The following is a 288,358-nucleotide window of genomic DNA, read 5'->3' on the forward strand; positions in this document are numbered from 1 at the left end:
TCTTGTAAGGAAGAAGAGAAATTGATTGCTATAGTGTGGAACAAGAAGAAATCTGACAAAGGCAAGTCAACTGGGGTAAGAAACAGTGTTTGTAGATGAGTTACATTAAAAAATTGAAAAGTTTTGTAGGAGAGGGAGGAAGACTCACTTTAGAAACTGAAAGGTAGAACATTAGAGAGGACATCGTTGTCTGAGATCCAGTTCTATGAATTCATCAAATGAAACATAATTGTCTACTATGGTGAAAAAAGAGGCATAGTACAGTAAAAATGAACACAGCTTTTTTTTTTTTTTTTTTAACCATGGGAGGACAAGATTTAATTCCTTCACTATCTTTTCATTGGAGAAACTGAAAATTATTGCCATATTATGGGATGCACTCCCTCAGCAGGAATCCACGTTCACTAATCTGCATTGTTTTAAGGAGCAAATATTTGTCAATTCTTCAGTGAAAAAACTTTTGTCTTGTTTAAGTCTAAAGTTAATTCCATATTCCTCAGCTGAATTTGGTATAATTTCAATAGAAGAATGAATGAAAATGAAAGCTTTGTCCTGTGGTCCATGAGGACCTGGACCAGATTAGTAGAGAAAACATAAGTATGTGTGCTAATACTTGGTGGCCTAGAGTCCCCCAAATAAACAATAGTTGTGGCTTTAATCTCATACTGCAATCACATCGAACTTTCCATCTTTTAAACATGTGTATTAATGGAGCTATCTCCTCTCTCCAAACCCCACCACTGGCCCTTCCCTTACCCTTCTATTTTCTCAAATTTGTACCCACTCCCTGACCCCCTTTGTTTAGGTGTGAGCCACAAATCCTAAGTAAAGATAAACTTTACCAACTGGGAGTTTTTCCTTTTATCTAAAGCTCCAAATTGTTTTGCTTGTTTTTGGAGTGTTTTTGGCTTTTCTGGTTTTGAAATGTGTTTTCTCAAATAAGCACAATATCCAGAATGGGTTTGCATTAAATGAATGAAAAATCGAATCAGTGGAAACCATTTGAACATGCATGTGTGGCATAGCTTTAAATAAAATTCACTTTATAAATCAATAAGTGAAATGGCAAAAAGGAGAGGTGGATATTATTTAAAAGAAGATGACTGTTTAAACACAAAACCATCACAGAGGGAAGAGAGGTTTAGAAAGGTACAGAAAAAAAAATCTACACCAGGTAACACTGGAGGATGCAGGGCTACATTTGCCACTGAAGAAACATTGTTCTCTTGCGTCTGAATTCCAGTGCTTTCCAAATAGATGGGTAGATGATGAAAAATGGAGCAGCTTCTTTTATTTCTTCTTCTTTCCTCCTTGAATTCTAGTACGAGACAGTTCTCTGCCTGCCACCAAGGCAGAAAGCAGCATTTTGCTCACCTGCTCTTCAGTCTGGCAGGGTCCCACGCTCAGTTTTCCAGCATAGCTGCAGGGTGCTACTGTAATGACTCGGGGATGGTGCTGACAACGTGGGTTGCCTCTGTGGCTGCGGGAGGGGAGCCAAAGAAGGTGTTGGTTTGATTCCTCTGCTGATCTCGGAGGTAAGGAGGAACTGATGAGCTTTTGATATGGAGGATCCTGGTGTCCATCACCTGACAGTCAATCTGCATCATCACTTCGTAGTCCTGCCCATTGATCACATTCTCTGCAGACAGGAATATACACAAAGAATAAATATTCAACAGAATGTGCATCTCTGCCATAAGCTTCAGCCCCAGAAATACAGAAATGTGCTTTAAGGGTGTGAACTGTCAGTAAACTTTCAAGGGGTGCAGAGGGACTCTCAGTCAGTAAGCAGAGCTACAAGTGGGCTGGGTGCCAGGATCGCCTGTTCTCTCCCAATTCTAGCTCCCAAACAACCTCCATTGACTAAACAAGGGCTAAAGCAACTGCCAGGGTTAATAATGCCACAGAGCATCTGTCCACAGACATCATATATCTTGTATGCTTTCTGTGCAGTGTATTACTCTGATTGGAGCAACTGGAACAGAAGGGGTTTTTAGTGGGGAATACAGAGAAGAATCCCTAAGTCCTCCTCCCTGCCTTCAACAATGGGAAGAAACAACTGTCAAAAGGACCAGCATTCCATGTGAATGGTAAGGAGACCCTGGCCAAGTACGCTTAGCTCCTATTCATCAGTAATATTTCTGACTTCATTAAGACACTTCCAACTATGAATTTAAAGGTTTACCATTAGAAGTGTGAGGTACAGTGAAAACTGACAAGTTATAGACATCTGACAATTATGCTCTTTTCCAGAGATCACTTCCCTTCCATATTGAGGCGATCTTTATTTCCAGAGTTCCTGATTCCAGGCACAAAGTGTCAAGTACAATTCCAACATGGAATTAAAGGGAGTCTACAGAACTTGCAGGTAAGCTAGAGAATATTTGCAGAAGGGAATGGGAAAACCATATAGAGTCATGCTTTCTACATATGGGGCAACTCATTATCATGAGTTTAAAATACACAGACACAGACTATACTCCATTCCTACTTCTTAAGAGGATAAAAGCTCTTTATTTTAGGGAGAGGACCAAATTACTCCCTGATTTGTAATTCTGGGTGGTCATCTTCCAACTCGTAGTCAGTGAAACTTAGACATAAAACTGATGAGAAAATAAATAATATTTTTCAAGCCCAGCTGAACAATCACAGCAATACAGTAAAAAGATGTGTGAACATGGGAGAATTCTGAGTAGTTAATACGGCATCTGAGTTTGCATTTTCATCCGTGAATCCAGAGCGGGGTGTGGGGCTGGGGAAGAACAGCCGGCGACAACCTAGTTCTGTACTGCCTTTCTACAAAGATGACACAGAGCCAACCAGTGATTTTTAAAATTAAATGTTTGGCTTTTCCAAGACAAAGAATTGAATTTAAATGTAGAATTCTTTCTATTCTACTCTTTTTTTTTTTTTTAACTTTGACACTGAGCATGCCAAGCATTACAAATCTGGAGGAAGAAAATGCAAAGTCTGACATTTGATCTTCAGATTCCATTGTTATGTATGGGACAACTACGCTGTGGAGCTTGTCACTTAGAGAGCTAAAACAGGCTTTTGGAGATCATCTAGTCCAGGGTGTCCTAAATTCAGGTCTAATTTATAGACTTCAGGGAGTCTGTAAGTTCCCTGAAATCGTACGCAAAGTTTTGTGTGTGCATGTTTTTGGAGAGAGGGGCCATCAGATTCTGAATGGGGTCTGTGACCCCCAAGAGTTAAAAATTATTAGACAGATCTAATCTACCAATTCTAAGTGTCTTGAGCAGATGATATATTCTATTTTAAATCCAATAGAATACATAATTCCTCCACTTCTGTTGGTCACTCATTTGTTCCAATGTTTAAAATAGTCTTCATTGATGATAAATTTCCCATTACCAGTCTTGAAAATCTCTTCCATTATAGTTGAAGTTAATTTCCTTCTTTCCCAGTCTCAGCAGGGATGAAGAACAGCTGGTTGCTGCTGTGTATTAACTAACCCTACCTATTCTTTAAGACCGCTGTTATGGAAGCTTAACTCCAATTTCACAAGTACGGCTGCTTTGCAATGGCTATTACTTATCTTTACAGAAATAAATCTGAAAGTCTATAAGTTAGCCAATGTTTCTCATCAAAGGGTTTTCCAAAAAGTAGGAGATGAAAGAAAGAAATCTTGTTAATGTGCCTGGAGTCATTTCATTTACAACACGTGACTAAGTTCAGATTTCAAGGCACCACACCAGTCATTTCCTTTTGGAACCATAGTCCCTCTCTCCCCATTTTAGAAAAACTGAAGGGCTGTGTGTGCATGTGTGTGTGTGTATGCGCATGCACTGTGGAAGACCAAATAATGGAAAACACATGTATCAGAGACATGCAATACACATTACTAATTCTTACTGGTTTCCTGGATTAACTCAGAATCCAGATGACAGTTTAAGATCAAGACTAGGTTCTCTAATACAGCCCAAACCACCTGCAGAAGTCATTAGAGCCCATGTGCCTGTTATGGTTTAAACTGATAACTGCAGTTTTTTAAAGCTTTAAATATCAAGAAGAGATGGAAAACCTGGGAATATAAGCTCAGATGCTTTGAGGGAAATGTAAAGCTATGATCTGATTCCAAGACTCAGGAGTTCCTAGCCATGGTTGGAATGGCATTATCATCTTAAGCCCAACCAGAAGGAGACTCAGGCTAGGTTTGGTCTAGGTGGCTTTAGAATGGGATCTCTTCCTCACACTCTTCTTCTGAAGGTAACAAATTCTGGACCAAGGAAACTATCAGCATTGCTAGAAGACGACTCTACCAGATAGCATGTGAATGCCTGAAGCTGAAGTCAGGAAGCTCCTTCTGAGTGACAAGCTGGATAGTTCAGCATTTGGAGTAGCATGCCATTAGGAGTCCCAACATAGCCACATCTCTATAAATGATAAAGGAGTCACAGCAACATTCTCTGGTCTACTCTATGAGACATTATAAAAAGGTTCTTTGGGTGGCTTAGTACTAACACCCTTGGACAGTTAGTGAGGCAATCTCATCATTACTGACGAGGCTCTAATTATTTTAATTAAAGGACAAACTGGAAACAGCTCGTGGTAACTCATGATCTTTGTAGGTCCCTCCCCTGGGTGGCTGGGCATCTGTTTATATAGTACGCACCCAGGAGCAGCAGAGAGCCCCCAGAACTCCTCTTAATCATGGCAGATGAAGCTCCTGCTACCCTTTACTTTAAGACTTTGAGTTCTGGCCACCCCTGGGAAGAAAGGCACCTTCAATCGTTGCCTACAACTTGCCTGTCAGTGTGAATAAAAACTATCAGATCAAGTTTTAACTGGGGAAACAGAGAAGACTCTGGCTTAGATAGGAAGGAAAGGAAGGTCTCCTGAAGGAAAACACAGGCAGGGATATGAGACACTGAGGATGGACCCCACACTTTCATTAAGGACCAGGTCTTCACTGCTAATATGCAGGGCTCTAGTAAAGAGAAAGCAGTAAAATCATGGGTTTTATGACAAAATAGAACATGGTCAACATTAGATTAGGGAATTGTGAGAGCTGAGTTATGTGCAAAGACTGAACCATTTTTGTAAATGTATACTTAATGAAAAAAGACCATGACTTATTTAGGAAAAATAGAACCAAATAGTACAGGAGTCAAAACATTAAAGGTTCACTCTTCCATCAGCACACATTTGGGCACTGCACAAATGGTTCAAATCTTATGTTCTGGGCTTTCTGAGTAAACAGAATGAGATGAACACTGAACTGAGTCAGGAAAAGGGTATAAAGTATGATTAATTCAAATTCAAAATTAATCAGGCAAATAAAAAGGAAAGAGCTAAATGGCTTCAAATATGAGCACTAAACTATGATTCTGAATGCCCAGAGGGTTGGAGAAGCCAGAAAAAGTGTCTGGACATTGGAGGTGGAAAAACTCTAGGCAATGTGGAATTTCGAACAGCCTGTTAACATGCAATAACTGAATTAAGCATGGCCTGCCAAGAGACTGTTAGCTGGGAGATGACTAACACACAAGCCAGAACCTTGACCATAAACAATTAAATATCCAAAACATTTACATGAAGTTTAATATTAAAAAGTGATGACTTCACCAGTACTTTGCAAAGAAGCATAAATAATGAGATTTCTATTCAGAATCAAACACTAACCCTAAAAAGAGGTAGCTTTCTCTGTGTAAACTAGGCTGGTGACAGGTAGTGCTGCTGTATATGTGCCTGAATCCCCTGGGGTGTGGGGTACACAAGTGTGGAGGCATGGAAGGTAAATAAATATCCACTCACTCATGGACCATGAGAGACCTCTTCAACAAAAACAAACAGAAAAACAAGGGAGGCGGGAACACAATGAACAAGGAAGTGGTAGAATGTCATGTTTTTACTGTGGTTTCCAAGAACTTCCCTAAGTTAACTCTACTGTGCCATTCTTACTTATAATTTTCAATCTGAGTCCTGGTTTTGACCATCCCTACACACCATGCACTGCATTTCTGTTAGTATTTTTTCTCTCTGCTTGGCAAACAAACAAACCCCCTCCTTTCCTGCTCTTTTCTGCCCAGTCTAATTTTCTACTTAGTCCAATTCTATTAGTTCTTTGAGGCCCACTTCTTCTTATAAACCTTCCATGGGAACTCCAATATTGATCTTTTCCCTTATAACCAATTTATAAATGTTCCATTTAATTGAATAATGTTAAAATACTTTTAGAAATGAGGTTTGGCTCCCTTAAGAAGTGCCTGGCAAAAATTGAGGTGGGGTGAAATTGAAGCTGGTCAGGGAGGGTGGTAAAACTAGAGCCCCTCAGTTATAAGTGGGAAGAACACTGAGTGAGTAACAGTCAAACTGCAGATGGGCTAAGTGCTTCCAAACTGAAGAATCTTTCTGGAGGCTTAAGGGAGAACACATGCATGGGGCAAAGAGCTTCTGGCCACCACCACGTATTCCTTTTGCTGAAATAAATTAAAAACAGTTCCTCTGACAGGAGAGATTCAGGATGGGAAGTGTCCAAAGGCAGGGAGGGAAAAAAAGAGACAGCACACATTCAGCTGTGACCCAGCAGAATTTGTTCACTGTGATAAGGGTATTGTGGACACTGGGCAATGAGGATTCAGATAAGGAGAGCTTGTCTAGTTAGATGATCTATAATGATGTCACAAAACAAATGTATGGGCCTCGCTAGAACAGTGTATGTAAAAACCACCAACCTTCCAGGCACTCTAAGTGGTCATGATGATTGAAGGGTATTACTAAAATTTAGTGAGCAGGGGTCAGGGCTGCTGGCCGTTCTGTGACACACAGGACAGTCCCATATGACAACTGTCTTATATCTCATATAATTCATGTAAGTTAAAAAGAAACTTGATTATTACTAAATTAGTCTAGAAGCTCACTGTTTTAAATTTAAATATAAAGTACTTTTACATGAGTTTAATATACCCTAAATTTCCAGGAACGAAACTACTGAATAATAATTTACTTAAGAAACACTTAGTGTTTCTGTGTGCTAAACACTGCTCATCTAATTCTTGTAACAAGCTCCTAAATGAGGAAGAATTATTATTATTCCTATGTTGTAGATGAGGAAATGAAACATGGAGACATCACGTGACTAGCCACTCAGCCGGCAAATGGCAGGAGAGATTCAAACCTAAGCAGTATGGCTTCAGAATCCTTTCTCACCACCATTCCACTTTGCTGGGAGCATTGTTTTTGTCTGAATTCAATCAAGAATTGTCTATCATTTCAGAAAATCACATCATCTATGGTCAAAGACACTCCTGATATCTGAGTCACCACCAGGAACACTTGGATCAGTCTGTATTTGTTACATTCACAGTGACAGTACAGATCAGTGCAAGTGTCTGACTTGTTCACTGTCTCCTAATGCAATAGAAGCATTATGATATATTATATATATAATGCCTGAACATTAAATATTCATTAATTCAACAAACATTTAGTGAATTCCTACCACATGACAGGCACAGGGGGACACAGTAGTAAACAAAACAGAAAAAAAAAATCCTGTCCTCATGGAGCTTAATTCTTATAAAAAAAGAGAGTGAGAGGGTGGATACAGAAAATAAAGAAAATAAGTTATAGAGAATGATGAATAAGTGCTATGGGGGGAAAAAACATGGAAGTTGATTAGGGATTGAGTGTGGGGTGAGGTGGGATGGGAGAGTAGCTTGCAGTTTTAAGTGCAGGGCCCAGAGGAGGACTCTCTGAGAAGGTGACCTCTAAAGACTTAAGGAGGCAAAGGGGGAAGAGTTGCACACACGTCTGAGTTTCCAGGAGGACATTTTAGTGGAGAGGACTGGCAAGCAGTAAGAAACTGGGGTGAGGACTGATATTCTGCAGGAGAAAACAGGGCTAGAACCTGTAGGCTTGGGACTTATATGTAGAAAAGAGATAGATGGAGCCCTGGGGCCATAGGGTATTACTCTTGGGGAGAGAATGCTGGGAACACCTGTGTTAAGAAGGAGGGGCATAATGGGAAAAGAGAAGGTTTGTGGTTCCATCAGATAATTGGGAGAGCCCTTTTAACTGATAAACCACACTCAATTTGTAACCTTCACTAATTCATTCAACAATTATATGAGCACTGATTATAGACCAGTAATGGCCAGGTACTATTACAGACTCACAAAGATTTAGATTCTGTATCCAAATTAGACAGAGGGCGGATTGCCTAAAGGAAAACAGACACCACAAAATGGATCCACAAAACCGCAGTCAACATTTACTGAGTGGCTTAAGAAACTGGGAGGAATTACAGAAGATGAGTTTTTTCCCTTGTGCAGCTTACTCAAGTTCTGTGAAACCAGAAATTACATTTAAAATACTGGTAAATCATCAAACAAATGCATTTCCTCAGGTCTTCTCCTATGACCAAAACTCTAATAGCACTCCCAAATCATATCTGTTCTTTTCCTTCATAGTATCTGTTACAAAGTGTAATTAAACTTTGGCTTATTAGCTTATTTAATAATGTATGTCACCCCTACTAGACTATCCACTCCATACATTCAGAGAGAACATCTGTTTTGTTCACCACTACATGCCCAAAGCTAGCACAGTGCCTGACACCCAGCAGATGATGAAAATATAGAACACAACCTTCAGCAATGAGAAGGCTGTCCTCTAATACTTGCTGGTTAAGTCATCAAGAAATCCTTTGCTTTCTGAAAATTCAACCATTCTTGGCTCCAACTTGAGAAAGTGCCATCACAGAATAGTTCCAGAAATGGTGGTTTCTGGATTTCTAATATCCTCAAATACAAATTTAGACAATACTTTGTTAAGACCTTGTCCCTAAAACACAATCAAAGTCACTTCTCTTCAACCTCAAGCTTATCTGTTGAATTCATAACCATCAACAATGACTCTTTGAAAGGTGACCCAATGACATTTCTCCCTTGGGAAATTTAGCAGCCTATGCCACAGAGGTCTAAGCTATATATGGTCAAGTTCCTATAATATTTTCAATCAAGTTTAGCTCCCCTAGGGCTTTTGATAGTCTTCTAGGACTATTTCAGGAAATCTGGCTAATTCCATTAAAGTTCAAAGACTAATGGTATTAGATTTGCTTTTCACTGGACCTGGCTACTCTTTTCCAAAAATGCTGCCCACAACTGTGGGAGGTTTCTTCATTAGATCATAGAAAAGAATATCATTTCATCGATCTCAAACACTTCTTGAAACACCATTAAAAAGAAAATGACTAACAAAATTATTACATATTTTCTTCAAATTGAGTTTCTAGACTACCAAACTGACATCTGATTATGTAGTTACAATTAGTGCCTCAAAAACAGAAAACAAGTGAACTTCAGGTGTGTGTACAAAGGGGCCCATGAGAAGACTGGGTTGGGGTAAAAAATCATTTTGAAGGCTGAGTGAACTAGCCCTGGAACCTGATTCACTGTCCTAAACACAGCTTGGAGGTTTAGCCTGGGGTCGTCAGCCAACATGAGGAATGGCCTATTACTTTCTGGCTTCTAATGATTAAAACACTGGCACCACGTACTAGAAAACTGTTTTATGTCACAATCTGAAATTCAAGACCCATAAAAACTAAACCAATGTTCAGAAGCACGTCCCTATAACATCCAGTAACCATGAAATAACTACCCTGAACACAGATTAAGGACCAAACCTCTGCAACGACTACTGTTAGGCCAAAGAGTACTCTTTCTTCTGAAAAACTATGGCTCTTTAATTGCATTTAAAATCAAGGCATGGGAATTACATGTTCTTCTCAGAGTATCAAAATGGCATTCTCTGCAATATCTCTGCCCATGGTGTTGGGCAGGCTAGCTTCTACAAGGAATCACTGAATTAAATTCTAGAGCATGAAGGAACTTTAAAGGATAAGAGGAATGATACTACCAAATTACTCTCTGCCTATTAAAAAGCCTGGCATACGTTTTACTGATAAAATGGAATCTTAAAATATTTTGGATAGTTGTCACACAACACCACGAATATTCAGGGGAAAAATGTATTCAAAGGCTAGAATAATTGCCTTAAGTTAAAATGATTGAGATCTGACATGACATTATAATTTTAGACCAAAACCCCATAAACGGAATTTTCTTATATGCAGTCAGAAAGCAGTTTGTATAACACTGAAGACAACTGTTCTTCAAATTTGTGTTTTCATAGGAGGGAGTGTCTCTTCCTGCTATGATTTGGATATTTGTCCCCTCCAAATCTCATGTTGGAATCTGATCTCTAATGTTGGAGGTGGGGCTTAATGGGAGGTATTTGGGTCATGGGGCAGATCTCTCATGAAGAGATTAATGTTCTCCCTCAGGGGTGAGCGAGTTCTTGATTTATTAGTTCCCATGGGAGCTGGTTGTTAAAAAGAGTCTGGCATCTTCCCTCTTTCTCTTGCTGCTTCTCTCATCATGTGATTTCTGCACACACAGGCTCCCCTTCACCTTCTGCTGTGAGTAGAGGCAGCCTGAGGCCCTCACCAGAAGCAGATGCTGGCACTATGCTTCTTGTACAGCCTGCAGAACCGTGAGCTAAATAAACCTCTTTTCTTTATATATTACCCAGCCTCAGGTATTCCTTAAAGAAACGCAAAACAGACTTACTACCATACCTGCACAGGTAATAAAGCCTGTTGGAGGACAAAGAAACAGGTTGGACACCCCCATTTCCAAACTCCTGAGGCCTCTCAGACACATCTACTTCTGAGCCTCAATTCAACTCAGACACACTCCTAGCAGTAATCACACTAGAATATCAGTTCCCTATGGACAGGTGTTTTTTATTCACCACTGAATCCCCAGTCCTTGGCACACAGAAGGCACTCAATAAATATATTTTGGAATAAACGAATGAATGAGGCCTTGGTTGTGTAGACATGGCCCCACAGGAGGCTGATTTAAAGAGGGTGTGGGTGACAGTGATCTCCTCTGCTAAACTCAAGAAACTGAGCTAAGCAAGAATTAGCATAAGTCAGCTGCCTCAGGAGAGACAGGTTGTCCTACAGATTCAGTTTTTAACTAGATAATTCCTTTCCCCTCCAAAAAAGGGTGAGAATGGGGTTAAGTACAGGGTGGAGACCAGTCTGACAAGTCAATGTCTGAAACATTATTTGCCATTCTGGGTCTCATGTTCTCCACTGTCAGCAGTTCTCAGTCCACGCTGAACTTGGCTGCTTTTTAATCATATAATGTTCAGCAAAGCCTAGACATTTGAGTACATTCAAGTGTTTACTTCCTTCAGTTCCTTACAACTGATCGTTTTGTCGGCTTACATAAGTGAAACCAGGGAAACATCCTCATAAAGGTGTCTGGATTTATAAATAGTTTTATTGCTCCGTTTAAGTTCTGCAACATGCAGCCCTACTTGGCAGGCAAGTTTCATTAACAATAGGTAAGGCCAAATGTATGTTGAGAATCTGAGATCATGAATTCAATCTCATCCTTAGATGGAATCTAATCACCTGTTGAGTCATTTAAAATTTTACTTTTAAAAAATTTTTAAAAATGTAAATTTTAAGTTTATCTTTCGAAAATAAAGGTGGGGACAACAGTAGGATTTTTTAAAGTCTTGCTTAAGAGACTAATGCAGATACTACTCTCAGCAATACAATCATGCGAAAAAAGTAACTGATGACTGCCTTCTTTAAGCAATTCTTATAAATGACTGAAGCTCACTTTGGTATTTTCAATATTTACTTTACTCTTGCAAATGAAGTGATCAGAAAATATTAATTCTGGAAAAGATGGGATAAAGGATTTTCTCTTTCGCTACTATTGGAAACCAATCTAGAAAAGCTGTCTAACAAAGTACTAAGAAAGGATCTCCATATTATTCAGATAAAAAGTACTGGAGGATTCATGATTGAACAGCTAGTAGGGGTCACTACCAAGTACAATTAAGGCACTGCTCTGCCATGAACTGATAATCCAAACCAAAAACATTAGGAACGTACCCTTTCTTCAGAGTCTCAAAAGGAATGGCTTAAGGTACTTTGGGAGGTTGATGGGGGCGGGGGGTGGATCACTTGAGGTCAGGAGTTCGAGACCAGCCTGACCAATGTGGCGAAGCCCTGTCTCTACTAAAAATACAAAATTAGCCAGATGTGGTGGCACACACCTATAATCCCAGCTACTCAGGAGGCTGAGACAGGAGAATCACTTGAACTTGGGAGGCAGAGGTTGTAGTGAGCTGAGATCATGCCATTGCACTCCAGCCTCGGCAAGAAGAGCAACACTCCATCTCAAAAAAAAAAAGAAAAAAGAAAAAAAAAAAGGCGTGGCTTAAGGACTATGGAATATTTTTTATTTCTATAATATGAAATAATTTGGAATATACTATCTTGCACATTAAATAATTGTTCCTTTCTGTGAATTCTGATATACTACTACTTAAGCATATAAATAGCAACATTTATGACTCTGATAACAAATGCTTCTTTTTTTTAGAAATTATTGAGATTTTTGAATTATTATAAAATGGACATAGACAAGTCATCTCTTGCTATGATTACACTATTATTCTGAGCCATAAAAACAAATTCTTTTCAGCAGGTGACAAAGACTCTCCTTAAACTAACTCTAATCAGATCTCCCTAAGCCCCCTGCTCAAATGGGCCTGACCCTGGGCTTCCCTCTCTGTCCTTACAGAATCCAGTTTGAGCAAGAATCTGGCTAAAGTTTAACAAAAATCCTCCACCCTTGTTATCTGATTACCCTCGACATCTAATCACCCTGGCCCGCCTTCAGCAGAATTCTGTTGAGTCCGTCTAGCAAGAATCTCCCTTACGTTGGTGTTTCCACTTAGTAATTTTCCATCTACTGACCCCCACACCTTGCTCCTTGGCTACAAATCCCTACTTGTCCTTGTCAGAGTCAGACTCCAGCCCAATCTCTCTCCCACACTGCAAGACTCCACTGCCGTAATCCTTCTATCGTCCCCATAGCCTCCCTTGAATAAAGTCTTCTCTATTGTTTTCAACAAGTGTCATGAATAATTTTTCTTTAACACAAGGAAATCACTGCTCTTAGTCCTATTTCTATTTCTCTCGGAAAATGGAAGCAGTCATTCTTACACATATACCGAGTGAATTCTGGTGCTATAGCTCTGTAGGTAAGAAGCCAAATGGTATTTTAGAAAATTGAACAGTGAATTAACCATAAAATGCTCTTATGAATAAATGTCATATCTTACTTGCTTAGGAAAGAATAAGAACAGAGAGTGAAGGATAACAGCCAGGGATGGAGTTCAGGGGCGAGAAGTTTTTTGCTTTCATTTGTTTTAGAAACTAAAATCACAAAATCAGCAATTTTTTGTTGGTTTTTTAGAAGACCTGCCACATTAAAAATTATAAATACTGAATGAAAAATGGGCAAAATTGAGTAAATATCACATTCCAGTGTTCCATTTAACTGTGAAGATAACAAACACTGCTGAAAACCAAAAACTAGGCCTGCTCCATCCCCCAAGGGCTTTGCAGAATGTATGCAACACATGCTCTGAGAAGAGCTTGGAGACCAAATTCCCAGAGATTCCTGGTTGTAACTATGGAACTCAAACCATAAAGAGATTTTTTAGCAAGGATGTCATTTTGACTTTTTGAACTCCAGAGAGTTTCTCATGCTCTTTTATGGAACAATTCCTAATAGGTGGCACTGATACAGCAAAAACATAGTCTTTCTGGAGGATCCATAGTTGTATCACTGGAGTGTTAACACCAAGGTAAATCAAAGAGAATTCTTCCCCAGGCTCCTCCTAATATTCACTTCTGTTTGATAAAGACTCTGCAGGGGCCAGGTGTAGTGGCTGACGCCTGTAATCCCAGCACTTCGGGAGGCCAAAGCAGGCAGACTGCTTGAGCCCAGGAGTTCGAGAGCAGCTGGGGCAACATGGAGTACTCCTGTCTCTATGAAAAATACAAAAAGTAGCTGGGCATGATGGTTTGTGTCTGTAGTCCCACCTACTCAGGAGGCTAACACCTGAGCTTGGGAGGTTGAGGCTGCAGAAAGCTGAGATCTAGCCACCGCACTCCAGCCTGGGTGACAGACTGACACCCTGTCTCAAAACAAAAGAAAAGAAAACAAAACAAAAACAGACTCTGTAGGTCTGAAGTCAGGTACTCAGTAGAATCTTACGTAAGTACTTAAGCAGGAGACATAGAAATGTGCTCATCAAAGCAGGTGGCCAAGGGCTGAATGTCCCAGGGTGGTATCAGGGCAGGGACTGTTCAGATGAGATGTCTAACAAATTCCCAATTATTTGTGATTCATTGAGCCAGCATGCGTGAAATGCTTATATAACATAGCTTCTATCTTTAAGCAGTTTACAATCAAGTTGGTAGGTAAAATACATATGGAAGAAAAATACTAGTAACAGTTCACAAGACCAGATATGAAAAATTACAGGAAAATGTGACAGTATGCCTATATCTAACACAAATGAACAAACAGTAAACTTGTTATTAGGATCCCATTTGTAGTTTTGTTGTAAAAGATAATTATACTATCTCCCAGTGAAAAGTCATTCAAGAATAAACGCAGTAAGGATGGGATGGTGTTTTGGAAACTGCAAGACTTATCTGTGAAGTCCAAACATACTGGACTGGCATAGTGACAACAGTGATGATTATGGTAAATTAAGGAAACTTCTGTCCAAACAAAGAAATTAATAGAACTGCCTTTAACCCAAGCGCAGATATATAAAAGTGCTCAAGGGTAAGGAGAAATAAAGAGATTAATTCCTACTGGAGCAAATGGGAATGGAATAAGAAGGTGACTGAGGGCATTGGTGTTTTGTTTCATTTTGTTTTCAAATAAATGCTTTGGTTTAAATTACTGATAGGATCCAACTTCTGTAATTAACTTGCCATTCTTACTTTTGCAGACTTGTTCTATCTTGCCATCATTTGCAGGTTCACTTTATCATAAGCCATGTGCAGCATATAATAGAAATGAGAATTATAAACCTTACTCAAGTTGTGTATTTAAGAGCTGGTATGTGTAAAGGAGCTTAGGACGGTGCCTCCTGTTCCTAAGGATAGGGACACCACCTCAAAATAACTGTATTTTACTCTCTACAGAGGGAATTTTTAATGAAGAAATGAACCAGGCTGAGATACAATGCCAAACACTGCATTTAACCTTCTTTGCCAAAATTTGTACAGAGCTGGATAACCAATGGCCTGACTTATTGGTGCACTTCTTTTAGGTCTGATTACCATGTGCAGATTTAATTCAGAGTGACAAAGATTGCCAGGCCATGTTGTACAAATACTTGCTTTCCTGACCCCCAGACACCATTACTGCATATTTAGTTCCCTGGCCTTAAGTCATCCTGCCTTCTGGTTTCTTTGCCCATTGGATAACTCTGAGGAGGCAGTGGTGACAGCTTCCTTGCAGCAGAGGCTGCATGAGATTAGAAGACACGAGATCCTTGACATGCTTGCTGATCCTGCAATACAACACAGTGAGATGACAAGCCTACATTTTGCACAAATGTAGGGGAAAGAATCAAACAGACGGTAATGATGATAAAAGGAGAGTTACAGAAATACCCATGTGTAGTTTATCTACAGAACAAACTGCATACCTTGTATGCATAGAACTGAACAAATTACAAAGAAAACCAGGCATTTCATTCATCCATGAGATGGATTCAAGATTAGAGCTGTGAAGAGCTCTGAACTGACATGGTCCCTTCATTGTGGACATTAAGAATCTGAGGCCCAGAAACACCTGGGTTTATTTTAAGTTCTGTAACTTATTCTCATTATTCCTGTTGCTTGGAGACAGTCCAAGGGAAGGACTGCTCTTCATCCTCTATGATACAGTAACTGATGAAAAATTATTTTAAAAGTGCAAATTACACCAAACTACCTTATTTGGCTGAGTTTTATTTCAGAACTTAACTTACAACTTTTTCGGATTCTGGCCTAACTGGGCACCAAACTGCATGTGGATCAGAAGACCAGTCTTGGTTTTAGCTTTGATGCTGCTATACCATATCATTTTGGGGAAACTCACTTACCTTCTTTGACTTTCTATTTTCTAATCTGTTTTCATTCATCAAATATTTATTGAGTGCCTGCTATGTGCCCAGTATGTTACAGGTGCTGGAGTGGAGAAGTGAACAACAAAACAGATGAAAGCCCTACCCTCACAGCATTCACATTCTAGTGAGCAGACGGTAAGCGAGAGAAGTAAGTAAATACACAGTATGTTTGAAAATGATAAAGACTAAGGATAAAACTAAAGCATGGAAGGTGGACATGCTTTATATGACATGTTAGGGGCTAGACTGGAATTTTGCAAAGAGTGGTCTGGGAAGTCCTGACCAGCAAGATGGCTTTTTGTGTGCATGTGAAAAGGTGATTTTTTGTTCGAGACCTGGCAGAACTGGGGGAGCTAGTCAAGCAGGTGTCTGGGGAGAGGGCATTACATATAGAGGGAAGAGCAGGTATAGAGGCCCTGAGGCAGGAGCGTGCCCTGAGTATCTGAGGAATAGTAAGGTGACCAGTGTGACTGAAGCAGAGAGAATCAAGGGAAGAGTAGGAGGCGATGAGGCTGGAGAGGAAACCAGCGGACCACTCTCCTTACAGGTTGTATTAGTCCGTTCTCACACTGCTATGAAGAAATACCTGAGACTGGGTAATTTATAAAGGAAAGAGGTTTAATTGACTCACAGTTCCACATTGCTGGGGAGGCCTCAGGAAACTTACAATCATGGCAGAAGGCAAAGTGGAAGCAGGCACCCTTTTCACAAGGGGGCAGGACTGAGTTAGTACAAGCAGGGGAAATGCCAGATGCTTATAAAACCATCAGATCATTTGGGTTGGTTCCAAGTCTTTGCTATTGTGAATAATGCCGCAATAAACATACGTGTGCAGGTGTCTTTATAGCAGCATGATTTATAGTCATTTGGGTATATACCCAGTAATGGGATGGCTGGGTCAAATGGTATTTCTAGTTCTAGATCCCTGAGGAATCGCCACACTGACTTCCACAATGGTTGAACTAGTTTACAGTCCCAACAGTGTAAAACTGTTCCTATTTCTCCACATCCTCTCCAGCACCTGTTGTTTCCTGACTTTTTAATGATTGCCATTCTAACTGGTGTGAGATGGTATCTCATTGTGGTTTTGATTTGCATTTCTCTGATGGCCAGTGATGATGAGCATTTTTTCATGTGTTTTTTGGCTGCATAAATGTCTTCTTTTGAGAAGTGTCTGTTCATGTCCTTCGCCCACTTTTTGATGGGGTTGTTTTTTTCTTGTAAATTTGTTTGAGTTCATTGTAGATTCTGGATATTAGCCCTTTGTCAGATGAGTAGGTTGTGAAAATTTTCTCCCATTTTGTAGGTTGCCTGTTCACTCTGATGGTAGTTTCTTTTGCTGTGCAGAAGCTCTTTAGTTTAATTAGATCCCCTTTGTCAATTTTGTCTTTTGTTGCCATTGCTTTTGGTGTTTTGGACATGAAGTCCTTGCCCATGCCTATGTCCTGAATGGTAATGCCTAGGTTTTCTTCTAGGGTTTTTATGGTTTTAGGTCTAACGTTTAAATCTTTAATCCATCTTGGATTGATTTTTGTATAAGGTGTAAGGAAGGGATCCAGTTTCGGCTTTCTACATATGGCTAGCCAGTTTTCCCAGCACCATTTATTAAATAGGGAATCCTTTCCCCATTGCTTGTTTTTCTCAGGTTTGTCAAAGATCAGATAGTTGTAGATATGCGACATTATTTCTGAGGGCTCTGTTCTGTTCCATTGATCTATATCTCTGTTTTGGTACCAGTACCATGCTGTTTTGGTTACTGTAGGCTTGTAGTATAATGATAGACTGGATTAAGAAAATGCGGCATATATACACCATGGAATACTATGCAGCCATAAAAAATGATGAGTTCATGTCCTTTGTAGGGACATGGATGAAATTGGAAATCATCATTCTCAGTAAACTATCGCAAGAACAAAAAACCAAACACCGCATATTCTCACTCATAGGTGGGAATTGAACAATGAGATCACATGGACACAGGAAGGGGAATATCACACTCTGGGGACTGTGGTGGGGTGGGGGGAGGGGGGAGGGAGGAGGGATAGCATTGGGAGAAATACCTAATGCTAGATGACGAGTTAGTGGGTGCAGCGCACCAGCATGGCACATGTATACATATGTAACTAACCTGCACAATGTGCACATGTACCCTAAAACTTAAAGTATAATAATAAAAAAAAAAAACCATCAGATCTCGTGAGACTCACTATCATGAGAACCGCATGGGGGAAACAGCCCCCATGATCGAATTACCTCCATCTGGTCTCAACCTTGACATGTGGGAATTATAATTCAAGATGAGGTTTTGGGGCTGGGCGTGGTAGCTCATGCCTGTAATTCCCACATTTTGGGAGGCCGAGGTGGGCGGATCATGAGGTCAGGAAATCGTGACCAGCATGGCCAACATGGTGAAACCACGTCTCTACTAAAAATACAAAAATTAGCCGGGTGTCATGGCGCATGCCTGTAATCCCAGCTACTTGGGAGGCTGAGGCAGGATAATCACTTGAACCCTGGAGGTGGAGGTTGCAGTGAACCAAGATTGCGCCACTGCACTCCAGCCTGGGTGACAGAGTGAGGCTCTGTCTCAAAACAAACAAACAAACAAAAAAAGATGAGGCTGTGGGTGAGGACATAGCCAAACCATATCACAGGTCACACAGATTTGGGCCTTGATTCTAGACAGATGCGACATGATTGGAAGGTCGGAGTAGTAGCATCATGAACTGACTTAAATTTTAATAAGATCACATTGATTAGTGACTTGCTTATTTCAAAGTGTGTGATAATCACTGATATTTCCAAAGTTCTTAAGGATTAAATATGATGATGTTTGTGGAGGACTTTCAGGATGTCAAGTGATATAAAATGGGAGTAATTGTTATTGTGTGGAGTCAGTGTGTGTGGCACAGTGGAGAGACATCAGGCTTTGGAATCACAGACTTCATCTATAACATGGAGATATTAATACCTAACCCATAGGGTGGTTGCAAGAGTTAATAATGTCAAGTACTGTACCTATCACATGCAACACACACCTCTGAATACAGCAACAACTGAAAGGTGTCACTGCATTCTGCAGCACAGGAAAAGAGCCCTAGGAATCAGCCATCCTGGGGTCTAGCCCTTACCTTCCACTGCCTCACAGTCTTATGGAGACGAAATAAACTGCATTCTTCATAGTTTGCTCATTTTCTTCATCTCCCCAGTGGATGGGGGTTAACAATGATTGCTGTTTTCCTGTGGTGGTATGAGGGCTGAGGAGTTAATGCTTCTAACACCACTGTATGAAACGAGATACTGCAGAGTGTTTCTACTGTTAATACAAGTGTGATTAAGACTTACATTAAGGAGGCAGTGAAAGAACCCAGAGAAAGCTGTTGTATTGGAAACAATGTGGCTTTATTTTGAAAACATTACCCAGAGTCTTTTCAGTTCTATGACTTAGTGCAAAAAACAAACAAACAAACCCCCCCCCACCCCGCCAAAAAAAAAAAGATAAGAGGAAGAGGAGTAGGACGTGACTTCGAAGAAGACAAAGAAGACAGTGGATGAGAATGATGACAAGCTCGTAGCGGCAGATCTCTATCACACAGTGGAAACAGTTCCAAAGGGGAAAATTTGGCAAGGACTAAACTTTCTTTAAGTCATCATTTAGTGCTAAGAAAGCACTAAAAACTTGTCAAGTTTCTCATCCCTTTTTCATTTTTAAGACAAGTTATCCTAATCTGCTTCTTATAACATAGTACTTCTCACCGGAATCCTTGACATCTCTTCTTTCTGGGCTTCTTAATAAAAACCTTGGGGCTTTTCCTGACTAAAAACAACTAGAATCGCCATGTAGTTTATATGGGTTACCATTCATCTCTAAGGGAGCCCGGCTAAAGGCTGAAAACTGGGTTGGTTTATGACAGCAAATATAGGCCATAAACTTTTTTAAGAGAACCTACCTTTCTTGGGATTTTTTAAAAAGCAAGATTTTAAAGCAGTGAAGGCAAGTCTAAGTCCACACAACTTCTTCCACAGACCAACAGTGACTTGTTACTTTTAAACTACTGACTCATCTAGTCAGAATACCTTCAAACACACAAAGCTACCTAGACTACAGCTGGGCCTCACAAACCCCAGACAACTGTAAAGTTCAGTCAACACCCATGTTTTTGCACTATCAGGCATTATGTAATCCTAACAGAGCAATGAATATGCTCAATTTAACCTTTATTTTTTAAGCAGGGCCTAAAATACCCACTTTAATATATAGCCCAGCAGATTCAGTTGATAGGGTACAATAAACAAGGGCTTTTCTCAGATATGTAAGGCAGAGGTGATGCTCTCCCAATGGGAGTTTGTTCCCATGATCAATATGATTCAATTACATAAATATTTACTTAGCAGCTATTATGTGTTGGGCACTGAGAGATGAGTAAGACCTTGCCCCTGACCAAGGCACTTGCATCTAGGAAAAGAGGCAGCTATGTAAACTGGTATCATCCAGGATAGGTGTGATACGGGTATGCATATGGTGCAACAAGAATAAAGAGGAAGGTGCCTACCTAGCCTGGGGAGGTGGAAAGATGACAAAGAACATTTTCTGGCCAGGCACGGTGGCTCATGCCTGTAATCCCAGCACTTTGGGAGGCCGAGGTGGGCAGATCACAAGGTCAAGAGATCGAGGCCATCCTGGCCAACATGGTGAAACCCTGTCTCTACTAAAAAAAACAAAAAAAATTAGCTGGGTGTGGTGGCACATGCCTTTAGTCCCAGCTACTCAGGAGGCTGAGGCAGAAGAATCGCTTGAACCTGGGAGGCGGAGGTTGCAGTGAGCCAAGATTGTGCCACTGCACTTCAGCCTGGGCAACAGAGCAAGACTCTGTCTCAAAAAAAAAAAAAAAAAAAAAAAAAAAAAAGATCTGAAGGAGGTGACACTTGAGACTAAGGGATTCTTCAGCCAGGTCTGAGGTGGGGGAAATTCTACAGAGGGATAAGCATTAGTAAATACATCAAGTCATGAGGTGTGTTGTGCTAGGTAGTACTGAAATACAAAATATAAGTGGAAAGTGGGAAAATGAGGCCAGAGAGATAGAAAGAGTTGGTTCACACAGGGTTTAGAATTTATCCCAAAGGCAATAAAGAGACAGAGGAAGGTTTTCAGGAAGTAAGAAACAGGATGGGGATATGTATTTTATTAAAATAAGTCATTGGTGGTAATGTGGAAGATAGATCTGATGAGAAGTGGTTGGATTTGGAGTCCATTTTGAAGCTAAAGTTAATAGGATTGGCAGATGGATCAAAAGTGGATGAAAGAGAAGGCAAGGAATCAAGACTGTTCTAAGTTTCTGGCATGAGCACCTGGGAGACCTAAGATGGGTAGGAGTTTGGGGAGAAAAGTGAAGAGTTCAATTTTGAACAGGCAGGTGTTCGAGAATGTTAGGGAGGCAGCTGAGGAAAGAGTCCTGAACTCAGGAAATAGCTACAAATCTGGGAGACATTAGCTCACAGATAGTATTTAAAGCCATGTGCAGCAGAAACTGCTCCCTGTCCTCCAAAATCCATCACGCTCTTTTTCCTCTAGTAAAAGAACTGCTCCATTTTAGCTGGAAGCCATAGCTACCTACCTAAAGACTACATTTCCTAAATTCTCTTCAACAAGTTATCATCATGTGACTCAGTTCTGGCCAATGAAATGAGAGCAGATGAAACATGTTTAACTTCTCAGTCCTAAAGGGAAGGGATACGTTCTCACTTCCTATCTTCTTCTTCCTGCTGGTTAGAATACTGACAGGATGCAGGGGCTGGAGCAGCCATCTGGGACCAGAAGATGGAGACAGCATGTTGAGAACAGCAGACTGCAGGAAAGAAAGAGCGTGGGTCTCCAGTACTAACAAGCTATCCTATCAGTCTTGGACAAGCTCCCACACTTTTACAGGAAAAAGAAATCAACTTTCATCTTGTTTAGGCACCTTCATTCTGGGGCCTCTGTCATAGTAGTCTATATTGTAATTTATATACCATGTGATTGAATAAGATCACCTAATATAAATGACGAGTTAATGGGTGCAGCAAACCAACACGGCACATGGCACATGTATACATATGTAACAAACCTGCACGTTGTGCACATGTACCCTAGAACTTAAAATATATATATAAAAAAAGATCACCTAGGCAAAAGACTAGAGGGTCTAGGCCTTGGGATATTTCAATGTATAGGGTTTGGGAGAAGAGAAAGAGTCAAATGAGACTGAGAACTAGCATCTAATGAAATAAGATGAAAAACAAAACCAGACAGGAGGTCTCAGAGTAATCAAGTAAATAAAGTGTTCCAAGGTGATGTCAAATGTTGCTGGGAATAAGATGAGGATGGAGAAGATAATATGGTAGCATGACGGTGATGGAAACTTTGATAAGTAGTTTCAGTGGAGCGACGAGATGAAAGCCTATTTGGAGTGGGTTAAAGAGAGAACAGCAGGAGAGAAGGAGGAAACAGCAAGTATAGATGAGTCTTTCAAGGAGTTCTGCTAAAGAGGATCACAGAAAAGTGAGCTGGTGACTGGAGGGGAAATTAAAATTTAGGGGATTTTTAAAAAGTGAGCACTATTATTATCAAACCCACTGCAATGAAAAGTTTTACTAAAAAGCAAGAGATCTGAAATACAGTATGAAGAAGTTACATTTTTATAAAGGAGTAATTCTCTCTTTAAAAAGATAATAGAAACTCACCTTCTTAAAGGAATGGCAGCTTTCCTCATAATAAGCTGTTGAACTTGAGACCTTTAAGGTTAGTATCAACTTATTGCTACACTACAAATGGAAATAGCAGTGGTTTACAGAACTCATTTGGAAATCAGTGCCTACAACTTAAAAAAAATATTTGTTACAGTGTGATGACTTTCTTCTACTAACTTCTTGCCTGCCTTACATTTTTGGCACCAATGGGTAAAATCTTTGGTGAATTTCTCATCTGAAAAATACGACCATTTCCTTGAAAATCTTTACACTCTTATGTTTCTCTGATATTCAAAGGGCTATCTCAGATACTGTGAAAATCACTATCATTTAATAGGAAAGGAGATGGGGCAGGACTCTAACTCTTCACACACAATACTCCATTTATAGGCAATTATTTCTTTAGATGTAATTCTAACATATTCAGTTATGTGAGTCCAAAAGGCAAATCTATACTTGACACTAGCCAAAAGAGCCCTATAATTTCTATTAGTAGCACAGTCTCATATAATACCTTAAACAAAAATGAGCGCAGAAGGAAGATTCATAGTGCATGGGATGAAGAAAGTGTACTCCAGGCAGGCGAACAGTAGATGCAAAGGCCCTAAGGTGGGAGTATGCCTGGCATGTTCAGGGGACAGCAAAGAGGACTCTGTGCATGCAGAGGAGGAAGCAAGGGTAGAAGGCTAGAAAATGAGGTCAGAAAAGCAAATGTGTTTGTGTACATGTGTGGGAAGGGGAGGCAGAACCATGTAGAGTTGTGCAGGCAATTGTCAGGGCTTTAGCTTTGACTCTGAATGAGATGGAAAGCTACTGGTAAGTTCTGAACAGAGGAGTGGCATGATTTTTTTTTTGTTGTTATCTTTTCAGTTCTGGGATACATGTGCAGAACGTGCAGGTTTGTTACATAGGTATACATGTGCCATGGTGGTTTGCTGCACCCATCAACCTGTCATCTACATTAGGTATTTCTCCTAATGCTATCCCTCACCTTGTCCCCCACCCCCTGACAGGCCCCGATGTGTGATGTTCCCCTCCCTGTGTCCGTGTGTTCTCATTGTTCAACTCCCACTTATGAGTGAGAACATGCAGTGTTCGGTTTTCTGTTCCTGGGTTAGTTTGCTGAGAATGATGGTTTCCAGCTTCATCCATGTCCCTGCAAAGTCCTTTGTCTTTTTATAAGAGCAGTAATTCCATTCATGAGGGCTCTGCCTTCATGACCTAATCACCCCCCTAAAGGCTGATTTTCATATCATTACATTAGTGAAGAGATATCAACATACGAATTTTAACGGGACACAAATATTCCAACAGAGATGAATTATTTATGGTAATTATGGTGTTGAAGTAACCAGAGATAAAAGGCATTAAGGTGATTTTTATTTTTATTTTTTTAACTGAGAGGGAGTCTCACTCTGTCGCCCAGGCTGGAGTGCAGTGGCACAATCTCTGCTTACTGCAACCTCCGCTGCCTGGGTTCACGTGATTCTCCCAACTCAGCCTCCCGAGTAGCAGGGACTGACTACAGGCATGCCTCACCACACCTGGCCAATTTTTGTATTTTTAGTAGGAGTGACATGATTTAAGTCTTAACAGGTTCATGCTAGTGTCAATATTTTAAAAAGACTAAAGAACGCAAGGGTAAATACAGAAAATGTTAGGAATCTATTTCTGATGATTTGGTCCAAAGTGGTAGTGCAAGAAGGTAAGAAGTAAGAAAGGTATGACTCAGGATGCATTGTGAAGTAGAGTTTGCTGAGGGATTAGATATGGGATGTGGGAGGAAACAAAATGGGTCAAGGATGACTGCAAGGAAGGTTTTTGGCTGTGCAATGTGAAGGACGAATATGCTTCACTGTGACTAGGATGAGAAGACTACAGGAGAAGGTTGAGAGTGGAAATCAGTTTGGTTAAGTGTGAACTGACAGGAATCATCTAAGTGAAGATATTTAACAGGCAGTTGGTTACATGCATTTGGAGTTCAGGGATTAGAGTGGGTTTGGAGGTATAAATTTCCCTTCCTGTTAAATATTTATAAAAATGTGAGTGTGGATATTAAACACATGCTGATTAAGTGCATAGCCAAGTGACTTACTGTCATAGTTAGGGTCCCAAAACAGCTTGATAGGTAAGAAGAAAATGAGCAAACTCCAAAAAGATGAAATTTAATATGTCAAAATGTAAAATCCCATACAAATATATGAGAGAGAAAGGGTAGGACAGAGACATGTTTGAAAAACATCTGTAACATTTTAAAATAACTTAAAGAGTGTAATAATTGGATTGTTTGCAACTCAATGGATAAATCCTTGAGGGGATGGATACTGCATTCTTCATGATGTAATTATTTCATGTTGCACACCCATATCAAAACATGTCACATACCCCATAAATATATACACCTACTATGTACCCACAAAAATTAAAAATTAAAAAAAATTAAAAAGAAAAACATCTGTAGGTTTTAGTCAAGTGTAAGTTTGACAAGTCAAAGGTGAAATATAACTGCTCCTCAAATTCATGCCAACTAAGGTTGTGTTAAGAACACAACAAAAAAGGCGATAGTTCCATTCTCACCTGCTAATTAACACACCAGTAGCGTTGTGTTCCATTCTGAGTTGCTTCGAACCTAGACCATAAGGGAGCAGATGAAGAAACTGTATTTCTATGAGCAGATGTGGAGAAGATGTGGGATACAAAATGGCCACCTTCAAAGACCTGGTAGCCTACCACGTGAGGACGGCATTAAGGCTTTTTCTCTGAGGCCTAAAAATACTGAATTAGAACCAATAATTGAAAAACACAGATTCTGGAGCAGTAACAGAAAGAAATTTCTAACATTTATAACTGTCTGAAAAAGGAATGGAATATAATCAATTCCGTTTCTTTAGAAATGTTCGAGCATTGCCACTCTTTACTGAGAACCTATTATGAATGCTTTCATATGCTGGACCTATTATATTACTAGGCACTTTATAGAATATATTAAATCATTTTTTCCTACAGTCTCATATGAGAAAATTACAACAGAGAAAAGTGAGCAAATATTATGTTGGTGCAAAAGTAGTTGTGATTTTTGCCATTAAAATGGCGAAAACAGCAATTACATTTGCACTAACCTAATAATACAGATAAGGAAAGGATGGGATTACACTTGTCTCTGTCTGTTCAGGCTGCTGTGACAAACTGTATAGACAGGATGGCTTATAAAAACCAGAAATTTATTCCTCACAGTCTGGAGGCTGAGAAGAACTAGATCAAAGCACTGGCAGATTTAATGTCTGGTGAGGGTTTGCTTCCTGGTTCACAGATATTCGTCTTCTCACTGTGTCTTCAAATGGCAGAAGGGGTGAGGAAGCTCTCCAGGGCCTATCTTATGAGAGCACTAATCCCATGCATGAAGCCTCTGTCCTCATGACCTAATCACCTACCAAAGGCTCCATATCACAGTATGGTAGGGATTTCAACATATAAATTTTGGGAGGCTACAAACACTTAGTTTACAGGAACATCTATACCTACCTATCTCAAAAGTCCATGATTACATACGAGTCTATCTCTCTGTCTGTCTCTCTCTGCATTCCCTGGATATTTTCAAGTGTGTAAAGAGGATTAGGGCATTCTTATTAACAACATGGAATAAAAAATATTCCACCTAGTTTATAAGTACTTGCTAATCTAAAGAGCTTTGTGACAATGTTGTACCAATTACTGAAACCCATTTGCATCTGTCTTTCTTTACAACTGAGTGCAGAACCTACTAGATTTCCCTATAAAACCAGATTATCTGTAATGAAAGGTCACTTGAATCAAGGGTAGGCAGAGAAGTAATTCTGTTTTGGGGAGGAAACTTCTTGGGAATGGTTATCACAATGGATGATACCCCAAGAACAAAGCAGACAATGTGAAAGTTGGTCATGACTCTTCCCGTTTCTAGGAAAACATGGGTTACCTTAGGAACATGGATTTAATGCTCTCAGTGGTAGAATGATCTTACTCCATGGAAAACAATGCATTTATAACATGCTAAGTGCCATGAAAACATACCTGTTCTTTCCATAAGCATATGTAAAATACAGGGGAAAAAATCACTAGCTTAAAAACAAGAGGAAAAACAATTAGAAGGGAGTTTAGAAGAAGCAGAAACACCCAAATGGTAACTACTACGGAAGAAACTTACATTTGAACCCAGGATCCTTAGAATTATGAGACTTTACATAGAGGGAGTTGGATTGGGAAAGAATGTGGTACAGCCAACAGAAGCTTTGCCAGCACCACTAGGAAACATCTAGGATTGGAAGGAGTCTCAGGCACAACAGCACACAGCTGCTATGTCACTTTGAAGCACTCACTCCTTCCTCTTGCAGAGCCCCTACTGCATTGTGGTTTCCAGTCCTAAAACCCAAGCATTTCCTGCTAATTCTTTGGTGCTTCTTATTTTTTCAAACTTTTCTTTAAAAAGTTTTGGTTCTGAAATGGCTCTGTTAGAGGAGGATGGAGGAAGGTGGCAACAATTTACCGGCATTACAAATCCGAGGGAAGACCTGGTTTTGGGAGAATGTTTGTGTACCTTTACTCATGCCCAAGGTGGTCATAACCGGATCATTATCAATTCACATCTGAATGAATGTGAAAGTTCCTAATTGTGGCCCCTACTCATCCATGTCTAATCCAGCCTCTGTTTACATACAAGTTATCTTGTACACTGTCATGAGATTAATCTTTTCAACTATCATTTTTATTGTGTCTCTTGCTTTTTGATGGTCCTTGCTGTATTGTGAAGAGTGCTGGTGGGATGCTTCTTTATGGTAGTGATGCTGGAGCAGAGAAGTAAATGAAGTGAAGCGAGCCATGTAACGATCTGGGTAAGAGGTTTTCAGGAAGATGGAAAAGCCCTGAGGCATGCATGAACGTCAACATGGGGAAGAGCAAGAAAAACTGTGCTGGGGTGGAAGGTTAAGGGAGATGGCAATAGGAAATGAAACTGGAAACATAGATAGAGATTGATTGAGCTATGGGAGGCCAAAATTAGGAGTGCAGACTTTTATTATGAGTGTAACTCATGATGAGTTAGAAGAGTAATTCAATAAGCCTTGCTGAATAAATGAATTAAAGTCCATTCAGGATCACCTATTTTGTTAAATTAGGGTTGACTTCTAAACTATGATTTAAGGAGAAAAAATATTCTTTTGCATGTTGTACATGTTTAAATTAAAATCATCTTTACATTGGCCAAAGTTTTGCAATACTAAAATTCAATAGCAATCTTTATAAGTCAAGGGGAGAACATAAAGTTACACATAAAATTTTCTATTCTAATTGTGTCTTACAACTTTAATGTTGTCTCTTGATAAAATAGATTAATAAGTAGCAAATGTATATGCAGACTAAAGATGCTTTAAAAATAATACATATACACATATGCATATTTTAGGATGGAGAGACTTCCTTATATATTTTCAGATAAAATTATCACTTGTTTGCAGGATGGAATTGTATATATCAATGTTCTATATAAAAACACCATGACTTTTGGATTCTCCATGATTAAACAATAGATTCACTGAGTGTGACAGGCAGCCTCTAAGGTGGCCCTCAGTAAGCCCCATATTTTGGTGTTCATACCCTTGGTATTTCCCTTCTATAGAGAGTGGGCTGAACATAATAGTTTGCTTCTAATGAGTAGAATATGGGAAAAGTGATGATATATCAACTCTGAGATTAGGTTACAAAGATACTATGGCTTCCATCTTGGACACTCTCTTGTGTTGCTATTGTGACAGAGCCAGAGGCCATGTCATGTGCTGTCTCATAGAGAGGTGCATATGGCAAGGAACTGAGGGAGAACTCTGGCCAACAGCCAGTGAGGAATTGCAGGTCTCAGTACAAAAGCTCACAAGGAACTGAATCCTCCCAACAACCATACGAGTGAGCTTGCACATAGATCCTCCCCAAAAATGAGACTGCAGCACCAGCCAGCAGCCTGACTTAAACCTCATGAGAGACCTAGAGCAGAACCACACTGCTAAACTCTACTTGGATTCCTAAACCAAAGAAACTGTGAAATAACAAATGCTGCTTTAAGCCATTAAAGTTTTGGGGTAATTTGTTACATAGAAATGTATAATTATTCATTGAGCTAATATAACATTTTAATGAAGTAGATCAGCTAAATTCTTAATAGTAGCTAATCAAAAAGACATTTAAAAATGGTCTGCAATTTACATTTAATCATTTTAATAGCAAGTTTACCTTTAGAATTTTTTTAGCTTTGAAAATTGTTATAATTTGTTTAAAAAGGGCCAATTTGGAAGGGACAGTCAAAAAATCAAAAGGTTATAGAAATCAAATCAAATTTCTTGGTTCAGAAACCAAGAAATTCCAGTTTTAAAGAGACAGAAGTGAATGATTCAGTTCCAATATGCCTGAAAAAATCTAGGGATTGTAGTGGATGGAAAATGAGGCTGTAAAATAATATTGTCTTAAAAAGTACAATAGTGGAATACAAACACCCCACATAAAATGTGAAAGTTGGTCAAAAAAATAACCTGCATTGTCATTCCAATTGACCATTTATTAGCACTTTTTGATTTTGTGCAACTTACTTAACTTCTTCAAGCCTTTGTTTCTTCATCTATATAACAGGAATAATAACCCTATATTTTAGGGTTGCAAAGCACTCGGCACAATGCTTGGCACAGGGTAAAGAACCAAAAAAAATGTTGGTTCCTATAGCAATTACTCTTTTCTATCATAGACTTAAATTAGAGTTTAGTTCCACTTTCAAAAAATAAAGTATTCATTTCAGGTTACTCCACAACTGGAGACCTTTAGAAAATTTAGCAAAATGTTCAGAAAACCAAAATTTAACCAGAGTTAAGAATAAGGCTTGCTCAAGAAAGTGAAAAGACAAACTCACAGAATGAGTAAAAATATTTGCAAGTCATATATCTCATAAGTGACTTGTACCTAGAAGATATAATTTTTATAATTCAATAAAAAGATAAATTATCCAATAAAAAATGGGCAAATGTTTTGAATAGACAGTTCTCCAAAGAAGATATACAAATGGCCAGTAACACATAAAAAGATGCTCAGCATTACTGGAGTGGGGAAAGGGATGAATGAGGAGTCACTGCTAATGGGGATGGGTTTCTTTTGGGGTGATATGTTCTAAAATTGCACTAAAAACCACTGAGTTATAGATTTTAAATGGGTGAAATGTATGGTATGTGAATTATAACTCAATAAAGCTGTTCTAGAAAAAAGAAGTATAAAAAAGGATAAGGCTTGCAAGGTTTAACTATATATTATTTAGTCTGAAAAAGACAGTGGAAGGCAATTCAATACTGCTATTTAATATATAAAAACATGCAGTCATAAGGGATGTTAGCCAGTTTTTCTCTATTTCCTCAAAGACTTAAGTAACAATATCAGATTATGTTAATTATAAGAATTTTTTAACAGTAGTGTTTATCATTAAAGGACTATAGTTTAGAGGTAAGTTGTTCAATAATTTTTCTCCTTAAAAACAGAACAAACATTAGAATTTCTTGGAACCAGCCAGGTGCGGTGGCTCACGCCTGTAATCCCAACACTTTGGGAGGCTGAGGCGAGTGGATCACTTGAGGTCAGGAGTTTGAGACCAGCCTGGCCAACACGGTGAAATTCCCGTCTCTACTAATACAAAAATTAGCCAGGCATGGTGGTGTGCACCTGTAATCCCAGCTACTCAGGAGAGACTGAACCTGGGAGGCGAAGGTTGCAGTGAGCCAAGACCACACCACTGCACTCCAGCCTGGGTGACAGAGTGAAACTATGTCCCCAGGGGAAAAAAAAAAAATTCTACGAACCTACATTATAGGAACATGTTTTAGATGGAGCAGTTTGTATAATAAATTCCTTCACGTCATTCCAGAAATAAATTCTCTTGTGTTATGTCTTGTATTCTAAGATGGTCCTATTAAAATAAATATGGTGTAATTTTTATTTTTCTGACCTGGTTTACATATGGTCATTCTTGAAGGCATGGAGATAAAATTCTCATCTCCAAATGGCTACTTCAATCTCTATCTCTGCATAAAGTTACTTCTTTGGTTTACTTTAAATGTACAATTTGCTACGATTTTCCATCACCAAATCAAAACAGTAACTGACCAGTGGATACAGAATGTCTCAAAAATTCTCCTCTTTACAATAAATGTGAAGAATCTTGCATTTCATATTGAGATAAAGCTATTTTTGAAAGAAACATAAGATTCTAATTCATTATGACAAATGCAATTTAATACTCAAATGTTAAAATATATTGTAGCTTAAAATCTAAAAAATAGATCACTGAAACTAGAAAACTAAAATGGCTCTCATAAAGATAGAAGCCAAAAATAATGATGACAAATTCAATGAGTATTTCCCCTGCTGCAACTTGAATGCTTAAACTGTACTGTGTGGGAAAATAAAATTGTTTTAAAAAACCCAAAACAACTGAACTAAGTGGGAGGTGGAGATTTAATTATTTTGGGTTTATGAAAATGTACTGTCATCAAAAAATAAGCTCATAATTTATTTGCCTTCTAAAACATACAATCGGCTTGAGTAAAAACATTAGTTGTCACTGGCCTATCATGTACAAAGTATAGAACTTTAGAGCCAAGGGGGAACTTTAAAGATCACCTACCTCAACCTTCTCATTTTATAGATGAGGATACTAACTGAACTCCTTGCTTACAGGTCACACATCTGGTTAAGGGCTGCGCAGGGTAAGAACAAAAGGCTTTGACTCCAAATGTGAGTTGCTTTCTTAAACATCATACTGACCCTTTACAGAGAGAGATGATAGTGCCTGTACCTGCACAGACCAAATGGGTCTCAAGTAGAGGCTACATTCTTTAGGACTTTATAACTTTGGAGAATATAAGCTATCACCTAGCCTTTCACTAACTGTGGGTTTGTAAACTGGTTTAGGAACACATTGTTTTTTCATCTTTTTGTGATATTAAGGCCAAACTCACCATATTTCTTTTTTGGTTGTTGTTTCCTGGTTCTCATCTCCTGTGTTGAATCTTCTCTGATTATTCAAAATGCTGCTGATAGAAGTTTTTGGCCACTTAGTGCCTGACTGCATACCTAGGTTTACAGAACCTCCTATCTTGTGAGATAGAGCTGACCTCCTACTAGTTAAGTGTATAAAGTACCAGATAATTTATTTCCCAGACTTCCTTGCAACTAGGGTACAGGCATATGGCCTAGGCTCTGCCACACAGATGTACCAGCTCCAGACTGCAAAGGAGACTCTTCTGGAAAGAAGGGTGGCCCTAGAAGGCCTAGAAGGAGTGGTATCTAGTTGGAAGGGCCAGCCATGGCTTTGGTTCTGGAAGTACAGTTCAGGATCAGCACTATCACTGATGTAAGCTATGGTCTATGTCCAGCTCTGTGGTGTAATTTAGGACTTTGTTTTTGTTTACCGTACCTCCAAGTCAGATTCTTTGGCCCTCCTAGAAATTCTACTTAAGTTATCCAGAGTTAGCTTCTGTCACCTGAAACTAAGAAAACTGATTGATATACAGCACCTAAAAAGTAGCTAACAAATGTTCTTCTGTATCATAGTTTATCTGGGGCAGGAGCTTTTATATAGTTTTCATATTTGTACCTCTCAGTTCATAAGGCAATGCCTAGCACCCATCAGGTTCTTAATAACTGGGAGTTACATTGACTGTTTTCAAAGGTGTATGCATATGACTAACTATATGCCAAATGAGGCTCCCTGGAGTAAAAGGGAGAACAGAATGGTACATTGCTAGAATGTATGAGAGCAGCAAAATTAACCAAACACAGAATAGGGGGCGGAAGATTTCTCATGTTTATAGCCCACTTTGTCTAAATGGATCTTAGTAGCTATCTTAGTTTGAGTTCAAGCCAGTTTTCCTGGGAAAACACATGGCCACATCTATGGAAATGTAGACAGTAAATTCATTAGTGAGAAGACAGTTTATTTTTACTATTAAATGCTATGTTTTGTTTTGAAAGTAGAACTGGTCTGTTGGTCTAGGACAGGCAAGAAAGTGACTGACATTTACCTACTAAAAAATGCTTTTTTTTTTTTTTTTAAAAAAGGCTTTTGTATATTTAAATGCCATGGAAAAAGTAAGCAAACTTTGCAATAGATGGCTGCTAAATTTGGATGGAATGAATTTATTTTAAAGTGCTTTAATTAGGTAAACTTAAGATGATAAGAAAGCTGTAGCTTACCATCTCCTAATTTATTTCTCCATATTTTAACATACTGGTGGGGAAAAAAAGCCTTTTTGGTTTATCATGGAAACTCCAGGATAGACATCTTTTTGCTGCCATCATGCCAAATTATGTGCTCAGTATTAAATATTTATGTAATAGATGACCAGAACATAAAACAGTAGCCGTTACTCTGAAATTATGGTAACATAAACTCGTATTTAGTTCTGCTGTCTTGACTTAGTCATACGCTGTTGCCTGAGGGAAAGGCTAAAGACACTATTAAAAGGTAGCACTTGCTTTTCAGAAAAATGACCTCAAAGGACCATGCAGAAAGTTCAGTTGTGGTTCTCTTAATTTCTCAGTCATCTCAGCTGTAAAATGGGGAAAATGTTTATCTCACATAGGATTTATGAGGACCAAATGCAATTATATCTGTTAAAGAACCCAGTAATATACTTAACATAAATGGTGGGTACTCAAAAAAGGGGAGCTGAACCTGAATGTACAACTTAAAACTATTTGGTAATATAGGCAATGAACAGTTAAAAAGCATTTTGTTTTTAAAAAAGGAAACAAAACTCCAAAATACTTTAAACCTTGTAAATACTTAATTTTACTTATTTCTACTCTTATTATTCCAACAGTATAGTTCAGACATTTTTTACTATTAACAGTAATAGTACTCCAATTATTATTTCATAATCTACCCCATAATTCTTTCTTCATCGAACACTGAATATTATCTATTTTAAATGGGAAAATTAATATAAAGATCTCACTGTCAATTAGGGTGGTCCTTGCTTTAAAAAATGCAAGGGATGTGGCATTGCTCATTATTTTCTCCTGTATTTACTAATGTGTTGTAATTTAGCTCAAAGTCACACAGTAATCAGTGACAGGATGAGTTGGTCTTTCAAGAGAAGACAGAAATGTCTTCTAACACATTTATGTCTTGCCTTTCCCCACATCAAATACTAAGTCATTCTGATTTCAAATAGAAAAATGATTTAAGTCCTCAGACAATGTTCTTGGCCTGGTGTGGTGGCTCACGCTTGTAATCCCAGCACTTTAACAGGCTGAGGCAGGAGGATTGCTTGAGCCCAAGAGTTTGAGACCAGCCTGGGCAACACAGTGAGACCCTGTCTCTATAAATGTTTTTTACATTATATTTAAAAAAGAATGTTCTTGGTATCGTAAACAAATTACATTTTATATTTAAATAAAATGCTTGCCTACAGACCTAAAGGTCTGAGATCTGGTCTCAGCTCTGTCAGTAGCTGAGTTGGATCAGCCATTCACCTCCCTCAACCTGTTTTCTTAGCTGTTTCATGAGGCTGTTGTGTTAAACTCCCCTAAGTTTTCTCTGGGGTCTAAGATTTTCTATGATCTATGTATGCCTTGTTTTCCAGTAAAATTATTAACTCTCTGAAGGCATGAATCACATTTTAGTCTTCTTTTGAAACCTGTACGTTACTTGGCATAGTGCTATGCGCTGAATATAAAGCTGAACAGCAATCACATTTATACTAAAAAAAAAAATGGAACCAAATTATCACAATTTATAGTATAAAACTAAGCAATGACTGCAACGTAACTATTACTTGACATTCAGAATGGTGGGTCTTAACCCTCTTACCTTTCAGTCAAGCAAATGACTTTATTTACCTGCTCTAGGTAATAGGATAGTTTCTAGGTGGAGTGTTCTGCCCTCTTATCTCCATAAGCCATCAACATATTATGGACTTGTAGACTTACTCTTTACATTCTTTGACAAGCAGCATGGAAGGCAGCCTCTAGGATGCCCCCAAATGATCCCCACTTTCTGGTATTCATACCCTTGTACAGTCCCCTCCCACAATGTACCAGGGTTGGTCTAAGTAACCAACAGCACGCAGCAGAAGTGATGGTATGAGACTTCCAAGATTAAGTTTAAAAGACAGTGGCTTCCATCTTGGGAGTGCTCTTACTCAGTTTCTTTCTCACTCTTATGGAGCAGTTGCTTTGGGGAAGCCATGTTGTGAGCAGCCCCAGAAAGAGGCCACTTGCTGTGTGAGTGAATGTGGAGGCACATCCCTGAGACCCAATCAAGTCTTCAACCCCAGTCAACAGCTTGACTTCAATCTCAAGAGAGATCCGGAAACAGAATCACCCTGCTAAGCTGGCCCTAGACTCCTGACCCTCAGAAACTGTCTGAGATAATGTTTGTTTTCTTTCAGCTGCTAGGTTTTGGAGTAACTTGTTACACACAATAGATAGTATACAGAAAGAATCCTTTTTAAAATATGAACTACCCATCATCTATTGCCTAGATGATAACTTTCTAACTGTTGTCCCTATAAAAGCATAATCCCCTCTAATCTATCTTTTATGTTGCTGCTAGGGAAATCTTTTGAAATGTAACTCTGTGCCTCTTCCCTGCTCAAAATATTTTAATAGTTCCCCATTACTCAGAGGCTTAAGTCAAACTCTGTATCATGTCCTACACAAGGCCATGATGAACTGGCTTCTGCTTGCCTCTGCAGCTTCATCTGTACCTTGATCCATGTGCACTTTAGTCCAACTTTAATTCCCCAAATGGACTAAGTACTTTTCTTTCTCTGATATCCCTACTTATACTGTTCCCTATGCTCAGAATGCCTCATTCACTTGGCCAGTATTGAAGATTCAGTTCAAATTTCACTGTGTGTTCATTTAATTAATTACATTTTTTTCTTAGATACAATGGACAGTGCCTGGCTTATATAGATACTTCATATATTTAATTCAATTCAACAAACATTTTTGAGCAGCTACTATGTATTAAGCACTTACTCTTGTTAGGCAGTCGGTATAACAAAGAATACTGAATAAATAAGGTCCTAACCTTAAGGAGCCTCCAATTTAGCAGGGAAGTTGATGATAACTACTGATTACAAGTAAGATGAATGTTACAAAAATAAGAAAGTTTGGAGTATTCTGGGTACATAAAGTGGGGAAGGGATCCTAACCTATTCCACGGACTTAGGGAAGCCTTCTCTGAATGTTTGTTGAGTAAGGAACTTAATGAAAAACTGTATCTAATCAGGATAAAAACACAGCTCTAAATTCAGGCCAAAAATCCAAATCGGCAAATAAAATTAAAAAGCTTGGTAGTAACATATATGAAAAAGCTAAAGACTATATTTGACAGAAGGTACAATGTATGATGTAACTAGAAAAAAACACCTTGGTTTCACCAATAGAAATACACTATATAGAATTAGGAGATACTCCACTATGCTCAGCATTCATCGGCCCTCTTTAACAGATGTGGAAAAACCAGAGCCCATTCAGAAGAGAATGACCAGAATCGAGGCACCATGAACCCAGGTCACAAGAATAGCTTCCAAAAACTGGAAGGTCTTGGGATGTGAAGACTCAGAGGGTATATAGTATACACACAGCTGAAGGTTTGTCATGTGGAAGAAATATTATATTTATATATAATCCTGTGGATTTAAGAGACAGAAAAGGAACAATTTACAAATTGCCAGAGCTATTTAAAGCAGGCAGTCTCTATACATGGCGGTGATTATATCTAAACTGGTTGGCCACAGAGCAACATGTTGCAGAAAGGAATCCAATCCCTTGAAGGGAGTTACCATGGATAACTTTGTACTAAAGCCTTTTTAACCATGATATTTTATGGCATGAGTACAGGAATATTAATGCATCTTTCTTTGTCCTAATCCATACCATAATGATGCCAAGTAGATCACATTTCCCACAAGGTTCTGTCCTACATAATAGAGTGAAAAGAAAGAGATAGGTCCTAGGTATCTTCAAAGAAACTGCTTATATGGCCTTCCTAACAATTCCTTTCGTAGCAACAAACTATTGTGCAGGTTACATTTGTCTCACTATTTAATCTAAATATTATATTTAAGCTAGGCATTTGTTTCTGTAAAATTAATAATACATATAGAGGCAAATATCTCTATGGATACTTGGTTGAGTTCAAAGGCAACTTTTGTCTGATGTACTCAAGATCCCGAAAGCAAGAATGCTTTCTTAACACAGGAACATATAATTAACAATCTGCATTTATATTTTCAATGTCAAGATTCTAGATTTTTTTAAAAATATGGATTTCTTAGCACTCTCTAACTTTTATTTGTAAAAGCTCAAGAGAAGGAGTATTTCCCAATGTCAATGAAAACTACCATGTCTTTGGCATGTACATCTGTGAAATGACACTGGCCATCCTCAGCTTGCAGATGTCTTAAATAACAAAGAAAGTATCATGTAAGTGCTGACACACCTATGTAACATTCCACAGAAAGTTATGATCCCCAATGTTTCCAGTTGGTGTAACTGCAAAAGAGAGAACGCAGAGCAGTTGAACCTGTGCTTACTAAGCAATTCTTCTAAAACATAGAAACTTGAGATTATATGAAGTGGCTCATCTTCTGACAAAGTGCAAGGTTCTTGATTTCCCCGTACAAAGATAAATCCATTAGGAGGAGCTTAACATTAAAAAATAAAAAATAACACAGACTTTGGAGAGTTAGTGGGAGGCTCAAACCAACTCTGTTGGCTTAAGTAGATGCTGATCTCTAGTTTTTATTTGTTGAAAGCTAAACCATCTGTTTGAGTAGAAACAGATTTTTGTCACAAGGCAGAAAGAGTGAATGTGATCTCACTGAAAGCTAACAGGACTCTGAAGGTCACTTAGGTACAGGGGGCTCAGCAACTGGCTCCTTTGGGTCAAAGAAGTAACTAATATCCTAGAAGGTTCAATGCAAGCTGATTGAATCTAAACCTCTGGGGTCTTGTGAAGGTTCCTATAAACTAAATAATTAATTAGTAAATCAAATACAATGAATACAAACTATTCATGGAAAAATTACCCATGCAACTGCCAATAAATCATCAACACAATAATCATTCTTGGCAAAGTAATAACATTCCAAGTACATAAAGGCAGCTCTACCATTAACCCTATTTTTTCCACTTAAGAAATCTATTTATTTCCAGGTTTACCTTATAGTAGAGAGTTCAGAAGAGGCTCTGCTAAGTGGGAGAAAATCAAATGGTTTGGGAAGAGTTAAAAATGGATACACTAATGACTTTAAGAAATAAGAGGGAAGTAAGGCCAACCAGAGGAAATGAGGGAGGTAAGATACAGCTATAGAACAGCTATTTTTTGTGAATCATAAAAAGGCAAAAATTTCCCAACTCTAAGTATAAATTAAAAATTAAGTATCAGAGCATTTCTTTAGGCATGGGATGAAGAGGAGGAAGAGACACAGTTAAATAAAAAAAAAACAACAACACCTTCAAGGTAATTATCTTTGAGTAGTGTTAGATAAAGCCATAAATGAGAGGTGGTTACATTAAGGATGTTCAGTGGAGGAAAGACTATTTATTCTAGGACCTACAGAAGTATTCTAGTGGTCCACAGAAGTAAAGCAAAAGTTTTGCAGAGGTGGTAGGATTTCAGCTGGATTTTGAAGGATGGGTAGGAGATAGCCTGGAGGGAAGAGGACAGGTAATCCAAGACATGGACACCACATGTGCAAAAATAGAGTGATCTCTTTACATGTACATCAGATCAAGTCACTTCCCACCTCAAACTCCTCAGCACCTTCCCACTATATTGATAAATCACAGCTCTTCACCGCGGCCTACAATTCCCTGTCTGATGTGGCCTCTGTTTACCTTCCCGATCTGATCTCATATCATTCCTACCTCTCCCTGCTGGGTCCTACTCTAGCCTTACTGGTCGTCTGACAAATCCTAAAACGAACACATTCTTTCCAGCCTCAGGGCCTCTGCTCTCTTGTTGCTCCCTCTGCTTGGAATCTTCTGCCCCTTGACTCTTCACAGTTGATTCTTCTCATCCTTCAGATCTTGGTTTAACTGTTATCCCCTCACTACCCAATCAAAAAGGTCTTCTCTACCCCTGACTCCCACCATATTTCATGAAGGGACCATATTTCTTTCTTTCTCCCAAACTGTCATAAGCTGCAATTGTTTTGTTTGGGTTGTTAATTTTTTTGTTTTGTTTTCTTCTGTCTCTTCCACTTAGAGCCTACAGTAAAGTACAAATCATGGGTACCTTATTCTGTGTTGGTATCTCCAGCATTAGGCATAAAGGAGAATCAGCGAATGAGTATTTTTAAATGAACTAATGAATACAGATTCAAGGAACTGTTAGTAGAACAGTTTGGTTAGAACTGAGTTGAAAAGGTAATGTGGGGACAGACTGTCCTGGGCCTTTGATGCCAGGCTAAAGCATTTGGATTTCATCTGATAGACACTGAAAATCCACTGCTGGTTCTCAAGAAGGATAATGATATAACAAAAGCAGTATGTAAGGATGACTCATCTTGGCAGCAGTATGCAGGGTGAATTGTAGGAATTAAGATGGAAAAATAATAAATTAGGGACACCAGTTAAAATACTAATGCAACAATATAGACAAGAGGAATAATCTCAGTAATCCCAATCATGCCCAAGGCAAAGCAGAGAAAAAAAAACAAACAAACAGGGAAAACAAGCAAAGAAAGAGGGCTCATCTTTCTTTTCTCTGCAGATTCCCACTCTATATTTCTTGCTGCCCCATGCCTATCTCCATAAGCTTTGTTATCTTGTAAAAGCATCAAGGTGGTGAATGAGGAGAAGTCTAAGACAATACAACAGATGGAAAGGGACACTAACTTGTGAGGGGGCTGGTAGTATCTAACAAAAAGGAAAGAAAATGAAATTCATCAGTCAAGAATTACTTGGTATTCCGTTACAAGAGATACACAGAAATACACACCAATCTGTTATAAGAGATACACAAAAATACCCACCAATGACATCTCTAATTCAAGATGCATAAATCTCACACTGTCCCTCCCATTTTATCCATTTCTTTGAATGGCAGTACTAGTCTCTCAGTGGTCTGGTCTCAAAATCATGGAATCAGCTTTTCCTTCTCTCTCCTTTATAAATCATCAGCTGCCAAATGCTATAGATTTTTCCTTTGGAATTTCTTTGGAAATTTTTCCTTTCTTCCCATTCCAAGCTTTGAATCACCTCATCTTGAGATTGTTCCAAAGTATCTATCCTAGTATCTATCCTAGCTCATCTTCGCTCTTCATTTTTTTCTATATACAATTCTTAGCCAGATTAATAATCTTAATAGAGTCTTCATTGTGTTATTCTTATGTTTGATAGTTTAAAGTTACTTCCTCAACTCATTAATGACCTAAATCTTCTGGCTGCATCCCATGCAATAAATAAATATTTATTTCTCTTTTCAACATAAATCCTCTCTTTACTGTCTCTTCCCAGACACTTTGCTCAATTCCAATTTAGCATATGATGGAGTGCTGCAGCAAGCAGCTGCTGCTTGGCCTTAGCTGCTCTTAAGTTGTTGACTCAACACAGCAACTGGTTCATCACTGTGATTCTTTGCTGTGGACTTCTCAATATAATAAAACAAACAAACAAAAAACAACTGATGGCCAGGCACGGTGGCTCATACCTGTAATCCCAGCACCTTGGGAGGCCGAGGGTGGATCCTTACTAAAAAGACTCCAAATTTTTTTTCAAATCATAGTGTGCCTAGTTAAAATATTATCTTTCTGAGCCTCCTTTGAAGCCAGGCCTAAATAGTTGACACAGTTTATGTTCAATAAGACATAAGCAGAGCTTTCTAGAAATTTCTGGAAAATGTCTGCTTTCTTGATAGACACCTCCTTTTTTCTGCTTGTAATACAGATATGATGGCTTGAACTGCAACAGTCACTTTGTGATCATCTGGGAAAGGCCAAAAGAATTTCTGCAATCTCGGCCTTAGCCGCTCTTAAGCCGTTGACTCAACACAGCAACTGGCTCATTCACTGTGATTCTTTGCTGTGGACTTCTCAATATAATAAAACAAACAAAAAACAACTGATGGCCAGGCACAGTGGCTCACACCTGTAATCCCAGCACTTTGGGAGGCCGAGGGTGGATCTCTTAAGGCCAGGAGTTTGAGAGCAGCCTGGCCAACATGGCAAAACCCAGTCTCTGCTAAAAATACAAAAATTAGCTGGGCATGCTGATGTGTTCCTGTAGTCCCAGCTACTCAGGAGACTCACTTGAACCCAGGAGGCAGAGGTTGTAGTGAGCCAAGATCACACCACTGCACTCCAACCTGGGTGACAGATTGAGACTCTGAAAAAGGAAAGGAAAGGAAAGGGAAGGGAAAGGGAAGGGAAAGGCAAGGCAAGGAAAGGAAAGGAAAGGAAAAGGAAAAGGAAAGGAAAAAGAAAATGAAATGAAATGAAACCAACTTATTTAAGCCAAATCTTAGGTTTTTGCAACTTGTAGCTAGATGCCGTACACAAACACCTTATACTCTCTTTATCCTTATATTCTAAATATCCTTGATAGCCTAGTTCAATTTTTATCTCCCAAGGTACCAACTGATACTAGTTATCAATATTCTATTACATATCATATTCTTCTAATTTTTGATTCTATACCATAGACATTGGGAATTTATATTACCTGGTACCTAACTGATGTCTTAAAAATTAATCAGCATATTGTTTCTGGTTTAGAATTGATCTAAATCATCATTGTTGGTCTAGGCCTAACTGGTATCTTAGCATCAATGTGGGGCAGTGAGCTAAAAACGGATCTAAGGAATTCAGCCAAATTCTACCAAATTCTAAAGATAATTTGATTCATACATACTCTGTCTCTGTAGGTGATTGCCTTCTCTGTAGAAAACTGCCAAATCAGTTCAGGCCTCAGGTCTCTACAAAGGTAGTACCTATTGAAGTTAGTAGAGTAAATGTGAACTCTCATCTTTTACTTGCCAGTTGCACATAATTAGTGGATCTGTATATATGTTTTGAGAAAAAAATTATTTTTTCAGGTGAATAGTGTGATTTTTCTCCTTTCCTCAGTAGAAATTCTGAGTATGGGAATTTTATTACTAGTTTTAATAATGAGTCAAAAGTTAGAGAACTAAAGCTGGGTGCAGTGGCACATGCCTATACTCCCAGCTACTTATTAGAGGGCTGACGTGGGAGGATCATTTGAGCCCAGGAGCTCAGGTTCAGCCTGGGCAATATAACAAGATCCTGTCTCCTAAAAAAAAAAAAAAAAAAAAAAAAAGGGCTGGGTGCGGTGGCTCATGCCTGTAATCCCAGCACTTTGGGAGGCCGAGGCGGGCAGATCATGAGGTCAGGAGATCGAGACCACCCTGGCTAACATCGTGAAACCCCGTCTCTACTAAAAATATAAAAAATTAGCCGGGCATGGTGGCAGGCACCTGTAGTCCCAGCTATTTGGGAGGCTGAGGCAGGAGAATGCCGTGAACCCAGGAGGTGGAGGTTGCAGTGAGCCAAGATCACGCCACTGCACTCCAGCCTGGGCGACAGAGCGAGACTCTGTCTCAAAAAAAAAAAAAAAAAAAAGAGAGAGAGAGAAAGAGAACTATGATTATGTATTTTTTAAAAATTAAAACATAGTTTTAAGTGAAGACTCCATTCAACTGTGTGGATACAATGATATGAAACTGAAATGAAATGAATTACAATGAAAATGCAAGGTAGATAATACTTTTTAAAAAAAAATAGACAACCTGCAGACCTTTAAGGAGAAATATATTGAGAAGAATAAAAGGAAAAACTCTCGACCTGCTTAGGAAACCAGGCTGCTTGAGCAGAATGAATAGGACAGTTTCCAAATATATTTGCCTTGGGATAGTCCAAAAAACTGTGATCATCAAAAGCAGTTATATGAATATTCTTTTATTTTTAAAACCAACACATTTATTTGGTTGGTTTGCTTCCTACCCTTCTGTTACGACCTCTCCAACTAAAAATGTGTTGCATGTGCTGGCACTAGTATTTGCAACCATTGCTATTAAGCTCTTCTAGATTTTCTTTATATGGATGGAAATTACTTTGAGATTAAATATAATTACAGTTTAGCCTGGTAGTCATTTGTTCATCTACGTGGGCCCTTAATTCAAGTAACAGTTATAAACAGTTGTTTATTTTTATTACACATGTACCACACAGACAGGTACATGGCACACAGAAGGGAAGGGAAACAGTAAAAACAAATCAATGAACATGTTGGCCAAATTATGAAACATATCTGCTGATGGCTTGTTCATAGAATTCATTCCCCTATGAAAGATATCTACAAAGTTTAGCTATCTACCATTAAAAAAACAAACATATCACTAAAAAATCAAATTAAAAACCCCCTTTTCTATGCTCTATCTTGTTCAATTATTTACCAAGAGTGAAAGAAAGGAAATGAACAGTTTTGCCACAACATAAGTAGAAATAATTTAAAAGCAGGAAATGTTAGCTTACAGTAACTACTAGTAGAACTTCCAAAATCCTTTAAAAAAAAAGAAATCAGTAGCTTTTAGTCCATCATCCACTGTTCCACCAACCATGCAATCCTTTTTTAAAAAAGCCTTTTCAAAGCATACCTAGCATTCTATTTTTATTTCAATGATCTTGTGTGACAACTTCCTCAGACAAAGAAAGACTTACTTTCTTGCAGCTTCACTAACCTGTTTTCAACTCTCTTATGAAACAAAGGAATTTAAATAATAAACAGAATGCAAAGTAAAAAACAATAAATTACAAAAATAAAACTGGCATGGAGAACACAGACGATATGACGTGATTTCTAAATGGCATTAATTTCACACCCATATCCTACTCTCTTTAGCGATTTCTGAAACTTTCTTCCATGGCTTAAAACCACAAAGTATAATCATAATACGTTACAGTTTAAGACCAGACATTGACCTGGAAATGTAATTTACTGTGCTTAAATTGGAAAATCAAATTCATCTTACAAATATCCCCATCCAGCATATTACATAAACCAGTTGCTCAATAAAATCTGAATTTCTGTCTTCACTTTCTATCCTTTGCCACCCTCTCCAAAATTTTACAAGCTCCACTTGAGTCACAGAGAGGGATCATCTCCACAACTCATTTTTGTTTCCAAGTTGTATGTAACTTTTAAACGCAGAAATGACAGAAAATGTATTTTATTCAACTTTCTCAAACCCTTATATGCTCAGAATGAACAACTCTGATATTAGGGATATCCTCACAATGTCTCTGCTCTTTCAATAAATAGGTACTCAAACTTTTTGTGCCTACATAACTTAAACTCTTCAGATTATACATTATGTAATTATAATATAATTTGTCAAATCCATAAGTCTAATAAGCCAAAGAAATTTATCTTTGGGTCTTGAAGAATCCTATAGAATTATAGTTTCCCATAGGACAACTTTTTGCATGGTTTTATTTATAGAACAATTGCTGAAAAGGAGGCTAATAATTTCAATTCACTCTGAAGTCCAAATCTCAATGTGGTAGAAAGGTAGCCTAGTATATGTTTTAATTACTTTACACTTGAAAAGATTAGACTAATCTGTGCTTGCTAACTATTATTAATTATATAAAATATTATTAAACTAGTAAAATATTTTCAAGTGGTCACAAAGTAATCACCAAATAACATTTACCTTATTCTTTTATTCAACAAACATATACCTACCAAATTCAAATGACTGTATTATGTTATACTGCTCCCAATGAATCTTTCCCACCTTATAGTGTAGGAATAAAATGGTATAAAATCTATCTTAAATTTTGGAGTCCCAAATATTTTCAATCCTTGCACATCTGTCTTTAATACTGAATTAACAATATAATTAATTAGAAGATATTTTATACAATGTATGTAAATCTTGGCTCTGCTATATAGTGGTTGTGCAAATGGTATGAATTACTTTCTTGAGGCATTATCTATAAAAAAAAAGAGAATAAAAGTTGAGTATCCCTAATCCAAAAATCTGAAATCCAAATTGCTCCAAAATCTAAAACCTTTTGAGTATTGACATAATGCCGCAAGTGGAAAATCCACACCTGACCCTTTATTTTCTGATGGTTCAATGTATATTAACTTTGTTTCATGAGCAAAATTGTGAAAAATTGTGTATAAAGGCCGGGCGCGGTGGCTCACGCCTGTAATCCCAGCACTTTGGGAGGCCGAGGTGGGCGGATCATGAGGTCAGGACATCGAAACCATCCTGGCTAACATGGTGAAACTCTAACTCTACTAAAAATACAAAAAATTAGCCAGGCGTGGTGGCAGGCGCCTGTAGTCCCAGCTACTCGGGAGGCTGAGGCAGGAGAATGGTGTGAACCCGGGAGATGGAGCTTGCAGTGAGCTGAGATCGCACCACTGCATTCCAACCCAGGCGACAGAGCACGACTCTGTCTCAAAAAAAAAAAAAAAATTGTGTATAAAATTACCTTCAGACTGTGTATATAAGGTGTATCTGAAACATAAATGATAAATTTCATATCTAGACTTGGGTCCCATCCCCAGGATATCTCCTTATGTATATGCAAATATTCCACAATCTGAAACAATCCAAAATCTGAAATAATTCTGGTCCCATGCATTTTGTCCTTCTTATCTTTCCTTTTTGACCAATGGATTCACACCACATGATCCCAGCATTTGAATAAAGAACAGTTAACCTGCACGTAACTGGCAGCTCAGCATGACATGAGTTAATGTAAATGAAAGTGCCTCATCTTTCAAGGTTTCCTACACCAGGTACTATTCCAGGGGCTGGGGATATGGTGGTAAGCGGCGAACATAACAAACAAGATTCCAACCTCACAGAAGAGGAGAAGCTGGATAAGCTGACTGAGGAGATACAGGAGGAAACCTAGACAAGTCATGGTATCATGAAAGCCTAGAAAATAACATATTTCAAGAAAGAAGGGATGTCAAAAATGTACAGGAGGGGAATGACTGGAAAGGAGCATGAGGGAATTTTTTGAAGTAGTGACAACATTTATATCTTGGTTGAAATGGTGGCTTCACAATGGTTTACTTTTGTCAAAATTCATTACATTGTATACAAAAAATTGGTGAATTTTATTGTATGTACATTATACCTAAATAAGTCTAATTTTTAAAAACGTAAATGTCATGAAAGACAGTAAAAAGGATAGGAGCTTTTCTAGATTAAAGGAAACCAAAGAGGTATGATGAGTGGGTGTAATGTATAATCTTTGGAACATATATTCAAAAAGTTATAAAGAATATTTTGGGGGAAAATGGAGAGATTTGAATATATGCTATACATTGAACTCTACTGTATCAATGTTAAACTTTTTTTAGTATCGTCATTTTATTGTGGTTATGTAAGAGAAAGTCCTTTCTATAGCAGATGTATTTTCAAATATTTAGGGGTAAAGCACCATGTTATCTGCAATTCACTCTCAAATAGGTTTTAAAATCTGGTGAGTGTACATAGATAGATATAAAACAAATATAGAAAAATGTTAACAACTGGTGGTATCTACTTAAGGGTCTCTAGATATTTACTGCACTCATCTGTCAACTTTTCTATAGATTTGAAATTTTTTAAAGTAAGAATTGGGTGGACTAAAAAAAAGAGGGAATAGTTAGCTGTGTCAAATACTGTTGAGAGGTCAAGTAAGATGACCATGGAGACATGACCTTTGACTTGGCGAGATATTTGTCATTGACTTCCGTTTTGCAAGAGCATTTCAGTGGAGTGGAAGGGCAAGAGCATTTCATGAAGTGAAATGGCAAAAGCTTGGTAAGGGTGAAAAGAAGACAGAATCAGAGGTAAGGAAGTAGAAGCAGTGAGTGTAAGTCTTTTGAGAGTTCTGCTCTAAAGGGTAACAGAGAAATAGGATGTGAAGTCAAAGAAGTCTCCCTACACCAGAGGTAACAGTAATATTAAGACATTTTGGGCTGGGTGCAGTGGCTCATGTCTGTAATCCTAGCACTTTGGGAGGCTGAGGCAGGAGGATCACTTGAGCCTAGGAGTTCAAGACCAGCCTGGGCAACATAGGGAGACTCTGTCTCTACAAATAATTTAAAAATTAGCTGGGAGTGGAATGTGCCTGTGTTCAGGAGCTGCTCGGGAGGCTGAAGTGGGAGAACTGCTTGAGCCCAGGAGGTGGAGGTGGGAGTGAGCCATGGGTCACGCCATTGTACCCCAGCCTGGGCAACAGAATGAGTCCCTCCCTCGAGGAAAAAAAAAAAGACATTTATATGCTGACGGGAATGACCCTGTAGAGAAGAAGAAACTGTATAAAAGAGGAATGGTATAAATGCAGAGTAAAGTCTTCGAGCACTGTGAGAAGTGCTAGGAGTCAGGGTCCAAAAGGAAGAAATTACCTTAGAAGTTGGCAATGATGTCTCAAGGACAATGGCAATGATGATTATTGCAGTAAAACAGCAGCTAACCCCAAAATAGTCAGGCACTATTTAAAGCTTTTTTACTTATTTCATTCTCACATCAACTCTTAGAGGAAGGTATTACTAATATCTTCTTTTACAGATGAGGAAGCTGAGGTACAGAAAAGTTAATTAACTTGTCCAATGATACATATCCAGCAAGTAGCAAAGCTGGGATTTAGAACCCAATGGAAGAGACTTTTCTTTCAGTGCAACAAGAGGGAAGGCAGAGTTTGTGGGTGTAGATGCAGCTGGGCCGGTGGTAGTGGAAACATGATGTAGCTCTTGCATGATGACATCTATTTTCTCAGTGTAGTATTTGGTGAGTTCATTAGCTGAGGGAGTGGGGAGAGAGGATGTTGGAGTTTTGACAAGAGAAGGTGAGAAATTCTTTCTTTCAGAGAGAGGGAAAGTGAATTTACTAGTAATGACTGGCATATTAAATATCCCCTTGAAATTAATGGTCATAAATTTGAAGTGAATCTACTTGTTCTCACTGAACGATACTTTCTAGCAATTTTCAGCTGCTTGAGAGCAGGCATAGAGAGAAGAGCTGGGTTTACCTAGAGAGCAGTTTTTCCAAGAAAGTGGGACCTAAGAAAGGAGCCAGGAAGTAAGGGGTGTTCACAAGAGAGTGGTGACAGGGACCATGGAATTTAAGCTGGGTAAGGAGGAATGTATGGCCATTAAGGATGTGATGGACACAGAAAAGAAGTGGCAGGGTCAAAGGACTGTAGATTTGTAAGTTAAGAGAGTAGTTGGAGTGTGAGTTTTAAAGTAAGACAGTAAGTAACAGTCAGAGAGTGGGATGCCTGAAAAGGAGATCTGAAAGAGAGTGCTGCTGTTGATGATGATAAGGTCTAGATTATGACCATATGGATGGGAGGCTGAGGTGGCGCGGAATAAAAGATGACTGGATCAAAAAAGGCTAGAGTACTAATGACTCCTCTATGGGGATGCTGAAGTTAGACAGCAGGATGACAGAGGCAGTGGAGGAGTCGTCAGTGAAGGTGGAGTAGACGGCAGCAACAAATAAGGGTTAGAGGAGTAAAGTGTGATGTGACAGATTTGCAAGATGTTAAGGGGACTGAAGGAGAAATAATTTGAAAGTTGTAGTGGGAAGCAAGGATACCACCTGCCCTGCTGCAGACTTTGAGGTACATGAGGAAGGGGAAAAAATCAGGCTCTAATTTAAGAAGTATCCTCAGAGCAAGACTGTTAAGAGAAAAGGCTGAGGATGTAGCATGGTACTTGAAACATGGTATATATTCAATCAATATTTCTTGAATTTGAATTTTGATTTTTTAATAGGACTTATCCTAAAAAGGGAAGTTCTTAAAAAGACTATTTACAAAGAGTATGAAACAGATTAAAAAGACAATGATCCTCTAATGACTGGATTTTTCCAAATCCATGAAAGGCTCCTCTTCGAAAATCAGTCACCTGGCCAAGATAAACATAGTCAAACAGCATCTTGTTGGTTTTGGCTTAATATAAATAGATAGCTCACTGTTACAAAATAAGACCAGGCATTCTCTTGCATAAGAACCCAGTATCAGAGAACAAAATTAAGTGAATTCTGCCTTGATAAAGCTTAGAAAATAGCCTTTCTGAGCATAAGCTGACCCTTTGGTCTATTCTAGTTTAGGCAGAGAAACTTAGGTACCTATAGATTGAGTATAAGTGAGACTTCCTAAATACATTCTTTGGAATGTAATAAAATGCACTTTGGAATATATTCTTCTTCAGGTAGTAAATGATTATTCCATGAGTAACTTCAAAGGTATGTCTTTACTGAAGAAAGAGATGTTCTTCTCAATGTTACTGTTTTTCTTAAACTTATTCTGAATGTCTTTGTAAGGCTAAGTAAATATTGTAATTTTTATGCTTTAACAAAAAGCCCATTTATGTCTATGAAGTTACTTCCTAAGCATTTCTAATAAGCTGTCTATATACAGATCATGAAATTCTAAGGTCCTCTATGGTCTTAAAATGTATGATGAATACCACTTTTCCCCTGAAGACTAAATTTTATTGAAACTTATCTGGAATCCCCCCAAAATTCTAGTGTTTTGTTTTATAATTGTATTTGAAGGTTTAATTATATTTATCAATCAAAATGTGAACTGGTTCGACTGCAGGTTAGTTCAAAGGGCTTTTCGTTTTCATCTTCTTCATATACTGAGGTTTTTGCTACCAGACAGAAAATTTACTAGTACCTACATTATGTGAGATACACAAACTTGAAAAAGATGGCCAACTCTCCAATTTTCAATATAATGTGTCAGAGAAAGCAATTAGTCAATAACATACACTGTGCTCATTTATAATCCACAACTGGTAATGGGAGTGAGTTATTTCTCTTCTCCATGAAGAATCAAGCTGAAAGTAATCTCTTTTCACTAGATTTCTTAGTACCTCACATATTACTTATGTGACTTTCTCTTTGGAGTACAGTGATTTTTGTGCTTGTCTTTTTTTTTTCTTCTAAACTATAAGCAGGTATATTATGCCTTAACATCTGTGCATTATATTATTATTTGTATTTTGTATTATTTGTATTTGTATTATTTGTATTAATGTCCAGGGCTAGTAATATAACAAAACGCAATAGTAATACTATCAGTGTCAAACTCATCAGTATTATCAATTAAACATAAATAGGCTTCTGTGGCATGGTCTAGGATGATATCAACATTTAGGTAACACAGGAAACTGCTCTGAGTTCCAAAAATCTAATTTACAAATTCACTGTCAGAACACAGCAGGGGCTTCTTACACTACATTTATGACTAGAAGGGTTGCAGATGCAAGTCTGTAGAGCAGTCAAGATGCTAGCTTTTCCAATTTTGTAAGTAAAAGAAAGCTACTTTTTCTTTTAGGGATGTAGTAATTTTTTTAAGAAGAATAATGGATTTTAAAAATAATAAAACAGTGGAAAAATGTTTCAGAAATAATGTACGGATATATACTCATTTAACTGAACATTTTAAATGTCTTTGAACTAATGAAGAGAATCTTGGTTAAACAATGAAATCTCATATTGTTCATACATCAGAATTTCAACTTACCATTTATGTTTATTGCTGGTAACACAATTGACATTTTTGGTCTTGTGGTCTTGTTATGGGTGGTAGCTGGTAACAGCAGGTGATCCTAAAATTAACAAAGAACAATCTGTTATATATAACAATTGGCTTAGTCCTAGAACAGGCCAAATTCAGGGCTTCTAAGAGGTCAATATTTCGTTGGGATGATGAAAAATTATAGTTTTTATTTGAAGTTGGCTTAATTAACTACAAACCAGCTTAGAATCATTCATTCATTAATGTAATACACATTTACAGAGTGTCTACTGTTGTCAGGCACTATGCAGTGATCTTGGAAAACTCCTAGGTTTTTACAACACATATGCCGTAGCACCACTATAAAGAACACTGGTCAAGCAGTCAAGACAAGGGATTTTAATTCTAATTCTGCCACTAAATAGCTGTATAATCTGGACAAGACTATGTATCCTTTCTGTGTTTCAGTTTCCAGTCCTGTAAAATGATGGGGGCTAGACTAGATAATGTCACAAGATACTGAGAGTATCTATCCCCTAAACAGTCATTCTCAAACTTTTTTTTTTTAAAGGCAATAAACTCTTTTTCCCATCAAAATTCTTATCCCAGGAATTTTCTATCTGTAGAAGAAAGAAATTATCAACATGTAGAAGAAAGATTCTGACTGAAGCAGGGCCAAGGCCTAGAGCCTTGCCTGCTTAGCCTCCTCTTCTCCCTTTGAAGGGACCACAGAATTAGACATTTATTTGCAAGTGACAGGTGCATGCTAAAGAAGTTGTACAGTTTTTGCTCTTAAAAAGCACACAGTTTGGTAGAAGAGTTAAAGAATTATAAATACATGCCTAGCACAATTGTATAGTCCTACACTGTGCAGGGCATCTGAGGTTTCTAATTTCCAGCACACAAGTACTAAAAGTAAGAATAAGCCAAGAGAAGCTTGGCTTCAGAAAAGGCAGAGTATAAGTGTTTTGAAAAATGTATATACATCTGTAGGCATTCTAAGGCTGATTATAAATGACTTATGACTTTGATATTAACTACTGTTTTCAATAACTCCTCTTCTTCCTAGCAAAAACATATGAACTGTTACAGAAAAAAGAAAAAAAGAAGTATATTAGCATTTCCATTTAAGGGAGCATGGTTAAACTGGAGATAAAACTAAACCTAAGTTTGACGCATTTTGCTTTCTTTTCTTGTTCCTGTGTTCATTGTTTCACCATTCATTCAACAAACTTACTATATGAAATAACTCATCAAAAAGTAGGATCTGATACAGCTGAGAGCAATAAAAATTCAACACAACTTCAAAGTTCAAAGTTGATATGATTATGAAGTGTGATTATCAGCAAAACTAAGAAAAAAATCTAAAAAGTGAAAAACAAATTGAAATTGATATACATGAACAGAACTGTGTAGAAAACATTTCCAGTAACTGCTTGTATTTTGTGTAATTCAAGGCAACATTTCCATGAGAACATGCTTTTAAAAATTGGGGAGGAGAGAGAAGATGAGTAAATTCTGTTAGAATTCCAGCATTGCAGCAAGGGAATTTTTTGTTTTGTTTTTTTAAGTGCATTGTTAGACACAAAGATCACACATTTCTGAGTAAGATAACATTATAACCAAGAAAAAACAGAATTTGCTGATCTTCAAGCCATGAAAGTTATACATAGCTTAATTCCTATCATTAAAATACTGCTTCAGGGTCTCTAAATTGAATGTGAAAACAAACCAAAAAATTTGCAAGCCCCAGATTAAGGCTATTGTAAAAATAAACAAACTTAGATTCCACTGGTCATGGGTTAAGGTCAGGCTCAGACTTAATTCTGAGTTTCCTGCTAAGATACAGATGCCATACTAATTGTTGTTTTTAAACATGATCTTCTGAACACAATGTCTCCTACTTTTTCTTTTCACTAAATTTCTAACAAACTAGTTACTTTTGCAGCAGAAAGCTAAAAACTAGGTATGATTTATGAAAAAGAAGAATCATATCTTGCATGCATACGAATTATTACGTTAACCTGCCTTGTCTCTAATTATTAAAGGTTTGCAAACTGGGGTAACAGTTTTTAAGTACTTGTTTACCAAGAGGCCCAAAAATCAGACTGCAGGGAACCAAAGCTGGTATACTACCAACTCTAACAGTACATATCTTATAATAAAAATAAGTGTCTATATAATATATAATATATACATTTTATCTATCTTATCTATATATCTGGGACAATGTAGTTAACTTCATTGAATATTTACCTCCACTTCCTCAAAATAAATGTTTCTTGAACCTCACAACAATGAATCCTGAATCATTACTTTCTCTCTGTGTTCATCTTACTCTTTTTCAGATCATTAATACTGTGAGTCACATTTTCAGAAACAAAGGAGCTGTAATCACTCAATAAATATTTACTGGCCTCTTACTGTCTTTTCTTTTTTTTGAGATGGAGTCTTGCTCTGTCACCCAAGCTGGAGTGCAGTGGCACGATCTCCATTCACTGCAAGCTCCGCCTCCCGGGTTCATGCCATTCTCCTGCCTCAGCCTGCAGAGTAGCTGGGACTACAGGCGCCCGCCACCACGCCCGGCTAATTTTTTGTATTTTTAGTAGAGACGGGGTTTCACCATGTTAGCCAGGATGGTCTTGATCTCCTGACCTCGTGATCTGTCCGCCTCGGCCTCCCAAAGTGCTGGGATTACAGGTGTGAGCCACTGCGACCGGCCCTTACTGTTCATTTAAAAAAAATTTACTGAGCACAGTGTCCTGTCATGTATTCAGCACTGTGCTACAGAGGATATTTTCTTTTAAAGAATATAAATCCAAGTTTTTATTTTGTTGGGGAAACTGAATTGTGGCAGAAACAGCCTTTTTTTTTTTCTTACCCAATATATGCTCTCCTTCCTCTATAACATTAAAATAGCAACAGGACTTGTGATATTTAGTTGGGCACAAGGCCACCCAGAATAAAGACTATATTTCCTAGCCTCCTTTGCAACCAAATAAGGCTACACGGTCTGGTCAACGGACTGTAAGAAGAAATGGCAACTTCTTCAAGGTGGTAATGGTGGAAGGCTTCCCTCCTCCTTCCCTTTCTCCTTCTTGCTAGCTAGAAGGCAGATATGACTGCTAGAGCTGGAGTAGCCGTCTTTGTTCCATGAGACAGAAGCTGCAAGTTGAGGATTATGGAGCAAGAAGACAGAAGGAGACAGGGATCCAGATGATTAAGTAGCTATCATTAGATCTCTGAAACTTATACATGAGACAGAAATAAACTTATAATTTATCTAAGCCACTATTATTTTGGATTTTCTGTCACTTAAACCTAAACCTAAACCAAATTACTAGTTAAATTATAAATCTGTGAAACAGCTCTAAAGGTATTTGGTCAAGAGGAATCTCCATAATGGTTAATCAAGGACAGGACTGTTATTTTTTAACAGCATAGAAACCATATTTATAATTTAGTCTTCTTGATATTGCACCCCCTTTTACTTAAATACTTATTAAGGAACTAGTGAAGGAAATTCAATTCTGGAGGTAAAATTTGATGAATTTGTATTTCTTTCCCTCCAATTAAATCGTTTAAAATAACCCAACTGTGACAAAAATGAAACTACTTAAAAATAAAAAGGATAGTAGAATAAGAATGTTGCCTTAGAAAGAAATATATTTCGGCACTGTCACTCAAAACAATGTCATTAATTTTAAGACATCTTCGAATGGACTCCTGAAATGTCTTTATCAGGCTTTCCGTAGGGCTTAGATACCATAGGATTTCCTCTGGAATGAAACCATGTGGACAAATATTATAATCAATGTATTGTTACTCTTATTCCCAGAAAAAGTTAGAGAAACATGGAGGGGAGGGGGCGGGGAGAAACACCAAAACATTTCACCATGAAAACAAAGCATCAGTTTTCTAATGTTGTGCAATATTGTGCATGAGAAAATATGCTACTTTCATACAGTTCTCCCAATCCCCTCTTCCAAGCAATTTGTTAGAAACCAACAGAATATTAGTGTATAACACAGCCTTCAAAGTTACGTTTCTTGTCTTTTTAAGAAAACAAAAGCATTGGAGACTGGCTTATCAAAAGAAAAGGACCACATTTTGCTCCACTGAAATTAATTATGGTAACTCACAATAAAATTCAGGCCCTACTGAGAGTTATCAAATGTTGATTCTACATATCTATGTAGAGTACAGACTGATTAAATGGTCCTTCCCATTCCCCCTATAAAACTCACTGACTGGTGCCCATAGCACAGGGAACATTCACGACTAGTTGAATTGTGTCTTTTTTCAAGACTACTTTCATTAATTGTATTAGTATAATTGTGTAATAAAATATTACATAAACTAATAGTGTGAAAAGAGAGCAAAAAGATAAAGATAAGTTTTAAAATGTTCTCTCCTTGCAAAGCAACCATAAAAATCATAATAGTCTGCCCTCAGATTGCTTAACAAGTACCTTTAAGTTCTTATTCCAATTTACAGTAACTGTAACCAAGACTGGAAATTACGGTTACTGAATTGTGAGTATAGTTTATGCAAGAATGGCAACATGGAACTCTGAAGAGTGGATTTGGACTCAAAGAAAAGAAATTGGCCCTACATACAAAACTAGCCAATGAGTGCACATTAATATAATCAAATGAAATAAACATACATATCTTTTTAAAAAATTATTTTAGCCAGTATTGTTTATTAACAGACTATCTACTAGTACCCACTATATAGATAAGATGGCTTCTACTGTATTAGAAAACTCTGGCTCAAGGTTGGAGCCCTTTATCTTTAATAGAAAGGAATGTTATTTCTATCATAATTTCCCCTAGAAATGAATGAAACTCAGGCTGCACTTGTGACACTGAGCAGCTTTCACACAGATCAACACAGACCTCTATTAGGGAAAAAGTTTTGCATAGCAGACCAATAGCAACACCAGCCTCTTAACATTTTATATTTGGCCCATATCCACTGGATTCCAGAGATGGGTTTGGTTTTCCAATATAGGAAACTGTTAAAAGCAGATCAAAAATAAAAATAGCACCTAGCCTTATTTCAAAAACAGCTTTGTATTAAATTTTCTCTAACCTATGTCCCTGTCCTAGAGAGCTTTTGTTTTCTATCACTCTATTTCATATCTTTCAAGCTGTCAAAGAAGTTGAAGAACATGTTAACCCTCAAAAATCAGAGCCAAAGCATCAACTAGAAGTAGGCCTTTCAGAGTTATTTATCTAAATTCACATTTTGCACTAGTGTTGTTTTCTAGTAGTTATAGTAATTCCTGATCAAAAACCAAATATGCTCATTCATTAAAGCAATGGCAATTTGGGAATTTGAAATCATAAAAATATACAGACATACATCATGACATATCCTGAAAATAAAAATTACAAAAAACAAAATTAGGGGTGGTAAAATTAAGTAGAATGTAATCATTTAAAGTCTATTAAAATGTCTACGATACAGGGCTTCTCAGCATAGTAAAAACATAAGCAAAGTATATTAGTCACCCCAAAACTAGAAATAGTTCATATAAATAGCTAATATGAATGCTGTATTTGTGCCACTAATATATGCAATAAAACTACAGACCCATAAAAGGAAATATAAAGCTTGCATCTGTACCATTAATATGCATGTCAGCCAGAAGAATAAATCAAAACTATTAGTGTACAACAGATGGCCCAAGAATGAGCCAAGGTTTACGCTTTGACAAGAGGAAACTTTTGACACTTAATACAAATCTGATAATGCTGGCAAGGTCACCAGAGGAAAAATGAGCTTGAAATCCTAATAAGTACAAATTCAAGTTTTGATTTAAGATATACTTTTCATGTCAAACTCTGTAGGATGTCCCCCACAAACTGCCCAACTAACCCTGCCTCCCTTTTATTAACACCAAAAAGTATTAGGTTGGACCATAAAAAACTGTCACTTTTGTGAGTCAAATATCAGTAATTTCATAAGGTTCAATCTAAGAGTGATATATGCCTCTCTTTTTAAAAACCAGAATTAATTTTGAGTTTCTTGGTCAAAATGGTTTCTTGTAAATACTTTCTGATAAGACAGTAGCATCCAAAATCATTCTTCTCTTTTCATGAGAGTTTCAGGAAAAAATGTTTCTAAACCAGGTCAGGATTGATCTCCCTAGGGAAAGCTCTTAAACAAAATGTTGGTTACATGCCTTGGACAGGTATAGGACCAGGAAGTCTCTGCCCATGTGCTTCATATTACTTCATTCAATAACTTGAGTTGGCCAGGCGCAGTGGCTCACGCCTATAATCCCAGCACTTTCGGAGGCCGAGGCAGATGGATCATGAGGTCAGGAGATCAAGACCATCCTGGCTAACATGGTGAAACTCCGTCTCTAATAAAAATACAAAAAAATTAGCCAGGCGTGGTGGCAGGCGCCTGTGGTCCCAGCTACTCAGGAGGCTGAGGCAGGAGAATGGCGTGAACCTGGGAGGCTGAGCTTGCAGTGAGCCGAGATCGCTGCCACTGCACTCCAGCCTGGGCGACAGGGCGAAACTCCGTCTCAAAAAAAAAACAAAAAACAAAAAACAAAACAACAACAACAAAAACACTTGAGTTAATCAAAGTTCAAAACTTTGTTAGCTATAATAGAGAGCCTTTTCAAAAACTGGGAAGTATATGATTTAGGAAAATAAGTTAGGGCCTCTGAAACTTATTAGCAATTGTAATTTGTTGAGTGCCAACAGGACAGCAATCCAAAAAAAAGTCTTCTTAAGGAAAAAGATCAAACACTAAATGCATAAAGAGTTTAACCACTTGGGAGTTTGTCATATATAATGTTTACAAGATGTTTCATTTTAGAAAATTCACTTTACTCAGGACTACTGGTAGGAAGTGAATTTCCTGAAGATTACATTGCCTCCTACAGGTGTGCTACCAAAGCAGACCACAGGGGGTCAGGTAGGAGGCTCTATGGCTACAGTAAATTGAGTCAACAAGTTTCCTGAGAAAAGTTATTAGGAAACACTTCTAGCAAAAAGCTAAACATAGATATATAGGAGAATCATTATACTTTTTGTTGAAAAAAAGAGGGAACATGTTGGGTTGAGACAAAAAATATATATTTTTTTAACCCAGCAGAATCTCAAAAGTTACCTCAAATGCCACTTGTGTCTGTGTGGACAGCACAGCAGGGTGGGAAGGGAACACAGGGAGATATACTAGCCAACTCTTTCATATCAATGATTCTACAAATTTCTGGAAGGGGAGAAAAAAAGGGGTTTCATGTAATTTATATTTCTAAAGTTATCTCTCCTTGCATGAGCCTCAGTGTCTAGCTATTCCTCCAGCCTTCACTCCAGATCTTGATCCTTTTCAAAGCAATTTTGATGTTGGCGTCACATAAAGAAATATGGAGGACTATAAAATGCCCCTAAAGCACATTTTAGGAAAGACTAGTCTTAACAAGGCAAACTACAAAGTGGAATAAGAAATTTTAACTATAATATGCTTTATGTACATCAGTGAACAAATTTTCTCTCAGGATCTTGGGTTAACAAAATAGCCAAACTCAACATTTGCTCGCATTAGAAGCTGAGCTTTATTGCCAGCTGCAATCCTAGTTAAAGATGGAGGTACGATACTATATAAAGCTGTTCCACAATCTAGAAGAATTCACTTTTCATATCACATAGGGTGTACTTTCTAAAGCCTACCAGTTTTCTTTCATCATAAATAGAACAGTAAGTTCTCAGTTTCCATTCAGTTTTTTTTGTGTGTGTGTGTGTGTGTTTTTGTTTTTTGTTTTTTTGTTTTGTTTTGTTTTATACAGTCTCATTCTGTCACCCAGGCTGGAGTACAGTAGCGCAATCTCAGCTCACTGCAACCTCTGCCTCCTGGGTTCAAGTGATTCTTCTGCCTCAGCCTCCTGAGTAGCTAGGATTACATGCACCCGCCACCATGCCCAGCAAATTTTTGTATTTTTAGTAGAGACAGTGCTTCGCTATGTTGGCCAGGCTGGTCTCGAACTCCTGACCTCAGGTGATCCACCCACCTCAGCCTCCCAAAGTGCTGGGATTACAGGCGTGAGTCACCATGCCTGGCTTCCATTCAGTTTTAAAGTGCATTTTTAAGGTATGATGCATTTGTAGGAAATACAATTTTTAAATTGTTTGGTCAAGTATTGTTCTAAAAAGGATTTCATTTAAATTTCAGGTGGTAACAGCTTAAAAGTCAAACTGGGGTATAATAGTATAGAATAGTATAATTGTATTAAGTTCTGTACTAACTATGTATCTTTCAGAAAGCATTTAATCATAGGAAGCTGGGATCAGAAGCAAAAACAGTGCCAATAGTAGGTCCTTCTAAAACAGAAGTTCTTAACAAAAGATACATATCAGAATCACCTGCAGGATTTTATAATATAAATACCCACATTCCTCAACTCTTGAAAAACAATTTCTTACATGGTAAGTCTGAGGTGGGCCAGAATTTTTCACTATTAACAAGTATCCCTGGTGATTCTGATGCAGATAGTTCCAGGACTCTGCATTCACAAACACTGGCCAGAGTGGCACAGACAGAGATTAAAAGGATGGACTCTGGAGCTAGACTGCCTGGGTTTGAATTCTGCTTCCATCACTTAATTTCTAGCTGTAGGATATAGAGCAAGTTCCTTAATCTGTGTCCTCATTTTCTCTTTAGTAAAATAGGGACAGTAACAACACCTATTGCACCGATTGTTTATAAAGATTAGACAAGTTAGTATTTCAACACTTATAAGTGTTCAATAATTTTTTTTTTAAAAAAAGGGACCAAAAAGTTTGAGGAGAGTGAAGTCCCTGAGGAAATGCAACAGTTAAATGCAACTGATATAGGAAATTTAGATTTGTTGTTTAAGTTTATTCCCTCAACCACATAGTTGAGAGCCATTGTTCCACTACTGAATGAAATAAAGGATGACAGGCACACATGACCAATCCAAACTCTTCAGCCTAGAAATGAAATCTCTTTATAATTTGGTCCCTACTGATTTGGTCTCTCTCCATCATGATCTCACTTGTGTTTATTCCTTTTTATAAACATTAGCACTAACTGCCATAGATATTCTCTACCAATTCAACCAGGAAAAGAAGACACCCCTATATTTTATTTCCTTTAATATAAGAGATGACAGGAGAAAAATAATTGAAGCGCAAGTATTCAAAGCCTCTACTCTATCCCTGTACCTTTTGTAAAGAGGTAAATTTTTGTTTTTGTAAGTGCTGATTAATTGTGTGTGTACTAGGGGCAAGGAAGTGGTGGAGAGCAGAGTTGGAAGAAATTAAATTAAATTAAATTAAAGTTTAATTAAAAGGTATGAGTTATCAGCAGAAAAAAAAGGTCTGGAAGTTGGAAAGATGAAAAGAGGTAGATAAAGAAGGGCGGCCTCAGCTGTGGCCTTTGTAGAGGCACACACCTTTACCTGCCCCCACTTCAGATCTTCATTCAAATGTCAATTTCTCAGTGAGGTCTTTCCTAGCCACCTTAGTTAAATTGTACACACACATTACCACCAAACACACCTCCTTTCCTTTCTCTGCTTTACTTTTCTCTCTAACACCTATTATATATCGTTACCCTTTATAAATGAGCTCCATGAGCTCCATAACAGCAGACATTTTCATCTGTTTTGTTCATTGGTGAATCCCCAGGATCTACTACAACCTTTCATATAGTAGGTAACCACAAACGATTTATAATGTAAACTAGCTAAAGAGGGCTATTATAATAGCTTTTTAACTAGTTTTTTCCCTAAGGAGGCAAGAATCTCTAAGACCCTTTCAGGTCAAACTATTTTCAAGCCTTTTTGCACTTTGTTGAAATTTACTCTGTTGGTGAAAAAGCAAAGCCAAACTGCTAGGCCTTAGTATAAATCTATGTAGTGGCACCAAGCTAGTCTAGTAGTCACTGTATTCTTCACCACCACATACAGTAACAATGAATCAGCCAACAAATGAATAAATGAATAAAATATTTTAAAGCCAATTTCAGTTTAGAATATCCTTGTTGAAGCAGTAAAAATTACTAACATTCTCTGTGATGAAAGGGCAAGAACATAAAAAACTGTTTTGCTGCCTACTGAAGCGTAATGGCTATCTCAAGAAAAAGCACTTGGGTGAATGATTTACAGGCTGAACAACCCACTTTTTTCAATACCACTTTTACTTGAAATAATGGCGAATTATTGTTATTCAGGCATGGGTAACCCATTAAGCACTTTTTAAAAATGCAGTAAGCCTGATATTTCAAAGAAAATACTTGACAGTATTTGCAAATTATAAAATTTGGGATTTTGAGTGAAAATCCGAATTTCGGAAACCATGTATCTACCACCATGAGTATGACTTTCTTGATGTGATTCGTGGTGATCTTAATGAATGTGATTTTTTGACATTGTATAATGAAATATGTTCATATTTAGAAGATCTGCCTAACTCTTAGTGAACCAGTATCTTCCAAATGAGCAGTGAATGATGTTACAAAATCATGCATGGGTACAAGTTCCATTCAAACTGCAAGATAGATCAATGGATTTTTAATGTTACAGAGGGTAAAAGTATCACTGATATGGCTTTAGATTCTATAGTGCAACTAATCTTTAAAGAAATTACCACTTGCTGAGTTTTTATGTAGTATCAAAACAATAATTCACAATTATTTGAAAAGGCTATTAAAGTACTCCTTCCCTTTGCAACTACTTACCTGCATGAGGGTAGATTTTCTTCATATATTTCAACTAAAACAATATATTGCAACAGACTGAATACAGAAATATATAAGAATCTTGTTATCTTCCATTAAATCACATATTAAAAATCTGCAAAACTGTAAAACAGTGCTACTCTTCTATTTTTTTTTTTTTTTTGCTTTGGGAGATATAATTATTTTCCATTAAAAGTGTTATTTAAAATTTTAATTGGTTTATTTTTTCAAATAAAACATTAAATATTTTAAACATTTCTTAATTTTTATTTCTACTAATGGCTAATGATATTGAGCACATTTTTATGTGCTATTGGCCATTTGTATATCTTCCTTTGGAGCAATGTCTACTCAAGGGTTGAAAAACTAACTGGTTGGGTACTATACTCATTATTGGGTGATGGGATCATTCATACCCTAAACCTCAGCATCACCCAATATGCCAATGTAACAAATCTGCACATCTACCCCAAATCTAAAATAAAAGTTGAAATTATAAAAAAAGACTAGCCTTAAAAATTACTTCCAATAAATACAAATATTTCATATGTATGACAGACAGAAATATCTGCTTTATTATAGATAAGAATAATGTTTGTTGCTTAATACGACAGAAGAATGTGTAAGTGGGTAACACAGTGATCTATCTACTATAATTTTATATGTCATATGTCATATGTTTACATAACACCATAATGATGTTACTAAGATTATACCCAAAAAAGTATTCTCATATACATGTACTATCCTATATTTGAAAATACTTTTTTTAATCAAAGTTTTCATTTTTCAGTTTCACACAGCATTGCTTAATTATCTATTTCAAATGTAAAACTTTTAAATGTTCTTGTGTAACTGAAGATCATTAGTTTTGTACAAAACTTACAGAATGAACATGTCTCAGCTAATGCATAAATGTATGTCATGATGTGTACATATGCAAAGCAAATAATTAGCATATACTATAACATTAAGGAGATACTTTAAATAAACTACTTTAATCAAGCTATTCTGACTTCATTTGTTATCAATACTTTTAATCCTCTTTCTAAAAGTATAATCAGAAATTATATTCATAAGTAACATTTTATTCTTCCTACCATACTGTTTGGTTTTTAGACTTCTAGTAATATAATATAATGATGTAGAGTTTAAATGCAAAAGATTATATTTGACTTAATGGCTTCTTATTGAAAATGTTAACTCCCAGTTCAGCAGGCTCGTAAAAATTGCTTCCTAAGAGGTCTCTTTTCATGTCATCTGTTAATTATTTATAAGCAAAAGTTGAGTACTATTCCTCACGTCATCCATAAATTCTTTAAGTGAAATGACATAAAGGAAACCAGTTTTACGATAGCCTAATTGATATAAACGAGAGTTACGTTCCTACAGCATATTTCTGGCTATAAAAACATCACCAAACTTCTAAATAAAGACCCCAAGCACTTCTAATATTAAATATTGAAATAAATGTGAGCTATACATTTAATAAAAACTAATAAAAACAAGTAAGATAATTTATGCAATTTTTGGTGAATCAGTAAGTGATGGCGGTCGTAGTGATGGTAAGTTAAGTCAATAAATGTTTGTGAAGCAAAAGTTATAAGGATGTGGGAGGAAACTGGAGAAAACCTGTGCAGACACATGGAGAAAACGTGAAAATTCCACACAGACAGTGGTCCCAGCTGGGAACGGATTTTTTTTCTCATCAATGTTATATTGAAATGAAGCTAAACAAAATGACATTTTTTGAGAACCTGCTGTGATCTGAGACGTTTCTTCAACTCTGGACGGGTGCCTAATAGAAGCATTGAAGTAAGCTGTGGAATATATAGGTCATAGGTTCAATAATTCTGTGCCTATCCCACAACGTAAAATGTAAAAAAAATAGCAGAGAAGAATTTCCACCAATAAATATGCAAGACCCAGAGGAATAAGGCAGTGGAGTTTTGAGTTGACTACACTTACTTTATTTAAACTGTTTAAAATGTATGAAATAATTTTTACATGGAATGTTTTGTCTTTTATATTTACTACCAAATAAGACTTAATAAACTTAAGGGAAATTCTTTTTAATCATTTATCAAATGATCTAAATTTTACACATTTAAGAAACTAACTTTTTAAGTACCAAAATCTGGAAGGGTAAATAAAAACATTATGTTCGTGACCACAGAGAATCGGTTTTGAAAAGCAATTTTCAGGATTCTTCATTCTGATATACTAGACTTATTTCTCCCTAACTCTTGGTTAGAAAAGTAATACAGAATTACTGAAGCTGTTAATAGGGTGACACAGTTGATTTCAAATGGGCTTGTAGAGTGTAAAGATTCAGTACAGATGTTTGGAATAACTTGCAGCTGTTGCAGGGTGAATAGGCTTAATGACATCCTGGGAATACTGAAGGAGAACTGCCTGGAGTACTTTAAAATATTTATATTATTGTGATATGAAAAAAATGTTTAATTAGAAGCCAGAAAACAGTGTAGAAACTTCATTGGCCTTTGTTTAATTCTGAATTAGATTTGTAGATGTCTCAATATTCTTAGATATTCCTGGGTACACTTATCCACATATATCCTCTGTTGTAACAAAGTGCCTCCTCTAATAAGAAAGGGGAGAAACGATTTTCTTTAGTTTCATCCAGGTTTGGTTTAGCTCAATTTAATTCAGAATACTTTAGAATTTTACCATATGCAAAACACCATAATGGAAAAAGGGTGAATAAAAAACCCTACACTATTCTCAAGAAACTTATTTAGTGAGGATATACATAAAAATACAGAATACAGGCCTGGCATGGTGGCTCACACCTGTAATCCCAGCACCTTGGGAGGCCGAGGTGGGAGGATCACCTGAGGTCAGGAGTTCAAGACCGGCCTGGCCAACGTGGTGAAACCCTGTCTCTACTAAAAATACAAAAATTAGCTGGGCGTGGTGGCGTGCGCCTATAGTCCCAGCTACTTGGGAGGCTAAGGCAGGAGAATTGCTTGAACCCAGGAGGTGGAGGTTGCAGTGAGCTGAGATCACACCACTGCACTCCAGCCTGGGTGACAGAGTGAGACTCTGTCTCAAAAACACACACACACACACACACACACACACACACAGAATACAATGAGTACTATATAACTATATTATGGGAATTCAATGAAATCATGGGGATTTAATTGAGTGTTCAAATATTGCTCCTTGAGAAAAAGCCTAACTGCCTATAGGTACTCTCGAGGCACCAGAGGTACGTTATTCTTTCATCCAGATAAAAACACTGGGTAAATGTCTCAATATTCATGCTAAATCTACCCTCTATTTGGTTTATAAAGCATATGGAGCAGCCCTGAATTAGCAATACAGAATATTAGTACTCTAGTCTCTCACCAAAAGCCTGGATATGATATTTAAAAGGCTTGCATAAAGCACATGCTAGCCATCCATTCCTGTAAGCATTCTAAGTTCCAAGACCAAGTTGCACTGTAAGAAGGTTTGGCTTACAATGTTTAGCCTCTCTCTGAATGGCTTTTACTGAACTGTACATTATGAACCAGATGACGAATCAATAAAAATTTACTAGGAGTCAAAAAAATCTATACTTAATGGAAACCCACATCTCCAAAATATACCACAATAGCAGGTTTAGGCTCAACTCCAAGGATCATCTCAGTTACCTTAGAAATCTTAGTTCCAGAGCAGTGTTGTTTAATAGAAATATACTGTGAGGCATATAAGCAAGCCACATATATAACCTTAAAATTTCGGGCACACAAAATAAAAAAGTAAAAGGAAACATATAAATTTAATTTTAATAATCTACTTTATTTAATGTATCCAAAATATTATCACTCAACATGTAAGCAACATAAGCGTTATTAAAATATTTTACTTTTTCTTCACCCTAAGTCTTCAAAATCTAGTGTGTATTTTACACTTACAGCACATCTCAGTTAGGACTAGCTACATTTCAAGACTAGTGACTACTGTACTGACCAGTCCAGCTCTAAAAGATAAACTTCTTTTGGGAAATGACCCTTTCAGGCTTCCTCCCGAACAGAAAACTACAGCTCTTCTTTCCCCTTTTATTCTGTAGGTTTTTTAGGAGCAGCAGCCATGACAAATCTATGTAGCAGTTCTTTGGTGCTGAAGGTTAGAAGGTGGGGGAGGAGTTGGCCAGTAGAATATTTTTATTTATTTTATTTTTTGAGACAGGGTCTCGCTCTGTTTCCCAGGCTGGAGTGCAATGGCACCTTGACTCACTGAAATCGCTGTTTCCCCAGGCTCAAGTGATCCACCCACCCCCGCCTCAGCCTGTGAGTAGCTGGGACTACAGGTGCACGCCACCATGCCCGGCTAATTTTTTGTATTTTAGTAGAGACAGAGTTTCATCGTGTTGCCCAGGCTGGTCTCAAACTCCTGAGCTCAGGCAAGCCGCCCGCTTCAGCCTCCCAAAGTGCTAGGATTACAGGCGTGTGCCACCGAGCCCAGCTCTTTACATAATATTTAATTCAGTAAAAATATTATAGTCCATTCTGAGTTGGAAACATTTCAACTTCTCTTACATTTTGCAGAAAAAAATAACACACAACTTGAAAGGGATGTTAATTTGTTGAAATTTTACTGGTTTGCGTATTTCTGAAAGAACTCTCTTCTAATGTAATTTTATTTACTGATTAGAACATAGTAAAGTGCAGTGAAAAGTGCACTAGCCTGAAATGGAAGATGATTTGACTTCTAGACCTTGTTTTGTCACAGATGAGTTGTGTGCTGCCATATATATCTCTGGTTCTAAATTTCTTCATCTATAAAACAAGGGGCTAAAAGTACACCTCTAAATCTCAAACATCTAAACTGGAAACTATGTATTTATTTAAGAAATTCTAAATACTTCACACTTTCAAAGCAATATTATTTTTCCAATATACTATTGCATAACTTTGTAAAAATGAGATTAAATAATAAAGCTAAAATAAATGGCCAAATTGTAAAAGGAATCTAATTTTACTGATAATAGGTTCAACTCCTGTTCATCTGCACCAGCTAGGTTTTCACCAATAAGTAAAAATAACACAACATTCTCTATGAAAGAGAATTCGTTAAATTCAGTTTACGAATTAGTGAAACATTTTAAATTTGAGTAACTGGGATTACTACACTTCACTAATAAAATTCTGCTACTGACTTGAAGACTCATCAAAATAAAGCAAGCAAAGAAAAATATATACAAATGTATAATCATCCAATATGGAGGCTGGGCATGGTGGCTCACGCCTGTAATTTCAGCACTTTGGGAGGCCGAGGCAGGCAGATCACTTGAGGTCAGGAGTTCAAGACCAGCCTGGCCAATGTGAAGAAACCCTGTTTCTATCAAAATTACAAAAGTTGTGGCACACACCTGTAGTCCCAGCTACTTGGCAGGCTGAGGTGGGAGAATCACTTGAAACCGGGAGGTAGAGGTTGCAGTGAGCCGAGATCGTGCCACTGCACCAGCCTGGGCGACAGAATGAGACAAATACATCTATCTATCGATTGATCGATAGATAGACGGATGTATTTGGCTTCCCATGGATAATTTCAGTTCAAGGTGAGCAGTTATTTCTATGTGTTAGCAGTATAGTTTTCTAATGCAGAGAACAGGGATGGTCCAGCATCTATTTCTGTAACTCACTGGGTCCTTTATTTTTTCTCAAAGATCAGTAATTTTTTTAAAATGCCTGATGTCAATGCACTACAGCATTTTCCAGAAATGTTTAAGTGCTGACAGAGGAAGTAGAATTCCCTCCTACTCATACCAAATCATGAAAGCTGAAACAGTTCATCTAATCAGTATAAGGCATGAATGCTTTCTTGTACATATTTTTAGAGGTAATTAAATGCTCTAGGGGGAGGGAAAAAGCACTGAGTAATAAAATGATCAGATATGTTGCTAAAGCTATTATGAAGCCCCAACCTAAAAGCAGAGTAAAATCCTATTCTAAATATCTAGACATTCTCACAGTCATATAGGCACATTTCCTCTCAGCTACTTGATCTCTATGTTCCATACTCTAATCACAATTCCTGCCTCAGACAAGCATCATTTTCACAATTAGGAAACAGAGCCTTAAAAATATTTGGGGGGATGGATGTATCTGTTATCTGAATCAGGGGATATCTATCAAACGAAGTTATAATATTAGATTGGATTTAAATGCAGATGTTTATCCTCTATAAAAGTAGGCATATACTATATTGCAATGATGTAAAAACATATTTGCATCCTTTAAAATAAGTAAAACACACACAAATAGTAATGATTTTGTTAGGCTAATAAACCATAGGTGATTTCTCCTTTTATACTTTTCAAATTTCTGACCATTGAGATGGTACTTTTGAAATTAAAAAGCTTTTTATTTATTTATTTTTTTGACACAGGTTCTCACTCTGTCAGCCAAGCTGGAGTGCAGTGGCATGATCTCAGCTTACTACAACTTCTGCCTCCTGGGTTCAAGCAATTCTCCCACCTCAGCCTCCAGAGTAGCTGGGACTACAGGTACACACCACCATGCCCAGCTAACTTTGGTAATTTTTGCTTGAGACAGGGTTTCACTATGTTGGCCAGGCTGTTCTTGAACTGACTTCAAGTGTTCTGCCCACCTTGGCCGCCCAAAGTGCTGGGATTACAGGCATGAGCCACTGCATCTGGCCTGAAATTAAAAATCACTTAAATTGATCACACAGTTATCTATTAATGGTTGAGACTACTTGGTAAGAATTCTATATAAATATGTAAACCTCATAAAGACTACAAAATAGGACAGGCACAGCAGCTCACGCCTGTAATCCCAGCACTTTGGGAGGCCAAGGCGGGTGGCTCACGAGGTCAAGAGTTCCAGGTCAGCCTGGCCGAGATGGTGAAACCCCGTCTCTGCTAAAAATACAAAAAAAATTTAGCTGGGCTTAGTGGTGGGCGCCTGTAATCCCAGCTACTCGGGAGGCTGAGGCAGAGAATTGCTTAAACCTGGTAGGTGGAGGATGCAGTGAGCCAAGATCACGCCACTACACTCCAGCCTGGGTGACAGAGTGAAACTCTGTCTCAAAAAAAAAAAAAAAAAAAGACTACAAAACAAATGTTGCCTCTAATAACCAAAGAAAAATTTATAAACGATTCAGTAATTTTTTAAAACTAAGCCCAAACATTTAAGAAGTTTGAAGTTTAAGAACTTTAAGACTCTTCTCCATCATTTATGTGGTTTAAGAAAGACATTTCACTCAATCATAAAAATTAGATCTACTAATTTCAACTTCCAATCAAATTTTAGTGGCCTTCATGTTTTAGTTTTAGAATTTAAAACTAAAATTAATTCCAAAATAAGTTTTTAAAACCATTTCTTAAAAAAAAAAAAAAACACCTGCTCAATTCAGCTGCCATCTTAAAAGGAACAAAAACGTGGCTTCAAGTATCAAGTACTAATAACAGGCAAATGATTCACATTGGATACCATATTGTAACACCAGTTCCTAAGTTTATTATTATAAAAGTTTTTCCAATCATTTGCAAGAAAGGGGAAAATCACAAAGAGATTAATTTTTGCAGAAGTAGGGACTTTATAAAGTATTCCAGAGCCAACTTAATTTGATACAGAGTTGGAAAAAGGTGAAAAATGCATATACCAGAAATCTTTAACTACAAAGGACATATTTTCTCAGTAAAAGGCATGCCAGGGATTGGAGAAAATTTATTTCAATCTGTCATAAAGCTTGACAGTTTGAGTAAAAGAAACAAGCAAAAGATGATTATATTATGTGAGGAACAGATATGTTAAGTCTTAGATGATTAACATTAGTTGAAAAATTAAGCAACATTTGTTCTTCCCTTACATTGTCCATTATACACTTGTGTGCAATTAAAGCCTGTCAAATGGTATGAACTGATTTAGGGTTCCCGGCACTTTTCTGACTCAGATAGAACACCTTACAGGGAAAATAAAAAGAACTCTTTTTACTTGAAGGGGAAGGAAGTAAGACGTCTTTCTATTAGGCAATACGTTTTGCTGTTGTTGCTTTTTAAGCACAGATTTGAAAGACGCAGGCTTTTCAGAAGGTCGACAAAAGAATAGTTTCACTTGTTATCATCTTTCAGGAGTTTACTTTGAAAATAAAGTTTCCGTGGCGGGGCGTAGTGGCTCACGCCTGTAATCCCAGCACTTTAGGAGGCTGAGGCTGGCAGATCACCTGAGGTCAGGAGTTTGAGACCAGCCTGACCAACATGGAGAAACCCCGTCTCTACTAAAAATACAAAATTAGCTGGGCATGGTGTCACATGCCTGTAATCCCAGCTACTTGGGAGGCTGAGGCAGGAGAATCCCTTGAACCTGGGAGGTGGAGGCTGCAGTGAGTCGAGATCGCGCCACTGCACTCCAGCCTGGGCAACAAGAGCGAAACTCCATCTCAAAAAAAAGAAAGAAAGAAAGAAAGAAAATAAAGTTTCCACTAAACCAGTGTATGATTTTTCTAATCTACATAGGTTAGAATAGACTCACAGTGCAGTAATTTATCTTACCTGCAAATGAAATCTGGAAATGCTGAACTTTAAAAATACCAACCATGTAGCTTACTGTTGAGAAGACAATGGCTTCCCCTCAACGACGTAGCAAAAGAACACAAAGCCACATTTTAGAGTCTTTAAAGAATGACCCGCCAGGCGCGGTGGCTCACGCCTGTAATCCCAGCACTTTGGGAGGCCAAGGCGGGTGGATCACCTGAGGTCAGGAGTTCGAGACCAGCCTGGCCAACATGGCAAAACCCCGTCTCTACTAAAAATACAAAAATTAGCTGGGTGTGGTGGCATGCGCCTGTAGTCCCAGGTACTAAGGGAGGCTGAGGCAGGAGAATCTCTTGAACCTGGGAGGCAGAGGCTGCAGTGAGCTGAGATCGCGCCACTGCACTCCACACTCCAGCCTGGATGACAGAGCGCGACTCCATTTCAAAAAAAAAAAAAGAATGACCTGTATAACCTGAGAGGGAAATGCTAATGAGGGACTTTAAGAAATATCTAAGAGACAAAAAGAAAGGGCAATGAAAATCAACTGGGGGAAAAAGTATTATGGGATACAAAGCTTGATGGATTTAGCAGAGACTTAAAGAGACAAATGGATATACAGAAGAAATTCTAAATTGTGTAAAAAGAAATGAAGATCCTGAGATGATAGAAGGTTATGGAAGGAAGTCATTTTCCACAGATTCCTCTTTTCATTCTAAGGGAAGTAGATGTCCATTTGTTTAGAATAATTAAAATATATTACTCTTTGCTTACTTTTCTTACCCATCAGAGTTGAAAAATATCAAGTGTATGAGTCCACCTGATGTAGGAAATTATCATCTGAATTGTCCACATCTGAAAATTAAAGCTCAGATAAGCACACTCAGGCCATCACAAAATTTTATAACCAAGTTTTATTTCAATCTGTTAAACAGGAGGCATACAATGACCTAAGCATATCCCTTTAAACTCCGTTCCTTGCAAAAACAGAAAAATGATGGTGTAAAAGGAGCATTTCTGTAAGTTTGAACAAAGTTCAACGGATAGCAGAACTTTAGGAAAAACTTCATTTAACTTTAAGATTTAGTTTTTAAGTAGCCCCTAAAACCATTCAATGTCGCTAAGGCCATAATAAAGAAACTTTGGCCAACATTTATCTACAAAGCTGCTTTTTAAAATGGCAGTCTTTTCTTTTTGATGGTTTGTCCCCATTCTCCTCACAAAAGGAAAATCATATAAAAATTACACCAAAAGATGATTCAGTATGAGGATAAGCTGTATGAAATTCTAAATGGTAACACACATTTCCAGTAATTTCATGACCTGTAGAGTCATTAATAACCAGCCTTCTAGGTGCCTAAACAGCTCCGCCAACTCCTGAAGGCAAGTGGGGTGGAGAAAGGCTATCAGTATAGGTTATCACGGTTGGTGCTCCGAGGGATCTTGATCTTCTCGATGTTTTTAAGGATTACATCACGCAAGGTGGCATACTCGTTCCGTAGGTACAGCAGGATCTGGCACACACTCAGGTACTCGTTTTCGTCGACCTCTGCTACAGTGCAGCGATAATCTTCCACTTGGGGGTACTTGACTATCTTGGATACCAACTTGGCCTAGGTGTTGTAGTAGGTGGAGAAGCCGCATAGAGAGGAGGCCGCTGTGCTCTCCACGGTCCACGGCTGGTCCACAGTGTCTTCCTGGATAGACACCCTGAAGTTGTTGCCGTCCTCCACCTTCAGGATAAGCGGGTGCACCTACATCTGCACTGTGTTGCATTTTTCTCTCAGCAGCTTGATCTCAGGTTTCACCCACTCAGTCAGCTCCACCAGATGCTGGTTGCTCCGCAGAAGCTGTCCCTCGCTGCCAAGCAGTGCTGGGACCTTGATGGAGAACTGAGTCAGCAGAACTGGCAGATTTTGGTTGGGCCCATCTCCCACGTTGCCTGGGGTGGCCAGGGGCTCCGAGGTTGGCACCGAATGGATTCTGGACAGGTCTTGCAGCCGGAGCTCCTGAACTCGGCTATTCAGCTCCAAGACCTTCTGAGGAAAGAAGGTGGACACGAGATCCTCGGCCTCCTGGGCGATACGGGCTCGAAACAAATCTACTTTCCCCTGCATGTCCGGCTCTAGCTTCAGCAGAAAAGCCATGGCTTCTAGAGGCGTCGAGCTTTGGGGTGGACACGACCCGGGTTTTACACCCGCCTTGGCCATCTGTGCTTGGGCCTCGCCGCCGCCACAACTCCCAACAGACCACTCCAGAAATTATGTCATAGGGTCCCAGAAGCCCACATGGCTGGAAAGGAAGTGGTGCAGCAGGAAGTCACGCCCCCGCCCAAGTCCTCTAGACGCCTTCAGCAGGCTGACCTGCATCCCCAGCCCTACCAAAGCTCTGTGTGCTGAGGTTTGGGGCCAATCCGCTAGAGCATCGAGGACCACATGTTAGCAGAGAACCAGCCGGATCTAGTTCCCGAAGCCGCCCTTCCACCTACCTGGCGGCCTGGCTGGCGGGTCGCCTGACTATGAAAGACAGTTCCAAAGAATGTCGTTTAAGTAAGCATTGTGAAGACCTGTTAATGGCAAGGCGGCATACTTACATGGGAGCTCAACAAATCGACAATCCCTGGGTCAAAAATATACAATCTCTTTTGAAAAGAACCTCACCAAATGGGGTCTCCAGAGCAAGGTTCACTTCTGGGGAGCCCTAAGTCACACCTTTACAGGTAACCTGGACCTAATCCTTGCTTTCTCTGTAGAAAATCAGAAGTGGTTCATTTCACTGTGGTATTTAAATCAGGTTAGCAAACTTCCGAGATCTTTAATTTACATTACAAATGTTAAGTTATATGACTCTTCCTAAACTCATCTTTTTGGGGACAATTAACAAAATCTGAATCTGGACTGTAGATTAAAGATCAAGGTCAAATTACCTGAATTTGACAACTGCATTGTGGTTATGGAGGTGAATACCCTTGTTTCTAGGAGATACTACATTTTTAAGGTATGAAGTGATACAATGTAGTATTTAACCTGTTCTCAGAGAGTTCACAAAAATAAATTGTATGTGTGTAAAGAAACAGAATGAGGGAAAATGTTAAAAACTGATATATCTGCATAAAGGGTGTATGGGAGTTCAGTATTCATGTGAATTTTCTGTAAGTTTGAAATTATTTCAAAATAAAAAGTGAAAAAATTACCTTTTCCCTAAAGGCTTTCAGAATTATAAAGACAAATTCTGTGCTCTTCTAAAATTTCATTCTACTTATTTATATTCATTTTCCTTCCCCTGAAATATTTTCCTTTTGTTCTTTGTAACACCACAAAATCCATGCTTTTGAATTTTATACTAAAATTATTGACATTTGAATCAAAAAGATTCTCAAGATGCTTTAGTACAGTTAGGTTCATATGTAACTGTCACCTCAGACTGTAAACTCCAGGACAGGGGCCAAGTCTTGATTTGTTTCCATTGTATCTGGCACAATGCCTGACATGGAGCAGGTGCTCAATACACGTCTGATGAAATGATCTTCCAATTAGTAAGATTTTGGATAACCGTAACTTCCCATGATTTAGAACTCAGAAGAAAGTGTCAACAAGATAAACATGTTGTTATAGCTTGGGTTCCCCAGCAAGCTGACTCTGAGAGTGTGCTTACAGGAAGTTTATTAGGGATTGTTCTTGTGATAAACACCTGTGGAAGGGAAGCAACAGCAGAGGGAGAAGTTGACTTCAGTACAATCTCAAGGCCTCAGCGGACCCCATGGAAAACTGGGAAAGGTCCTTCAGGGTTGTCTTGAGTTGGGGACAAGGCAATTCCTGAAGAAGGCTGTCTGGCAGCAGGACTTCCAGCTGTTGGGAAATAACCCTTTAGTCCTGAAAGGGAACTTAGGGAATGCATTATAGCTTCAACTATACACATGTGCCATATTAGGATACCTATACTAACAAGGCAGCAATCTATGTTCAAGACAAGTATGTTCAGTCCCAATTAGGAGTTGAAAATCAAAGATGGTTTCTGTGTTCAGATTGCTTCAAGGCTTGTAGGAGTGTGATAAAGGATGCAGTAAAGAGAATTATATATGGGTGGTACATGAGGGAGGGGATAAGGGTGTATATGTATGTGGTTGTATATGCGGTGGAGGTATTGGGGAACTACTGGCAAGCTGGATCTCAAGGTATAAGGAAAAGTGTCAGGAAATAAGGCAGGAGAGGTATGGACCAGCTCGTGGAAGCTGGCCCCTGTTTGCCATGCTTAAGGAACTTGGATTTAATAGAAGCCAACCAAGGAATTTAGGCAGGGAAAAATACATGATGGATGATATGAAGGATGGAGGTGGATTTGAAGGAGAGACTAAAGGAAGAGAGACTGCTGCCATAATCCAAATGAGGAAGTATGCCTCATTTAAAGCAGTGGTGATGAGGTTGAAGAGACATATCAAGAGAGCTTTATAAAGTAAAATTAACAGTACTTGGTGATAGTTTTGGATATAGAGAAATGAGAAAAGGTAGAATTAAACACTATGTAACTTTTTTTTTAACCTGGGGAAAGAATTTTTATTTATAGTTACATTAAACCTCCCCCAAGAGGTGAATTAGATACACATTTTTACACACTCATATTTACTACATTCAAGCTAGGGGAATCTAGATAAGGCTATCAAACAGAAAAGGAAAATCAAATATTGACCACAATTTTCCCAAATCCTGATCTTCTTCATAACTTTGGCTATAAAAGATTACTATGTAATTATTATGGAAATTCCCTTTTATACCCAAAACATCTTCAATGGTATATACGGTTTAACAAATGGTTACTCTATTTTCAAAAAGTAAATACTTCTAGTTGCTCTTTTAAAAAAGCAGGGAAGTTTCTTTCAATGATTCATGCAGCCATTTATATGGAATTATTTTCTTTAGTTGTCTGATGATAGAATATGAAATCCTTTAGGGGATTCAGCTGTTCTTTTTTCTGGTATGATGTAAGAGTTTTATTTATTCATAATGTTTCCTGTTCTTGTTAATGAGAGTAATGGTTGATAGGAAAATAACAGCCCCTAATTTTTCTTCCCTCATAGACTGTCAGCAATCAGCAGTTGTTTTTTAAAAAGTTATTTAATGCACTTGCATGCCTTGATTTGATCCATGAAATTAATACTGAATGCTAACAGATTGTAGAATGTCAGGGACAGCTGTGTAGAGTATAGTCTTGTTCAGGTCAGTTTCTCCTTTCTCCACAGCCCAGCAGGATTCATCATGTACTGGTGCCAATAACTGACACACCACTCTTCTTTTAGGAATACTTAGAGATTTATGGATTGATTTATCCTTTTATATGTCCTCCAACTCTGAAACCCTGTGAAGAAGCGATTCTGGGGTCCTATGTGTGAATTCCATTTATAGAACCTATTCTAAGCAACATATTATATCACAACTATTAGACATAAAGGTAGCCTTGAGCTATGGATTGGGATTTAATCCTTAGAAATACATATTTTTCACTGATTTCTCTGTCTATAAAAGTTAGGAGAAATATAATTAGTGGGACTAAATCTAGATCATCTTAAAACTCTGACGGGTGATAACAATTATCCCCTTTACAAAGTTCTTCATCTCCAGGTTGCAGTGGATCTTACATTACCTAGCCCAAGGGCTTTATTTACCTCTTATGAACACTTGGTAGTGAGCATCATAAAATGCTTCAGGCCGAGTGCAGTGGCTCAAGCCTGTAATCCCAGCACTTTAGGAGGCCAAGGCAGGCAGATCAGTTGAGGTCACGAGCTCGAGACCAGACTGGCCAACATGGTGAAACCCCGTCTCTACTAAAAAAAGCACAAAAATTAGCCAGGTGTGGTGGCATATGCCTGTAATTCCAGCCACTCGGGAGGCTTAGGCAGGAGAACAGATTGAACCCGGGAGGTGGAGGTTGCAGTGAGCTGAGATTGCACCACTGCACTCCAGTATGGGTGACAGAGCGAGACTCCCTCTCAAAAAAAAAAAAAAAAAAAGCTTCATTTTACAATGTAGTTAAGGTTGACAAATATATCACTTCCCTTCCTTCATTCTTTCTTCTAGACCACTGCAAGTTAAGGGTACAGAAACAAACAACGTAGAGGTACTTGCTGCAATGTCTCTTTGTCGACTGTAGTTGCCAATTCAGTGTCTCTAGAACTGTCTCCAAATCTAATATGTGCATGCATGCCTTTAAATGAAGAGGAGTGGCAATACAGGACTGTGGTTAAGTCCATGAAGTTGGCTTAACACGTCGAATCCTGACTTTGCTACTTATTAGCTGTGTGACACTGGCTAAGTTATGTAACCTCTCTGTGCTTCACTTTGTAGTTGTAAAACTATAAGTACACTTACGCACCACATAATGATGTGTCTGTCAACAATGGACCGCATGTACTATGGTGGTCCCATGAGATTATAATGGAACATATATAGAAATCTGACACATGGCACTTAATGTTGGTGATGCAGATCAAGTAGGGGAAATGACTGACATTCAGTAACATGGCTAAGAAATTTGGTTTTCCATATGAAAAAATAAATATAAACAAAGATATACATCTAGGTTTGTGTAAGCATACTCTATGACATTTGTACAATGAAGAAATTGCCTGACAATGCATTTCCTAGAATGTATCCCATTGCTAAGTGACGTATAACTGTATAAGATGTTTCTAGAATTTAGTTTTTATATGTATTTAATAAACATAAGTCAATGCTGGAGAAAATTTCTTCGTTTAACAGGAATTGCAAACAATTACAGAGTTATCTTCCTGAAATGCAAGTCTGATCATATTTCTGTCTTCTACAGGTTAAGAACCAAACTTCATGATCTGGACCCTGCCATCTTTTATTTCCTAGAACTGACTACATTCCAACAATTCTCTCACTCATCCTGTGTGCTTACATATTCACCTCTCTGTCTGAAATGCCACACTGCCTCATCTTCCTCCCACTCTCTACCCTACTCATCCTTCTATAACCAACTCTATTGCTTTCTGAAAAATTTGATACTACCTCCTCCTTCCTTGATGAATGTAGTGCTCTTGGCACAAGTAAAATAGTGTAATGATATCTACCTCATAAAGCTGTTGAAAGGATTAAATGAAATGACTTCTATAAAACAGCTAGGACACTAAATGCTTCAAACATAGTAGTTTTATTTATAATCTCAGTATTCTGCAGGATGTCTCTTTTATAGTTCCTATCCCAGTATGAAATTTTGGATTTACAAGTCACTTTTCTCTACAATAATAAATTCCTTGAGAACAAGGATTTTAGCTTATTTGTCTTTATACAGTCTATGGTAGCACAGTGCCTGGTAACAGTAAGTGTTCAATGAACATCTACTGAATGAATAAACAATGAAGCAAAACAGAATAAAATTTTATCAGACAGAAGCCGACTAGCAAAAGAGATGGGACTTTCAAGCAACTTATCTTTTTCTTTTTTCCTCTGAAAAAATGTTGAATTATATTATATTATATAAAAACCCACTTTGGAAATCTAACAGGAATCTTCTGGGCTTTATACAGGAAAGGTAGGAAATATATTTCTTTTTTCCTCCCATCAATAGCATACAGCTTCACATTCTGCTTTTGACTGTGGTAACATGCCAGAATTCTACTAGTTACAGTATTACTTAGTTCTAAAAAACAGGCCTCACTTAAATAACTGGAGTTCATCTGTAGAACAGTAGTTACGCAGTACTACATGTTTGTGCAAAAGGAACATACTGGGGAGTACTAGAGAGGTACACACAAGGAATGGGGTGATGCTGGCTCTGACTCATGCTCCTACTGTTTATTTATAGCTTCTTATTAATATAGGATTTGTTTTATTTGGCAAAAATACAAGATTTCAACTGACTGAGAGAGGAAGATGTAAGAAAATGCCTAAACATAAAACTTCTACAGCTGAATAATAATCTGTAGCTCAGTGCTGTATCAACAGGCTCCCCAGGGGATGGTGCAAACTGAAACCACTCCAGAATTACAAATTTCATGAGCTGCAGACTTTACTGCTAAAAGTAAAGTAGTGGTTAACCAAAGATTTTATTCCTCTATAGACACCTCCATTTATAAATGCTAAATTCACTAGTTGGAGTTAGATTTTTAGAGTAGTGTACAAAATATTTACGATGAGTTCCTAATTACTTTAAATAATTTTCGCCAGCAGCAAACAGTCAAAAGCAAATTTAAAAAGAGAAGCCAAAGAATTTATATGCTTAAAATGGAAACATTTCTCAATGTTAATTTAAAATGACTACCTGCCTTCTTACTCTGATTTTGCTTTTCAACACTTAAACCAATATTTTATTATATATTTATCTGTGTATTTGTTTAGCATCTGACTCTAGAATGTGGGCTCTGGAAAAGCAAGGGCTTGTTTGCTTTGCTCATTGCTGGAGTCCTTGTAGTGTTAACAGCCAGGAACGTAATGGCTATTCAGTAAATATCTCGCTGGACTAATGACAGAAAATTATTAAATTTCTTAATCCAATTCTTTGAGGATAATTACAGTTAGAAGAGCTTTTTTAAAAAAAAACTATAAAAGTAAGGTAATTATTCAGATAGTCACACTTAGTATGAATAAAGTTGTTTTGGATAATAAAATCAATTCCTAAAAGGTTTGAGGAAGAAAACTTTTAAGCTCTAAAGTTATTTCACATTTATGTTTTCTTTAAAGATCAACAAACGCTATTCATTTAAAAAATTTTAACGTTTTTGTATTTATCACTACCGTTCATCTTCTTAAAGCAGAGGTGTTTGTTTCAAAATGAAAGTAAGATTCACATTTTGGTAGATGGAAAATATGCCTTCCTAGTTTTATATTTTAAAATCAGGTCAACTGCACAAAACTGCAGTAAAATAAAAATAAAAACAATTTAATCTGGACTTTTTGGTTCTAGTAAGTATTTTACCTAAGGAGACACTATATTCTCCCTAATCTAAGCTGAATACAAAATTGGTCAAATAATCCTAGGAGGAGAATGGCTTTCAAATAACCAGCAACCATATATGCACAGAAATTCTATTGACCATTTCTCTTTGCATGATAGAGTATTATACATACATATTTTAATGAAAAATAAGATAAACTTTTAAAAGCTGACCCAAAAGCCTCAGACCTAAGTGAAGTTGCTTCATCAGAATAGACCTGAACTATTTTATAATCTGAATTCAAATTATCTTAATTTCCTTATGTTTTTAACAACCTGTGGATTCCTATTATATATAAAAATGTCAAGGTGACAGGCTTCATCTGAAAATGAGAAACAATGCATAGCGACCTTATGCAATTACATCTATTAACAATTACAGAACCTATGCTGATAGAATTTTTTAATCTATATGATTTTATATATATGTGTGTGTGTTTTAATGCTTCTAAGATAACACTAAAGACTGCTTTTATGCTACAAGTGAAAATAATGTTTATTATTCTTGTGAATGAACCCATGACATAGTCATGTGGCTCCTATCTAATATCAATATGAAAATGTCAGATTAAAGGCTAGTTTCTTTACAATTATCAACTGATGTCACTAAATCCATCCAAATGAATGTGATGTAGTCAGTCTGAATAAACCCTAAAAACAGCTGAAAACCTGGTGTCTGCTGTTACTCAGTTTTCTGACTGTAATCTAAGTCTGTAGTTCTATAGACATCACATGAAATGAGCACTGAATTAGAATCAATACAGGAAATACTTAAAAGAACTCAAAAGTCACTTTTGCTAAAGATTATTAGAAGAGATTATATAGACTATTGAGAGAGATTCTAGCTATCTTTCTGTTTGGAAGAGCTCTTCCTTTCAAGTTTCTGATTCTCTTTCCCCACAAAATGGAAAAAGGGTAAGTCTAAATTATCTAAATCTAACCTTCATAAATAAACCCAGTTAGATAATGGATGGTAGTGTAATGATACCGTGTAATACTCTTGCAGTTTTAACACTCTTTCGAAACATGCCAATTTTCTGTCTGTTTATGGGTGATAAGGAAAATAATAGCATTAAAATGAATTTTTCTGGGGAGTTGGGGGAAAGAATGAATTTGCTAAATCTAATGAAAACAAACTCCTCTCCCCTTGTCATATCCTTTTATGGGTTCTTTCTATGTACCCATATGCTTCCAAGGTCAATCCCCTGATGATAAAGAAGTATACATATCTTGAATACCTATTATGTGTTAAGCACTGTGCCAGTCCTTAACTTATTATTTCATTTAAACCTCTCAACAACCCAGGAAGAGGTAACTATTAATATTACTATATTAGAGATAAGGACACTGAAAATTAAAACCGAGATTTGTCTGACTCCAAAGCCCATGCTACCTGATTTTCTACAAAAAAAAAAAGCTGTATCGACCCCCACTAAAACTTAATTTCTCCACGAAACTAAAAAGTAATGACTCACAGCTAAATGGAAAAACCATTTTTCTTATTTCTGAATAAGACTGCACAATACTACAGCATAAACTATTCCTGTGCTGTTTTTATATTATTTAAGCCAATGCATAGAGTATGTATATGTGTATACATGCATAATATATATAGTTTTAAAAGATTCACTCTAGAGTCTGATTCTGAAGCTCTTTTTCAAATTAAGCAAAACAAACTACTAATAGATTAGCCCAGAAGTAGCAGCTTTTCTTATAAGAGGCTTATTTTTATTTCTTCGTTCACTTTTCAGTGTATTTCCTAGCACTGTGACCCATACAGGCACATATTATGTGTTTGTCTCATCTGTTCTCCAGAATTTTGGTTTGGCAATATCTTCTGCTACCCATTACACTTTTGCTATAATTATCTACAGTATATGTTATGTTTCCAAAGAGTATATAAATAACATTTCATTGGTTAAGTATAAAGACTGGAAATTTGAGGTTGAAGAAGTTCAATCATAGGATACTGTTTTAAGAAGTTCCAGCAAAATGTGCAACCTAACAAAGTCAAGGATAACACAAAGAAAACTAACAGTCTGGTATAACCTATTTAACTTGGCTTTGCTTTAATTCTTCCTTTAAAAGCTATTAGGTGAAAACACAGCATTGAATATCATACAATACTGGATATCCACACACACAAAATGAACTTTGATATATACCTTGCACATATACAGAAATTAATTCAAAATGGATCATACACCTAAATGTAAAACCTAAAATTGTAAGACTTTAAGAAAAAAAATATGAGAAAATATTTGTGACCTTTAGTTAGGCAAATATTTCTTAAAACCACAAAAACACAGTCCATAAAATAAAAAGCTGACATATCGGACTTCATCAAAATTAAGAATTTCTGCCCTTTGAAAAACACTAAAAAGGAAATTTAAATACAAGCAAAAAACTGGGAGAAAATATTTACAAGTCATGTATTTGATAAAGGACTTGTATATAGAATACATAAAGAACTCGCAAAGCTTCCAGATTGCTGAACATGAGGAGGTGCCTGGAAGGTAGCCTATTTGGAGAGGGTATGGAAGCTCCATACCCCTTCCACATAGCTTGCCCTATGCATCTCTTCCATCGGGCTATTCATCTGTATCCTTTGTTAATCATAATAAACCAGTAAACATAAACACTTCCTTGCTGGCTTTCATGAAGCAAGTTGTCATGTTGTGAGCTGCCATATCAAGAGGCCCATGTGGCAGGAACTGAGGGGAATCTCCAACTGAGCAAATAACTGAGACCCTTAGTTCGGCATCCCACGAGGAGCTGAATTCTACCAACAATCATGTGAACTTATGAGTGGAACCTTCCCCAGTAAAACCTTGAGATGCAACTGCAGCCCTGGCCAAGACTGTGATTGTTACTTTCAGATGAAACCCTGGAGTAGAAGACCCAGCAAATCTATGCCTGGACTCCTGACCCATAGTAACTGTGAGATAATAAATGTGTGTGTTCTAAGCTGCTAAACAAAACAACACACACACAAAATCCTCAAAATGAAATCTCAATCATTAGAAAATAACTCAATAAAAAATCGGGAAAGATGTGAACAGACCCTTCACCAAAGAAGATTTATGGATGGCAAATAAGCACATAAAAAGATGGTCAAAATTAATATAGTCATTAGGGAAATGCAAATTAAAACCACAATGAGATACCACTACATACCTCTATTAGAATGGCTAAAAATCAAAAGGTAGGCTGTATCAAGTGTTGCCAAGGATGTGGAGGCACTGCAACTCTTATTCCCACTGGTGGGAATGTAAAATGGTACAACCACTTGTACCAAAGTAGTTTGGTAGTTTCTTAAAAAGCTAAACATATGCCTACTATATAACCCAGCCATCCCACTCCTAGGTATTTACACAAGAGAAGTGAGTGCATATGTCCCTACAAAGACTTGTACACAAATAGTCACAGTTGCTTTGTTTGTAGTAGCTAACAGTGGAAGGTGAATATATTAGTAAATTGTGCTATATCCCTACACCAGAATATTAGCAGTAAAGAAGAACTACTGATACAAGCAACACCATGGATTAATCTCAAAATAATTCTGCTGGAAGGAAAATATATATAATTAAGATCCCTTTATATACAATTTTTAAAACTATAAACTAATTTGTAGTAACAGAAAGATCAGTTGACTGGTGAGAGGGCAGGGAAAAATTACAAAGGGGCATGAGAAACAAAACTTTTGGGACTGATGGGGATGCTGATTATTTTGACTATGGTGATGATTTCACCTATATAAGTATATACATATATACACACACACACACATACATATCACACATAAAATGTGGTGTTAAATATGTGCAGTTTATTATATGTCAATTATACCTCAATAAAGCTATTAAAAAATGAATCTTCACCTTAAAAGAACACACATGACATTGCATGGCACATAAAATTTCACTATCAATTTTAATTTTGAAACTATGTTAAATAATAAATCTTTGCTTCATATAACAGAAAATTAGATTCAAACCAGCCACTCAAGACAGAAATCTGAACACAAGGATTTTATTTCTGTATAAAGACAATTAGTCTTCCAAGTGGTATAGTTCCCTGATTGCTATAAAGGGCAGCTCCTCAGAAAGTAGTAAGGGCAGATACCCAAGATAAGCACTAAATGTTCAAATATTCCTGATTGTGGCAGCACAAAATTAAAGTTCATTTATTTTGAAAATGATGAATGACATGCCAAATGAAAACAAAATGGTATTATTAAGTTGCATCTAGCTGCCAACAGCTAGAACTGAAGAAAGGTGTTAGGGAAGAGAAGAGGGTGAGGAAAGAGAGGGATGATACTTTGCTTCACAGCATTTCAAAGTGTTAAAAAAAAAAAAGAAATTTCAAAGATGCCTGATGATGTCAGCAGAAATAAAAGCTACTGCATAAAGATATAATAATACAGTGTGACTATCATACCTTCTAGAATATTTTCATCCCCAGCAGCTATTATGTAATAGCTTTAAGTAAGGTACTTGCAGAACAGGCAGGTCTTAGCTTAGCTGTTAGGTCTCCATGAAGACCTCCTTGCATAGGACAGCCCCTCCAAGACTGGTTAATGTGTGCTCTTACGACACCCTACATTTACCTTGTTCATCACAACCATCACACCATATTGTAATTATATGTCTTTCATTCTCTAGATTACAAACTCCCTGAGTACAGGGGCTGTGTCTTATTAATCAACTGTAACTCTACACCTGGCATTTTGTTGCAGAGATTTGACTTTAAAGCATACTGCATACTGACACCCCACCAAGCCCTCACAATCCAAATGTCTCTAGTAGGCTCACCATCCCATTGGCCAAGACAACTACTTCATACTTGTGCCTCTCTGCTTAAATCTTCTATACCTCCTCTAATATCCTTACTTTCAGCTGATGACATCAGTTGAGATGTCCTTCACTGGGAAAACAGAAACTGTTAGAAGTGTCTTCTCTTTATCTTCCTGGAACCTAAGGTCCTATCTATGAACTCATCTTGCTTCTACCATAATGTCCTGCCTTACTAGCAAAGGGCCATCCTTCCACCTGTTATCTGAATTCCACCTTTTTGCCCCTTCTCAAGGACTTGACTTCTCTTTTAACATTGCTTTCTTCCTATCTATAGGTTCATTCCTTTAAAATATATAATTGATATCTAGAGTTTGAAAATAAGACAAAACCCTACCTTTTCTCTATTTTCTTTTATAGGCAAACATTTTTAAATAGTTATGCTGTTCTCACTTCCTTACTACTTAATCCATCTTTAACTTTTACTTTTCATGTCATCACTAAAAGGCTCTTGTCAAGTATATCAGTGACTTTCATGTTGACATATCCAGTGAAAACCAATCCTTCATCTTATCTAACGTCTCAACAGTATTCAAGAATAAACCACTCCTTCCCCCTTCAAAAGTCTCTTCTCTTGGTTTTCTCCCTATTTGCTGACCACTCCTATTTAGTCTCCTTTGCTGCTCTCATCCTTCTCCAATTCAAAATCTAATTTGGTCCTGAACCCTCCTCCTTTGCTGCTCTCATCCTTCTCCAATTCAAAATCTAATTTGGTCCTGAACCGTCCTTTGCTGCTCTCGTCCTTCTCCAATTCAAAATCTAATTTGGTCCTGAACCCTCCTCTCTCTACATACTCTCTTCTTGATGACTCCATTATTCCCATGTAAATCCATGAGATAATGTGTGTAAGCTGACCGGGTATGATGGCTCATGCCTATAATCACAACACTTTGGGAGGCTGAGGTGGGTGGATCACTTGAGGTTGGGAGTTCAAGACCAGCTTGGCCCTATCTCTACTAAAACATACAATAATGAGTCAAGTGTGGTGGCACACACTTGTAATCCCAGCTTCTCAGGAGGCTGAGGCAGGAGGATCATTTGAACCCAGGAGGCAGAGGTTGCAGGGGGCTGAGATCACACCATTGCACTCCAGCCTGGGAGATGGAATAAGACTCGTCTCTAAATAAATAAATAAATGTGTATGAGCTGACAATTCTTAATTACTCTTCTTAGCTCAGATCTATCCTCTCTTAAGTCCCAGATTCATAGAGCCAATTGCACACATTCTCTTGAATGTCTCACAGACATTTCAAATTTAAATGTATCCAAAAATAACTCTCCACATTTATACCAAACATATTACCGTGCCCCCCAAATATTTTCATCTTAGTAAAAAATGATAATCCTTTCTACCTAGTAATTCAAGACAGAAATCTGAACACATCTAATATATCTCCAATCCTCACTAAATCTATCCACAAAATGTATTTAGAATCCATTCATCACTTTGCTGCCATCATCATTTTGCCGGAGCTACTGAAAAAGCCTTCTAATTGGTATCTCTGCTCTCTCTGCTCCTACTGTTAATAGGTCTCTCTCTAATGCATTGTCCATGTAGCAGTGAACATCTTCTACGAACTAAATCATTCGTGTTATTCTGCTGCTTAAATCCCTTTGCTAGCCCTCAGAATAAAACCCAAACTACTTACTATAGCTAATAAGGCTTTGTAGATCTAGCCCCTTCCAATCTCCCAAACCTCATTTTCGTTACTCATCCCCCTTCCCATTCACTAGTCTCCTGTCACATTGGTTTTCTTTCAGTGCCTCAAATAAAGCTCTTTCCTGCCTTACTTAACTGCCTTCATATGCTCTTTCCTCTGCCTAGAATCCTTGAATTCCCCCCATGTTTCAGATATCAGCTAAATGTCGCTGTCTCAGGAGAGCATCCTTGTTATCCTCTGAGTCCATTGTGTGTTTTCATCATGCTTACTATATCTGTCAATTATTTTGCTAATTTATCTGGTTAGCACCAACTAAACTATAAGTTCCCTGAGCACAGAGACTATGTATTATTTATCACTGGAACCCATGCTCCTTGCATATCCTCAGAATACTCAGTACATACTTCCTGAAAAACTATTTTCTGAGTGCATGAAAAAACTAAACCTTAAGAGAAACAAGCCTTCTATGATCTAGTAGTAGAATAATGGAGAAAGTTATGAAACACATTATTATGGAGCTCAGTTATATGGACTCCACTACTGAAACTTCTATCTAAATACAACAAAGAAGAATGTATACTTTGTTTTGTTTCATAATATTATTTTTAAATCTTTTTGGAAAAGTTTTCTAAATCTATCTAAAACTTCTTAAATTTTAATATTTCATATAAAAACCTATTACATACTTTTCTTATATTTAAGAATGAATTGTTGGCTTAAAATACAGGAGATTAGAAAACTTGCCTCCTTAACGCACAACTATACTGTCTACATATAAGATACAGAAAAGATAAAACTGATATATTTGAGAATTTTATGACTCATGGAAAGGTGGAATCTAGCAAAGAAACTAGTCAAAATTGTTAATAAAAAATGACCATACATTGAAAGCCATCTTTCTCTTGTTTCAGAGGTATGAATAATCTATCTTCTTGTCCCTTATGCAACAAAATCTTTCAAATACTATAATGGTGCCAATTAAGTTGTGATGTCATTCTGAAACCAATCATGTAGAGTTCAAAGAAAATGGAACTGGATATTTTAAACATAGGTGTGAAGAATCCTCTAAAAAAAAATTCTATTACAGCTTATCATACTGGAAATGAAAAGACCACGGAAGTATTCTACATTGTAAGTTATTAATATAATGCAATGACTGAAAAAGTGCATATAATAGCCGAGAGACTAATAAAATTGTGGATAATCGACCTTGCTCAATGCCTGCTGAAAAGTCAGTATAAGAAATCATGACTCTTTCCAACCATATGTTAATTCATCAAATTACACTTCGTTGCAAATACGAAGGCTGAGTTAATATCTCAACTACAGAATTGTGCTTTTGTTTTACAAGTGGAAGAATCTATAAACTTTATGTTTTGCTTAGATTTATTCAGTATGAGCCCCAAGTAATCAACAACAAAGACCTCTTATAGGAATGCTTGGCAACAAACACTAACAGTACTGAAATATTCAGTGTTGAATAACTTTCCTAAATCTCATCATTTATCTTGAAACAACTGTGTTGATATTTACACTGATGATGCAAAAGCAATGATGGTGCCCTAGCATGAATTAAGACAGCAACACCAAACCGTATTATATAGTTCATCATATTACTGCCCTATGTTCATATACATGCACATACCACACACAGTCAATGTAATTGAAGGAAGTCTTTGATGAAGCAATAAAAGTTATTAATTTTATGAAACCTTGACCCTTGAGTAGAAGTCTTTTTAATATTCTGTATGACAAAATGGGAAATACACATAAAGCATTTCTGCTGCATATCAAAGTACAATTGTTGTCTAGAGGAAAACCACTTGTGTAACTGAGTTGTGAGCTGCACTAGCTACTTTCTTCATGGAACACCACTTTTACTTGAAAGACTGATAAATTATAGTTGTTTAGCCTTGGGTATCTGACAGATATGTTCTTGAAAATAAATTAAGTGAATCTACCACTTCAAGGAAAACTGACATATTTTTGACAATGATAAAATTTGAACCCTCAAGTGAAAACCAGAATTTTGGAAAACTTCTATCTGCTACCATGAACTGCTCACAATACTTAAAGACTTTTCTGGTAAGATTTGTGATAGTATTAAAGAATGTGACATTTTAATACATAATAAAATGTGTCAACATTTGGAAGATCTGCATAACTCAGTGAACCAGTATTTTCAAATGACCAATGTATGATGTAACAAAACCTTGCAGAGGTAAAAGATCCATTCAAAGTGCAAGATCAACCAATGGATTTTAATTTCAGAGTACTAAAAGTTCACAGGTTTGGCTTCCAAGTTGCAACTAACCTTTAAGAAACTACCTCTTGTTGCATTTTGGTGTAGCATCAAAGAATACCCACAATTATCTGAAAGGCTTTTAAAATAGTCCTTCCTTTCCAATTACATCTCTGTGTGAGGCTGGATTTTCTTCATATATTTTGACCAAAAAGAACAGATATAAGAATCTAGCTGGTTTCTATTAAGCCAGTTATTAAAGAGGTTTTTCTTAATGTTAACAAAATGCTACTCTTCTCATTAATGTTTCTTTGAAAATATAAAGGAATTTGGAAACCAAAAAGTTTGAGAACCACTGATTTAAGGATCTCCACTCTCTTATCGCTCAGTTTGGTTTTGGACCTGATGGCAAAATAGGATCCTGAAAGGTTAGGGTCAAATATATAGAAAACAAGGGGATGGATAGATAGACAGACGTGCAAACATACCTACGTACATCAGAAAATGTCTGCCTACATGGCTGTGGTTTAGATTATCCTCATTCCAAAGTCAAAGAAAAATTATTATTTTTATTGCATATCATTCTCTCTAGTTCATATTGCTCCTACCTCTACTAGAATAGATATTCAAAAGCTGCTAATTCAAAGCACATTTTGGGGGGAGAATTCAACTAACCTCTTTAAGGAACTTCAAAGTAAATATGTGACACTGACCCTCTCCAAGACAGACTCATTCTTAACAGAATAAAAGTTATTGAACTTCTATTCAATAAAAAATGGAATCAGAAAAAAAATAGTTGTAAAATGTAATCTGAATAACAGTTTACATGTAACTGTTAACTGTTACATGTAAACTGTTTATTCTGTATGATATATTTTAATTTTTCAAGATTTATTTTTGGGCATATTATAATCAGACAGAGATGACTCCAAATAAATTATTCAAAAGATAGTCTATGTCAGATTTAAAATTTGACAAGCTTATCTTAAATTCATTCCATGCAAGAAATAAGCACTATGCAGGGGATAGTCTCATCTTTCTAGGACATTACAGACACATTATAACAGGCATCTTATACATAAGGAGCTTATTAAGTCTGGGGCTTATTCATTCCAGAGGTTAAAATGATAGCACAATCTGTTTAGCACCCTAACTGAAAAATAATCCTTTCTGTCCATGTATTACCAAGATCAGTGTTCTGACTTTGAAACCCAGAGAAATTCTTACTAGGTATATAATTTCCCTCATGCAAAATGGCACTTAGACTTTTAAAAATGCATTTGAATTCACTCATTTTCAAAGACTGATTTCTAGACTTAAACATGAGACACAGATGGTCCTGATAACAATGCTCAGTAAACTAGACTATCACAATTTCTTTATCACATTACGGTGACTATATAAACTAATTTAGAATATAGTGTCAAACTGATGGATTTGGTATCTAATTAATTTGTTCGTTTATTCATTCAATGTTTATTGAATACCTGCTACATGCCTGATATACCATGTATTGGGAACAAAGTCATGACTAAGATAGAGGGTTCTTGCCCTCAGGGTACTTCGTAGCAGGGGAAACACTTATTTTTAGAAACTACACTCCTACTCTCAGCCAATCATCCATCTTGCAGGCTTCCAGTGTGACGCCCATATTATGAATTGGATATCTCTTCAAAGCCTACCCATAATGAGATCTTTATAGAAGACTAGCAGCAATGTGTTGAAATAAATATCACACAATTATTAGCCTTAACATTTTTCAGGAAAACACCAACTGTCAGTGTTTAGATTTGCTGATGGTGTCAAAAGTTAAAATATTAAGAGTCCAAAATGAACAAATCACTGTACACTATACAGGAGAGGGGAGGAAATGACATGAGTGTTTCAGACCTTGATCCTGAGTCAGATCATAAGTCATCAATTTTTCCTAATTATAATAATTGCTTCCTCCATAATTAAGTTTTGTGACATCATAAGAAAGGTTATACCAAATTTTATGTAGGTTACTTTGCTAGTTTTCTAACTTAATATGAGAAAAAATTATAAAACCATTTACATATAATTAAATGTGAAATAGTTCTATCAACTTTAACATTTGAAAACTCTTTACCATTATTAAAAACCAGCTCTGTATTTAAGATTTAAAAGACTTCTGATATCTCAAGCAGTACTTTAAATATGATTTGATTTTTCAAAAATCTGGTTTTAATTCCATACACTCTTTTATTTTTCTTTTCTGTAGTCCTACTGCAAATAAACAAAAACTGTTCAACTTTCTCCATGCTTTTACTTTAAACAGAAAACAATACAGAGGAGGAACGATGACTTATTTTCCTTTAGAACATCTGTCAAGCATAAAACATAAACTCTATTCTTATATGTATATAAACTAACTACAGTAGTCCTTATTTACCTTATACCCTATCCCTATATCTCTCCTGTCCTTAACACAAACACATACATACACACTCTTAGTTCTCTTCTCTTTATCTGTATCTAGGCTATCTCCATTTCCTTCCAGTGTCAGATTTACCAAACCATTGTTTTTCTTTCCCATTCTCTTCTATCTCTTTTCTGGATTCTGTTCTGATTACTCTACAATAAATGTAATCTCAAGTTACCAATGATTTTTATGTTTACACAAGACAAATGAGTTTCTTTCATTTCTCATTCTTAGGGAGCTCTATAACATCTGATACCACTGACAGCCTCCTTTTCTGAACTCTTCCTTGACCTCTAGGTTTTAAAATAACATAAACAAGTTGATTTATTTTCCTTCATCTGTACTCTTCCAATTCTCCTATATTTTTAATAATTTCCTCTGTGTTTCCCTGCTGGCTCTTGTTCCTCCCACACTATTACTTTGAGTAACATGTGGCTTGGTTTTCCACAGGGCTTTGTCTTAGTCTCTGGAAAATGATCCTGAAACAACTCAAAATATGTTTTGAAAAGAGAGATCAACGGAATTAAACTCCAAGTTGACTACCTTCAAAGATATGATATTTGGATATCTTAAACAGGCAATAGAGGGAAATGATCAAGAACATAGAGCCAGACTTTCTTGGTTAAATTCTGACTCTGCCATTTCTAAAAGATGTCACAATGGATAAATTTGTTTTTTCATTTCTACAGCTGACTTTTTCTTCCTTCTTTTTAATCTTTCTCATTGGAGTTCACAATGGACACGACTGCCTCAGGTTCTTCATCTGTAAAATGATGATAACTGCACCTATCTCAATTATAAAGATTAAAGATTATTGTATTGTGTTCTGTATAAGTGTTATTAAATAAATTACAAAACTGCCAGCTATTCAAAAAACAAGCTCATTAATTTATAGCCCCACCTTGTAACTTCACATTTTGTTGTTTTTGTTATGGCTGTTTTTCAAAACTCTTAAAATACACTGACTCCACTAGATTGAATCACTTAGTAACTTCAAAGAGTTTAAAGCAATACTACAGCTTTCTAAGAGGAAAGCGCACGCACACACAAACACACAGATAAAAACTATAGATTTCTGGAGCCAGAAGGAAAAAAGCAAATCTACATTAACTTTATCACTTAACATATAAGGAAACTGAAGAGAGAGGGACTAAGTGATTTGTCTAAAGTCACATAGCAGATGTCACTGAGTGGCAACATTGGGGCTAGAATGCAGGTCCCTAGGGTCTGTACCTATCAGTTGTTTAAAATACATTTTTTCCTCACATATTCATGATGTGAAGAAATGTTCTTTCTGGGAACGCAGTTCTGCTTTGGGGAAATATTTTCTTCCCTCATTACAAAAAATTTGATGAGAACTTTAAGCTATCAATCATTAAATCCTACCTTTCTTCTTTTTTAACTTTTATTTTAAGTTCAGGGGTACATGTGCATGTTTGTTTTATAGGTAAACTCATGTCACGGGGGTTTGTTGTACGGATTATTTGGTCACCCAGATAGTAAGCCTAGTTACTCAATAGTTATTTTTTCTGCTCCTCTCCCACTTCCCACCCTAATTCCTGCCTTTTTTCAACGTAACTTTAGAAGTCTTTCAGGAATTATTCTATTCCACAGCAAAAAGTCCACCCACACCAAAGCTGACTATATATTCTTAAAATTTTCATTGCTATCCAAGTCACCGAAGTAATTTTAAACATTCACTGAGAAAAATGTCCTCCTTTGTTTCTGCGAACCCCACCTCTAGTAATCTTTTGAAGAGCAGGACATAAAAAATAAGGGTAAACAACACAAATAAACAGCTAGTGGTCTGAGTAGTCAACATTTATTTAGGACTTACTCTGCCCAGCCTGCAATGCATTGCAATAGATCTTGTAAAAGACAAAACAGAATGAATAGACCTTATCCCTGCCCAGAGAAAGCATACAACCTGAAAAGGGGAGATTAAACAAATGCATATGAAAAACACATTTCATAATAATAAGACTACCAAATAGAGCAAACAAATAAGAACCATTGAAAAATTATCATGACTCAGATGGATCTGCCCACCATTCTGAGAATTTTGAAGACTTTGTATTATTCTTGAGTTATAAGTTCTCTGTTTGTGGCTATATACAAGTCTACTTACAGACTACTGAACAATCGTTTCTCAAACATAAAGCAAGTTATTTTAGACTTTGTGATTGAAAAGTGTAAGTAAAAAATATGTTTTTATGTTAGCTAGCAATGTTATAGAGACAAAGAACAAATAGTTAAATCCTCTAAAACCACACAACAGTAACTCACATTTAACAAGGAGTTTGAGATCAAATGCTTCTGATCTCAAAGATCTAGCATGCCATATACAGAATCCATAATAAAATGTATTTACACACAAAAAAACCCCACTCTTTTCAATGAGAAGCTCTAGAATACCAATAATTAAAACAGCTTATGTTTTTGCTAAACTACTTCCTTTTTAAGACAAAGCAAAGACATTTCTTTTCCACCATGTTGGAAATTTCAGACACTGTTTTAAAAAGAAACCAGAAACTTTCAAGGCCTATTTATTCTATTCCCTGACTTGAAATCTGAAGCTATACTATAGTATTTCAAACCATTAAGTTATTCTACAGCATTATGAAAGCATAATCTATTAAAGTACTTAATCTATAATTATAATTAACAGGTAATTAACAAACAAACATAATCAGGTAATTAACAAACAAACAATTTTTGAAGTTGTGTAATGAATCTGCCAAAACTGTCCAGCAGATTTTTCAATGAAATACCTTGATTTTGGAGGGTTAGATTAATTTGTTATTTAAATATGCTGTAATACATCTAAAAGTGCCAGATATAAACAAAAAAAGCACCACAATGTAAAGAAAAAAAAATCACTGTATTAAATTAGAATCCATCAATTATTGCCCTAGTTCTAATGCTTACCATTTTTGTGTCCTTAGATAAGCTACTTAATCTCTCTTTGCTTCAGCTTTTCAGCCATAAAATAGGACTAAGAATACTTGTGATTATATGTAAGGAATTGCTAAGATTATGTATGTGAAAGAGGTTTGTAAACTACAAAGGTAGTATACATTGAAGTGTTAATATTTGTATATAATAAAGTGAAATAGAAAATGGACATATAAAAAGAACATTATTGGCATAATGATTAAATAAATCTAGGTTAAGTTTATTAACCTAGGGTACTCAGTCAACTCTGCTCTATTTTTTTATAATGTGCTTTAGACCTGAATGAGAATATATTTTAAGGCTAAAAATTAATTTTAAAAAGCCTTCTAAAAGAAGGCTTTTTAAAACATCTCTCTTCTGAGATAAGACCCTTTTCTAAAATGCAAGTATCTTTCCAAACTCATCTATTCACATTTTTTTCCAGCTAGAATTTGGCTGAAAGGCCATGAAAGTGGAGATAAGAAAATGGCCAAACTCCAAGATCTATGTGTACACTCAAGTTTTGAGGTCTCAGAAACAAAAGAAGGAGCTGTACCCTTTTGAAGTAGACTTTATAAACGAATTTCCTTTGATACTAAAGAAATTCCTCCTGCCTCTGAAGATTTTATATATATACATACAATTGTATGTTGAATTTTTATATATGCATATAAACTAAACATAAATTTCTAAGAAATAAATAACAGGCATTAAGAAAATATGCCATTCTTCATGTGTTAGGTATCAATCTAGGTATTAAGTTAGAAAATATCATTGCTATTTTTGAAATTCGTTTTTATGCCCATCCGTGGTACTAAACCTCTGGCAAACATTTTGAACAAATAACATCACTAGTCAACCTTTTTTTTTGTAATAATCACAGTATTTCCTACAGTGTTTCCAAAGTTTCAAGTTTCTGGCTCCTACTGCTTGAATCTGTACAAATAGTAGAACCCATCCCTTCTCCAAAAAAGAAATCAGTGAGGTCTAACAACAATCTACTCCAAAATGCTGCCAACAAATAATTTTAAATGAAGATGCAAGTATCTCAAAGTTCTACTTACTGACATAGAAAGCTGTTAAACACTACACTCAGGTGAATTATTTAGCTCTACAGCTTAGATTCAGAGACAAGAATAAGCTGATGATATCTGGCTAGTGCAAATCATAAATGGACAAAACAGAGATCATCTTTAACTAAACTTTCTACTGGCATTCAGCACAGCTTATATTACTTCTTAGATCAGTAAAATAGATTCCAATTTCTTTAAGCAAAACAATGTAAAAAAAACCTTTTAAATGATTATGAAAAACAACAAACTTCCATCACTGTGACTTCTCTCAATGGCTCATGTCTAAAACCATTCTGTTCAGTAAGCACTCAGTGGTAGGCATTGCTGAGTGTCAGGGGTAGTCACAAAAGCATACGATATTTCCTGCCTTCAAAAGGCTTATCATATAGATGAGAAGATGGGCCTTTTAGATCAAACAATTAGGAACCAATACAAGAAAGAATTTAATGCACACTTACTAACAACGGGGAAAAAAGAATAATAATAAAAAAAAACAGGTTGTGTGGTATAGTAGTTTATGAAGCTCCCAGTGCCTACCAAAGTCATTTTCTCAGAAGAGTGGCCCCAGGTTTTTCTCTTGTCACAAATGAATAACTGTGGATCATAAGCCAAAGCTGCCATAGTAATTCTCTGCATAAGAGATGGTGACCAGAACTACCCAATCAGATCTTTGTGTTTGAGGAGTATGAATCAGTAATGTGTAAAAAAAAAGACTAAAGTGGAATCACTGGAACTACTGTCAAATCAGAAATGACAATAAACCACTATTCCAATTCTCCATGAAGACTAGTATACATTCCACCCGATGAAGCACAAGCACAGAGGGATTATTTGGATTCTGAGCCAGTTTCCTGTGCTTCTTTAATCTCACATAACTTATAATAAGTCCCTATTACTTAAGGTTACCCTTATAATCCATGCCATATATATGACAGTGTTAATAATTTTTATAAGGGACCAGTAAGGGGTGCATACCCAAATATGGTACTATTGCTAGAATATATAAAATACTTGGAAAGAGAGGAGAAAGAGACATCTCTCAGACAGTCATATGGCTATAGCTCAGATTCTTCTGTAATATTGTGTATGTATTTGAAACTGATGAAAAGACACTTTACGTGTTTACTTACAATTTGAGACAGGTACTGAAAACAGAAAATGTAATAGAAATAAAAAATGTTCCCAAAGTAGGCATCCATCTCATTTGCAAAAGAAAAATATTAAACAAGTAGAGATAATACGGCAAAGTGACATTCATAGCCATCTGATTCAAAGAGAACCTGTTTTTAATGAAAAACTGCCCCAGGAAGAAATTCTTTCCTTATATATTAGTGGATGAGACAGCTACATGTAAGGATGGTATTTAAATGTGTATTGAAATAATAAATTAATATCATTTCCCAATCTTTCTTCTCAATGTTTCTTTTCTGCCCTTTTAAAATCATCTTCTTCTTAACTTTATTTGAGCTTTCCTGAGTATTTGTTTCTGTCTTAGCTCTTGAATTAATTTTGTTATATTATTTAATCAACCTCCTCCCTCCCTCCCTAAATAAACTATCATACAAAAGCATTTTTTTTTTTTGAGATGAAGTCTCACTCTGTCACCCAGGCTGGAGTGCAGTGGCGCGATCTCGGCTCACTGCAAGCTCCGCCTCCCGGGTTCACGCCATTCTCCTGCCTCAGCCTCCTGAGTAGCTGGGACTACAGGTGCCCACCACCACGCCCGGCTAATTTTTTTGTATTTTTAGTAGAGACAGGGTTTCACCGTGTTAGCCAGGATGGTCTCAATCTCCTGACCTCGTGATCCGCCCACCTCGGCCTCCCAAAGTGCTGGGATTACAGGCGTTGAGTCACCGCGCCTGGCTACAAATATTTTTAAAATAAGCATTATTGAGCCCAGGAGTTCAAGACCAGCCTGGGCAACAAAGTGAGACCCCATCTCTACAAAAAATAAATAAAAATTAGCTGGGTGTGGTGGCACTCTCCTGTAGTCCCAGATACTCTGGAGACTGACACAGGAGAACTGTTTGAGCTCAGGAGTTGGAGGCTGAAGTGAACTATAATTGTACCACTGCACTCCATCCTGGGCAACAGAGACCTTGTCTCTTAAAACAAACAAACAAACAAAAAAAGCATTAAACTTAATTGGATTTTTTTCTTATTAATGTATCAGTTATTCTACACTCAAAGTGACTTGGAAGTTTGAGAAAAAGTTATTCCCCAACCTCCCTCTCCAAATCATACTAAAACAAACAAATCAAAGAGAGGAGAAAAAGGCAAAGTATTTACAGGAAAATAAGCTACAAATAACTGGAACTAAGCAAAGAAAGCTGAATAGATTACTATGTTGGTGGTAAAAACTCTTTAAGGAGAGTCAAAAGAACAGAAGCACTTTGGACCTTTGTCTGGAGTACTGGGATCATAAGCATTTTTTCTTGCTGAGCTATAACAGGAACTCAGTAGTTATCCAAGAGTGTGTCTGCTTTAGAGAAAATAATTTCAACCGCTCAACTGTAAAGAGATTAAAAGGTACAGGAATGCAGGGTGTGAGGGAGTGTAAGTTTGGGAGAGAGTGGCTTAAATAACAGTACTAGACAGTCAATGGCTACTTCTACATCTTTAGATATTAAAATATTTTGTTAAATACATGTCCATTTATAAAATAAAATAACATAGCTTGCTTATTGGGTTCGTTATAAATGTCTGGTTCATGCTAAGCCGAAACCTGGGGCTCTGGAATCTTCTTCTGAATTTCCAATGTAGTATCAATTATAATAATTTCTGCCAATAAAATTAAGAACCTAAGTGGGAGAAAAAGTCTACATCCTTCTGCACAAGAAATGATGCCACTCACCTTTTTAATGAAACTGTTAGAATATTTTATATTGAAAGATGAAAGAGAAGACCAAGCATGAGGTAATTTATTATTTCATTTTCATTTCAGCAAGAGCAAAAAGAACAATCCAGGTATTTAAGAACGAAATTCCTGTCCCATAACATAGTTTACAGTCATCAAGATAAAATTAACTTCCTTTTCCCTACTATTGAAACAAAACAAAAAAAATAAAAAGGATGTTATCTTAATTACTATTATCTAATTCAGTTCAGGTTTGTCTTTACTCTTCCTTGATATAAAACACCAAAATGTGATAAATCAGTAATTTGAAAATGAAAAATCCAAACAGAATGTTAGACATACTCCTAATAGTAATTGTGTGTGAGACAGTCCTAACAGTCTTCCTGAATGAACATCAAGGGACTAGGGGGGAGTGGAAATCAATAATTTTCTAACAGCACTTTTATAGCAAACTAATGAGAAATTACTTTTTACAAATGCAAAAAAATGCAATGCATATATATTTTTTAAACCGCCATTCACTGTCTTTTATAAAAATACAGTCCGTTTAAAGCTAGGATTGGTTGGGCGCGGTGGCTCATGCCTGTAATTCCAGCACTCTGGGAGGCCGAGGCGGGTGGATCACGAGGTCAGGAGATCGAGACCATCCCGGCCAACATGGTGAAACCCCGTCTCTACTAAAAACACAAAAATTAGCCAGGCATGGTGGCATGCGGCTATAGTCCCAGCTATTCAGGAGGCTGAGGCAAGAGAATCACTTGAACCTGGGAGGTGGAGGTTGTAGTAAGCCAAGATGGCACCACTGCACTCCAGCCTGGGCAACAGAGAGAGAATCCATCTCAAAAGAAAAAAAAAAAAAAGCTAGGATTGTTTTCTCTATAAAAAATACTTGTTCTCTTCCCTTAGAAAAACATTACTAACCATGACTTCAATCCATGGCTTGACAAAGTGTTACTTCTAATACCTGTTACACTGTTTTGATCAAATGATACAGTAATTATCCTGAACCTCAGAAAAACTGTCTATTTGAGTGTTAAAAACATTCTCCTACAGTAACTTCCATAAAATATACTTCAACACAATCATTTTAACACCCAGCAGGTTTCTTCTTCATAGTACTGAATCTTCTTAAAAGTTTACTTTTTTTCTCCTACTTTTAACATAATTGTGTCAATAGGAAGGGAAATACTTTGTTTTCATAGACCAGTACAGTTGGAGCCTTGCAGGAAACATTGTTCTCAGCTGCCCCCTTGCTGCTGAAAAGAAACTTTGAGGCTGGTCCTGTACAGAAACATACCAGTTATGTCTGATAGAGTAAGGTGAACACAGGGAATTTTGTGAAAAGGCAGTGATCATGAGACGCTATGGCTAAAGTGTTCCAAATCTCTTAGCATGTTTGATTAATAACTGAAAATATATAAGATGTTTGATCTCCCTAGTTTTCAAGTATCAAAGTTCTCTGGTCCTAAAAACCTGAGCTGCTAGATATTTATACCTTAGGAAAAGAATTAACTAGTTAACTGAGAATTTCAGTGACAGTGAGTGGTAATAATCAGAGAATGAATCTGCTCATTCTATTGTTAGTATAGACACTCGTCCCTCTGTATATGTGGAGGACTGGTTACAGAGCCGCCTGTACAACTCCAAATCTGTACATACTCAAGTCCCACAGTTAGCTCTGTGGAATCTACATGTGTGAAAAGTTGGCCCTGCATATAAGTGGGTTTGGCATCCTGCTAAGGTTGAGAAAAATCCACATATAAATGGACCTGCTTCATTCAAACTTGTGTTGTTCAAGGGTCAACTGTACTTACTTCTAACCATACCCAGTGTATTCTTAAAAAAAAAAAACAAAGCCAGCTACTCAGTATCACTTGAGCCCAGGGGTTTGAGTCCAGCCTGGGCAACACAGTGAGGTCCCTTCTCTTGTTTAAAAACAGAGAGAAAGAAAGAAAAAACAGCTTGGGATAGAAACCACCACTGAGGAATTCTAATTCATTCATGTGCTCCCGGGTTAACTACAGCACTCTAACAGAGATATTCACGTGGCAATTCTATGAAGAAAATATTTTGATTTTATAGAAAAAGTAGATGAAATATAAATAGCTATGCATTTTTTCCATTTAGCCTAACATTCATAACATTCAAAAGTGCTAGTATAAACATTTACTTTTACATAAGCTAACTGATTATCTAACACATTCTTCACCAACCAAATGTTTAATTAAGAAGAGATAAAAGAGGAATAGAGATTCTTAGGAACATAGATCCAAACATTCCACAACTAATAATCAGCCCATGATCCATCTCAAACCTACATTTCAGAAGTCTGTTTCTCAATAACCAAATGGGAATTGGTTTAAAAGCCTAAATAGGAAAAGCCTAAATAGAATATTTTTATGTTTTTACTTTTCCTTTTGTTATAAACAGCATGGCTATCAGGATTACAAACAATAAAAATCAACAAGTAGTTTATATTTCCTAAATACAAACTCATAGTCTGACACCAATTCCATGTTCATCTTTATAATACTCAACAGCTCAAAGTAAAGCATATATTACAGTACTTAGACTGTTCCACTCACATAATTTATTTTATATTGCTTCCTATTTCTCACATCTTTGTATTTTCCACAATATTCAGCCCAATGTCTTGTGTACAGCAAGCACTCAAAAATATTTGCTCTATTCTTTGAAGATGAACTTACCCTTCGAAATGACACAACATAAAATGTGTCTCCCCTTCTGCGGATGGCTTCAAAAAAGTCTTGATAACTTCTGGGTGAAGCATAATACACTTGTAGCTCACTCCCTGAGTTCCTGCTAAAGTAAGAAAAATATAAGGTACTACTAAAATAAAAAGTTTCCTGTTTTCCCAAAATACTTCCCATTCTAAGGCTATGTCTGAATTCTAAGAATCTCTCTCAACCAAAATATTAGTTGCACTTTGGCAGTAATTTTTATAACAATATTTTGTAAAGCCCAAGGATCAGGATATTTTATAAGAACCCATTCACTTATGCTAAAATTCTGATTTCTGAATCAAGGCTCTAAAATGTACTAGATGGTCAAGTACATTGCAAAGCATGTAAAAATAATGAAAGTATCAGAAAATAGAGAGATTTCTGCATAGGTTTGAACGATTTTTAATTTTTTTAGTAATACAAATTAAATCTGAGGAAAAGTCATTTTTCACCACCCTGTCGAATATATGAAGGTATGCTTGCCTACGAGGCTGTGCAAAAAGGTGGAAAAAGCTTAGGATTTGAAAACAAACAGACTTGGTTTAGAATTCCTGCTTCACTTCTCAAGTGGGCACTCCTGGGGAAATTGCCCTCCATGAACAAACTGTTTCCTCCTCAATAAAAAGAAGATAACCACACAACCCTTGTAGGACTGTTATTAGAGATGTTATATATGTCAAGTGCCAAGCATGGATCCTGTCCCATAGGAGTCACTCAACAATTGTTAGTCATTGATATTAAAAGTACCATGTATGTGCCTTACTAAAATTAAAAACTAAAATGATAATACCTCAAACCACATCATGCCCCAAAAGATACAGTCAAATGATTCTAATAGAGTTCTTAATGTGTTCAGGATTTTCTAGTGTTTAGGACCAATATCTGGAAGAGTTAAAGGGATCCTGTAAAAATGCCTCATTTTTCCTCAAAGAGAAAACTTGTATGTATCAATCAAATATTATTAACTTAAGAGGAGAAAAAGACTGACCTAAATGGAAGTAATAAATGAGTCATAAGAATTTTCTTTGAAATAATTCCATTTGTTCACTAGGGCATTTCTGATTACAATATTTTGAATATATAGTCGCTTCTTGCTATTTTGTGATAGTTATGTTCTAAAAAGTCACTGCCAGCAATGAATTAGTGAATCCTAAACCATTCTCCTGGGGGAAATACAGGGTTAGGTTCCTGCAAGCCTCTGGTTACAATATTTCTGTTAAGTGATAAATATATAACCTTATTTATGTGTTTCTGTTTAGAGACACCTTCTTTAACATATATTATTCATTCACTAACTTGAACTCACAGCCAACTGCACTATAAATCATACCTGAATGAAACTTATCTAACATACGTAGTTTCTCCACACAGCACATCACAGCCCGCTTTGGCTTAGCAACACTAGACAGCAATTCAGCAATATGCCTCGGGGCCATTTCAAACAGCAAAATTACCAACAAAAAGCACAAAAATATGAAAAATGTGGACTGTGAAAAGGACCTTGTTTACATAGCTGAGACTAAAAGATAGAACACTGCCTTGTTCAACCTCACCAGGGAGCATCTACGCATGTTTGCAAGTGATGACAAAAGCACTGCTAATATTAGGGGTTACAAATACATTTTAGCAGATTTTAGTAGGTGAATTAGCAAATATGGAATCCACAAATAATGAAAATTGGCTGTAATTCACTAAAACATTTTAACTAATGAAGAAATACCATGCCATTGTAACCATGCATCCAAAAATTGATATATTTTTAAAATAAATGTAATTGAATGATATATTCTGGTTAGCAGAGAATTATTAGTTATTATTTAAATATATTTGAATTATCAATTTCAACAGGATAATACAATCTCAGGATTTTAAACATTCATGATTGCTGAATTTGTCATTTAATAGGAATTGTCATTTAATAGGAATTCTCAGTTATTAGTATAATGAATAAAATAGCTTTTGACTTACATTTTTACTATCTATCTATCTATATTTTTTTCTCAGTGCCTAGAACACTGGCACACAGTATATTCTAAGTAAATGTTAAATTCGTATAAGTGAACTGCAAATGTGTGGTAGAGCTACAGATAGAAGCTGAGATCCTCAAATTTCACTTCAGTGATACTGTTGTCAATGACATCACAACATTATCATTTACCATTTTGGGGGGCACTTATGTACCATGCTAAGTGCTCTAAATATATTATCTAATTTAACCATTATATCAACTCTGTGCAGCCAGCATTTTGTAGATGAGAAAACTTCAATTGCATGTAATCTGCTTGAGCCCGCAAAGTAAGAGGTAGCGTTATAATTTGAACTCTGCCCAACAGGGCAAATAAAGCTAGCATCTTAACCATGACACCATATTGCTTCCCATATTATATTTCCCTTTGAAGACATTTAAACCTGTAGATACAGCATTCTCTTTGAAATCTTTCAAAATCTTAAGTATTATTGTGTAGTGAAAAATGCATTGTAAGTAAAACAGCTAGGATCTGAATTCTGAGTCTACCACTAGGTCTTATGACTCTGAAAATTACAAAAAAAAATAAATGATTTGACCAGTTTTTCTATATATAAAATAAACTTTTAGTTATTACATGGATTTAAAGATAAAATACATGTAAAACACTCAGCAGGACACCTGGTACAGAGCACTCAAAAAATAACATTCCCTTCCCTAGGTTCATGAAACAGATGCAAATCAAGGGCAAGAAAGCTATGGGTATTCAAGATTTTCATCAAAATTATGATGGAACAGCATTCTGACTAAAATTGTATTTAAGGGATTTGGGAGAGTTGAACTTTTGAAATTATCTGGCTTTATTCCAACTGCTCAGTAGTATGTTATATATATATATACATATATATCTCTCAGAGTATATGACTAATATAAAACTCATAGATGAGAACAAATTTAAGGTGAAAGGGAAGTGTGAATTTCAACTTTCTTAAAATACCAGCTATTTTAAATTCCTTGGCCAAGAGCTTCTGCACTGTCTTACCTGATACTACTAGTGGTTTCTGTGTATTGAACAGCCATCAGCTGAGAATTTGAGCCCTGTTCCAGAGCACCCTGGAATATTAAAAAAAAAAAAAAAAAAGTTTAATACTGTGTCACGAAATTATATGAAATCTTCCTATACTGGTTCATTCTATACTTAAATTTGTTAAACTTCCATTGCGAAGATTTCTGACATATTCAGTTCAAATAATTAAACACTGACAGATATTAGAACTCTTTAGGTCCATTCTAGTCTGGGAGAAATGTCTTATGGAGATTAAGGCATTTAAGGCACTTTCCATTAAGTTTAAAGAAAGAGCCCAAAAGCTTAGTCCAAGCACCACAAATTTTATGACCAAGCTATATTAGTGTTACTGAACATATAACAATGTATGCTTGTCTAAAATAATTATCTTCCCAATGACAAGTTCCTAAGAAGTATGAAAAGTCCATAATGAAACTAGATCCTATTGTTTACTGAGTTAAACACAGAGATCTTCATGCCAAAATACATCTATGAACTAAGCCATCATTAAAGAGTTCTTATTGATGACTCTTGGCAAGAGAACAGTTCAATCTACACCCATTAGTGGCCCACATATGCTACACTGGAAACCTGTCTTTCACACAGCATTTGCTTTGCACTATGCCTTTTTATTCTCCCTGGTAGTTATGTAAGCTGATTTTCAGAAGCGGTTTGTCAGGGTATCAGACTTCAAGGGCATATTACCAAGTTCTATTACATTAGAAAGTAATCTTACCCTGTCAAACAATGGTTTAAATAATTTTTTAATCATTTGTTCATTACTGTGTCCATATATCCATCTTTCAGTAATCAAAGCACCTACATGTGCCCAAGCTACAAAATTAAATATTTGACTTCTGCCTTTAAGAAGCTCGCAGTTTAACTGGGAAGACAGATATAGGAAAACAATTCAATGCGATAAGTGCTAAAACAGAAGCATGTACAGAAGTTTAAGGGAGAAAAGAAAAGGAAACAATTTTGTTTGGTGGATGGAACCAATATGCAGAGATGAATATAGGGGTTCCCACTTCTGGCTCTGTAACAAGTCAAGGATCTCATTTTATAAAAATCTAATGTGGGTCTTGTATATTGTAGGTGTTCAATAAATGTTCTGTTTAACAACAAATGAAAAAAATCACCAATAAAATGAAAATAAGAACACAGTTAAATAATAAAATACTATACTTACTGGCATAGTTATCCAGTAAGCAGTAAATGAAACCAAAACTAAATTATAGCTAGTTGATAAATATAAGGTTGAAAATGAACAGATTAGCTGGTGAATTTTAAATGATTAGTGCTACTTTGGCCCATATGAAATGAGCAAAGAAGTTTGAAAGAAGCCAGACTTATTTCCCTAGTCTCAGAAAGGAATGGGTAGGCCTTAGGAAAAGCCAAGTTACAGAGATATCAGGCAAACAGAAAACAGATATTCCGTTTACCTATCCAAGATTTATACCAATTAACTAAGGAACCTCTGAAAAACTAGTCATGAGCTTTTGCATTTTCAGCTGTATGGGTTTAGCAAAAGATCATAATTGACAAAAATGTGAGAGGCATTTACACAGAAATGAGAGGATGTTAAAATCTCCAGTTATGCTGTAGATCTTTTTCTCAAGTTCTGTCACTTTTTGCTTTGTGTACGTTGAAGCTTTGTTATTAGGGGCCTACACATTTAGAATTGTTTTATCTTCCTTGTATGCTCCTTTTATCAATAAAAAATTTCTTTTGTTGTCTCTTAGAATAACCTTTGTTTGGAAGTCTACTTTTCCTGATTAATATAGCCATGTCAGCTTTTTAATGCTTCATGTTTGCATGGCATACATCTTTTTTCACCTTTATTTTCCATCTGTCAGTGTCTTCATATTTAAAGTGCTATTTCTTATAAACAATATACAGTTGGATCTTTCCTTTTTAAAAAAATCTAGTTTGAAAATTTCTTCCTTTTAATTGATGTGTTTAGCCCACTGAATTTAACTACTAATATGGTTGGATTTAAGTCTACCATCTTGGTATGCATTTTTAATTTATTCTACTTGTTCTTTATGTGTTTCTCTTTTCCTGTCTTCTTTTCATTGAACTGCATATTTTTTAGTATTCCATTTTTATTTCTTACATTGTCTTTTTAGCTATATTTTTTCTTTTCTTTTTAAGACACAGGGTCTTGCTTTGTTGCCCAGGCAGGAGAGCAATGATGTGATCATAGCTCACCGCAGCTTCTCAAACTCCTGGACTCAAGCAATCTTCCTGCCACAGCCTCCCTAGTAGCAGAGATTACAGGCACAAGCCACCGTGCCTGGCTCTAGCTGTACTTCTTTATGTTAGCTTTTAGTAGTTGCTCTAGAGATTATACTTTGATATCAGTTACTGCAGTCAATCTTGAAATATTATTCGAACAACATAAAAATTTTATTAAGAGTATAATTCCATTTATCCCTCCCCCACTTTGTGTTCTTATTGTCTTATATTTTACTTCTATATAAGCTGTAAACCCCATAATAAATTGCTATTATTATTGCTTTAAAAAGACAATAGTCTTTTAAAGACATTTAAATACACACACACAAGATAAATATAGTTTCTTTTTAAAAAGTCCTGTTCTTTTTACCCAAATATTTGCCCATTCTGATGCTCTTCCTTCCTGCTAATCTGGGGTTCTATCTGGTATCATTTACCCAAGTCTTTTAAAAAATATCTTTAGCATTTCTTATAGCACAGGTCTTCTGGAGACAAATTCCCTTGGTTTTCTCTATGTGAAAATGTCCTTATTTTGCCTTCATTTTGAAAGATATTTCATTAATTTTCCCCTTTACCTTTTCTAAAAACTCAAAGCCTAGGAAGAGGGTAGAACTACGAAACAGGACAAGTCAAATCAAAGACATACTGCTTAGATACAACAGATATTTCAAAGAAATCAGTTCATTAAAATTATGGAATATTTTATAAGACAATGTCAGTTCACTAAAATTACAGAATATTTTATAAGACATAATGCTTAAATACAACAGATATTTCAAAGAAATGTCAGTTCACTAAAATTACAGAATATTTTATAAGAGTTTGGGATACTCTTAGCAACTGAAAGAGGTAACTGGAAGAAAAAAAGGTTGAAATGAGAAAAGAAAAAGGAGAGCAGTTACAGGCTCTTTACACTAAGAAACAGAATTTTTTAAAAATATTGATATGCTTTGGCATTGACAATAGCATAAAAGCAGAATAATTCTTCTCCTTCCTCTAACCAGGAACTTCTTTACTACTGACAAATACAGATTCTTCCCCATCATTCCCTTCTATAGTAGCTAAGATTCTCACATTTCTGAGCATATCTAAGCTCCCTACAGAAAGAAGTGTACCCAAAATAGCACAGAATGAAATAAGACTTTAAACTACACATCTCCAAATGAACAAAGACAGTAAAATTAAAACAAAATTCTTTTTCTTGCATTGGAATTCCTTTAAGATTAAAGAATACCAAGCACCCCTTCCACAGTAAATGCTCTATTCATTTAATGACTAGGAAAGAAAAACATGACAAGTTCCATCTAATGATAAGGCCAAAAAAAAAAAAGCATTTAGGGCAAGAATTTTAATCTAATTTTTCATTAAGTTAATTATACTAGCTGTGTGGGATTACCTACTGGCAATGATCTATTCCTGACTCCTGTGCTCTTCCTCTGTGTAGCAAAGGATGGAAGCCTGAAACCTATATCGCTCAAACTGTTTTGCCACCAGAACTCTGGATATAATTTAGATTCTGCCAATAAGATGCACTTGCTTCAGATGTGGAAAGCAGAAGGGAGACAGGGTCCATTTTTCCTCTGACCATGGTAGCAGCTGATGTGTAGGCTTTGGCAGACATGAATTTTTGAAGTACTAGGCTCCACATTCCAATGCCAATAAGCAGCTTTGGGACTTCGGGGTACATGTGACATTGTTAATGACTGTCTGCAGCCTCTATTAGTATTAACAGCCAATAAAGTTGCCTACTATAGTAGGTGAAAAAAGTTGGAGAGGCCAAGAGAAGCACACAGTAGATAATTACAGAATTTCAGAATGTCAGAGTTTGAGCTCACCTAGACTAGCCCTCATTTTATGTATGAAAACAGTTCCATAATGGTTAAAAACCCATGTTTCTTGTTATCCTTTTAATGTACTTTAGAACATAACACATACTGCTTCCAATTAGTCAGGAAATAATTAAATAGTTTAAGATGTTTCCATTAGCATGTAAACATGTAAACCTGGTGAAATATTTCCCATCCAAAAATAAAACTCTTTCTTGACTCCTGTAGCTACTCCATTTCTCTATTCCCATGTATAGGGATCACCCTGAAATAATTTTCTTCACTTCCTCCTCTATTATTACTTTCCTGAATCCACTTCAGTTGGCTTTTGCCATCACCACTCCAATGAAAGAACTTTCACAAAGGTCACTAACAAGTTCTGATGGTCAATTCCAAAAGTAATTTCTCACTCTTTATCTGAATCAGCATCTCTTAGCTCTCTTAGCCCCTGTAATTAACTGTTACATCCCCTTCTTTAAAAACTTTCTTTGCTTGAATTTTGGGACACCACTATCCCTACAATTTCTCCTATTTTACTGGCCAGCTACTCTTCTTCCTTTTCAAGTACTGGTTCCTCTTTCTCTTTCAGCCTGTAATGTTGGAGATGGCCCAGAACTTGGTACCTCACTCTGTTTTCTTTCCTCTTTATTTCTCTCTAGCTAGTAGCACCACAAACTTCCAGTTTCAACCTCTCTCCTAAACTCCAGACCCAGATATTTGATTGTCCACTTGACTTCTCCACTTGAATGCCTAATAGCCATATCAAACTTAACGTACTTAAAATTCTTGACTTCCACCTCTAACTGCTCCTTCCCCAGTACTGGTCTCAGTAAATGGTATCACCAATCATCCAGTACCTAAGCATAGGATTTATCATTATATCAACAATTTCCATCAGCTTTACTTTCAAAATATATTTGGCATCCAGGTACTTTCTGCCACCTTCACGACTACCACACCAGTATGGACCACAACAATTTCTCTCACCTAGCCCACTAAAATGGCTTCTTAACTTGTCTCCCTACTTCCAGTCATACGCCCCACCATGGTCCACTTTATGTAGCAACTACTAATTTTTTAAAATATAAATCATATCAAGTCACTCCCCTACTCAAACCTTTCAATGGCATCCCCTCAAACCCATGATGAAACCCAAAGTTCTCACCAAAGCCTATGAAGTTTGCTATGAGCCTACATCTGCTGCCTCTCCAATCTCATCTACCACTCTCCCCTCAGCCCCTGCATTCCAGTCGTACTCAGCTTCTTCATGTTCCTTCCTGAGGGTCTTTACATTTGCTGTTCCCTCTGTCTGGAAGCTCTTTCTCCAGATTTTCCCCTAAATCTTTTTTTTTTCTTTTTTAGACGGAGTCTCGCTTCGTCACCCAGGCTGGACTGCGCGATCTCGGCTCACTCCAAGCTCCGTCTCCCAAGTTCATGCCATTCTCCTGCCTCAGCCTCCCAAGTAGCTGGGACTACAGGCACCCGCCACCACGCCTGGCTAACTTTTTGTATTTTTTAGTAGAGACGGGGTTTCACTGTGTTAGCCAGGATGGTCTCGATCTCCTGACCTCGTGATCCACCCGCCTCAGCCTCCCAAAGTGCTGGGATTACAGGCGTGAGCCACCGCGCCCGGCCTCCCCTAAATATTTACATTGTTATTTCAGTGACTTTTCTGCCTATGGCAAAAGCAATGTTCTCACCAAACCCTTGTCTTCTTCTCGAGCACACAGGAAGATACATGATCCCAGTCTTTCTAACAGTAGTTTGGGCAAAGTGACAGAGTTTTAGCCAACTAAACATTGGCTAAAAGCCAGGCCTGATTCTTAAAATGTTTTGCACAATCCACCAAACTCTTTCTTCCCTAACATCTCAAGCAAGAAGCAAAGAATTTCAAGTTGTTGGGGCTACACAATAGAAGGAACCTGGATCTCTTACTCCCTGCTTGGAGAAAAGCAATCCTAGAAAGTGAAGTCAAATTTTGTGCAAGTGAAAAAATTTTATTCCATTAAGCTACTGAGATTTTGGGGCTGTTATAACAGCTAGCATTAATTACCTTAACAATGGTGTCTTAAAGTGGAACTTCTTCAGAGAAGCCTTCCCTGACCACTCAGTCTAGTCACTCATTTCTCAATTCAAATTCTAACCTCCTATGCTGCTTTGTGTTTCTTTAGAGAACTTAACTCTAATTTTGAGTGTATTTGTGTATTTATTTATTTGCTTATTGTTCAGCTCTGCACTAGAGTGTAAGCTCCATTAAGGTAGGGACTTTATCATACCCATTACTTTATTTCAGGATCAAGAACAGTCCTTGGCTCATTATTGGGAACTTGCAGATGCCAGTTGCTAGTCTAAATTCTAACAACAAATATTTGATGAATGATGGAATGACTTAATGGTGTTTTGTGGCAAACAACATTGAGATGGAACCCCCACTTAACAGATTCTAAGTAAGACCTGTCATTAAACCATAGTAGTAAATGTCTAAGTTCAGAAATGGATATGTCTTCATTTCCAAACTGCCCCATGTCTTAACATTCTCTTTTTGAAAAGCTCTAAGAAAAGAGGAGATAAGCAGTATTATTTATTATACCATTGTGACAAAGACATTTGATATAGCTATCCATGCATAGGAACTCCTGGCTTGAAAGCAAATTTGAAGGTGAGAGCAAGAAATAGCACGATGCCTGATCAGGGAACTACTAATACTATAAAACCTAAACTAGTGCTATAAAACCTGGGAGGAGGACTTCAGTGGCAATGATAGCTGCATCAGAAGCAGCAGGAGACAGTGGGAAGAGGCTAAAGCTCAAGTTTACCAAACCTTCTAGGGAAGACAGCAACCCAGCTGGGAGAAGCCTTTCAACAAATACGCCAACTATTGTTCAAAGACAAGCAGAAACATACCTGAAGAATACGGGTTTTCTGTTGATTATTTGTCATTCTTCTTGACTTGGTCCTTTCTACTTCATGTCTATGAACCCATCCTCGAAGTTCATGATTTAACCTATAAAATATAGTTTAATTAATTAAACATAGAAATTAATTAAACATAGAAATGAATGTTTCACCCTGTGGGTAGAAATGAATCTAATCATTTGTAGGTTCCAAAGAGCATTCCAAGTGCCTGATGACTCAATATTGCTTTTTGATTTGAAAAAGTTGACACTTAACGTTGTTTTTAATAAGACATGCATTTTTACATGGTAAACCTGTCAACCATGCATTCAAAATTCAAAGAAAACTACAGCTAAATACCTCCCAAATATAAACACTGGATGCTAAGGTTTTTCCACCAAAAAAAGTATTTCCTTGCCAGGCACAGTGGCTTACACCTGTAATCCTAGCACTTTGGGAGGCTGGGGTGGGAAGATTGCTTGAGCCCAGGAGTTTGAGATCAGCCTGGGCAACACAGTGAGACCCTGTCTCTACAGAAAATTTTTTTAAAAAATTAACTGGGCATGGTGGCATGTGCCTGTAGTCCCAGCTACTCAGGAGGCGAAGGCAAGAGGATCAGTTGAGCCTGGGAGTTTGGGGAAGCGGTGTGCTATGATCCAGCCACTGCACACCAGCCTGAGCAACAGAGCAAGACCCTGTCTAAAAATAAAATAAAGTAAAACAAAATAAAAAGTATTTCCTATTTCTGTTCTTGGGCTATATAAACACAAACATTTGAGACACATTGTAGAGAACTTAACAAGTTATAGGACCCCTAACAACAAATAGATGCATTAAAACCTCTTGAAAATCAAGTTCTTTTGGGAGAAGAAAAAGAATGAACTCAATTGCCTGGGGTAAAAAAAAATTCAAATTTTTCAACACACGAAATAAAAGCATAGCTCATATATAACTTCCCTTATTTTGCTTACTTTTTACAGCAGCTGTGAAGATGTTAAACTATGTTTAACTGTAGTTGATTACTACATATCACAAAAAACCTGAGGTAGTTTTTGAGGTTTTAAGGATAAGGTCCAAAATCACAGGAAAAAAAAATTCAAGGGAAAAATTGATAAAGAAGTGTGTACTAATGGTAAAGTATCTCCAGAATCACATACCCACAAATTATTATCTTTCTAATTGGAAGAAAAAGGTACTTTCTGCTATGAATGTTACCAACTGTAAGCCTAACACCCTGAAATTTTAATATTAATTTCATTCTGTAGTTTTTAAAGAAGACATATTTAAGTAAGCAACTATCACATAAAATAGACCCATCACCATCTCCATGAGGTTGGTGGAGAAACTGGACAACTAATATGCCTACAGTTATCCACAAATAATTCAGAGATTCTCTCAGTCACTTAGTGAACCTGACCAATTACTTGTCTAGGTTCCAAAACTAAACATGGGAACCAACTCAGATGTTTCTGCAATAATCTACAACACTCACCTGAGAGACTCTGTTGTGTTAATTAGGGGCTGACAAGGAGGTGGAGGAATGTAAAGCAATGGTTCTTCAGTTAGCACCATCAGGGCTTTGTCATTTGAAACAGAATGATCATATCTGAAACATGGATGCACAAAATTTGTTTCCTTGTATCTTAAATTCCTAAGAAGTTTGCTATAAGAAAATCATCATTAGTGTTAACTTTTCACGGGAACGAAAATATAGTAAACAGAATATACTGCAAGATAAAGTATAAAATACAAAACCTTATTTTACATGAAATGTCATTTTCTGATTTTCTACAGAGACAGGATGGTAATTCACATTTGTCTAGTCACCATTTATTGAGCAATTAATTTGGAATAAGCAATACAATAACACATGGCTCATCATGTCTTCAATGAGCTTAAGACATGCACAATGCTGCTGGTACAGAGGTAGTAACACAATAACGGGGTAATTGAGGGGAAAATCAACTGGTATTATGTGACCAGACTAAAGTTTAGGGGTCATTCACAATTCTATGATAATAAAACTGGATAGTATCTGTAAAACAGGTAGGGGTGTGTGTGTGTGTGTGTGTGTGTGTGTGTGTGTGTGTTAAGGATAGGGTGAGACATAAAATGCTTGGCAGGAGAAAAGTGAAAGAGTTGAAAAGCCGAATATAAACTATGGGATCATGGAAGAATGTGAATCACTAATTAATAAAACAACAGAGTGACTGACATTAACTAGTTACTCCATTTGCTTCAAAAATATATACTTTCCTAGCCATCGCACTGATGTAGATCATGTGAATTCATATCCAAGGTGTGACGTAGGGAGCAAAACTGGAGTTGAAAGTTAGAATTTGAGATGGGGATATTACTGCTATTTATGCTCTTCAGTCTGCAATCTTAATCTCTCTCACTAACAAAACTTGCATCTCTCTTGAATTTCTTTATATAGGATGATCTGGATTTAGAAAACTAGATATGCTAATATCTCAAAAGAAAACATGTAAACATCTAAAACTGAACATAGTGAGACTCACACTTTTCATTTATTCATTCAACAAATACTTGCCGCATACCAACTGTGCACCAGGTATTGTGCTAGGTGCTGAGAATCCAGTAGGGAATGAGAAAATCAAAGTTTCTGTCCCAAAGACCTTAATGGGGAAGATGGACCAAATAGAAGAAAATAAATGCATAAAATAATCCAAACTCTGGTAAGCGCTATGAAAGAAACAAACAAATGGTTGAAATGGAAAAGCAATGGTAGTATATACTTTAGATAAAATGGTCCGAGAAGGAGATGGTAGTTACATCAAGGCCTAAATGATGAGAAGACGCCGCCTCTATAGAAACTGGGGTAAGAGCGTTCTAGGCATAAAAGAGGCAGGTGGGGGAAAGGTGGGCTCAAAGAACTTTAAAAAGACCACTGGCTGAAGAGTTGCAAGCAAGTGGGGAGGTAGAGAGGGAACAGGATGAGGCTGGAAAGGAATCATAATAAGGTCATAATAAAAGACCAGGTCATAAATAAGGAATTACTAAATGTAATAAAAAGTCATAAAAGTGTTTCAAATAAAGAAGTGATATATTTCAATTTACATTCATACCTTGCCATGGTACCAAAAATGGACTCAATGGAGGCAAAAGGGGAAGCTGAGACACTGATTAGGAAAGAGCTATGGCAATCCTGGCAAGAACTGATGATGGCATGGACTAGGTTTGTGGCAGCAGAGACGGAGAGGAGTGGACCAATTCAAGACAATTTTGGGGAAGAGTATCAACAACACTTGTTGAAAGACAGGAATCAGGATTTCTGGCTTAAGCAATGGAAAGGAAAAAACACAGTTGTAGAAAATTGGTTGGAAGTAAAACAGGGAGAGGAACTGAGTTCCACAGTGCACATGTTAAGTTTGAAATGTTAAAACAGAGATGTCAAAGAGACTATTGGATATGTGACTCTGGAGACTCAGAAGAGAAGTCTGGACTGAAAACATAAATTTGAGAGTCATCAGGACATATAGATATGAACTGTGCATGAAATTATGGATGAGTCACCTAGGCAGAAAGAAAATAAAAAAAGTTTACAGTTCCAAACTTTGAGAGTTGGGTAAAAAAAGAGCCCACAAAGATTACTGTGAAGCAGCAGCCAATAAAAAAAGGAAACTAAAAAACCATAGTAACACAAAAGGAAAGTCTTTCAAGGAGCAAATGACCCACACAGCCAAATGCTGAGGAAAGGGCAAGTAAGATGGCAGAAAGCACTGGCCCCTTAACAGAAATAACTTTGGCAGAGTGGAAGCCTAACTTCAAGTTAAAAGTTAGAGATATCTATTTATGCCACACACGAGAGAAAAGAAACAATAGCAGAGGATATACAGAACATTCTTCCCTGCAACTTGCACCAGGAATATTCTCAATGTCCTCTCTTGTGGCTGTAAGGGTTAAGTAGGTTTAAGTTGTTTGGAATAACAGACATGTTGGTGCACAGGTAATGAATGCAAACACAAAAGGATCAGCCTAAAATGAAGCATTGAGTGAGAAGGAAAAAAAGTATCTGTCTTGTGTTTGATAAATCTGAATGCCTCTAAGAGGAGGCTGCTTAACACCTCTTCTTATAAATCTATGACATACGCATTATTTTAAAAATCATGCCTGCATACTTAGAAAAATACAAACACTGTAGTCGATGAGAAAAGTCCAAAACTGCTTTTGAAAATATATTTGTGATCTGAACTCTAGTAATGATTTCTGCACATCTGTGCTAACTGGCTTTGTTCTATCAGCCAAAAATATTCTTTGGAAAAAAAAAAAAAAAAGTCTGATAGGAGAAATACCAGGACAAGGATTGGGTGGAGTTAAAGGAGAGAGAAAATCAGCCAACATACAATCTGGAGACAATTAGACCAACATTAGCCCAGGAACAGTCAGAGTTCGAGTCTGCTTGCAAACATTTTATGCCAAGAGAAAAAAATTCAACAAATAAATCATTAAAGTAAATAAAGTAAAGGACAGTGCTAGGGAGCTAGAGTTAATGAGAATTCTTGGAGTAAAGATCAGTTCTGGGTGACATCTTATATAGGGTGACCATCCTTTCTCATTTATCCAAGACAGCAGTACTGGTATTCTGATGTAATTATTACTAGCACTACCGTTCCTTCTTAAGAGTGTCCCAGTTTGATAGAACATTATATGGTCATACTATTTATATGCCACACATTTCTATGACTGAAAAAATATATGCAGTTAATTACTAAATGATAGGCTAATACAATATTATAAACTATGGGATTAGAATCTACTCCTTTTTTATTTGAACCATGTCTCATAGCTCTCCTTAGAAAAAGAAACATAAAGTAAGCTGCATTAAAAAAAATGTATAGGTATCATGGCTGAAAATAGATAAAACATCTAAAATTCAGTTCAGAACACAGAACAAAGTAATATTAGGTGCTTTCAAATGTTTCACAAACATTTTTTGGTATCTTTTATTCAGTATTTATACTGATAAAAGCAAGAACATCAAATTAATGGACTGACATTTATTTAAATCTCTCAAGTTGCTGAAAAATATTTCAAAGGACTTGCATGTAATCAAGAATCCATAATCTTTCCTGGGTTGTTTTTTGTTTTTTTTTTTCCCCAAGACCAGTAACCCAGATTATTCACTCAATGGTGACTTTGGAGGAGGGAGAGAAAAAATAGTTTGCATCCCATGTACTACTCTGAAAGCTGATAAATTTCAGCCAGAAAGTCATTCAGACTTTTAGGTTGAACTACTATGCTTTCTGGGAGCCACCATGTTATCTTATGCTAATGTGGAAGGCTTCTACTTGCTGCAGTTAGTGCAGAATAAATAATATTCTTGTAAAGCTTAACTGAACTGCAATTTCAAGAATTCAATCCATAACTTGTTCTATTCTTTAGCAAGACGCCATCTCAACTCTCATTAATCCAAAGGCTATTAGATTTAAATTTAATTTTTGATGGATCTTATGTGGACACTAACAGAATTCAAAATTATAGAACATGTAGGGCAAACCTGGACAAATTACTTAGTAAAATTAAAGATACTATTAAACTCTACCAATATTCAGGGGCACTGTTAAGAGATCATCAAGGTGAATATTTAAGAAGTATGATGAATTTTGGCATGTAAAAAAGCAGGAAATGCTATGTTTTCCAACATTATGATATCTATCACTGCTATGTTGCGTTGCAGCTACTGCCATAAAATCCTTTGGGTCCTCCACTGACTTGGCATACTGTACTCCACAAAAATAACAGTTTTTTCAGGAAGGCTAAGTGGAGACAAGCCTGCAGGATTGTGGTGATCATCTTTCAACAGTGTGGATGTAACACAGTAAAAATCAGGAAGAAAGATTGCCCTCAACCTACAAATTCTTAAAGAGATAAAAGTAAACAAATCTGTAATAATTTTCAAGCATTATACTGTGCAATAGTTACCATACTGTGACCTCCCTTTGCCTTGTTAGTCAAGGACCTGGCTCCATTTGGCTCTAATACAAATTCTAAATAACACAGGGAAATGTTTATCAAAAAGTATACAACTATAAAAATGTCCACTATACCTTCTTCTAGTTAACATAATATAGAAATTGCATTTTTATACAATTAAAGCCTTTTGCTATTGACAAGCAATATGGAAATTTATCAAGTTATTATTAAATTGCAACAAGGGAGGGATTCAACAAAGATCACAATAAATGAGTATAAATGATTTTACCTAATGACTGCAAATAGGTTCAATCATGTTATTCCACCATATCATATCCATCCACAGGTGAGACAGTAACAAATATTAGATGTATTATATGTATAAACACATGATAGATAAAATAATTATTAAAGACATTATATATAATATGTATATATTTCAATATGTATATTAATGCACACAAACTGAGATTTTAAGATTACATCTCTATAGGAATTTTAAAACTACAAAAGGTTTCAAAGTAAATTTAATTTTAGAATATTAAAAGTAAAATGTATTAATGGTTTCAGTAATTTATGTGTTCTACTACTCAAAATATACATGAACAATTTAGATGCAATGTTATACTACAGATAATTCTCTTGTTTCAGCTTCATTAAATCACTTAGGCCAAAAGATAGATGCATGCCATCTTACCTGTAGCTGTTTTTCTGGATGATACCATCTGATGTGTCCTGTGCCTCTTTAGCAGAAAATCCTAGAAGGTGCCTCCTTTGATTTGCAGGGCTCACACTAGGGTTCATTCTCCTGGAATCCTGTTCCAACATGCTGAAAATAAAAAACAGGAAATAATAGCTGAAATAAAAATATGTCACACATATGCCTGCTACATGCAGCTGTGAAACAAACCACAATTCCTTTGTAGATCCATGCATGTAACAAAAATGCTAGGCATAGAAGCAAGTACAAATAGGGTACTGAAGGTGTTCAAATCCTTAGCATGGTAACCTGCACATATCAAAAACAATTTTTCTAAGTATAAAAGTACCTTATTTATAAACTGTTTAAACAATAGTAGTGTTCTATATGCTTTAAAAACTTGATAATTACATGTATATATGAAGTAGAAATAAATACGACACACCTAAAAACAAATTTTAAACTCCAATAATAACTGAAATAAGAAGGCCTCCTGGATGGTGCAAACTGGTGTTTTCAATGAGAGAATACTTCAAATGAAGTAGGAATAAAAGTCAAATTCATTGTTAGCCTTTCACAATTCCAGAAGGCAGGCTATCAGATAAAGCTAAGAAAAAAAATTTTTTTAAATACTTCTATTTGTATTTATATGTAAAAACTTCTATTCTTTCTCCCTACCCTCCCTAATATCTTCACTCATCAATGTATATCCTCTTCAGAGGCATAAGCATTTGGAGAAAACAAAAAAATATATACATATAAGCAAATACTGCCTACTTAACATTTTTTTTTTTTTTTTTTTTTGAGACAGGGTCTCACTCTGTCACCCAGGCTGGAGTGCAGTGGCGCAATCACAGCTCACTGAAGCCTTGACCTCCTGGACTCAAGCAATCCTCCCACCTCAGCCCCTCTGAGTAGCTGAGACTATAGGCATGTGCCACCACATCTGGCTAATTTTTATTTTTTTTAATTTTAGTAGAAATGAGGTCTCACTATGTTGCCCAGGCTAGTCTCAAACTCCTGAGCTAAAGCTATCCTCCCGCCTTGGCCTCCCAAAGTGCTGGGATTACAGATGTAAGCCACTGCGCCCAGCCTTAACTAACACTTTTAACTCATTAATAGTGCTTAGGAACTTGGCTCATCAATAAGACTTTGTGTGTGTGTTCGCATTTTGTTTTATGACGCAACCCACACAATTTACACTACTCATAAAATTCAACACAAAGGGAATCTCCCTCTCGAGAAGCACAAAAGATTCTATTTGGAGGGATAAAATGCAAGAGGAAAGTAAGGCTAATGAAAAAGGATAGTTAAGGAGCCTGTGGTTCTAAAGGAAAAGCGGTTCTTTGAGATAATAGTAGTTTGTCTCCAAATTTGGGGAAATCAGTGTTGGGGGAAAACGGGGAGCAGACACACCTCTCTAGAATATTTTTCTGATCCCTTAATATATTTTCCATTCTCCTCAATTCTTCACTCCCAGAAATCATTGCTACCCAGTGATTCTCACATGGTATGCTTTAGCACTTGGGCATACTGCAAACTCTTCAAAGGTGTACCACCAATTAAAGCCATTGTGTAACATTTAATTTTGCTACAACTGAGGCTATATTTTGTCACAGCTGTATCTTTCAGACTAAAGGTTTACCTGAGCAGTCACACATCAATATAAACCTTGCCACAAATGAGGTAAGAGACCTAGTGGAATGTCTGTCTAAACTTAAGAAAAGTCACCCTGATGAGTATTTAAGAAAACATGAGAGAAGCAGAAAACAATAGCAATTTGGGAGGGAAGTCAAATGAAGAGTGTGATGATAACTAAGAAATTTTATTTCTTCTTTAGGAAACTAACTTTAAAAAAAAAGTGTTTACTTTTTCTTTCAAGCATGGTGCCAAAAATTGTAATTATGAAAGTAAGCTATGAATAAAATCAAAGTTAAGAACTTTCCCCTAAGTTTAGAGAATCTCAATTAATTCAACCCCTACTGACCCCGCTATTGTTATTAGTGAAATATCCATATACTAATGTTCCTGTTTGGTGGAAGTACTCACTCCCTGATACCTCCAGTATCTCTACCACCCTAATTATTAAGAGTTTCCCCTTGTTTTAACTAGAAAGGTGCTTCCTTTTTAAAAAACAAAAAACAAAAAAACTTCCACCTTTTGATACTAGTTCTGGATTCTGTGGCTATCCAGAACAAGTCTAAGTAAGCCTTCTTCTAATGTCCAAAGACATCTAACATCCCCCTTACCCCAGGCTTTCTTTTTCAAGATTATAGTTTCTTGATTCTTTCACATGCTCCTCTTTACAGCATAGTCTGAAGTTCCTTTAGCATATGTGGTCACTGTCCTATCAACATGCTTCTCAGAGGTAATGTCCAGAATTGGCCACAGTACTTCTTAGGTAGTATGACCACTACAGAATGGAAAAGGATAATTCCTCCATTTGTTCTAGACACTGTTGTTCTACTGATGCAGTCTAATATCGCATAGGCTTTCCTGGCAGTTATATTACACTCTATTTATATTGAGCCCAGTGTAATTAAAACCCTAAGTCCTTTCACACAAATTGATTTTGAACTATTACTTTTGCTTCTCTTCCTATCCCACCTCAACTCTGAATTTGTGTAACTGAGTTTTAGGATCCAGCTGAATAATTTATATCAATTCCTTTAAAAACACTTACCTACTAATCAATCAAGAACTTTTAGGCTCCTCATTAGCAAAAGAAATTCTTCCAAGAAAGTATCAGCATGCCATCAATATCCTGTACTGAGTTGTTATTAAAATAAAAAGCTCCTTCTAAATCTGTAAAAACGTAGGTTTATCTACTTATGAATTAACTGAAATACCACCTAGATCAAAATTTCCCATCTTGACCATAAAGATATCACAAGAATGTTAAATGCTCTTCTAAGATGCAAATACAGTATATTTTAACAGTAGCTACCACTTTTGAGTACCTACTATGTACTAAGGAAATGAAGGCTCAAAGGAGGTTGAAGCTCAAAGAGTTTAAACAGTTTGCCCAAGTTTATGCTCTAAATAACTAAGAAAGTCAGGATTTGGATTCAGGATTGGAATTCCATCACTGCACTATGTTGACCACATTTCCCAGAATGAATGATTCATCCATTAATTTATTCATGTAGTAAATACCTATTATGTTCCAAGAACTATATTTGGTGCTAATGACTCAAAGATGAAAGATAAAAAAAATCAGAATACAGCAAGTCTTCAAACAATGCTGGTTCATGCAATGTCATTTTGTGATAACACTGATGACAAAAAAAAGTCAATTCCCAGCCAAGGTCACTGTCTGTGTGGAGTTTGCATACTCTCCCCAAGTCTGCATGAGTTTCCTGTGGGTACTCCAGTTTCCTCCCACATCTCAAAGATGTGCATGTTAAGTTAACTGGCACGTCTAAATGGCTCCAGTCTGAATGAGTGTGCGGAACATGCGTGAGTGCACCCTTCAAAGGGATGGCACCCTGTCCAGGGTTAATTCTTGACTTGTGCACCGAGCTACCAGGATAGGCTCCAGCCATCTACCACACTGAACTGCAATAAACGCATTGGAAAATACAAATCATTGTAAAATAAAAATGTGTACAGTATACAATAATCATACAAGTGCATGACAATAAATGATGTATGAAAGCTCTCAGCAAGCCTGCCATATTTGTGATTGTTTTTTAACTGTGTGGTAGGATGTGCTCCTTTCACTTTGAAAACATTTATTCCTTGATTTAAACCACCACTACTATAACCACTGTCACTCACTGATTCACCAAAAACTGGATTAATAATTATCTTTTTTTAAAATTTTTTATTTCCCATAGGTTTTTGGGGAACAGGTGGCATTTGGTGAGATGAGTAAGTTGTTTAGTGGTGATCTGTGATATTTTGGTGCACCTATATCCCAAGCTTAGCTCCCACTTATGAGTGAGAATATAACGCTGTTTGGTTTTCCATTCCTGAGTTACTTCACTTAGAATAGTCTCCAATCCCATCCAGGTTGCTGCGAATGCTATTAATTCATTCCTTTTTATGACTGAGTAGTATTCCATCATATATATATACCACAGTTTCTTTATCCACTTGTTGATTGATGGGCATTTGGGTTGGTTCCACATTTTTGCAATTGCAAATTTTGCTGCTATAAATATGCATGAGCAAATATCTTTTTTGTTTAATGACCTCTTTTCCTCTGGGTAGAAACCCAGTAGTGGAATTGCTGGATCAAATGGTAGTTCTACTTTTAGTTCTTTAAGGAATCTCCACACTGTTTTCCACAGTGGTTGTACTAGTCTAGGTGACTTTACCAATGTTTGAGAACCATTATTCTAAACTAATCCTGTTTTTCACATCTTTCCTATCTCAGTTCCCTAAAAGGTACACATTTTTACAATAGATTCAACAGAAGTGGACAGTTTGGAAATAGGGACTGGGGGAGTTTGGAGGGACATGAAAAAGTACAAAGTGGCTATTTGTATGACTTATGGATAATTTATAAATTGAATTAATTCAGAACTATTGATACTTTAAAGTTTGTAAAGAATTCTTCTACTAATCATTGTTCTTTTAATGATTTTACTAACACTATGTAAACTGGCATTTCACCTCACAATTCATGGCTGTTAACAGGCAAATGCTTTGAGCTTAACTATCCTTGTAGTCTATCCCATCTGTATCCAGGCTGCTCTAATAATCACTTGGCAGCTGTACTTACTGGAAATCAGTTTTAAGGTTGATAGGTTTGGCTCATAAGTGGTCACTATTTTTCCCAGTGCCCACTTTGGTAATGATTATCACATTGTAATGACAATATACCCTTAACCATAGCTATTTCAGTAACTTTTAGCCTTTTTTGAGTTAAGGAGCTCAGACGCATTCAATGAGCTTCACAAAAATTACCTTATTTACATTACACAGAGTCAATAAAGTATTTTCAACAAGGGAGTCATGATGAAGCAAAATTTAGGATCCAAATAGTCTGTGGGTCTCAATTTTATTATCTATCCATTGGCTAGAATATATTTTGAAGAGGTAATATATTAATGAATTCTGCTAAGAATCTTTTAACGTTTTTCACTTGTTTGTTTTTGGTTGTTATTATTTTTTGGCCTCCATTCCCTGTAGTTTTTTGGTCTTAAAATGGAATTTCTCTTAAGCTAAATTACAGACAAGTTGATTGTCCAATTCAGCTAAAAAAACATTTAAATACTTGAACTCTGAAATGACCCACAGAAACTAATTTTAACCATCTGAATAACTACAGGTTTGTATTTCCCTTATTTTTATTAACATCTGAAAGGTAAGAACTTCATTTCGCTGCCAGAATTCAAGATTCTTTTAGTACGACTGTGACATCACAAATATTGAAAGGAATTTGACAGATCTTGTAATGGTCAAATGTATAAAAGAGTATGAGAAAATTATTATTTATATGAACTTTTAGATTCTTGCCATGAGTGCTTTTGCATCATTCAAATGTCCCCTTTTGTTAATTTTAGAAAAATTAAATTTCCAAGAACTCAAAGAAATGACTCAATCATAGTAAGGATTAGTATAATGAATGCGCATTTGGTGACTGTTTCTAGTTCATAATATTAATAAAGCAATCTAACCAAACTTTGTATAATTGCTTAAATCAGGTTCTACTCAGTACGTTTAAAACAAGCTACAAATATTAAGAAAAAAGAAGAAGTCTCTATGTCTCTATGATCAGAAACATGCTAGTCCAAAGAGTCACAGTAGTTTTAGGCCACAAAATAATCATTACACCAATAAACCTTGCTCATATTATGGGCCATTGGTCCTGAAAAGCATGGATTAATAAAACACAAATGATTTCAATTTCCCCGAAAGTCTGGAAAAAGTATTATAAGAATTGTTACCTTACTTTTTCATTTATTAAATTCTAAAAGCCAACAACTGTTTTAGATTATTTATGAAGCCACTTAATCCTTACAGTGTGGTTTCAGATACTCAGTCTTCATACCAAGTAGCTGAACAAAAAATGGCATATCTCCAAGTCTATTCTACTCCTTGCAAACCTGCTTTCTTATGGTACAAGTAGGTCAATTTTGAATTCAAGCCATCTTACCAGGTAAGAACCATACTGCTTCTTATCCTTAAAAGAAACTGCTTCTTATCCTCAAAAGCTGCTGCTGCTCTGTGGCTTGGAGAGCCACACACAAAAAGCTGAAATTACGTTAAGATGAAAAGAGCAGGGAGATCTTCAGGTTTTAATGTGAAATAGTGGAATGAGCACAAAATTTGGAGACAGGAGATCTGGGTTCAAGATGTTACTCTGAGACTGCTCACTTGAGTATGTCTGGGATACTTGGTCAACTTCTCTAAGCCTCCAATTCCTCACATGTAAAACACGAAAAATAACAAATATTTCACAAGGTTTTCCTGAGATTCAAATGAGACAACAGATGGAACATGGTTTATAAAGCCCAAAGATGACACAGAGCAGGACACTTGTCTTCCTGCCTACCAGGTTCAGGCTAGTGGCAACATAGTAACTAAAGTGATCCTTTTAAAATCTAGGTCAGATTATTATGTCACCTCTGCTCAAAACCTTCTGATGGCTTCCCATTTCTATCATGGTAAAAGCTCAAATCTTTAAAATGACAGAAGTCTTACCTCAATTGACCTCTCCCTGTATCTCACCTCTCTGACATCATCTCCTACTACTCTCTCTTTAGCAAAGCCACGCTGACCACCTTGCTTTTCCTTGAACATGCAAGACACATTTCCACCCCAGGATCCCTGCAATGGCTGTTTCCTCTGCCAAGAATGCTGTTCTTCCTCAGATATCCATATGGCTAACCCTCTCCTCTCCTTTAAGCCTTGGCTCAAACACCTGCCTTACAGTGATCACCATTTCAAACTACAGTCCTGGCAGGGAACAGTGGCTCACACCTGTAATCCCAGAATTTTGTGAAGCCAAGGTGGGCAGACTGCTTCAGCCCAGCAGTTTGAGACCAGCCTGGGCAACACAGTGAAACCTCATCTCTACGATAATAATAATCATAATACAATAATTAGCTGGGTGTGGTGGAGTGTGCCTGTGGTCCCAGCTCCTCAGGAGGCTGAGGTGGAACAATCGCTTGAGCTCAGGAGGTCAGGGCTGAGTGAGCCGTGATTGCATTGCTGTACTTCAGCCTGGGGAACAGGGCAAGACCTTGCCTCAAAAAAATTAAAAATAAGTAAATAAAACTACAGTCCCAACAACTACCCTTCAACATGTAAAACCATTTACCCTACTATACTTTATCCCTTTGTCCAAAGAATTTATAATTTTCTCATTTTACTTATGTTTATTGTCTCTCTTCTTGCTAGAATGTAAGCTAAGGGGTGTTCTAGTTCCTGGTTCATAAGAGGTATTCCTTTTTCAAAAAATAAACAAATAAATAAACTTCATGCACCATCTGCCTCTTGTCAAGATCTACATTTTAGGGAAACTAACCCACAACTCAAGAATGGCAGGTGGTGAAGTCACTATTACACCATTTCCAGATCCAGGAACAGAACATTATGTTAACTTTCAATGCAACTGAGACTAAAAGGAGGAAAAAATGGGGAGTTTTCAAGGTAGTTTCCAAATTTTAAAAAGGTTTTCTTTTCTCTGTTTATTGAATGGTTCAGAGATGATTTTTGCAGCCTAGTAGTAACTGGGGGTAATTTATTAGAAACATAAATGTGGTTAAATGAAGAAATAGACCTTCAAGTCAAGACAAAAGAACCCTCTAAATAGGAGTTCTCAGAGCCAGGGATTACCGTGCTCTGGGAAGAAACCTGCACTTTACAGTGGCTATTTGCCAAATGGGCCAACATGAGCAAGAAAACAACCTGAGATTCTTTCATTCATTCAATAAGCAATTATAAAGCAAGCACTATTCTAATAGATGACGCTTATTCTTGGAACCCAGCCACTGAACTGTGAGGAAACCCATGCAGCTGTGGAGAGGTCCAAATGAAGAAAAACCAAGAACCCTGGCCCACATCCCAGGCTCAGGTCCCAGCTGAAAGCCGTCACCAACTTACTGGCCACGTGAATGAGCCAATCTGAAAGTGGGTCCTCCAACCTAAGCCACCCCAGCTAACACTCCACGGAGGCAAAGAAGAACTGTCTGTCCTGAACCCTGCCCAATTTGCAGATTTCTTTACCAAAATAATAACTGCTGTTGTCTTAAGCGTTTAGGTTTTGGGGTGGTTTGTTCCACAGTATTAGATAACTGATACTCTATAGTAATTAGATTGCTGACATCACTGAGTCAGTGTTTAATATAAAAGGTGTGTGTGTGAACAACTCTTTGTATATTTCTCACTACAGAAAAGTATCCTCTGATTATTCTAAATGTCAAAAATCATGGCTGTAAATTTGAGTACAATCTCTCTTTTCTGTTATACTTACATCAATCCAGTCAATTCATAAGCTACTTTCCCCTATCACAGCCAATCCTAAGCTTTAGGGAAATGGGCAGAGTTACTAGAGTCCTAACTCCTCTAACTGTAAATGCCAACTCCTTTTTCTCTGCCTGAGTGGCTGTTGCTCTGTCAGTGATTAAGCCAAGGCTCCAGAGGCAGATTGTGATTCTGATCTCTGCCACATATTAGCTGTGTCTTCGGTTTCTTTCCTCATCTGTAAATCAGGAATAATAATACCTGCCTCATGGCACTAGGAGGAACAAATGAATTAATCCATATATCAAATAGAATACTTGGACTAGTATTTAGTGCATAAAACGTAATTAGTATTTGATAAATAATGGCTTAATACAACATGCAGAAAAAACTAGCTACCTTTACTACCCAAGCACACATGGTATCAACCCATAGCCAACCTAGCTTATTCCACAACTAAGAATCTTCACCTGTTTTCATCCTCTTTTCTTCCAACTGCCTTATTTCCATTTATCTCTCATTGTTAATTTACAAAAAAAAAAAAAAAAAAAAATGGGAGAAAGGAAAAATAAAAGCAAGTAATTGAGAAATCTGCTTTATTGGGAATTCTGGGAAAGGGCTGAAATAGAAAATAATATAAGGTACATAGATCATCTGTACATTCCGTACTTCTGGCTCCTCAGAGGCCATGGATTGTGATAAACTGACAGTGTGCATAACATACTAAGGCCAATTTATGTTCAGAACACACAGACACCAAAAAGTCCAAAGGCACGGCACCCGCCTGCAGTTCATACTGACATTAGTCATAAATCAATTAAGAACCATTTGTAGAATGACCCTTAAAATTATGTTTCAAATGCTTACTAATGTGACAAAACAGCTCAATCTGGAGACAAAAAAGACATGAATGGCAAACTGCCTAGAAGTCTAAGCAATATATAATAATTACATATGTACTTCTGTACATTCAAAAGCTTCAAAAGTATCCTATACTACCCTTAATATTAGCCTAGACCTTCACTTGTTACAAAATTAAGATGTTTATTTCCTTTATTATTTATGTTCTGCAGCACTTAACACAGCATGATTCCACCCAGCTATACTAAGTACTGAAAATGGTGGTTGAAAATGCTATTTCACACAAACTATCCACTAGTCCTTGTTTTATGTTAACTAAGATGTATGGTCTGAAGAACATATCGAAGTACTCAACTTAAACTCTGATAGTAGTTTTCTCACCTGGCCTAGTTTCTCACCGACCCCTTCTCACTAGGTAGAAAGCAGAAGAGATAAATTTCCTTTTATCTCTTAAGTTGGCAAGGGATGTAGGTTTCTGGTTTCAGCTGCCTTTCCCTTCATTATAACAATGAAGTGTGGGGAAAAAGTAGCCAAGTGATACAAGGTAAAGCCACTAGGATGCTCCTTATAAGCCTCCCTATGTACAACTCACATGAAAGCCAAAACTAGAGAAAAGCATCAACAGAATTTTCCATGCCCTCAAAACCCAGCTCTGCGCTTGATAGGTTCTAAGACATCTTTTTCAACAGAGGATGAAGTCTACAGAGAAAAGAGAACCAATTACTTTGTGTAGACACATTTTTGACAAACATGAATACGTTAAGACTATTTGAGGAAAGGACTGCCTTTGGCTCTGTTACCCTCCTTCAATTCCAGATTCAATAACACCTGGTACTCAGATACATTGTATTTCTTCAGTTCATATGTCACTTTGATAAATGTGGAAAGTACTTTTAGCCAAAAACTCAAATTAGATTTCATTTAAAAATCTGGCTGAACAAAACCGTGTATACTTGGTGGTTTGAATTCTGTAGGTTTAAGTTACACAGTAACTTTTAACCTACAGCCAATAGTGATATCATATGGCGAAATGTGCTCAACAACAACAAAAAAATTGGAACCAGATTTGGAGACAAGCCCATCTCAGGATAAGAAGCTAGAATTCTTCCTATAAAATAATGAAAAGCTGACAAACTCAGAGAATGCTGGAATAGAAACATTTCACTTCTAACCAGTTCCACATGACTCAAACTCAATGCCATATGCTCCGTGGTTACCTTTTCCTTAAAGCACAGTCTCATAAGAAAACCACAGAGTAACTGGCCCACTAGTAGCATGATTTACCCTTCCTCATCCAAGTCTGATGTCTCAAACTATAAAGATTCCAGACCTAGTGAGGGCGCAGCATTAACCAAGAACAAAACCAGGGTAAAAGCACTGTCAATTCCAAACACTTGTTAATTTTTTTAAGACCTAACTAAAACATATTTAAAACCTCCTTAGTATGTTCATTTATGATTTGCAGCAAAGGAAGATGACTATAGCGACCTTTAAAATAGAAAGGGGAAAACATAACAAAGGAATCTATAATCTGCAATCCTATGTGCCAGGAAGAAGTTCCCCTCACAGATTATGCTGTGGCCCCTACTCTGTCCAAAACAGAGGTCCATAAATGTCCTCAAGTATATGAGACAAACCTATCTATACAGAGGTGTCTGTCTAGAGACATTTTAATAAAAACTTCCCTTACGTACATTATCTTATAATCTAATGAATAAGTGCTTTTACAATTTCCATAGCGGCTAATGTATAGGAAGAAAGAAATACAAAACTATACACAACAATGTATAGGAAGAAAGAAATACAAAACTACACACAACAGTTTTCAACCCTAGACATACTTCAGAATCTCCTGGGAAAAATGTTTGGTTTACAAACAAATGCCTTCGACCTACCCTATCAGACTTCATAGGTCTTGGGTAGGGCTCAGTTAGCAATATTTTTAAGATTCCAGAGTAAGGCTGGGCATGCTGGCTGACATCTGCAATCCCAACACTTAAGGAGGCTGAGGCAGGAGCATCACTTGAGCCCAGAAATTCGAGACCAGCCTAAGCAACATAATAAGATGTCATCACTTCAAAAAATACTTTTTAAAATGAGCCAGGTACGGTGGCGTGTATCTAGAGTACTAACTACTCAGGAGGCTTGAGCCTAGGAGTTCAAGACTGCAGTGAGTCATGATCATGCTGCTGCACTCCAGCCTCGAAAACAAAGCAAGATCCTGTCTCTAAAAATAAAAATAAAAAATGAAAAATAAAATTAAAGACAATTCACGTTATACATTTTTTGGGACAAGAACATCATAGAAGTGATACTGTGCCCTTCTCAGTGCATCCCATCAGGAGCTGCAGATGTCAATATGTCTCATGACTGGGAATGTTACTTTATTACTTAGTTATGGTGGCATAACCTCTTGTCCAATATCTCTCACATTTTCTACCTCTCTGTCTCCCTGTGTTACATTCTATATAATTTCTTCAGATCCATCATCCCATTCACTATTTCTTTCTTCAAGTATATCTATTTTTTTGTTTTGTTTTTATTATTATTATACTTTTAAGTTTTAGGGTACATGTGCACAACGTGCAGGTTTGTTACATATGTATACATGTGCCATGTTGGTGTGCTGCACCCATTAACTCGTCATTTAGCATTAGGTCTATCTCCTAATGCTATCCCTCCCCCCTCCCCCCACCCCACAACAGTCTCTGGTGTGTGATGTTCCCCTTCCTGTGTCCATGTGTTCTCATTGTTCAATTCCCACCTATGAGTGAGAACATGCAGTGTTTGGTTTTTTATCCTTGCAATAGTTTGCTGAGAATGATAGTTTCCAGTTTCATCCATGTCCCTACAAAGGACATGAATTCATCCTTTTTTATGGCTGCATAGTATTCCGTGGTGTATATGTGTCACATTTTCTTAATCCAGTCTATCATTGTTGGACATTTGGGTTGGTTCCAAATCTTTGCTATTGTGAATAGTGCCGCAATAAACATACGTGTGCATGTGTCTTTATAGCAGCATGATTTATAATCCTTTGGGATTATAAATCCTTTCCAGGTTTAGTGCTTCCTTCAGGAGCTCTTGTAGGGCAGGCCTGGTGGTGACAAAATCTCTCAGCATTTGCTTGTCTGTGAAGTATTTTATTTCTCCTTCACTTATGAAGCTTAGTTTGGCTGGATATGAAATTCTGGGTTGAAAATTCTTTTCTTTAGGAATGTTGAATATTGGCCCCCACTCTCTTCTGGCTTGCAGAGCTTCTGCCTAGAGATCAGCTGTTAGTCTGATGGACTTCCCTTTGTGGGTAACCTGACCTTTCTCTCTGGCTGCCCTTAACACTTTTTCCTTCATTTCAACTTTGGTGAATCTGACAATTATGTGGCTTGGAGTTGCTCTTCTCGAGGAGTATCTTTGTGGCGTTCTCTGTATTTCCTGAATTTGAATGTTGGCCTGCCTTGCTAGATTGGGGAAGTTCTCCTGGATAATATCCTGCAGAGTGTTTTCCAACTTGGTTCCATTCTCCCCGTCACTTTCAGGCGCACCAATTAGACGTAGATTTGGTCTTTTCACATAGTCCCATATTTCTTGGAGGCTTTGTTCGTTTCTTTTTATTCTTTTTTCTCTAAACTTCTCTTCACGCTTCATTTCATTCACTTCGTCTTCCATCACTGATACCCTTTCTTCCAGTTGATCGCATCGGTTACTGAGGCTTGTGCGTTCGTCACATAGTTCTCGTGCCATGGTTTTCAGCTACATCAGGTCCTTTAAGGACTTCTCTGCATTGGTTATTCTAGTTATCCATTCATCTAATTTTTTTTTTCAAAGTTTTCAACTTCTTTGCCATTGGTTCGAACTTCCTCCTTTAGCTCGGAGTAGTTTGATCTTCTGAAGCCTTCTTCTCTCAACTCGTCAAAGTCATTCTCCGTCCAGCTTTGTTCTGTTGCGGGTGAGGACCTGCATTCCTTTGGAGGAGGAGAGGTGCTCTGATTTTTAGAGTTTCTGGTTTTTCTGCTATGTTTTTTCCCCATCTTTGTGGTTTTTATCTACCTTTGGTCTTTGATGATGGTGACGTACAGATGGGTTTTTGGTGTGGATGTCCTTTCTGTTTGTTAGTTTTCCTTCTAACAGTCAGGACCCTCAGCTGCAGGTCTGTTGGAGTTTACTGGAGGTCCACTCCAGACGCTGTGTGCCTGGGTATCAGCAGCAGTGGCTGCAGAACAGCGGATATTGGTGAACCGCAAATGCTGCTGCCTGATCGTTCCTCTGGAGGTTTTGTCTCAGAGGAGTACCCAGCTGTGTGAGGTGTCAGTCCGCCCCTACTTGGGGGTGCCTCCCAGTTAGGCTACTCGGGGGTTAGGGACCCACTTGAGGAGGCAGCCTGCCCGTTCTCAGATCTCAAGCTGCGTGCTGGGAGAACCACTACTCTCTTCAAAGCTGTCAGACAGGGACATTTAAGTCTGCAGAGGTTATTGCTGTCTTTTGTTTGTCTGTGCCCTGCCCCTAGAGGTGGAGCCTAAAGAGGCAGGAAGGCCTCCTTGAGCTGTGGTGGGCTCCACCCAGTTCAAGCTTCCCAGCTGCTTTGTTTACCTGCTCAAGCCTGGGCAATGGCAGGTGCCCCTCCCCCAGCCTCGCTGCCACCTTGCAGTTTGATCTCAGACTGCTGTGCTAGCAATGAGCGAGGCTCTGTGGGTGTAGGACCCTCCAAGTCAGGTGCTGGATATAATCTCCTCGTGTGCTGTTTGTTAAGCCCATTAGAAGAGCACAGTATTAGGGTGGGAGTGACCTGATTTTCCAGGTGCCGTCTGTCACCCCTTTCTTTGACTAGGAAAGGGAACTCCCTGACCCCTTGCACTTCCTGGGTGAGGCAATGCCTCACCCTGCTTCGGCTCATGCACGGTGCGCTGCACCCACTGTCCTGCACCCACTGTCTGGCACTCCCCAGTGAGATGAACCCTGTACCTCAGTTGGAAATGCAGAAATCACCCATCTTCTGCGTTGCTCACGCTGGGAGCTGTAGACTGGAGCTGTTCCTATTCCAAGTATACCTATTTTGCTGTCTTAACCTGGTCATTGTTTTTATAATTTTAACTTAAATTATTTCCAGATTTTTTTTCAAAATGTTCTGGCCAATTCTGGTAGTCTTTTGTTCCTTTACCAGACTTTAATTCTGTCTTTTAATATATTTTATATTCCCTATCTGATAATTCAAATATCTATAGTCTTTCAGAGTGTGATTCTGTAGTTTATTTTTTCTAACTCTTATTCATGGTGGTATGGTTTCCTGGTGTGTTTAATGACTTTTGAGGGAAAGAAGCAGACATGTGCTCATGTTCAACTGGCTCTGTATCTCTGGCAATTTTTCTTTTTTTTTCTTTTTTTTTAATTATACTTTAAGTTCTAGGGTACATGTGCACAACGTGCAGGTTTGTTACATATATATATATGTGCCACATTGGTGTGCTGCACCCATTAACTCACCATTTACATTAGGTGTATCTCTGAATGCTATCCCTCCCCCCTCCCCCGACCCCACCACAGGCCCCAGTGTGTGATGTTCCCCCTCCTGTGTCCAACTGCTCTCACTGTTCAGTTCCCACCTATGAGTGAGAACATGCGGTGTTTGGTTTTTTGTCCTTGCGATAGTTTGCTGAGAATGATGGTTTCCAGATTCATCCATGTCCCTACAAAGGACATGAACTCATCATTTTTTATGGCTGCATAGTATTCCATGGTGTATATGTGACACATTTTTTTAATCTAGTCTATCATTGTTGGACATTTGGGTTGGTTCCAAGTCTTTGCTATTGTGAATAGTGCCACAATAAACATATATGTGCATGTGTCTTTATAGCAGCATGATTTATAATCCTTTGGGTATATACCCAGTAATGGGATGGCTGGGTCAAATGGCATTTCTAGTTCTAGATCCTTGAGGAATTGCCACACTGTCTTCCACAATGGTTGAACTAGTTTACAGTCCTACTAACAGTGTAAAAGTGTTCCTGTTTCTCTACTTTGTAATGATTGCCTGTTTCCTGACTTTGTAATGATTGCCATTCTAACTGGTTTGAGATGGCATCTCATTGTGGTTTTGATTTGCATTTCTCTGATGGCCAGTGATGATGAGCATTTTTTCATGTGTCTGTTGGCTGCATAAATGTCTCTTTTGAGAAGTGTCTGTTCATATCCTTCGCCCACTTTTTGATGGGGTTGTTTTTTTCTTGTAAATTTGTTTGAGTTCTTTGTAGATTCTGGATATCAGCCCTTTGTCAGATGAGTAGATTGCAAAAATTTTCTCCCATTCTGTAGGTTGCCTGTTCACTCTGATGGTAGTTTCTTTTGCTGTGCAGAAGCTCTTTAGTTTAATTAGATTCTATTTGTCAATTTTGGCTTCTGTTGCCATTGCTTTTAGTGTTTTAGACATGAAGTCCTTGCCCATGCCTATGTCCTGAATGGTATTGCCTAGGTTTTCTTCTAGGGTTTTTATGGTTTTAGGTCTAACATTTAAGTCTTTGATCCATCTTGAATTAATTTTTGTATAAGGTGTAAGGAACAGATCCAGTTTCAGCTTTCTACATATGGCTAGCCAGTTTTCCCAGCACCATTTATTACTTAGGGAATCCTTTCCCCATTGCTTGCTTTTGTCAGGTTTGTCAAAGATCAGATGGTTGTAGATGTGTGGTATTATTTCTGAGGGCTCTGTTCTGTTCCATTGGTCTATATCTCTGTTTTGGTACCAGTACCATGCTGTTTTGGTTACTGTAGCCTTGTAGTATAGTTTGAAGTCAGGTAGCATGATGCCTCCTTTGAAGTCAGGTAGCATGATGCCTCCAGCTTTGTTCTTTTGGCTTAGGATTGACTTGGCAATGCAGGCTCTTTTTTGGTTCCATATGAACTTCAAAGTAGTTTTTTCCAATTCTGTGAAGAAAGTCATTGGTAGCTTGATGGGGATGGCATTGAATCTATAAATTACCTTGGGCAGTATGGCCATTTTCAAGATATTGATTCTTCCTATCCATGAGCATGGAATGTTCTTCCATTTGTTTGTGTCCTCTTTTATTTCACTGAGCAGTGGTTTGTAGTTCTCCTTGAAGAGGTCCTTCACATCCCTTTAAGTTGGATTCCTAAGTATTTTATTCTCTTTGAAGTAATTGTGAATGGGAGTTCACTCATGATTTGGCTCTCTGTTTGTCTGCTATTGGTGTATAAGAATGCTTGTGATTTTTGCACATTGATTTTGTATCCTGAGACTTTGCTGAAGTTGCTTATCAGCTCAAGGAGATTTTGGGCTAAGATAATGGGGTTTTCTAAATATACAATCATGTCATCTGCAAACAGAGAATTTGACTTCCTCTTTTCCTAATTGAATACCCTTTATTTCTTTCTCCTGCCTGATTGCCCTGGCCAGAACTTCCAACACTATGTTGAATAGGAGTGGTGAGAGAGGGCATCCCTGTCTTGTGCCAGTTTTCAAAGGGAATGCTTCCAGTTTTTGCCCATTCAGTATGATATTGGCTGTGGGTTTGTCATAAACAGCTCTTATTATTTTGAGATATGTTCCATCAATACCTAGTTTATTGAGAGTTTTTAGCGTGAAGGGCTGTTGAATTTTGTCACAGGCCTTTTCTGCATCTATTGAGATAACCATGTGGTTTTTGTCTTTGGTTCTGTTTATATGCTGGATTACATTTATTGATTTGTGTATGTTGAACCAGCCTTGCATCCCAGGGATGAAGCCCACTTGATCATGGTGGATAAGCTTTTGATATGTTGCTGGATTCAGTTTGCCAGTATTTTATTGAGGATTTTTTCATCAACGTTCATCAGGGATATTGGTCTACTTTACTTCCAACTATGTGGTCAATTTTGGAATAAGTGCGATGTGGTGCTGAGAAGAATGTATATTCTGTTGATTTGGGGTGGAGAGTTCTGTAGATGTATATTAGGTCTGCTTGGTGCAGAGCTGAGTTCAATTCCTGGATATCCCTGTTAACTTTCTGTCTCGTTGATTTGTCTAATGTTGACGGTGGGGTGTTAAAGTCTCCCATTATGCATGAACCTGGGAGGCAGAGCTTGCAGTGAGCTGAGATCGCGCCACTGCACTCCAGCCTGAGCAACAAAGCGAGACTCTGTCTCACCAAAGAAAAAAAAAAAAAGTCTTCCATTATGATTGTGTGGGAGTCTAAGTCTCTTTGTAGGTCTCTAAGGACTTGTTTTATGAATCTGGGTGCTCCCGCATTGGGTGCATATATATTTACGATAGTTAGCTCTTCTTGTTGAACTGATCCCCTTACCATTATGTAATGGCCTTCTTTGTCTCTTTTGATCTCTGTTGGTTTAAAGTCTGTTTTATCAGAGACTAGGATTGCAACCCTGGCCTTTTGTTTTCCATTTGCTTGGCAGATCTTCCTCCATCCCTTTATTTTGAGCCTATGTGTGTCTCTGCATATGAGATGGGTCTCCAATTTTTCTAGGATGAACACTTTCTTTTATAAAGTGTCTCTTCTGAGAAGAATTTGCATTCGATTCCTTCAGGTGCCTACAGGCACCACCAACATAAGCCCACCTAAACTGCATTTTTGTCTTGATTTTGGGGGGATCACACTAGTAGTATAAATTTAGGCTCTAACCTGATTAGGTAGGGGCTTTGAGTAAAGAATTATCAGGAAAGACTTTTCATTTGTTTCCACTCTAACTAAAGCCAAAACCAAGATAGGTACTTAATAACAGTCTCCCTGAGTGGTAGGGCAACTTTTGTTCCCCTCTTTTGGCAACCAAGAGTGTCATTCTTTGGAAGTTCTGGCTTTATTTGGGTAGAGGAAAAGGGAGGCCTCAGTTGTGACTTCCCACCTCACTTGGGTCCACAGCTTTCTTTCCCATCCCCAGACACTATGCCAAAAGGATCAGGAACTATATCCAGAACAAGCACCACTTCCAATGCTAGCTTATCATTATAGATTCATCTTATCTTTTATTATTTCTGGCCTCTGAGAAGCCCTTACTTTGTCTCCAGTGGAGCCAGGAAATAAGAGTTTTGATTTATTTTTTCAATCCATCATTTTTTAGTGTGCTAAACTGCAATGAATTTCCTGTACCTTTAGCCTACCATATTGCCAAAAACAAAAGGTTAAGGTTCCTTAACCTTAAGGTAGAAAAAATAAAATAAAGTAACACTTTACAGCATAGTAGAAAAGGCAGAGTCTGTAGTGATAATTAAAAAAAAAAAAAACTGGGTTAAATTTCAGGTTCTCAACAATAAAATATGACTAATAATCATAGAATTAACCCCAATGAGTAATAAGAAGAGGATTTTCTTTTTAACCAATTCACATTTGTCCTGTTTAGCCAGCCCCTGCTACCTAGAGTTACTATTTATAGACCACCCAGAGTGGGGCCAGCTCCTTGAATCCTATGCCGAAAATAGCCAGATGCCTTCTTTACTGTCCACAAAATATCGATAAGGTCAGAAAAATTAACCCTCACAAGTCCATTTAGTTTATTTTTTTTCCTGTGTGACGTCTGTTCAGTAACCCAAACCTCTTCAAACTAGTCAGCTTTGCTGCACATTACCTTTGACAAAACTCTCTTACTTTATATATTAGATATATTTATATTTCATCACCAAATGCCTTCAGGAAATGTTTAAGGCATACCAATATTTGGCAAACTTGTGTGTTTTATATTTTTTTTCATTTGGCCCATACCAATAAGGCACAAACATTCAGTTCTACACTGAACATCTGAAACCACATTAATCACTTTACTCGGTAATGTGATCTGTTCTAAAAGAGTTTAGGTTCCTAAATTTAAAATACTTTGGAAATCTCTGATTCAAATGTCTATTTGTCTGACAAACTTAATTTTGTGGTACTTAACAAAAGTTCAGATAGAGCTCACAATCTTTTTTTTTTAAAGCCTATGCATTTTCCAATTAAAACATAATAATGCATGCTTAAGGTTTCTAGATACACAAGACTACAGATGTGACACTTGTTCAATAAATATCTTCCAGGTGGTTACTAATAAGGTTCAACTGGGAAGTTCCTGCTTCTCTGGCAGACTCCCGGACCAGAGAAGATCATAGCCTTGCAGTAAAAAGACTGAAAACAGGCCGGGCGCAGTGGCTCACACCTGTAATCCCAGCATTTTGGGAGGCTGAGGTGGGCAGATCACAAGGTCAGGAGTTCGAGACCAGCCTGACCAACATGGTGAAACCCTGTCTCTACTAAAAATACAAAAAATTAGCTGGGCATAGTGGCAGTTGCCTGTAATCCCAGCTACTCGGGAGGCTGAGGCAGAAGAATCGCTTGAACCCGGGAGACAGAGGTTGCAGTGAGCCAAGATCACACCACTGCACTCCAGCCTGGGGAACAGACTGAGACTCCATCTCAAAAAAAAAAAAAAAAACAATGGGGCCAATCAAAAAATTCTTTTGAATAACACAAATGATGAAACATCTCAATTCCCAACATTTGATTCAGGGACAAATTTCAGTCTTTCAAATCACTGTTGTTCTCTGGGCTTTAATATTTCACTGTTCATGCGAAATTTTGTCTACAAGAAATAGTTCTTGGTTTTTATGAATTTCACAGCCAGTTTCCTCCATATTTCCTTGTTGGTGTCAAAGATATTCTGACTTGTTAAGATACTTTTCTACACTTCCTCATTCCTTCCAGCTTTTCTCCTTGATGCTTTTCTTCAAGTTAAGCCTTTTAACATGTTTTTTTAACTTGAATAGTTCCTAATATTCCCACTACTTCTTGGCTGGCTGTTCCTAAAGCATCACACAGAGAAAGATACAGATCTTAACTGATTGATCCTCAAGATTTTCAAATATTTAAGCTTTCTCCGATTTTTAATCCCCTCTTTCTACTAACTCCTTTTTGAACACAAACCACTTCTTGATAAAATAGGGACCATCATCTCTTCCTTTCATAATCAATCAATCTACCATGGAAATGAGATCCATCCCCACCTTTACTTCAGCAGCTGTGAAGATCATTAATTCATTTTTAAAAAATTTTTGTCTGGTGGGCGGGGGCACTCAAAAAATTTTTTTTGTTCCAGTCTTTTCTTTCCTAAAATTCTATTGATTCATGAGGGCTTCCACAATGAGATGTCCCCCCTAACCCCGCCGTCACTTCCTGTAGCATAATCTAATCCTCTTTATTCCTTCATCGAGTACTACTGCATAAAGCCTCCCATGATTGCCACTAGCAGCGTTACTGGTTACTTCTATGTTCCCTCAAGAATATGCCTGTGAATTTGCGATATAATAAGAAATAATATATTTGGTTTTTATTCTGGTTTCTGTCACAGAGCTCCTAAAACCCTTGGAATTTCCTGAGTGATAGGGGGTAAGAAGAGCATCTTTTGTTATCCATAATAAGCCCCTTCCAGCTGGACCTGAGTTTATGCGAATGAGGTGACTCTTGGATGATGGAGGCTGATTGCCAGAGAAACCAACCACATAATTAGTGGGTTGGGATTTTCAGTCCCATCCCTCAACCTCCAAGTAGGGGAGAGGGGGCTGGAGTTTAAGTGCAATCACCAATGGCCAATGGTTTAATCAATCACACCTACCTAATGAAGCTCCATAAAAACCCCTAACAATGGAATTTGGAGAGCTTCCAGGTTAGCAAACACAAGGAGGTACTAGGAGGGTGGTGCACCTGGAGAGGGCATGAAAGCTCTGCACTCCTCCCCTATACCTTACCCTATGCGTCTCTCCCATTTAGCTTGCCCCACATATCCTTTATAATAAAACCAGTAATAGTAAGTAGAGTGTTTTCCTGAGTTCTGTGAGCCATTCTAGAAAATTATCAAACCTCCTCCTCGTCCTGTCGCAGGGCCAGAACCCCTGACGGTATTCAGCTGCGCATAAGTCTGGCCGGTGTCATCTGTCTCCGCAATGCCCCCCAAGAAACAGGCTCAGGCCAGGGGCAGCAAAAAGGCGGAGCAAAAAAAGAAGGAGAAGATTATCGAAGACAAAACTTTCGGTTTGAAGAATAAGAAAGGAGCAAAGCAACAGAAGTTTATCAAGGCTGTCACACATCAAGTTAAGTTTGGTCAACAAAATCCACGTCAGGTAGCACAGAGTGAAGCTGAAAAGAAATTGAAGAAGGATGACAAGAAGAAAGAATTGCAGGAGCTAAATGAGCTGTTCAAACCTGTAGTTGCTGCTCAAAAAATAAGTAAAGGTGCAGATCCCAAGTCTGTAGTATGTGCATTCTTCAAGCAAGGACAGTGTACTAAAGGAGATAAGTGTAAGTTCTCCCATGACTTGACTCTGGAGAGAAAATGTGAAAAGCGAAGTGTTTACATTGATGCAAGAGATGAAGAACTTGAAAAAGATACTATGGATAATTGGGATGAGAAAAAGCTGGAAGAAGTAGTGAACAAGAAGCACGGTGAGGCGGAAAAGAAAAAACCAAAAACTCAAATAGTGTGCAAGCATTTCCTGGAAGCTATTGAAAACAACAAGTATGGCTGGTTTTGGGTATGCCCTGGAGGGGGTGATATTTGCATGTATCGTCACGCACTTCCTCCTGGATTTGTGTTGAAAAAAGATAAAAAGAAAGAAGAGAAAGAAGATGAAATTTCATTAGAAGATCTAATTGAGAGAGAGCATTCTGCCCTAGGTCCAAATGTTACCAAAATCACTCTAGAATCTTTTCTTGCCTGGAAGAAAAGGAAAAGACAAGAAAAGATTGATAAACTTGAACAAGATATGGAAAGAAGGAAAGCTGACTTCAAAGCAGGGAAAGCACTAGTGATCAGTGGTCGTGAAGTGTTTGAATTTCGTCCTGAACTGGTCAATGATGATGATGAGGAAGCAGACGATACCCGCTACACCCAGGGAACAGGTGGTGATGAGGTGGATGATTCAGTGAGTGTAAATGACATAGATTTAAGCCTGTACATCCCAAGAGATGTAGATGAAACAGGTATTACCATAGCCAGTCTTGAAAGATTCAGCACATATACTTCAGATAAAGATGAAAACAAATTAAGTGAAGCTTCTGGAGGTAGGGCTGAAAATGGTGAAAGAAGTGACTTGGAAGAGGACAACGAGAGGGAGGGACCGGAAAATGGAGCCATTGATGCTGTTCCTGTTGATGAAAATCTTTTCACTGGAGAGGATTTGGATGAACTAGAAGAGGAATTAAATACACTTGATTTAGAAGAATGACACCAAACACATCGCTAAAAAAAATTAAGTCAGCTCAGCACGAGTTGAAATTGACTACATTAATTTCTTTCCATAGAATCAACAGGATGTTTATTTCCTATGCTGATTCTGGAGGAGTTAACCTCCTGCAAAAAAGGCATCTTGTCCCTACGTCTTCTCTTCTGACTTTGACTACATCTCATAGTAAGTTCAGAGTAGTTCATGATAAATTGACAATATAATGGTCATTGCAGAAAATGATTGATGTTGTAACTGTCCACCCAAGTAAGAAGTGTATCTGCCTTTCCATCTTTTGGTTTTCATTTGGGCATGTGCTATTACCAGAAACAACAAACTTATATTTAAAATACCCTTCATTTGACACAGTTTTTAATGAGTGATTTAATTTCCTCTGTATTTGTATGTTTAGAAGACTGCCTAAAACATGAGCACTGTACTTCATAAAGGAAACTGCGTATGCAGATTCAGTATTGTGTATCTTTGGACAATTAGATGGACATTTAAAATGGAACTTCTTTTATCTGACAGGATCAGCTACAATGCCCTGTGTTAAATTGTTTAAAAGTTTTCCCTTTTCTTTTTTGCCAATAAAGTTGTAAATAAAGACCATCATACATTAAAATCCAAAAAAAAAAAAGAAAATTATCAAACCTCAAGAGGGAATTGTGGGAACCATCAACTTATAGCCACTTAGTCAGAAGTTACAGGTCACAACCTGGGACTTGCAACTGGTGACTGAAGTCAGGGGCAGTCTTTGGGTACTCAGCCCTTAACCTGTGGGAGACTGTGCTAGCTCCAGGTAGTGTCAGAAATGACTTAAATTGGCCAGATATAATGGCTCACACCTGTAATCCCAGCACTTCGGAAGGCCAACGAAGGAGAATCATTTGAACTTAGGAGTTCAAGACCAGCCTGAGCAACTTTGCCAGGTGTGGTGAGGTGCACCTGTAGTCCCAGCTACTTAGGAGACTGAGGATCGGGGGATTGCTTAAGCCTGGAAGATGGAGGCTGCAGTGAGCTATGATCACACCACTGCACTCCAGCCTGGGCAACAGAGCAAGACCCTGTCTCAATAAAAAATATTTTACAATTAAAATTTAAAAAAGAATTGAGTCAAATTGTAGGACATCCAGTTGGTGTCCAGAGAATTGGAGAATTGCTCAGTGTAGAAAATCCACATATTTGGTGTCAGAAGTGTGTAAACAAAAAGTTTTTCATTTTTTTAATGCCTATATGTTTATATGACATCCATATAATTCTTTCTCATACAACAGTTGTTTACATATCTGATTCTCTTACTAGACTGTACTTTTATTCATATTTGCATCCTTGATTCCTTGCTCAGTACCTGGCAAACATTAAGTGCTCTATAAATATTTGCTGTATGTCTGACTAAATAAATAAGTACCACGTATACCAGATAAGAAATGAGGAACTAAAAGAACACATAGTTTTTTGAGAAATAGTTTATGAACATATATAATTCCTACTAATTGGGTGAGGGAGACATTCATTCATACTACAAGTATTTATTGAGTAACTACTATGTGCCAGCCACTGTTCTAAGCACTGGAAAACAAAAGAGATAAAAATACCTGCAGGGAGAGAAAGAAAATAAAATAAATAAGTTACATAGCATACTTGAAGGGGAGAGGTGCTATGTAGAAAAATGAAGAAAGAAAGATGATAGGGAATGCAATGGCAGGAGCTGGGATAGACATTTAGAAAAGGTAGTCTAGGAAAGCCTCACAGGGGTGGCATTTGAGCTTTTTTTTTTTTTTTTTTTTTTGACCAAAAAAACTTGATGTTTTTTAATCACTTTTTAAAAACTTTTATTTGAAGCTCAGGGGTACATGGTATTTGAGCTTAACACCTGACAGAAAGAATCTCTGAGGGAAGGGCACTGCCGGCAGTGGGAATGAAAGTGAAAACCATGAAGTGCTAGCAGGCTTAGAGTGTTTGAGGAAGAGCACACAGGCCAATGTGACAGGCTAACAATAACATTTTTGATCCACAAGATAGGCAAGAATTTTAAAAATACAATATCCAGTGTTAGGAAATGCGAGAAAATGGATACTCCTCTCTCCTGCTAGTGGGAATGTAAACGGATACAGTCTTTTTGGAAGGCAATTTGGCAAACTCTATCACAATTTCAGATAATCGTAACCTCTAGCTCTAGTCTAGATTCTATCATACACATACAGACACATAAATATATGGAAATACATTTTATGTACACATATCAACAAGTAACTGGAAATACCCTAGCTGCCTATCAAAAGATGGTTAAATAAATTACGGCAGCAGTTGGGCAAGTGTGCACTGGGGTTTAAAGCAGTCCAAGGAACTCTGGGGATCCTAAAAGTCTTTCAAAGTCTGCAAGGTTCTCCCTTTTCCAACCGCATACCTACGTGAGTCTAAATTTTCTTCATTTATTTCAAACCAAACAATATATCATAACAGATTACATGAAAAAACAGATAATCCTGCCAGATCCTGTTAAGTCGGACATCAAAGATTTTTATGAAACTATTGATTTGACCTAAAGAAGCAACAATAGGTCTCAAGTATCCCCATGTGTTTTAGAAGCCTGAAGTCAGTGAGATAAAACCCAACATTAAGAATTTGAAGGAAAGTAACTTGGAGGAAAGAATGTAAAGAAAATACTGAGTAGTCTGGCCACAGCATAATAATAATTAATTTGGTTTTCTGGTTTTCAAAATTTTGGATTGCAACAAAAGGAAATTTCAATATGCTATTTCAATTTTTAGTAGCAAATAAATGTGTATATAGAGAAAAACTAAAACTGATGTATTTGAGCTTCCCCCCAAAAAAAATATTTTTACAAAACTATAAAGTAGTACCACTCTTCTGTATCTCACTAAATTTTTGGAGGTTTGGGAGATATAATTATTCTTCATTAACATGTTATTTATGTTAACATGTAAAGTAATGGTTTATGGTTTATTATTTTTAAATGAATTAAAAATTTTTTATTTTTAAAGTTTTAATTTCTCATATAATAAGTATCAGTATATATAAACCATAAAATCAAAAATTATTTGGGATCCTTGGTAACTTTTAAGGGTACAAAGGGGTTCCCAAGACCTAAAGAGAATTGCTAAATTATGGCACATTTACACTACAAACAACTATGTAGTATTAAAAGAGAATAACGTATTCACATATTTTAAAGAAAGCACAATTTGTATATAATTGTTTCATGTAAAACCAAAATTTTTAAACTAAATACATATAAACACAAAGATACAACACAAATGTGGGAATAGATGTTTATATATTCATATGAAATGTTCTTCCTGTATCTTACCTAAATAATTCCTAATCTTCTTTTAGATCTTAACACAATCACCTCTTTCTCAGAGAAACCTTGCCTTACTTCCCTAACTAGGTCAAGTGACCCTATTATGTGGCCTCATGATATCATGTACCTTTTCTTCATGGCACCTAACATTGTTACAATTTTGCATTTATTTGTGTGATCACTTTGATTAGTATATGTCACCTATATTAGATTATAAATTTCATGAGAGCAGGGGGTTGATTATACAGGGGGTTGATTATATTATTTTCTCAAATTTCCTATATGTTTGAAAATCTTCATAAAAAAATGTTTTTTTTAAAAAAAGAGATTATTCAATTTTAACTCCTTTCAATTTCTCAACCAATTTTAATACAGACTTCATGCCTACTCCTACTAAATCTGCTTTCCAAGATTACAACTGACCTGATAATTGCCAAATTCAGCTTTCTGCGTCTCCCAAGCTCTCAGCAGCATGTGATACCACTGCCCAAGACCTGCTTGAAGCTCTTTTTACTTTGGCTTCAAAAAGCTACTTTCTTTCAGTTCTGCCCCTAATATGCTGTGAGTTTCTTTTCCCAAGGCTATCTACTATTCATACTGGTGTCCCCCAGATTCTTCTTACTTTCCTTCCTCTACTTGTTCTCCTTGGATAATCTCATCTACACCACTAACATTATCTGTCTGTCAGTCTACCTACCTATCTATAATGTTAATTCTCAATATCTAGTCAGTGCCACAAACTTCCTATAAGTAAAATAAAAACTATTGTCTTTCTTCATAAAACTATCCATCTGTCTATGTTTGCTTCCTCCGATGACAGCACCACCATTCGGTCCCTCAAGACAGAAAATTTTGAATTATCCTTAACTTCCCTCTTTTCTTCCTCATGTCCCACATTATACCAGTTAACAAATCCCACAAAATCTACATCAGAGAGGTACCCTAAGATTGCTCATCCTTTTTATAACCATAGTGTAAGTTCAGACTCTCATTTATTACCTGAAACACCTCAATAGTCTTCTAATGCTTTCTCTGCCAATAGTTTCTCCTCACTGCAGTCTATACTCAATACAACCCACAAAGTCCTCTTCCTAATATGCAAAGCTGATTATGTTACCCTCCACCTAAAATCTAGGGATGCCTCATTGTACACAGCAGCACCTATACTTCTAACCATATATCTAGCCTCAGGCACACTCCCCACATATACAAGATACACTGAACTTTTCACTTTTTTATGAACATGTCATGCCATTTCATAACTGTGCCTTTAAACATGCTGTTCCCTTTGCCTGGCATGCCTTTCTCATACTTTGCACATGGCAAACTGATATTACAGTTCAATGTTCAGCTTCCTTCGTAGTTATCTCCCTTATAACTCAGTCACTCAACAAAAAATGTATTGAGTACCTATCAATACGACAAGAACCTTCACCTCAAGGAACTCGTACTCTATATTATGTTAGGACTCATTCACACTGTTATTATTACGTTCATCACATTATACCATAGTCATCCTTCTACTTGTCTCTCCTCCCAGCTGGATCATGAGATCTTTGAAGGCATGGCTCCTGTCTCATTACTCTTTACACATCTTGAAAAACAAATCATTTTTTCTCTAGTTTATGATGAAAGCTAAAGAATAATGAGAATTTAAGTTTTTAGCATTAGTGTCCAAAATAAATATCTATTCACTTACCTCATAGGTCCATAGTTCAGTATTATAAATGCCAATACTATCATCACACAGACAACTCTTCGCTTTGGACTAGGGACTTTAAGCCTCTGGTTCTAAAGGAAATGACCACATTAAATACAATTTAACATCGATTTCAGAAAAAGCAACGCTTAAGATTAGAATTTTCCTCTTTACCGGTTACGTAAATCCCTTGTCTTACAAATACCTTGTCTTATTTAAAAAAAAAAAAAAATCAAAGGTGAGGAAATAACACTTTTCAAGACTAGAGCAGAGACTTCCAGGTTCCCTTTTCTAGCAGGGAGAGAAAAGGAGAGAAGCAGAAGAGAAAAAAACACAGCAGCCACTCCATTGCAATTGCCTCTTCACCCAAGAGGAAAGAATTCAATATATATATATGTATATATATTTTTTTGAGACGGAGTGTCACTTTGTCGCCAAGCTGGAGTGCAGTGGCATCATCTCGGCTCACCGCAATCTCCGCCTCCCAGGTTCAAGCGATTCTGCTGCCTCAGCCTCCCGAGTAGCTGGGATTACAGGTGTGCGCTACACCCAGCTAACTTTTGTATTTTTAGTAGAGATGGGGTTTCACTATGTTGGCCAGGATGGTCTTGATCTCCTGACCTTGTGATCCGCCTGCCTCAGCGTCCCAAAGTGCTGGAATTACAGGCATGAGCCACCACGCCCGGCCAGAATTCAACATTTTTTATATTTTTACGGATCCCCAAAGAATTTTGAGTCACTTCTATAGTTTGCCTCCCTAACCTTTTAAATCATTGTTTTCAGTAAAATATAGGAGTATTCCCATGTACTCAGGGCCAAGAGAAAAAGAGTGTAAGAAGCCCCATTCAGAAGGCATCTATATGGTTCAGCACTGCAGTGAGAAATTCTGAAAACAGCAAATTTCCCGAATAGAACTGAGGAGATTAAACCCTCTTGGAGTCAGCATAGTAACAGAATGCAAAACTCACATTAGTTGTTAGGTGGACTGAGAAAAAATAAAAACACTTTTATTTTATATTGTTTTCTTTTTTAAAAGGGAAAATATGGCAGGGCACTTTAGAAGCCTCAGTGTGATTCACTTAGCCAGAAAAGAGGGTGCTAAGGCAATGAATGAGGAGAAACCTAGGAAAAGGAGACAACTTTTCTATGTAGATTGGGGAGTACAATTCAAAGGGTCCCCTTCAAATGCTTTATCCTTACTGCAAATGTTTTAGGACTTATTATACCCTCCTTTTCCTAGCACTATTATTTTACATAATTTAATTTAAAATGTAAAAGTTTCTCTATTTATTAATCCAGAGGATACTTTAGCCCATCTCAACTCAGCCCTATTACTAACACTTACCTCTGACACAACTTCATCCAGCTGCCGCTTCAGTGTTCCATTTTCTTTCTTCAGTTGCTCGTTTTCTGAAAGGGCAGCCTTTAATCTCGCCTCTAACCCTAGCATATATTCTTTCTTCTTCTTGCGAGACTGACAAGCGGATTCTCGATTTTTTATCATACGTTGCTGTCTCCTTAGCACAGCAATCTAGAAAAAGTTATAATGAATCAGAATACCCTGGTTTTAAAATCAGATCAAAATAGATCAGAATATACTAATTTTTACAATTATTTTAACCAACTATTTTTTCAAAGCATAGGTTACTAGTTGTTTCAAAAGAGGTTTGAAAACACACTGCTCAAACTAAATAAGTTAAAATCAAATGATTAAATAAGGCCTTCTAAAACCCAAATGTTAAATAATTTCTTCTAATGTTTTCTAAGGCTCGTTTATTATTAATCTTCCAATTTTCCCCTTAGAAACTCCCTCAGAAAGTATCTTTAAATATATATGCATATATACATACATCTTAAATCTGTATCTCTGGCCCTTAAATGGCTATGCCCCAGAACCATATATTCAATTAATTATAAGGCCACTTCTTACAGTTATTACCACTTCAAATTCATTATGTACAAACTGAACTATTCCCTCTAACTAGATTGTTTAAAAATCTATCCATTTTCTATCAATAGTAACTATTATTTTACTTTATTCACTATATTCAGTCCTTCTCAATCCCTCATTCACTCATTGAATATGTTAAAAGTATATACTAATGACCAAATTTATTCCAGTGAAAATGTGTCTCAGTTATTCCTTTCTCTCTATTCCCTCTTCCACTCTCCTAATACAGGCACTCATTAACTCATCCCTATATTACCGCAACAGACTCCTATTTCAATTGTGTTCCATCTCATCCTGTCCACCATTTCTAAGATAACTTCTCCCAAGAAAATATTTTTATCTTACTACTCAATTGCAAAAACAAGCTAGTCATGTATCCCTGCTACCCATCTTTTCTTTTAAGGTCTTCCATATTGTGACCTCCCACGGCCTAACCAGACCTTCTGCCCTAAATCTACAGCTATTCAAGCCACACTCCTCCAATCTTATCATTTAAAGCTACTTCATAATCTCCATAATGTCTAACATGTTTCCTTATTCACATTGTTTATTTCCATTTGGAATGCTATCTCCTCCACTAACCTAATTCCAAGGTCCATTCGAACTCAATTATTCTAACCCACCCTGATTTTTTATTTTCTCTGAACATCTTATACCCTTAGAATTTGGAGGATATACTGGAACACTCTAACGCTCTCAATTGTTTCAAGAATGTTAACTCTCTCTCTTTCCCCACCTAGATTTTATACCTTGAAAGCCAAACCACATCTGATCCTACTTTTTTGTTTAATACCAACAATATCTACTACAACAGAAACTTACTAAGCGAAATTATTTTTATGTTTTCTAAATTAAGTTATGAAGCCTATTGTTATACATTAGTCTAATTTCTTTGGGGAAATGAGAGAGGTGGCAAAATTAAGTGCATAAAAAGCGCCAACCTATGTTACATTGATTAGTATGAGTACACAGATGGCTGAAATTTCTATATATTTTGCAATGGACTTTAAAAAGTAAACACTCTAGAGTGTTCAATAACTCTTACTGAGACAGTAAATAAAGTTAAAGAATGTAATCTATTTCCTTTTTTTTTTTTTTTTTGAGATGGAGTCTTGCTCTGTTGCCCAGGCTGGAGTGCGGTGGGGAGATCTCGGCCCGCTGCAAGCTCCGCCTCCCAGGTTCACGCCATTCTCCCTCCTCAGCCTCCCGACTAGCTGGGACTACAGGTGCCCACCACCATGCCTGGCTAATTTTGTTTGTGTATTTTTGGTAGAGACGGGGTTTCGCCGTGTTAGCCAGGATGGTCTCAATCTCCTGACCTCCTGATCCGCCTGCCTCGGCCTCCCAAAGTGCTGGGATTACAGGTGTGAGCCACCGCGCCCGGCCTGTAATCTATTTCTTTTAAAACAACAACACAATTCCCACCCTGATACTACATTTCCTAGAAAGAGAAGTATGCCAAAGCCAACCAAGTGATCTCCCAACACCAAATATTTTCAACAACCTTTAAATCAGAACCCACAAGGAAATGTTACATGAAATGTCAAAAAGGGTGTTTTTTTATTTAAACTACAAAAAGGCTGATTTTTGTGAAACCATCATCTGTAAAAATTTCCCTGAAGAATAACTATCTCACTCTTAAGTAATGCTAAACACACACATGCACACACACTCACACACACACACACGCACGCACATACAAAGAGCAATGGCAAAGCCATGATGGATTGATTATTCACCAAATGCAAACTATTCTCTGGACAATGCCACTTTGTTCAGTCTACTTTTATTTTTAGTGATGTTCATTGTTACTTAGAATGCCAGTGTCCATAATTAATACTAGAGTGCTGAAGTACACAGAACACTGAACAGGGACATAAAAGTGAAAGTTCCCAGATGGAAGAGTTTATACTAAAAGTTAGACAAAAGGCAACCTTACTTTAAAGGCTAATTAATCTGTGGAATTTAGAGGGGCTTACAGATGGCATACCATTTAATAAATTTCAAACAAGGATTAGGCATTTCTATAAACAATAAAAGCACCTGCATATTACACAGCATTCAAGTTTCAAAGGCTGTCAATCCACGTGCACCATACTAAAAAAAATGAAAACCATCTGTGGTCAAATATTCATTTCTTCCCATAGAAAAAGATACATTATAATAGTTCTGAAAATAAATATTCAATACTATCAATAAATACAGAGGGTAAAGACAGTAAAAATAAATGAAACCCACGGCTATCACCAAACACAGGGCTCCAATGTTTCATCTCAGCAAGCCATCTTCAGCTATCTGAATATAAAATATTTAAATTATTCAATACTTCCTAGGCAAAAAAACATATGATTTTTAGGCCAAACATACACACATTGTGGTGTTTGGTATTTTTTTAAGTGGGGGGAAGTGGGTATTTTCCTATATAAGAAAAAAAGGATTACACTGTATGTAATTCTGTTTGGTAAACTGCTTTTGCACATACAGTGTATCAAAATGACCTTTGACATGCAATAATGGCAGCACGGATTTTCAATTATCTTGATGTTTCATAATATATTCAATTAATCTCCTCTTGTTGAAATTACTATAGTTTTCAAGATTCTTTAAAATAAGCCTCATCATTTAATCCACTGTTAAGACAGTAGAAGGGCCAAGGCTAGAACTTAGGTCAGTTGACTCCAAGTCCAGTGATACTTACACAACAGCTTCAAACTGCTTTTAAATACCAAATAGAGAGGCTTGCATCACAGCATGGAACTCCAACCTCAGAGAACTGTGTGGTTACTTTTAATTATGTGCCTGTCTGAAAACAGAGACTTGTGGAACTGCTTGTATCTGGAAGCCTAATCTCTGTTAGCAATCTGAAAACATAAAATCAATACTCTGGCCCATTAACCAATTGACACATCTCTCTTATGGGCATATCAGATGATTTCATACAGACTGAAATAAGCGAACAGCTGGCCAGGTCCTGCTTCTGATCATCCTGCCTCCAGACAACTCTCCCACCAGGCATCTTGCCTTGGAAAAAGTAAAAAGGACAAAAGAAAAAACTCTACAGCTACAAAATAGTTTCCTTTGAGTGCCACTGCACTATAAAATGTAGTATTTCACTTAGTAAACACTTATTTGACTGTAAGAAAGACTTATATAAAAGGAAAACTTTCACAAATGGACAAGTTCCTTTGAAAGTTGAATCAGTGTAAGAGTCAAAGTTTCAAGTACGTCCACATTTTGTTTTTAGTTTAATTTAATTTAATTTTTTGAGACAGAATCTCACTCTGTCACCCAGGCTGGAGTGCAGTGGCACAATTACAGCTTACTGCAGCCTCAACCTCACAGGTTCAACAGATCCTCCAGCCTCAGGCTCCCCAATAGCTAGGACTACAGGAGCATCCTACCGTGCCTGGCTAGTTTATTTTTTTGTAGAGATAGGATCTCTCTATGTTGCCCAGGTTGGTCTTGAACTCCTGGGCTCAAACAATCCTCCTGCTTCAGCCTCTCAAAGTGCTGGCCCAGCTTGTTTTAATTTAATTATCAATCAATAAGGTTTTTAAAACTAAAAACCTTATTGATTGATAAACACTATAAGTTATTATAGTCTCTTTTTATTAACAAAATTGACTAAAGCCTTGTTTCTGTGATGTCGCTAAGAAATGAGCTCAATGACCATAAATTAAATTAGATATAATATTAGATAGGAGCCAGTAGTGGTGGCTCACACCTGTAATCCCAACACTTTGGTAGGTTGAGGCAGGAGGAACGCTTGAGGCCAGGAGTTTGAGAACAGCCTGGGAAACACAGGAAGACCTCGTCTCTGCTAAAATTAAAAAATTAGCTGGGCATCGTGGTGCACAATTGTAGTCCTAGCTACCCTAGAGGCTGAGGCAGGAGGATCACTTGAGCTCAGGAGGTTGAGGCTGCAGTGAGCCATGATCGCATCACTGTTCTCCAGCCTGGGTGACAGAGTAAGAGCCTATCTCAAAACAAAACAAAAAAATTAAAATGGAATTTTTATGCTAAGAAATACATTCGAATATCTCATGTAAACTCAAGTCAGATCAAGTATTGATAACCTATGGATGAATCACATGGTAATCACTGACTTGCTGCACATCTTTCTAACAGTTCTTATTCTCATTTGGCTGAATCTTGCCCTCTAAACTGATAGATAAAGTGGAAGCCGTTACTGATTAACCTCTTCACTGTAACTGACCAAAAATAAAAATACAATCTTTCAATTAAATAAAAATTACATAACATACATTATTGCATATGTATTGCAGTAAACATATTTATAGATACATTCTTAAAAAACACATATAGTTAAAATCATTGGCAAATTTAATTTGTGGCAATCCTACTTTAAATATTCAAATACATTAAAAAACTTAATTTGATTTTTGTTAAGAATCTTACGTACACTTCTTTTTTCTCATTAAATTGTTTAAAGCAGAAAAAAAGAAAATTTAGACTTTCACTATCTCTACTCTTCTCAATCTCATGACAGTCAAAATTTTATTTTACTCTTTCTATTAAGTTTTGTGTGTATGTATGCATATAACCAGTTCCCATTTGCCAAAAATTAAAGAAGCTTCATACTGGCAACCTGAACCATTTATTTGGCAGATTATCAAGGAAATAATCTTCAACCTGTAAATTATTTCCTTCTATTTTTTAAAATGAAGAATGCCTTCTGATATGTAGTATAGTTTCCAGAATGAGAACAGATAATAGACAAAGTCCCTGCTAGGTTATAGGATGGGGATACCCTACCAATCTCATCTTCTGAATGAAGACAAAGAACAACCAAAAGAGAGGTAAAAGCAGAAGTATGCACCAGATGCTCTTAGCAAAGCCACACCATGGGCACAGCTTCTTGAAGAATAGAGGGACCTAAGTCCTGTCCACAGGGATCTTCAAAGGAGCCTCAAAATGGTTTCCTGTTATTTCAGTTAATGACTCCACTGCTTCACGTGTCTTCAGAAATACTTGATGGAGGCCGGGCGCGGTGGCTCACGCCTGTAATCCCAGCACTTTGGGAGGCCAAGGCGGGTGGATCACCTGAGGTCAGGAGTTCGAGACCAGCCTCAACATGGAAAAACCCCATCTCTACTAAAAATACAAAAAAATTAGCTGGGAGTGGTGGTGCATGCCTGTAATCCCAGCTACTCGGGAGGCTGAGGCAGGAGAATTGCTTGAACCTGGGAGGCAGAGGTTGCGGTGAGCTGAGATCACACCACTGCACTCCAGCCTGGGCAACAAAAGTGAAACTCCATCTCAAAAAAAAAAAAAAGAAAGAAAAGAAATACTTGATGTAACTAAATAAAAGTAATAGTAATTTAAGTCATTAAATGAAAATACAAAATTGGAAGTTAGGAGTCCTTAATTCTTGGCCCAGCATTGCAATGAATTAATTGGAAAATCTAAAAATAAAAATAAAAATAAATCACGTCATCTTGTAGGGTGTATTTACATATTAGTAAAAAGAGAGAGTTAGACCAGAATAGTGCTTTTGACATTATTATAACCCAATATCAGGTTCATCAATTTAGTAAATCACCACAGCCTTCAAAAACAATTTGACAGAAAAGCACAGGACAGAATAAAAGAAAAAGGGTGCATTATATTTAGTAAGAGGTGTTTCATGAGATTGTGTATAAGAGAGAAAGAGAGGTTAAATACATTTCTTACTGTGGATTGTGTACAAAAAAGTTTAAAGCCACTTCATTAGTCCTCTAAAGGTCTCATCCAATCCAAAATCAAAATAATTCTAGGGCTGATGCTAAATAGATACACTTAATTTAATTGGCACAACGACATAGCACAATAATGACTACTATATAATGAAATATGGTTCTGATTATTTTTGCTACAGGTTTCATTTGATACCACCAAATTATTCAAATAAGGTCAATCTTTCTAAAACTTTGTCCCTCATGACTTAAAACTATCTGCTACCTTAATTTTTCAAAATTAAATCTTAAAACTATCTTAATTTTTATAAATTAAGAAAAAACATTTGTAAAGGGAGAAAAAAGGTAGCAGCAAGTTTCGAGACTTGGGTAATTTGTTCTTTTTTTTTCTTTTTTCTTTTCCCATGAAGTTGTAAGCAAAGGACTTGGGTAATTTAAAGTCTGAGCTGCATCAGGACTACCTTGAAAGTAAAGGCTCTATTAATGGAGCACAGAGTAATGATGACACCACTGGATTAGGAGAAGACCAGTTATAATTGAGCTAGGCTTGAATCCTAACTCAATTATAAGTGGTCAAATGATTGGGGTGAGAATCAACTGTGTAACAGACATGAAGGTTCTCTGTAAGCTATAATGTACCATACAAATATGACTTTCAGGAAAATTATGTGACACACACACACACACACACACACACACAGAGGAGGCAAAATTATTACTTCCATCAACAATGTACCTCACAGCTGCTCTGATATACCATGCAACTAAAGCAATATTGAAAATACCTGCTCCCATTCCAGCTCCCATTTTCAGATTTTAAGTTTTAAAATTAAAACACACACACACACACACACACACACACACACACACACACACAAAGCATGAAATGTTATTCAGTCACTACAGAAGCAGAAAAAGAGCCTAAAACTTAACATTCCTCTGAGCACTCTGTCTGTTCCTTACTCTGTATTCCTCAGGGCCCTGATTCATTTCAAAGAGCTGTTATAAGATTTAAAGAGAGTATTTACAAGTTATGCACTTAGAAAAGTGCCTGGCACATAGTACTTTATTAATATTAGCCATCTTAGCAATATGACATTTGTTGAATCACTTAGCTAGTTGATTCCTTCAGTAGTAAAATGGGAATAAATAATGTCCCCTTCACAAAGACTTTGTGAAAATCCAGTAAATATTTGGTCGACTGACAGAATTGTAATATTGACAGGTGATTGAACTATTTTATTAACATAAATTATTGAAGTTGATAAAAGAATGTACCTAGTCTTAGAAAATGCACACTGAAAAAATTAGGGGTAAAACACTGTGAGGTATGTAACTTACCCTAAAATAGTTCAGGAAAAAAATTGTGTGTGTATATGGATGGATGAATGGATGGATGGATGGTTGGATGGTGGCTGGATGGGTGGGGGGATGGATGGATGGATGGATGGATAGTGGATGGATGGATGGATGGATGGATAGCGGATGGATGGATGGATGGGTAGGTAGGTAGATAAAGAATAAGCAAGCAAATTGGGTAAAATGTTAACAACAGGTGAATCTGGCTGAAGAATACCTGGGTGTTCTCTGTACTATTTTTTGTTTTTGTACTTTTTGAAATTTAAAATTATAACTAAATACAAAGTTTAACATGTGTACCCATATAATAACCAAAGTTTAACATGTGTGAGCACACACACACAACTGCAGTGTATACACACTGGGAAGTTATAAGAAGCCATAAGACATTTTCCCTTAGAACTCATACTCAAGGGAGGTAAGAGCCACAGAAAAGTCTAATCATAACACTTTAAATTCTTGAATATCATTCTCAAACTGCCTGTAACCAGCCACAAGATCTCTCCTGCTAACAATTAATATTCTTTCACATAGTTATAAAATAGTAATCTTTCAGAGGGAATACCCCTTCAGGAATACACAGCCATTGATACTTTCATTTTTAAAATTTACCACTCTTCTTTGTGAATTATCTATTCATATATATTGTCCATTGATGGTTGAATTAATTTGCATTTTTCTCACTGATTTATACTCTTTATATATTAAAAATGGTTCTTAAAAGACTGTGAAAATGTACATGAGTGTTCAAAGTGGCATTACTCATAACAGACAAAAAGTGGAGACAACCCAAAGGTCTACCAACTGATGAATGGATTATCAAAAATGTGGTATATCCATATAATAGAATATTATTCAGTCATAAAAAAGAATAAACACTGATACATGCTTCAACATGGCTGAAGCTTGAAAAAAATATGGTAAGTGAAAGAAGCCATACACAAAAGGGCACGTAGTGTATGATTCCACTCATATGAAATGTCTGGGACAACTCCACACAGAAAACAAATTAAATGGCTACCAGGGGCTGCAGGGAGTGAGGAATGAGGAAAGACTATGGCTAATGACTATGGGGTTTTCTTTTTAGGGTGACAAAAATATTCTGGAATTAGACAGCAGTGATGGTACCACTAAATTGTACAGTTCAAAAGGGTGATCCTTATGTAATGTGCATTTTATCTCAATGAAGCTGTTAAAAAAAAAAGACAACAAAAGAGCTTATGGACTCCCCAGACAAATGCACTTGCACATTGCTAACAACTACATGAGGGATGAGGTGAGGTGGGGTAAAGGGGTGTGATATGATCTGGATTTGTGTCTCTACCCAAATCTCATGTCGAATTGTAATCCCCAATGTTGGGGGAGGGGCCTGGTGAAAGGTGATTAGATCATGGAGGCAGATTTCCATCTTGCTGTTCTCATGATAGTAAGTTCTCATAAGATCTGGTTGTTTAAAAGTGTGTAGCACTTCCCTCTTTTCTCTCTTTCTCCTGCTCTAGCCATGTAAGATGTGCCAGCTTCCCCCTCACCCACAGCCATGATTGTAAGTTTCCTGAGGCTTCCCCAGCCATGTTTCCTGTACAGCCTGCAGAACCATGAGACAATTAAACCTCTTTTCTTTATAAATCACTCAGTTTCAGGTATTTCTTTATAGAAGTGTGAGAACTGACTAATACAGGATGCTGATTATGGAAACACTGAAACCCACCCAAGGACTCCATTAAGCCCTGTGACTGACTTCTCAATTAGAACTACCTCAATGGAGGACCATTTGGTAAAACCTATCAAAACTGAACAAGTACATACCTTCTGGCCCACCAAATCCAATTCTAAAAATTTCTCCCACAAAATTTTTGCAATCTACTCATCTGACAAAGGGCTAATATCCAGAATCTACAAAGAACTCAAATTTACAAGAAAAAAACAACCCCATCAAAAAGTGGGCAAAGGATATGAACAGACACTTCTCAAAAGAAGACATTTATGCAGCCAACAGACACATGAAAAAATGCTCATCATCACTGGCCATCAGAGAAATGCAAATCAAAACCACAATGAGATACCATCTCACACCAGTTAGAATGGCAATCATTACAAAGTCAGGAAACAGGCAATCATTACAAAGTAGAGAAACAGGAACACTTTTACACTGTTAGTAGGACTGTAAACTAGTTCAACCATTGTGGAAGACAGTGTGGCAATTCCTCAAGGATCTAGAACTAGAAATACCATTTGACCCAACCATCCCATTACTGGGTATATACCCAAAGGATTATAAATCATGCTGCTGTAAAGACACATGCACACTTATGTTTATTGCAGCACTATTCACAATAGCAAAGACTTGGAACCAACACAAATGTCCATGAATGACAGACTGGATTAAAAAAATGTGGCACATATACACCATGGAATACTACGCAGCCATAAAAAAGGATGAGTTCATGTCCTTTGTAGGGACATGGATGAAGCTGGAAACCATCATTCTCAGCAAACTACCACAAGGACAAAAAACCGAACACACATGTTCTCACTCATAGGTGGGAATTGAACAATGAGAACACTTGGACACAGGAAGGGGAACATCACACACCAGGGCCTGTCGTGGGGTTGGGGGAGGTGGGAGGGATAGCATAAGGAGATATACCTAATGTAAATCACGAGTTAATGGGTGCAACACACCAACATGGCACATGTATACATATGTAACAAACCCGCACGTTGTGCACATGTACGCTAGAACTTAAAGTATAATAAAATTTCTCCCATAGATATATTTGTATACGAACAAAATGAAATAAGTACCAAGTTATTCAATGAAGAAATGTTTATAATGAAAAGGACTGCAAAATTTTACAATAATTATGGCACCCCTATGAAGTAGGTTACTATGTAGCTATTAAAATGCAGCTATTAAAAGAATAAGAAAAAGACCAGGCATGGCGGCTTATGCCTGTAATCTCAGCACTTTGGGAGGCCACTGCAGGAGGATCATTTGAGGCCAGGAGTTCAAGACCACCCTGTGCAATACAACAAGACCCCCATCTCTACAAAAACAAAACAAAAAAAAAATCAAAATTTAGCCAGGTGGCACACATCTAGCTACTCAGGAGCCTGAGGCAGGAGGATTGCTTAAGCCCAGATATTTAAGGCAATAGTGAGCTATGATCATGCCACTGCACACCAGCCTAGGCAACAGAGCAACAGACTGTCTTTAAAAAAATAAATAAATAAATAAAAATTTAAAAAAGGAATAAAAAAAGTTTTTATGTACTGATTTGAACAGATCTCTAAGGTATAAGTGAGAAAAGCAAGTTGCAGGATGACATGTACAGTATGCTACCTTTTCTATGAAATAGGTCAATAAATAAAACTATAAGTACTTATATATTAAAGAACTGTCTCCAGAAGAATGCACACAAAACTAGTAAGAATGACTACCAGACAAGGAAACTGATTTGCAAGAAAGCCTCTAGGGTATAAAAGGACTGTCTCCCTAGAATGAGTCCCCACAAGGTTTTGAGAAGGGAAATTAGAGAAAGGAGAGAGAAGTATTTCATTGTTTATTAAGATAAAAATCAGAATCCTTAAAAATAATTATTTATTATTCTTATAAAGATGCCAAACTGCTGGGCGCAGTGGCTCATGCCTATAATCCCAGCACTTTGGGAGGCCGAGGCAGGTGGATCACTTGAGGCCAGGAGTTTGAGAACAGCCTGGCCAACCTGGTGAAACCCCATCTCTACTAAAAATACAAAAATTAGCTGGGCGTGGTGGCGCATAGCTGTAGTCCCAGCTACTCAGGAGGCTGAGGCAGGAGAATCACTTGAACCTGGAAGGTGGAGGTTGCAGTGAGCCAAGAGCGTGCCATTGTACTCCAGCCTGGGCAACAGAGCGAGACTTTGTCTCAAAAAAAAAAAAAAAAAAAAAAAAGATGCCAAACTAAAAAGTACAAAAAATACAGAATAAAGAATGCTGAGGTTGCCACAACATAAATTTATCCTAATGCAATGCATCAGGAAGGAAAAATAAACAACAAAAAAAAAACCTGTTCACTTCCCCTTCCAAAGCTACTGTAACCTCAAATGAAACTGAACTGCTATTCAAGATAAATTTTTAGAAGCTCCAAACCTACATTTAAAGAGATACTGCAAATATTTAAACAAAGCATATTTTCTTTTATTTGCAGAGTCCCTGGTAGCAGCAAAGCCACAATGCAGTCAGCACAGAAGTAATTTTTTTACTAAACCCTGGATAACTCCAGCTCTCCGAATCCTTCCTATTGGATTTGTTCTGATAGATTCCTCTACTTTGCAGCCTAAAGAAATATCATGATCTCAACTTGTTTGTTGTTAGAAGTTATTAAGAAGTGCCTATTCATTATTTATCTTCTGAGATCTAAGCCAGCCACATAATTTAAGGAGATTCAGCTCACATTTTGACCTAACCAGTGTCCTATTCTTGGATGTTACAGATAAGCAACTTCAACATCTATTGAAGTTTTGCTTTTTTTCTGAACTAGAACATAGGCAGTCTCTGTTTTTCTGAGTTGCTATGCATTGCAAACAGATTATTATAGACATATTTTTCTTGAGAAACACACCTCCAGGGAGTCTCTTACGAGTTTTGCTCCTACACGTCTTATTGGGTATGCAAAGAATGCAAGACCCGGACCACTCTTTTCCCAGGCCATTCTCAAGGTTCAGTTTCCAACAAGCAGCCTTGAAGGATGAGATAAAATCTCCCTCTGGACAATGAGGAGGCTTGCTTTCTGCTTGCTATACACATGGTAGATTCTCCAAGCTCATGTTCCTCCACTGCAAGAGAGGAACACTGTGTGCAGGGCATCCATCTAGGCCCATGTCACATCACTCCCATAGAACAATACTAAAAATACCTGAAATCCCTAAATTAACTGTACACCAATTCTAGAGAAAGGAAATACAAAGTTCTAATTTGGTATGACAGGAGAATCCCCTTCACACCATTTCTAATACCTGCAAACCAGTAGGAAAGGATTCCCCCCAGCACCTACCTTCTCATGATGACTCTAGGAACCCAAGACAGGGACTCCCAAAGGGAAGTCATTTTGGGATGGAAGGGATCAAGTTTCCTAACTATAGGATTTAGAAACAGGGTAAAAGGTGATACAGAGTTTGGAAGATATTCAGTGGGGTGACTGAGTCGGAAGGATGGAGACTCCTAACAGTAGTTTGTATCCCTTCATCAACCTCACATCTGAGGTTATTTATAATTCTATATCAGTTCTGGATACTTTTTTTTCCATTATTCCCACCTACTGATTTCCACTAAGAGTATTTGCTCCAATGTGGCCCACTGCGGAAGATGTAGAATTTTACCACTTGTTTTTCTGGTCTTTTGTTCCAATAACTAAAACAATGTAATTCCTATAACCTTAAAACAAGGGCAGTAATGTTTCATAAACTTTATGCGATTATGATGGGTAGGTGGAAGTAGTGAGTACAATGCAGATTTAAACAGACTGCTTGTTTTTAAGCCCTTGGTTTGATGTGTGGCAACACTAAATAGCCCTTTAAAGAAAGATAAGCATGCTCTCCTATAAAGTCAACTTTGTAGTTCCAAGATTGCCATTTACTAAGAAACTGCACAGAGAACTTCTACACTGAAATGAGAGATCATGTTCATTTTTTCCATCAGGATCACAGCCAAAAACAAACCATATTTCTGGAAAACTTAGGTGAGGTCTCCAAGAGTTAAACAAAACAGATTTACCAGCAAAAGACAGGAAGAGTAAGATATAATTTGAACCAGGCAAACTGTTTCATAACAGAAAATGTGGCATTTAATGCAGTTTGCAGAATATGGTATGCTAAAAACGCTACTTATGGCTGTAGCAGGCCTCTGGAGAGTGAAACCAGCCAAACAAAAGAACTAAAAAAGGTAGAAAAAGAAGCCATGTCAGCATTACAAAGTCACAAAAAACTGATATGATTTTTTTTTTTTTTGGTGGATTACAATTCTTTCACCATACTTTTGGTTTAAAGGCACAAAAGGTATATGATAAAAATATTTTCTTTTTGACCATTTTAAATTAGGAATTTATATTAATTTATCCTAATTTAATAGGACTTGTGTTTTAACAGACACATGTAATACTGAGGTCAACCAAGTTACTAACGCAGAAGGCTATACAAGCTGATCAAAGTTCTTCTCTGCAACTCCTTCTGGAACAGATTTACTTTGGGTTCCTGAGTGGGTTGGCCTGCTGCTAGGACAGACTAATGCTTCTTTACTTGAAATAAACATTCAGTCAAAATTTCTACCAAAAAAACTCATATTGAAAGGCTTGGCTCACGTCCCGATGTGCTGGCCAAGTAAAAATAAGCACAAAAACCTCAATGCAGGTTGACTAGAAAATTATTCTAATTGTCCTTCGGTCTCTTTGCATTAAACATAAAGTGTTTGAATCTTTCTTTATAATCCTGTCAATTCCAAACTTCAAAAAGACTGTGTCTGTTTGGCTTTTGTACTCTTAAGGGGGCTCTGTAAATTTAAAGTATTTTTAATGAAATATTTTAGACATGAAAAAAGATAAAGACAAACAACCCCATCAAAAAGTGGGCGAAGGACATGAACAGGCACTTCTCAAAAGAAGACATTTATGCAGCCAAAAAACACATGAAAAAATGCTCATCATCACTGGCCATCAGAGAAATGCAAATCAAAACCACTATGAGATATCATCTCACACCAGTTAGAATGGCAATCATTCAAAAGTCAGGAAACAACAGGTGCTGGAGAGGATGTGGAGAAATAGGAACACTTTTACACTGTTGGTGGGACTGTAAACTAGTTCAACCACTGTGGAAGTCAGTGTGGCGATTCCTCAGGGATCTAGAACTAGAAATACCATTTGACCCAGCCATCCCATTACTGGGTATATACCCAAATGACTATAAATCATGCTGCTATAAAGACACATGCACACGTATGTTTATTGCGGCATTATTCACAATAGCAAAGACTTGGAACCAACCCAAATGTCCAACAATGATAGACTGGATTAAGAAAATGTGGCACATATACACCATGGAATACTATGCAGCCATAAAAAATGATGAGTTCATATCCTTTGTAGGGACATGGATGAAATTGGAAACCATCATTCTCAGTAAACTATCGCAAGAACAAAAAACCAAACACCGCATATTCTCACTCATAGGTGGGAATTGAACAATGAGATCACATGGACACAGGAAGGGGAATATCATACTCTGGGGACTGTGGTGGGGAGGGGGGAGGGGGGAGGGATAGCATTGGGAGATATACCTAATGCTAGATGACGAGTTAGTGGGTGCAGCGCACCAGCATGGCACATGTATACATATGTAACTAACCTGCACAATGTGCACATGTACCCTAAAACTTAAAGTATAATAAAAAAATAATAATAATAATTAAAAAAAAAAAAAGAACTTTAAAAATATGTAGGTCAACGGTATATCACTGTTAAAAAAATTAACCTCATCTAAATATACATTCATACCATAAATGTAGACATTCATACATTGAGACTTTGCTGACAAAGTCTCAATTAACATTGAAGAACTGGGGGATGTGTGAGATGAGAAAACATAGAACCAATAAGTATTAGCTTTTGTTTCTAGCAGTATTTATTGGTTCTACATTTTCTCATATTTTTAACAGTGATATACTGTTGACCTATATATTTTTTAAGTTCTAATTAGTCTTTATCTTTTTTCATGTCTAAAATATTTCATTAAAAATACTTTAAATTTACAGAGCCCCCTTAAGAGTACAAAAGCTGAACAGACACAGTCTTTCACACCAGAGAACTAATAAAGGATGTCTGGCTAATAGACCAACATATAATTAATTGGAATATGTTTAGAGATTATAAAATGGGTCAATGGCATACAATGATGATTGTCAACATTAAGATGCTCATTATTCAGATAGTAAGCCTAAAAGTAGAAAAAAAAAAAAAAGGCAGGGGGGTTGCTCTTCTGGTTTTTAAATACAATGATTGTATCAAAAAACCTTATGTTTAGAAGAAACCTTTCTATATTTTTCCTGCACCTGTTCCAGATAACTCTTCTGGAACAAGCAGAACAATTCTATTTTCCACATAACAACCTTCCTTTCCTGGAAGATGGCTCCCAGGTCTACTTTCCATCCTCTCTTCTTCAGTTTACTGAATCATTCCAACCTTTAACCCACTCCTCTACCCCATGGTTTCTAGATACTCTCCCCATCCTAGCTATGCTTTTCTGGACTTTTCCATGTTTGGGATGACTTAGATTAATATTGTTAATATTTTTTTAACAACAGTGATATACTGTTGACCTATGTATTTTTAAAGTTCTAATTAGTCTTTATCTTTTTTTCATGTCTAAAATATTTCATAAAAATATTTTAAATATCCTAACATATTACATAAAGGCAACTTTGGATATTTTCTATTATAAGTTTCATTTGGGGGTATTATATAAGAAACATTCAAGTTCATAATTTAAAAGAGTATTAAAAGGAAATCATCATTCTCAGTAAACTATCCCAAGAACAAAAAACCAAACACCGCATATTCTCACTCATAGGTGAGAATTGAACAATGAGAACACATGGACACAGGAAGGGGAACATCACACTCTGGGGACTGTTGTGGGGTGGGGGGAGGGGGGAGGGATAGCATTGGGAGACATACCTAATGCTAGATGACAAGTTAGTGAGTGCAGCGCACCAGCATGTCACATGTATACATATGTAACTAACCTGCACATTGTGCACATGTATCCTAAAACTTAAAGTACAATTAAAAAAAAAAAAAGAAATTTCAAAGCATTATTTTTAAAAATCCTTTTTCATCATTCTTAACCTGGTTGGTCTCCCATGAAAACCATACTCTCTTCTTATTGGTCACACAACTTTTTAATTGAAAATATCACAGAAAGCTTTTGGATTTTTGTTATTGTCATTTTTTTTAACATATTGTAGAAATTTTTCCATGCACCAAAAGGACAGAAAAATAAACACCCAGCTTCCATCATTATCAACATTTTGCCAATCCAGTTGCCTCTATCCTGTGCTCACCACCTTCCCATCCCAGCAACATTGTTTCATCTTCAACTGAAACACACGCTATGTATTAGAGCCTATTATGACATAAGCATTGTGCTTACCTCTTCTAGTCCTCAAAACAAACCAACATAACAGTCAAGCCTAATCCTGTACTGTCCATGGTCTCTAGTCTCATAGCAACACTAACTTTCCTATTCCATGTCTTGACATGCATTGTTTTCAATACCTATACAAACGATGGGACTCTTATTCTAGAAACTGGGTGTTCTACTTTCACTAGACAATATTCCTTTGTTATGAATTTTTACAATATTGCTGGCCAAGATTACTGTTTATGCAACTGTGGAGCAATTTTATAATTAAATGGGTCACTGACATGCTGGTTAATAAATTCTGGCAGACAGATCAGACAGTAGTCTGATAAACAACCTTGCATAACCCACAGGACTTTAAAATTACTTTTCAAATGCATTCTACCTAAAGAAAGGATGAAGTAGTAATATTAACAACTAGTAGTATCCGTTTTTATTTTAAAGAAAACATACACACTTTGCTTTCCCAATCATAACTTTAGAGAATCCACTGTTTGACTATATAGCTTTAACATTCATTAAATTTTAGGACCAAGATGTTCAATTTAATATATAACATAAGTTATTTCCAATCATTTTGAAAGAAAGCAAGAGTTAGTTGGCAAGTGCAGTAACTGGCTTTAGAGAGTGACAGGTCTTAGGAAACTATGTGATTTATAAATTATAAGAAATCCCTACAACATGCTAGAAAATTTAAAGGTTTGCAAAAATGGGAAAGTACCAAATAATCACTAAGAGACAGAATTCCTAAGAGTAGCTAGTCATCATTAATGAAGTGGTGAAAACACTTCAAAACGGCAAGGAAGAAAGCTAAATATAAAACCTATCTAAAAAGTAATCTATAGACTCTTATCTGAAGATCGCTAAAACATTTCAATCAGGAAACTTTGAATCTGTAAAATATTAGTGGATGACTGGGTTGAGGGTGTAAGGGCTTGAAGAGAATAATAAGAGTGTTGGTTCTAAAGAAGGAGTAAAGAAGAGGGAGGTATGCATACTTTGCTTTTCATCAAACCACTTCAGACTTTCAAAAACCTTTTCACTTAGATTCTAACGTAGTAAGCCTTACCCTAATTTTCCTCCAAAGACTAGATGTGCAATTCAGCACACTCTTTTATTTGATGCAATATAAGAAACTCTAAAAAAAACAAAAACAAGGCAACAAAAGCAAAAGGTGTTTTTTTGTTGGTTTTTAAATCAGGCATTAAGAGAAGCACTAAGTTTCAAAACTTACATCTGAACCGACATTTCTCATGGTACTTTGTAGGACAGGTTTAGTCACGGAAAGTTTTCCATTCACTGGGCTATTCGCCGAAGGGGCTGGTACCACATTCACCACGTGATTAGGTAGCTGTGTGACTCCCCCAGCAACAGCAAGGACTGGCTGAGCAGAGGGCAGAACTCCAGGTGCTTGAAGTTGTACCACAGTAGGCTGAGACAGCAAAACCGTCTGGCCTGCGTAAGAAAAAAGAAAAGGAATCAAAGGGTACACAACTACTGTGGCAGGAGAAGCAGCTTATAATTAGGTCTTTTCTGCAGACATAATGGGTAAGATCAACACCAAGGGATTGGACACCATCAATTAAAACACTGGATCAATAGCAGCACACGCTTATGGTGACTTTGTTATGTTTTTAATGTGACCAACTAAATTCATCTCTTTGAGTTATCATTAACAATATACTTTAATATACTTTCTTATTTATCTTTCTCAACTAAACAGCTATCAAATTTGCTGTAATCCCTAAATTTCTAAGAATTAACCTCTGAAATTTATTAGTGCTAAAAGGATTTGTCTTATTATAAATAACAAATCTTTTACACTGAATATGGAGAGTCATGTATTCTAAATTAATAGGATTTACAAATGCATACAATACCAAAAATATCTGAACATAAACTTAGTAACTCAATATTAGAAGAAGAAGGAGCTACAGGCCATGCACTGTGGCTTACACCTGTAATCCCAGTGCTTTGGGAGGCCAGCAGTTTGAGACCAGCCAAGGCAACATAGTGATAGCCTGTCTCTACAAAAAAAAATTTAAAAATTAGCCAGGTATGGTGGTATGTGCCTCGAGTCTTAGCTACTCAGGAGGCTGAGGCAGGCAGATCCCTTAAAAGGACAAACAAAAAAAAGACTACAAATACCAAAAAACTTAAAACCATTTGAGATTAAATCTTAGCTAACAATCACGGTAAACATAAATCTGTGATTCAAAATAATCTGTAGATGATACCAGCCCTTTCCCTCTTCCCCCAAAAATGGCCTTCAATTCTTTTCTGAGTATTCAGAGGTATCATTATTTTAAATTTATGCTAATCTGACGAGAATTAGTAGAGGTTGAACATCTTTAATCCAAAAACCCAAAATCCAAAATGCTCCAAAATCCAAAACTTTTTGAGTGCTGACACAACTTCACAAGTGGAAAACTCCACACTTCTGGTCCTAAGTATTTTGGATAAGGGATACTCAATCTATAATAATGACAATGAAGATGATGTTGTTAACGCTGCAGAAAAAGTGCCTATAGATGACATGGTAAAAATGTGTGATGGGCCTAGTGAAGGACTAAAGCAGCATACAGTCATAACAGAAAAAGAAATCATGTCAGTTTACAAAATCAAAAAGAGACTTCTAAGACAAAAACTTGTTAACGAGGCAGATGACTCCATAGAAAACATTTTTAGAAGTCATCCAGCAGAATGCCTCCTCATCCCTAGAGGACCCACTTCCAGTCTCTCAACTGCTTCTGATGTTTCTTCTCACCTGAAGACATAAAATAGAGGGTACAGTAGGCTTTTAATGAAAACAGCATCTAAGGCAGAGACTGAAAGCTGCCATTTTTTGTTGTTGCTGTTGTGTAGTAGCTGACACTGGTATTCTGGTGATTCTACTGTCCTGCCTTGTTACTCTGCACACATTATTTTTTCACTGTATTAATGGTATGTCATAATTTTTGTTAAGTTCTTAGGTGTGAATTTGTGAATAAGTGTAAGAAAATGATTGCTTGTCAGTAGCATATGAATTCAGAGCCAGGAATGATGGTGGTGCCAAACAACTACAGATTGTCCACAGGAGATAGTGACAACTGTGCTTTCTGATGATTCATTGTATGCAAACTTGGTTTCATGCAGAGAATTATTTAAAATATTATATAAAATTACCTTCAGGCTATGTGTATAAGATATACATGAAACATAAATGAATTTCATGTTAGACTTGGGTTCTGTCCCCAAGATATCTCATTATGTATATGCAAATATTCTAAAATCCAAAAGTACCCAAAATCTGAAACACTTCCGGTTCCAAGCATTTCATTTAAGGGGTACTAAACCTGTACCATTAACCTAAAGACTTATACAACTCATAACACTAATCTATTAAAAATGTTACTTGCCTGCTAAGTGTTTCCTTTCAGATCTGGCAGATTTTTATAAGGTGCTGAAAGCCTTGCCTAACATCCACAGGTGCTTGAGCCTATCTAACAAAATGAAGGTACTAAAATAACTGGCAACTAAAATCTCATGTAAATTTATAATTTGTTTAAGAAAAAAAAAGCATTATGCTTTCAGACAGGTTGACCCATGTAAAACTCAGCTCAATATTTCAAAGGATCGGGGAAAACTAAAAATCAAAATAAAGCTTCAGAACACCTGTTTGTCAAGAACATCTGTCTTGGCTAAAAAAGATAACTTATAAAAGCAAAGCCCTTGTTTCAGATGGCCTCAAAAAACACATTGAAAGTAGCAGAATTTCAACAAACAGCATTTTATCCCAGATAAGAAGATCTAAAAATAATTTCATGGATTTGGAGTAGATACAATGTATTAATACTTCGGCATAAATGATCATTAAACATTTTTACCTTCTCGTTTTCCCTTGGATTCAGTTTTTCTTTCCCCCAACTTTTATTTTAGGTTCAGGGGGTACACAGGCAGGTTTGTTACATGCATAAATTGCATGTCACAGGTGTTTGGCATACACATTATTTCATCACTCAGGTAATGAGCACAGTACCCAACAGGTAATTTTTAGATTCTCACCCTCCTTGCATCCTCCACCCTCAAAAGTAGCCCCTGTTGTCTATTGTCCCCTTTTTATGTCTATGTGTACTCAATGTATAACTCCCACTTGTAAGACAGAACATGCAGTATTTGGTTTTCTGTTCCTGCATTAATTATCTTAGGATAATGGCCTTCAGCTCCATCCATGTTGCTGCAAAGAACATGATTTCATTATTTTTTATGGCTGTGTAGTATTGAATGGTGTATATGTACCACATTTTCTTTATCCAGTTCACCACTGATGGGCATCTAGGTTGATTCCATGTCTTTGCTATTGTGAATAGTTCTGTGATGAACATATGTGTGCGTGTGTCTTTATATTCCCTTGGGTATATACCCAGTAATGGGACTGCTGGGTCAAACGGTAGTTCTACTTCAAGTTATTTGAGAAATCTACAAACTACGTTCAGTGGCTGAACCAATTTACATTCCCACCAGCAATGTATATGCATTCACTTTTCTCTGCAATCTTGCCAGCATCGGATATTTTTCGACTTTTTGATAGTAGCCATTCTGACTGATGTGAGATGGTATCTCACTGTTGTTTTGATTTACATTTCTCTAATGATTAGTGATGTTGAGCATTTTTTCATATGCTTATTGGCCATGTCTATGTCTTCTTTTGAAAGTGTCTGTTCATATCCTTTGCCCACTTCTTAATGGGGTTGTTTTTTGCCTGTTAAGTTTCTTGTAGATTCTGGAGATTAGATCTTTGTTGGATACACTGTTTGCAAATATTCTCTCCCATTCTGTAGGCTGTCCTATTCCTCTGTTGATGGTTTCTTTTGCTGTGCAGAAGCTCTTTAGTTGATTTTTATTTATTGATTTTTGAGCTCTGTCACCCAGGCTGGAGTGCAGTGGCACAATCTCAGCTCACTGCACCTGCCGCCTCCTGGGTTCAAGCAATTCTCCTGCCTCAGCCTCCCAAGTAACTGGGATTACAAGCATGTACCACCATGCCTGGCTAATTTATGTATTTTTAGTAGAGATGGGGTTTCACCATATTGGCCAGGTTGGTCTTGAACTCCTGATCTCAAGTGATGCACCCCTCAGCCTCCCAAAGTGCTGGGATTACAGGTGTGAACCACCACGCCCAGCCTCTTTAGTTTAATTAGATCCCATTTGTCAATTTTTGTTTTTGTTGCGATTGCTTTTGGAGTCTTCATCATGAAATCTTTGACAAGGCCTATGTCCAGAACCATATTTCCTAGGTTTTCTTCTAGGGTTTTTATAATTTGAGCCTGTACATTTAAGTCTTTCATCCATCTTGAGTTGGGTTTTGTATACACTGAAAGGAAAGGATCCAGTTTCAATCTTCTGCATATGGCTAGCCAGTTATCTTACCACCATTTATTGAATAGGCAGTCCTTTCCCCACTGTTTGTTTTTGTTAAAGACCAGATGGTTGCAGGGGTGCAGCTTTATTTCTGGGTTCTCTAATCTAATCCATCGGTCTATGTGTCTGTTTTTATACCAGTATCATGCTGTTTTGGTTACTGTAGTCTTGTAGTACAGTTTGAAATCAGGTAGCTTGATGCCTCTGGCTTTGTTCTTTTTGCTTAGGACTGCTTTGGCTATTTAGGCTCTTTTTCAGTTCCATGTGAACTTTAGAATAGTTTTTTCTAATTGTGTGAAAAATGTCATTGATCGTTTGATAGGAATAGCATTAAATCTGTAAATTGCTTTGAGCAGTATGGCCATTTTAACACTATTGATTCTTCCTATCCATGAGCATGGAATGTTTTTCCATTTGTTTGTGTGATCTCTGATTTCTTTCAGCAGTGTTTTGTAACTCATTGTAGAGATCTTTCACCTCCCCAGCTTGCTGTATTCCCAGGTACTTTATATTCTTTTTTTGGCTATCGTGAATGAGACTGCATTCTTGATTTGGCTCTCAGCTTGGACATTACTGGGGTATAGAAATGCTGCTGACTTTTGTACATTGATTTTGTATCCTAAAACTTTGCTGAAGTTGTTTATCAGATCTAGGAGTCTTGGGCTGAGACTATGGGTTTTCCAGGTATAGAATCATATCGTCTGTGAAGAGAGGTAGTTTGACTTCCTCTCTTCCTATTTGGATGCCTTTTATTTCTTTCTCTTGCCTGACTGCTATGGCTACAACTTCCAGCACTATGTTGAATATGAGTGGTGAGAGGGACATCCTTGTCTTGTTCTGGTTCTCAAAGGGAATGTACTTCCAGCTCTTGCCCACTCATTACAATGTTGGCTGTGGACTTGCTATAGATGGTTCTTATTATTTTGAGGTATGTTCCTTTGATGCCTAATTTGTTTTGAGGTGGCCTCCATTCTTTTATGAAGTAAAAACATATAAATGCAGAAATTACTCAGAAGCAGATATAAATATGCTTAGGCCAAATACGCAAATAAAAATTAGAAACACATAAAGTAAATAGCATATGACCAAGTGTTAGGTTTTAATAACAATAAGAAATTACAGTAAATCTGGCACTATGAAAATATATATTTATCATAATGTGAAAAAAAAACCAAAAAACAAGAATTCCCAAGTGCTCAAGTCGTAGCCAGAGCAATCAGGCAAAAGAAAGAAATAAAAGGCATCCAAATATGAAGAGAGGAAGTCAAACCATCTCTCACACAGATGATATAATTCTACACCTAGAAAACCCATAGTCTCTCCCCAAAGGCTCCTGAATATAAGAGCTCTCTTTTAATATAAAATAATATCCTGGTCACCCAAAACCATCAAGGTTGTCCTTTCAGCTTCTGTGTATTGAGAAAATACATGATGGAAAAAGGCTGCTAAGAATTTAGTGAAGATTTAAAATGAACTTGGAGTTTATTAGTCAGAAGTATAGCTATAAAAATTTGAAGAGCTGTACAAAGATATATGAAATAAATTATTTGGTCTACAGAAAATGCTTGCTTCAAGTATGGATTTGCAGATGCTTTGCAAAATGCCATAAAGCTACTACCCCCATCACCCACATCCCAGGGTCCACAATATACAGACTGAGAACCACTGACTTAAACCAATACTTTGAGAAGAGTATTATAGGAAGCCATGTTCTACATCCTCTGAGTTTAAAATTATGATTAAAAGATCCCTCCCCAAAATTAAACACTGTTCAGGGAACTTTGGGACTACTTTAAAGAACAGAAGAGGTGTAAATATAATGAATTAGGCAACTTATAAGAAAGAATCCTATTTCTAGCTACAGTTACAGATTTAAAGCCCTAGCAGATAACATGTACAGAGGGCTTTATAATATTTCTTAAACTAATTAAGAAAAATAATCCAAATCTGTACTACCAATTGTGTAATTACCACTGTCTCCTTGCTGAGACGACTGCATCACACAAAGAAGGAGATGGAAGAATACCAAGGCAAGGCCAAATGTGGCTTGAGTCCTACCAAGCCACTGCTGCTTCCTTTTTTTCCCATATTGTATCAAGCCTTTTCATCCCAGAGTACCCAACTATCCTCAAATTACCCAGCAGCTAAATCAGGGATACTCTAAATATTCTAGGCATGTTTGGGTTCAACACAGAATGAGAGGAAACAACTAAATTTCTATGACAATATGTTCAAGTGAAAGAACAAAAAACTCTCATGGTGACTTGGTAAATGCTGACCAAGCCACAAACTACAATGCAAAGAATTGTTTGGGGCCTTAAATAGCAGCTGAACATAGTTACTACTGTTCCTAGTGTGGAAACAGTTAAAAAGGACATTCCAAAGGCTGTTAATCCATTTTAGCATGCTCAAAATCCTCTCTGGCATTACATGCAAATCCCCCTTAACGGAACACGGCTGGATTCAATGCCATATATTTTTTTGACTATGTGTAACTCACTGATTTTGATAGTTCTTTCTTTTAAACTTTCTTCAAAGATTTTAAACTATGTATCAAACATTTATTGAATGCCTACTTTGTCTGAAACAGCATCGGTGTGTGACTTAGGGCAAATAATCTGTACTTAGCGTTCTCATCTAAAAAATGGAGATATCACAACCCATCACCATAAATCATAGAAACATACTGAAGTTTCAAATAATGTGTAAATATTATTTGAAATAAGATAATGCACTTAAGCACTTAGAAGAGTGTCTGGCACATAGTAAGAACTTAAATGCAATTATTATTATTATTAATCTCCTTTTCTATATAATAATAGCTTCCATAAGGGCACTGCATGAGTTATTAATTTATTAGTTATCACAGTGACTGTTATTTAACTGTTTATGTGAATTTAATCCCCCAATTAAAGTGTAGAATTCTTGAGAGCAAGGAATACATCTGTCATTTTTTTTTAAGGCGATACAGTATAGTGATTATTCACATAGACTCCGAGCCAGACCACCTGGGCTCAAGTTCTGGCTCCACTTCTTATTAGCAGAGTGATCTGGGCAACATATTTTACCTCTGTCTCCCATTTCAATAATTTTCGCCATCATCTACCCAAAAAGCCCCAAGATAGAAAAACGGAAGTCATCCTAGACACCTTCCTCTCTATCGTTCAGCCTCCTTCTACACAATCCAATTACCAATCTCTACAATTCTACACTTTTAACATCTCTACTCTTCATCCTGGTTCTCCACTTTCACTGATATTCCAGGCTTTCATTATCTCTCATCTACACTACTCAAAACAGTCTTAAAGGACATGGAGGACTGAGAAGTAGAAGTAGGCATAAGTTGTTGCTGGTTGGTAGAAAATGGTGAGCCAAAAAACTAGGAAAAACAAGAGAATTCAAAGGACAATGACAGATTAGTTGAGCTAGAAGAAGGGATTTATAGAAAAGAGTAATATTATAAAGTTCGAAAACTAAACTAGGAGGCCAGGCATGGTGGCTCACGCCTTAATCCCTGAGCTTTGGGAGATCAAGGTGGGTAGATCCCTTGAGCCCAAGAATTCGAGACCAGACTGAGCAATATAGTGAGATCCTGTCTCTATTAAAAACAAACAAACAACAATAACAAAAAAACCAAAAACTAAACTAGAGCCAAATTGTGAAGAGTTTTACATTCCAAGCTAGAGAATCTCAGTCTTAAACCTGTGGAAATTACCTCTTCTTTTTCGATGGTAACATATTTACTACTAGTATTAACATGATTAACTGTATAATGTCTTGCCCATATTTCCCTTCTTCCTCCCCATTCTCAAATAAATGAAAAACATACTTTAAATCTGTATGTTATTATAATAATACCACCTATTTAGATTGTACTATAAAAACAGACAAGGCACCAGGCGCGGTGGCTCACACCTGTAATCCCAGCACTTTGGGAGGCCGAGGCAGGCGATCATGAGGTCAAGAGATCAAGACCATCCTAGCCGACATGGTGAAACCCCGTCTCTACTAAAAATATAAAAATTAGCTGGTCATGGTGGCACGTGCCTGTAGTCCCAGCTACTCTGGAGGCTGAAGCAGGAGAATCACTTGAACCCAGGAGGTGGAAGTTGCAGTGAGCCAAGATCACACCACTGCACTCCAGCCTGGCAACACAGTGAGACTCTGTCTCAAATAAAAGAAAAAAAACAGACAAGGTGCAGTTCCTCATATTAGCACATGCTCACAAAAAAATAACTATAGTCTTCAGATGACAGGAAAGTATTGAAGTTTCAAATAATGTGTAATTCAGGTTTCTGGAACTGATAAACTGCTCAGAAAAGAACAGTTTGTCTTCTTATTATAGGTAAGATCTTCCATCACTCAAACATAGTCAATGATCTGCTAAGGGCAAATTCTTAGGAATACCCCTGCTTTATACGCTAGTCATATTAATGTCAGACTTTTTGTATAGACGTATTTTAATAGCTTATGGGAACTACAATGAGGTTCATCATTAGTTTAAATTCTTAGCCTTTGGGAAGGCACAGATCCTTATGAGATCCTAATGAAAGTTTTGGAGACTATCCCTAGAATAATCCACATATGAACATACATTAAATCCTGCATTTTGTTTCAAGGAGTTCATGAACCCTTAATACACATTTATAAATCACAAGAATACCTATTCTATAGGAATGCTACTTTTCAGATGGAAAAGGCAGCAGTTCTGACTTTGTACTGAGAGAGCAGGCATTTCAAACTGGTTTTTGTTTGTTTGTTTGTCTGTTTATTTTTGGTGGGACTGATGGATGAATTTTCACTGATTCATCCATTCTCTCATCTAGGTCTTCTTTTTATCAATGTCATATTGTCTATGACCATGTAATAGAACAAAGCTAAAAGAGTATCTGGAAATTAAATTTATCAAATTTACCCTCATTAAAACTATGCTCCAAAAAATGAGCTACCTATTCACAATTGGAGATACAGTACAAATGTAACATTGGTGTTTATTTACAACCCATACCCCATTATCGCCTAGTCATATCTGGTGCCAACAAACTAAATCCAGAGATAAGAATGCTGCAAAAGTTTTCTTGTACCCAATGTATACAGATATCAGTATGAGTACAATGATGACTAATCTACCTAAGAGATCTCCATACGGAAATGACTCCCATATCTGAATAGTACCAAATCCTCAGACTTGAACTTCTTTCAATAATGACATAAACCTCTCATAGAATCACAAGTGTATGAGGCCATCTGGTGGATAAAATACGAAACACACAAATTCTTAGCTAGTTGAAAGCAGAGTTCAGGTCTCCTCATGACCAGGTCAATATACTGTTTACTAAACCATGCAGCCTCCTCAGAGATTAAGGGCGTGATTCTATTGCTATAATACACCTGAAATGGACCCTATTATTTTAAATATTCCTTCAAAACAAAAAAAGTTCACAGCCACAAAAATCTGGCTGAACTGAACTCTGCCTTCAACTAGCTTAAAATTTGTGTTCCTGTATTTTATCTACCAGAATAAAATGGCACCAAGAAAGTGTCCCAGATTTTCAAAATAACCATCAGATGTAACTGGTCTGGAGAGCTATATCCCTTGTTATGACAGGAACCACACATTAGTCATCTCTGCAACGTCCTCATAACCAAAGACATTCCTGACAAACAGCACGTGCTCAGAAATTATAACCTGAATTAAAACAAATCATATGACACAACCCGTACTGCCCTCCAAATAAATTTACACAGCCTTAAATTCTGCTCAGGTACCTTTAGTGGGTGCAGGTTGTAAACTGATAATTGGTTGCTGCTTTGCCAATGGCATAAGCGTTGGTACTGTCTGAATAATGATGGTTTTTGCTGGAACACTGGAGTTTGTTTCAGTCTTGGGTGCTGCTGGAAGCAATAAAGGCTTGGGCTGAATTGAAGGTTTTGAATTCACCTGAATTTTTTTCTTTGGAGTCAGTCCATTTTCTGGAGAAAAACCAGACAAACCACAAGTCAATGTGAAAGCAATTACGCAAGCCCTAAAAAACAGATTCTATCACACACCTTTCTCTACACATTATCTTAACTTCGAGTAACAATCTTTAACTGGAGTTTAAGCATAGCTACAGTACATATACCTGAATGAACTGAAGAAAAGTACTTAAACTGTTATCTCCTTTTCTAACCAAGCTGCAGTTTTGGGAATGGGACACACTAACTGGTAAAGGAGAATAGCTAAAATCACGGGACAACACCCAGAGATTAATGAGGTAACAAATGTCATAGCTGAATGCCCTCCATTCAGTTATCTTTAACTGAAACTTTGAAATCTCTCCTGAAGATGGTGGGGTCTGAGTCTATTTTAAAGTATCTTTCACCTGTAAAGACAGAGACAACCAAAGATTATTTCTCCCCTTTCCTCTCCACGGTAATCACTCATAACAAACAATATAGGTCCACCAATTAAAAAACAGCAAGCCAGCCTAATAAACATAAATTTAATCCAGCATTTTCTTTTAAGAAATGGAACCTAAGCTCAATCTGAAATAGAAATAACAGAAGTTAGGAGATAGAGTAATACCAGTCTTGTTCCTAGGACCAGTGACAGGCTTATCTTCCTTCGGTGGCTCTGCTGAAGAGGGACTATTAGAGTTTTCACCATATAAGGAAAGGGGAGACATCTGAGAACTAGAAGACAAATCCAACTCCTCCTGTAGCATAATAAAAACAAAAATTAATAAGTATAATCCTTAAGCAGCAAATTGCATAGAAAAGGAGGAGACCCACATATAAACAGAAAAACACTTCAAGGTAACTTCAAAGGAAAGGTATATTAGAAACTGTATCTATATATTAAGTAATAAGTGACTATCAGCATGATCCATCTATACCAAAGGAAAAATAACTCAAAATGCAGAGTAAGTCTATGCCATCCTGTTAAAGATATGAATCATTGATCTGTTTCTACATTTCTTCCTACAAACTACACACACACACACACACACACACACACACACACACACAGAGACACACACACACACACACAGAGACACACACACACACACACACATATAAAACTTGGTTCGTAGTCATACAAACATTCAGTATCAGTATAAGGTTGCAGTTAAAATGCCAATATCCTTTCTCCATAATCTCTCTTATTTGGTCTTAAAAGAATATCAAAAGCAAAATAATTTTATTTGTATTCTTTTCTATTTTCTATTTTGTAATACTGCCTTTGTTCCAAATGTTGTAAAAGAAAGATGCATGAATGGAGCAGTGCGTTGTTGTTGTTGTTGTTGTTGTTGTTGTTGTTGTTGAGACAGAGTCTCACTCTGTTGCCCAAGCTGGAGTGCAGTGACGCAATCTCAGCTCACTGCAACCTCGGCCTCCCCAGTTCAAGCAATTCTCCTGCCTTAGCCTCCCGAGTAGCTACAACCACAGATGTGTGCCACCACGCCTTGCTAAGTTTTTGTATTTTTGGTAGAGAGGGGGTTTCACCATGTTGGCTGGGCTGCTCTAAAACTCCTGACCTCATATGGTCCACCCACCTCAGCCTCCCAACGTGCTGGGATTACAGGCGTGAACCACCCCACCCAGCCAACAGTGCTATTTTCTTTAATTTAGTAGGTGAATTCATAATGATTGAGATACATAAAGATAACATTCGCATTTTCCCAAAGTATTTTAATATTCAGTGAATCTGTCTCATTTTGTTAGAATAAAGAAACAACATAGAAGTAGCAATTCAATTCAGACAGAAAAGATGGCATGCATGATCACGCAATAGACATAATCTCTACTTCATAACATCTTCAAAATAATCTATAAGATTATAATATAAAAATAAAATTTAAGAGAATACTTGTTTACTCTCAGGTTGTTGCAGACCCTCTTAAGTCAGAACACACAGAAGCCACAAAGGAAGAAGAAATAGATTTGAACAAATAATAAGTAAACTATTTAACAATAAAAACTAGACCATAAACAAAGTTAAAAGATATATATTGGTAGAAAATATTTGCGAAAAATAGACAAAGGGCAGGAACAGCCATTTCACGGAAAAGGAAATGCAAATGGTAGTCAAAGGCAAATTTAAACTTTTTTTAATCATAAAAAAAAATTAAAATGACCTTGAGAGGATATGGGAGAAAGAGATGCTCTCAGTCTCACTGGTGAGAGTGACAAGTGACAATTGCATCTTCATTCATCCTTAACACCTACTCAGCATGTAAGCTGAGCAATATGTAGAGTGTATTAAAATACATTTCCAAGAAACCAAAGAGTACAAGGTAACATGGGAGGAGACTATTATCTTCACGGCCTTTGATGCTTAAAAGGTATTTGATAATATTCGACAAGTATTCCTCAATAAAATCCTAGAAAACAAGGATCTGAGGAATACTTTCTTAACATTAAAAAGCTATCAGTAATTATACAGCCAAGTCCAATGCTGAATGCATTACAATTAAAGTCAGGATAAAAAACAGATACCTGCTTTTTCTGTAATTCTAGTATAATTACACTAAAAGAAGAAATTTAAAAAACATTAAAACAAAAGAGACAGCATGCCTTTTAGCAAGGTAATATGCTATATACTTGAAGCACATGTAACAATCCAGTGAAAAAAAAATTTGACCTTGAAAATATTGTATTAATACACACTTAGAAAACATAATAAAAAATAAATATTTCAAGCCAGGCACAGAAAGACAAACATCACATGTTCTCACTTATTTGTGGGATCAAAAAACCAAAACAATTGAAATCATGAACATAGGGTAGAAGGATGGTTACCAGAGGCTGGGGAGGGTACTGAGAAGCTGGTAGTGAGATGGGGACTGTTAATGGGTAAAAAAAAAAAAAAAAAAAGGAGAAGGAATAAGACATATTATTTAATAGCACAGCAGGGTGACTATACTCAATAAGAGCTTAGTTGTACATTTTAAAATAACAAAAAGTATGTAACTGGATTGTTTATAACACAAAGGATAAATGCTCGAGGGGATGGATACCCCATTTTCCATGATCTAATTATTTTACATTGCATGCCTGTGTCAAAACATCTCACGTACCCCACAAATATATATGCCTACCATGTACCCCAAAAAAGTTAAAAATAAAAAAGATTTAAATAAAACAAATAAATAAATATTTCACTCACAATAGCAATAACAATTACAAAATACCTAGAAATTTTCTAAGGAATGTGCAGGACCCATATGAAGAAAACTACACAACTGAACTAAGGCATAAAAGATTTGAGTAAACAGAGAGATATACAATATTGTTGAAAAGAGTGATTACAAGTGATTATAAAGACAATACAGTTAGGAAAACTGATTCATTTTATAGAGAAAATTAAAATTAGATCCCTACCTAGTGCTAGATCCCTACATAATACCACATATTAAAGTGGTGTCTAAGAGTATTAAGAAACCTAAATGTGAAAGGTAAACCATATGGTTAATAAAAGAAAATGCAGAATACCTCTGTGCTCTAAAAGCATAGAAGGACTTCTTAAATAAGCCATAAAGGAAAAGAAAAAAAAAAGATAAGCCTGAGTAATTGAAAATTAACTATTTATACTTAATAAAGACTACAAAGTTAATAGATAATAGAAAGGGAAAAGATATAGGCAATTTGAATGTCTAAATCCAACAAGAGTTTTACTATTTCAAGTATATGAGGAATTCCTGCTGATAAACAAGAAGACAACAACTGAGTAGAAAAACTGGCAAAGGACAGGAATAAACAATGTATAAAAGAAAAAAAGTCCAAAAAGCTCATAAGAATGTAAATAATTGTTGAAAACAATAACCAAAGAAATACAAAGTAAAACAAAATAAAAGCAAACAACAAAAAAACACATTGTGCCATGGAGTAAAAATTAAAAAGGCAGACAATGCCAAGTATCAGGAGAGAAGTCACAGGGATCCTCAGGCACTGCTGCCAGCCCACAGAGTACTATGATGATCCTGGAGAGAAATATGGAAGCACTTGTCAAATTAAATACCTGCACATTCTACTACCCAGCAATTCTAGGCATATATTCTAAAGGATTTCTCACATGGGTCCGCAAGGGAACATTTTTTTTTTTTTTTAATTTTTATTTTTATTTTTTATTATACTTTAAGTTTTAGGGTACATGTGCACATTGTGCAGGTTAGTTACATATGTATACGTGTGCCATGCTGGTGCGCTGCACCCACTAACTCGTCATCTAGCATTAGGTATATCTCCCAATGCTATCCCTCCGCCCTCCCCCCTCCCCACCACAGTCCCCAGAGTGTGATATTCCCCTTCCTGTGTCCATGTGATCTCATTGTTCAATTCCCACCTATGAGTGAGAATATGCGGTGTTTGGTTTTTTGTTCTTGCGATAGTTTACTGAGAATGATGGTTTCCAGTTTCATCCATGTCCCTACAAAGGACATGAACTCATCATTTTTTATGGCTGCATAGTATTCCATGGTGTATATGTGCCACATTTTCTTAATCCAGTCTATCATTGTTGGACATTTGGGTTGGTTCCAAGTCTTTGCTATTGTGAATAATGCCGCAATAAACATACGTGTGCATGTGTCTTTATAGCAGCATGATTTATAGTCATTTGGGTATATACCCAGTAATGGGATGGCTGAGTCAAATGGTATTTCTAGCTCTAGATCCCTGAGGAATCGCCACACTGACTTCCACAGTGGTTGAACTAGTTTACAGTCCCACCAACAGTGTAAAAGTGTTCCTATTTCTCCACATCCTCTCCAGCACCTGTTGTTTCCTGACTTTTGAATGATTGCCATTCTAACTGGTGTGAGATGATATCTCATAGTGGTTTTGATTTGCATTTCTCTGATGGCCAGTGATGATGAGCATTTTTTCATGTGTTTTTTGGCTGCATAAATGTCTTCTTTTGAGAAGTGTCTGTTCATGTCCTTCGCCCACTTTTTGATGGGGTTGTTTGTTTTTTTCTTGTAAATTTGTTTGAGTTCATTGTAGATTCTGGATATTAGCCCTTTGTCAGATGAGTAGGTTGTGAAAATTTTCTCCCATGTTGTAGGTTGCAAGGGAACATTTTTTAAAATATTCATTATGGTGTACGTAAAAATGTAGTGAATGCATACTTGAATGTTGTACAGAGTTAGATGCAACAGATTTGATGTACACAGAGCAATAGGAATTTATCTTAAAAACACTGTGCTGATTTTTAAAAGTAAATAATATAAAGATATCTACTATAATACCATTTACATAAATTTAAAATACATGCATATAATTGAAATCAGATGAACTTTTTGATAAATGGTACTAGAATAATCATTTTGATAGTCATTTGGAAAAACATAAAATTGGATTTGTATCTCATATAATACACAAGGGTAATTTCAAATGGATCTGAGATCTAAACACTAAAAATAATATCTCATGATAAATACTTATTCATAGTCACTTAGAAAATATTCCTTCCTGAATTATTTTATCCTAAGCCACTAGATGGGGTAAAGCAAGACCACCATCCATGCAGAGAAGTAGCCTGGTGGAATGTCAGGGTCCAAGAAGGGTAGAGAGGGCACTGATATGGCAGGCGGCCTGGCATGAGGAGTTACAGCAGAGTGACGAGGGCATCCACATGGGAAGACAGCCTAGTGTAAGGACATCAGAGCCCAAAGGAGACATGTTAAAAGAACATAAGAGCTGGTGTGAAGGGACCCCCACTGGCCAAATCCAGAACAATGTAAGAATCAGAATAAATAATTATAGTAACGGATTATAATCTGTTGAATGAAATAAGAAACGATGAATCCATACAGATATTAACAAGTAAGTGAACAAATATAAAGTGTGATGATGAACAGGATATTTTTACATAGTCTTAAAGTATCTTTCTCACAAAATATGTATGGCATAGAGAGAAAAAGCAACTTCACAATGGAATAGGTTGGCAGATAACATCTATGAAGGGATCAAAGTGAAAATAATCAGTATTAGAGAAAATCAAAATTGGGTCATCAAAAGTTGGACACAGACAGCACTTCTGTGACATTCCTGCCACAGATATAAAACCTGAATATGATCCTAAAGAAACATCAGACAAACCCGACTAAGAAATGCTCTTCAAAATAACTAACTCCTAATCCCCAAAAGTGACAAGGTGAAGAAAGTCAAGGATTAATGAAGAACTGTTTCATACTGAACAAGATTAAAAAGACAAGATAACCACATGCAATGCTTGATTCTGAACTGGGTCCTTTTGATAGTCTAAAGGACACCTCTGGGATGTCTGGCACAATTTAAACGAGAGCTGAAGGTTAGATTATAGTAACATATTAATGTTTATTTCCCGATTTTGTGCTTGTATTATGGCTAAGAAATATCTGTGCTTGTAGGAAGTAGACACTAAAGTATTGGAGTGATAGGGGCATCGGACTGGTAACTTACTCTGAAATGCATAAGGAAAAAACAAGTTATTTGCAACATACTCACAACACTTCTGTGAATTTGAGATTGTTCCAAACAAAAAATTAACATAAGCAAAAAAATAAGAGTAAAAATATGAGTGAATTATTTTATAACCTCTCAGTGGTGAAAACCTTCCTTTGAGTGACCAAAAAAGCAATTAAAGAAAAGATCAATAATTTGGCTATAGAAAACAGTACACCTGGGGAAAAATAAACACCAGAAATAAAGCAAAGAGACAAAAGAAAAATTGGGGAAAAAATATTTGCAGCTTATTTCACAAACTAAGGACTAATAATCCCAATATATAATAAAGCACCTAAAATATTAAAGAGAAAAAGACCAATACAATTCAATTAAAAAATGAACGGCCGGGCGCAGTGTCTCACACCTGTAATCCCAAGCACTTTGGGGGGCCGAGGCAGGTGGATAACCTGAGGTCAGAAGTTCGAGACCAGCCTGGCCAACATGGTGAAACCCTGTCTCTACTAAAAATACAAAAATTAGCCGGGTGTGGTGGCAGGTGCCTGTAATCCCAGGTACTCGGGAGGCTGAGGAGGCAGGAGAATTGCTTGAAGCCAGGAGGCGGAGGTTGCAGTGAGCCGAGATCATGCCATTGCACTCCAGCCTGGTAGACAAGAAAGAGAGTTCGTCTCCAAAAAAAAAAAGAACAAAAATTTGAAATGACAGTTCATTTTTTAAAAAGAAATGCAAATAGGCCTTAAACATATAAAACATATGAACAGATATTATTTAACCATACTTATAATAAAAGAGATATAAAACAAAACCTATTGTGGAGTGATGATGGGAAAACAGGCCCTCTTACATACTGCTGATGAGGATGTAAAATTTTACAACCCCTATAGAGAGAAATTTGGCAGTATCTAGCAAAATTCAAGTGTATTTACCTTGGTGTCAACAATCCCACCTCTTGAAATATATCCCAAAAATATCCTGGCAAAAATATAAAGTGACTTATGTACCAGGTTATTTACTATAGGTTATTTGAGTCTGGAAAAGACTTATGTACAGGTTAATTGGGTCTGGAAAAGACTAAAAACAACACAAATACTCATCAATAAGGAAATCACTAAATTAAGCATGATAAGGCCATGCAATGAAACATTATGTAGCATAATGGGAAAATTATATACTCTGAAATTAAGAGTTATCCTGCTAAGCTAAAAAAACAAGGTACAGGACAGGGTATACAGTATGCTACCTTTTGTAATTATTAATTTTTTAAAAAAGTAAATCATTTGGAGAAATTGTGGGACCTCAGAGAGCTACCAATAGCAGCAATCAGAGAAAAGCTTCATAAAGGAAGTAGTTTTTGAACTGGGACTTGAAGGATGAGTTTTCCAAGACAAGAAAAAAATGGGGCTATTCTAGGCAGAAGAAAGAGGATGTGCAAAAACCTAGAACTGTAACAGCAGCAATCTCACTGCTGTTGTTCACTGCCAGCATCTGGAACAGTGCCTGGCACAGCGGTTGAATGAGTAGAGTGCATAGGAGCTCTCAGAGAGGAACTCTCACAGGGCTCAAATTAAGGGGAATGTGGAAGTAGGAGGGGATAGCAAGAAAAGAGACTGGAAAGGTAAATGGGGGCCAGATCATGGAAAGCCTAGTACTCTGGGAATTTAAATTTCATCCTTGTAAGGACTGGGAAGTTACTAAAAAGTTTTAAGCAAATGACTGATACAGTAAAGCTTGTGACACTGAAAGATTTCTCTTTGAAGATTCCACTGCTAAGAAAGGTTTGAGGAGTTGTAAGGCTGACCAGTTAAAATCCTATTGACTTAATCCAGGTGAGATAGTGATGGCCTGGCAGGGGCAGAAAAGATAAATCCTTGAATTAATATGTGCATACAACCACCAGGATTTAGTAACTAAATGTAGAGCCTGCAGGAACAAAGATACCATAATTTATAGCACATATAATATACTAAAATATTATTTGATTTTTTTATTCTTATACTTTCCCTTTCCCCATTCTAAAAAGTACCTAAATCAGGTACTTCCTTTTCCTGGCCTCAGGGCTTTTGTCTGGACACAGAGCAGAAGTGTTCTTAAAAGAGCTACCAGACTTCTATAAAAACGTGAGCCCCTTCAAAAGGTAGCACTAGGCATTCCCAAACTAAGGCAATCATTCTAGATGCTGTGACTAAAGAGATATAAAAACTGACCATCTTACATTCTTCTATGTCCATATATAAAGAATGTATATCCTAATAGGGTCTTCTATGTCCATATATAAAGAATGTATATCCTAATAGGGAGGAGAAAGAAAGGGTGGGAGAAAGGACAGTAAGCCAATAAACAAATACTGGATACTGTTAAAATGCAATGAAACAAATGAAACAATGAAATTATGGAGGCATGAACAGAGGGGAAAAGAGAGCAAAACCAAAGGCACTAACAACTTTCTAGCTCCCACAAGGCTCTTTCTTGAGTCTCAGTTCCCTCATTAAATGAGACAATATAACTCATAGTAGTATTCAATAAATGTTAACTGCCTCCCCCATATACATATTTTCCAGATAGCATATTATAACCAAAATCATTGTAAAAGACTGGCTACTCACAGGAACATGCTGAGTTGAAGAATAAGAGTCCACTGACCGAGGAGACGAGACTGAATAACTTGAGGAGGCTGGAGAAAGTGGCTGAGGTTCTGCCTTAATATCTTTAACTGGAAAACATGGAGGAAAGGTTTTACCCACTGGACAATAAAAACTTATAATAAAATGAACAAGAAAGAAGGTAAAATCTACTTTTAAAATTCAATCAGATATGGAAGCTAAGGTCACCAAAATATAACGAGTGAAAATGAAAGATGCAGAAAACAATATATCTAGTATGTTTCCACTTGTGTTACAAATTATATATATATGTGGGGAGGGGGGCTGTATATATATATATATATATATATATATGTATGTCTGTGTGTGTGTGTATATATATATGTGTACACTTGCATCTGCACTAATTCTCTGGAAGGGTAAACAGAAGAAACTGGTAACAGTGGTTGTCTCTGGAAAATAGAACTTGTTGGCTGAGGAATAAAAGCAGGAGACATTTTTCTACTATACAGATTTTTGTACCTTTTGAATATTTTACCATATGCAAAATATTATAGATTCCCAAAAAATTTAAAAAAATAAGAAACAGGAAATATTTTGGAAAGCATTTTTGACAATACAATTTAAACTCATAAAAAATGTTCATATCTTTTAAACTATTAATTTATCCTATAAAAATGTACTGAGCAACTATGGCCCAGGCAGTATCCCTTGGTGTCAAAGATAGAATAGGGTGGGGATGGCAGACTGTGTTTTCCAAAATTAGCCATACGATATCTACCATCCTTCATGATCTTCCCTCATGATCTTCTACAATGTGATCTTGCCACTTTCCCACCAAGAAGTAGAGTCGATTTCCCCTCCCCAAGAATTTAGGTGGGCTTGACTCCTTCAATCAAGAGAAGATAGAAGTAATGCTATGTGAATTCTGAAGCTGGAAATGCAGCCTCTGCTTTGTGTGCTGGAACACTCATACTTGGAGCCTTTGAAGTCTGACTACCCTGAGACCACCATGACTGAGAACACCACGCCACACAAAGAGGCCCTATGCAGGCACTCCATTTAGTAGTCCTAGTCTTCAAGTCATTCCACCCCAGGTGCCACACATATGAGTGAAGAAACCTCAAGATGATTCTAGCCCCCAAATGTCAAGCTACTACAATCTTCAAATCTCCCCAGTTGTGGTCTGGACATCATGGAGCAGAGACAAGCCATCCTTGGAGCACCCGGTCAAAATTCGTAAGCACCCAGTCAAAATTCGTGACCCATAGATTCTAGCAATCTAATAAAATGGTTGTTGCTTTAAGCAACTAAGATTTAGAGTAGTTTGTCAAACGATAAAACCAGAACACTGACTTTGTGTATCCCACATTCTATGAAGGCAAACAGGCATGAAACAGTATAAGTAAATACATAAAATGAAGAGGAATAGGTAGTGCAGGGGTAGAGAGGAATTTAGATAGGAGAATGTGCTGGTTATTTATTCACTGTCTCTCAGCACTAAGTCCACTTTCTATAATCGGTGATATAAATTATTCCCAGCTGGCATCCTTTTAGGTCCTGTCAATAGGGGATACTAGAAGAAGCTAGAAGGGAGGAGAAGGGATTTTTCTTCATTCTACCATCAGCTGTATCCCAGCACTGGCAATTTGCTCCAGGTTCTGGCTTCTTTCAGTATACTCAACCCCGACCTCATCAGGCCCCCTTAAAGATATTAGTATCAGCCAGGTGCTGCCCCTTCTTAGAAGTACATGTATTAAATGCATGGGACTCCTCCACCAAGTTCCTAGGTTCTGGTAACCCAGGCTCTTCCCTTTGATTCCCTAAGCCCTGTCTGGTTCTCAGGTTAATCTTATACAGAGACATTATTCATAATTCAAAATCACTATTTCTATTTCTGATATGAACTGTTCATTCATTACACTACTGAAACATAACTATGAAATTCCTCATATCCATTTTTGGCAAGAAATTTGTTTACATAATTGCCATACCAGAAGTAGAATGCATAACACCAGGAATCTTTTAACCTACCAGAATAGCCCAATAACCCCACCTAATTTTGAGTATGACCAAACTACAAAATAAAATTGATCTTTTTAAAACTTTTACCAGTGAAACACATAATTACCTGTACAGATTTGGTTGTTGATGTCCCAAATGTCTGACTCCCAAGGCATCAAATCCAAATCAAAATCAAGATGATCAAAATTGTTTTCCTGTAGGTTTCAAATCAGCAAAAGAATATTAAAAGAATAAAACATACACATCTTAAAATCAAACTGTGAGACACAATTTGGCACAAATAATTTAACTGCTATTAGCCAACCTAGTAAAAAGAATACTCTAAGTCAGTCTTGTATGAGAATACATCTTGGATAGCCTAGAGATAAAATCAATTCAGTTACTTGAAGCACAGCAGCAACAACTAGGAAAGAGGTAAGGGATTCAGTATTTAAAACATTTAGTTGGCTTCATTCTTTTCTATGAGAATGACCATTACAGGAGTCAAAAATGTGTCTTTTATCTTAAGGGAAATCCAGCAAAATACATTTTCCCATTGCCATTAAGAAAAACAAGACAAAGTAAATGCTATTCATAATATAATCTCTATATACAATAGAAAGAATATAGATATATCCAAAAGACAGGAAAGAATCATAAAGAGGATAGTTACCACTGAGTAATTTTCTTTTTTTCCTACTGTTCTATACTTCCTAAATTTCTAAAACTTTTATGAATCACTGAGTAATTTTCTTTTTTTCTACAGTTCTATACTTCTTAAATTTCTAAAACTTTTATGAATCAAAAAAAACACCACTTTTTAATCCTATAAAATAAAACTAATTTTCTAAAACAGGGTCCAGCAAACTTCTTAAAGGCTGCATTAAGTTCTTTTCATTTAGGTGGTTTTTCTAACCAAAATATAAGCATATTCTGGGTCATCCAGATAACCACCTTATACTATATACATGAATGAAGAAGTGTCACATAATTTCAGAGTCCTCATGTAAGTCTGAGATCAAGTTAGTACCAAACAGTACTATTTTAAATTAAGTGTCTGGAGTCACAGAGACAAAAAGAAAAGTAAACTTAATACATAAATAATGCAATAAAGTCAAAAGGCAGTAAATATTAACTTAATGTCACAAATGATAAAACAGCAACAATAGGATTGCTTGAGCCCAGGGGTTCAAGACCAGCCTGGGCAACATGGCAAAACCCATCTCTACCTAAGAAAAAAAATACAAACACTAGCTGGGCACAGTGGCGTGCACCTACGGTCCCAGCTATTCTGGAGGCTGGGGTGGGAAGATCGCTTGAGTCCAAAAGATGGAGGCTGCAATGAGCCAAGATCATGCCACTGCACTCCATCCTGGGAGACAGAGCCAGACCCTGTCAAAGAAACAAAACAAAACAACAACAACAACAAAAACAGCAACAATAAAATACACCTCGGCCGGGCGCGGTGGCTCACGCCTGTAATCCCAGCACTTTGGGAAGCCGAGGCAGGTGGATCACAAGGTCAAGAGATCGAGACCATCCTGGCTAACATGGTGAAACCCCATCTCTACTAAAAATACAAAAAATTAGCTGGGCGTGGTGGCGGGTGCCTGGAGTCCCAGCTACTCAGGAGGCTGAGGCAGGAGAATGGTGTGAACCCAGGAGGTGGAGCTTACAGTGAGCCGAGATTGCGCCACTGCACTCCAGCCTGGGTGACAGAGCAAGACTCCGTCTCAAATAAAAATAAAAATAAAAATAAAAAAATACACCTCAGGCAAAAAAAGTAAAAATGTATCTAGTAATTGGTAACGACCATTTGTTAACAATTTCTAGAAGAATATTATCATTTCAAAGTGACTACTATATGGTTCATTTTTATTGAGAATGTAACAGAAACACAGAAGGGAAACTATTTTCTTATGATGCCCATAACTGAGTAAATATTAGTACAAGGTACATAAAGAGAACATGTGAAAGTGCACATGAAAAAAAAGTATTTAAATCATAAAAAAACCATTTTTTAAAAAATCAATCTCCTTCACTTTTTTCTCTTATTTGGATCTTCACATCAAAAAATTAAGCAGCCTTAGCCAGGTGTGGTGGCTCATGCCTGTAATCCCAGCACTTTGGGAGGCCGAGGTGGGTGGACCATTTGAGCTCAGGAGTTCGAGACTAGCCTGGCCAATGTAGTGAAACCCCGTCTCTACTAAAAATACAAAAATTAGCCAGGCGTGGTAGCATGCACCTGTAGTCCCAGCTATTCAGAAGGCTGAGACATGAGAATCGCTTGAACCTGGGAGGCAGAGGTTGCAGTGAGCCGAGGTCAAACCACTGCACTCCAGCCTGGGCAACAGAGTGCGACTCTGTCTTAAAAAAAAAATTAAGCAGCCTTGTTTTAGCAACCAAAAAATCCTTAAACTTTCTTAATCTAAGTAAAGTTACCAATGTTGCTTGCCTGAGTGCCAGCAACACTTTTAAATAAGGGCATGATCTACTTCAGGAAACTTCTGACTCAATCTTCAGCCAAATAAGTCAAATACCTTCTACAGCATAAAGATTTTATCACATCAGAAATTTAACAGGCCCAGTTCATGCAAAATGAAACATACTGGCACTTATATACTCTAACTCTTCCGTGATTTAGCATGGGAAATTCTATTGCCATTTGGAAGAAGAATGACATGAGGGGTCTCAGAGATTCAATCCCTTCATGTCATACTAGAAAAACTAAGGAACTGAAAGATTGAGTGATTTGCATAAAATAATAGAATGTTAGTTGTAAAATCAGGAATGTATTTCCCTTAATCTTTCCAATTGAGCACACAGTTTCTTGACATAGTTTAAAAGAAACATTTTCTTTTAGGATTCTAGATGTTATGAAATATGAGTATCAGTTGCTTATTCAAATAGCCAATATTAAAAGGCAGTTTAATCAATGGGCCACATTCTAAAGTATCTCATGGAGTAAATGAAACCATTAAAATCCCTAGTACTGATTTTTTAAAATATATCATGTCCTTCATTCTCTTCTGTCGATTAATGGTAAAACAACTGCTAAATCATTGTTTAAGAAATGTCTGAAACTCACTAAGCAATCTTTACATATTTTGTACTCAAGTTAATAAGAGCCTAAAATGATGTGATATTCAACCTGATTGACAAATTACTCTGCTCACTTGAATTACTTCTTAAGTGAAACAGCACCTCATCCATTAAAGAATAAGACAAAATCAAAGTTCTATAGGGCAAAGAGTTTTATATGTACTAATCAAGAAAAGAAAACCTAAGATATTCTCGGGGACTCAGTGTTATAATAGTTTTCACACAGACCTCTAACCAATCAAAGGTAAGGATACACCTACTTTTCAGAGCTTTCTACATGAATACATAACTTTTAAAAAGGAAGTTGGTAAGTTCTGCTTGACTTACCAACTTAGTCAAGCAGAACTTACCAACTTCCTTTTTAAAAGCAAAGAATCTGTAAAAACCAAGAAGTAGGCAGGTTAGTGACTTTTCCAAAGTCACCTGCCAATTCCCTTATGTAGCAAAGTATCTGTAAAAACCAGGTAGGCAGATTAGTGACTTTTCCAAAGTCACCCATCCCTAGGGCCAAAGGTGGGCCTAGAATTGCAATACAATGCAATTTCTACTGTCTTACATTTACTGACTACAAAATGGCTACTAACTTTCATACTTAATGGTAGAAGCTATTTACCATTAAGTATGTAACTTAAATTACTAGCCTGAACCTGTTGTCCTGAAACTTTCTTGCAATAATTAGGGTTAAAGACTAAATATCACATTATTCAACCTTAGTAAATACTTACATACGTCTCATTTGCTGCTTCCAATTGCAGCTCATCAGTGTCTGTGAAATAACCGAGTTCAGCAAAGAGAGCAGAATCTTTGGACAAAGGAAAAGAATAGAAATGAACTGTCAATTCAATTATTTGACAAAGAAACAAGCACTGTGTCCCTATGTCACCTCTATTAAGGTTTCTCATTAGCCATTACTATTATTGATAAACTCCAGTAATGTGAATAAGCAATTCAATGCTCATTTCCAATTTATGTGTTGTTTTCTGCATAATTTTTATCTTGTGAACTGAATTCTTACACCAGGGATCAAAAAAGGTTTTATGTCATATGTCATGTAAGACTAATTGGTAGTGGCTTTATGGAACATTACTAACAAGAATTCTGATGCTACATCTGGGTTCAGCATGAAAAGTTAATGTGGTTCATAAGTAATAGGAGACAACTGTGGAAAGTAGACATGGTTCATAAGCAATAGGAGAGGGCTGTGGAAAGTATATACACACTGCGTATTTGTTATCCATGCCTTAAGTTAAGGGTGCAACCAATTTTCTATCTAGACAATAAAGGATTCATTCATCTAAACCATCAAATTCATTTAAGCAAATCTAACTATATTCCAATTTCCTAATGAGGTTTCATTACAAATCAAGAAATATGTGGATACAGAAAACATTCTTCAATACACTATACTGAAAACTTTTTGTAAAGAAAGGTCAAGGTGTTGACCAAGGCCCAAGAAGCCTCCTTACCATAGAATCTATGAAGTTCCTATTTCCTCTGACACTTTCAAAACTTTAAGCACTTTGAAGAGTTTTTCAAAACTAGGTCTTCCTTTGTACTCTCTACCTATTTTATGCTGCTGAAACTGCTCTGATGATTTCCTCAGTGCACAAGTGTAGGAACTACACTGTCAGTCTGTTATTAACCTGACCAATTACAGTAACATTTCACCACCTAAGACAAAATAGTATTTAGCAAAAAAATGTATACGTAGTAATAACAAAAGGTTACTCACATGACTCTCAGAAAAGACTACTCAGGTGCAGAGCCAAGAAACATGTAAGCAGAGGACTGCGGCTTATATATAGGCTGAAACTCCTTTAAAGAGTTCTCTATCTGGCTCTCTCATTTCTTTCCTCCCATTCGTTCTAAACCTGCTCCAATCAAGCTCCCCGCTCCACATACACATAATTATTAATGTCCCCAGTGACTTCCATATTGCTAAATTCAATGGTAAACTCATAGTCCTCATCTTACTTGACCTATCAACAGCATTAACATAGTTGATCCTTTCATTTTAACTGAAGCATTTTCTTCACTTGACTTCCAGAATATCACACTTACCCGGTTTTCCTCCCACCTCAGTGGTTGACCTACCTTGCTGGTTCTTCCTCATCTCCCTAACACAAATTTGTCCCTGGGCTCAGCATAAACGTTTCTATCTATCTTACTTCCTTGGTAATCTCAGCTGAGCTCACGGCTTTAAATAAAATCTATATACCAAGGATTTCCAAATATACATCTCCAACCCACACTTCAAGATGCATGTGCAGTGAGTATGACATCTCCTCTTAGATGTTTAAAAGGCATGTCAAACCTAACATATCCAAAATGAGCTCCTCATCAACCCCACCAAACCTCCTACTGCTTTGTCCTCATCTCAGTTAATGACAATTGGATTTTCCCAGTTGCTCAGGCCAAAAACCTTGGGATCATTATTACTTAATTATTTACTTCTCTTCCTCACTCTCCATAATCAATCTACCAGAAAATTCTGTCAGCTCTGTTCTCAAAATATATATCTGTAACGTGGCTTCCTACCTTTCCTCCCATTCTTCCTTCCCTTCCCAATCTTCCTTTTCTTCCCTACCCCTCCCAACACAGAGATGTCAGCTTCCAAAGAAGCAGGGCAACAAAGGTGATGGGGTTTTGTGCACAGTCATCTCCAGCAATATGCCTCATATCCAAGGAAATAGGATGGTGTGGGAGAGACTATTGCCCAGCAAAGATGCCAGCATGCCCCAGCCCAGTGGGAGGGGGAATGGAGTAGCAGATGGAAAACGCAGGCTGAGTGGTTAGGAGAGTGGTCATACTGAACAAATATGTTAGGTGACTGAGCAAATGGTTGAATATATCTAAAATAATTAGAATGCTCTGGTTTCTCTTCAGAACGAATGAATCTTTTGCCTTTTACTAAAATAATTGGAGTCAGATTTCTCACAGTCTGAGAAAGGATTTAAGAGCATGGAAAGAGTCGGGAGACTAAAAGAATCCTAAGATGTTGGATTAGAACTAGAAGTATTAGTAAATAAACTCATTTAAAATATAACACATACAGATAGCTGTAGAAGTATATATATATGTACACACATATGCAGATGTTTGTATTATGCATATATACATATATACACATGCACATATATATATATATATATATATATATATACACACATGTATATATATTTCCTAGTTCTGTCTGCTAAGAGGTCCTAGAAGCAATGACATCCCAGTAGCAATGAAAATACTGGGTGACCAGATCTTGGATACTAAATACCATCTTCCACCAAACAGAAGTCCACTAAGGGGTTCCTTGGAGAAATAACCAATTCCAGGGCTGCAGCAGGGAAAGTGCAAAATAAGCCTGGAAATCTTGCTGTGCCAGAAATTCTCAGCAAATGACAGGAATATGTCAAAAAGAACAAAGGCCCCAATATGAATGAATTCTCAGTGGTCAAATCTGGGAAAATCTGAGCATCAGAATAAAATGAGAGTAGCGGTTTACCAACCACCAAATAAAAAAGGAATCAATGAGTTCATCACAGAACAAAGGAAGGAAGGAAGGTAAGTAGGTAGGTTGGTTCTTATAGTGCAATGTCAATCAACAATGATAGAATGATAGACAGAATGATAGAGTTAGATAGTTACCATTTGGCAACCATTAGAGTGGTAACTGATATAGATTGGGGTTATTAATGAGGCTAGGGCTCATGGTTAGAGGTTTAATAAGAAAAGGATATTGGTGTTATGTCAGATTATCTCCCCCAAAATAGCAATAAAATACAAAATGGGAAGCAGTGGCTTTACAGTGGTGAAACCTAGAAGATACCAACTTGACCAAGTGATCATGTGACTATATCATAGGATGATATGATGGCATAGGAACATCGCATAGTATTTACACTATAATGTATACCCTCATTTTATTCTGATGCTCAAATTTTCCCAGATTTGACCACGGGGAGTTCATTCATATTGGGGCCTTTGTTCTTTTTAACATGTTCATTTGCTGAGAATTTCTGGCCCAAGATTTTCCAGGCTTATTTTGCACTTTCCCTGCATTTTCCCAGCCCTGGAATTGGTCATTTCTCCAAGGAACCCCTTAGTGGTTTGGGATCATCTTGTCGAATAAAAGACTTCTACTCTTTAAGACTGTCAAGGACATTAGAGACAGGAAAAGACTAAAGAACTGTTCCAGATTAAAGGACACTGATGAGACATGATAAGTAAAAGCAATGAGTGTTTGCAAGTAAAATCCTAGACTAGAAAAGCAAATCATTATTGAAACAGATGGCAAACTTTGAATGGTGTCTTTGAATTGGATGACAGTGTTGTATCAATGTTTATCTCCTGACTGGAAGAAATATAGGGTAGTAATAGAGGAAAGTGGCCTTCTTTTGGGAGGCAGGAGGATAGAGAGTATACACTACAGTATTTAAAGGTGATGGCTCAACACATCTCTCTCTCTTGAAAGGGAGAAAGAGAGAAATGGAGTAAATGCAGTAAAATTTAACAACTGAGGAGTCTGTGTAAAAGGCATGCAAGAGTTCTTTGCACTGTTCTTAAAACTTTTCTATAGATTTCAAACTATTTCAAAATTTTAAAATGTATGTATATATACGTGTGTGTGTGTGTGAGTGTGTGTGTACATATCCATAATCCAACTACTTCTCATTACTCCACTGCTACTATTGTAACTCATGGGGATTGCTACAACAGCTTCCAAAACATCTCCCTGCTTCTGCCCTTGCCCCTCTTTCAGTTTATTTCCAACAGAGCTGCTGAAGTGAGCCTATAAAAACAAAGGATGTTATTGGGAATCAGGATTCTCATAGCGGCAGAAGAGAAATACAAGCATATGGTGCAAGACGGTGAAAAAGAACCCTGTGATGTTAGCTTTGAAGCATAAAGCATATTAAAATGAATTGATGCTTTTTAAAAATAAACATTTCCTCATTCTTAGGAAATACATGGTGAAGTGTTTAGGAGTTTCATATTATCTGCAGCCCACTTTCAGATGTGAAAAAGGAGGAAAGTGTGGGTAATATTAAGATATAAAGTGAATGTGGCAGGATGTTAACAGTTGGTAAATCTAGATAAGGAAAACGCACGTTTATCAGTGTACTGATCTTTTGACTTTTCTGTGGTTAAAAAAATAACTGAAGGTGGGTTGATAAATATACTCGTATATTTATAGAACATTCCAAAAGAATCCATAAGAAACTGTTAGCATCAGTTACCCCAAAGTATCTCTAAAACCTATTGCCTATTTCTATATCCTTTGCACCAGTCCCACACTATTAGATTTCCCTCAACAGTAGTAAATAATGGTAGTTACTATTTTTAGTGTACTCAACAAACTTTCCCACCTCACCTCCACCTTGCCCATTTATTTATTCATTTACTCCTTATAAGTTTAATAAGATGAGACACAGTCACTGGGTTTAGCAATGTGGAAATCAGTAGTGCCCTTAAAAACAGCAGTTTCAGGCCAGGCATGATGGCTCACGCCTGTAATCCCAGCACTTTGGAAGGCCGAGGCGGGTGGATCACCTGAGGTCGGGAGTTTGAGACCAGCCTGGCCAGCATGGTGAAACCCCGTCTCTACTAAAAATACAAAAATTAGTGGCTCACGCCTGTAATCAGCACTTCGGGAGGCCGAGGTGGGTGGGCGGATCATGAGGTCAGGAGATCAAGACCATCCTGGCTAACACGGTGAAACCCCGTCTCTACTAAAAATACAAAAAAAAATTTAGCCAGGTGTGGTAGCAGGTGCCTGTAGTCCCAGCTACTCGGAAGGCTGAGGCAGAAGAATGGCATGAACCTGGGAGGTGGAGCTTGCAGTGAGCCAAGTGAGCCACTGCACTCCAGCCTGGGTAACAGAGAGAGACTCCGTCTCAAAAAAAAAAAAAAAAAAAAAAAATACAAAAAGTAGCCGGGCATGGTGGCAGGCGCCTGTAATCCCAGCTACTCAGGAAGCTGAGGCGGGAATCGCTTGAATCCAGGAGGTGGAGGTTACAGTGAGCCAAGATCGTGCCATTGCACTCTAGCCTGGGCAACAGAGCAAGACTCTGTCTCAAAAAAAAAAAAAAAAAAACAGGAGTTTCAGTGGAGTGGTGGCACCTGACTGGACTGGGTTCAAGAGACAAGGAGAAATAAAAAACTAGAGTCAGTGAACGTGGACATTTTTTAAAAGGAATTCTGCTGTAACATACAGTAGAGAAATGCAGTAACAGCAAGAGGGGAAGTAACATCTGAAGAGAGTTTTGAGTTTGTTGGTTTTGTTTTGTTTTTTTTTAACTCTAGATAGAGTACTATCTAGATATAGAAACAGTACTTCTAGGAGAAACAACAACATGTTCATTTACTGACAGAGATGATCTAGTAGAGAGGGGAAATGCTGACGCAGGAAACAGGAGGAAGAATAGCTTGAGCAATATTCTTGAACAAAACAGGAAGAATCTAAAGCACATATGGAAGGATTGGCTCTAGCTAGGAGCAAGAAGCCACTCATTCTCACCAACAAAAGAGAAAGCAAACATGTTGATAGGTGGGTAAATGAGGTAGTGGGAGACTGTAGAAGTTCTCTTCTGATTCAAAGGATGGGAGAGATGTTGGAGGTTTGAAGATAGAAGAAACTTTATAAAGCAATCATCAGAATGGGACAGTGAGAGGACCAGGGAAATATGATTGGTCTGGCAACACTTAAATTGAGACCAGTCAGGACAGTTGAAGTGTTTTCTTCAGCTGATTCAGCTATACTAGGACAGGCATGAAGTGGGCGAAACTGAATTTAACTAATAGGTTTATCCAAGAGAAACCTACCAGAAAAGAGACAGACATGAATATGAAAGGTGAAAGGAAGGAAATAGTGACAATGACTGTCCATGGTATTTAAACTGGGTAAGAGGGACGTGATGAACTGAAGAGAATGAGAGACACTGGAAACATGGCAAAATCTCAGAAGGACTGAACAACTATTGAAACTGGAATACTAAAGGAAGTAAGCTGGTAAAACAGGTGAAGGCAGTCAGAGCAGGATGTTTGAAAGTGAGATGTTATTGGTAGTGACAAGACTTAGGCTTATGATCAGGAAAGCAAATGGCTGAGACTGGGTAAAAGGTAAGATCAGTGATAAAGAGGAGGTCCAGAAAATGACAGGTCAGTGTATCTGAAGGATCTTCTCTAAGGATACTGAAATCATCCAAGAATCATGATGGAAGTAATGATGAAGAAAGTAACAGTAAGCTAGTGGCAAAATGTTTTCAAAAAGCCAAAAAGAAGCCAGGCATGGTGGCATGTGTCTGTAGTCCCAGCTACTCGGGAGGCTGAGGCAGGAGGATCCTTTGACCTCGGGAGGCTGAGGCAGGAGGATCCTTTGACCCCAGGGGTCTGAGGATGCAGTGAGCTGTGATTGCTCCACCGCATACTCCAGCTCCAACCTGGGCAAGGGAACAAGACCCCATCTCTAAAAGAAAAAAAAAAAAAAGTGAAAGAGAGTGATCCAGGAATCAGGAGAGGTAGAGGATGGGATACTGTGACAAAATGAGATTTCAACTTAGATATTTTTAGGGAGGAGGAAAGGAGAATAGCAGTGAAGGACAATGGAGACACCTATCCCACCAACAGAGGCCCTATGGTGAAAAGGTTTTGAGAATAAAATTAGCAACCGTTCACCGGGGCATTACGGGAAGTTGTGTCATCCAGGAGCACCAGATTTTGATTTAGTGCTAGAAAGCCAAGAGAACCTTCACAGAAGAGACTGAAGACATAAACGAAACCACAGTGGCAGACGAAAGCTTCTGATCTTGATACACATATCTTAAGTACAGCTGACAGAAGAATAAAGAGAAGGAAAAAGGAGAAAGGAGAAAGGAGGAGGAGGAGGGAAGAAAGAAGAAAGCAGAATAAAGCAGCTTTTGCACAAATTCAAGAGTAAAAGAGAAGAGAGAAGGAGAGAGGAGGGTAAAACATACAGACGCCAAATAAGCATATGAAAAGATGCTCAACATCATGTCATCAGGAAACTGCAAATTAAAACATACCACTACACACCTATTAGAATGACTAAAATCCAAAGTACTGGCAACACCAAATGTTAGCAAGGATGTGGAGCATCAAAAATGCTCATTCATTGCTAGCAGGAATGCAAAACGGTATAGCCACTTTGGAAGACAGTTTGGCAATTTCTTACAAAACAAACAAAAAACATGTTCTTACCACACAATCTAGCAATTGTGCTCCTTGATATTTACCCAAAAAATTGGAAAATGCATGTCCACACAAAAACCTGCACACAAATGTTTTCAGCAGTTTTATATATAATTGCCAAAAGTTGGAAGCAACCAAGATGTGCTTCAATAGGTAAGTGGATAAGCAAACTGTGAATTTATGGACTAAACTGTGTCCTCCAAAATTCGTATATTGAAGCCCTAACCCCAAATATTACTATATCGAGAGATACAGTCTTTAGGAGGTAATTAAAGTTAAATGAGGTCATTAAAGTGGGGCACTAATCTGATAGGACTGTGGCCTTATAAGAAGAAGAAGATTCTCTCTCTCAGTGCCATGTGAGGACACAAGAAGAAGGCAGCCATGTGCATGCAAGCCAGGAAGAGGGCCCTAACCAGAACCTGAAGGTGCGGCCATCTTGATCTTGAACTCTAACCTCCAGAACTGGGAGAAAATAAATTTCCATTGTTCAAACCACGCAGTCTGTGGTGTTGTCTTATGGCAGCCTAGGCAGACTAATAGGCTATAGAACATACATACTATTTTTTGTAACACTGTAAATAGTATTTTTGTAATACTATTTAGTGCTAAGAAGAAATGAGCTATCAAGCCATGAAAAGACATGGAGGGACCTTAAGTGCATATTGCTAAGTGAAAGAAGCCAATTCAAAAATGCTACATACTGTATGACTCCAACTATATGACATTCTGCAAAAGGCAAAACCATGGAGACAGTGAAAAGATCAGTGGTTACCTGACCAGAGGTAGGGAAGAGGAAGGAGGAAAAAATAGGTAGAGCATAGGGCTTTTTTAGGGCAGTGAAACTATTCTATATAATACTGTAATTATGGATACATGTCATTATACCTTTGTCAAAACCCATAGAACAGTGGTTCCCAACCCTGTTGGGAACCAGGCCACACAGCAGGAGGTGAGCAGCAGGTGGGTGAGTGAGCGAAGCTTCATCTGTATTTACAGCCACTCCCCATCACTTGCATTACCGCCTGAGCTCCACGACCTGTCAGATCAGCAGCAGCATTAGATTCTCATAGGAGTGTGAACCCTACTGTGAACTGCACATGTGAGGGATCTAGAGTGCACGCTCCTTATGAGAATCTAATGCCTGATGATCTAATCACTGTCTCCCATCACCCCCAGATGAGACCATCTAGTTGCAGGAAAACAAGCTCAGGGCTCCCACTAATTCTGTATTATGTTGAGTTATATAATTATTTCATTATATATTACAGTGTAATAACAATACGAATAAAGTGCACAATAAATGTAATGCACTTGAATCATCCTGAAAACATTTCCTGTGCCTCCCTGTCCTCACCTCCTGTGGAAAAATTGTCTTTCATGAAACCAGTCCCTGGTGCCAAAAGGCTGGGGATCCCTGCCATAGAATGTACAACAGAGTGAACTTTAAATGATGGGCTTAGTTAATACTAATGTATCAATACTGGCTCATCAATTGTAACCAATGTACCACACTAATGCAAGATGTTACCAATAGGGGAAGCTGGGGATGAAGGGGAAGTATGTGGACTCTTTGTACTATCTGCTCAATTATTGTATAAATCTATAATTATACTAAAAAAGTAGGCTTATTATTTAAAATAATTATGTGAAATTCAAATTTCAGTGTCTATAAAGCTTTATAGAAACACAGCCATGCTCACTTGTTTATGCTGTCTCTGGCTGCTCCTGCACTCACAGCAGACTTGAGTAGTTGCAACAGTGACCATGTAATCACAAAGCCTAAAATATTTACTATCTGAACCTTTACAGAAAATGTTTGAAGACCCTTGCTCTAAATTTCATTACCTAAGTTAAAAAGAAAAAGGAAAGCACATCCCTCACAGGCTGTTCTGAGTTAATCACTTTATTTAAATTATTTAGAGTTGTTAAAATCACAGGACATACTAATTACATAATCTGATTTTTAAATTTTAACTAGATAGTGTCTAATATTAAAAAAAAAATCAAGGCTAGACACAGTGGCTTGAGCCTGTAATCCCATCACCTGGGAGGTTGAGGCAGGATGACTGAGGCCAGCTGGAGACCAGTCTGGGCAACACAGCAAGACCCCTGTCTCTACAAAAAATTCAAAAATTAAAAATTAACCAGGCATGGTGGTGGTGTGCACCTGTAGTCCTAGCGACTCAGGAGGCTCAGATGGAAGGATCACTTGAGCCCAGGAGTTCCAGGTCACAGTGAACTATGATTGCATCACCGCACTCCAGCCTGGGCGACAGAGCGAGACCCTGTCTCTAAAAGAAACAACAACAACAAAATCAAGTAAATCAGTGAAGTACTTGAACATCCAAAACAGCAACTGTCACAGAATGAAACACTATCAGACAGTAGTGTTTCACTCTATTGCCAACAAAATCTATCCTATTTACTGAACACCTAAGGAATTAAATTAAAGTCTTCAAAGAAGAGAAGACTGTTAACAGTTTGTAAAGGAAAACCTGGAAAACAATGGAAATGGGCACATTCAGGGAGGGACAGGGCAGGATACCCGATAGAAGTGAGTCGGTGAACTGACTACAAAGAACTGAATGCTCTGTTAGAGAACATTAAGTCAAGTGATCAGATAAGTCTGGAAAATGCAGCCTGGGTATCAGAAGACGACATAAAATTATGCTACCAGGAAGTGTCCCACAGTTATACTTTAAGAAATGTCACTGGCCGGGCACAGTGGCTCACACCCGTAATCCCAGCACTTTGGGAGGCCGAGGTGGGCGGATCACCTGAGGTCCAGAGCTCCAGACCAGCCTAACCAACATGGAGAAACCTCGTCTCTACTAAAAATACAAAATTAGCCGGGTGTGGTGGTGCATGCCTGTAATCCCAGCTACTCGGGAGGCTGAGGCAGGAGAATCGCTCAAACCCGAGTGGCGGAGGTTGCGGTGAGCCGAGATTGCGCCATTACACTCCAGCCTGGGCAACAAAAGCGAAACTCCATCTCAAAAAAAGAGGTAAAGAAAAGAAATGTCATGAAAATATAATAGCTGACTAGCTGACAAAATAAATCATAACTACCCAATATATTCAAGTAGTCTTATTAATAACCAGGGATCTTAAGAAGAATAAAGTCTGTAGACATGAGTTAGGAAAGCATTATAGAATAGATGCTAGGGGTACAGACTTTGGAGGTAGAAAAACCTGGTCTGATCCTTCTTCTGCCACTAACTAGCTCTAAGAATCTGAGCACAAATTCTGTTAGCCTCAGTTTCCTCATCTCTAAAATAAACAGTACCTCATTGGACTGTTGGTAGGATTAAACAAAATACTTCATGTCAAGAGTTTAACAGGGTCCCTGACACAAAGAGCTAAATAAATGGTTACTGTCACTAATGCATTTGGCTTGGGAAAATGGGAATAAAAAATCTTAAGTTTTCCAGCAACTCTTAAAAAATCTACCCAAGGATTAAAATAAATCTCCAATAGAATATAGTTTTAGAGAACATCTGTCCTTGAAAAAATTAAATGACTTTGTTCAATAAAAAGTTGAGATTCCTTCCACTCCTGCTATTGAGAATGCTGATCCAAGGGAGAAAGATAAACTGGGTTCCCCCCAGTTCCAAGGCTGATGAGTGGTGTAGGCTCACTAGCGGGCCCATTTGGGAACCTACACAATCCCAAATTCATATTGGAACCTAAGAACAATATCACTATTATATCTTGCAATCAAGAGGAGAATAAAAGTCTCCTCTAAATACTTAGATAACAAAGTTTCTTCATTCTCATTTCCACTTCATCCCATTCCACCCTTCCTGACCACCAAAACCAAACAAAATATCCATTAACAAGAAAATTAAGAGCTGTATCTGGAGAGCAGTCAGGATTACACCATAAGTATTAGGTGTAGCTAAGCAGGGACCCGAGGTCAGGTGCTTGGGTGTTTTGCTTTTCTGCCAAGACGGACATCAGGCTTAAACCAATAGTAAAAGCTGTAAGATTAGGATTTCTTGTATATAACCACATTCTCTCATATACACCAAACACACAAAAACCCACTCCATTGTGCTCACCGCCCACATTTCACACTCAGGAAATAGCTTGTAGTCTTTTTGGCGGTCCCAGCCATTTTGCTCTAAACCTCCTAAAGACGTCCAGTGTTAGCCACACAAAAAGATCACCCGGTACTTCCCCAGCGGGAATAGTGAAAAACGACAGTTAACTCCAGTTAGACAATATTCTACTCTCCCTGTGGCCAGGACAGAAGCCGAACGATACTCCCAGACTCTTCCAGGGGCACGAACAGGAGTGACGAGGGGCCTCACTCCCCAGGCAGGGTTGGTCCACACCTGTCACCACGAGTGGGCGGAAGTAGGGAGGAAGAAACCTTTAGACGCGAACCCGAGCCACCCTGGTACATTCTCAGATCCCACTCACCCCAATCTTCATCCAGCCTGTGAGAGAGTCCCGGGCTAAAAGGTGACTCCATGGTGCCGGCAACCCCAGCCGGCTCCCCCATTTCACAAGTTCCTTGTCCCTGGAACTCCGTGATTAATATCTGGGACGGCGGCGGCAGGCGGACAAAATACTCCGTAACGCTGACGAGACGGTGGCCGAGTAAAGACAAACTACTTCTGCCGCAAGAGGGATTTGTACGACACAGGAGAACGTCAGAGACTAAGCAAATTTGAATAGACTTCTGAGTAAATATTTCCCTTTTGGAGTTTTCAGGACTTTCTGTCCCGCTGTTTTATGGGGGAGGCGGGGGAAGACACGCAGACATCAATTCGACTAAACAAAATTTATCAATAATATTAAAGATAAAAAGTAAAGCCCCTTTCTGAACATTATGGCTTATTCCTTGATTATCCTTCTTAATGCCACAGCGTGGCTATCTCAGAACAAAATTAGAGACTAACAGTAAATTTACTTTAATTTTTACGAATAATTATCAATGTAAAAATTTTTCATATACGCGTGTATGAAAGAAAAACACTACTATTTTTCCACATTCGTGAAAACTGCTTAACTGGGACAGTAACCGAGGTAAGTGGTACTATAAAACATACTTCTAGAAAGACTACTTTTATTTAAATAAATTGAAACAAAGCAAATATAAAAAGATAAACCCCCCAAATTTATCTCCTAAAGATAAATTTCTAAAGCATAGTATTTAGTCAAAGTCCAAGCGAGTCTACCCTAAGACCTACAGTAATCGAAGTTCCCAATATTTGTATTACTAAAGATTCGGGTTTTATTTAAAGGAAATTCACATACATCACGAACTCCAACTGAAAATATGAACTGAGTTTGATAAAGCAGTTTCAAGAACGCTACTTAAGAGAATTTCTTTTTCATCCATTTTAAATTTCAGCGGCCAGTGAATATTTAAAATACTGTAACCGACGAATACGTATGCCTCTAGGACCACGTGGAATCTTTCCCATGGTAGGTAAGCAAAACAAATGTGCTTCCCAGAACCCTCCAAACTGCTCGTGGCTGTATATTACTACAGATTACATAATGCAGCAGCGTTCCGGGACGCAAGCCCAGAAAAAGATAATTAAATCCCCTTACGTCAGATGTAACTACTTTTGTCATCAGAAAACTAATAAATTTTCACTTAAGGTGAAATTTATAACACTTTCATTCTCACCCAATTACAAATTCAAAAATTGACATAAAAAACTAAAATAAGGCCGGGCGCGGTGGCTCACGCCTGTAATCCCAGCACTTTGGGAGGCCGAGGCGGGCGGATCACGAGGTCAGGAGTTCGAGACCAGCCTGGCCAACATAGTGAAACCCTGTCTCCACTAAAAATACAAAAAGTTAGCCAGGCGTGGTGGCGGGCAAGTAGCTGTAATCCCAGCTACTCGGGAGGCTGAGGCAGGAGAATCGCATGAACGCGGGAGGCAGAGGTTGCAGCGAGCGGAGATCGCACCACTGCACACCAGCCTGGTCGACATTGCGAGACTGCGTCTCAAAAAAAAAAAAAAAAAAACCTAAAATAAAATAAAATCATCGAGTCTTCTGTATCCCACTAGACACCTTAGTCTTTTAAGAAAATCACCATGACAAATCGCCAATTTTTTTAATTTCCAAAAGATTTTATTTTTATTCAAAAAGTGCAAGTAATTATGAAACAAACATTTGTGACCTATCACCAAGAATTTAAAAATTTAACATTTTTCATTTTTGTCCCAGATTTTTCATAAGAAATTAAATACTACAGAATTGAATTCCTCTTTCCTCCCTGCTTCATTTTCCTCCCTTGGCGTAGGCCACTTCTACCATGAATTTTATGGGTATAAAATTTTATTTTATAAAAATAAAAGTGTAATTCTAGTCCACTTTTATTTTTAGTTTTACGGTGCTTAAACATGTTTATAGACACATGCATTTAGTGTCATTTGGGTTTTTTTAATGTATGTAAACTTTAATGTTCTCCAAATCATTTTTCTTATTGGGTATTAAGGATCTACCCATGGTATTTCCTTGAATGAATCTCAATTTCTCTCTCTCTCTCCCTCTTTTTTTTTTTTTTTTTTTTTTTTTTGAGACAGGGGCTCACTTTGTCCCCTAGGCTGGATTGCAGTGGAGCCATCTCAGCTCACTGCAGCTTGACCTCCCAGGTTTAAGCGATCCTCATGCTTCTCCCCACAATAGCTGAGACTACGGGAACCCACCACCACACCCGACTAATTTTTGTATTTTTTGTAGAGACAGGATTTCACCATGTTGCCCAGGCTGGTCTCAAAACTCCTGAATTCAAGCAGTCCGCCCGCCTCTGCCTCCCAAACTGTTGAGATTACAGGCGTGAGCCACCGCACCCAGCCTCAAGAATGTCTTAAATAATGTATGTACTATTTTATCAGTTTACACCCTCACTAGCATTGATGAGTTCTCTTTGTTCCACATTCTCTCCAACACAAGATATGGTCAGACTCTTACCATTTTTACCGCTGTGAAAATTGCAATTTACATTTCCCTAACAAAGTGGTGCATTCTTCCATACTTATGAAACCTTATTTCCTCTTCTGTGAACTGTCCACTCTTACCTTTTATAAAGTTTGCTATGGAGTTTTCTTTCACAAATGATGTGTACGTCATTAGATAGCCTGCTCTATTCATTCACCTGTATAAACTAAAACTAAACTCCTAAGTCCGCCACCAACAGAATAGGCCCCCTTGTGGCCAAGGGGATCCTAGAAAACCTTAAAACTGAGTTTTAGACCACGATGGGACAGGTTAGACACACCTTGTTATACTCCCTCCCTTTTGTAGTTTAACACAACAACTGGCCAGCATTAATGTTAAAACAGAGATGATAAGACTGACAGAACAGACTCTGGCAATAAGATGCCAAATTATAAAAAAGACCTAAAGCCATTCCAGGCAAGGTTTTAGTCCCACACCCCTATACTTAAAGAATAAACTGTGTTCTAACTGCCACAAGATTCTTCTCTAGCAGCTAAACAAGTACTGGCCTAAAGATAAACAATATTAAAATAATGTGCAGCTCCACGAGATGCTGACTTACTGACCCCCAGTCCCCGTTCCACCAGCCATAGCTACAGCTTTCATTGGACAACTTTTTGTTGATTTCAGTAACTTTCTCCAGATAAGAAGACCACTGGCCATGGACTGGTTCTGGCTGGTCTACAGAGGTCGCACATTTGCATGGCTTCATGTCCTGAAAGACCTTTTGACGTATAGGGCTCGTAATACATTTAAATGTTAAGTCTTGGCTGGGTGTGGTGGCTCACGCCTGTAATCCCAGCACTTTGGGAGGCCCAGGTGGGAAGATCACGAGGTCAGGAGCTTGAGACCAGCCTGGCCAACATGGGGAAACCCCATCTCTACTAAAAATACGAAAATTAGCCAGGCGTGGGGGCAGGTTCCTGTAATCCCAGCTACTCAGGAGGTTGAGGCAGGAGTATCGCTTGAAACCGGGAAGTGGAGGTTACAGTGAGCTGAGATCACATCGTTGCAGTCCAGCCTGGGTGACAGAGCAAGACTCCGTCTGAACAACAACAACAAAAAAGTTAAGTCTCCATCCCAAAGTGAATATGGGTCATATGTTACATGAGTTTTTGTTCAATACGCATGTGTCAGGACCACTTTCATGAATATTCATAGCTCTTCCTGTAACCTGGTGAAAATGTAGGTTTAGCCAACCTGTTCAGCCTGAACTACACTCCAAGCCCTCCTCCTTCAAAGCGCCTGTTTCTGGAGGCACGCTTCCCAGCCTGCAGGATGGCCACCTTGCAGGCCATAAAGTCTCCCCTTCTTTTCTAAATTTATTCATTGTGGGGCTTTTTAATATATACATTTTTAAAAGAGAGAGAGACAGAGTCTCGCTTTGTTGCCCGGGCTGGTCTCAAACTCCTAGGCTCAAGCTATCCTTCTGCCTCAGCCTCCCGAAGTGCTGGGATTACAGGCATGAGCCACCGCACCCAGCCCATTGTTGGGCTTTTTTAAGTTAACGCTTGGTATATATGTTATAAATACCTTCTCCCAGGTTGACACTTGTCGTCTTTGTTTACGGGGATTTGTTCTCTAGATTTTAATTTCAATGTAGTCAAATTTATCAATCTGTTGTTATGATAGCTGACTTGTAGCTTTCTTAAGAAATCCTTCCCTCTCCTGAGGTCACTAAGATTTTCATTTTTATTTTCATAGTTTTATAGTTTTGTTTTTCACATCTTTTTTTTTCTATTTGGCTATTATTGGGGTATAGCAACACTGTGGATTTTTGTACAGCAATCTTGTACCAAAAACCTTGTTGAATTCTGTTATTCTAGTATTTTGTCTGTGCCAGGAACAGTGGTACACACCTGTAATCCCAGCTTCTTGAGAGGCTGAGGCAGGAGGATTGCTTGAACCCAGGTGTTCAAGGCTAGCCTGGGCAATATAGCAAGATTCTGTCTCTAAAAAAAAAAAAATCATATTATGGTAGATGGAAACTAGTATGTGATAAAATAAAAATGACATTAAAAAAATTTGTCTAAAGTTCTTTAGGATTTTTTATTTAGCAGAACATTATGCAAACACCAACCTTTTAAATTCTATTTTATTTAATGTTTTAATTTGTAAAATAAACTTAGTATGAAATTTTTCAAACAAATACAAGAGATGATATAATAAATCCCTGTGTTCCTATCATCCAGCTTCAGCTTAAACAATTTGCCATTCTTGTTTTATCTATCCTACCTCTCCTCTCCACAACTTTTTTCATTTTGTTCTGTGTTTTTCCCAGAATTTTTTTTTTTTTTTTGAGACGGAGTCTCTCTCTGTCACCCAGGCTGGAGTGCCATGGCGTGAGCTCGGCTCACTGCAACTTCTGCCTCCCACGATCAAGCGATTCTCCTGCCTCAGCCTCCCAAGTAGCTGGAATTACAGGTGCCTGCCACCATGCCCAGCTAATTTTTGTATTTTTAGTAGAGATAGGGTTTCACCAAGCTGGCCAGGCTAGTCTTGAACTCCTGACCTAAGGCGATCCACCTGCCTCGGCCTCCCAAAGTGCTGGGATTACAGGCGTGAGCCACCTTGCCCAGCCTTCCTGGAGTATTTTAAAGCATATCTAGATATATTATTTCACCCATAAATACTTCAATGTATATCTCTAAGAGACAAGGCTTTTTTTTTTTTTTTGAGATGGAGTCTTGCTCTGTTGCCAGGCTGGAGTGCAGTGGCGTGATCACTGCAACCTCTGCCTCCTGGGTTCAAGCGATTCTTCTGCCTCAGCCTCCCGAGTAGCTGGGACTACAGGCGTGCGCCACCACGCCCAGCTACTTTTTGTATTTTTTTAGTAGAGATGGGGTTTCACCATGTTGGCCAGGATGGTGTCGATCTCTTGACCTTGTGATCCATCCGTTTCAGCCTCCCAAAATGCTGGGATTACAGGCATGAGCCACTGCACCTAGCCTGCCTTTTCTTATTTTTAAAAAACATACTGATAATCCCATTATCATACCCAACAAAATTAATAATTCCTTAATATCATCTGATACCTGTTCCATGTTCAGTTTTCTGTCTCAAAAATGCCCTTCCTTCCACAGTTAGTTAAAATCAGGATCCAAACAAGATTGTCACATTGCATGTAGTTCACATGACAATTCCCTCTCCATTTCTTCCCCCCTGCCATTTGTTGAAGAATCTAAGTCATTGGTCCTATAGAATTTCCCACTTCATGATTCTGCTGATTACATCTTCATGGTGATGCTTAATTTGTTCCAGAAACTGCCAGTGACATCTAGAGGCTTGATTAGTTTTTGGTTTTGTTTTTGTTTGCTTTTGCAAGAATACTTCATAGGTACTTCCTTGCATCATAGCAGAAGGCATATACATACTGTCCCACTTTTAGAGATGTCAAGATTTATTAGTGAGTTCAGATTTTTTTCCTACGTCTTAAACTGTTTAGCCCCTTGTTTTACTGCAATGGTTAGGCCCTCTAATACGATACAGAAGGTAGGGGCTAGACATCTTTTAACTTATTTCTAAATTTTAATGTGAATGTTTGAAAAGTTTTACCACTAAATAAGATTTTTTCCCATATATTTTTCACAGCTGCTCTGATTAAGGAAGCTTCCTTCCACTCTAGTTACCAGGCTTTTCTTTTTAAATCATTAAATGTTGGATGTTATGGAATTCTTTTTCTTGAATCTACTCATTCATTTTCAACTTAAACCCTTGGAATACAAATACAATTTGAAAAAGAACTTTATGTCTAGAGACAATACCACTCTTTGGTCTAGGTAAGAGGAGCCCCTACCCTGGACCGACACTTTAGAAGACTTTACTCTGACCTCTGGCTCTGTCCCCACAGGATAAGAATCCATACTGCCAACGTGATGTGCCCAGCTAGAACAGATGCCCCCTTCTAGAAGTGCATCTAACACCCAAATAGCCCAAATAGCTCCAAGCCTGCTTCCAGGGCTTGCTCTGGCCTCATACCTCTTACGAGTGAAATGGGCCAATGGTATACACCAGGGCTGTAGCCAGATCTTATACATATAGGTGGGGGACCCACATATATATATATGCACCAGGCTCTTCATGATGCAGAACAAATCAAGGGGTGGGGAAATAAAGGAGGCACCCAGTGGGCGGGGGCCACCTCTCCCTGCATTGCCATGCTTTGTCATGGAATCTGATAAAATCAGAGAATTCTGAATTCAAACCTGGTCTGACAGGTCATTATGAAGGGATATTTGTCAAGATAATAGAATAAAACATTTTATTTAACAGATAGCTTGATTTATAATTTTATTTTTTTAAGACAGAGTCTTGCTCTGTCGCCCAGGCTGGAGTGCAGTGGCGCGATCTCGGCTCACTGCAAACTCCGCCTCCCAGGTTCAAGCAATTCTCCTGCCTCCCCGCCTCCCAAGTAGCTGGGATTACAGGGGCCCACCACCATGCCTGGCTAATTTTATATTTTTAGTAGAGATGGGGTTTCCCTATGTTGGCCAGGCTGGTCTCAAACTCCTGACCTGCAGTGATCCACCCCCCTTGGCCTCCCAAAGTGCTGGGATTACAAGCGTGAGCCACTGCACCCGGCCAATTTATGTTTTAAAAGTTAAGACACTCATGCCTGTAATCCCAGCACTTTGGGAGGCCGAGGCAGGCGGATCACGAGGTCAGGAGATCGAGACCACGGTGAAACCCCGTCTCTACTAAAAAATACAAAAAAATTAGCCGGGCGTGGTGGCAGGCGCCTGTAGTCCCAGCTACTCAGGAGGCAGAGGCAGGAGAATGGCGTGAACCCGGGAGGCGGAGCTTGCAGTGAGTCGAGATTGCGCCACTGCACTCCAGCCTGGGCGACAGAGCAAGATTCCATCTCAAAAAAACAAAAACAAAGTTAAGACAAATAGTATATAGGCCTCGATGTGTACTATTGTTGGAACCCTGCAAATGGTGGGGAGCATGACTAGTGAATTTACAACTTAATTAAAATTGCATTTGATCCATACTATTTGATTTTATAATCTGATCAACAGTGTATGATGGATAGGCATTGAGTCATATTAAACTGCAGCTATGTAACTACTTTTTACCTACAAAAGGGGTAACTTCATGTGCCGCAAACTGTTATTATTTTTTTAAATAGAGACGGGGGTTTCACATATTGGCCAGGCTGGTCTTGAACTCCTGGCCTCAAATGATCCACCCTCCTTTGTCTTCCAAAGTGCTGGGACAGGCATGAGCCACCACACCTGAGCTCCTCAACCTGTTTGTTAAAACTTTCTAGAGAATAATATATGAATAGAGAATAATAGTATGAAGCAAAAAAGTAGATTTTATGAAAGCTAAAACAAATGGAGTAATTTTTTCTCAAAAGAAAAAATTATGGCAGGGAGCGGTGGCTCACGCCTGTAGTTCCAGCACTTTGGGAGGCCGAAGTGGGTGGATCACTTGAGGTCAGGAGTTTGAGACCAGCCTGGCTAACATATGGAAACCCCATCTCTACTAAAAATGCAAAATTAGCGAGATGTGGTGGCTACTTGGGAGGCTGAGGCAGGAGAATCGCTTGAACCTGGGCAGTGGAGGTTGCAGTGAACCGAGATCATGCCATTGCACTCCAGCCTGGGCAACAACAACAAAACTCCATCTCAAAAAAAAAAAAAAAAAAAAGAAAGAAAGAAAAATTATTACATGGAAACTGCCAAAGTCTTCAGGTCCAATGTTAAGATTTTTCTCAAGAATTTTCCATAACACTCCTATACCTTTAAAAAACTGAGCTAGGCATTTATTAAGAGGATCATTATTCACAACATATTTTTGCATTTAAAAATTACTCCCACTACGGTGTTTATGTATATAAGCCTCAATGTGTACTATTGTTGGAACCCTGCAAATGGTGGGGAGCATGACTAGTGAATTTACAACTTAATTTACAACAAAAATAAAGAATATTTTTCTTTATTAATTCTTGTTCTTTTTTGGAGTAGCCTCCCGAGCAGCTGGGACTACAGGCGTGTGCCACCATGCCTGGCTGATTTTTTTATTTTTAGTAGAGACAGGGTTTCACCATGTTGGCCAGGCTGGTCTTGAACTCCTGACCTTAAATGATCTGCCTGCCTTGGCCTCCCAAAGTGCTGGGATCATAGGCATAAGCCACTGCACCTGGACTTTATTAGTTAATTCTGATTCTTGTAAATGTTCAAATATCTAATTAGGTCCAATTGTAATTATTAATAATGAGTAAAATAATTCTAGTTTCTATACATCAGGTTAAAAAACTAATCTGGACGTATTACCTTTTCCAATACTCACATATTGGGCTACAAAATGACTTGATATATAGTAACTCTACATTTGTTTTCTTCATCATTAGAAACACATCTAACATTTATGTATTTCTTTATGTAGATCACTTCAAAAGGGATCTCAAACACTTTTCTAAAAATATAGATAATTGGGATTACTGAACAGTAATAGGAAAATTGCCTTTTAATCAGCGTTTTACTAATGGCCTTTCCATTTCCAAGAAAAAAAATCCAGACATGTATGGGTTTACTAATGTCCCTTAAAAGAAAGTGAAATAATTCCAAAATATGTCCAAACAAATCTGCTTTATGTGTCTGGAAATAAAAGAATACCCATTTAAATATAATAGTTTCAAATTTTTGTACATAATTTTGTCTATACAGACCTTAAGATCATATAACATTCCAACAATCAAAACTTTTAAAAATATATGAAACACAGACAGTATCTGGTTATAAAAGATTTTAATATCAAATAAAATGTACATGATCAAAAGGCTTTGATTGCCATGTAAAGCATAGTTTCCAGGTTACATCAAGTGATTTTATCTTCTCCCATTTCACATGAAATGTTGACAGCACAAACAATCTGCCATGAATGATAAGAAGCAAAGGCAGCACATATCATGTGCAAGTTTCTTCCCAAGCTATAAAATATCATGTTCATATTTTTCCTGTTTGTGATCCCAAAACAGGCAATATTTTCATTTCATCCACTCTATTCTTATGTATTTGAAAAGCAGGTGTTATCCACCTACCACAAGAGCACTGTTCACCATACCAGTTGAAGGAACCCAACTTGGCACTGCATTTTGGGCAAAGAAGCTGAAATAAAGCAAATGTGTTACTTTATTCATTCACTTTTATACAAAACAAATCATTATCTTTGGCAATCAATATAGGATATAAAAACAAGACACGGTCCCCACGTTGAGTTTATAATCTAATCAGTGAGATAAAATGCATTGGAAATTTACTGTAATAGATAGTAGACTACAATTATCTCATAGGAAGAATGTTGTATTCAGGGAGCTTGAAGGGAGAAAAGTGAAGCTTGAGATTTGATTAAGGAAGGTTTCATGGATGTGGTATATATATATATATATAGCTTTTAAATCAGTTTGTAATTTAGGACTTCAAATGAAAATGATCACGGCTAAAGTATAGAAAAGCATGTTAGGATTTTCATGCTGTATTACTAACTGTGTGTATTGACAGCATATAAGTCAGATTCTTAGCTATTTGAAGACAAACTGATATTCCAGGAAAATAGGTAAATCAAAAAAGCCTAATAAAGCAACTGCATTTTCTTCTAATGTAGTTAGTTATAGCATTAATTTTTATGTTTAGCTCTTTGATTTGTGCATGGTATAAGGTAAGAGTTTTTATTTTTAATCTTGAGCTATAGAAAACTAGACATAAAACTCAGAAGCAGGCTGAGTGTGGTGGCTCATACCTGTAATTCCCAGCACTTTGGGAGGCCAAGGCAGGCAGATCACCTGAGGTCAGGAGTTTGAGACCAGCCTGGTCAACATGGTGAAACCCCGTCTCTACTAAAAACACAAAAATTAGTTGGGCATGGTGGCGGGTGCCTGTAATCACAGCTACTTGGGAGGCTGAAGCAGGAGAATATTTGAACCCAGAAGGCGGAGGTTGCAGTGAGCCAAGATCACGCCACTGCACTCCAGCCTGGGCAACAGAGCAAGACTCCGTCTCAAAAAAAAGAAATTCAGAAGCCATAAATAAAAAAACTAACAAATTTTATTATGTAAATATCCTTCATTTTAATATGACAAAACATAAAAAATCTGATAAGCAATAGACTGAAGAAAATAGTTGCAATATATTAGATGAACTATTAACATCTAGAATATATAGAGGTCCTACAAATGAGTAAGAAAGAGACAAAACCCATAGGCAAATGGGCCTAGGAATATGAAAGCAATTTATAGAAAAGAAAACTGTAAGTGGCTGGTAAATATATAAAGATGGTGATGACTATTTTCATAAAATTCCAATTAAACATTTTAGGATTAACATTTTTTACCCCACAGACTGACAAAATGTTACCAGTTTTATAGTATCTATTATGTCAAGGATATGGAGTAACGGGTACATGCATTCAGTTACTGAAAACCAAATTTGTATGGGCATTTTGAATATCGGCCTGGAATATCACTAATATTTAAAATACATTCTTCAAGTCAGGAATTCCACTTCTAGGTACATATTCTACAGAAAAAAATCAAATATGTATACAAATAAGTATGCACAGGATTTAGAATCTTACATAAAAATGTATTTAACTTGGCTGGAGTGTGTGTGTGTGTGTGTGTGTGTGTGTGTGTGTGTGTGTGTGTTTCCCAGGTTAAGTAAAATTAGAAAGCCAGAATCACAAGCCACAGAAAAGAAAAACTGATAAATTAGATACCATCAAAATTAAAATCTCTAACTGCTACAAATAATACCATCAAGAATGGGAATTGCGGCTGGGCATGGTGGCTCACGCCTGTAATCCCAGCACTTTGGGAGGCTGAGGCAGGTGGATTACCTGAGGTCAGGAGTTCGAGACCAGCCTGACCAACATGGAAAAACCCTGTCTCTACTAAAAATACAAAATTAGCCAGGCGTGGTGGCGCATCCCTGTAATCCCAGCTACTCAGGAGGCTGAAGCAGGAGAATCACTTGAATCCGGGAGGCAGAGGTTGCGGTGAGCCAAGATTGTGCCATTGTACTCCAGCCTGGGCAACAAGAGTGAAACTCCGTCTCAAAAAAAAAGAATGGGAAGAGTGGGAATGTGAATTGTGATGTGATACGGTTTGGTTCTGTGTCCCCATCCAAATCTCATCTCAAATTGTAATCCCCAAGTGTGGAAGAAGGGAGGTGATTGGATCATGGAGGCAGATACCCCCATGCTGTACTCGTGATAGTGAATGAGCACTCATAAGATCTGATGGTTTTATAAGTGTTTGACAGTTCCTCCTTCACATATGCTTCTCTCTCCTGCCGCCTTGTGAAGAAGTGGCCTGCTTTCCCTTCTGCCATGATAATAAGTTTCCTGAGGCCTCCCCAACCATGCAGAACCATGAGTCAATTAAACCTCTTTCCTTTATAAATTACCCAGTCTCACGTACTATCTTTATGGCAGTGTGAAAATGGACTAATACACGATGGTTGCAAAAACCACTGTGAATACACTTTAAAAGCCACTGAACTATACACCTTAAATAGGTAAATTGCATGTTATGTGAATTATACTATAATAAGGCTGTTTTTTTTAAAAAAAGCAGCATTATCCGAAAATGTGAGTTTGATTATATGGTACCACTTTCTAGGCAAGACACTACTCTTAAACAGTTTCCTCATGCACAACACGTGAATATAACTGCTCTACCTATTTTATAAAGCTATGGCATTCTTCAAATGGTATAATACAGTGAAAGGGTTTCATAAACTAGCCACTATACAAACTTTTATACAAACCATACAAACTTTCAAAATCATTATTAAGATGATTATTATAGAATACCTTCACATTAATATCAAGTAAACCTAAAGGAGAAATGTGGCTGTCATGGCACACTCCAACCAAGTTAAACACTTTTTTATGTAAAATGTCACATGAACTGCATTCTTTTTTTATTTCCCTACCCACTGGTTACAGGAGCAATAGGATGAGCTGCATTATTTAACTGGAAATGAAAAAGAATCTCATAGCAAAACAAACTAAATTTCACTCTCCTAAAAGATAAGAAAAAAGAGAAAGACACATACAGGAAGCCAACAGAGAAAAAGAAAGACAGAATTTTTTTTTTTTTTTTTTTGAGACGGAGTCTCGCTCTGTCGCCCAGGCTGGAGTGCAGTGGCGCGATCTCGGCTCACTGCAAGCTCCGCCTCCCGGGTTCACGCCATTCTCCTGCCTCAGCCTCCCGAGTAGCTGGGACTACAGGCGCCCGCTACCACGCCCGGCTAATTTTTTGTATTTTTAGTAGAGACGGGGTTTCACTGTGTTAGCCAGGATGGTCTCGATCTCCTGACCTCGTGATCCGCCCGCCTCGGCCTCCCAAAGTGCTGGGATTACAGGCGTGAGCCACCACGCCCGGCCCAGAATTTTTAACCTAATTTTAAAATCCCTGATTTACCCTATCTTGTTACAAAGTTCAAATTTTGTTAAATACATTTTTTCTTTTCTTTTTTCTTATTAAAAATTTTTTACTTTCTTTTATAGAGATGAGGTCTCACTATATTGCCCAAGCTGATCTCGAAACCCTGGGCTCAAGTGATCCTCCCGCCTCAGCCTCCCAAAGTGCTCAGATTACAGGCATGAGCTAATGAGGCATGAGTGCCCAGCCAATATATTCTAATTAGTTTAAAAATAAATGTTAGTCTTATATTTGAAAAAAATATAAATAGCCTTAAAGGAAATTTATTAACTTAGACCAGGGCTCTCAACCAGAAGTAGTTCACTATGTTGGATCAGCTGGTTTTTGAAAAATATTTTATTTTTGATAGTCTTATCTACACTAGAAAGATATAATCTTCAGAAATAAAGAAATTAAGAAATGGAGCAAAACACTAGTTAAAATAGAGCTTAAAATGCAAGAAGGAATAAAATATAGATCATAAAATAAAATTGTAGAAAATAAAATGTGTTCTCACCTGTCCATCCATCACTCCCAACAAAGCAGATTCCATCCACTGTACAGGTTCAATGAAATAAGATGTACATTGAGCTTGCCTCCCTGTGGTAAGCATGGAAGATGGCGTCATTCTCTTGTGGGCAAAGGCTATAGGTCCACTTCCTTCACGGTGATCCAGAATACTAGAACTTCGAAATAATGATCGCCTGCAACCCCCAAACAAACAAAAACATTAATGACTTCCAAAAGGATGAAAACATGGATGAAATGTGCGGTATTTCTTTTTTTTTTTTTTTTTTTTGAGACAGAGTCTCACTCTGTCGCCCATGCTAGAGTGCAGTGGCGTGATCATGGCTCACTGCAACCTCCGCCTCCTGGGTTCAACCAATTCTCCTGCCTCAGCCTCCTGAGTAGCTGGGATTACAGGCACCTGCCACCATGCCCAACTAATTTTTGTATTTTTAATAGAGACGGGGTTTCACCATGTTGGCCAGGCTGGTCTCAAACTCCCAATCTCAGGTGATCTGCCTGCCTCGGCCTCCCAAAGTGCTGGGGTTACAGGTGTGAGCCACTGCGCCCAGCAAAATGTGCAATATTGCTTAGAGAACAAAATAATGTAACATTGATTACACTACTTAAATTTTCAATAACCCTTACAATCTGATTATTTCTCTTTTTAAGAATTTATATTCTTTCTGAAAACAGATCTGAACTAAAAATTTCAATTAAACAAAATCTTCCTACAGAAATTTAAGAAAATAAAACATTAAGTACTTTTCAGCTACTGAGACAAGATAAAATATCCAAAGGATATAAAATATTTTACCTGCACTTTCTACACTTGTAGAGAACCTCATCTTTCAATCCTTGTGAAACGGTAGTTGGGTCAACAGCAAAGAGTTCTTGAGGTAAATTCTGCAATTCTATATGACATAATTAAAATGTATTTATTTGTCAAAATCAACTCTGCATTTTCAGATAAATTCAGTTAATGTCAAATTGAGGCAACAAGTGCTAACCTCAAAAATTTAAAAAAAAAAAAAAAATCAAATTCCAGTGTTGAGAAATCAGGCTAAGGTAGGAGAGGACAGTGATTTAAGTGCTTAGGTTCTGGGCACGGGCTGCCTGAATTCAAATCCTGACACTGCCATTTATAAACCATGTGATTTTGAATAGGTTATTTCTGGCTAAATCAGTTTCAAAAAGAAACAATAGTTTCTCAGGGATTGCTGGAAGTAAGGTAAAGCATACAATGCTAAAGTAAATGACATCTAGAAAGCCCATTACACACTAGCAATTATTACTTACCTGGATACTTCTCTGTAACCTTTTGTAAACGATATTGCTTATAAATTGCACTAGAGGTATCCACTTCGTATCCCATTGCCTGGTATAATTTCAGTTGCCACTCAAACCCCTCATTCATCCTGTAATGATAAAGAAATATAAAGTTTCATTTTCTTAAAATTATATCACAAAAGCATAATTATTACTATAAAAAAAGAACCCACTTAGCCTCTGGTTTGAGAATCTGGAGCTTTTCATAGGCTTTTTCAAAGGGAAGTTGGTCAGTCTTCATGAGAAAAGCAGTTATTATGGCCACACTTCGACTGACTCCTGCATGACTGAAAAAGAGACCTTTAAAATAAAACAGCAAATAGCAACAATTAAAAAAAAAAAACACACAAAACCCAAACCCCTATTAATAGTAAAGTTTAGGCCCACTTCATTTCTGCTTCTCAAATAAGCCCATTGCCTCTGAAATATTATCAAGGTACAAAATAATTATTCCTTTTTCCTTTTGAATTCTGAACCATGTGAATCTATTACCTATTCAAAAATAATAACAGTAATTTTTAAAATTTTTATAATGGCTCAGAACAAATCCAAACTCCTGGCTAGACACAGTGGCTTACCTACGCCTGAAATCCCAGCACTTTGGGAGGCGAGGTGAGAGGATTGCTTGAGTCCAAGAGTTGGAGACCAGCCTGGGCAACAAAGTGAGACCCCCACCTCTACAAAAAATTAGCCGGATGTGGTGGGGCCTGTAGTCCCAGCTACTCTGGAGGCCGAGGCAGGAGGTTCACTTGAGCCTGGGAGGTTGAGACTGCAGTGAGCCGTAATTACGCTACTACACTGTAGCCTGGGTGACAGAGCAAGACCCTATATCAAAATAAAAATAAATAAAACAAAACAAAAACAAATCCAATCTCCTTTCATCTTAGCATTCAGGGACCTCAAAATCTGGTCCCAGACTTCTTTTGATTTCATCACTATCTTCTTTTATGTGCTCAATAAATTTAAACGATTATTATACTCCAATCCAACCAAGAACTGCTTAGGGATTCCCATTTTCTTTTTTGGGGGGGGGGGATGGAGTCTTGCTCTGTTGCCCAGGCTGGAGTGCTGTGGCATGACCTCGGCTCACTGCAACCTCCGCCTCCCAGGTTCAAGTGATTCTCCTGCCTCAGCCTCCCGAGTAGCTGGGACTACAGGCGAGAGCCACCACGCCCGGCTAATTTTTGTATTTTTGGTTTCACCATATTAGCCAGCCTGATCTCGAACTCCTCATCTTGTGATCCTCCTGCCTCCCAAAGTGCTGGGATTACAGGCGTGAGCCACCGCGCCCTGCGGGATTCCCATTTTCTTTTTGTCTTTGCTGCAACCATCTCCTCCCTAGGCAAAGCCCAGGGATCCTTTAGATCCAAACCAATTCATCTCTTCATCAACCACCCCCCACCCATCCCAAACAAAAACATTTAACCCTAAATCTTTGTAAATCCCATTTACAAGACACCAAGCAACCTAATCTGCATTACAATAATCGGGGTGGGTGTCTAGCTTCTCCAACAGAGCTGTAAACTCCTTAGGGTGTAGGTAATTTGTCATTTATCAGATGACACCTCCCCCGCCCTCTGCTGCTGCAGGAAGAACCAACTAAAGCATGAATGAATGAAAGCCTGCACACACCAGGGGCCCGCCTCCGCCCTCCTCCTCTCTTGGAAACACGCCTCCTGCGGGAGGCAGCGGGAGGAGGTTCACGCGGCATGACCGCGCTCTTGTCCTCCCGACGGCCTCGGAAGGTAAAGGGCGACGGGGGCCGGCTGGAAGCTTGACGGGGCACGTCACCCACTGACCCGGCCACTCACCAGTGCACCAACACCGCACGGCCCTCAGCGCGGGCCTGACCGATGAAGGCCACGCACCGGTCCAGATGGCTGAGTAGGTCCGTCTCGGGTTTGTCCAGCGCTGGCACGAAGAGGCGCCATAGATCCTCGACCCCAGGCCCCGCCTTGAAGCTGGGCTCCTCCGAGTCCACTGTTAGCACGGCCGTGATGCCCGCTTCCCTCAGGTGATCTGGCTCCGCGACGGCCGCGGCCCCACCGAAATACAATCCTGGCTGCACTTCCAGCATCTGCCCGGCGCAGCTGACTCTGCTGGCGCTGGGGTTGCTGAGCTCGCAGCCATCACTCGGGCCCGGAGCCTCCAACATGGCCGCGCCCAGAGACAAGGCGGCTTCCTGCCCTACCATCGAGTAGACTCCGGCTAGAACATCCTTCCCCTGGGACTCGCCAGCCTCGGCGGCTCTGCTGCTCCCTCGGAGGACCACGTCGGCCGCAGGAATCTGGACTTATCGCTGAGGGGCGGAGCTTCGGCCCCATTCAGCGCGGCCTTTCCACCCTTGTTCCCTCTGACCCCTACCCCCAAAGTTGATGGTAAAGGATAAGCTTCCCCAAATACAGGGTTTCTCGAGCTCTTAGTATTGAAATTTTCAGGAAAGAGACATCAGGAGCAGCTGAACTCAAATGTGAAATAAAGGTCGCACCAGCTGAATCAGAAGCATCATTTTATGCATTTGAAGTAAAATTTTTTTCAATATTATGGAGCCATCTTTACTGTGCATTTCATGATTATTTTTCCTTTTTCTGCCCAATTTCATTATTGGGGTGTGAATCCTTGTTGATGTTTACTGTCTATTTATTTTGAAGATACTAATCCTATATTTTTGTAAGTCAATGTCCTCCAGCCAGGACTACAAGAAACCAACTTTAATTAAGCAAGTTGGTTTTATTACTCAGTCATGAGTTATGGAGAATTTCAGGGCATCTCAGCACGAGGATGTTAGGAAGATCCTATACAGATTTTGGGCTTTTATTTGGGGATTTTGGAAAGGGTTGAAGGAAGCAGGCTTTGCTCCAGACTGAATGCTGCAGGAAGATACTCAGTACAGTGAGTATATTTTATATATCTTTTGTATAGGGAGGACAGGTGAGAGAGATACTAAAGCTGTAATTGGTCAAGAAGTAGCAGCTATAGTACTGGTATAAAGATAGATACATCGACCTGTCTCTATTCTGGAACAGAACAAACCCTTGCGTGTGGAGTCCTAATTAGGGAAAAGGAGTCAGGCTGGCTGGACGAAGGGAAGCAAAAGGAGAAAGCAGACAAGCCATAAGTCTGCCTTTCTTCGTGGTCCAGGACACATAGCCCTGCTGTGCAAATAACTCACAATCTGCCTGTGCCCAGCCATCACCAGACCCTCAGCTGATAGAAAAATGGAAGTTAGTTCACTGCAACCCTGGCATTATTAGTACTGCACAAAGCCCTCTTCCACCCACAACATAAGCACCATTCTACAAAATCCCCAGCAAGCCTTTGTTTCCTAGCAGTCAGCTTCTCTCTTGCTGACCTGCCTGTTGCACCCTTGCAATGTATTTTCATACTTTATCTAATAAACCTGCCTTTCTTTACCTACAACTGTGTTGGTAAATTCTTCCTACCACCCACGTCACCAGCCCAGAAAGCTGCTAATCACCTGCAACACTGCATATATGTTAGAATAATCTTCAAAAAGAGTGCCAAGACCACACAATGGAAAAAGGACAATCTCCTCAACAGTGTTGGGAAAAACTAGATATCCACATGCAAAAGAATGAAGATGGACCTTTACCTTGGACCATATACAAAAAATAACTCCAAATAGATTAAAGACCTAAAAATATAACATTCTTAGTAGAAAACATAGGGGGAAAGCTTCATGGCCTTGGATTTGATAAAAATGTTGAAACAGGTAAGGGTTAATGGTCTCATTGTCTAAGGTGTTATCCGAACTTGTCTAACGACCGAGAAAATTAAGGAGCATGGGCACAAAGAGTGAGGTTGAAGCAAAAGTTTAATAAGCAAAAGAAGAAAGCTCTCCACAGCAGAGAGGGGAGCCCAAGTGGGGTGCCATTTTTACAGCTGAATTCAAAACCTATTATAAGAAACTCCTCTCATCTCTATAGTTGTTTGAGTAACTTCTCTTATGAATAAATCTGTCTGTGCAACTTCCCTTATCTTCTGCCGATGTGGGTATGTCTCTAGGCAAGCACAAAGCGTGGGTTCTCTTGTTTGTATCACTGTAGGTTTGTTTTAGGTAAGCCCCCCTCCTTCCTGTGCAAGTTCCCACGGAGTCCACTGTGTATATACCTGAAAAGGGGAGGAAAGTTTTTCCTGGGAGCTCGCCAATTACACGAAGAATGAAAAGCGTCTGTGCTGGACCCTACCTGCTTATCTGTGCAGGTGCAGCCTGAGTTTTGCCTAAGCTGCTCTATTTTGTTTGTAGCTGTGATTTTTCAGGCAGACTGCTTCTTCAAGGGCTAGCCTTAGCTGTCTACCTAACTGATTTTTCCTTTTCTTCTCCCTCAATTTTTTGGATAAAATACCAAAAGCACAGGCAACAAAAGCGAAAATAGACAAATGGGACTATATCAAACTTTAAAGTGTCTGCATATCAAGCAAAACAGTCAATAGAGAGAAAAGGAATTTGTATGGAATGGGAAAAAATAATTGCAAAGCATATATCTGATACGTTAATATGCAGAACATATAAAAAACTCCTACAACTCGACAACAGAAAAACAAGTAACCCAATTTTCAAAAAACTGGGCAAACGACCTGAATAGACATTCCTCCAAAGAAGATATACAAGAGGCCAAAAAGCACAGGAAAAGATGCTCAAATTGCTAATCATTAGAGAAATGCAAATCAAAACTACAATAATAATATCATCTTACACCCATTAGGATGGCTAGTATTTTTTTCAAGCACAGAAAATAAGTGTTAGCAAGGATGTGGAAAAATTGGAACGCTTATGCATTGCTGAAGGGAATGTAAAATGGTGCACCCACCAGGGAAAACAGTACGGAGTTTCCTCAAATGATTAAAAATAGAATTACCACATGATCCAGCAATCTCACTTCTAGGTTATATAGCCAAAAGAATTGAAAGTGGAATCTCAAAGATATTTGCACACCCATATTTATGGCAACATTATTCACAATAGCAAAAAGGTTGAAGTAACCCAAACGTCCACCATGGATTAATGGATAAAGAAAATGTGGTATGGGCCGGGCGCGGTGGCTCACGTCTGTAATCCTAGCACTTTGGGAGGCCGAGGCAGGTGGATCACCTGAGGCCAGGAATTCAAGACCAGCTTGGCCAACATGGCAAAACCCTATCTCTACTAAAAATACAAAAATCAGCTGGGCATGGTGGTGGGGGCCTGTAATCCTAGGTACTCGGGAGGCTGAGGCAGGAGACTCGCTTGAACCCAGGAGACGGAGGTTGCAGTGAGCCAAGATCATGCCACTGCACTCCAGCCTAAGGGATGGAGCGAGACTCTGTCTCCAAAAAAGAAAGAAAGAAAGAAAGAAAGAAAGAGAGAGAGAGAAGGAAGGAAGGAAGGAAGAAAGAAAGAGAAGGAAGGAAGGAAGGAAAGAAAGAGAGAGAGAAAGAAAGAGAAAAAGAAAGAAAGAAAGAAAGAAAGATGGTATATGCATATGGTGAACTATTATTCAGCCATATAAAAATAGGGAAATTCTGTCACATGCTACAACATAGATTATCTTTGAGGTCGGGCACGGTGGCTCATGCCTGTAATCCCAGCACTTTGTGGGGCTGAGGCTGGCAGATGACCTGAGGTCAGGAGTTTGAGACCAGCCTTGCCAACATGGCGAAAACCTGTCTCTACTAAAAATACAAAAAAAAAAAAAAAAAAGGCGGGGCCCGGTGGCTCACACCTGTAATCCCAGCACTTTGGGAGGCCAAGGCAGGCAGATTACCTGAGGTCCGGAGTTCAAGACCAGCCTGGCCAACATGGTGAAACCCCATCTCTACTAAAAATACAAAAATTAGCCAGGCATGGTGGCAGGCGCCTGTAATCCCAGCTACTTGGGAGGGTGAGGCGGGAGAATCGCTTGAACCCCCTTGAACTCATGCCACTGCACTCCAGCGTGGGCAACAGAGCGAGACTCCATCCTAAAAAACAAAAATGAAAACAAAACCTTAGCTGGGCATGGTGGTGCATGCCTGTAATCCAGCTACTCAGGAGGCTGAGGCAGGAGAATCCCTTGAACCCCGGAGGTGGAGGTTGCAGCGTGCCGAGATCGCATCACTGCACTCCAGCCTGGGTGACAGAGCAAGACTCCATCTCAACAACAATAAAAACTTTGAGGACATTATGCTAAGTAAAATAAGGCACGACTGTAGATGCTGAGGATATAAAGATGTATGACAGTCTTTGCCCTCAAGGAACTTGGTGAAATGCTGGAGTGAAAGTAAGTAAATAGCTAATTAGTGTTATAGTAGAGGCAAGGGCCGTGTACTAAGGGAGCACATAGAGGCATCCAATCCTAATGGAAGGGGGGTAATTAGGGATGGCCTCCCAGAGGAGGTGATGCTTGATCTGCATCTTGAAGGATGAGTGGGAATTTGTCAGGGAAAAAGGAGGGAGATGAGGAAAGAAGTTCTAACCGGAAGGACCAACATCTTCAAAGGCACAAAGGCCAGAAAGCCCCATCGAAGTGTAAATGTGTTGTTGGAAAAGGGAGAAAGAAGGATGATGCAGATGGTGTTCACAGTTGCTTTCAGGACACTGGAAAGATAGGCATGACCAGATCATAAGGGCAACGTATGCCTTGCTAAGAAGTTTTAAATTTTTCCTAAAGATCGTGCAGAATGCTAAAGAAGTTTAAGCAGCAGAATAATACCACTTGATTTGTATTTTAGAAAACAACCCTGACTACAGTGTGTGGAATAGGCTGGGAGGACAATTCTAGAGGCAGAGTCTGGTTAAGAATTAAGGCAATAATTGAGTCAAGGAATGAAGGGTACTGGTAGAGGAAACACAGAGGAAGGGAATGTGTTTAAGAGCGATTAAAAAGGCAGAAGGGAGGAGGCTTTGAGACCAAATGGATATGAGAGAGGAAAGAGGGGGGAATAAAAGATAACTTTATTTCTAGTTTGAGTGGTTGAGTGGATGATGATTTCATTCACCAAGATGGGGAACAAAGGAGGAGGGACAGTTTGGAGAAAAGTAAATGTCATCATTGGCTGGGCTGGCTGGAGACTGGGATATGACCCTCAGAAAAGAGAAAAAAAGAGATCCAATCATCATCATCATTTTTTTTTTCTTTTTGAGATGGAGTCTCGCTCTGTCGCCCAGGCTGGAGTGCAGTGGTGCGATCTCAGCTCACTGCAACCTCCACCTCCTGGGTTCAAGCTATTTTCCTGCCTCAGCTATTCTTCTTCCTCAGTTCAAGATATTCTCAGCCTCCCAAGTAGCTGGGATTGCAGGTGCGCACAACCCTGCCTGGCTAATTTTTTTTTTTTTTTTTTTTTTTTGTATTTTTAGTAGAGACAGGGTTTCACTATGTTGGCCAGGCTGGTCTTGAACTCCTGACCTCAGGTGATCCACCTGCCTTGGCCTCCCAAAGTGCTGGGATACAGGTGTGAGCCACCATGCCCAGCCCCAGTCATCATTTTATGAGTGAACTAGGATTGATGAGATTGCCTAGGATGAGAGAATAAAATACAAAAAGAATTGAGCAATTGCTGAGGAAAAATAAGATTTAAGGGACACATAAGCAAAAGGAACCCACAACAGAAACTGAGTCATAGTGGAACAGATAATAAGAAAATTTGGTATCTTAGAAACCAAGGATGAGTCATACTAGAGAGGCCAAATAAAGTGAGGACTAAAAGCTTTCATCAGGTTTAACAATCACAAGGTCATAGTATCCATAGTGAGAGTAGTTTCGGTGAGATTGTTGGGAGTGGGGTTGGGGAAATGGAACCTGATTGCAGGAGGCAAGGAGGAAGTGGAAAGCAGGAAAATGGAGGTGGTAGGTGTGGACTCAACTTTCAAGATGAAAGAAAGAAGAGACCATACCCAAAGGGAAGTGTGAAAGAGGGAGGTGTTTCTTTTCTTTTTCTTTTTTCTGTAGGAAAAGTTGTAGACATATCAGAAGAGGGAAAACAGTTAAAGATACAGGAGAAAAGGAGTCCTTGAATTAATTAGGGGGTGGAATGGGATCCAAAGCCCAGTGGATGATTAACCTTTTCCATGGTAACCAGAGGAAAGAAGAAAATAATGGGTGGGGATGAAGGGAGGCTCAGGGGTTTTGGCGGCAAGAAGTTAAAGGCATTCTCTTCTGATGGTTTCTATTTTCTGGGTGAAATAAAAACCTAGTTTATATGCTGTGAGGATAGAGCTGTGAGAAGAATAGCCAGTTTGAGGAAAAATTGCCTGAGGAGAGTGGCGAATATGTGAATACTCTCTGTGGAGAGCATACATGGAAGCAGACCTGTGGGAACGGGCTGCTGAAGGCCTAGTCAGTGTTCAGATCATAAATATAAAAGACGTATGTGTAGTAAAGGGTTAACTCTGCAGGCTCTGATTGCTCAAGCCCTGCAAGTTCAAGGAATGGTCTGTCTTCAGGAGGACTGGCCCTTGACCAACTCCTCATGCCACACTATATCAGTTTGACTAGATGTGCTAACAGCGTGACTATGGTAAAGCCTGTTTACGTATGCCTGAGGCCCTGGGCCATGCGGTATCAGTTTGACCTCCGGGAGGCTGGAAATTGAGTAGGTAAGGTCAGTCATGCAGGTGACCCACGCCCATGCAACTGGCCCGCAATAAAAACCCAAGGCTTGGGTGAGCTTCCTGCTTGGCAATACTTCACACATGTTGCCATGCATCATTGCTGGGAAAATTAAGCACATCTCTGTACAAATTCTTCTGGGAGGCCATACCTGGAAGCTTGCACCTGGTTTCTCTTGAACTTCACCCCTGGGCCTTTTCCCTTCGCTGAATTTTAATCTGTATCCTTTCACTCTAATAAACCATAACTTTGTATATCACAGAACTTTTCTGAGTTCTGTGAATCCTCCTAGTAAATCAGTGAGCCTGAGGGAGCCTGAGGGAGCCTGAGGATGATCTTGGTGACTGCCGATACAGCATCCACTGTCTATAATATTGAATAACTGGAGACATCTAAATGACTACAAGTAATAGATTGGTTAAATGGGTTGTTTTATCAATTCAGTGAAATACTAGGCAACTACTAAGAAATATAACAAAGAGGGATGTGGTAGCTATATCAGAAAGTTTTTTAAAATAATTTTTTTTATTTTGTGGGTACATACTAGGTGTATATATTTATGGGGTACATGAGATGTTTTGATATAGGCGTGCAATGTGTAATAATCACATTACAGAAAATGGGGTATCCATCCCCTCAAGCATTTATCCTTTGTGCTACAATCCAATTACACCCTTTTACTTATTTTTAAATGTAAAATTATATTATTATTGAGTATAGTCATCCTGTTGTGCTATCAAATACTAGACCTTATTCTATTTCTTTTTCTTTTGGTAACAATTAATCATCCTCACCTCCTCCCTAACCGCCAGCTACCCTTCCCAGCCTCTGGTAACCATCCTTCTACTCTCTATCTCCATAAGTTCAATTGTTTTGATTTTTAGATCCCATAAATAAGTAAGAACGTGCGATGTTTGTCTTTCTCTACCTGGCTTATTTCACTCACATAATGATCCACAGTTCCATCTATGTTGTTGCTAGTGACTGAATCTAATTCTTTCTATGGCTGAGTAGTACTCTATCACGTGAGTACCACATTTTCTTTATCCATTCATCTGTCGATGGACACATAGGTCGCTTCCATATCTTGGCTACTGTGAATAGTGCTGCAGCAAACACGGAAGTGCAGATATCTCTTTGACATACTGATTTCCTTTCTTTGGGGTATATACCTAGCAGTGGGATTGCTGGATTGTATGGTTATATCATAAAGTTTTAAAAAGCTGGTTTACAAGTAGAAATGTCTGAGCACATTTACTTTAAAAATACATATATGTATGCACATATATGAAAAATGTTGAAAGATAGATGGTATATAAAACCATTAACTAGTTATTTCTGGGAGTGGGCATTATGAGAGAGACTTACATGAAATGCATTATGTACTTCTTATATAGTTTTTATTTATCTATTTCAACTAGTATTATTAAAATTCTTCACCATGAAGAATAATAGATATTTATATTCTGGAAAAGAGGTGAAACGTAAGGGTTCATTTACTGACATTTTATTATGGTATCCTTAGAAGTGAGATTTCCTTTCTCAATTCCCTAAAATTACTGCATAAGTTCCTTCAAGGATAGGGGCAGGAGACACATCTCGATTGTTACTGAATGCCCGCAGAGGCTGGCTCAGTATATATCTAACTGGGAGTGAATTTAACAGCTTCTGTATTTAGGATTTTAGCCACTAGGGGGCATTATTTGCCTTTTGGTAAAATACGTTTTCTCTGCACTTGTCTTGAAAAAAGGAAAAACGAATATGGAAGCCCTGTAAGAGCATAATCAGGATGTTAGGCCCAAGGAAGGAAATGCTATCTTTAGAGAGGGAGCTGGGTTGCTTTCCCATCAAGGAAAGGAGAAGAGGCTCTCTGTCTTAGGATTAGTAGATACACACAAACACACACACACACACAGCCACAATTTGTTTTTATCACCATTAAAACTGCAATTTTGAAGAATATTGAGTAAGCAAAAATTTCTTATAATTGCTAAGAGATCGTCAAGTGTGCGATGGCTTGCTTTTTTGAGAAGGCACCCATTTTATGTAACAAGGCTGACCGCATGCGGATACACATGACCCCAGTCTTCTTACTCTAGTTGTTTCTCAAAACTTGTGGGCTTCTAGAGCATAGTCACAGTTGTGATTTATAATTATCATCTATAGAACATTTACTATAAGTGCAGATCTCTGCTGAGCAGTCACAGAGAAATTTCCCTTCTTTTGTCTCATCACCTCCTCATCATGGTCCAAATACAAGTTCCTCTTTCTATTAATATTTCCAGCATTGCCACCAGTGCCCTCCTGCATCCGTGAGTTATCAGTAACTGTTTGTCAATTTTTACAATTATGTTCTTAATGCAACTTAAGATCTAGGACAGATGTGAAAATACACTTTGAGGCTCCCAAATAACAATGTCGAACAAAAATATAAATGGAAGAATAATAACATGATTCTATAGAAGGTAGGTACCTAGGACGTGATGAGTTCAAATTTAGCACTGTCTTTGAGGCACATAGTCTGAGGCCAGAGAAAACCTAGAAGTGAATCCCAAGCTGCATCTGGGCCTGCTACTTACTAATAGGTAATCGTGTACTCTTAAAAAGTTATTTGATTTCCCAAGTCTCAGCTCCTTAATATGTAAAATAGGAATAAGTATAGGCACATTGCAGAGCCGTAGTAAGAATGGACAACATATCTCATTAGTGCGATAAAGAAATTCTAAGTTAAACCACTGCACTAGAGGCAGTTCAGAGAGGATGCAGAACAGGAGAGGCTGGAGCTATGGTGAAGAAGTGGCCTGGAGAAATGGCTATGGGTGACTGGTGAGAAAAGCTGTTGGGCAGAGATAAATCACTACACAACCAGTCCAGGAATTCAATGGCCATGAGAACTTAGAGAAAAGTAGATCTTAATCATCTATCCTGCCACAACCACATCCCTAAGTCTGCATATTCATTTAGAGGCTCGTCTTTGTAAAGATGTGTCCTCCTTCTGTAGCACCTATTATCAAGATTCTGAGGCAATAACTTCAGCTCTACAGAACCCTAGGACCAGCGATAATGGATTGGTAGTTGAAGCCCTCTCACTGCGTAGGAATAACTTGGCCAACTGAGCAAATAACTCTTCCTGCCCGACTTCCGACCCTCCCCACCCAACCCAACATTAGCACGTCCATCACATTGTTTATCTGTCCTTCTGAGAAATGCTGGGGCGGGAACCGGTTCGTGACATTTGGGCCATGCTCTCAGTTCCTTTTTTGATTCAAGAAGAAATTGGTAAACAGAGAGTCAGATGAGTGGGGCAAGGGAGACCACAGATGTTCCCCATTCCACATCAGGGTTTGCTGAGTGACACTTTGCACAAACCCTCTCCCTCCATTCTTCCCCAGACAGACAAAATGCAGAGAATGGCCATGGGTCCCGTCACAACCTTGGAGAGCTTTTGCTGCCTGCACTTAGGCCAGTGTGTTATAGTGGAAAGAGCTCTGGACTTGCATGCACAAACCCTAGATTTAAATTTTGGTTCTGTCACGTAGTAGTTAAATAACTTTGGCCGAGCCGGTTAAGCTCTCTGAACTTCTGTGCCCCTATCCAAAAAAGTTAAGGCCAATAATGCCTTCTCTAATATTCCCTAAAGGATTTTTGAACTAGAAAAATCAGAAGTCCTATAAACTTTAGGTTAGTCCACAGATTATTTCCAAATCCTTTAAAATGTCATGCCAACAAACATATCTCCTTACCACCAAATATATCCCGTTCTTTCTCCCAGATGTCTCAAACCATACGTTCAATTGACAGTACAAACAAAATACTTTGGCGGCTGGGACAAAGAAATAATTCATTTTAGCTGGAGGAAGCTGGGAAAAATTCTTAGAATAGGTGACTTTAAGCTGGGTCTTTCCCACGGGTGAAAGAAATGAGGGATAAGGGCCTGGAAAGGGTGGTAGAAAGAGCGATGAGGCAAAGGTGGCAGAGACATGAAGGATAAGACACTTGAAGTTGTTTTATTCAATGTGCCTGGCATGTCTAGGCAAAAAGGAGAATTAGTTTTGAGACTTTGCAAGCTGTCCTGGAACATGTGTTCAGTCACCCTGGCCACATCCGCCCTTATGGTGGCCACAGAGTCGCAGTGCTGTCATAGGCCAGGACTCCTGCAGTCTCGTGTCCTTGTCCCTCACAGGCTTCATGTTCACAGCCCTCTCACAGAGGATCTCAAATCCCCTTACTGGGGCTACAGGGGTACTCCATGGGCAAGTCCCACCTGCTTCTATACCTTCAGGCTATCAAACCTTAAGGCTGCCTCCAATCCAAAATGATATTCTCAGGGCAGATGACTGCAGGAAGGGCTTGTAAATGCTCCTAAAAAGAAGCAGTGTCCACTAGGTGCCAGCATGAGCTTACGAAGAATGGTCTTGACCTGATAGTCTGTTTTTTTGGTTTTCTTTTGTTTTTTTTTTGACAGGATGAGTAGACAGGCAGATTAGGGAAATGTTCATATACTGGGTACTTCCCTAGGCTTCTGGACAGACCTCCTTGTGGACAAGGGAGATAATTATGAGCTCAATATGAGAACAGTCAACTACTCAGCCTGGCCAATATGGCGAAACCCTGTCTCTACTAAAAGTACAAAAATTAGTCAGGGATGGTGGCGAGCACATGTAATCCCAGCTACTCTGGAGGCTGAGGCAGGAGGATTGCTTGAACCCAGGAGGCAGAGGTTGCAGTGAGCCAAGATCGTGCCACTGCACTCCAGCCTGAGTGACAGATTAAGACTTTGTCTCAAAAAAAAAAAAAAAAAAAAAAATAGAGAGAAAACAGTCAACTAGGCTGGTAATTGGTCAAACAATCATACCAAAAGAGTACAACACAGATAGATAGCGATCAAGAAATAGATTTCTAGTGAGATAGAGCTCCACCCAAATTTCTTTCAACTGCTTTATTCAACTTTTTAAAAAAGTAATTTTGATTAGAGCATAAAGATATGCTTACCTAATATGCATGTGTTACAAGCTGGGAGGGACTGTACTGGGATCAAAAATTATCTTATTACATTAACAAAGACATAATTTAAAAGAGATAAATATAAGGTATAAGGTTTTGCATTTTGGTCCCCAAAATGAACTGCATAAACAAAAGTTGGGGAGCAAAGAGGTGTGCTTTAGATGAAAACAATCTCTCTGGTAAGTTTATAGGCAATAAGCCCAATGGGGCTGGAGAATATCACGAGTCCTGGAGAGGAAGCTATCTCGTTAGGCTACATTCAACTCCATGTAAATGGCTGGAGTTCTATTTCTATTCCATCACTATCAAGTCATTTCAGCTCTCTGGGTCTCAATTTCCTTTCTCTCAAATTAACAAGTTAGACTAAATCCCTAAGTCTTTTCCAGCAATAAAATTCTAGGACTAACCCCTTTGTTGTCTGTAGAGGTGGTGTCAACATCCACTCATTACCATCTCAAGTGCCTTTCTGAACTGCAGAGCCTGGAAATGTAAAAGGGACCGTGACTCCCCTGCAGTGAGGTGCTTGGTGTAATTTAAGTCTGGCCACTCAGAAGCCCTTATACAACACATGGAAGGTAAAAGTGAAGCGGAGGCTGTACTACTGCAGCTGATGTTACTTCTGGAAACCTGGTTGAGAAAGATTTTGGTTTTTCTTTACCAGCAATAGCACCTACCTAGTGTCCAGGATCTAGCTTTGTGTTGCTAGGGGCAGGGCCCTGAGCATCCATTCCTTGGACCATAGAAGACAGGTATGGTCTTGGCACCGTAGCAATAGCAGTGTCTCTTCTATCGGGACTGTTTTCTCAATCATAGCAATGGCTGTGTGACCCAAGGCTGGCAAATTTCTGATCTCAGAAGCAGCAACTCCCTTGTTGAACTGATATTGGGAAACTTTGCTGAGAACACAAACTACAGTCTGTCTCTTCATCTCTCCCAACCATTTTGTAAGCTATTAAATACTGTGTAATAAATTCCTTCCTACTTAATCCAGCTAGAGTTAATTCTGTTCTCTGAAATTGAATCCTGATCAATATTATAATATACTTAAAAAGCTCTTTTTTAAAATAAAAGGCCTGGAAGAGTGCACATCAAATTGTTAAATAGTGGTTACGTCTATAACCCACTGAGGGAGTGGGTGGGAGGATGGCAAGAAAAATAGGCTTAACATTTTTTTAATACAGTATGAAGTTTTCAAATAGACTATATTCATAATAATGTTTGAAAAATTAAATAAAGTGTAACTTGTATGTTAAAAGCACAATTCATTACCTGATCAAAATGTAGCTCTTTTATCTTTCAAAATCAATTTAAAATGTATTCAGTGCGGGTAATCTTCCCTGGCTCACAGCACCCTGCTACTCAAAGTGTGGCCCAAGAACCTTCAACATTGGCATCAATTAGAAGCTTCTCAGAAATGCAGACTCTCAGGCCCCACCCCAGACCACTGAATCACAATCTGCATTTGCCACGGATATTGGCAAACTTTAATGTACACATGAATCACCCAGCGCCCTGGTGATTCATGTGTACATTAAAGTTTGCAAATAGCCATGATTTTTCTGCTTCTTTAGGTAATGGAGAGTCCTATAATGACTTTAGGCTACAAGTATAGTTTCAATTTCTAAATCAGGATGCCCATTCTAGATGTTAATCAGACCTCCAGTCTTTATCCAAAGGTAAGTCTGTCTTCTTACTTATCCATTTAAGGTGTTGACTTGGGGAAGGGACTTGATTGGTGTTTCTCTCTCTCTCTCTCTCTCTCTGCCTCTCTGTCTCTCTCTCTCCACATCCCCTCCTCCTCTCATTAGCGTCTGTTTGCTTCTCACGTAGGCCAAAGTAGGAGAGCAGAGGGAAGAAAGGGAGAATAGGTAAGGGAACAGAAAGTTATTTGGCTGAGCTGCTTTCTGCTCTCTGAATTTGACAGGTGGCTAAAGCTAACTTGTTCTCCCATGAGCATTTTTGTAGACTTTTTGGATGTTTATTTCTGGGAATTGTTTCCTTAGGGTGTTGTGCTCAAGGCAGATGCATCTCTCCTCCAGGTGTTCCAGTGCACCTCTTTCCTCTGCCCCTAGGAATATAGATGCAACTCCAGCTTTTTGGTGCCTTTGTCTGCCCCTCCTGGTGACCCTATAGTACAGGAACCAAGGCAACCCCATACTAGGTCTCTTTCTTCTTAATTTTATTGTTATTGTTTCTTTCTTTTTATAAAGACACAGTGTCTTTCTGTGTTGCCCAGGTTGGAGTGCAGTGGGTATTCTCAGGTGCTATCTCACTATTAGTTAGCACAGAGTTTTGACCTGCTCCATTTCTCACCCGGGCCATTTACCTCTCCTTAGGCAACCTAGAGATCCCCTGCTCCCAGGAGATCACCATATTGATGCCGAACTTAGTATGAATACCCAATGGGCATAGTGCACTAGAGCCCAGAACTCCTGGGTTCAAGCGATCCTCCTACTGCAGCCCCCTGAGGAGCTGGGACTACTGGCATGCACCACTGTGCCCAGCAAGCACTCTGTTTTTCATAGGCCACAGAAATATATATAGATGTGGCTCCTGGATCTTTTGTAGGGCTGGCTAATCCTAAAATAGCCTCTTCTATCCTACCACCATAGCTCACTTTAACTTTCTCAAGCCTAAGTCAGGCCCAGTTCCCTGTATCTCCCTACTGCAGAGAATACATTTCAGACCTACCTGGGTGATTCCATGAGTATCTTTCTCATTAGGCTTGAGAATGAGGAGGTAAGCTTCCCATGCCTCCCCACTATGAAGGGGAAATATGGCAAATAAATCATTTCACAGATCCTCTCTCCTCTCCATATCCTGGCCCCTTTTTATCCCTTGACATGATTACGGAGTCCAAAAGTCAAGGAACAGATCCTCAACCATTTCCTTTGTAAATTCTTCATATGATGATCCAGCTTCAGAATTTCATGTCCACTGTATCTTGAAATATCATTTTTGACATCCTGTCACAAGTACAATTGTTTAATTGTACAAAATAAAAATAAAACCCTGCCTTCCTGCCTTATTCTCCCTGGACACATCCATCTGAGGAACATGGTAAGTCAGTCATGGGTCCCAAATTTTAAAACTGGAGATATGCTATTTAAAAAACGAGTGGTTTGGGGGGACATGGATGAAGTTAGAAACCATCATTCCCAGCAAACTAACACAAGAACAGAAAACCAAACACCGCATGTTCTCACTCATAAGTGGGAGTTGAACAGTGAGAACACATGGACACAGGGAGGGGAACATCACACACTGGGGCCTGTTGGGGGCTAGGGAGGTAGGGAAGGGATAGCATTAGGAGAAATACGTAATGCAGATGACGGGTTGATGGGTGCAGTAAACCACCATGGCACATGTATACCTATGTAACAAACCTGCACGTTCTGCACATGTACCCCAGAACTTAAAATATAATAAAAATAAAACAAAATAAAAACAGGTTAACAGCAAAAATAAAAATAAAAAGGCCAGGATGGAGAAGGAATTCCAAATTTGAAAAAGTTAAAAACCCTGAGGAAAAAAAAATTCGAATGAAATAGTATACCTTTAAGAAAACATAGGCATGAGCTAAGCAGTGTCTTTAGTTATCTGAAGGCCTGTCAAGAGGACCAGAAATTAGATTTGTTCTGTGTAACACAAGGGGGTACAGTGAGTAGAAGTTACAACAAAATCATTTTGCTCATTACAGTAAGGAAGAACTTTTTAATTTCTAGAGCTGTCCAAAGATAGAGTGGGCTTTCCTTGGGAAGTAATGGAAGGCCACATTCTCACAAAAAGTCAAGCACAGCTGCGTGGCCACATGGCAGGAAAAATTTAGAAGCATTTCTTTTTTTTTTTTTGAGACGGAGTTTCATTCTTGTTGCCCAGGCTGGAGTGCAATGGGGAGATCTCGCTTCACTGCAACCTCCGCCTCCCAGGTTCAAGCAATTCTCCTGCCTCAGCCTCCCAAGTAGCTGGGATTACAGGTGCGTGCCACCACGCCCCACTAATTTTGTATTTTTGGTAGAGACTGGTTTTCACCATGTTGGTCAGGCTGGTCTCAAACTCCTGACTTCAGGTGATCTGCCCACCTCAGCCTCCCAAAGTGTTGGGATTACAGGCATAAGCCACCATGCCCAGCCTGAAGCATCTCAATAAATGGTTTCTTGGTTGAACTAAACAGTCTTTACTTTCCCCTTCAGATGTTTTGAGGACCTCCAATTCATCCTGAAAGATGTCCACCTTTAGTCTCTGGCCACATGTAGGACTATATGTAACTTTTTTTTCCTAGACATTTTGAAGTTTGTTTGCCTAGAGCTCCGGATTTTTTATTTTATTTTATATATTCTAAGACTTTTTTAAACAATGTTTTAACATCTCTGAAATCATGATGTATCTAATAATTGCTGTCTTGTTATAGTTTTCATTGCTTATATGAACATTAAAATACCAGCATCAAAATTTACAAAATGGTGTAAGCAGCTTGGAGAAAATTTCTAGAGACAACAGTGAAGCAACTGTTAGTTGTGGGAAAAATGGGGTGGGTGGTGAATCAGACTTGTGTAGCAACATTCCTAGAGCAGAAGTCAAAAGCAAGTTAGCTCCAGATAATTATAAAACCAGCTTAAAAGTCTGGCAACAATGACTGTTACTTTTTTATGACTTCTTTTAAGAAATGCAGCACTTCCCATGATTTTCATAGAAAAGATGTCACAGGAGTGAGGAAACATGGGCACTGATAAATATGAGTTGGAAAGTGATTCAGAAAAGTCAGAATCTGAATGTAAAAACATTTTAGAAGTATCTTACCCAATTTATTTCACATATGTTTCCCTGTTTATTCATTATTTATGATTTTATAAGTCTATTTTAATTAAGTCTAAAAGACATTGTGTAGTTATTTGGCCATGTTTTCCCTTTTCTTATGCTTTCTTTAATGGTGTATCCTATAATTAATATCATTTTAGATTCAATGAATTACAGTCATAATAACAGTTTACTGCTTCTTATGTATTAGATGTACTACTTACAAATCTCATCTAATCCTTCTAGCAATTCTATAGGCATGTACTATTATCATTCCGTTTTACAAAAGAGGAAACAGAATTTCAGAGACAATGTATCTTGCCCAAAGCTACACAGCTGTTAAGTAGTAAAAGCAACATTCGAACCCAAGTCTATTGACTCCTGAGCCAAGACTCTTAACTTTATACAACTCTGCCATCTCTAGGTCCAAAGCTAATTAGCTTGGCTATTACAACTTAACATGATGCACTAGGGTATATTTACTGTTAAGAGATGAGAGAATGGTCATCTCCCACACTGCAGTGAGACTGACGCCTTTGAACTGAAAAAGACAGTAGTGTGTTGTACCAATTTTTTAGTGTCAGCTCTATCAGGCGTGTACATTTATATGAGGATTCTCATTATAAGTAGAATGTCAAACATTGAAACCAATTATCTTTGCAGGTAGAGTGACTAGGGAACAAACTAAACCAATATGGGCCAACTATAGTACATGCTGAAAATCTCGCGAAGGACTACAATGATCTAGCTTGGAATAAGAGCTCTAATGGACAGAAAACAGGTATTTAATAAGGAATTACAGTCAGAAGTGCAGTTCTTTGAGCTAACTACAGAACAGCTAGCAAGGAATTCAGGAGTTGGATGGGTTAGCATTACAAATAAGTGCACTGACCCTTGGGGGACTGTACCACTGGACTGCTGTATGGCACAGGATAGTAAATCTATCAGGATCTGACTAGGGACACTCAACACTGGATAAAGAGTCAAAAGGTTTTCGTGGGTTTAATTAAAAAATAAAAGTACAATGATATGCTCTCTTGACCAAGGTAAGAGAAACAAGCTTTCACCTTCATAATTAGTAGAAGCACAAATTGGTACATTCTCTTTGAGAAATAATTTGCAACATCTATTAAAATTCTAAAAAGACACATATCCTTCGATGCAACAATTCTACTTCTAGGAGTTTATCCTACAGACATATTCAGATATGTGCGTAAAGATACAGATGTAAAGATATTCATTGCAACATAATTTAAAACAGCACAAGTTTAGAAACAAATAGCCTATCGGTGGGGACTGGCAGGAAGTTGATTCCTGGACCCCCACACTGGGCTTAGTATCTCTCCTCTGTGCTTCTTATCATCAACTGTTTTAAAACCTCTAATGATGAAAAGATCTGTTTGTTTGTCTCTCCCTGTGAGGTTACTATTATTTCCCTCACTTTGCAAATGAGGAATCTTGGGCTCAGAAGGCCTGTGCAGCCCTTCTATAACAGTTGAAGCAAAAATATATACAAAAATAAAGTCATGAAAGGTGGTGGTGTGTTGGGGAAAGAGCAGGTGGTCAGTGTGGCCATAATATATGATGAATGGGCTCAATATACTGTGATGGGAAGTTTGGACTTTAACCTAGAGAATTTAATTCAATCTCTTAGGAAAAAAGCCATGAGTGTGAAACCTATAAACCAAAAACATCTGAGACAGGTCTCAATCAGTTCATAGGTTTATTTTGCCAAGGTTAAGTACCATAGCCCGTGATACAGCCTCAGGGATTCCTCAGAACATGTGCCTAACGTGGTTGGGCTACGCTTGGTGTTATACATTTTAGGGAGACAGAAGTTACAAACAAAGACATAAATCAATACATGTAAGGTATACATTGGCTTGGCCTGGAAAGGCAGGACATCTCAAAGTCGGGTTGAGGGGGCGACTTCTAGGTAATAGGTGGATTCAAAGATTTTCTGACTGGCAATTCGTTGAAAGAGTTAAGCTATGCCTGAAGAATTGAAGTCAGCTTGAGTTAAGGGAAGGGAGCGGTTCTGGAAGCCAAGGTTATTCTCATGTAGGTGAAACCTTCAGACTTCAGAGAGAATAGATAGTGAATATCTCTTATCTGACCTTAAAAGATGTCAGACTGTTAGTTACATCTCTTCTGGATCAGGAAAAGACCTGGAGAGGGAAGAGGATTCTCTACGGAATGTAAATTTCCCCCACAAGAGACAACGTTGCAGGGCCATTTCAAAATATGTCAAAGAAATATAGTTTGGGGTAAAATACTTTGATTTTCAGAGTCAGGTTGGAGTTGGTATCTTATTGCTACATAGTCAGTTCTGTCAGTCTTAGGATCTCTATTTTAATGTTATGCTGGTCAGTTGTGCTAAACTCCAAAAGGGGGAGGGTATAATTAGGCATGTCCAATCCCCCACTTCCCTTCGTGGACTAAACTGGTTTTTCAGGTTCTTTGAAATCTTTTTGGTTGTGAGGGGGGTCCATTCAGTCTATTGGGGGGGCTTAGAATTTTAATTTTGGTTTACAAACCCAAAGAGATCCCCCTTTCATAGTGTAAGGTCAAGTAAAAACTGAGACTCAGGGAGAAGAGTTTAAAGAGTAAGGCTGAAATCCAAAGGGAATGCGACAGAATTTTTTCTGCTCTCTGATAGAGGACATTGGGGTTCCTTGTCTGGCATCTGCTATGGACAGCCGCAGGATTAGGGTTTGCAGCCTAAGTCTGAGACACCAAACTGATCAGAGTATCAGAGAGAAGCAGATTCCTCCCAAGGTTTCTCCAGCATTTTTCTGCCATCCCTGCTGTTTGGGAATGAGCTCTGAGAGTCCCCTTGGACAACCTGGGCTAGCTAGCCTTCTGGTTTCCCTAAATGCATGTAGGAACCTCAAACAAAAGGGATGAAGATGAAGCTGATATTTCCTTAATGCAGGTCTTCCTGGGAGATCAATAACAGATATCTTAGAAGATCATCTTGATCCTGCCCTCCTCTTAAAAGCTGGGGTACACAAAGAAGACAGCGGAGTCTACAGGCCATATGAGTCAATTCCTCTCCCCTACACCGGAAAGTTGAGTCATGAATGATTTTCACTCTCACCAAAAAGTCCTTGTTCTTCCCCATCCCCCCACATCCTAGTTCTAAATGGAAGTAGATGGCAAAACAAGAACAAGGATGTTGATGTTGCCAAAAAGGTATGAATGAAAGAGATACTGCTGCCCTAGCTCTCCTTTGAGTAACTATTTCTCTTTTTTGTACTCTTAAAAAATGATCAACTGATTTTTTAAATGACCTGAGATTCTTTGATTACTAAGCCTCTTGCCACTAATGTTAGTCACTTCCTGTCTATATCAAGATGGCAGAAACCGGCCGGGCGCGGTGGCTCAAGCCCGTAATCCCTGCACTTTGGGAGGCTGAGGCAGGTGGATCACTTGAGGTCAGGAGTTCAAGACCAGCCTGGCCAACACGGTGAAACCCCATCTCTACAAAAATTAGCCTGGCATGATGGCAGGTGCCTGTAATCCCAGCTACTGGGGAGGCTGAGGTGGAAGAATCACTTGAACCTGGGAGGCGGAGGTTGCAATGAGCCGAGATTGCTCCAGCCTGGGTGACAGAGCGAGATGTGAGACTCCGTCTCAAAAAAAAAAAAAAAGCAGAAATCTCAGGGAAACAAAATCAGAAGTGGAAAAGAGCCTGGGCACTGAAATAGAGTGCAGTTAGCTAGGAAAGGTGGCCTTGGAAGAGAGTTCTGAGAAGTGAGATGAGCCTGCATCAGAAAGCTGGAAATCAGAGCCACAAAGGCCCTTGTAGACCAAGACCCCAGAATTGAATTATAGGCACCTGGACATATCTCTCAGAGTTAAGCAAAGATCCACTGAGATAAGTTTGATTCTTCTTGTCTAATTTTAAGTTAGCATTTCCTCAAATTAGACATATTGATGCCTTCATGTCAGGAATGCTTTCAGATAGCCATCCCAAGTATCCAACAGGCTAAAGCACTTCTTAACAAGACTTTCATGTTCTGATTCCTTCCTACTTCCCCATATTCATCTCTGTCACCTCCTCCCTAAAATACACCTACACAGATACACATAAACACACATAATTCTCCAACCACTCCCAATTATTTGTAGCTCCATAAACACGCTACAGTCTTTCATTTCTTTGTGTCTTTGCTTCCTCAGCCTACTTGCCATGCCCTCAATCTTTCTCACATCTCCATGTGGTAGTTCTTGCTCTTCCTTAAAAATTCAACTTTCTTCTCTGAATTCCTATCATGTTTCATAGAGCACTTATCACATTGCAGTGTAATCTATGTGTGCACCTGCCTGCCTGCCTGCCTCTCTGTATAATTTCAGTGGCTTTGTAATAATAATATGGTGAAGAACAATATTAAGAAGAATAGGATGAAGGCTGTTGATATTATTCTGGTTAATCACTCAGAAAGAAATGGAAAATCGGGTTGTGACGGAACATCTATCAAGCAGAAGTAAAGGATGAGAGGGTACAGTTGTTACAGCTCTAAGCCTTAACAGTGAAACTTAACTGAAGAAGGATATGGACCTGATGAGAACGAGGCCTCCTGAGGACAAATCACACTAGCTCTGCAGAGGATTGATGGCTCCAGTAGGCAGATGGGAAAACCCATCAAAATGGGACTTTCCAGGAATATAACCATGAAATTGCAATTGAAATGGCTTCTCACTTTTCTTCTTTTAACTAAGTGAGAGTAAAGTCACCATGCAGGATGGCGTACTGATCTGTGCATGTGTGTATCTTGGTGTATTCATGTTGGAAAGGCTCTTAAGAAAAAAGCTGCTAAGAATGAGAACTCAATTTTGAGGATTTGTCTTAAAGTTTCTTCAAAAAGATTTCTCAATGCAAATGGTACACTTATTTAATATACGGCTAAGGTTAGCATAGTCTGCCTGCTGCTACCACAGCCCATCAGTCTGTCTAGCTGCACTGGGGCAGGGGGTGCACCTGGGTTAAGTCTAACAGAACTCTGACGCTTTTTTTTTTTTTTTTTTGAGACGGAGTTTCACTCTTGTTGCCCAGGCTGGAGTGCAATGGCACGATCTCGGCTCACTGCAACCTCCGCCTTCCAGGTTCAAGCAATTCTCCTGCCTCAGCCTCCCAAGTAGCTGGGATTACAGGCGCCTGCCACCATGCCCAGCTAATTTTTGTATTTTCAGTAGAGACGGGGTTTCGCGATGTTGGCCAGGCTGGTCTCGAACTCCTGACCTCAGGTGATTCCCCCCCCTCCCCGCCTCAGCCTCCCAAAGACTCTGACCCTTTTAACCAGGGAATGGGAGGCCCACACAAACAACTTTCTCTCGCCAAAACTAAATAGAACCCAGGATTTATTTGAAGATGTAAACTCATCAGTAATAGGACTGAACGTCTTTTTAATATCAACAGAGTAAATTCATTATGAATAATTACACTTTGACCCTAAAATATTCTCAAGTCCTCAGTTACCTCAATGTACTTAAATACCAAAAAAAACTGCCTGTGCTGAAATATGTACTGGCTAGGCTTATCTGAAGGGCTAAGGGTGACTAAATTCACATCCAAAGTTAAATCACAATGTAGTAAATAACAGGTTTCTACTTCTTGCTGAATTCTGTGAGAATTCAAAGAGAATGCTTGCGGTTACAAACTGCTGTGTGAGGTTGAAATCGTCAGCCACTACACTTCGTGGGCGCTCCTTTAAAAACCACAGCAAAACACAAGGATGCAAACAGATGGCTTTGAAAGAAATTCGCGTGAGGGGAAGCCGGAGACCAAGGAGGAATGAGCCTGCAGAGGGGACGGTAGCCGCCCCCTCAGCTCTCCACAGGAGTGGTCTCTGGGGTTCCCGGGCTCACAGCAAAGTGAGAGGTGGGGGTCTCGGGCGTTCCCCTGAGCTCCCGGAGGGCCTGTGGCTCCTTTAATTCCAGGACCACCCGGCTCAGAAGGCCTTTGAGCAGCTGCATTTCTCGGAGCAGAAGGTCCACGTCGGGTTTCAGGGCTCCAGCCGATTGTTCCAAGGGCGTCGGCGGAGCGCAGGCGGGTGGCCCCGCAGTCGGGGCGCCGCTCGCCGGGAACTGCAGCCCGGTGGAGGTGGTGTTCCGGACGGAGGTGACCGACGGGACCGATCTGGACACCGGGGGCTTTCTGAAGGAAAGCGGCCTGTTACCAGGAGCCAAGGCTGCGGCCCATGGAGCTGGGGCGGTGGTGGAGGCCGGGTCCAGGGGAGAACCTGTGAATGCATTACGCCCAGTCACGCGCGGCTTGCATGGTTCTTCTCCGCGCTGGGCTGGGGGAGGGGCGTAGGGCGGTGGGCGGGGATGGGGAAGGCCGGAAGAGGGGTGAGGAGGAGGGCGGCGAGGGGGAGATGGGAAAGGCGGGGGGCGGGGGGCGGGACGGGAACCGGGAGGCGGGGGTGATTCGTGGGTGCCGAGAGGCGGAAGCAGGGCTGACCGCAAGGGTGGGCGTCCGGGAGGGTGTGCAGGCACTCACCCGGCCCCGGGAGCTGCAGCCACGGACTGCGTTTCCGGACACTGCGGGTGGCGGTAGCCGCCTCGCACCAGTACGATTCGAGCTCCTCGACCTCGGGCTCCGGGGCTGTGTACTCGGCGCCCCAGTCGAAGCGGCGCACCGCGCGGCTGTACTTGTAAAACGCGAACTGCAGCGGCGTGTCGCGCTTCTGCGGGTGCAGGCGCGTGTCGCAGCGCAGCACCACCCCGCCCAGCGCCGCGCCGCGGGCCTCCCGCGGACCCATCACCCTCAGCACCGGCGCCCGGAACAGCTCTACGGAGAGGGCGGGGAGCAACGGCGCCGGCTTGTCCACCGCTCCGCAACCCCGCTCCTTCCTGCTTCCCGCGAGGGCTCCTTGCAGACCCACAGACCAAGGGGGGAGGGGAGGAGGCCGTGTGTCCACGTGGAGGGGGAAGGGGAGCCTTCTGAAATGTGGGGCAGGGGGACCGAGTCCACGAGGGACGGGGAAAGCTTGAAAGGAAGAGGGACCAGGCCAGACGCTTCATGTCACATCCCGACTGACACTCAGCTCGGGTTCTGCAGCCTAGAATAGGAGACGCTGCGCCTGCCTTGCAGGACGCTAGGGAGTCGCTCCTTCGTCCCAGTCCCACAGTGGCCCCTGCCCCTGCCAGAGCTGCCCTCTCTGTGGGAGTCCCCAGCCAGAGTGAGAAGCCAGGGTGTGCGTCGGGGAAAGGGACCAGCCTCCAAGCAGGCGGCGGATCAAGCGCTGCTTCACGGCAAAGGAGAGGAGACAGCGTCCATAGTCTAAGAGAAACCCTCCAAGTGGCAGCTATTTGAACTTCCGCCCCTTCTTTTCTCGCCGAGCTCCTGTCCCAGAATTTCTCAGTGCTCATTTGCCTCCCTCCCGGGGTCCCTGGTCTCTCCCACCTTGCACTGTCACAGCCACCTTAGCGGAGAACATGGGCGCGCTCTCCACCGGGATGCGCATGGTGCCCGAGCACTGGTAGCGCCCGCTGTCGCTGGCACGCGCCTGTAACACAGTGTAGTTGGCGCTGGAGTGGAAGTAGCGCACGGCCTGGCCGTCGTGGTAGTAGTGAAGCTTGTAGACCACCTTGTCGTACCAGCCGCGGCAGCGCAGGACTAGCGGCTCACCCTCGAACACTGGAGCATAGGGCACTTGCAGAATCAGCCAATCTGCGACAGACACCAGAGACACGCTTGACTCCACAGAAAGTCCAGCCCTGGAGATCTCCCACTCTCACAGCCTTCCAGCTTTCTCCTCTTAACTCCTCTCCCTCCCTTCCCCGCCATCTCCCACCGCTTTCTTTTCTTTTCTTTTTCTTTTTCTTTTTTTGAGACATGGTCTTGCTCTGTCGCCCAAGCTGGAGTGCAGTGGCACAAACTCGGCTCACTGCAACCTCCACCTCTTGGGTTCAAGCGATTCTTCTGCCTCAGCCTCCCGAGTAGCTGGGATTACCGGTGGGCGCCATCACACCCAGCTAATTTTTGCATTTTTTAGTAGAGACAGGGTTTCGCCATGTTGGCCAGGCTGGTCTTGAACTCCTGACCTCAGGTGATACGCCCACCTCGGCCTCCCAAAGTGGTGGGATTACAGGCGTGAGCCACCGGGCCTGGCCTCCCACTACTTTCTTGAGCGGACAGGCCTTCCCTGGTGGTTGGCACCCAGCAGCCTCATAGTGCAAGATACATTTGTAGGTGAGTGGGAAGGAAGGGGGATGGCTGGTCTTTCACTTAGCCAGGGAGGCAAAGATGCCAGAGACTTGGCTCCAGCCTCAAAGGGTTTTGACCATGAGAATCAACTATAACCTCCTTAGGATGGTGTCAGAGTCCTCCTGACTGGGTCCTGCTTACCTCTCCCTCACCATGGCAGTATTCATTCCTGCCCCATTTCCTCTCTACTTTCCTCATCTTCCACTCCTAACAGGCTAAGTTCCAGCCATACTGAACTGTTGAGAGAACTGGCCCTGCTCTGAGCCCGAGGCTTTTGTACCTGCTATTTCCTCAGCCGAGAAGACTCTCTTTCACCTGTTTAAGTTCACCTGCTTGTCCTGCATGTCTAGGCTTAGACCTTATCTCCTCCAGAAAACATCCCTGACACCCCAGGAGAGCCTTAGGTATCTCCTACAGCACCCGATAATTACCCTGTGATCATTATAGCACGCTTACATAGCCCTAGCACAGAGCAGATGCCACTTTAGGTGTTGTACATTGAGAAAGAATCCTGCAAGTAATAGCCACAATCCACATGCACTCCCAATCTGTATCCAGTAATTACTCCTATAGTACTCAGTATAATTATTGCTATCACCAACGATTTCCGAACAAGAAACCACAGAGTATGAATATGAAGTGTGTGTAAGTGCTAATCTGAACATTGAGTGATGTGCTTTAAATTCTGAATACAAATTGTGGCTAGGAGTGCACGATCTCGGCTCACTGCAACTTCCGCCTCCCGGGTTCAAACAATTCTCATGCCTCAGCCTCCTGAGTAGCTGGGACTACAGGCACCCGCTATCATGCCCAGCTATTTTTTTTTTTTTTTTAGTAGAGACAGTGTTTCACCATGTTGGCCAGGCTGGTCTTGAACTCCTGACCTCAGGTGATCTGCCCGCCTTGGCCTCCCAAAGTGCTGGTATCACAGGCTTGAGCCACCGTGCCCAGCAATCCTGTACTTTATTGAACAAATTATTGTTATTTTTCTTATCCTGTTTTAAAACCCTTCAAGCATCTCGAGAATCAGTTTCTCAGCTGACTCCTGTGTACACATATACACGTCTGCAATAAAACTTTGAGTAAGTGCTCAGTTCAATTGCTGCTTTTTTTCTTTAGCAAATCATAATTCACTTTTAATCCTCAGAGCAGCCGAAGAGATACATACTATTATTGTCCCTTCTTTACAGATGTGGACACTGAGGCACAGAGAAGCATCACACTGTTCAACTGAGAGTAGATCCTCAATCTATGCTCAGCCTGCCAGGGAAACTCACCTTTCCTGTTTGGTGAATTTCCTTTACTGCTCCCTCCCCAACCCCCTAAAGTTCTCTGTCCAGCACTCCAGGTCCTTGGAGCCTTTGCTCTTCTGAGCTGGTCTCAGAAACAAACAGAAATGTTCACACTGTGCCTCACACTATGGCAGGAGGGTAAGGGGACCTTGGGGGCTAGGCATGCCTTACTGCATCTCTCGCATAGTGCCGTGCAGGTCCCTACCTGCTCCAGAGACTTAAGATAGGCCCCAGTGTGGCCCTTGTTTCCTGCACCTTGGGATTGGCCCAGTGTTCCCTCCCACCAGAGGACTAGTATTGCCAGAGGAGACACGTGCTTCCCCTCCCCTCATGCTCAGACCACTCACCATTGGATACAGAGAGGTGGATGGGGTCACTGACGGGTGCTCCCCGTGTCTGGCATCGATACACCCCTGGTGTCTGCACCTCAATGCTCTTCTTGTGAGAGGGCAGAAGTAGGTGGCCCAAATACCAGAGAGTGCTGATGGGCTGGAGCTCCAGGAGCAGTGGGTGGTATCCATCACACTTCAAAGTTACCCGCTCCCCTTTGAAGATGGTGGTCCAAGGTGGATGTAGAGACAATATGGGCTTCTCCAGAGTAGCTGGGGTGGGGGGTGGGGTGAGAGGGGGCAGCATGCAAAGAGAATCAAGGTGAGGTGCCCAAAGAAACGACCTGAGTTTGGGAAATCTTAGGAAACCCCAGCTCCCAGGCCCCAGCCCATGTACTAACCCATCCCTGCAGGAGAGGAGATCACATTCATTGGGTTACAGACTACCAGTCCATCAGCCAGCACCCATTTCTAAATGCCTTCAAGCAAATTTAGTCCCAGGGGTTGACGAGAGTGGGAAGAGACACTATCCCAGCGCAGCCAAGAAGTGAGGAGTCTACTTGAAAAGGTCACTTAGGGGGTTGGAGTGGAAGCTGTAGAAAATTGGGACGAGAAATTTATAAGACTCACCAGCTTGCCCACTGCTTGGAACTGCAGAACAGGAAAGAAGGAAGAGGAAGGAGAAGGAGAATATTGGTGATGAGAGGAGAGAGACTCTTGACGACAAGAAAGGCTGAATGGTCCCAAAACCTGTTTTTCTTCTTCTGCCCCTGGTTTCCCAAGCTCTGAGAAAGCCCCTTCTTCTTCACCCCTCCAAAAAAAGATAATGAACCACTTGGAAACTGAGGATTAGATACCCACCCTCCTCTCCCCATACCTTGGTCCACCCTATTCTCCACCACCCAAAGCTCTTCTGCTGCCTCACTGCAGACTCACCCAGGAGCAGAAGGGCTGTCAGTGGCCACATGATGGATCTGACTGCAGCAGCTGCAGAAGGATGGAGATGCACTGGCATGAGATGGGGAACAGAGAGAAAGAATGTGGCCAGTGGATGCCACTGAGTACTAGGAGACATTGCTGCTTCTCCCACCCACTCCTAGTTCCTGAAGATAGCAGACCAGAACCAGTGGGAGACAGGCTGAATATCAGGTATCCCAAGTGCCAGGCACTGTCTCATCTACCGCATCTACAGCCACCTCACAGCTCAGGCCAGCCCTGACTACTGAAAGGAAGGCCTGCAGAACTTGTGCCCTCCACAGCACAAGAGAGCCCCATAGAACCCCAGGCTCCAGCAGATGACCCCGCCATCTTCAGGCTCCCATTGACATCCCACTCCCATCCCATCCCATCCCTTCTCCACCTTCCAGCCAGCCCTGCAAGGCTCAGCTGAGGAAGACACGGCCTCATGTCCTTAAGGACCTTTTTCCTGCTCACTCCTGATGACAGACATTGGCATGAGACCTAGAGAGGTCAGTGTTCGGTTGCCTGCCCCCAGAGCTCACATCCTCCCACAATGAGTAGACGAAAAGGCATGACTCACCAACCACCCTTCACATCCCTATCATCTAGTTCCCCAGTCAAGGATAGAAATGCAATGTGTTTCTTCTTCCTCCCTTCCTGAAATCTTGAGTTCTCATGAATTCCTAAATTCTTAAGAAGTTAGAAAACTCTTCTTTCCTACCCATCCCAATGAGCTCATCCTGTGGCACTTCCAATCACTTGTTCTTTTCTTCCTTCCTCCCACCCTTTCCCGCAACTTCTCCCCAGCCACGCCCCAGTTCCAGAACTCCTGACCTGCAGCAGAGAAGTCACTGCATCGGCCCCTCAGAAGCCTCTCAGATCTGACCTCGGGGCTCTACTTCTTGTGCTTTCTGAGCCATGTGACCGTACCTGAGCAATGAGGAACCTGAATTTTCATGTAAATACTTAATGAATTTTCCAGCCTGATAGTGTGTCTCCTTGGACTCTATCCTGTCCTTACCTGTGGTTGTTTAGAACCGGGGCACCTTGATCCCTTGGAAATCTGATGGGAAGGAGATCACTTATCAGGTACTGTCAACTCCCAGTAAGATAGTATCTTCCCCTCTTGCTGATGCCTGAAGTTCCACTCTGAGAGTCCCCTCATATTTTGCTTAATGGACTAGCCCCTTTTAAAAATGCAAATGCCTCTTAGGAAAATGTGACTGGTCATTTAAATTATGCTGGTCACTTCAGATCATGTTTTGAGTGCAGGTTTTGATAAAAGAGATAGAGTCCTGTAGATTTCAAACAAAGTAGGGACATATTTGACAATGTGCCCAAGAGTAGGGGAGGCAGAGAAGAACTAATTACTGGGAACAGGGATGATCATCTGCCTGCTTTAGGAGTGCCTGGGCTGACCAGCACTCCTGTGCTTCCCCTCTACCCTGCTAATTCCTCGTCTCAGGGCCAGTGTGTGGCTTCCCACATGATCCACAGCCTGCCACAGAGGTCTGACTTCTGCACCAAGCCACCACCTCTATGGTAAGAATGCAATGCAGTTGTCAGCTGTCCTCTTAGGCAACACAAGCTGGCTCTATTTTGGCTTCTCATCCCCCAGAGCACAGATCTCAGCCCCTTTACTCGATTCAGAAGAAACCTTAGTACACCAAAACTTTGTGAACTGTATCGTCTTCCCTAGAAACCTCTGGAACCATCCATACTGTTCATATTATACAGTGCTCAGAATTTGACTTGAAAAATTTCCCACGAAATATTTATTTATTCTAGGCTCTCCTTTAAGTTTTTCCCAAAGTGAGTCTTTTTACTCCATCTAGGACTTTTCCCCAGAATTTCTAATTCTTCACTCCTTTACAATGCAGAAAAATTTAGAAATAATCATTTGTAACTTGAGCAATTATTTGAGGCCTATCACAACATAACATCTGGACAATATATGTCACCATTTGATAAGCATTCTGGTGATAAAGTGTTCTCAGTGATAATTACAGTAATGAACTAATGCTGTTGTTGCTGATGACAGCTCACTTTAGTGTCTCGGCATGTGGCAGGCACTATGCTAAGTGCTTCACAGATATTACTGCACTTAATTCTTGTAAGGCCCTTTGAGGAAGAATTATTAATATCCCAATTTTGCCTATGAGGAAACTGAGATGATGAAACTGGGATTTGAATAGAAGTCTGTCTCCAAAATCTGTTCTCTTATCTCTCTGATTGTCAGGGATTCAAGATGCTGCTCATGGCCGGCTGTCATTATTGGTCTTTGCAAGTTCCGCCTCTTATTGTCTTACGTTGTTGACTTTCACCCACATTACTGTCCTCCTCCCCTCCACGTAAGCACCCACTGTACAATGTTTACTGTGTGTTCCCATATACATGCAATTTTTTTTTATACTTTAAGTTCTAGGGTACATGTGCACAACGTGCAGGTTTGTTACATATGTATACATGTGCCATGTTGGTGTGCTGCACCCATTAACTCGTCATTTACATTAGGTATAACATGCAATTTTTAGCTTTGAGAAATATTTAGTGTTGTTAATTTACATAAGTGGCATTGTGTTCTAGATATTATATTCACTTCTACTTTTAAAAATTAATCCCAGATGTTTCAAATTTGTTCAGATTGCTCTACGTGCATCATGTTTATTGCTTTTGACTGCCCTAATATTCTTTTTTTTTGAGACGCAGTTTTGCTCTTATCACCCAGTCTGGCATGCAATGGCATGATATCAGCTCACTGCAACCTCCACCTCCTGGGTTCAAGCAATTCTCCTGCCTCAGCCTCCTGAGTAGCTGGGATTACAGGCGTGCATCACCACGCCCGGCTAATTTTGTGTTTTTAGCAGAGATGGGGTTTCACCATGTTGGCCAGGCTGGTCTTGGACTCCTGACCTCAGGTGATCCACCCACCTCAGCCTCCCAAAGTGCTGGGATTACAGGCATGAGCCACTGCGCCCAGCCATGACTGCCCTAATATTCTATGCTTCTGCTACACTGCACTTGTCCATTCCCCTAACATCCTAGTTGCTGCCCACCCTCAGCTACCACAGACAATTCCACAATGGACTTCTTGGTACATATTGTGAGGGCTGGATGAATTAATATATGTAAAGGGCTTAGAACAGGGGTTGGCACATAGGAAGTTTCATATAAGTTAGTACTGGTAAGGACATGATGCTTCCCTACAGAGCCCTGAAGCGCCTTTATGGGATACACACCTGAGAGCAAGACTGCAGAATTATGTTCATGAGTTACATGCACACTCATTCCAAAACTCAAATCTAATTCATCAGCAAGTCCTGATGACTCTACCTGCTACATTGATCTTTTTGTACAGTAATTTATTCACCGAGTCGCTAGAGAGATACTTTTAAAATGTTAACCATATTGTGTTACTTTCTCTCAAAATTCCCCATAGGTATCCTCAGAATAAGTTCCAAACACCTTCCCATGGTCTACAGGGCACTACAAATCGGGCCTTTCTCTGACCCTTGGCCTCATTTCCTACAACTCTCCCCCTCACTCACTCTGATCTAGCCACATTGTGTTTAGAACAGTTGCTGGAACATTCCATGCTTAGTCTTGCTCCAGGGCCTCACTTGCTGTTCTTTCTGCCTGAAAGATTCTTATTCTCCTCCCAGATTTTTGTAAGTTTCACTTCCTCACTTCACTCAAATATTACTTCCTCAGAGAGATGGTCGCTAACCGTGCTATCTAAAATAGTATCTCCTCACTGTCATTTGCTGGCTCCATATTTTGCTTTATTTCTCTTCAACGTACTTGTCACCACCCGGAATTGTATTTATTTGTTTGTGGCAGGTTCCCCCATTAGAATGTAAGCTCCATTGAGGCAGGAATTTTTTCTTTTTTGCTGATGTATCACCTACAGCAGTGACAGCACATAGCACGTGCTGTGTAAGTATTTGTGGCATAAACAAAGGAAGAGATTGAATACCGTGATATTACTCTCAAAAGTGGCTGCAGAAGCTTATACACCCACCAGCAATTCACGTGGCTCCCGTTCCCTCTCTTGTCATCAATATTCAGTGTTTCTTACCTTTGTAATTTTATCAAACAAATTTTTCTTTTCCTAAATAAGAACATTTAAAATTATTCTTATTTTATTTTCTATAACCCAGGATAGGGCTGATAATAATATATTTTTTTAAATTGCTATTGCTATTCTTTTTTTTTTTTTTTTTAGACGGAGTTTCACTCTTCTTGCCCAGGCTGGAGTGCAATGGTGCAATCTCAGCTCACCACAACCTCTGCCTCCTGGATTCAAGCAATTCTCCTGCCTCAGCCTCCCGAGTAGCTGGGATTACAGGCATGTGCCACCATGCCTAGCTAGTTTTGTATTTTTAGTAGAAACAGGGTTTCTCCATGTTGGTCAGGCTAGTCTCGAACTCCAGACCTCAGGTGATCTGCGCGCCTCAGCCTCCCAAAGTGTTGGGATTACAGGCGTGAGCCACCGTGCCCGGCATAAAATTATATTCTTTAATGTAAACTTTTCAGCAAAAGGAAGGCATTTCGATACCAAAGGAGTGCAAAGGACAATTTCAGAATAGAGAGCAGAGTATTTCTTTACATTGAATGTCTTTAGCTTTATGAGAAATTCACACATAGTTAATGAAAACTAACAGTGCCTGTCTGAAGGAACTCTGGCAGGAAGCCTGTGCTGTAACTCTTTGTATTTCTCCACATCTCTTCTTGTCCAGTGGGAAGGGAGAAGGTTGATACCAAGAGGGAAGAAAACTTTTAAGAAGACAGGACTAGGGTGAGGCCTATCCCAACACACCCTCCTTAAACTTCCTCCTATGATTCTAGCAGGTCATTTTGTCCCTTCCCTAGTGTCTTCTAAGTTGTAACTGAACCAAGTTTTTCTACCTTGGGCTACTGGGCTGGGTACAGAGACCTTTGTGTTTGGGAGGTGCAATGCTACTCCATATCTGATCACCCAGACCTGTTAACACCTCTCAGATCATTACTCTCTATTCCTCCTGTCCCTAGCCAAGGCCCTTGTCTCAGAAGGCTGGATGAGAACAACAGCCTTCAAATCCACCTCCCTCAACCTCTCTTCTAGTCGCCCCATTCACCTTATACCAGAGTACCAGAATAATCATCCTAAACATCACTTTTCACGAGTTCCTCCTTTACTCAAAATTTACCTACAGAATTCGATCAATTTTCTTATGGACATTTAAAGAGCCTCTATAGCACATTTAAGAGCCTCTGTAGTCTATTTACTTCTCCATTATTATTTCCTTCCACTGAACTCTGTTTCAAAGGATTTGCCTTCTTTTTCCCTGACATCTGCATGCCAATTTTCCCCTTTATGCCCTTGCTTACATCATCCCACTCTGGAACGTCCTTTCCTCTCTTCTCCTGTTCTGTAGATCTGTCATGTTTTTCAAGGCCCCACCCATGTATTATCTTCTTCATGAGATGTACCTGAACACTCCAGTCCCCAGTGAGCGATCTATTCCCTGAGTTCCTGTCTTGTTCATCATCATCCCCACTTCTAAGTGCATAGCTGGTAGTACAACATCCTATTTATATAGAGTTTGGCGTTTAATATGGTTTGAAACAAATTAACATGGTAATTTACTCATTTTCCTGTTGGTGGACATCTGCACTGACTTATTTTCAATAAAAGAAAGGCATTTCAGTACTAAATTTTGCTTTTACAAGCTTTGTTACTATAAACATTATCACACCTGTCTTCTGGTGTGCATATGCTAAATTTTCTCTTGGGTACATCCACCTAGGCATGGAATTCTGGGTTATAGATTATGCAGATGCACTATTCAACTTACAAGATAATGGACGTGTGTAACACAATAAGAAATATGTACTTTTCTCTGCCCCTTTGGGTAGCTCTTTGGCAGAGAGCTACCAAAATTCTGGGGATTTCCTGAGTGATAGGGATGAGATGAGTATTTCTTGTTATGTATAATTAGCCCCTTCAATCATACCTGAGTTTATGCTAATAAGGTGACTCTGAACCCTGCAATTAAAGGGTTGGAACTTTCAGGGGTCTGTGCTAACTCTGGGTAGTTAGAGTAAGAATTGGTAAATTATACAACATCTAATTGGTTTCTGCTGAGAATTAGAGAATTGCTTGGTGTGGAAAACTCACCTTGACCTCCTGGAGGAGAAAAGGGCTGGAGTTTGAGTGAATCACCAATTGCCAAGGATTTAATCAATCATGCCTGTGTAATGAAGCCTTCATTAAAAACCCTAAATGGTGGAGTTCTAAGGGCTTCCAGATCAGTGAACACACGGAGAAGCTGGAGGGTGGCACACCCAGAGAGCGTGCAAACTCTGCACCTCTTCCCACATACCTTGCCCTATGTATATCGTCATTGGCTGTTAAGTAAACTGTTTTCCCAAGTTTTGTGAGCCATTCTAGCAAATTATTGAACCCAAGGAGTTGTGAGAACCTCTGACTTATAGCTGGTCGGTGTCAAGTACCAGAAGCCTGGGATTTGCAATTGGCTTTTGAAGTGAGAGCAGTCATGTGGGACTGACCCCTTAACCTATGGGGTCTGTGCTAACTCTGGGTAGTTGGAGCCAGAATCGATAAACTGTAGAACATCTAGTTGGTTTCCACTGAGAAGCAGATAAAAACTTGGTATGGGAATCCATATGTTTGATGTCAGAGGTATTGTGAGCGGAGAACAGTTTTCCTTTCATGTGCTTGCTATCTAATGTTTATTTCAGAGACAATGTTGAGCATAGCTGCATTGGGACCTCTGTCAATTACAGAATCCTAAATGGCACAAGCCATAAACCAGATCCATTGTAACGATTCCTCTTCCCTACTCCCTCTCCAACCTCCCCAGGCTAGACAGAAAGAGACAGGTAAATGCTTGCTCTCCCTATCTCTCTCTCTCATTCTTTTAGCTCTGTTCTTGCCTTCCTCATCCCTGTTGATAGATCCTCTCCCTGAAGTTTCTAAGTCCTTGACTGAGGCTGGGTCCCCTGGATAGAGTCTGGAGATTTAGCTGATGCCAGACATGACATTCATCCTTTAAGGTCCAGCTTCATTCCCATCCTCTTCAAGATGTTTTCCCTTATTTTGCTGGCCCAACTCGATTCAACTAAACAAAATTTACTGAGAACTTACATATGCCTCATTATACTTGACATCAATGACACAACATGGAACAAAGAGCTCAGGAGTATTCTCAAAGACCTCACCCTCTGGTGAACAAAAATGAGTAATAAAAAATTAAAATGCAGTGTGGTGATAGAGGTGCACAGATACACAGCTGCATCCATCTTTTCTTTCCCAGATCTCTGATAGCTTCTACTATCTGTAAATGAATTCCCCATTTAGCAGGAGCTTGCAGGATGCATTCATGCAAATGCGAGCATTAGCTGAAATCAACTCCATGTAGAGTGGTTATAACATAGTATCTTTGGAGACACATCCACCTTGGTACATTGGCAACTGAGCTTCCATTTTTTCAAGTCCATCAAAGTCATGACAGTTCTGGTCATTCTTGCAACTCCCATTCACAGAATTGTAAATCAGTCCTCTCAGGCTGTAGTGTTGTTTACAGACTTCTACCAATTCCCAGATGCCTCCTGATCTTTTTTTTTTCCCTCGAAGGTGGCAAGAACTACCATAAAACTCTCATTTTACCATCGGCATGATTCTATGTCTTTGTTTCTTTGTGGTATGTCTAGAATGATCATGTGCATGTCTCTTGTAAATCATTTTGGGTCAAAACTGCACAGAATAAATGGCACAAAGAAAGGCCACAGTGGAGAAAATCACACCATGTAATTCAGAATAACATGGTAGAACAGCCACTGGCTGAGGTCATGATAAAATGATGTGCTAACTGATTGAGTTAAGGTTATTATAGAGCCTGCCAGGCCAGCTCTCATTGGCTGAGAATGTACAATAGAAGTCCAAGCATAGAAAAAAGTATTAATATGAGACTAAAACAGAGTCATTATGTGTTATTAAAGAGAAAGATTTCAGAGACAGATGAATTAAAAACAAATATCTGCAACTCTGGCAACATTATACTCGGTCACTTATTTCTGAGCCCAGTAGGATCCTGTGGGAAATTTTTATATACCCTGCTTTAATTGTGTTATAGGATGGGGTACTATTCCCTTCTATCCCACAGTGTAAGCCCTCTATAGACAAAGACACTGTTTTATGAGTATTTTTAACATATCATAAACTCAGCCATGTGGCAGAGGCCAACTGCCTAGTCCATTTGGGCTACTATAACAAAATACACAAACTGAATAGCTTACAAACAACAGAATTTTATTTCTCATAGTTCTGGAGGCTGGAAGTTCAAGATCAAGGCAACAACAGAGTCGGTGTTTGGCGAGAGCTGTTTTTTGGTTCTCATATATGTCATCTTCTTGCCATGTCCTCATATGGTGGAAGGGTGAGTTAGCTCTCTGGGGCCTTTTTAAATAAGGGCACTAATCCTAATCATGAGGGCTCTGCACTCCTGATCTAATCACTTCCCAAAGGCCCACTTCTTAATGCCATCACCTAGGGGATTAGGATTTCAACATAATGGCTTTTGAGGGGATACAAACTAGAACTAAAGAACAGACCATAGCACCAGCTAAAGACTGGTATGTCAATAAGAATAGCTGAATGAGGCTGGAAAGAGATAATAATTAGAAGGGACAAAGTCCCATTCCAGAGCCCAACACCTAGGGTTTCATTAGGCTGGGGTTTCTCAAACTCAGTACAACTGACATTTTGGGCCAGATTATTTTTCGTTGTGGGGTACTGCCCTATGCATTATAGGATGTTTAGCAGCATCCCTGGCTTCTATTTACTGGATGCCAGTAGCACACACATCCCACCATCCCCCAACCCCCCAAGTATAATGACCAAAATGTCTCCAAACATTGCCCAATGTCCTCTGGGGGGCAAAATTGCCCCCAATTGAGACTGCTGTATTCAATCCACTTCCATTAGTTCTCTTTAAATCACAAAATTCTGGTCGATATAACAGATAGAAATTCCTGATCTAGAGAGCAGAATTCTGTTGTGTTAAGAGAGAATACACAATTATAGCTAAACTCCAATTCTCACTTTATATAAATTTATTTACACTCACCTAACTACATTATTCTAACAAAACACTGGGACAACTTGTAAAAGTACTTATGCATATGTGCAGGACAGGAAGAGAAAATAAAGAATCAGATTTATTGGGGTGGTTAAGTGAGATCATGGATGAACTGTTTACTTCTATTCAGCAGTAGCCTTTGTGGTCCCAGGCTTCCAGTGGCCAGATAATTCCCTCAACTCCATGAGCAGGTGACCGAGGAGGACTCTCACATCCTGCATGTGTTTGAGAAGAAGGCCCATCTGGTGATACAGATGAGGATCTGGCATCCCCAGAGGAGAAGAAAAGCCTGGATCCTCAGAAGATGGGGTTGGCGGCAGAGGCAGAGGCCCAGGGGCCTCCTCAGGAGCCGTTCCTGGAGCAGCTGATTTCTGAGGAGCTGGATTCAATGTGGGAGGTGCAGCAGAGCTGGAGGCACCTGGATTATGGGGCAGGAGGCACATACAAGAGTGAAGTCTGACTCTGGCCCTTCCCTCCCATCCCTGGCCAATCTTTCTTGTTCTCTGAAAGTGGCTGTGGGGCCCAATGGCAGCAGGGACTTGAGGACTCTAGTGTCCCTCCTGGTCCAAATTTTAATCTGAAGCTTGGCCACTTCTGTTTGAAATTCTTCAGCAGTGAGGCTTCACCACTGGACAGCTATAACTATTAGCCAATTCTTTCTCTATCAAGGCTGAATCTAATTCCCTGAAGCATGAATGTGGTAACTGGTTCTAGGTCAGCCTCTTTATTATATAACACATTAGTCCAATTCCTTGTGCTAATGCCAGCCTTCAGCTTTTTGAGGACACCTCTGCTGGCCTCTGAGTCACCTCCTCTTCAGGATAGCATCTCCAGCCCCTTCCATTATTTTTCATATGACATGACTTTAAGCCCCCTTATGACCCTGGACACCTCTTCTGGGAGTGTTTCAGGTCAAGTGCAACCTCTTAACAGTGGCTCCCAGAATTGAACATAGACTTCAGACTATCCCATCTTCATTCCAGATATTAAATTCCTATAAATGCCCAGAGAGCATGTTGGGGGGGATGCTAAGGCTTGTGGGGCAGCAGGTGTGGAGCTGGCTCAGCTCTTGGTCTGGTGAGGTGTGCACCACAGTCTGAGGGAGAAGTTCTCTATTTGTGCTGTCTCTCATCATCAGGGATTCTGGCCCATTGTTCCTGCCTCCTCTGTGTCCTTCTTAACCTGCTCACACTGAACCCCAGCTCACAGGTCAATTCATCCTATCCCTCCTTTTCACTCACACGCATGCCAAACAGACAACCTGCACTCTGATACGAACTCACCCTGCACTCTGATCTCTAGCTGGGGGCTCTGTTTCCAAACTTGGTTGTCCTCAGTGGCTGCCTCACACCAGTATGACCCGGAGTGATCTTCTGAAGCTGTGGGGATCTGGAATTCTGAGGAGAGCCCCCTGCTTTGCACTATCCTTCCATCCTTGTAGAAGGAGAAGAGGAGGCGGGCAGCTGACCTCTGCAGGGGCAACTTTGTCTGACAACTCAGGGTCATGGGGCCTCCTGCTTGGGGTTCAGCTGAGGGTACAGCTCTGAGAATTGGCGCTGGAAACAGTTCTGGGAAAAAGATAGGCAAGAAAGAAGAGCTCAGCCATCTTATATACAGGTAGACACATGCAGGTGAAGAGACTTGGGGAGTCATACTTCCTTTCCCCTGTTTCCAGCAGGAATGGGCTCTCTTAGATTCCATTTGAATCTGTCAAGTTCTTTCTGTAAGTAGACAGGACTAGGAAAGATCCACAGATGGGCAAATCTGATAGTTGTCCAGACACCCAATCAGTGAGCACTAAGAAGCATAGATCTGGGTGATAGGAACTATGCTGGACTCTGAGTGGGGCTGGATGACTTCAAAAGGCTGAGGTCTCGTCCCTTTCGAAGCCCAACTTGGGCATTTGCCAGCAACCTGCTCCATAGTCTGTTGATGATCTTGCTACCTCCAGGCTAAAGAAAGACAATTTGGGCTCCCAGTCTCTCCTTACCCTCCCCTGCCATGACAATGCTGCTTCTAGCTCTCACCTTGGACTGTGATAGCCACAACAGATGCTGTTTCTGGGATCCCAGGACCAGGGCTCTGGAAGATGCCACTGCAGTGGTAGTGCCCGCTGTCTGCCTTTTGTACCACAGCGATGGAGAATTCCCTGTTAGGCCCGGGGGGACCCAGAGCTGAGCCATCTCGGTAGAAGGTCACCTGAGTCAGTGGCCAGTCTTGCCAGGCCTGGCAGCGCAGAATCAGCAGGTCCCCTTCAAAAACTGGCTTGGCTGGACCTTGGAGGATCAGCCAGTCTATGGTCCAGAGAAAGAGCTGAGTGTCACCCAGGGCCTCCCTTGGGGGCCACCCCCAAGCATGCCTACTCCCCTAAACTTTCTCTGAGGGTCCAGGTAAACTCTCACCCCTGGTTGGGAGTATGGGACAACTTCCCTAGGGCCTAGGACTTAGAGTACCCTGGTTGCTGTGGGCTGAAGACTGGGAAGGAAGGACCTCATCCCATGGCCAGTTTCCTAGGGACACTTTCCTGGGTGGGCTCTGAGGCTGAAAGAAGGGGTTTGGGGCACTGCTCAGGCCTTCCCAGGACCTCACCATAGGACACAATCAGGTGGAAGGGTTCACTGAAAGTGTAGGCCTTGACCTGGAAGCCAGCTTCCCTTGCATCAGTCAAGTCATCCTCCGTGTGGCAGCTGCTCTCCTCAGTGCAGACAGGTCCCTCACACTGCAGCGTCTCAAAACTGGCAGCTGAAGAGGGCATGGCCCAGGGAGAACCAGAAAATGATGATGCAACTTGGAGAAAGAGGACAGGGTTCCTCCATCTCCCAGGATAATCATCCTTTTTAGAATGAGACTAGTAAGACACCAAAACCTTTTTTTTTTTCGGAAAGACCCCTGTGAGTGTCTCAGGGGGATAGTTTTGACCTTGATTCACTGGCGTCCAGGTGCTCTCAGCAAATGCACTGTGGTTTGGAGAAGAGGGAGGGGAGAGAATGAAAGAATGGTGAAACTCACCGGCATGACATCCAGCTGCTGGTACGGGAAACCAGGAGCAAAGACAGTGGTAACTCGAAGCAGGGAGGCATAGGACAGGAATGAAAGGGAGACATCAGATTCTAATGTTCACTGGGTGCCAGACCCTGCTAGCACTTGCGTGCAGTATCTAACTTCATCCTCACAAATTTTCCAGGTATGTGACTTTATCCTCATTTTATAATCTTAAAGAAACACACTTAGAAAACCAAATTAACATACCCAAAGCTTAAAAAGAGACTAAGCAATGGAGCGGGAAAGGCAGGTGTGTCTGAGTCCAAAATCAATGTTCTTTTTACTTCACTGTGCAAATATGGTCTACTTCAGTCCTCAGACCTTCCTTGGGGACTTTCTTTCATATTCTGATTTTCCCAAACTTCACTTGGCTCCTCAGCCTTGAATATGTTATCTAACAAAGAGCTTTCAGTACCCAGCAGTGTGTCTCCTCCTTTCTTCCTCCCCCTTGCAGGTCTTCACTTTTCAGCCATCTTTACTTTAATGTCCTCTGCCACTTGAATTTTCCCTGGCAGTGGCACAGAGCTTTCTCTGTCTTTTTTCCCCTCCTCCCAGTCCATATTAGTAACTGTGGAACAATTCTTTGCTCCAGATTGAAATTTAGAGTTATCCATTTCTCACCACATCTCCTCAACCTATCTCTTACCTTCATGGTAGACCCAGGCAAGGGAAGTGACATTTCTCCCTTCTCTGGGACTGCTCTTTATCTCCCTAACTATTCTCCCCCTCCTCCAGCCTCATGGCCATTCACATGTGCATACTTCTTCACTCCATCTGACTGTCATTTCATGCCCCACTTGCCTTTATTCTCTTCCACTCCCAATAGCCCAGCGTTCTTCTTTGATTTTGTCATGTCCCTTACCAAGACCCCTCCCTACTTCCTAATTCTCATCACATCAGTACCAGGTGTTTTCTTTCCATCCTTTCTCCGCTCTCTTCACTGTAATGCTACCTCTTTTCAGTTCCTCCACTGTCACTCAACTGTGCTCTGCCTCCTCTCCATTTTTTCTTTTTAAAAATAAAATCTTATCCAGGCGCGGTGGCTCATGCTTATAATCACAGCACTTTGGGAGGTTGAGGTGGGAGGATCCCTTGAGCCCCGGAGTTCGAGACCAGCCTGGGGAACATAGAGAGACCCTGTCTCAACAAATAATTTTTTAAAAAATTGGCCAGGCCTGGTGGCACTTGCCTGTGGTCCCAGCTACTTGGGAGGCTGAGATAGGACGATTGCGTAAGCCCAAGAGGTCAAGGTTGCAGTGAGCAGTGATTGCACCACTGCACTCCAGCCTGGGTGGCAGAGCGAGACCCTGTCTCAAAACATAAAATAAAATAAAATAAAATCTTGTTGGGTTACTGGGAACTCACTCAATAAACCTTAGGTGGTAGGTATTATTATTTTCATTCTACAAATGAGAAAACTGAACCAGAAATAGAAAAAGTGATTTTCTAAAGTGACATAGAGCTGGTAAATAGAAGAGGGGCTTGAAACCGGAGTATCTGATTCCAAGTCTGCAGTTCTTATCACAAGACAAAAACAAAAAAACATTGTCACTACCCACAAATAGCTCTCAATTTAGTGGAAGACACAGGTAGATGAAAATATTATTTCAGCATAAGTAGGAAAATATTATAATAAGAAAAATGTATCGCAAGCAACCATTGGAGCAGAAAGAAGCATTCAAGAAAAGCTACCTGGAAAAGATACCATTTAAGCTGAGTCTTTAGGGGTACCTACACATTTGCAAGGAGAAGGAGAGTAGGGTGCCATGGAAAGAGCTCATTTCAGGTGGAGATAGTGGTATAAGCAAAGCCTTAGAGACAGGCAAGAGTCCGGTGTGTGAGTATGTAAATATGAACTGATTGAGATTTATTAGAGCATAAGTTACAAGGCTGAGAGGGTAAAAGTAGAGGCTGCTTGGCCTTTTGTGCCATGATAAAGAATTTGGGCTGGTAAACTTGAGTTTTAGAAATTACTCTGTCTGCAGGGTACAGAATTCATTTCAAGAACACAAGGTTTGGACAAGGAGATTAGTTAGGAATTTACTGGAATAGCCCAAGTCATAGAGGATGAGGGCTTGTCCTAAGACATTAGTGATGATCCAGGCAAGGGACTGCTTCTATGAACAATTTAGAAGGTAAAATTGGCCAAACCTAATGATTGATCAGATTTAGAGAATGAAAAAGAAGGAAGAGTCTGGGTTGTTTCTGAGGTTTATGGCCTTGTAAGGGTAGATGCTGGTGTCATTAGCTGAGATCAGAAAGTGGAAAATGAATTAGATGAGGCAGGGGCCAAAAGGACAGATAAGTTCAACTCTAGTCACATGGTGCAGAGACACTTGTGAGATATGTAGGTAAATATGTCTGGTATGAAGCTTGATATTTGAATGTGAAGCTCAAAAGCATGGTTAGGGTTGGGGATATGATTTGGGACTCTTAAATACAGAGTTATAGTGGCAAAAATTAAATAGACAAATAAGCTCATGAAGGAGATTGTGTAAAGAAAGAGGAGTACAGAGGCAAGGCTATAACTATAGAGAACACTAGTGTTTAAGGGGAAGAGAAGAGAAGCTATTAAGGGATCAAGAGAAGTCCATGTAGTACGAGGAGAAAATGGTGCCATGGAAGCCAGGGTAGTAGAGAATGCAAGAAGGAGTAAGTGATCAACAGAGCCCAGTGCAGCAGAGAAATCCAGCAGGATATGAACTGAAAAGCATGCCATAACCCAGTCAATATAGAGATCGTTGTGCCCTAGACAAAACCGATTCCAGTGGAAGCCAGGCTGCAAGCATTGAGGAGTGTGTGAGAAGTGAGGAAGTGGAGATAGCAAGTGCAAACTATTCTTTTAAGAAAACTTGTCTCATAAGTGAAAGAAAAGTTGAGATTAGAGCTAGAGAGGACATCATGATCAGAGGGGACTTTCAGGATGGAAGATTTTTATATTCAGAAAGTAATTCAATCCTGTACACCAAACTTTCTTATACCTACCCTTCTTATTCCACCTGAATACTGCTTCTTTGGAGGGCCAGAATTAGTCCATGTTTCTTTCCTTCTGGTCCTTTCTCCAAAGTTAAGCAAAGCTCCATTCCCACACCAATATTCAAATATTTTACTTACCCAGTAGCATCTGGGCCACCCAGAGCACACCAAGGGAAAGGTAGAGGGCCCAGGCCATGAGGACACAGCCCAGCTTCATGGTGACTGTGTTTAGGTCTCCTGCAACCCCAACACTGATATTCTTCAACATGAAACCTCTCAGATTAGAAAAGAGGAAGTAAATCTAACTGTCTCATCTCCTTGCATCTGGGGTCTGTTTTCATTTTCTAGTTTGTAATTGGCTTTCATCGTTCAGATTTGGCCAACACGCTTTCAGCATCATCTGCACCCTTAGGGCTGTGACAAAATGGTAGCACTCTCAGCTGTTCAAGAATTTACTCACAGAGCTCAGGGGTCTGTCAAAGCATGTCATTGTCTGATAGCCAGCTGGCCTTCATGTACACTCTGGGAAAGGTCAGTGCAACAACCACCCTTTTCACTGGTGATGCAACTGGGGACAGAAGGTGGGATGTTGTTTGAAGGCCAATAGAAAATCACTGGAGAATCAATGATGAGAATTCAAATGTCCTGCCCATTCCAACACTTATATGTTTCTAGTGACTAGAAGGTAGCGAGACAGAGAAGGAAGATTAGTCATGGCACCAAGTTAGATATCAGATTAGTCTCTAGTAGGCTCTGACTATCCAAAGCCCACACAAATTTGCATGCAAATTTCTCTAGACTCGTGTCAGCTCTCTATTTCTGGAGCATGACTAAGTCTGCTCAGTCTCAGTGGAAATATGAGTACAAGTCAGGGAGAGTCCACTGGGAAAGAGTAGAGGAAAAAGAAAATCTATTCCCAGAGGATCCAGCAGTCAGCTCAGGGCTTAGGCTCATAGCCAAAGCTCAGGCCACTGATCCTGAGGAAATTAGAGACAGGAGGCATCCGATATCTTGAGAAACCTGAGGAGACTCAGGAATAGGAGCAATATAGAGGCTACAGCCTCTCCCTTCGGTTCCAGATGGCCTTCTGGGAACCATTGTCCCTGCCTCTGAATGTTTGCTATTTGTTTGAGGCCTCCTTAATGGTAGGGGCCATGTGTCTTTTCACAGTGGCCACATTCCTCCCCTTTCTGTCATCATAACACCCACCAGGCCTCCAGTAGGTTATTTGGAGATGAAATGAGCCATCAGAAATGGGGTAAGGTAGGCCAGGCACTGTGGCTCATGCCTCTGTAATCCCAGCACTTTGGGAAGCCAGGGTGGGCGGATCACTGGACTGGAGGTCAGGAGTTCAAGACCAGCCTGGCCAGTATGGTGAAACCCCATCTCTATTGAAAAAAAAAAAAAATTAGATGGGCATGGTGGTGCATGGCTGTAGTCCCAGTTACTTCAGAGGCTGAGGCATGAGTATCATTTGAACCCAGGAGGCAGAAGTTGCAGTGAACCAAGATTGCACCACTGCACTCTAGTGTGGGTGACAGAGCGAGACTCCATCTCACAAAAAAAAAAAAAAAAAAAAGAGAGAGAGAAAGAAATGGGGGAAGGTAGTTTGGTCCTCCTTGAAGGCAGAGAGAGGGACAGTATGACCCTTCAACTGTGCAAAAACCACAGGTCAGAGCAGACATATCAACCACACGGGCATAAGAGAGTGGATCTTTCTGAGTCTAAAATAAGCATTTAGAATAAAATTTCCATTATCGAGAGGCATACGCTTTTGTGCAGGTGGCCCCAGGGAGTCCAGGGGTGGTTGAATATGGGTGCTGGGGAAGGCAGTGAGGCAGTAAGCCTTGCAGCTGATGTAATGTGAAGCCTCAGAAGAGGAAGAAAAGCCTAGCTAGCCTTAATAATTTTTTTTTTTTTGAGATGGAGTCTCTGTTGCCCAGGCTTGAGTGCAGTAGCGCGATCTTGGCTCACTGCAACCTTCGCCTCCAGGGTTCAAGCCATTCTCCTGCCTCAGCCTCCCGAGTAGCTGAGACTACAGGCGCGTGCCATCACGCCCGGCTAATTTTTTGAATTTTTAGTAGAGATGGGGTTTCACCCTGTTAGCCAGGATGGTCTTGATCTTCTGACCTCGTGATCTGCCCACCTCGGCCTCCCAAAGTGCTGGATTACAGGCGTACGAATTAAACAAATAAAATGTGTTTAGATGCATCGCCACTCCTAAAACTACATAAAACATAGACCCTCAGGGTTAGGCAGAGGCTAAGGGGCTTCTAAACAAATCACGATATCTTTCTCTTCTTATGTCACCCTTTCTCCTTTACTGTCCTTACCATAGCATCTTACCCGGATAGAGACCCTCCCCTATACCATCTGCAGCAATCCTTGCAGGACCCCACTGTCAATATGGAAGGCAAGGGGCCTTCTGAAGATTTGGGGTGAAGCTATCAAGTTCTTTACACTGAAATTTCCATTAAGCTGCTGGGAAAATTTACTCGCTTGAAGCTTAATCAATGAACTATTTAGAATAGATGTGATTCACTGCGAGGAAAAAGCAACATTGGGTCTGCTGTGTGTTCATGGAGACTGAGATTCGGTTTATTGAGTAAGTTCCTCCATCAGGATCACCTCAGAATACTCAGGGGGAGATGGGACAAATCCCAGCTCTCATCCCATCCCAAGACCAATTAGGTGGTGGATGCCCTCCTTTGCCATTCCTGGCTTGTCACTAGTGGACTAATGCTTATCTCTTCTTTATTTTTAATTGAGTAGATAAAAATATTTATTAAAAATGTGAAGGTGTAAAAAATAATGCAGTGTATACTTTTGAAACCTTATATGGTTGAAGGAACAGACTAGTACTGTTATCCTTGAAGTACTGCATAGATCCCTGTCTGATTACACTGTCTTCCCTCCCCACCATCATCAACCACAATCTTTACCTTATATTTATCACTCTCTTTATTTTATGTAGTAATCATTTTGTATTTTTGAACTTTTAGTAAGTGGAATTGTACTGTATTTATCATTCTAAGACTTTCCCTATTTTTTTTTTTTTTTTGAGATGGAGTCTCACTCTGTTGAGTGAGTGCAGTATGCTTGATCTCAGCTCACTGAAACCTCCACCTCCCGGGTTTAAGCGACTCTTCTGCCTCAGCCTCCCGAGTAGCTGAGTATCTGGGACTACAGGCGTGTGCCACCACGCCCGGCTAATTTTTGTATTTTTAGTAGAGACGGGGTTTCACCATATTGGCCAGGCTGCTCTCAAACTCCTGACCTCATGATCCACCCCCCTCGGCCTCCCAAAGTGCTGGGATTACAGGGGTGAGCCACCATGCCCAGCCAACTTGCTTTCGTTTAACTCAACTGAAATACAACCTGATGTTCTGTGTAGCTATAGTTAACTAATTGTATTGCTGTGAAGTATTTCATCATGTGATCATGTCACAAATTATTCTATTGACAACGGACATGTGAGTTATTTTCAGGTTTTTGCTGTCAAAAACCATGCATCTATTCATGTACATAATTTGTTATTATAAGAGTTTCTCTAAGGTACATATATGAATGGAATTTTCTTATTGACTTTTAAGAGTTTGTATATGTCCTAAACATAAATTTTTTGTCAGTCATATTTGTTACAAATATTTTTCAATTTATGGCTTGTCTTTTCATTTTATGTGTTTGTAAAATCACTTTATTGAGAAATAATGACATACGCTAAATGCACATCTTTAAATTGTACAATTTGATGAATTTTAACAAAAGTGTGTACCTATGAAAACATGACCACAATCAAGATAATAAGCAGATGAATTACTCCTGAAAATTTACTTGTGCACTTTTGTAATCCCTTCCTCTCTATCCACCTTCTCCAGGCAACCACTAATCTGTTTTGTGTCATGATAAGTTTTCTATAGTTTACTGAGATTTTACATAGATGAAATCACACAGCATGTGCTCTTTTTGTCTGTCTTCTTTCATTCAGTATAATTATTTTCAGATTAGTCCATGTTGTTGTGTCTATCAACAGTTCTTTCCATTTTATTGCAGAGTAATATTCCACTACATGACTGTACCACACTTTGTTTATCCATTCACCTATTGTTTGATATTTGGGATGCTTCCAGTTACGGCTACTACAAATAAAGGTACTATAAACTTTCACGTACAAGTTGTATGGACACAGGCTTTCATTTATCTTGGGTACCTAGCAGTGGACTGGCTGGATCATATAGGTGTAGGTGTATTTTTAGGTAGGTTTTTAAATTTTACGTAGGTAATTTAATTTTTCTTTAAAAATTAAAAATATTTAATTTTTTAAGAAAATGCCAAGCTGTTTTCCAAATTGGTTGTATTAGCCAGGGCTCTTCAGAGAAACAGAATTAATATATGCATACAAAGAAACACAAGAATTGACTCAGGCAATTTTAGAGGCAGACAAATCCCACCCTCTGCTACCAACAAGCTGGAGAACCAACAAAACCAATGGTATAATTCAGTTCAAGTCCAAAGGCCTGACAATCAGTGGAGTCAATAAGTCTCAGTCCAAGTCTGAAGACTCAGAACCAAGAGGGCTGGTGTCTGAGGGCAGTTAATGTCCCAGCTCAATCAGAGAGATCAAATTTGCCCTATCTCCATCTTTTTGTTTTATTCAGGCCCTGAGTGGTGGGATCATGCCCACATACATTTGTGAGGACAGATCTTTATTCACGCTTTCAATTCAAATGCTAATCTCTTCCATAAATATTCCTTTTTTTTTTTTTTTTTTTTTTTTCAGACAGAGTCTCACTCTGTCACCCAGGCTGGAGTGCAAAGTCATGATCTCGGCTCACTGCAACTTCCACCTCCTGGGTTCAAGCAATTCTCCTGCTTCAGCCACCCAAGTAGCTGGGATTGAAGGCGCCCGCCACCAAGCCTGGCTAATTTTTGTACTTTTCAGTAGAGACAGGGTTTCGCCATGTTGGCCAGGCTGGTCTCGAACTGCTGACCTCAGGTGATCCATCTGCCTTGGCCTCCCAAAGTGCCGGGATCACAGGCGTGAGCCACTGCGCCCGGCCCTCTTCCGTAAACATTCTCACATACACAGCCAGACATAGTGTTTTACCAGCAGTCTGAGCGTCTCTTAATCCAGTCATGTTGACACATAGTTAACCATTACAATGGTCGAACCATTTTACAATCCCACCAGCAGTGTATGAGAGCTCCCGTTGCTAGACAGCCTCAATGATGCTTGGTATGGTCAGTCTTTTTACTTTTAGCAATTCTAACTGGTGTTTCCTATAGCTCACTGGTTTTAATTTGCATTTCTCTAATGAATAAGGATGTTTATTTTTTCATGTATTTATTTACTAACTGCATATATATTTTGGGGTAGAATCAATTCAAATCTTTTGCCAGTGTTTAAAAACTGGGTTGTTTTCTGATTGAGTTGAGGTTTTTTTAAAAAAAATTCTAGATATGTGTCCTTTGTTAGATAGATGTTCTGCAAATATTTTCTCTCAATCTGTGACTTGTGTTGTCATTTTCTTATCATTATCTTTTAAAAAACAATCTTTGTGTGAGTGTGTGTGTGTGACGGGGTCTTGCTCTGTTTCCCAAGGTGGAGTGCAGTGGCATGATCATGGCTCACTGCCACTTCAACCTCCTGGGCTCAAGTGATCCTCCCACCTCAGCCTCCTGAGTAGCTGGGACCACAGATATACACAATTACACCTGTTTTTTTTTTTTTTTTTTTTTTTTTTTTTAGAGACGGAATCTCACTATGTTACCCAGGCTAGTCTTGAGCTCCTGGGCTCAAGTGGCCCTCTTGCTTCAGCCTCCCAAAGTGCTGGGATTACAAGCATGAGCCACTGCACTCGGCCACATTTTACATTTTTATGAAGTCCAATTAATCAATTTCTTCTTTAACAGATCATGATTTTTGTTTCCTATTTAATAAATCTCTCCCAAAGCTAAGGTTACTAAGATTTCCTACCATTTTCTACAGGTCTAGCTCTTACATTTAAATATATGATTCATTTCAGGTAAATTTTCATATATGATGTGAGTTAAGGGTTGAGGTTTAATTTTTACATATGGCTACCAATTGTTCCAGCACCGATTTGTTGAAAAGATTATACTTCCCTCATTGAATTGCCTTAGCATCTTTATCAAAAATCAATTGGTCATATATATTTGATCCTATTTCTGGACGTTCTTCCTCAACTTTGTTTTTCTTTTTCAGAATTTAAAAAAGCGATTCCATATGAATTTTTAATTTTCATATAAATACGTTTGTATTTCCATAAAATTTTAAAATCAGCATGTCATGGCCGGGCGTGGTGGCTCACGCCTGTAATCCCAGCACTTTGGGAGGCTGAGGTGGGTGGATCACTTGAGGTCAGGAGTTCAAGACCAGCCTAACCAACATAGTAAAATCCTGTCTCTACTAAAATACAAAAATTAGCCGGATATGGTGGCGTACACCTGTAATCCCAACTACTTGGGAGGCTGAGGCAGGAGAACTGCTTGAACCCAGGAGATGGACGTTGCAGTGAGCTGAGATTATGCCACGGCACTCCAGCCTGGGCAACAGAGCAAGACTCCATCTCAAAAAAAATAAAAATAAAGAAAGAAAGAAAATCAGCATGTCAACTTTTTTAAGCCTGCTGGGACGTTGACTAGGATTACCTTGATTCTATAGATCAGTTTGGAAAGAATTCACACCATGACAATACCAAATCTTCTGATCCATGAAAACAACATTTCTCTTCATTTATTTAAGTCTTCCTTAATTTCTTTCAGCAGTTTTCAGCATATAGGTCTTGTACATCTTTTGAAAAATATATCCCCTAAGTATTCTATATTCTTGATGCTACTATAAATGATATTTTTAAAATGCATTTCTGATTGTTCATTGTTGGTATACAGAAATAGAACTGAGTTTTGTATATTGACTTTGTAATCTTGCTGAACTCACTTATTAGTTATAGGAGTTTTTCAAAATAGATTACTTGGAATTTTCTATATAGACCATCATATCACCTGTAAGTAGGGACAGTTTTACTTCTTCCTTTCTGATCTGTATGCTTTTAAATTTTCTTTTATTGCCTTATTACAGTGGCTAAAACTTTCAGAACTATGCTCATAAGAGCAGTGAGAGCAGACTTCTTTGCCTTGTTTTCAGTCTTAGGGAGAAAGCATGCAGTCTTTCACTTAAGTATGATGTTAGATGTAGTTTTTTGTATATGTCCCCTATAAGGTTAATGAAGTTTCCATCTATTCCTAGTTTACTGAGAGTTTCTGAGTATTTTTGTTTGTTTGTTTTATCATGAATGGGTATTGAACTTTATCAAATGCTTTTATGCATCTATTGAAATGATGGTTTTTTTTTCTTTTTAAATCTGTTAATATGGTAAATTACATTCATTGATTTTGAATTGGTCCAAATTTGTATTGGTCAACATGTATTATCCTTTTATATAATATTGAATTTGTTTGCTAAAATTTGGTAAAACTTTTTGCATCTATGTTCATAAGAGATATTGGTCTCTAGGCTTTGTTTCTTATTTTTTATTATTTTTATTCTATTCTATTTATTTATTTTTGACACAGAGTCTCTCTCTGTCACCCAGGCTGGAGTGCAGTGGTGCCATCTCGGCTCACTGCAACCTCTGTTTCCCAAGTTCAAACGATTCTTCTGCCTTGGCCTCCCCAGTAGCTGGGATTATAGGTGCCTGCCACCACGCCCGGCTAATTTTTGTATTTTTAGAAGAGATGGGGTTTCACCATGTTGGTGAGGTCTCTAAACTCTAGACCTCAAGTGATAGGCCCGCCTTGGCCTTCCAAAGTGCTGGGATTACAAGCGTGAGCCACCGCGCTTGGCTTCTTCTTTATTTTTTAAAATACTTTTTATTTAAAGGCTATTAAAATGGAGCTGTGGGAGTGGAGAAGGAACAAAGAAATCTGTTAATGGTGATGATCAATTAGTTGTAAACACCACTGCACTTGGACCAGCCTAGGTTTGGTTTCTTGTCATGCCTTTGCCTGGATGTCTGAGTTGCGAAGTGTTCTTTTCTCCCTAATTTTCTGGAAGACTTGGTATAGAATTGGTATTATTTATTCCTTAAATGTTTGTTAGAATTTGGCAGTAAAACCATCTGGACCTTAAGTTTTCTTTGCAGGAAAGTTTTGATAATAAATTCAATTTCTTTTTTTTTTTATTTTTATTTTACTTTAAGTTCTGGGATACATGTGCAGAAAGTGCAGGTTTGTTACATAGGTATACAAGTGCCATGGTGGTTTGCTGCCCCTATCAACCCATTATCTAGGTTTTAAGTCCCACATACATTAGGTATTTGTTCTAATGCTCTTCTTCCCCTTACCCCTACCCCCTGACAGACCCTGGTGTGTGATATTACCCTCCCTGTGTCCATGTGTTCTCATTGTTCAACTCCCACTTATGAATGACAACATGTGGTGTTTGGTTTTCTGTTCCTGTCTTAGTTTGCTGAGAATGATGGTTTCCAGCTTCATCCATTTCCCTGTAAAGGATGTGAACTCATCCTTTTTTATGGCTGCATAGTATCCCATGGTTTATATGTCCCACATTTTCTTTCTCCAGTCTATCATTGATGGGCATTTGGGTGGGTTCCAAATCTTTGCTATTGTAAATAGTGCTGCAATAAACATATGTGTGCAGGTGTCTTTATAGTAGAATGATTTATAATCCTTTGGGTATATACCCAGTAATGAGATTGCTGGGTCAAATGGTATTTCTGGTTCTAGATCATTGAGGAATCACCACACTGTCTTCTTCCACAATGGTTTAACTAATTTACACCCCCACCAACAGTGTAAAAGCACTCCTGTTTCTCTATCTGTTGCTTCCTGACTTCTTAATAATCACCATTCTAACTGGTGTGAGATGGTATCTCATTGTGGTTTTGGTTTGCATGTCTCTAATGACCAGTGATGATGAGCTTTTTAAAATATGTTTGTTGGCCCCATAAATGTCTTCTTTTGAGAAGTGTCTGTTCATAACCTTCGCCCACTTTTTGATTGTTTTTTTCTTGTAAATTTGTTTAAGTTCCTTGTAGATTCTGGATACTAGACCTTTGTCAGATGGGTAGCTTGCAAAACTTTTCTCCCATTCTGTAGGTTGCCTGTTCACTCTGGTGATAGTTTCTTTTGTTGTGCAGAAGCTCTTTAGTTTGATTAGATCCCATTTGTCAATTTTGGCTTTTGTTGCCATTGCTTTTGGTGTTTTAGTCATGAAGTCTTTGCCCATGCCTATGTCCTGAATGGCATTGCCTAGGTTTTCTTCTAGGGTTTTTATGGTTTTAGATTTTTACATTTAAGTCTTTAATCTATCTTGAGTTAATTTTTGTATAAGGTGTAAGGAAGGGGTCCAGTTTCTGTTTTCTGCATATGGCTAGCCAGTTTTCCCAGCACCATTTATTAAATAGGGAATCCTTTGCCCATTGTTTGTTTTTTTCAGGTCTGTCAAAGATCAGATGGTTGTAGATGTGTGGCATTATTTCTAAGGTCTCTGTTCTGTTCCATTGGTCTACATATCTATTTTGGTACCAGTATCATGCGTTTTGGTTACTGTAGCCTTGTAGTTTTGCTTGAAGTCAGGTAGCGTGATGCCTCCAGCTTTGTTCTTTTTGCTTAGGATTGTCTTGGCTATACGGGCTGTTTTTTGGTTCCACACGAAATTTAAAGTAGTTTTTTCTAAGTCTGCAAAGAAAGTCAATGGTAGTTTTGTGGGAATAGCATCGAATCTATAAATTACTCTGGACAGTATGGCCATTTTCATGATATTGATTCTTCCTATCCATGAGCATGGAATGTTTTTCCATTTGTTTGTGTACTCTCTTATTTCCTTGAGTAGTGGTTTGTAGTTTTCCTTGAAGAGGTCCTTCATGTCCCTTGTAAGTTGTATTCCTTGGTATTTTATTCTCTTTGTAGCAATTGTGAATGGGAGTTCACTCATGATTTGGCTCTCTGTCTGTTGGTGGTGTATAGGAATGCTTGTGATTTTTGCACATTGATTTTGTATCCTGAGACTTTGCTGAAGTTGCTTATCACCTTAAGGAGTTTTGGGGCTGAGACAATGGGGTTTTCTAAATATACAATCATGTCGTCTACAAACAGAGACAATTTGACTTCTTCTCTTCTTATTTGAATACCCTTTATTTCTTTCTCTTGCCTGATTGCCTGGGCCAGAACTTCCAATACTATGTTGAATAGGAGTGATGAGAGAGGGCATCCTTGTCTTGTGCCGGTTTTCAAAGGGAATGCTTCCAGCTTTTGCCCATTCGGTATGATATTGGCTATGGGTTTGTCATAAATAGCTCTGATTATTTTGAGATATGTTCCATCAATACCTAGTTTATTGAGAGTTTTTAGCATGAAGGGATGTTGAATTTTATCGAAGGCCTTCTCTGCATCTATTGAGATAATCATGTGGTTTTTGTCATTGGTTCTGTTTATGTGATGGATTACCTTTATTGATTTGTGTATGTTGAACAAGCCTTGCATCCCAGGGATGAAGCCAACTTGACCATGGTGGATAAGCTTTTTGATGTGCTGCTGGATTCGGTTTGCCAGTATTTTATTGAGGATTTTCTCATCGGTGTCCATCAGGGATATTGGCCTGACATTTTCTTTTTTAGTTGTGTATCTGCCAGGTTTTGGTATCAGGATGATGCTGGCCTCATAAAATGAGTTAGAGATGAGTCCCTCTTTATCTATTATTTGAAATAGTTTCAGAAAGAATGGTACCAGCCTCTTTATACCTCTGGTAGAATTCAGCTGTGAATCTGTCTGGTCCTGGGCTTTTTTTGGTTGGTAGGTTATTAACTACTGCGTCAATTTCGGAACTTGTTATTGGTCTATTCAGGGATTCAACTTCTTCCTGGTTTAGTCTTGGGAGGGTGTATGTGTCCAGCAATTTATTCATTTCTTCTAGAATTTCTAGTTTATTTGTGTAGAAGTGTTTGTAGTATTCTCTGATGGTAGTTTGTATTTCTGTGGGATCAGTGGTGATATTCCTTTTATCATTTTTTTGCATGTCTATTTGATTCCCCTCTCTCTTCTTCTTTATTAGTCTAGCTAGTGGTCCACGTATTTTGTTAATCTTTTCAAAAAACCAGCTCCTGGATTCACTGATTTTTTGAAGGGTTTTTCATGTCTCTTATATCTTTCAGTTCTGCACTGATCTTAGTTATTTATTGTCTTCTGCTAGTTTTTGAATTTGTTTGCTCTTGCTTCTCCAGTTCTTTTAATTGTGATGTTAGGGTGGTGATTTTAGATCTTTCCAGCTTTCTGTTGTGGGCATTTAGTGCTATAAATTTCCCTCTACACACTGCTTTAGCTTTGTTCCAGAGATTCTGGTATGCTGTCTCTTTGTTCTCATTGGTTTCAAAGAACTTCTTTATTTCTGTCATAATTTGATTATTTACTCAGTAGTCATTCAGGAGCAGGTTGTTCAATTTCCATGTAGTTTTGCAGTTTTGAGTGAGTTTCTTAAACCTGAGTTCTAACTTGATTGCACTGTGGTCTGAGAGACTGTTTGTTATGCTTTCTGTTCTTTTGCATTTGCTGAGGAGTGGTTTTCTTCCAATTATGTATTAAATTTTAGAATACGTGCTATGTGATGCTAAGAAGAACGTATATTCAGTTGATTTGGGGTGGAGAGTTCTGTAGATGTCTATTAGGTTCACTCGGTCTAGAGTTGAGTTCAAGTCCGGAATATCCTTGTTAATTTTCTGTCTCATTGATCTGTCTAATATTGACAGTGGGGTGTTAAAGTCTCCCACTATTATTGTGTGGGAGTCTAAGTCTCTTTGTATGTCTCTAAGAACTTGTTTTATGAATCTGGGTGCTTCTGTATTGGATGCATATATATTTAGTATAGTTAGCTCTTCTTGTGGCATTGATCCCTTTACCTTTATGTAATGCCCTTCTTTGTCTTTTTTGATCTTTGTTGGTTTAAAGTCTGTTTTATCAGAGACTAGGATTGCAACCCCAGTTTTGTTTGTTTTTGTTTTGTTTTTTGTTTTCCATTTGCTTGGTAAATATTCCTCCATCCCTTTATTTTGAGCCCATGTGTGTCTTTGCACGTGAGATGGGTCTCCCGAATACAGCACACCAATGGGTCTTGACTCTGTATCCAATTTGCCAGCCTATGTCTTTTAATTGGGGCATTTAGCCCATTTACATTTAAGGTTAATATTGTTATGTGTGAATTTGATCCTGTCATCATGCTGCTAGCTGGTTATTTTGCACATTAGTTGATGCAGTTTCTTCATAGTGTCATTGGTCTTTATATTTTGGTGTGTTTTTGCAGTGGCTGGTACCAGCTTTTCCTTTCCATATTTAATGCTTCCTTCAGGAGCTGTTGGAAGGCAGGCCTGGTGGTGGCAAAATCCCTCCGCATTTGCTTGTCTGGAAAGGATTTTATTTCTCCATTTATGAAGTTTAGTTTGGCTGGATATGAAATTCTGGGTTGAAAGTTCTTTTTTTAAGAATGTTGAATGTTGGCCCCCACTCTCTTCTAGCTTGTAGGGTTTCTGAAGAGAGATCTGCTGCTAGTCTGAGGGGCTTCCCTTTATAGATAACCTGACCTTTCTCATTGGCTGCCCTTAAAATTTTTTCCTTCATTTTGACCTTGGAGAATCTGAAGATTATGTGTCTTGGGGTTGCTCTTCTTGAGGAGTATCTTAGTGGTGTTCTCTGTATGTCCTGAAGTTGAATGTTGGCCTGTCTTGCTAGGTTGGGGAAGTTCTCCAGAATAATATCCTAAAGTGTGTTTTCCAACTTGGTTCCATTCTCCCCGTCACTTTCAGGTACACCAATCAATTATAGGTTTGGTCTGTTCACATAGTCCCGTATTTCTTGGAGGCTTTGTTCATTCCTTTTCATTCTTTTTTCTCTAATATTTTCTTCACGCCTTATTTCAGTAAGTTGATCTTCAATCTCTGATATCCTTTCTTCCACTTGATCAATTTGGCTACTGATACTTGTGTATGCTTCACGAAGTTCTCGTGCTGTGTTTTTCAGCTCCATCAGGTCATTTATGTTCCTCTCTAAACTGGTTATTCTAGTTAGTAGTTCCTGTAACCTTTTATCAAGGTTCTTAGCTTCCCTGCATTAGGTTAGAACATGCTCCTTTAGCTCAGAGGAGTTTGTTATTACCCACCTTCTGAAGCCTACTTCTGTCAATTCGTCATTCTCATTCTCCGTCCAGTTTTGTGCCCTTGCTAGAGAGGAGTTGTGATCATTTGGAGAAGAGGCATTCTGGTTTTTGGAGTTTTCAGTGTTTTTGCATTGGTTTTTCCTCATCTTCATGGATTTATCTACCTTTGATCCTTGAGGCTGATGACCTTTGGATGGGGTTTTGGTGTGGGGTTCCTTTACGTTGATGTTGATGTTGTTGCTTTCTGTTTGTTAGTTTTTCTTCTAATAGGCCCCTCTTCTGCAGTTTGCTGGAGGTCCACTCCAGACCCTGTTCACCTGGGTATCACCAGTGGAGGCTGCAGAACAGCAAAGATTGCTGCCTGCTCCTTCCTCTGGAAGCTTCATCCCAGAGGGTCACCAGCCTCATGCCAGCCAGAGCTCTCCTGTATGAGGTGTCTGTCAACCCCTGTTGGGAGGTTTCTCCCAGTCAGGAGACTCGGGGGTCAGGGACCCACCTGAGGAGGCAGTCTGTCCCTTAGCAGAGCTGGTGCGCTATGCTGGGAGAATCCCGCTAGTCAGGATCAGCTGCTGTCTTCAGAGCCAGCAAGCAGGAACAATTAAATCCGCTGAAGCTGTGCCCACAGCCGCCCCTTCCCTCAGGTGCTCTGTCCAGGGAGATGGTGGTTTTGTCTGTAAGCTCCTGGCTGGGGCTGTTACCTTTCCTTCACAGATGCCCTGCCCAGTGAGGAGGAATCTAGAGAAGCAGTCTGGCCACAGCCGCTTCGCCCCGCCCGGCCCAGATCTCCCAGCCTCCCAACCACTGTCGGAAAAATCGCCTACTAAAGTCTCAGTAATGGCGGACGCCCCTCCCATGACCAAGCTCAATTGTCCCAGGTCTACTTCAGACTGCTGTGCTGGCAGCAAGAATTTCCAGCCAGTGGTTCTTAGCTTGCTGGGCTCTGTGGGAGTGGGACCTGCTGAGCGAGACCACTTGGCTCCCTGGCTTCAGCCCCCTTTCCAGGGGAGTGAATGGTTCTGTCTCACTGGGGTTCCAGGAGCCACTGGGGTACAAAAAAACTCCTGCGGCTAGCTCCGTGTCTGCCCAAACAGCTGCCCAGTTTTGTGCTTGAAACCCAGGGCCCCGGTGGTGTAGGCACACGAGGGAATCTCCTGATGTGCAGATTGCAAAAACCGTGGGAAAAGCGTAGTAACCCAGCTGGGTAACACAGTTCCTCACAGCTTCCATTGGCTGGGGGGAGGGAGGTCCCTGGCCCCTTGCACTTCCTGGGTGGAGCATCACCCCATCTTGCTTCTGCTCACTCTCCACGGGTTGGACCCACTGCCTAACCATTCCCAGTGAGATGAACTGGTTACCTCAGTTGGAGATACAGAAATCACCAGCTTTCTGAGTTGGTCTCGCTGGGAGCTGCAGACCAGAGCTGTTCCTATTCGGCCATCTTGGCCCCTCCCCCCTTGAAAATTCCATTTCTTTAATAGATATAGGGCTATTGAGGCTATTTCTCCTTAAATGAACCTAGATAGTTTGTGTGCAGCTGTCAAGGAATTTGTCCATTTTATCTAAGTTGTCATATTTATCTATATAAAGTTTTTCATAATATTCGTTTATTATCTATTTACCGTCTATAGCAGTACTGATGGCTTTTGAATACTTGCACAGCTAGTTGCAAATCTATAGTCATGTCACCTGTCTCATTCCTAAGATTTAAAAATGCACTGCAGGACACAAAGTTATTCCACACACCTCGACTTAGCTTATTTGTGTATTTCTTCCAAGAGAAAAAAAAAAGAGGCCAGGCATGGTGGCTCACGCCTGTAATCCCAGCACTTTGGGAGGCTGAGGCAGGTGGATCACTTTAGGTCAGGAGTTTGAGATCAGCCTGGCCAACATGGCGAAACTCCGTCTCTACTAAAATACAAAAATTAGCTGGTGGTGGCGGGCGCCTATAGTCCCAGCTACTGGGTAGGCAGAGGCAGGAGAATCGCTTGAACCCGGGAGGCGGAGGTTGCAGCGAGCCGAGATAGAGCCACTGCACTTCATCCTGGGCGACAAAGTGAGACTCCGTCTCAAAAAAACAAAACAACAAAAAAAAGGAAGGTAGGAGAAGCACAGAGAGAGGGATGGAGAGAGGAAGGGGAGAGGGAAAGAGAAAGAAAGAATTCACTCAGAACCAGTTTCAGGTTGTTCAGGTAGAAGCTGGAAGTCTCCACATAAGCTAGACATGAATTGACATGCCCCTTTCTGGGTACCTATTTCATCACCTGTTAAACTTTCAGAATACACATTCAGAAAGCATACACAAAGATGCTCTCAGTTCTCCCATGCACCAGATCTCCCACGCACCAGGGAGTGGCCCCAGTTTCTAAGGAAAGCCAATCCCTTACCGTCAGGTCACTGGAATTATGGGAAACTCATTCTACTGCCAGGTGGGCCTCATTTTCGTAAAGAAAACTCACATATTCCTGGAAGACAGTGCCCTGGGCTATTTTTTCTACCTGACTGCTAGCAGCAAATAAAATATTTAAGAATTTATGGAGTATAGTGCCCTGAATTCCTTCCTTTGGAAATTGAAATTGCTTGAGGTTCTTAGGCCACAAATAATTTTTAAAATATGTGTGTTTTTTTTCTTACTCTCTTTGTGATGGCTAAGCAGATTTGTTCAGCAAAATGACTCCTTAACAGAGTTATCCTGAGCTGGTGTATCACAGAGACAGGAAGGCTTCTGCTGGAGCCTAAGGTTTCTCTCCTCTCTCTTAGCTGCTTTATTTGAGACTGCCAGTATAGGGCACAGCCTTCAACTCTCAGCTCACCATGGATTTGTTAATTAATTGAAATAATTCTCCCAATTTTTGCATTGAAGTAGAATATCTTACAGAACCATGAGCTTCTTTCCCCCAACATGAATAACTGAGAAAATGAAGGTATCAGTGATCCACTTCCAATTTGACAGAGCAATTTTACAAGTATTTATTTTGTGCAGGAGTATATAGATGTAAATTAAAACATTATTGCTCAGGTGACAGATTTTGAAATAATATCAAAATGAAGCATGGATTTATTTTTGAAGATAATTTTCACAGGATGTGGCAGTTTTTAAAGGAATTCTGCAAGTTCTCATTACTCAAATTTTACTTCCAAGGACAGATTGTTATCAACAGAACAGGTTGCAAACAAATATGAATATCCACACATCTCCATTTTGTCCAAGAAAGCAATATTGATATTTTAATAAAACGCTTCAGTTTAACACCTTATCAAATTGGATTCTTGAAGCAGCTTTATGACATAGAAGGATAGTGCTCCTCTGTTAATCAAAGGGAGAGGGGACATCTTTTTCTGAGACTCCTTATATTTCTTATGAAAACTTGCATTTTTAAAGTTAAAGCCTGCAATTTTATTGGTTAGCAAATAAGCAAAAAGAAGGCCTATAAAACTCAATTTTATTCATAAAAGTGATGTAGAAATAAACAGGATTTTACTTAATAATAGTAAAATAAGGTGCATAGAACACTGAGCTTCCAAATGTTATTTACAATACATACTAATGGTAGAAAATAAGGAAAAAGGAAATTAAAAAATCATCCATAAGTCCTTCACCTAGAGACTTCTCCTATGGTTAGTTTGGCTTATTTTTATCTGGGTGCTTTTTATCCCCCAAAAAGTTCAAGGGGGAAATATAGACTATGACTAACTCTATGTATTGATGAAAATATAAGTGCAAATATGTATATTAAAAATATTAGGAGCATAGCTTCAGCCCAGGAGTTCAAAACCAGACTGGGCAACATAGCGAGACTCCATCTTCACAAAATTTTTTTTAACTTTTATTTTAAGTTCAGGGATACATGTGCAGGTTGGTGACATAGGTAAACTTGTGTCATGGGGGGTTGTTATACAGGTTATTTTATCACCCAGGTACTAAGCCTCGGATCCATTAGTTATTTTTCCTGATTTTCTCTCTCCTCCCACTCTCCACCCTCTGGTAGGCCCCAGTGTTTTTCCCCTCTCTGTGTCCATGTGTTCTCTTCATTTAGCTCCCACTTATAAATGAGAACATGAGGTATGTGGTTTTTGTTCCAGTGTTAGCTTGCTAAGGATAATGGCCTCCAGCTCCATCTGTGTCCCTGCAAAGGACATGATCTCATTCTTTTTTGTGGCTGTATAGTATACCACGGCATATATGTATCACATTTGCTTTATCCAGTCTATCATTGATGGGCATTTAGGTTGATTCCATGTCTTTGCAATGGTGAATAGTGCTGCAATGAATATACATGTGCATGTGTCTTTATAATAAGAGGATTTCTGTTCCTTTGGGTATGTACCCAGTAATGGGATTGCTGAGTCAAATGGTATTTCTGTATTTAGGTATTTGAGGAATTGCCACAGATTTTTTAATTATTAGCTGGGCATGGTGGTGCGTGCCTGTGGTCCCAGTTACTTGGGAGGCTAAGGCAGGAGGACAGCTTGAGCCTAGGAGGTCAAGGTAGCAGTGAGCCATGATCAAACCACTGCACTCTAGCTTGGGCAACAGGGCAAGACCCCATCTTAATAATAATAATAAATAAAAATATGCCAAGCTCAGTGGCTTATGCCTGTAACTGCAGCACTTTGGGTGGGAGGCTGAGGCAGGAGGATTGCTTGAGCCCAGTAGTTTGAGGCTAGAGTGAAGTATGATTGCACCACTGCACTCCAGCCTATGTGACACAGTGAGACCCTGTCTCAAACACACACACACACACACACACACACGCACACGCAGCTTCCAGACTAATGAAAATATGTAATAGAGGTACTTTTCCCTATTCCTCCTGCTAAGTACAGCTAAAAACCCTAGATATTATATATAAAACAGAAATAAGAAGACTTAAAAATGGAGAAAAGAGAAAAGAAAGCAGATGAGCAAGGGACCTTGGAACCTGGGGAACAAAATGGTGATGAGTTCCATAGGTTTTCTTTTTGTTTCATGTATGCTACACCTGGAGCTGAAAAAGCCAGCAACCCAGAAATGCCAAAGATATAGAGAAAAAAAGCCTCAGGAAAATCCTTCTCTTTCTCCGCAAAAGACAAGGAAAGGGGCAGCCTAGCATGACTGAAAATGTTTAGATAGTAAATGCACTAGTCTAGCAATACCACAGGAAAAAAAAAAAACAAAAAACAAACTGTGGCCCCACCACCACCCAAAAAACCATCAGATAAAGTAGACCACAGAGCAGAGTAAATTACTAGAGACAGAAAAGGACTTTATTTAATGATAAAAGGGCCAATCCACCAAAAAGACATCCTAAATGTAAATTCACCAAGCGAGAGAGCCACAAAATATGTGAAGCGAAAGTGATAGCATTAAAAGTAGAAGTTGACATATCCACAATTATAGCTGGAAGCTTCAACGCTCCTCTCTCAATATGATTGATAGAACAACTAGATGGAAAATCAGCAAAAATACAGAAGAACTCAATGACACCATCAAGCAACATGATCTAATCAATATTTATATAACACTCCACCCAAAAACAGCAGAACACACATTTTTATCAAGTGCCCACTGAGATAAATCATATGCTAAGCCAAAATAAATCCTCAACAAATTTAAAAGACTCAACATTATACAGAGCATGTTTTCCAACCACGGTGAAATCAAACTAGAATCAATAACAGAAAGATAACAGGAACATCTCTAAGTACCTGGAAACCAAACAACATACTTCTGCATAATCCATGGGTCAAAGAGGATGTCTCAAGGGAAATAAAATAAAATACACTAAATGGAATAAAAATGAAAATGCAACATATAAAAATTTGTGGGACACAATTAAAACAGTATTAGAATGGAAATTTATAGCACTAATTACATAGAGAAAAATCTCAAATCAATAATCTAAGCTCCCACCTCAAGAATCTAAAAAAAGAAGAACAAAATAAACCCAAAGCAAGCAGAAGGAAGGCAAGAATAAAGATAGCACACAAAACAGTGAAATTGACAACAGAAAAACAATAGAGAAAATAAATAAGAAATAGAGAAAATTGATCTTCATTGAAAAGATAAAATTGACAAACCTCATGCAAGACTGACAGAGAGAGCAAAGGTACAAGTTACCAATAAACCAGCAGATATCAAAAGGAGAATAAGGGAATACTATAATTTTATTTATTTTTATTATATATATTTTTATTATTATTTTTTTAGACAGAGTATCCCTCCGTCACCCAGGCAGAGTGCAGTGGCGTGATCTTGGCTCACTACAACCTCCGCCTCCCAGGTTCAAGTGATTCTCCTGCCTCAGCCTCCCAAGTAGCTGGAACTACAGGCAAACCCCACCATACCAGGCTAATTTTGGTATTTTCAGTAGAGGCAGGGTTTCACCGTGTTAGTCAGGCTGGTCTCAAACTCCTGACCTCAGGTGATCTGCCTGCCTCAGCCTCTGAAAGTGCTAGGATTACAGGAGTGAGCCACTGCTCCTGGCCCATATTTATTTTTTAAAAAATAGAGATGGGAATCTCACTATGTTGCCAAAGCTGGTGTCAAACTCCTGGCCTCAAGCAGTTTTCCCATCTCGGCCTCCCAAGGTGCTAGGATTACAGGCATGAGCCACTGCGCCTGGCCTATAATTTTAAACACATAAATTTGCCAACTTAGATGAAATAATTCCTCAAAAAGCACAAACTGCCACAGTTCATCCAGAATGAAATAGATTCTTGTGTAGCTCTGTAATTATAAAGGCAATTGAATTCATAATCTTAAAACTCCCCAAAAAGAAATCTCCAGTCCTAGATGGTTTTACTGGTGAATTCTGCCAAACATTTGAAGAAGAATTAGCCAATTCTATACAACGTTTTTCAGAATATAGAATAGGAAGGAACACATTCCAATTCATTTTTACAAAGTTAGTTTATCCTGATACCAAAGCCAGACAAAGACTACACATTCTTTCTAAGTGCCCATGACACATATACCAAGATAGACATATCATATCTTGGGCTAAAGACACATACAGGTTTAATACACACACACAGACACACACACACACACACACAAGAAAACTACAGACTAATATTTTTCATGACTATAGGTGCAAAAATACTAAACAAAATATTAGCAAATAGAATTTACTAACATATAAAAAGAATTATACACCATGACCAAGTGGGGTTTATTCCTGGAATGCAAGACTGGTTCAATATTTCAAAATCAATCAATGTAATCCACCATGTTAACATGCTAAAGAAGAAAAACCACATCAAAAATCATGTCAAACCCCAAAAAATCATGTCAATCAATGCAAAAAAATCAACAAAATTAACACCTATTACTGATAAAAAGTCTAAAAAAAATTAAAAAAAGAAACAAGCAAAAAGGAGCGGACATAGAGGGAAACTTCCTCAACTTGATAAAGAGCATCTACACAGACTTTTGGCTAACACCATACTCAACAATGAAAGACTGCATGCTTTCCCCCTAAAATCAAAACGAAGTAAAGATGTCTGCTAGTACCACTCTTATTCAACATAATGCTGGAAGTTCTAGCCAGTTCACTAAGATAAGAGAAGAAAATAAAAGGCATATGGGTAGGAAAGAAAGAAATAAAATGCCCCTGCTTATATATGATGTGATTGTCTACCTAGAAAATCCCAAGAATACATTAAAAACTCCTAGAACTAATAAGTGAGTCTTCAGCAAGGTTGCAACATACAAGATAAACATACAAGATAAAAAATCAATTGTATTTCTACATATTGGCAATGAACATGTGGACTCTGAAATTTAAAATAGTATCATTTACAATTACAATACTAAGAAGAAAAAAGAAATAGGTATAAATCTAACAAAACATGTATAGGTTTTGTATGACAAAAACTACACAACACTGATGAAGGAAAGTTTGTAAAAATCTAAATAAATGGAGAGACATATCGTGTTTATGGATTGGAAAACTTGATATAGTAAAGAAGTCAATTCTGCCCAAACTAATATACACCTTTAACACAATTCTTGTCAAAATCCTAGCGTGATTTTTTATAGATATAGACAATATTATTTTTAAATGTATATGGAAAGACAAAGGAACTAGAATAGCTTAAAAATCTCGAAAAAAGAAGAATATTGGGAGGAATCAGTCTAACCAATTTTAAAACTTACAATGTAGTTACAATAATCAAGATTGTGTGGTATTGGCAGAGTGATAGACACAGAATAATGGGACAGAATAGAGAACAGGAAATAGGCCCACACAAATACGCCCAACTGATTATTGACAAAGGTGCAAAACCAATTCAATGAGGAAAGATGGCCTTTTCAACAAATGATTGTTGGAGCAATTGGTCATCCATAGGAAAAAAAAATACACTTTAACTTAAGTATCATACCTCACAAAAAATAAACTCAAAATGGATCCTGGGTTTATTTACTTACTAATTCATGTACATTTTTGAGATAAGGTCTCACTCTGTTGCCCACGCTGGAGTGCAGTGGTGCAATCATAGCTCACTGTAGCCTTGACCTCCTGTACTCAAGCAACCCTCCGACCTCAGCCTTCCAAGTAGCTGAGACTTCCCAGGTAACTTTTTTTTTTTAGAGGCCAAGTCTCACTATGCTGCCCAGGCTGGTCTCAAACTCCTGGATTCAAGCAATCCTCCTGCCTTGGCCTCCCAAAGTGCTGGGATTACAGGTGTGAGCCACTCTGCCTGGGTGATCCTGGGTTTAAATGTGGAAAATAAAACTATAAAACTTAAAAAAACAAAACAAAACTGGAGAACATATTCTTTGGGACTTAGGACTAGCCAAAGAATTCTTAGACTTGACACCCAAAGCATGATCTATTAAATGACATAGATTCTCGGCTTTCCTTCTCCCACAATCCCTCGCGCTCTTCCTTTCCAACTTGGACCCGGCAGAATGGCTCCCGCAAAGAAGGGTGGCGAGAATAAAAAGGGCCGTTCTGCCATCAACGAGGTGGTGACCCGAGAATACACCATCAACATTCACAAGCACATCCATGGAGTGGGCTTCAAGAAGTGTGCCCCTCGGGCACTCAAAGAGCTTCGGAAATTTGCCATGAAGGAGATGGGAACTCCAGATGCGCGCATTGATATCAGGCTCAACAAAGCTGTCTGGGCCAAAGGAATAAGAATGTCCCATACCGAATCCGTGTGCGGCTGTCCCGAAAACGTAATGAGGATGAAGATTCACCAAATAAGCTCTATACTTTGGTTACCTATGTACCTGTTGCCACTCTGGAAAATCTACAGTCAATGTGGATGAGAACTAATCGCTGATCGTCAAATACATCAAATAAAGTTATAAAATTGCCTTTAAAAAAAAAGACATAGGTTCTCGTTGGATATGTAGAAATCGCAGATTGAAGAGTTTAATTATTTGGCTAACAACAGTTACAGAAATGTATGTTACAATGTGTTTGACAAGTCTTAAGTAATCTTGTTGAGATAACAATTTGTATAATTTAAATTATCTGTTGAAATTGTGGTTTTCAGCAAAAATAGAAAAATTAAGGAACATTTCATTCCAGTGGGCACAGGAGTACGGTAAACAGAGAGACTAGTGTGGGAGGGAAAATATATACTTTTTTTTGTATTATTCAAGACTAAGAATATTACAAAATAGAAGAGATTACAACGTACAAGATTGCAAACAGAAGGAAGATGTGATCAAACAATCAAAAACTAATTCTGTGAAAAGACCAATAAAAAAGACTTCTAACAAGTCTAATTAAGATAAACAGAGATATAAAGATGTCTCTTTTATTCAACCATTTAACATTATTTTTGTCTAATATCTAAGAAGTAACATTGGGATAACCACAAATCTTGGTCATGTTGTTATAGAAAATTGGGTAATAGGGAATTGAGTTTATTTCCCTAAAGAAAGGAATGCTAATGAAAAGCAAGCTAATTTTCCTGGAAGATCTTAGAAAAAGTTCAGGAATTTGGAGGAATCATGTACAACAAAATATATGGTTAAAGAATGATTCTAAAAATGAGAGGATAATTGTAAACTCTGTATAAGGAGAAGTTAGACTCTTAGGGCCTCTGTCCTACCCAGGGTGACTATTTGCAGGTGACTAATTTTTCCCTGTCATAGTTTAATTCTCAGGAGAAATTGACCCAGCCAGCAGCTGCAGGTGAATTCAGGTGAGTTGAGTGAGTATGAGGTGAGGCATTATGGCCTCCACTATATCACCTGCAAACCCTTTCTCAGGATGCCCTGGCAAACATGCTGCAGCCACACAAGGAAGAAACCAAGAAATAGGAAGACATAAGATTCAGGAAACAGGATTTCATATAAAAGATAGAGAAGTCCTAGGACAACAGCTGTGCAAGAGGTCCAGAGATCAAATGACCGAAAACAGTGTCAAAAAAGGAGGGACATCTTGCTAATGGAAAAAAAAAAAAAGGAAGGAAGAAAAACTGAAAAGCTACATGGTGCATTTGACTACATGGAAAATAGTATTAAGCTGCTTTAGAACATTTTTTTAAATCTTTGGAAAAGCTAATAAACACATAGACAACTAAAAAATATACGAAAATGAGGCATTTATTATATCTAGAGGAAAAAAGATTGTTCAAGAAGGGAAATATAAGCAGACAACACTATTTGTCTCAGCAACAAGGAGTAATCATAAATTGTGACAAAGCTATGTTGGAGCACATGGTAGGAAAAGTGGGAAGTGAGTAAGCACGGTATAATAAGAACAGTCCTCGTATTCTATAGTAGGAAATCAAATAGATAATGTCTAATATTGAAAAATCAAGAATTAGCAGCGTATTGTATTGTTTGGAAATATGGAGGTAAATTAGCAGAAATTAGCAGAAAGATAATTTGAAAGTAGTTGAAAGAATTGAACATGGTTGCCTCTGAGAAGTAGAGCTGAGATGTGAGGGAAGGGGCAATAAACAGCTATTTCTTGTTATATGCCTTCTATTCTATTATACTATGTAAACTAAGGGCGTGTGTTGCTATAATAAAAAACAAAACTTTATTTTAAAATGAAAGAAAATATTGTCTTCATACATATACTTAAAGATACTCACATACAGAAAAATCATACAGACCACATTTACTGACCGTCCCGCAATAAAATAGAAAACAAAAAAGGTAGCGCTCATTTCTCTTGAACAAAACAAACACAACAAAACACCCTTCCAAATAAAGTTTGAGTTAAGAAGAAAATAAAACTAAAGTTATAGACTGTTTAGAAACAACAATGACAGGGATACATACATCTCAAAATCTAATGGGTGTGGTCAAAATGGCAGAAGAGGAAAAGGTATAGCCTTTTGTGAATCTATTTCAAAACAAGAAGTTTAGAAATTAATGAATAATACAGTAAATATAAATGAAATCTAAGAAAGAAATAATACATTAGAAAACAAGCAAAAGGCAAAGTACTTGAGCCAGAAGTCAAAAGCTGAGACAAGACTAATAAAGCAAACCTATGGTAAGTCTGATTAGGATGAACAAAGAGATAGTGTCAAGATGGGTGACTCTCCAAATGATTAAGCTAAGTGAATTATGGTTATCTCAGTCCCCTTTCTCGTGATGGTTTTAAGAATGAGCATGTGACCCAGTCGTGACCAATATGATATGATGGGAAGATGGTTGCAGAACTTCTGAGAAAATGTTCCTCATTGTCAAAAAGAGACACAAGGCCAGGCACAGTGGCTCACGCCTATAATCCCAGCACTTTGGGAGGCTGAGGCGGGTGGATCACCTGAGGTCAGGAGTTTGAGACCAGCCTGGCTGGTCTCTACTAAAAAATACAAAAATTATCTGGGTGTGGTGGTGCATGCCTTAATCCCAGCTATTTAGGAGGCTGAGGCAGGAAAATTGCTTGAACCCAGAAGGCAGAGATTGCAGTGAATGGAAATTGTGCCACTGCAACTCTGTCTCAAAAAAAAAAAGGCTACACATAAAAGGATTAGTTAGTCCCTTTCTTTCTATAGCGGTCTGGGTATGATGCTGCTTAGAACCATTATAATCATCTTGCTGCTAGCTCAAGGGCAGTGCTCACAGAATTGTAGAAAAGTGGACCACGAGTTCTGATGTGCTAGAAACTGTCTGTCTCTGGACTTTTTGTTATGTGAGATAATACATTTCCTTAATGTTTAAGCCAATTTGAATCACGATTTCCTGTTATTTCCAACTGAAGTCATCCTAACTGATAAAAGAAAGAAAACCCAAAACCTAGGAATGAGAGGAGGGACATAAACACAAACACACAACTTATTACCAAAAAATAGGGGAAAAGTGCGCTGTACCACTGCATACCAATAAAATGGATGATTCCTAGGAAAGCAAAAGTTTTCAAAATTGACTCCCGAGAGAGAGAAAATCATAACCAGACCAAAAATGACAGAAAGAAAAGTCTGTCGAAGATCTATCACAAAAAATGTGCCAAGCTCATATGATATTATAGGAAAATTCTATAAGTCTGAATGAATGAAGAGTTGTAACTTAGGAAGCCTCAATATGACACAGATGTCAAACCTTACCCAAATAATCTATAAATGCAATGCAATTCTACCAATATCATAATAGTGTTATGGAATTCTTAAGTACATCTGGAAGAGAAGCAGCACATTAGTAGCCAAGAAAACCTTGAAACAAAAGAATGAGAGAAAACTTGACCTTCTATATATCAAAGTACACTATAAAGTTGCAATAACTAAAAATGTGGTATTGATGCAGAAATAGACAAATAGAACAATGTAATAGAAGAGAGGCTAAAAATAGACCTATGAGTGGGAATTTAGGTGATAAATTAGGATTTCAAATTATTAAACTGTTCAACAAATGATATTGGAACAACTGACTTTCATGTGGAAAAATTATACTAGGTTCTCACCTTACACCAAGTCCAAAAATAAGTTCCAAATATGGTAAAGATCTATTTAAAGCATTTAAGAGTTTTAGATAAATATAATATTATTTCATTCGTTAACTCATTCAATAAATAGTGATTGCGTTGTTCTAGTCTCTGGAATACACCAGTGAATAATACAAACATCCTGCCCAGAGTGAGCTTACATTTTAGAACTTGTAAGTAAATATTTAAGCAAAAAAAAAATGCATGATTACATACAGTGATAGATACCATGAAGGAAATAAGAGCAGAGGAATAGCAGTAGGGGAAGTGCAGTCAGGGATGTCCTTCCTGAAGAGGATATTTGAAAGAACTCATTAAACTCTACCAAGCATGCTCAAAGTGCTTATTTAAAAGTATAGCAAGAAAAAGAAAGTCTAGGCAATTACTGGGAGTCCAAGAGATTCCATATGCAAGCTCCCTAGCATCCTTATAGTTACTGTACCTTATTTGCGCTTTTTGTCTGGATTAAACCACCGAGATCCATGCAAGGAATCTTGGCTATGGGAGAGCTCAAAGCAGAGGTTCCTAGAGGGATTTTTATGCCCCCTCTGGCTATGTAATCACGCCAACTATCTAAATGGCTTATTGAAAAACTATCAGTAAAGAAACTGACCCTGGGGATCAGGAGTCAAGTTTCAGACTTTAGGTAGCATGTCAGGGCCAGGCACCGTGGCTCACACCTATAATCCCACCACTTTGGGAGGCTAAGTGGGGAGGATCACCTGAGGCTCACAGTTTGAGATCAGCCTAGACAACACAGCAAAACCCCGTCTCTACAAACTTTTTTTTTTTTTTTTTTTGAGACCGAGTCTCTCTCTGTTCCCCAGGCTGGAGTGCAATGGCATGATCTCGGCTCACTGCAACCTTCGCCTCCCAGGTTCAAGCAATTCTCTTGCCTTAGCTTCCCAAGTAGCTGGGACTAAACAGTCATGAGCCACCACACCCGGCTAATTTTTGTATTTTCAGTAGAGATGGAGTTTCGCCATTTTGGCCAGGCTGGTCTTGAACTCCTGACCTCAGGTGATCCACCCACCTTTGCCTCCCAAAGTGCTGGGATTACAGGCATGAGCCACCGCGCCCAGCCAAAAAGTTCTTTTTTTTTTTTTTTTTTTTGAGATGGAGTCTCTGTCGCCCAGACTGGAGTGCAGTGGCGCAATCTTGGCTCACTACAAGCTCTGCCTCCCTGGTTCACGCCTTCTCCTGCCTCAGCCTCCCGAGTAGCTGGGATACAGGCACCCGCCACCAAGTCCAGCTAATTTTTTTTTTTTTTGTATTTTTTTTAGTAGAGACGGGGTTTCACTGTGTTAGCCAGGATGGTCTCGATCTCCCGACATCATGATCCGCCCGCCTCGGCCTCCCAAAGTGCTGGGATTACAGGCGTGAGCCACCATGCCCGGCCAAAAAATTCTTAAAAATTAGCCAGGTGCGGTAGTCCCAGCTACTAGAAAGGCTGAGGTGGGAAGATCACTTGAGCCCAGGAGTTTGAGGCTGCAATGAGCTGTGATCCTGCCACTGCACTCCAGCCTGGACTACAACCCTATCTCTTAAAAAAAAAAAAAAAAGAAAGAAAGAAAAAAAGAAAAGGGAAGAGGATAGAGGGAACTGATGACAAAATGGAACTTCTACTTTTTACTCCTTATCTTTCTGTATTATTTGGGCTTACATGCTTACAATGAGCATACATTTTTGCCTGAGTGTATTTATTAACATGTAAAATATATGATATGATCCAATTTTTTTTTTTTTTTTGAGACAGAGTTTCACTCTTGTTGCCCAGGCTAAAGTGCAATGGTGCGATCTCAGCTCGCTGCAACCTCTGCTTCCCAGGTTCAAGCGATTCTCCTGTCTCAGCCTCTCGAGTAGCTGGGATTAGATCCAATTTTTAAAACACAAATACACACTGCCACAGACAGGAATGTGGATTGATATCCTTAAATGTTAGCATTAATTATTTCTGGTTTATGGATTTATGGGCGATCTAATTTTTTTGTTTTCCCTATCTGTATCTTAATTTTATAAAAAGAATACATTATTAGTGTAGTGAAATAATTTACATATAAATAAAAGGAAATAAGTTACTACTATGCAATTTATAAATAAAGGGACATACATTGTATCTACAAAAATGGGCAAAGAATAAATACACAGGAAACTCACAAAAGAGGAAATATAAAAGGCTAATCGTAAATTCTCTAAATTCTAAAGCATATAGTTTGGCACAAACTATATGGCAAAAAGTAAGCCCTTAATAACGCAGTAATTTTAATTATTATCCCTTATTACTAAAACAATAAGTGTGTATGAAATCTGATTGTGGGACCATAAAAAGTGAGTACTTTTTATCCTACCATAAAAAGTGCAACAAATGTTGCACAATGTTACTGCGTAGAGTCCCAGGAAAATGAAGCCTCTCCAAGGGCACTCACCAAACCCTCAAGGAGACTGCCAGTCATGTTTCTAATCTGCCTGGGATGACTTCTCTGAGAAGGTCACATCCTTCTGGTAACTACATTGGGAGAATAGCAGAGCAGGACATGTCAGCAATCTCCACTCAGGGCTCATCTGAAGTTTGACTTCCCGTGAACTTGTGTTGCAAAACAGTGTTTTATTTGCCATAGGAGGAAAGAGAAGAAGACATGGAAACAAGAATACAAGGTCATTGGCAGAAGAGTACAGTCATGCATTGTTGAAATATGGGGATACATTTTGAGAAATGCAGGCAATTTTGTTGTGTGAACATCATAGCAGGTACTTATACAAACCTAAATGGTGTGGCCTACTACACACCTAGGCTGTAGCGTATAGCCTATTGCCCCTAGGCTACAAACCTGTACAGCATGCTACTGTACTGAATACTTCAGGCAATTGTAACACAATGGTAAGTACTCATATATCTAAACATAGGAATAGAAAAGGTACAATAGAAATATGGTATTATAATTTTATGGGACCACCATCATATATGCAGTCTGATGTTGAACTGAACATCATTATGTGGTGCATGACTGTATTCAGTTTTAAGAAAAGGGGCACTCACTCTATATTCTAAATCCCCATCTCTCCTCTCCTCCCCCTATCCTATCCATTCCTGCCTTCCTAAGAGTCTCATCACTGAAGAGAAACAGACCCCAGGCAGTTCAATCTACACTCCAACCAATACAGCCTTGAAAAGGTAAACAGAATGTTGTTTTTATAATGTTTTATTATAAAAGTAATATATGATCTTTATAGAAAAATAAAGAAAATAAAAATCATCAATAATTTTATCACCCAGAAACAATCACTTTTAATGTGCTGGTAGAGGTTAGTCTATTTTAACATTTCT

General features: G+C 38.7%; 6 protein-coding genes, 1 long non-coding RNA gene and 1 pseudogene across 18 annotated transcripts in view; 3 read left to right on the forward strand and 5 right to left on the reverse strand.

Moving 5' to 3' along the window:
• Positions 1-270: 270 nt before the first annotated feature.
• ATF6 (activating transcription factor 6) lies at positions 271-199,994 on the reverse strand. Of its 2 annotated transcripts, none has more exons than XM_008978232.4 (16): positions 199,812-199,994; positions 187,904-187,980; positions 184,204-184,291; positions 182,076-182,182; positions 173,612-173,741; positions 172,813-173,016; positions 162,878-163,098; positions 144,810-144,995; positions 143,465-143,556; positions 115,967-116,098; positions 110,825-110,938; positions 109,342-109,441; positions 102,350-102,420; positions 99,306-99,417; positions 50,355-50,439; positions 271-1,639 (listed from the first exon to the last, which is right to left on the reverse strand). In XM_008978232.4, exons 1-16 carry the CDS (start codon positions 199,891-199,893, stop codon positions 1,431-1,433), a joined length of 2,010 nt encoding a protein of 669 aa, XP_008976480.2. In that variant the 5' UTR covers positions 199,894-199,994; the 3' UTR covers positions 271-1,430. The 2 variants fall into 2 exon arrangements, with proteins under 2 accessions (XP_008976480.2, XP_003824605.2); XM_003824557.5 differs by having other exon boundaries at positions 99,306-99,420; positions 199,812-199,993.
• LOC100982251 (zinc finger CCCH domain-containing protein 15-like) lies at positions 128,519-139,062 on the forward strand. The gene has a single exon (XM_034939166.3). The coding sequence runs from the start codon at positions 137,160-137,162 to the stop codon at positions 138,438-138,440; it is 1,281 nt and encodes a 426-aa protein (XP_034795057.2). The 5' UTR covers positions 128,519-137,159; the 3' UTR covers positions 138,441-139,062.
• Positions 199,995-200,026: 32 nt separating the features above from the next.
• LOC117976066 (uncharacterized) lies at positions 200,027-206,010 on the forward strand. Of its 2 annotated transcripts, none has more exons than XR_010110579.1 (3): positions 200,027-200,420; positions 200,749-200,822; positions 202,095-206,010. It is a non-coding gene; the product is annotated as an uncharacterized LOC117976066 (long non-coding RNA). The 2 variants fall into 2 exon arrangements; XR_004666598.3 differs by having other exon boundaries at positions 200,248-200,420; positions 202,101-206,010.
• A 3,080-nt stretch (positions 206,011-209,090) lies between these two features.
• Positions 209,091-217,114, reverse strand: DUSP12 (dual specificity phosphatase 12). The gene is made up of 6 exons (XM_003824556.6): positions 216,432-217,114; positions 214,794-214,907; positions 214,591-214,709; positions 214,109-214,205; positions 213,302-213,488; positions 209,091-209,467 (listed from the first exon to the last, which is right to left on the reverse strand). The coding sequence occupies exons 1-6, from the start codon at positions 216,812-216,814 to the stop codon at positions 209,306-209,308; spliced, it is 1,062 nt and encodes a 353-aa protein (XP_003824604.5). The 5' UTR covers positions 216,815-217,114; the 3' UTR covers positions 209,091-209,305.
• A 21,242-nt stretch (positions 217,115-238,356) lies between these two features.
• On the reverse strand, positions 238,357-244,244 carry FCRLB (Fc receptor like B). 4 transcript variants are annotated; one of them, XM_003824555.6, is made up of 7 exons: positions 244,206-244,244; positions 243,782-243,832; positions 243,476-243,496; positions 242,864-243,118; positions 240,421-240,687; positions 239,515-239,805; positions 238,357-239,254 (listed from the first exon to the last, which is right to left on the reverse strand). In XM_003824555.6, exons 2-7 carry the CDS (start codon positions 243,810-243,812, stop codon positions 238,839-238,841), a joined length of 1,281 nt encoding a protein of 426 aa, XP_003824603.4. In that variant the 5' UTR covers positions 243,813-243,832; positions 244,206-244,244; the 3' UTR covers positions 238,357-238,838. The 4 variants fall into 4 exon arrangements, with proteins under 4 accessions (XP_003824603.4, XP_063454864.1, XP_057158252.2 ...); XM_063598794.1 differs by having other exon boundaries at positions 243,782-243,853; positions 244,206-244,242; XM_057302269.2 differs by lacking the exon at positions 244,206-244,244 and having other exon boundaries at positions 239,515-239,701; positions 243,782-243,812.
• Positions 244,245-252,098: 7,854 nt separating this feature from the next.
• FCRLA (Fc receptor like A) lies at positions 252,099-259,220 on the reverse strand. Of its 4 annotated transcripts, none has more exons than XM_063595678.1 (6): positions 259,105-259,219; positions 255,958-255,972; positions 255,538-255,690; positions 254,976-255,242; positions 254,232-254,516; positions 252,099-253,366 (listed from the first exon to the last, which is right to left on the reverse strand). In XM_063595678.1, exons 1-6 carry the CDS (start codon positions 259,181-259,183, stop codon positions 253,071-253,073), a joined length of 1,095 nt encoding a protein of 364 aa, XP_063451748.1. In that variant the 5' UTR covers positions 259,184-259,219; the 3' UTR covers positions 252,099-253,070. The 4 variants fall into 4 exon arrangements, with proteins under 4 accessions (XP_063451748.1, XP_063451747.1, XP_057158253.2 ...); XM_063595677.1 differs by having other exon boundaries at positions 255,958-255,975; XM_057302270.2 differs by lacking the exon at positions 255,958-255,972 and having other exon boundaries at positions 259,105-259,220.
• Positions 259,221-280,728: 21,508 nt separating this feature from the next.
• Positions 280,729-281,425, forward strand: LOC106633875 (large ribosomal subunit protein eL31-like; annotated as a pseudogene).
• A 6,193-nt stretch (positions 281,426-287,618) lies between these two features.
• Positions 287,619-288,358, reverse strand: part of FCGR2B (Fc gamma receptor IIb) — a 15,510-nt gene continuing 14,770 nt past the window's right edge. For all 4 annotated transcript variants that reach the window (XM_034939144.4, XM_034939143.4, XM_034939133.4 and 1 more), the window contains one exon: positions 287,619-288,358. This exon is cut by the window's right edge and continues 440 nt beyond it. The gene's annotated coding sequence lies outside the window, so the exon portion shown is untranslated.

The sequence above is a fragment of the Pan paniscus genome, chromosome 1 (genome assembly GCF_029289425.2).
Source record: "Pan paniscus chromosome 1, NHGRI_mPanPan1-v2.0_pri, whole genome shotgun sequence".
Lineage (NCBI taxonomy): Eukaryota > Metazoa > Chordata > Mammalia > Primates > Hominidae > Pan > Pan paniscus.

Bases quoted from the DNA above. Each gene is read 5' to 3' on its own strand.
- FCRLB (XM_003824555.6), bottom strand. From the start codon at position 243,812: ATGTGGCCACTGACAGCCCTTCTGCTCCTGG. The intron at 243,119-243,475 runs GTGAGTCTTATA...CCCCCACCCCAG, and splicing joins TCCAAGCAGTGGGCAAGCTG to CTACTCTGGAGAAGCCCATA. The intron at 239,806-240,420 runs GTGGGAGAGACC...CCCTCTCCGTAG, and splicing joins GGTGGCTGTGACAGTGCAAG to AGCTGTTCCGGGCGCCGGTG.
- DUSP12 (XM_003824556.6), bottom strand. From the start codon at position 216,814: ATGGTAGGGCAGGAAGCCGCCTTGTCTCTGGGCGCGGCCATGTTGGAG. The intron at 213,489-214,108 runs GTAAAATATTTT...TGGGGGTTGCAG, and splicing joins TACAAGTGTAGAAAGTGCAG to GCGATCATTATTTCGAAGTT. The intron at 209,468-213,301 runs GTGAGAACACAT...GCTTTATTTCAG, and splicing joins TGGGAGTGATGGATGGACAG to CTTCTTTGCCCAAAATGCAG.
- ATF6 (XM_003824557.5), bottom strand. From the start codon at position 199,893: ATGGGGGAGCCGGCTGGGGTTGCCGGCACCATGGAGTCACCTTTTAGC. The intron at 143,557-144,809 runs GTAAGTGTTAGT...CATTTCCTTTAG, and splicing joins TGGATGAAGTTGTGTCAGAG to AACCAGAGGCTTAAAGTCCC. The intron at 116,099-143,464 runs GTAAGTGAATAG...TTTTATTTTCAG, and splicing joins CTGAACTATGGACCTATGAG to CATGTTGGAACAGGATTCCA.
- FCRLA (XM_063595677.1), bottom strand. From the start codon at position 259,183: ATGAAGCTGGGCTGTGTCCTCATGGCCTGGGCCCTCTACCTTTCCCTT. The intron at 255,243-255,537 runs GTGAGGTCCTGG...TCTGGACCATAG, and splicing joins CCACCTGATTGTGTCCTATG to ACTGGCTGATCCTCCAAGGT. The intron at 253,367-254,231 runs GTGAGTTCGTAT...CCCATAATCCAG, and splicing joins GCTAGAGATCAGAGTGCAGG to GTGCCTCCAGCTCTGCTGCA.
- LOC100982251 (XM_034939166.3), top strand. From the start codon at position 137,160: ATGCCCCCCAAGAAACAGGCTCAGGCCAGGGGCAGCAAAAAGGCGGAG.